The 278,003-nt window shown below is 51.2% G+C and overlaps 11 protein-coding genes and 7 long non-coding RNA genes across 35 annotated transcripts in view; 6 read left to right on the forward strand and 12 right to left on the reverse strand.

The window, feature by feature from the left end:
• Window positions 1-18,433: 18,433 nt before the first annotated feature.
• Window positions 18,434-36,960, reverse strand: KIF23 (kinesin family member 23). Of its 4 annotated transcripts, XM_068203480.1 has the most exons (24): window positions 36,913-36,960; window positions 36,661-36,721; window positions 35,223-35,351; window positions 34,146-34,251; window positions 32,657-32,793; window positions 31,780-31,889; window positions 30,942-31,112; window positions 29,862-29,903; window positions 28,793-28,905; window positions 28,418-28,539; window positions 27,918-28,020; window positions 27,548-27,627; window positions 27,343-27,462; window positions 26,562-26,721; window positions 25,606-25,773; window positions 25,209-25,366; window positions 24,782-24,955; window positions 24,193-24,372; window positions 22,953-23,240; window positions 21,085-21,315; window positions 20,198-20,280; window positions 19,787-19,868; window positions 19,473-19,543; window positions 18,434-18,669 (listed from the first exon to the last, which is right to left on the reverse strand). In XM_068203480.1, exons 1-24 carry the CDS (start codon window positions 36,921-36,923, stop codon window positions 18,654-18,656), a joined length of 2,916 nt encoding a protein of 971 aa, XP_068059581.1. In that variant the 5' UTR covers window positions 36,924-36,960; the 3' UTR covers window positions 18,434-18,653. The 4 variants fall into 4 exon arrangements, with proteins under 4 accessions (XP_068059581.1, XP_068059582.1, XP_068059583.1 ...); XM_068203481.1 differs by lacking the exon at window positions 29,862-29,903; XM_068203482.1 differs by lacking the exon at window positions 22,953-23,240.
• Window positions 21,951-22,893, reverse strand: LOC137481645 (uncharacterized). The gene is made up of 3 exons (XR_011003569.1): window positions 22,437-22,893; window positions 22,100-22,257; window positions 21,951-22,051 (listed from the first exon to the last, which is right to left on the reverse strand). It is a non-coding gene; the product is annotated as an uncharacterized lncRNA (long non-coding RNA).
• Window positions 36,961-38,986: 2,026 nt separating the features above from the next.
• Window positions 38,987-45,397, reverse strand: PAQR5 (progestin and adipoQ receptor family member 5). The gene is made up of 7 exons (XM_068203484.1): window positions 45,285-45,397; window positions 44,605-44,732; window positions 43,311-43,522; window positions 42,016-42,142; window positions 41,215-41,311; window positions 40,415-40,556; window positions 38,987-39,812 (listed from the first exon to the last, which is right to left on the reverse strand). The coding sequence occupies exons 1-7, from the start codon at window positions 45,330-45,332 to the stop codon at window positions 39,589-39,591; spliced, it is 978 nt and encodes a 325-aa protein (XP_068059585.1). The 5' UTR covers window positions 45,333-45,397; the 3' UTR covers window positions 38,987-39,588.
• A 7,280-nt stretch (window positions 45,398-52,677) lies between these two features.
• GLCE (glucuronic acid epimerase) lies at window positions 52,678-57,946 on the reverse strand. The gene is made up of 5 exons (XM_068203485.1): window positions 57,650-57,946; window positions 57,055-57,151; window positions 55,748-56,252; window positions 54,261-54,509; window positions 52,678-53,721 (listed from the first exon to the last, which is right to left on the reverse strand). The coding sequence occupies exons 3-5, from the start codon at window positions 56,238-56,240 to the stop codon at window positions 52,697-52,699; spliced, it is 1,767 nt and encodes a 588-aa protein (XP_068059586.1). The 5' UTR covers window positions 56,241-56,252; window positions 57,055-57,151; window positions 57,650-57,946; the 3' UTR covers window positions 52,678-52,696.
• Window positions 57,947-59,048: 1,102 nt separating this feature from the next.
• On the reverse strand, window positions 59,049-71,237 carry NOX5 (NADPH oxidase 5). Its single transcript, XM_068203366.1, has 16 exons — window positions 70,887-71,237; window positions 70,359-70,509; window positions 69,228-69,438; window positions 68,646-68,970; window positions 67,866-68,019; window positions 64,664-64,836; window positions 63,996-64,178; window positions 63,406-63,538; window positions 62,881-63,023; window positions 62,144-62,239; window positions 61,888-62,070; window positions 61,401-61,525; window positions 60,863-60,947; window positions 60,386-60,485; window positions 60,123-60,289; window positions 59,049-59,236 (listed from the first exon to the last, which is right to left on the reverse strand). The coding sequence occupies exons 1-16, from the start codon at window positions 71,004-71,006 to the stop codon at window positions 59,105-59,107; spliced, it is 2,481 nt and encodes an 826-aa protein (XP_068059467.1). The 5' UTR covers window positions 71,007-71,237; the 3' UTR covers window positions 59,049-59,104.
• Window positions 71,238-74,390: 3,153 nt separating this feature from the next.
• On the reverse strand, window positions 74,391-78,972 carry LOC137481651 (uncharacterized). Of its 2 annotated transcripts, XR_011003571.1 has the most exons (5): window positions 78,279-78,972; window positions 77,199-77,581; window positions 75,239-75,329; window positions 74,973-75,085; window positions 74,391-74,777 (listed from the first exon to the last, which is right to left on the reverse strand). It is a non-coding gene; the product is annotated as an uncharacterized lncRNA (long non-coding RNA). The 2 variants fall into 2 exon arrangements; XR_011003570.1 differs by lacking the exons at window positions 77,199-77,581; window positions 78,279-78,972 and adding an exon at window positions 76,469-76,619.
• On the forward strand, window positions 76,809-90,233 carry ANP32A (acidic nuclear phosphoprotein 32 family member A). 3 transcript variants are annotated; one of them, XM_068203491.1, is made up of 8 exons: window positions 76,809-77,014; window positions 83,928-84,077; window positions 84,191-84,313; window positions 85,664-85,862; window positions 87,006-87,092; window positions 87,939-88,036; window positions 88,760-88,820; window positions 88,939-90,233. In XM_068203491.1, the coding sequence occupies exons 1-8, from the start codon at window positions 76,961-76,963 to the stop codon at window positions 88,998-89,000; spliced, it is 834 nt and encodes a 277-aa protein (XP_068059592.1). In that variant the 5' UTR covers window positions 76,809-76,960; the 3' UTR covers window positions 89,001-90,233. The 3 variants fall into 3 exon arrangements, with proteins under 3 accessions (XP_068059592.1, XP_068059591.1, XP_068059593.1); XM_068203490.1 differs by having other exon boundaries at window positions 76,843-77,014; window positions 86,994-87,092; XM_068203492.1 differs by lacking the exon at window positions 87,006-87,092 and having other exon boundaries at window positions 76,844-77,014.
• A 625-nt stretch (window positions 90,234-90,858) lies between these two features.
• On the reverse strand, window positions 90,859-114,883 carry CORO2B (coronin 2B). Of its 3 annotated transcripts, XM_068203486.1 has the most exons (15): window positions 114,689-114,883; window positions 108,925-109,012; window positions 106,506-106,559; window positions 103,735-103,935; window positions 97,600-97,716; window positions 96,571-96,720; window positions 95,623-95,787; window positions 95,002-95,118; window positions 94,552-94,656; window positions 94,068-94,164; window positions 93,604-93,716; window positions 93,050-93,140; window positions 92,825-92,964; window positions 91,424-92,273; window positions 90,859-91,339 (listed from the first exon to the last, which is right to left on the reverse strand). In XM_068203486.1, exons 3-14 carry the CDS (start codon window positions 106,551-106,553, stop codon window positions 92,142-92,144), a joined length of 1,476 nt encoding a protein of 491 aa, XP_068059587.1. In that variant the 5' UTR covers window positions 106,554-106,559; window positions 108,925-109,012; window positions 114,689-114,883; the 3' UTR covers window positions 90,859-91,339; window positions 91,424-92,141. The 3 variants fall into 3 exon arrangements, with proteins under 3 accessions (XP_068059587.1, XP_068059589.1, XP_068059590.1); XM_068203488.1 differs by lacking the exons at window positions 90,859-91,339; window positions 106,506-106,559 and having other exon boundaries at window positions 91,690-92,273; XM_068203489.1 differs by lacking the exons at window positions 90,859-91,339; window positions 106,506-106,559; window positions 108,925-109,012 and having other exon boundaries at window positions 91,690-92,273.
• Window positions 95,722-96,367, forward strand: LOC137481652 (uncharacterized). Of its 2 annotated transcripts, none has more exons than XR_011003573.1 (3): window positions 95,722-95,827; window positions 96,048-96,227; window positions 96,268-96,367. It is a non-coding gene; the product is annotated as an uncharacterized lncRNA (long non-coding RNA). The 2 variants fall into 2 exon arrangements; XR_011003572.1 differs by having other exon boundaries at window positions 95,742-95,827; window positions 96,068-96,227.
• A 1,386-nt stretch (window positions 114,884-116,269) lies between the features above and the next one.
• On the forward strand, window positions 116,270-161,962 carry ITGA11 (integrin subunit alpha 11). Of its 3 annotated transcripts, XR_011003579.1 has the most exons (31): window positions 123,124-123,463; window positions 127,558-127,669; window positions 133,989-134,098; window positions 135,184-135,275; window positions 135,545-135,659; window positions 136,831-136,958; window positions 137,523-137,671; window positions 138,612-138,756; window positions 139,765-139,930; window positions 141,287-141,357; window positions 141,805-141,949; window positions 143,575-143,723; window positions 145,091-145,231; window positions 146,639-146,842; window positions 147,566-147,696; window positions 148,204-148,370; window positions 149,847-149,989; window positions 150,891-151,001; window positions 151,254-151,339; window positions 152,300-152,501; window positions 154,550-154,648; window positions 156,170-156,246; window positions 157,259-157,348; window positions 158,333-158,423; window positions 158,524-158,637; window positions 159,152-159,238; window positions 159,702-159,812; window positions 160,416-160,511; window positions 160,791-160,904; window positions 161,144-161,390; window positions 161,461-161,962. XR_011003579.1 is itself a non-coding variant. In XM_068203501.1 (30 exons), exons 4-30 carry the CDS (start codon window positions 135,225-135,227, stop codon window positions 161,213-161,215), a joined length of 3,255 nt encoding a protein of 1,084 aa, XP_068059602.1. In that variant the 5' UTR covers window positions 116,270-116,960; window positions 127,558-127,669; window positions 133,989-134,098; window positions 135,184-135,224; the 3' UTR covers window positions 161,216-161,962. The 3 variants fall into 3 exon arrangements, 2 of the variants coding, with proteins under 2 accessions (XP_068059602.1, XP_068059601.1); XM_068203501.1 differs by lacking the exon at window positions 123,124-123,463 and adding an exon at window positions 116,270-116,960 and having other exon boundaries at window positions 161,144-161,962; XM_068203500.1 differs by having other exon boundaries at window positions 161,144-161,962.
• Window positions 161,963-165,576: 3,614 nt separating this feature from the next.
• Window positions 165,577-172,731, reverse strand: FEM1B (fem-1 homolog B). Of its 2 annotated transcripts, none has more exons than XM_068203495.1 (2): window positions 172,533-172,731; window positions 165,577-168,563 (listed from the first exon to the last, which is right to left on the reverse strand). In XM_068203495.1, exons 1-2 carry the CDS (start codon window positions 172,547-172,549, stop codon window positions 166,928-166,930), a joined length of 1,653 nt encoding a protein of 550 aa, XP_068059596.1. In that variant the 5' UTR covers window positions 172,550-172,731; the 3' UTR covers window positions 165,577-166,927. The 2 variants fall into 2 exon arrangements, with proteins under 2 accessions (XP_068059596.1, XP_068059594.1); XM_068203493.1 differs by having other exon boundaries at window positions 172,302-172,731.
• A 4,614-nt stretch (window positions 172,732-177,345) lies between these two features.
• On the forward strand, window positions 177,346-187,114 carry CLN6 (CLN6 transmembrane ER protein). The gene is made up of 7 exons (XM_068203496.1): window positions 177,346-177,526; window positions 179,091-179,205; window positions 179,729-179,827; window positions 182,121-182,309; window positions 184,322-184,377; window positions 185,672-185,794; window positions 186,826-187,114. The coding sequence occupies exons 1-7, from the start codon at window positions 177,444-177,446 to the stop codon at window positions 187,112-187,114; spliced, it is 954 nt and encodes a 317-aa protein (XP_068059597.1). The 5' UTR covers window positions 177,346-177,443.
• A 2,530-nt stretch (window positions 187,115-189,644) lies between these two features.
• On the forward strand, window positions 189,645-193,296 carry CALML4 (calmodulin like 4). Of its 2 annotated transcripts, none has more exons than XM_068203351.1 (4): window positions 189,645-189,746; window positions 191,517-191,657; window positions 192,198-192,386; window positions 192,966-193,296. In XM_068203351.1, exons 2-4 carry the CDS (start codon window positions 191,591-191,593, stop codon window positions 193,061-193,063), a joined length of 354 nt encoding a protein of 117 aa, XP_068059452.1. In that variant the 5' UTR covers window positions 189,645-189,746; window positions 191,517-191,590; the 3' UTR covers window positions 193,064-193,296. The 2 variants fall into 2 exon arrangements, with proteins under 2 accessions (XP_068059452.1, XP_068059453.1); XM_068203352.1 differs by lacking the exon at window positions 189,645-189,746 and adding an exon at window positions 190,308-190,414.
• An 8,078-nt stretch (window positions 193,297-201,374) lies between these two features.
• On the reverse strand, window positions 201,375-204,222 carry LOC137481670 (uncharacterized). Its single transcript, XR_011003593.1, has 2 exons — window positions 203,203-204,222; window positions 201,375-203,028 (listed from the first exon to the last, which is right to left on the reverse strand). It is a non-coding gene; the product is annotated as an uncharacterized lncRNA (long non-coding RNA).
• A 7-nt stretch (window positions 204,223-204,229) lies between these two features.
• On the reverse strand, window positions 204,230-260,510 carry PIAS1 (protein inhibitor of activated STAT 1). The gene is given in 15 exon segments (XM_068203502.1): window positions 204,230-204,553; window positions 206,574-206,611; window positions 206,808-206,950; window positions 209,115-209,292; window positions 209,532-209,662; window positions 211,170-211,330; window positions 214,944-215,017; window positions 216,863-216,968; window positions 221,429-221,563; window positions 222,062-222,152; window positions 223,030-223,077; window positions 223,877-223,961; window positions 236,480-236,924; window positions 260,371-260,447; window positions 260,450-260,510. Coding segments are annotated over 15 exon segments (2,055 nt in total). The 5' UTR covers window positions 260,496-260,510; the 3' UTR covers window positions 204,230-204,256.
• Window positions 230,946-236,448, reverse strand: LOC137481675 (uncharacterized). Its single transcript, XR_011003599.1, has 2 exons — window positions 235,599-236,448; window positions 230,946-235,452 (listed from the first exon to the last, which is right to left on the reverse strand). It is a non-coding gene; the product is annotated as an uncharacterized lncRNA (long non-coding RNA).
• LOC137481673 (uncharacterized) overlaps window positions 255,299-278,003 on the forward strand; it is a 358,787-nt gene continuing 336,082 nt past the window's right edge. Inside the window, exon 1 of the long non-coding RNA XR_011003597.1 lies at window positions 255,299-255,309. This is a non-coding gene — a long non-coding RNA (uncharacterized lncRNA). The remainder of the gene's footprint in view (window positions 255,310-278,003) is intronic.
• LOC137481655 (uncharacterized) lies at window positions 266,374-272,819 on the reverse strand. 5 transcript variants are annotated; one of them, XR_011003575.1, is made up of 4 exons: window positions 272,626-272,817; window positions 270,683-270,890; window positions 267,511-270,029; window positions 266,374-267,403 (listed from the first exon to the last, which is right to left on the reverse strand). It is a non-coding gene; the product is annotated as an uncharacterized lncRNA (long non-coding RNA). The 5 variants fall into 5 exon arrangements; XR_011003576.1 differs by having other exon boundaries at window positions 267,511-267,799; window positions 269,526-270,029; window positions 270,683-272,807; XR_011003577.1 differs by having other exon boundaries at window positions 267,511-267,799; window positions 270,683-272,819.

Here is a 278,003-nt window from a genome sequence, read left to right on the forward strand (position 1 = left end):
TGCTGGGCCAAAAATCCCAGGGATGAGCGCTCCCGGAATTCCTCCCTGCATGGGAAAAGGATGAAGCAGTGGAGCTGGGAGCTCAGGGAATCAGCCTTATCCAGCACATCCTGCTGCTGCCGAGAGCCCGAGGAAAAATCCTGAGGAAGAAATCCCGAGGAAAAATCCCAAGGAAGAAATCCGAGGAAGAAATCCCAAGGAAGAAATCCTGAGGAAGAAATCCTGAAGAAGAAATGCTGAGGAAAAATCCCGAGGAAGACATCCTGAGGAAGGAATCCTGGGGAAGAAATCCTGAGGAAAAATCCCCAGGAAGAAATCCCAAGGAAAAATCATGAGGGAAAAAATCCTGAGGGAAAAATCCAGAGGGAAAACCCCTCCAGCCTTGCACCAATTCCAGCGGGAATGATTCACAGCTGCATGACTGGCATGCTGGAGGGGAATTTGGGAACAGCTGGAGAGGATGGAATGCTGGAGGATGATGGAGGGATGGAGGCCGATCTGAACTTACTCCTGTCCTAATATCCCTGGGATAGGAGGGGAAAAATCCTGGAATTATTTAGGTTGGAAAAGCCCTTTATGGTCATCGGCTCCAGCCATTCCCCCAGCAGCAATTCCTGCGTTTATTTCCATTCCACATCCTGGTTTTTCCTAAAGGAATGAATTCCCAGAGGGTCTCCCCTGGAAATCCACGGCAGGGGCTGGATCCAAAGCCATTTCCATGTTAATATCCCTGGGAAAAGCAAGGATCTCTGCCACTGAGCAGGAAGAGCTGATCCCATAAATATCGGATCCCTTTCCAAGGGAAGGGCACCCAGGGGGTGCTCCCATCCCATTCCCGCCGCTCCTGCTCCCGTTATCCCGCTCCTCATGCCTGGAACAAGAGGAGCTTGGCAGCTGCCTCCGGATCCGGGGCTGGCAGAGAATTTTGGAGCTCTTTGCTTCCCGAGGTTCCTTCCCTGCTCCAGCAGCTGCCAGCCTGCCTGGGAATGGAGGAGAGGCACTAATCCCGCTCCAGATTCCCACAGAAATCCACAAAATCCCATTGCTTCACACTGAGGTCATTTGTCCCCTTCCCAAGTTTCCTGGAGAAGGAAACACCACCTCTTATTCCTGCTATAAATAACCCCCAGGCTGCTGGGAAACTTGGAATTCCGGCTTTTGGGACAGCCACGGGGTTGGGTGTTTATAAAGGGAGTTCCTGGCATGTTCCAGGCGGGATTGGTGGATTGTCACATGTTGCCATCCCTAAAAAAATTGCTTTTCCCTTTTTTTTTTTCAGTCCAGCAGCCGTCAGAGGTGGATCCGTGGATCCCACACGTTGGAAGTGACAGCTCCAGAGGCCTCAGGGTGCTAATCCAGCGGGAAAGTTTTTTTTCCAGCCGATCTTTCTGGCGCTGGAAAAGGAAGGCTCTTCCCCCTCCTCGTGCCTGTCGCTGCTCCCAAGTGTCAACGGGACAAATTTAGCCCCAGCTCGAATCCCAGGGCATGAATCCAACCCCGGAGCTACCGCTCCAGCCGTGGCTCCACGGGATCAGTGCGGCTCCAGCAGGGGGGGATTGGGACCCACTGGGATTGGATGGATTTGGGAGATGAAGGTTTGGATTTTGTGTCTCTTTTCACACTGCAGGGAGGAACAAGTTCCTTCCAGGGAAGGTGGGAAGGCCCTGGCACAGCTTTTCCGGGCAAATCATGGATGGGCCATCCCTGGAAGTGCCCCAAGGTGAAAAATCTGGGAAAGGGAGGAAAGGGAAGGGGAGAAGGGAAAGGGGGAAATGAAGAAAAAGGAAGGGAAGGGAAGGGAGAAAGGAGAAAAGGGAAAGGGGAAAGGGGAAAGGGGAGGAAAGGGGAGGAAAGGGGAGGAAAGGGGAGGAAAGGAAAGGAAAGGAAAGGAAAGGAAAGGAAAGGAAAGGAAAGGAAAGGAAAGGAAAGGAAAGGAAAGGAAAGGAAAGGAAAGGAAAGGAAAGGAAAGGAAAGGAAAGGAAAGGAAAGGAAAGGAAAGGAAAGGAAAGGAAAGGAAAGGAAAGGAAAGGAAAGGAAAGGAAAGGAAAGGAAAGGAAAGGGAGAAAACCATCGTGAGCAAGGAACCACTAAAAATATGCCCAGCCCCGCTTGAGCGCGACCATCCCATTCTGAGTGGGATGTTTACCCCACAATCCATCCCCTTTCCCCACCTGCTCCCCAATCCAGGCCCTTCCCATCCTGTTTTACCCCACAATCCATCACTTTTCCCTTCCATCCAGGCCCTTCCCATCCTGTTTTACCCCACAATCCATCCCCTTTCCCCACCTGCTCCCCAATCCCGCCGTTCCCTCCGAGCGCCGCTCCGCGTTCCCGCTGCTCCATAAATTACCCGCTGACAGCTTTAATTTGTGCAAACGAGGCCCCGGCGCTGCTGGCAGCCGCTGCTCTAATAAGGTCAATATATATTCATGGATGTGCCAGGGAACACGGAAAAGCGGGAATGCGGCTCCAAAGCGGGAATGAGGGGAAGCTGCGGCTCCTCGGGGCTCTTGGCTCATCAGCGATGCATGGCAGGAGCGGGGCCGGGATTTCACTCGGCAGCAGCGGGCTGGCAGGGAGCAGGGAATGCTTTCATTCCCTGCCAATCGCGGGGAGCTGATGTTCCCGGAGTGCTCGAGGGGTTGGTTGGTTGCTTCCTGGCTTTTTATGGATTTTTTCGGGGTTTGTGGTTGACCATTGGAAGGTGAATTCCTGCTGAGAGAAGCTCCAGGGAGATCAGAGCCACTTTCCAGAACCTTCCTGGAGAGCTGGAAGGGGATTTGGGATAAGGAGTGGAGGGACAGGACACAGGGAATGGCTTCTCACTGCCACAGGGCAAGGAGAGATGGGATATTGGGAAGGAATTCCTGGCTGGGAGGGTGGGGAGGGCTGTGATGGAATTCCCAGAGAAGCTGTGGCTGCCCCTGGATCCCTGGAATGTCCAGGGCTGGGTTGGAGCAGCCTGGGATGGTGGCAGGAGGAGCAGCTTTTCCTGTGGAATCTGAGTGGCCACTCCATGGGATGCAAGACAGGGCTGGAGCCACATCCCGGGATCCCGGGCAGTGGGAGGAGCAGGGGGAGCCACCCACGGGAACCAGGAGCTTTTCCAATCTTGGGATCCCACAGGAATTCTGGGCTCCTGCCAGCCCCTTCCCACCTTGGCAAACCGCAGCAGCTGGCCCCGGGATTTTGGGAGCCTGAGCTTCCTTCCGGAGCCACGTGGATCTACAGGGACATCCCACGGGCTTGTCCAGCATCCCTGCTCCCTTCCTGGAAATTTTCCAGGAGCCACTGAAGAGTCTGTGCCTCGCTCGGGATGCTCCCTGGAGCGCCAGCGCCGCGTCCCCTTGGCGGTGACATCCCTGAGCAGGGCCACACCTCCATCCCGGCCTCTCAGCTCGGGATGATCCCGAATTCCTCCGTGCCACCTGGACAGCGCATTCCCAGCTCCCCGTGGCTGTTCCTGGGAGCGGATCTTTGGGAAAAGGGCCACGGGAGGAATCAGGGATGTTTGATCAGGCCTGTGTTGACTTTGGGAGCCGCTGAGCAAACACCGAGCGTGGGGAAATCCAACAAACACCGCCCCAAAGTCACCATAATCAGCTTAAAATCCAAGGATAATTACCCGAGCCCAACGCTCCCTCATCCCAAAGCTCCAGCACCTGCCAGGCATTGGAATTAGCTGGAGAAGACAACCTTGGGAGCTGGGATCCACCCCCAGCCCCTGAAACCACCGGGAATGGAAACAGCCCGAGGAAAAGGAGCCGAGCTCTGGTGCTGCCCCAGTCCTGACCCGAACTCAGCAAGGAAAAACCCCTGGAGAGGTGGGGCGGGATCGAATCCTGGATCCGAGCTCCCGTTCACCCAGAAGGAATGGATGCCCAATAATCCGTGGATTCCAGCAGGTGGTGGGAAAAGCCCCGGAAGGATTTTCTCTTCCTGCCAACGGTTCCGGGCCAAATCCGCTGCCCTTTCCCATTTCCTGAGTGTGGGCACTCCCAGGCACATCCCTGATGAACGTAACGAGGGCAGGTGGATCCAGCCAACGTTCCCAGGGTTTTTGGGACCAGATCATGAGCGAGGGAAGGTGTCAGGAGCTGCCGGAATGTTCGCAAATTCAAAGTAATGAAACAGCTCCAGGCTGGTGAATTATTAAGGATTCTCTCCCAGGTTTCTGATCTTTTATTCCCTTTATTAAATGTGGAAGTCAGGGATCAGGGAGCTGCTTCCCTTCTTCCTGCTTTCCCAAAAGAGGCAGAGAGGAGGGAAAGGCAAATCCCGGGATGGGATTGGATGGGATGGGATGGGATGGATGAGCCTGAGCATCCCATGGAGCATTTCCTGGGATTTGGAGGTGCTGGAGGGACACTCAGTTGGATTTTCCCACTGAATTCATTTCTCCAAAGGAGGACCAATATTTTAATCATGGAATTCTTTTGGGAAAGGACTTTGAAACTCATCCCATTCCACCCTCTAAGGAACACCTTCCATTAATCCAGGTTGTTCCAACCTGGCCTGGAACACCTGAAGGGGTAGCTTAATTATCCTTTAAATAAAACAGGAATGTGGCATTCCCACCCCCTGAATGGTGCCAATCCGGCACCACATTCCCAAAACAAATCCTTCTCAACTTTAAAATCTTGGAGGAAAGCTGGATCCAATTGCAAGTGAAAATTAATGGCAAATCCCTGGAACCACATGAAGAGTTCCTTGGAAAGAGGTTCAACATGGAAACAATCGGAAAAGCCTGGAATATAAATATTTGTCCTTCCCCGTGCCAGAGCAGCAGGAAAAATGAGGAGAGGTTGGCACGGGAGCTTTCCATAAACACCCGCTCGAAAGGCCGGCCTTGGATGCATGGAATTGTTGGTCAATTTTTCCATTTCCTCCATCCAAAGGGAATTAAACATCCAGGAGATGCCAGGAGCTGGTGGGTTCTGAGGGAACGTTGCACAATGGGATGGGTGGGAAGCAGGAAGCTGTAGGAATACAGCTGGAAAAGGGCAGAGCTCTGGCCTCTGTGGGGTTAAAAATCCAGGCTTGGAAGTCTGGGAATCAGCATCCCAGGAACATGGGATGCTCCTGGACTGGAGGACTGGAGCAGGCAGGGATTGGGATCACAATCCTTCTGCTCCCACAGCACTTCACAGGCACCTTCCAAGGAAATTCCAGCATTTCCTTTCATTTGATCCCTTTTTTCCTTTCATTTGATCCCTTTTTTCCCTGATTGGAACCCTTTTCCTGCCCTTTCCTCCCTGAAAAAAAGGGAAAACAAACAGGCAAATCCCTTCTTCTCAAGGCCTCCTTGTATTCCTTTTTTTTTTTTTTTTTTTTCTTTTCCTGTTTTTTTCTTTTTTCTATTCCTGGATTTCTAGTTTCCTCTTCCTGTGTTTTAAACTGAAGGGAAACATCAGGAAAAAAGAAGGAAAGATCCATCTTGGAATATTTATGGAAATTTATGGCTAAATGTGGATTTTAATTTGGGATTTCTGCCTCAATTGGGTGGCTGCTCACGGCATTCCCGTTATCCAGGGGGGATTCAAATGGAATCCAATGGGAACAGGTGCTCCCATGTACAGCAGAAGAGTTTCCTTGGACATGGAGAATCCTGGAATGGCTTGGGTGGGAAGGGACCTTAAATCTCATCCCATTCCATGGCCAGGGACACCTCCTGGTATCCCAGGCTGCTCCAAGCCCCATCCAGCCTGGACATTCCAGGGACCCATCACTGGTAGAACAATGCTCTGGAGCAACTCTGGCAATGCTGGGAGACTCTGGCTCCTCCAGAAGCTGCTTTTCCATGGATAACTCGATGCCACCTCCTGCTTCAGCACTGAGCTCTGGTGGATTCCCACATTTTTTTTATGGATTCCAGGTCAGGAACCTCACAGTGCAGCCGCCTCCCATTCCAACCCCAAGCGGAGCAACCGGGATTTTCCCTCGGAGCTTCCCGCTGCCCCCTCCATAAAAACCACTCCGTACCTTGGAAAACCCCCAGATTCCTGGGATTATTCTGATTTCCAAGTGGCAGCTGAGCCTCCGAATCCCGCGGCTCTGCAAACAGCGGCTCTTTCCCGGCGGTGTTTGCTCAGCCAATATTGACTCTGCTCCCAACACGGCTCCCACGGAGCTGGGCGTTCCCAGCGGGATCCGAGGAGCATTGGGACAACGCGGAGATAACGGCGTGTGCAGCGCCCATCCCACGCATTCCCACCACGTGATAACGCCGGAATGCCGCTGGGAAAATCCCGTACAAGAGGGGGATGCAGCGCTGGCAGTGCTGCTCCGGGCTCCTCCAAACATCCCAAGGTTGTGGAATTGTGTGCTCCCATCCCAAGGTTATGGAACTGTGTGCTCTGTAAATAGTTTGGAACGGCACCACTGCTGCCTGTCACCTTGGGTGGCATTCCAAGGGTTTTGTGTGGGATGGGGCCCCATTCCAAGGCTTCTGGTGCTTCCCGGGAAGGAAAAGGGAAAGGGAAAGGAAAAGGAAAAGGAAAAGGAAAAGGAAAAGGAAAAGGAAAAGGAAAAGGAAAAGGAAAAGGAAAAGGAAAAGGAAAAGGAAAAGGAAAAGGAAAAGGAAAAGGCTCTGTGGTGGGACAAAGGAATGCCAAACAGTCCTTGGAATTTATTCCTTGGAATGCGAGCCTCAGACAGGGATTCATCTGGAAGTGCTCCTCCAGGAGACTCTGCCATGGCTTCCACCTGGGTTTTCCCTGGACACAATTCCCCCACATGGATCCCCTTTTCCAGGGAATGGTTCCAGCTCAGCCCTTTGTGTCCCCACATCAGTGGGGTCCAGCCCTGACCTCCAGCATTCCCAGCCAATGGATTCTGGAGCATTCCCTCTTTCCAAGCTCAATCCCTCACAGAAGAGCTCCTGTCATTAACTTCCAGGGGTTTTCCAGCATCATTCCATGTCTTCTTCACCCACATTGGCTGCCCTTGGCCAGCAAGAGCTGATCCCTGTGGAAAACCCCTGGGATATCTGGAACATTGCAGCCTAAATAAACAGCAGACCTGCTTCCAAGGGCATGGAAAGGCTTGGAAATCTCATAGATTCCTGGGAAGTCTTGCCATCCAAGGACACGGCACCGTGGACACATGTCACACCTTGGGTTCTGCTTCCTGCTCCTCCCTGGAATTCCAGAGCCAGCCAGGATCCACACAGAGCATCTCCTGAGCTTCCAAAGCGTTCCCTCCATCCTCCACCCTCATGGATCCCGCCCAGCATTCCCATGGAGCCAAACCCCCGCAGGGATGGTCACAGGATGGGCGCAGCCACTGTTGAAGTGATTCCCGCCTCCCAGCTGGAATTCCAACACCATCACACACAAACCCTTCCAGGTGACATGGAACAAAAAGCAGGGAGTTCATCCCAGGTCCCCAAATCCCAAATCTTCCAAGACTCCCAGGATTTAATTTGTTCATCAGCTGCCAGGACCGGCAGGGCACAGAGCCACCGCCATCTGCTCCGGCTGCGGCTGCTCCGGAGCCTTGGATCTGCCAAATTTTGGGAATTGTGTGTCCCTCCATGGCCCTTCTGCCGGGCACGGCACACGTGGCTGCTCCCTGGGGATGGGCTGCCTCCACCCTCCGGCTCCCTTGGGATGTGTCCAGGGCTGCGATTCCGGGATCAGGAATGTTCAGGGCCTGCAGGTGGCCACGGATCTGGCACAGGGGGAACCAAGGGATCCGCCTGAATCCATGGGATTTCTGCAGGGAGAAGGGATGGGGTCAAAAATGGGGATGCAGCAAGGCCACGGCAGCAGGGATAAGCCGGGATGAGCTGGGATGTGGTGCTGGAATTGTCACTGCTCCGCTGATGGAAATGGCATGGATCCACTTCAAAAGAAGTTTGGGAAGGTTTTCATGGAATCTTGGAATGGTTTGGGTGGAAGGGACCTTAAGGATCATCCCATCCCACACCTGCCATGGGCAGGGAACCTTCTCACTATACTAGGCTGCTCCAAGACTTGCCCAGCCTGGCCTGGGACACTTCCAGGGATCCAGAGGCAGTCACAGCTGCTCTGGGAATTCCAGCCCAGCCTCTTCCCACCCTCACAGCCAGGAATTCCTTCCCAATATCCCATCCATCCCTGCCCTCTGGCAGTAGGAAGCCATTCCCTGTGTCCCATCCCTCCATCCCTTGTCCCAAACCCTCTCCAGCCTTCTCCAGCTTAGAAGGAAGCTGGAATTTTCCCATTTGCTCTCTGCCATTCCATAAATAACCAGATTCTGCCAGAAGCTGCTGCTTGCAGGAGCCTCTCCTTTATTCTCCCCCTGTTTTCCCTCCCAAATTGTTCCCTAAGTGCCCTTATCCAATATTTATCCCCTCTTCCAGGAACAAAGCGTTGGAGATGGATAACACGCCTCATCCATTGTTCCTCCCGGAATTCCAGATGCTGTTATTCAGGGAAAACATCGCTCCCTGCATCTTTTAGGTGCTCTTTGCTCTTGATCAGAGCCCAATTAAGCTCCTTTTCCTGGGAAAATGATGGACCTGGAGCGTCTCACCTGGAAAAAGGCTTCTGGAATGAGGATTGTCACTTGTCACGGGGATATGTTAGGGTATCCAAAGGGAAAATTGAGTGGATCATCCTCTGTCCCACTTTTCTCCTTCCATACACCAGGAATTAAAGACGAACGCTCTCCCTCCTTTTTTAGTCTCCCAGTGCCTAAAAGGGAATTCCAAAAAAGAAGGAGAGTGAATTCTGACATTGATAGGAAAAGGGGGAATGGTTCCAAATGGAAAAAGGAGAGATTTAGAAGGGATATTGGGAAGGAATTCCTGGCTGGAAGGGTGGGAAGGAGCTGGGCAGGAATTCCCAGAGAAGCTGTGGCTGCCTCTGGATCCCTGGAAGTGCCCAAGGCCAGGCTAACAGGGCTTGGAGCACCCTGGGATAATGGGACGTGTCCCTGCCCTTCCAACCCAGACCATCCTGCGATTCCGTGATTTTGGGAAGATATTTCTATCCCTTTCCCTCCTTGGATCCCCCCCATGGGCTGGATCCAGGCCCTGCCCATGTTTGGGTGTCATTCCTGGCATCTCCTGCTCCTTTGGGCTGCAGATGAAAAACATCTCCCAGTTTTATGACAGCTCCTTGGGCCAATTCCCGGCCAGCCATTCCCGCCTGGCAGTGTCTCCTGAAAAACATTTGGCATCTCCTGTTCCTCTTTGTTTCAAGCCCCAATCCAACTCTGCCTGGAGTCCTCCCAGGATTTTTTTTCCCTATTTTTTTTGTCTGGACTCAGGTGTTTTCCACCCTGATAACACCCCCAAGTCACCTGCCCAAACATGCTCCCATCCCGGGGGCCAAAGTCCGGGAATTGCACCCTGCCCTTGAGCGAGGCTCAGCCAAAGCCCTCTTAGGCCCCGCCTAATTAACCCCGGCCTTATTAGCAGATAATCGCTGGACATTTAAGCAAATTATCCGCAATAAAAGTGGGACAATAATTCCAGTGTTTAGTTTCGCTCTGCTCCTTGCTGGAATCGGGCTCTGTTTGCCCGGAGTTACACATTATCCAGGACCTTTCGGCACCAACGGCTGCTCCATGGCTTTGGATTGTTTAAAACCAGCCCGAGTCAGTAAAAGTTTGGATAAATATTGGATTTGGCCGAGTTTGCTGTTTGGATCAGGAACCCGATTGCTGCTGTTGATTGACAGATGTGCCCAAATGTTTGGAAAGCCTGGCCTCGATTGGATTCGGGAAGGTGTTTGGGCAAACAGCCCTAATCCAAGGCAAACAGAATCCTTGGAAGCAGTTCCAGGCTGTGTTAGCAGAGCAAACGGAGGCTCTGCAAACAGCTTAGAAGAATCCGGCCACCTTCACGTAACCTTTGGAGGAGGGATTGATCCGGGGGGAGGCGGCCCGGAGTTTGCACAGGGAGCAGATTGAGTGGGATCAGCGGGATATCGACCCCGGCGCAGTGTAAATGTTAGCGCTGAGCCCCGCCGGCGGCTCCGGCACCCGGCGCTCCTTGGAATTTATCTTCTGTCGGAGCTCCGGAGCCGTGGCACCGCAATAAAAAGGGATAACGGCTCAGGATGGACCGGCTCCTCCGGAGGCTCCTCCCGGGAAGGGCTCAGCCTCCTGCGGCCATGGCAGGGATTGGTGGAGAGCGGGAGATGGAGGCTTGGGAATGCTGAGCCACGGGTGGGATGGCATGGGGATAAAATAATGGGGTGGAACATGGATGGGATGGAACAAGGATAAAATAATGGGATGGAACATGGATACGTGGATGGGATGGCACAGGGATAAAATAATGGGGTGGATGCATGGATGGGATGGCACAGGGATGGATTGATGGGATAGAACATGGATTCACTGATGGAATGGCACATGGATGCACTAATGGGATGGAACATGGATACACCTCTGGAATGGCACATGGATTCACTACAGGACAACCTTGGAAAAGGTGTTTGAAGGTGGATTTATCCTGTGTGAATCACAGATGAGATGGAACAAGGATAAAATAATGGGATGACACGGGGATAAAATAATGGGATGGAACAGGGATGCATGGATCAGATGGCACAGGGATAAAATAACGGGATGGAACATGGATGAATGGATGGGATGGCACAGGGATAAAATAATGGGATGGAACATGAATACACCTCTGGAATGACACATGGATTCTCTACAGGACAGCCTTGGAAAAGGCATTTGAAGGTGGATGTATCCTCTGTGAATCACAGCTGGCAGCACCGCTCCAACATCCTCCTGCTTCCAGCTGCCCATGGCATTCCCCAACCGGGAAGCATGGTCAGATTCCGGTTACTTACGGATGCCCTCCAGGCTCCTCCCTCTCTCCAGGGCACTTCCCAAAATTCTCGGGGCTGTACTTGCGTGATCCTTGTGTTCCCTTCCAGCCAAGGACGTTCCATATCCTATGGAAATGCCTCAAACACCCACCTCGACCACGGCACTTCCTGCTCCAGGGAGATACGCAGGATACATGGAATAGTCGGGATCCATGGGATACGTGGAATATTCAGTATCCTCACTGGATTTGCACATGCAATTCCTGTGTTGTGGCTCTCCGTGCACAAGTGGCCATCCACGCATCCCGACGCCATCTGCGGTGCCAATTACCGGGAGCACACACGGAATCGAGGTAATTACTCCCGCAAATTGGCCGTGTGATTGCATGGGCATCCCTGGGATATTCCAGGCTTTTTCCGAGCCAGGCTTCCAGAAACTCCAATAGATTCCAAGTTATGTTGGAAATTATCTGCCCATCTGGCTAGGCCTGCGAAGAACGGCTGTTGATGGGGAGAGCGATTAAACAGCCGCTCTTGATCGATGGTTTAATCATTGGAAGGGAGGGAAAGGCGTTGGATTTTCCCAAGGATTGACCCAGGATCCGGAGACTAATGATGGGTTTAATTAAACAGGGAATAGCCAGCTTTTGCTCCAGAAGTATCCACTAAAAATGACCCTGGATACAACGAGGAGAACGTGTCTCATGGATCATTGCTGCACTGAGAGGAGCCACAGGTTTAAATAAGCCTGGATTAATTATTAAGCCTGACTTGCCTCCATTTCCAATGGCACAAAATCTGGGAAGGGCTGGAGGAGTTTGTGGCCTCGCCTTTCCAGGGCGTTTCCACGCGTGGAGCTTCATCCCCGCTCTACTCCTCACTCCTGTGGGTCACATCCAGCTCCATGGAAGCACCAGGGGAATTCCAGTGATCCCAGAGGAATCCTTGGTATCAGAAAATCCATGGCATCTGTCCACTCAGGGGAGGCTCCACTGCACAGCTGCTCCAGCTCTGGATCCCAACATCAGCAGGACCTGGAGCTGCTGGAGCAATTCCAGAGGAGGCCACGGAGCTGCTCCAGGGCTGGAATGCCGCTGGAGCCAGGCTGGGAGAGCTGGGAATGTTCACCTGGAGAAGGCAAGGATCCAGGGAGAGCTCAGAGCCCTTGCAGGGCCTGAAGGGGCTCCAGGAGAGCTGGAGAGGGACTGGGGACAAGGGATGGAGGGACAGGACCCAGGGAATGGCTCCCACTGCCAGAGGCCTGGGATGGATGGGATATTGGGAATTAGGAATTGTTCCCTGGGAGGGTGGGGATGGACTGGGATGGAATTCGCAGAGCAGCTGTGGCTGCCCTTGGATCTCTGGAAGTGTCCAAGGCCAAGTTGGAGCACCCTGGGATACTGGGAGGTGTCCCTGCCCATGGATCCCTCCCAGTCCAAACCGATTTGGGATTCTGGGAACAGAAGCACAAAAATGTGGAAATGTTCCCCACAGCAGGACAAGGATTAAAAGGCACTCCCAGCATTGTGCAGCCATGGATCATTTTTCCATGGAAAGCAGCTCCCAGTGCCACACCAGGAGCACGCAGTGCAGGACATCACCCCGGGGTTTTTGGGAAAAGCCTTTTCCCATCACCAGTGGAGATCAGCAGCTGCAGCATTCCCAGAGGGCACAGGACTGGGATGGGATGGGATGGGATGGGATGGGATGGGATGGGATGGGTGATGGAAATCCCTACCTCAGCACTCAGATGATTCCCAGTGCTCATCCAGCTCCCGGATGGATCCATCCCCTCCAGCACCAGGGGCAGCCGGATGTACCAGGAGGAGCCTTTGGACTCAAAACTCTTCCCTTTTGTTCCTTTTTTGTATGATTTCATGTCAAAAATTCCAGCATTTATCACACTTCTTGTGATCCTTAACGGGAGCCTGGTTTTTTTTTTTGTTTTTTTTTTTTTTTTTTTTTTTTTAGGGATTATATAAAAATCCATATTTATGAGAGGAGCAGGGATCAAGAACATGGAGATTTAAAAGATCCAATTATCTTCCCAAAGTTTGTCTTTATGTTCATCCTAATGAATCCAATGTTTTCCAGGCAGATAATTGCCTTTCCCAGCGTTTAGTGCCTCGTTAGAATTCCAGCATTCCCTGATTTTCAATTTAAAAGGAGCCTGTGCCTCCTGCTTGAAGTCTTGTGTCTCCAAGGAATTCCTGAGTTTTTTGCGGTTTTTTTTTTGTTTGTTTGTTTTGCCTTTTTTTTGCCCTTTTTTTTTTTTTGTCCTGTACAATAAAAAAAAAAAAACTTCCTAAACATTCCCGCCATCCTCACTGGATGAAACATCGTTTTGTTGGGATGGGAAAATCCGGAATGCGGGATTCAGAGGGAAATGGGGGAAATCAGAGGAAGGTTTGATAGGAGCTGCTGCCATGGGAGATATCAGGGAACAAGTTCTGGGCTGGCTAAATAAAGTTGGGAATTCAGCCATGAGCTGGACAATTCCAAGGATAAATCCCACAGTTCCTAGAGCAGCAGCTCCGTGTCCTGTCTGGGTATCCCAAACCCCAAGGATCATTTTGGAATCATTATCCTTTGGGATTCCCATCAGGATAAAGATCCCAAAGCCTCCCACACTCACACCAAGGGGGTTTCCAAGTTCTTTCACACCCCTGATCCCACTGGAGCCGATAGAATTCTTGGGATGTGCCCCAAACCAAGATAAAAGGGACAAAAAGCACCAGGGATTTGTACTTGGAAAGGCTGAGCTGCCCCATTCCCAAGGAAAACCAGGATTTCCCAAAAAAACAGCTATTTTCCCCATATTTTAAAATCCAGGCTCTTCCATGGACATCTGACCCCACTGACATTCCAACCTCTCCACCTGACCTATGGATCAGCATTCCTGGCAAAACAGCGACTCCAAAAAAACCCCAAAGCAAAACCCTTAAATTGCACTTTAATTGGATTTTCCAGAGGGTTATTAGGAAATGTTTCCAATCAAGGAGTAAATTTGGATTGTAATAAAATATTCCATAAATATTTACATTGGCCCTGGCTCCACTTGAAAAACAGGGATATTTTCCCCTCTTGGACACACTGCCAAAGGAGCTGGTTGGAAAACCGAGGTCTCGGAGTCACTTTGTTCCCATCCAGGAATGATCAGAGGGGGTTTTCCCCCCAAATCCCACCCAAAAAGATTCCAGGTGCATCCCAGGTAAGTCTTGGGATCCAAATGGGATGAGCAGAGGGAGCAGGGAAAATTTTCCAAAGCTGCGGCACATCCCAAGGAATTTACGAGCTGTGTGGGGTGGGCAGGGCTCCAGCTCCATCTGACCTGGATCCATATCCAAAGGAACCGTCTGGTTCCACGGGATGAGGCTTTAATCAGGTGTGGATCAAGGAATTTCCCAGGAGTAAATCAATCCAGGCTTTGTTTTCTGCTCCCCCTGTGACCCCGGGCCAGGGCCCTGGTGCCATATTGAAGCTGTTACCTGCTGATATTCCAGGATTCAAGAGGGATTAGGGAAAATTTTCCTGCTTTTCCAGATAAGCCACTCTGTCTGCTAGAGCACAGAGGAAGGGGGGGAAGCCCAGCATGGAAAAAACGCGGCTGGATGAACAGGAAAGGTTAGGAAAACACTCCTAGGGCAGGGATGAGCAATCCATGAAATATCCCATGGATTAATCAGATCCCAGGGAAGCTGGAGAGCAATGGGGATGCTCAGGGGTCATGGCCAGGCAGGAGAATCCTCACCCAGTATATCCATTGGAGGGAAACCTTGGAAAAACTGGGACGGGCTTCCCAGAGAAACCATGGATGAATCCTTGGAAGTGTCCAAGGTCAGGTTGGATGGGAATTGGAACAACCTGGGATAGGGGAAGGTGTCCCTGCCCATGGCAGGGGTGGAACTGGATGGGATTGAAGGTTTAGGAGTAAAAATCAGGAGCCCAGGATTTGGGAACAAAAATCAGGATCCCAGATTTAGGAAGGAAAATGAGAAGTTCAAGGATTAGGAAGAAAAACTAGGGGCCCAGGGTTTAGGATAAAAGATTAGGATCCCAGATTTAGGAACAAAATATAGGAGCCAAAGGTTTAGGAATGAAAGTTAAGAGCAAAAATTCGGAGCCCAGATTCAGTGGGAAAAATTTCGAGCCCAAGGTTTAGGAACAAAACTTAGGAGCAAAAATCAGGAGCCAAAAGTTTAGGAGTTAAAATTGGGATTCCAGAGTGCAAAAGGCTGGAAAACCCAATGGAAGTGGCTGGGAAAACAAGGAGCAGGAAGGAATCCCGGGTGGAAAATGTGGAATTCCAGCGAGCCCTCGGAGCTGCCAGTGGCACCAGGAGTTTCCCAGCTCCGGCCTCATCCCGGTGCTCCGTTCCCATGGAGCAGCCACTTGGCAGCTCCCAACAGCTGAGGATATTCCCATTTTCTCCGTCCTTTCCATAATTCCAAAGGACGGAGCCAATTGCCTCTGCCAGGGCTGACGGATGGAAGCCGACAGCGTCGCTTCCCATTAGGATTATTTCTGGGAATTCACACCGGGATGGCTTCAGCAGGCGCTCCCAGCTCCCGACTCCTTGGAACAATCCGCTGCTTCCTGAGAGTTCAGGGAATGCAGGAAAAACCGGGATGGTGACATTTACTGGCACCAAGGAGAAATCCTACCGGAATGAAGGCTTGGGATGGGATTTTAAAGAAATCCTACCGGGAATGAAGGCTCGGGATGGGATTTTAGGAAAAAAGTGGAATTCTGGCCAAGGGCGGCTCGGCTGGAATGTGAAAATCATTCCCAGTGGCTCTGGGACACTTGAAGTAATTTTAAGGACACTGGGGACAAATCCATGGATGGGAATGTCATGGAATGCTGTGGGTGGGAAGGGATTAAATCCCATCCCATTCCATGGGCAAAGAACCTCCCACTATTCCCAGGGTGCTCCAATCCCCATCCAACCTGGCCTGGAACATTCCCAGGATCCAGAGGCAGCCCCAGCTTCTCTGGGAATTCCACCCCATCCCCTCCCAAGGGAAAATCCCATCCCAGTATCCCATCCAAATCCCCTTTTCCATTCCCTGTGTCCTGTCCCTTCATCCCTTGTCCCACGTCCCTTTCCAGGGAACCCCATTTTCCTGCTTGTTTTTTTCCAGGATGCGGGAAAGAGCATTCACAGCTGGAATGTTGGGATGTGAGTGGAGCCCAGAGGAGTCAGCAGGATGGAAGTTTGGGACACAGAGGTGGGAAGAGCTACACCGGGATTGACTCCGGAGAGGAGCGGTCCCTTCCCATGGAATGGGATCAAAGCCTCCCTCCATCCATGGAATGCCGTGAGCCGGGAATGAGCCGGGAATCGCTGCTGATCCAAGAAGGGTTTTCCATGGTTTGCTGGAAAACAGGGATGGGAATCCCGGTGCCACACTGACACCTCATGGTGAAAGCGCTCCTTGCAATTCCAGCTCTCCAGGGATGGATTTTTGGGATAAACGCTTGGATTTTGCTGCCCACTTTGTCCTGATAAAGGTGGTTGGGATAAAGGGATATTTCCCTGGAATTAAAGGGATTGGGACCATGATCTGGCTGGGAAAACCTGGAGATCTTGGAGCTGCAAGTCCAACATTTCCCCTTCAACCTCTGCCCTTTGCTGAGGCTTTGGAGGAAAATAAAAATCAAAATACAAATAAAATCAAAATTAAAATTAATTAAAATAAGAAGAAAAATTTAAAAAAATAAAATAAACATTTAAAAGGTTTTAAAAATAAGAATAAAAATTAAAAATAAAAATAGAAATAGAGATAAAATCAAAATTAAAATGAATTAAAAATAAGAATAAAAACAAAAAATAAAAATAAAATAAAATTACAAAAATAAAATTCTCAAATCCAAGGGAGCTGATTCAGAATTCCCAGTGCTTTCAACCCTTTTCTGCATCCAAACTATCTCCATGAGGATCAGTTCCTTGTGTATCCCAGTTTTCCACAGGAATATTCCCAGTGGGATTTATCCTGCCACTGGGATAATGGAATCCAAATCCAAGAGATGGCTCCTCATTAACGATTAATGAACTCATTAAATCCCACAAATAAGAGCCCTTCCCAGAGTTTTCCAGTGGTTATCCCGATCCCAATCCCAATCCTCCCCACGGGGGCAGGAGGAGGTTTGGGAGCAGGGAAGCTGCCCAGGCTGGGATTTTCCAAGGAGCCATTCCCTGTCCCAGGGCAGGGCCGGGAAAGGCTCGGGAAGCGGCGCCGTTCCCAGTGGCCATCCCCATCCCCATCCCCATCCCAAGCCCAAGCCCAATCCCGACTCTTCCGCGGGAGAGCAGCAAGAGGCAGCAGGGATATTCCCAGGAGCCATTCCCTGTCCCAGGGCAGGGGAAGGCTCGGGAAGTGGCACCATTCCCGTGGTTTTCCTACCCCATCTAGCGGCACTCCCGGAGAGTTGCTTCCCACAGATCCAGCCAGGAGCTGCCTCTGGAGCTCATGGAATTCCTGAGGGGCTGGAAAAGCTCTCTCTTTGCCCCCCACTGAGCTCTGGCCAGCTCTGGAATCCCAGCAGGGCAAGGACCTGGAGCTGCTGGAGAAATTCCAGAGGACACAGAGCTGCTCTGCTCTGGAGCCAGGCTGGGAGAGCTGGGAATGTTCCCCTGGAGAAGGGAAGGATCCAGGGAATCCTCAGAGCCCCTTGCAGGGCCTGAAGGGGCTCCAGGAGAGCTGGAGAGGGACTGGGGACAAGGGATGGAGGGACAGGACCCAGGGAATGGCTCCCACTGCCAGAGGGCAGGGATGGGTGGGATATTGGGAATTCAGAATTCCCAGCTGGGATGGAATTCTGCGAGAAGCTGTGGCTGCCCCTGGATGCCTGGAATATCCAAGGCCAGCTTGGAGCTACATGGGATAGTGGGAAGTGTCCCTGCCCTTAGGATGAGCTTTAAAATCCCTTCCAATCCCAATCCAAACCATTCTGGGATTTGAGGATTCCAATCCTTGGGAAGAAAAGCTTTTCCATGGGCTGGAAACCCTTGGATCAAGGCAATCCCTCAAAATGGCCCCAAATGTCCCCAGATTCCCTTTGCAGACGTGAGGGTAAAATTGTCCCAACCCCATCTCAGGATCCAAGCAGATCCCAGGATTTGCCATCCCAAAAAAAACTCCTCAGATCCCAGCTTTCTGCAAAGCCAGGGAAGCCGCTCCCCTTGGAATTCCCTGAAAACCAGGAAGAGGGTTTGGAATAAAAGGATTTATTGATCACCTTGCAGGGACATACAGAGAGCCAATTCCCACCCTATCCGTGAGGAAATCCCCTTTTCCCCCCATTCCCACATGGAAAACATTCCAGAATTTCCTCACACCCCAAAGCAGCTGGGATGTGAATTCCCACTGCTCCCAGGATTTTGGGTGACTCTGGAATATTCTGACAGCTCAGTGACACACTTAAATATTCCAAATTCATTCTTGCCAGAATAAATCCGTATTCCCAAGGTTTTCCTGGTTCCAGTAAAATTGGGAATGGCCAAAAACACCCTTAAAGTGCTGGACTGCAGCTCAGAATAGCAGCGGTTGGGTCTCCCAGAAGAGAGGGAATGACCGGAAAAGATGGATTTGGGATTAAAAATCTGGGAAGACACTGGAAAAGCCTCCCAGGGAAAAGCCTGCTGGCACTGTCTGTAATGATCCAGCTCTGTTTGGAGCTCCAGAGGGACCTTTTGGATTTCCCTAAATCTATGCAAAAGGACAGATCCATCCAGAAGTTCTTTGGGATCACCCATGGAACCATTTCCCAGCTTCCCTAAAAACCTCCGGGAATGAGCACAAAGCAGTTCTTGAGGAGCAGTGGCAGCAAAGCATTCCTCAGGCTGGGAAAATCCGGGATTCCAGCAGGAAAAATTCAGGGTTTCCTGCGCCTGCAACGGGAAAGAGCCACAGAGAACTTTCAGGATTCATCCAGAGGAATTTTGGAAGCAGCCAACCCCCCATTCCCAGGTTTTGGCATTCTCAATTCCCACACACAGCTCCTAAAAAATCCAACATTTAATCCAAGGAAATTCCATAAAATCAGTGTTTTCCTTGGATTTTTAGGCAGCAGGAGCAGCAAACGAAGTTGGATTCCAAATCTCAATTCCCTCTTCCCACAGGGAATTGGAATTTCCCAATGGATAACATGAGCAAGAGGTTAAAGGGGCAGGAGAGGGAATCCAGGGCATGCCCGCTGCCATTCCCAACCTTATTCCAGTCAGGAGTGAAAACCCAGAGTGGGAAGGGCAGTAAAGTTGGGAAAACATTCCTGAATTTTGGAAGTTGTCAGGAAAGAATTCCAGGAGCACTTCCTTGAGCTCGACACAGAGCTGGAATTTCCAGGGATGCCTTACGAATAATTTGGGAAAGAGGGAATTCTCCAGGCTTCCTTAGTGGTTCCCTAATTATGCAGTTGGAATTTTAGCAGGAATTTGACTGCAATTCCCTCTTCCCACAGGGAATTGGAGTCCCGAGAAACTGGAACTTCCCAATCCCGAGAAACTGGAACTTCCCAATGGATAACGTGAGCAAGAGGTCAAAGGGGCAGGAGAGAGAATCCAGGGCATTCCCAGTGCCATTCCTGATATTCCATTTAGGAACGCAAACCTGATGTGGGAAGGGCAGCAAATCAAGGGGGGAGAGCATTCCCGAAGTTTGGAAGTTGTCGGGAAAGAATTCCAGGAGCACTCACTTGGGCTGGGCGTGGTGCTGGAATCCAGGTCCCAGCGCCGATCCCGCCCTCATCTCCACGGCCACGGAACACTGGGAATACACCAAAGTCAGGATCCGCTGCTTCCCACCCTTCCCAGCTCCCAGCATTCCCAAATCCTTATCCAGAGGGGTTTGGATCCCCAGCCCTGGAATGTCCAAGGCCAGGCTGGATGGAGCAGCCCGGGATAGCGGGAAGCGCCCATGATGGAATGGCTGGATTGGGATGAGCTGAAGCACCCTCCCAACCCAGGCCAGGCCAGAATTCCAGGATCCAGGATGACATTCCCAGCTCACCCTGGTTTCCACATCCGTCCATTCCGAGTCCGCGGCATCCCCAGCGGGGTCGGGATTGGGAGGCGACGAGCGGCGCTTCCGCCTGGAATGGGAATTTGTGGAATTACAGCACAAACCTCATGGAATTTGCCACGTTCCAACACTGGAAAACATCTTTAGTATTCCTTAATAAATCTTGGATCCAGCAACTATAAATTTCTCCAAGTTTATGGGATTTTAAATTGGATTTTCCCATTGGATCATCTGGCCTGGAAGAAGTTCCACGTACACACCTGGAATTCCACAATTCCAGAAGCTCAAATTAAAGTTTCCATCACTGGAACCTTGGGAATTCCAGGATTCCAGAAGCTCAAGTTCAAGGTTCCACAAGTGGAATTTTGGGAATTCCAGGGATCCAGAGGCTGGACTCACCCGGTGGGAGATTCCTGCTTGAGGGTCTCGATGTCCGTGAACTGCACGGCCTGGCCCCCACCCCTGGTCTTGAACACGTCCCCCTGGAATGAGAAAAGGGCAAGGAAAAGAGGGATTGGGACAGGAACAATGCTGGTATTCATCCCAGAATTCCAGCCCAAAGAGATACGGACACAAATGAGCTCCTCCCATTTCACTGCCAATGGATTGTTGCCTTTTTCCACAAGAAAATGCATAAATCATGGGATCCCAAAAATCATGGGATCCACACAAATCATGGAACCCCATAAATCATGGAATCCCTCAAACCATGGAATTCCACAAACCATAGGATTCGTGAATCATGGAACCCAACTGTGAGAACTCCAAACTAAATTTCAGAGATTCCAAAGCAACATTCCCAAGATTCCTGAGGTCACTTTGATAAGCTGTCTGGATCTCAACCTTGCCCCCAGGCTGGAGCACTGAGTGCAACATCCAGGAATTCCTTGGGCATTCCTTGGGAATTATCCAGGGATGGGCACTCCAAACCTCCCTGGGCAACTCGTACGTCTGACCACCATTTTCCATGAAAAAATTCCTACTGAATTTCTGAGCTAAATGAGCCTGGAATGGCCCCAAGCACACATCAGCCAAGCTCTAAACCAAGAATTTTCATGGAAAACCTTTGGACCCAACCATGAAAGATCCAAACTAAACTTCGGCGATTCCAACACAACATTCCCAACATTCCCAAGGTCACTTTGATCTGGCTGACTCTGGATCTCAACCTTGCCCCCAGCCGGGAGCACTGAGAGCCACATCCAGGAATTCCCTGGGTAACTTAAAACAAAATTCCGGCATTTCCAACGCAACGTTCCCAGTATTCCCAAGATTCCCGAGGTCACCTTGATGAGCTTGGTCTGGATCTCCCCGTCGGAGGCGAGCTCCTGGTGGGTCAGCAGGTAGCGGTCGCACCTGGCCAGGGCGCGCTCGCTGGGGGCGTCCACGGTGATGGCCCTGGGCACGCGCGGCTGCAGCAGCGTCTCCGTGGGCACGTGGGACGGCGGCCGGTGATCCACCCAGCGCTCCCCGGCACTGCGGGAACGCCGCGGCCGCAGCGGCGCCGCCGGAGCGCTCTGGAATGGGAACAGGGAATGAGAACGGGGAATGGGAACGGGGAATGGCAGGGATGGCAGCCGGTGATCCAGCCAGCGCTCCCCGGCACTGCGGGAATGCCGCGGTCGCAGCGGCGCCACCGGAGCGCTCTGGAATGGGAACAGGGAATGGGAATGGGGATAGGGGCAGTGATCCACCCAGGGCTCCCCGGCACTGCAGGAACGCTGCGGCCGCAGCGGCGCTGCCGGAGTGCTCTGGAATGGGAACGGGGAATGGGAACAGGGAATGGCAGGGATGGCAGCCGGTGATCCAGCCAGCGCTCCCCGGCACTGCAGGAATGCCGCGGCCGCAGCGGCACCGCCGGAGCGCTCTGGAATGGGAACGGGGAATGGGAACAGGGATAGGGGCAGTGATCCACCCAGCGCTCCTCGGCACTGCGGGAATGCCGCGGCCGCAGCGGCGCCGCCGGAGCACTCTGGGAACATGAGAGCGGGAATGGGAACAGGGAATGGGCACAGGGAATGGGAACGGGGAATGGCAGGGATGGGGGCTGGTGATCCACCCACCGCTCCCCGCACTGCGGGAACACTGCAGCTGCAGCAGCACCACTGGAGTGCTCTGGAATGGGAACGGGGAATGGGAACAGGGAATGGGTGGGATGGGTGTGGGAAAGGCAATGGTTTGGTTCTTGGGTTGGATCCTGAGGGCACCACAAAGAGCTTGGCATCGAATTATCTGTGGAACATTCCAGGCCAACTCCTATTTTTTGGGCATCAAATTATTCATGGAATATTCCAGGCCGACTCCTACTTCATGGAAATTTTATCCCAGTGTTGTCCCATCTGCCACATTCCATTAAGCTTCCTCAAGTTTGGGAAAGCTCTTCCCAAATTTCCAAATCCACAGCACCAGCCCAAGGGATTGTCCTGCTCTGTTTTCCCAAAGTGCTCTTGGATTGAATCCTGAAGGCACCACCATGAGCTTGGCATCAAATTATCCATGGAATACTACATGTCAAGTCATATTTCTTGGGAATTTTGGTCCAATCTGTTGCATTCCACACCTAGGAAGGAGGGGACAAAGGAAGGGATTGTCCCCATCTGCTTTCCTGAAGTGCTCTTGGACTGAATCCTGAAGGCACCATCAGGAGCCAAATAATTCATGGAATTGGAGCTCGCAGTTTAATGGGAATTTGGGAAGGGAGTTAAAGCTGAGGCACACAAGAGGCTTATCCAAGGAATGTTTCCAGGCAAGACAAGCTCCCAGAAGCACCTTGGAAGCTGGGAAATTGCAGGAGTGATTGGAGGAGACACGAGGGAGAGGGAAAGGAAAAGGGAAATGCCAGGAAAAGAGAAACACCAGGGAAAGAGAAACACCGGGAAAAGGGAAACACCGGGAAAAGGGAAACACCGGGAAAAGGGAAACACCGGGAAAAACATGAGGACACCCATGGCTAGAGCAGAGTGTGGCCACCTCAGAGCTCCTTAAAAGTGGGAATTCTCAACTTCCAAGGAAGCTCCAAACACCAAGAGGGCGGCAAGAGCAGCCAGGCTCAGTCTGGGACCAGCAGGACACATTAGGAACAGCTCTACTCTACGTTAGGCTCGAGGACAGAGAGCCTTTAAGCCAGGCTCAGCCCCACTAGGCCAGGACTAACCCTGCAGCACGGATCCTCTTCCTGCTCTAGCTCCTCTCTATCCCTGGGCACCTCCAGCACTCGGCTCCAGCACATCCCTCTCCTCCTGGCAGGGCTGGGCCAGGCCGAGCCCGGCTCCGCTCCCGCTTTATTCCTGGGTTTGGGAATGCTGGCTGGCTCGCAGGAAGGGCCCCTCTGCTCCCACTCCAGCACGCAGGAGGCCACAGAGATGCTGCTGCAAGAGTTGGAGCGCCTGGGCACCCGCGGGGCCACCCGGCTGTCCCCAAGCTCAGCGGGGTCACCACAGCTCTGGGGAGAAGGGAGAGAGCAGTGAGACACAGGAGACTCCAAGCAAACAGGGACAGACAAATCCAGGGATTTCCCGTTCCTGTGGATATCAGGAGGTGGGAGAAATTGGGTGAAGAACAAACAGAAGAACAAGGAATTCAAGCTGCTCCAACTCAGGGCTCAAACTTCAGCAGGGACATCAAAGCTCTGGGAAGAAGGGAGAGAGCAGGGAGACACAGGAGGGATCAGACAGGGAGAATCCAGGGATTTCCAATTGCTATGGATACCAGGGGGTGGGAGAATGGATGAAGAACAAACAGGACACAGAGAATTCAAGCTGCTCCAACTCTGTCCCCAAGCTCAGCGGTGTCACCACAGCTCTGGAGAGAAGGGAAACATCAGTGAGACACAGGAGGTGGCGAGTAATCAAACAGGGATGCCATGCAGGGACAGACAGATCCAGGGATTTCCTGTTCCTATGGATATCAGGAGGTGGGAGAATGGATAAACAATGAACGGACAAGACAAGGAATTCAAGGTGCTCCAACTCGGGGCTCAAACTTCAGCAGGGACATCACAGCTCTGGGAAGGAGGGAAACATCAGTGAGACACAGGGATACACAGATCCAGGGATTTCCCGTTCCTATGGATATCAGGAGATGGGAAAAGGGATGAAGAACAAACAGAAGAACAAGGAATTCAAGCTGCTCCAACTCAGGGCTGAAACCTCAGCTCTGGGGAGAAGGGAGAGAACAGTGAGACACAGGAGAGACTCCAAGCAAACAGGGACAGAAAAATCCAGGGATTTTCCATTCCTATGGATATCAGGAGGTAGGAGAATTGATGAAGAACAAACAGCAGACAAGGAACTCAAAGCAAGCTGCTCCAACTCTATGCTTGGGGGCTACTAATGACTAAAATCCCTGCACTTCACCCCTGTTTCCTAAATCCAGCAGGTTTGGGAGTGACTCACGGGCGCAGGGGAAGGAGACACGGATCTCGGGAGAGCCTTTTCCCGCTCCCTTTCCCGGGATGGCCTCTCTGGCCTCTCGGCTCTGGGCTCAGTGACGATGGCCTTGAGCTGCTTCAGCTTCTCGTCCTTCACCCACAGCTTGTTCTGCATCTCCAGCTGCTTGGCTGCCACCCGCCGCTCCTGCAGGGACAGGGAAAGCAGTGGAAAACATGGAATTGCTGAGGCTGGAAGAGCCACCAGGATCAGCTAGGCCAAGCTGGCTCTGAACCCAGCCTGGAGCCCTGGGTGCCACATCCAGGTGTTCCTTGGATACCTCCAGGGATGAGGATTCCAAACCTCCCTGGGCAGTTCCAGTGTTTACAACCCTTTCCATGAGGGAATTTTCCCAGTATCCAACCTCAGCCTGCCTGAGGCTGTTCCCTCTCCTCCTGTCTTTGTTCGCTGGGAGCAGAGTCCAAGTTTCCTTTCCTTTCCTTCCCCAGAATTCACACAAACACCAACCAGACCAACAAACCCCCTCCTTAAGAGTGCCCCACACCCCAAATTCCCAATAACTTGATCCTGCTTTTCCCCCCATTCCTGCACTCACACATTCCTTCTCCCACTTGAGGGAGGTCTCTGTCACCATTCCCTGCAGCCTGGCCTCCAGCCTCTTCTTGTCCGACGCCTGCCGCTGCAGCTTCTGGCTCTTGCTCTCCAGCTCCTGCTGCAGGTTCCTCTTGTCCTCCTCGTAAATCGTGGCTGTCTTCTCCAAAATCTCAATCTGCAGGAGGAGAGGAAGGATTTGGGTGGGAACACGACCTTTTAATCCAGGAATTCCCTGCTTGTATTTCCCAGGAAATCTCAATTTTCAGTCCTAAGTCGCTCGTTTTGCTGTTTTAAAAGCCTCACCTTGTAAAAAGACAACAAATTTTCAGTAGAAGTTCCCCCCAGAATATTTATTCCTGATGGCAAGGAATTTGCCAAATAATCCATTAAAATAAATGGGATTTGTGCTCCAGAATGACCCAACTGACCTTGTACTCCAAGGTTTTAATCTTCTTCTCCAGCCGTTCCAGCTCCGTCCTCTGCCCCGTTATGGTTTTCTCCTTCTCAGCCAGTTTTCCTTGGATATAATTTTCTTTGGATGCAACACTGGAGTCAAATTCTTGCAGCATTGTTTTAAAGGCAAGAACTGGAAGAGAATTTGGATATTTCATATTTTATCTTTAATCTTCTCCCTTATCCCCAGAACATCCAAACCTCTGTTTTCCCCAACAGATTTAAAGCCTAAAGTTCCTCAAAAAAAAAAAAAAAAAGGTTGAAACAATCAATCTAAACAAGAAAACTGGGGCAAGGGGGATCCTTTGAGGAATAATAAGGGCACCAAATCTGAGTTTTGCCCTGATGTTCTAATTTGGGGCAAATTCCTACCGTTTTTGCCGAATTCCTCAGCCAGCGTCTGCCTCATTTTGTGGCGCTGCTCCAGGGCCTCGATCAGTTTTGGGAGCGTTTGGTCGTCGTTGATATCCAAGAGCTCGCAGGAAGGCAGGGGAGGGAAGCTCTGGAAGAACAGCTCAGCAGCAGATGGCTCCTCTGGTCCTGCAGGATGGAAAATCCGTCAGCAGGATGGGAAAATTCCAATGGACAAGGGGCAGGATCGTGGAAAACTGGGAATGATTGATGGGAGCTACGGGTTTCCAAAGAGGTGATGGATGGGAAAGGATTAAATGTGACATCCTTGATTCCTTGTTTTACTAAAAGCAGGGCCTGAACATCCAGGAACATCCCATAATTTCCTTGGCACAATTTCCTGTCAGGATCTGCAATACTGGGGCCATGGATTCATCCCAGTCCCATGGAATTCCTTGGAAACTTCCACAGGGATACTGAAGAGGGAAGAGCAGCAGCTCCCCGGGCACTGAGGTTCAGCCTGGCACAGTTAAGGCTCAGTGGAATCGATTTAAAATTTACTTCCCAGCCTTTAATTCCTAACAGAAAACTCTGCTGGAATCATGGAATAGTTTGGGTTGGAAAGGATCTCAAAGTGATCCTGTTCCATGGGCAAGGACACCTCCCACTGTCCCACGTTCCAACCTGGCCTTGGACACTTCCAGGGATCCAGCGGCAGCCACAGCTTCTCTGGGAATTCCATCCCAGCCCTTCCCTACCCCCACAGCCAGAAATTCTTTCCTAATATCCCATCCAAATTTCCCACTTTCCAATTTGAAGCCATTCCCTGTGTGATGTCCCTCCATCCCTTACCCCAATCCCTTCTCCAGCCCTCCTGGAGCCCCTTTAGGCCCTGGAAGGCTCTCTAAACTTTCCCTGAATCCTTCCCTTTCCCAGCTGATCATTCCCAGAGCAGAATTCCCCCCTGCAGCCCTCACCTGCTCCCACAGGGCCGCCCCTGAGCTCCAGTTTGCGGGACAGCTCCTCCCGGAATGCCTGGTTCCGGAGGCGCCGCCCCGGGGTCAGCCCGCACAGGGGCCTGTCCAGGGGCCTGGCCACCTCCACCTCCTGGGTCATCTCTGCAAAACGCATCACTTGCTGCAAGAAAACAGGGAAAAACCACCAGGAGCACCCGGAGCTGGGATTGGGAGCGGGGTTGAGTCACTGAAGCGGGAAAGGAGGAATTAATCCGGCTGAAATCGCAAGAAGCTACGGTTTGGGATCCTCCCCACAAGGTGACACAAAGGCTTGGGCAGAGACAGCTGGAATTCTTGGAATGGGAGGGATTAAAGGCCCAAATATGGCTCCGTGGAATTCTGTGAGGAAGGAGAACTTTTCCCACTTCCCAAGCAAGGGGCAGGTGTAATATGAACAGGAAAAACAGGACTTGGAGAGCAGATTTATCCCACAAATATCAATTATAATCCTTTACATGTCTTGGAGTACAAGCATCCAGGGAAAAACCTGAACAGACGAGCAGGAGGGGATGGAAAAAGGGAATTTACCAAGAATTCTGTGAGGGAGGAAAACCTTTCCCACTTTTCCAAGCAAGGAGCAGGTGTAATATGAACAGGAAAAACAGGACTTGGAGAGCAGATTTATCCCACAAAAATTGAAGTGGTCAAACAACAATTATAATTCCTTATATCTCTTGGAGTACAAGAATCCAGGAAAAAACAGGAAAAGAAGAGCAGGAGGGAATGGAAAAAGGGAATTTACCAGGCTTTCCTCATAGTCCTCAGCCTTGGGATTCACACACACGATCATCCGAACTTTCCCTTCTCCATCGAAATAGTTCTTGAAGAGATGAGTCAGTTTGGAATCTCTGTATGGAACCATCTGGGAATAAAGGCCAGGGAAAATCCCCTGAGTTTTCCTTATCCAGGTGATGAAATCCAAGGATAATTAGGGAAGGGCTGCTCACCTTGTTTGTTCCGTACAATTGGTTTTCCCGCAGAACCTCGATGCACGTCCTCAATGTCATCAATGACTGGTTGATATTCCCTAAAAAAAAGCAAACACAAGGAAAAATCACTCCATGAGCAGCCCCTGGATCACGTTCCCAGATTATTCAGAAGAATAAATTGCCTAATTAACAATATTTGTTAATAACTGCTCTAATTAACTGAAGTGGCAGAAGTGCTGCAGCAAACTTGTGGTTTCCAAACACAATTTGAGGTCATCAAATCCTAACAGAGCGCTTCAAGAATTCCTGGGATTCTTCCCTAGGAGACAGGATTAGCAGGAGCTTAATTAGCAGGGTTAATTAGCAGGGCACTCCAGGGGGCTCCTACCTGCCTCCCGCAGCCTGTTCCCCTCGGCTTTGGTCCTGTTGGTTCTCTCACTTCCCGCCAGATCCACCAGGGACAGCTGGCTCAGGGTGATCTGCTCCTTTTCCTGGGACACAGAAGAAATCCTGGATCCCTCCAGATTCCCTCTGAAGGGCTGGGGGACACCTCATCCCAAACCCACTTCCAAAGGATGTGATGGATACGAGCTCAGAGGGGTTGGTACAGCCCAGACAGCAGTACAGCTGTTTTTGGGGAAGTTTGGCAGATCCCTCCTGCCTTGGGCCACGGCATTGAAAGCTGTTGGATCATTCCAATTCCCCAAATTTTAGATTCCCAAACAAAGGAAGAGGTGAAAACCGAAGGAACCAGCAGCTTCACCCTCTGTTTTAACACCAAACTTTATGATTAACTCTGTCACCTCCAAACGTGAGGCACGGGAGCTGTTTCCAAGGCATATTCCATTAAATTCTCCCGGAATTCTCCTGGAATTCCCCGGAACTCACCTGGAGCACGTTGTCCCCGTCAGCATCCAGAGGAGCCTGTGCCAGTTTGATGATGAACACGGAGTGGGAGCGGCTGGATTCCCGGTTCAGCTGCGTGTTGGCGATGCGCCGCTTCTTCTGCCCTGCTCAGACATCCCAAATTCCCAAAAATCCTGCTGCTTCCCCACATTTCCCACCTCCTCCAGCATCAGTGTTTGAGATATTTCACAGCTGTGGGATGTTGGGAAGGGTGGGGAATGGGGAGGCCCTAAATGCCCGGAGAAGCTGTGGATGCTCCATCCCAAGGATGGAGCTGATCCAGCGGAATTTCCTTGCTCGTGGATGATGTTTAAGGTGCTGGGATGTGGGATCAGCTCTGAATTCCAAGATTTTTACCTCTCCAAAAGACTTCAAACGCTTCCTCTGTGGATTTGACCTCCACTTCGGTGCAGCCCGCCACGTACATGTTGTGGTTCTGGTCTTCCCGAAGGATTTTGGACTGGGGAGGTCTTTGGGATGGCAGGAAAGAGGGAAAACAAGTGAATCCCATTGGAGGGGAGCTCTCTGTGCAGCTTCCTGCCATGCAGATTTTCTTGGAGGGCAAAATTCAGCAGGAAAAGGTCAAAACTTGGAGGGAAAAAATTCAGAATTTGGAGGGAAAACGTCGCAAGTCTGAGGGGAAAATGTCCAAAAATTCTGAGGGGAAAAGGGTCAAAATCCTGTGGGGGAAAAGGGTCAAAATCCTGAGGGGAAAATAATCCAAAATTCTGAGGGAAAAACGTCCAAAAGTTCTGAGGGAAAAAAATTCAGAATTTGGAGGGAAAATGTCATATATCTGAGGGGAAAAGGTCAAAATTCAGGAGGAAAAGGTAAAAAATCTGAGGGGAAAGTCATCCAAAATGCTGAGGGGAAAATGGTCAAAATACAGGGGGAAAAGGTCAAAATTCTGAGGGGGAAAAGGTCAAAAATTCCGAGGGAAAATGGACAACATTCAGAAGGAAAACTCAGAATTTGGAGGGAAAATGTCACATGTCTGAGGGGAAAGGGTCAAAATGCGGGGGAACAGGTCAAAAATCTGAGGGGAAAAGGTCAAAAATGCTGAGGGAAAATCATCCAAAATTCCGAGGGAAAAATGGTCAAAATCCAGGGAGAAAAGGTCAAAATTCTGAGGGGAACGCATCAAAAATTCAGAGGGAAAAGGTCAGTTATCCATCTAAAAGATGGAAGAGGGAATACAGGACATGGACACACAGCCAGGATTAGTGACACTCCAGCTACTGCTCTAATTAGCAGCTATTTAATTGCAATTAATTGCTTTGGTGGAAGCTATTGCTTTTCTACAAGCACACAGAAGCAAGGAGAGCATCCTAGATGTCCTAGGAAAGCAAGGAAAGGCAGGGAATTTTCTGCTTCTACTCAAGGACAACAGTGCTGGAATAATGGGAATAAGACATTGGACACATACACAAAGTCTCCATTTCTCACAGGAGTGTTGCAATTGTTCCACCTACCAAAAAAATGGGGAAAAATATTAAATCCTTGATTTCTGCCTCAAATCTTTCCACGCTGCAGCTTCCAGAGGGAGAAATAGTCCCAGATTTTTTTTTTTTTTTTAGGATGGGCTTTGGGAATAAACACCTTTTATATTTTAAAGTTTTTTTTTTAATTTTATTTTTATGTTTAAAATTTTATTTAATGTTTAAAAAACCATTTTCTTTTAAAATGCTTTCAAACCATTCACTGTTTAAACACTGAATGTTTTAAAAGCATTCCCAGAGGTTCAAACCCCTCTGGAATGAGGATCCTGGAGACAGCTCCCAGTTTGCTTTGCCCTCGTTAGTCTTTGTTAATCAATCACTCCCTAATTAACACAGGACTGACGGGCTCCTTTAATGGAGTTGGAATTTCAATCCATGGATTCCAAGTGGAATTTGCAGACTTTTCCTATTGATTTTAGACATCACAAGTGTACACCTTTGGAAAAAATATCCCTAATTTCTGGTTTTATGGGAATTACTGATATCAAGCGCAATAATATGGAAATATGGAGCACCAAACCAGTGTTTTTCACTTTTTCCAGGGAAAAAATCTATGGAAAGGCTTGTTCCAAGTTGAAATGACCAGTTAGAATAGATTGGGAATTTAAGTGGGATACAATTGCCCAATTAATTAAATATTTGCTAATTAATCACCCAGCCTAACGAGGAAGGGAGCACCTTGGCCATCAGTACTGAAACATTCCTGGCTGGACTCCTTTCCATGTGTTTTTAACAGCGATCCCCAGGAATTCTGAGCCAAGCTCCCTAAGGCTGGAACAAAAAATCCAGGGTGGAGATCCTACAAAAGCCTCCCAGGACTGGGAATATGGGAATTCCCAAACTGCCTTGGGTTTGGTGGGCTCAGAGCAGATGGTGAACGTTGGAATAGGACACAGAGACCCTGCAGCCGTTGCTCTCATCCCACCGCTCTCATCCCAAACCTCTTCCAGCGACTTGGCGCTGATTCCCAAGCCCAGCCTGGGAAAATCCCGGATTTCCCAACTCACTTGGGTTTGATGGAGTCGCAGGGAGCCTCCTCCAGCAGGTCGTAGATGTAGTTGTTGTAGATCTCGATGTAGGACACGAAGACGCCGTAGACGTTGTCCTCGTCCACCTCCTCCGCCCGGCAGTGATCCTGCACGTCGATCATGTCAGCAAACTCGGGATCCAGCTGTCTCCTGCGGGAAACAGAGGGATTTGGGATGGAATTCCCAGCAGCCAGAAGGCGCCAGGGCAGCTCAGTGGGGATCTGCAGGGTTGGGTGGGGAAACACGCAATACTCGGCAAAATTCCTGTTCTTGGGGGGTCCTGTGCAGGGCCAGGAGTTGGAACTCCATGATTCAACTGAGGGAATTCCATGGTGGAAATTCCATGATCCAACTGAGGGAATTCCATGATCCAACTGAAGGAATTCCATGGTGGAAATTCCATAATCCAACTGAGAAACGCCCATGGTTGAAAATTCCATGACCCAGCTGAGGGAATACCATGGTGGAAAGTCCAAGATCCAACTGAGGGAATTCCAGGATGGGAATTGCATGATCCAGCTGAGGGAATTCCATGGCTGGAATTCCATGATCCCATAAGCCCAAAATTCTGAGGGGGGAAAAGGCCGAAAACTCAGGGAAAAAAATTCTATGGAATGGCTTCCTCCAAGCTGAAATCTCTTGCTAGAACAGCAGGAATAGATTGGGAATTTCAGTGGGATACAATTACCTCATTAATTAAATATTTGCCAATTTTTTTTCCCAATTTTTCCTTCATTTCTTCAAGGGAAGAATCCAAGAGAAGTTAAATGCCATTTCTAGGGAATAAATTCCCTCTGCTATTCCCAGAGTCACTCACTTCCCAGCTGGAGTTTTTGGGGTCGGCAGGGCCTCTCTCTTCTGGCGTTCCAGCAGAGCCTCCACCTCGCTCTGCACATCCACCCCGTTCTTGTCATCCAGCTTGAAAACCTGAGGGAAAAACCAGGAATTTCAGCCAATTCCGACATCCAGGTGCTGGCCAACAAAAGCATTATTTGATCAATTAATTAGTCTGATTAATCTGGTATTAATTTATTAATACCATGCTCCTCACTGGCACTCGACCCAGCAAGATCTGACAAAATTTGTAAAATAATGTTTTAGAAAAGCTCCCAAGGATAAGAATTCCAGGATTATTTCAGTATATTTTAGGCACCACAATTGCACGCCTTTGGAAAAATATCCCTAATTTCATGAGGAGACAATTTTTGGTTTTATGGGAATTACTGAAATTAAGCGGAATAATATGGAAATATGGAGCACCAAACCAATGTTTTCCACTGTTTCCAGGGGGGAAAAAAAGCCATGGAGTGGCTTCGTCCATGCCGAAATCACCTATTAGAACAGCAGGAATAGATTGGGAATTTCAGTGGGATACAACTGCTGAATTAATTAAAGATATGCTTATTAATCACTCAGACTAAGGAGGAAGGGAACACCTTGGCCATCAGTACTGAAATATTGCTGGCTGGATTCTTTCCCATGTGTTTTTAAAAGATTTTTTCCTAGGATGGGCTTGGGCAGTAAGCACCAAACCACTGAATGCTTTAAAAGCATTCCCAGAAATTCAAACCCTTTTGGAACGAGGACCCTGGCGTTGGGGTTTTTTTTCCTCTCTTCCAAGCCCTCCAGTGGGCAGGTTTGGAGCAGAAATCCCTGGATTTGGGGCTGTGGGGAGGATCAGGGGAGCCACTCACGAATCTCTTGGCCTGGAAGGGGCCGATGCTGTTGAAGATCATGGCCAGGCAGCGGGGCAGCAGCCCCCCGTCCCCAGGAGACCCTGTCATGGTGTGGGTCTTCCCGCTGCCCGTCACTCCGTAGGTGAACAGGAGACCTGGGAACGCAGGGAAAAGGGAGAAATCAACGGGACTGGGAAAACAAAACCAACCTGTTGCAAATGCAGGTGAAGTCGGCAGGAAGAAATGCTGGTGTGTGACTCCAGTCCAGAGGGCTGAATGATTTCTTTATTTTAACTATGCTATAATACATTAATACACCATTTAGAGGAGATACTAAAACTGCAAACCTACTTGTTCTAACTCCCATATCTAACTCCTCACAACTCGTGGACCTCTCTGAGTCCAGCCACAGGTGGGTTGGATTGGCCATCAGCTCAAACAATCCTCACCAGAACCCAACCAAGCAATCACCCCAGGTGAACAATTCTCCAAACACATTCCACATGGGAAAAACAAGGAGCAGAAACAGAAATCGTTTTCTCTTTCTTCTCTCTGTGCTCCTCTACGAAAAATCCTGAGAGAGAGAAGAATGTGCCTGCCACATCAACCCGCCTCAAATATTCCACACCATCCAAAGTGCTGGCAGCTCTGGCTGGTGGTCACAGCTGGGAATATCCACCATCCTCTCCAAGAGCCACAAACCAGCCCTGGCACTGGTTGTGCCATCCCTGGAATATTCCAGACTGGATGGGGCTTGGAGCACCCTGGGGTACTGGAGGGTTTCCCTGCCCATGGAATGGGATGAGCTTTAATGTCCTTCCCATAGATCTGATGGTTTAGGAAGCGATGCTTTTTTGCCATTTGTTGCTTTTTTGGGAGTTCAAAACGTGCTTTGCTAAAAGCCCAAAATGCGGATTTCACAATTTGCAACTCCCACAAACCATGGGAAAACTTGGGAGAGCAGGGAGAAGGATTTGGATGCGAAATTCATGGAATTCCAGAACGCTTTGGGTGGGAAGGGACCTTAAAGCCAATCCCATTGCCAAAGGCAGGGACACCTCCTGCTAAGCCAGGAGGCTTAGCCCTTCCATGGCACGGGATCACCCATTCCCACCCAAGCAACCCAGGATTTCCATTCCAGAAAGAGCTTCCAGGGGTGCGGTGTGAGGAGCTAAGCCACAATTCCAACCAAACCTTGGGAGCCCTGGATCACCCATTCCCACCCAAACCATCCCAGGATTCCTCCTGGGAATGAAGAGCTTCCAGGGGAATGGCTTCCTCCAAGCTGAAATCTCTTGTTAGAACAGCAGGAACAGATTGGGAATTTCAGTGGGATACAATTACCTTATTAATTAAATATTTGCCAATTTTTCCTTCATTTCTTCAAGGGAAGAGCCCAAGAGAAGTTAAATCCCACTTTGTGTGAGGAGCTGAGCCACAATTCCAACCAAACCTCAGGAGCCCTGAAATCCTGGGAATGGGGACACAGGAGAAGACCTCTGCTCACCGTTCTTGCCCCGGATCAGATCCTCCACCAGAGGTTTGGCCACCACGTCAAAGAGCTCCTTCTGCACCACCAGCGTGCCAAAGACCTCCTTGAAGGAATACTGGGTCTGCCAAGAGAGGGAAAACCACCCTGGAATTCCAGCTCCACGGCCTGGAGTGGCCAGAAGGATCCCACTGAGCGGAGAACTCCCAAAGGACAGCAAAAAGCTGGAATCTCCTTCCAGCTCCCCCCAGAATCCAAGCAAAGGAACATCCACCGTGGCCAAAGCGGAGCTGTTCCCTCATGGAATTTTGTTTATTTTGGACCTTTTCCCAGTCCAGCCTCAGTTTTCAGTCCTAAATTTCAAGCTGGTTTTAATTTTTTTAGTGAATTATTTTAATGAATTTTAAAACGAATTTTAATAGTCCTAAATTTCAAAATGGTTTTATTTTATTAATGAATTATTTTAATCAATTTTTAAACAAATTTTAACTTTTGATGGCCATTTTCCCACCAAAACTCTTCCTTAGGGAAACACCTGAATTCCAAATTTCTGAACAAAACCTCGTTTAATTAAATTAGCATTCCATTAATTAAGCTTTGCCTGTTTTATTTAAACCTTTGAAGACCCCTTAATGCCCTTCCCATAGGAATTTTCCAGCTGAAATTGGAAACAAAATATTCCACATCCCAGGTAAAATTCCCACCCAGAGAAGCTGTGGATTCCTCTTCTCTGGAATGTCCAAGGCCAGGTTGGATCAATCTGGGATGGTGGATTTCCATGGAATGGCAAGAGCCTTAAGGTCCTTCCCACATATTTGATGGATCAGGAAGTGATGTTTTTTGTCCTAGATGGGTTTTTGGGTGGAAAACCTTGGGATTTTGCACTCTGCAAGTGCCATGAATCATGGGAAGACTTGGAGAGCAGGAGCAGGATGGAATTCATGGAATTCCAGAACTTTGGGTGGGAAGGGACCTTAAAGCCAACCCCACTGCCAAGGGCAGGGACACCTCCCGCTGAGCCAGGCTGCTCCAGTGGCACTTCCAGGGACGACGGGGCAGGAATTCCGGGCGAATTCCCGGCAGGAATGCCGTTACCTCGCGGTATTCGCCGTTCCGGAACACGCGGTAGCCCTCGGGAGGGTGGAGCTGCACCGTGGTGCCGTTGATGACCTCGATGCAGCATTCCTGGTCTGCCCGGCTGAGCGGCCGCACGCGGCAGTACACCTGGGAGGATGGGGGAAAACCGGGAATGAACTGGGAATGAAGCCGGCAGTACACCTGGGAGGATGGGGGAAAACCGGGAATGAACCGGGAATGAATCAGGAATGAACCAGGCAGTACACCTGGGAGGATGGGGGAAAACCGGGAATGAACTGGGAATAAACCCGGTAGTACACCTGGGAGGATGGGGGAAAACCGGGAATGAACCGGGCAGTACACCTGGGAGGATGGGGGGAAAACCGGGAATGAACCGGGAATGAACCAGGCAGTACACCTGGGAGGATGGGGGAAAACCGGGAATGAACCGGGAATGAACTGGGCAGTACACCTGGGAGGATGGGGGAAAACCGGGAATGAACCGGGAATGAACCGGGCAGTACACCTGGGAGGATGGGGGAAAACCGGGAATGAACTGGGAATAAACCCGGTAGTACACCTGGGATGGGGGAAAACCGGGAATGAACTGGGAATGAACCCGGCAGGACACCTGGGAGAATGAGAGAAAAACCGGGAATGAACCGGGAATGAACCTGGGAATGAGGGAAACAGGGATAAACCGGGAATAAACCCGGCGGTACAGCTGGAATGAGGGGGGACCGGGATGAACCCGGGAATAAACCTGGGAATGAAGCCCGGATTAAAGCCGGGAATTCGGCGGGGTGGGAATTTCGGGATGATCCCGGATTAAAGCCGGGAATTCGGCGGGGCGGGACTCTCGGGATGATCCCGGATTAAAGCCGGGAATTCGGCGGGGTGGGAATTTCGGGATGATCCCGGATTAAAGCCGGGAATTCGGCGGGGCGGGAATCTCGGGATGATCCCGGATTAAAGCCGGGAATTCGGCAGGGTGGGAATCTCGGGATGATCCCGGATTAAAGCCGGGAATTCGGCAGGGTGGGAATCTCGGGACGAGCTCGGATTAAAGCCGGGAATTCGGCGGGGCGGGAATCTCGGGATGATCCCGGATTAAAGCCGGGAATTCGGCGGGGAGGGACTCTCGGGATGATCCCGGATTAAAGCCGGGAATTCGGCGGGGCGGGACTCTCGGGATGATCCCGGATTAAAGCCGGGAATTCGGCGGGGCGGGACTCTCGGGATGATCCCGGATTAAAGCCGGGAATTCGGCGGTGTGGGAATCTCGGGATGATCCCGGATTAAAGCCGGGAATTCGGCGGGGCGGGACTCTCGGGATGATCCCGGATTAAAGCCGGGAATTCGGCAGGGTGGGAATCTTGGGATGATCCCGGATTAAAGCCGGGAATTCGGCGGGGCGGGACTCTCGGGACGAGCTCGGGACGAGCCTGGCACTCACCCCCACCGGGTCCTTCTGCGTGGGGTTCGTGGCTTTCCTCGGCCTCCGCGGCGTCCTGGCCCTACTGAGGGGAGAGAGCGTCAGGGGAAACCGGGAGCGGCCGGGGCAGAGGGGAGACAACCGAGGGGAGGGGAGGGGAGGGCAGCGCCGGGAGCTGAGGGCAGCCATGCAGGGCGGCCCCGGAGCCCCCCTGCAGTCCAGTCCGCCCCTGCCCTGCCCTGCCCTCCCTCCCGGGGCTGCGGAGCCACTCACGCCGCCTTCATGTCGCGGGTGCCGCCGCTGTCGCGACAGGGCCCGGGGCTCGCGGCTGCGGGGCTGGCACCGGGCGGCGGCCGCGCGCCCGCCCGCCGCGATTCAAATCCGGCCAATCAGCGCGCGCGGCCCCCGCTGACGTCGCCGCGCACGGCGCGTCACCATGGCGACGCCCCCGAAAGGGGCGCGCCCCCGGCTGGTGGCGGTGGTGGAAGGGCCGCGGGTTCGAGTCCCGGCCCCGGCCGATCCCGGTTTTTCCGGGATTTTTTTTTCTCCCCCCCGCCTTTTTATTGGTTTAATTCCAATCTTTCAGGAAAACCGGTGGAATGCAGATGGTTTTCAGGGCCAGGGCTTCCCTGGGTGCCTGCCTGGAGGTGAATCAGTCACTCAGTTAATTCCTAACCCGATGGGAACGAGTGAATTCCCAGTCTGTGGAAAATGAGTGAATTCCGAGCCTGTTGGGAATAATTCCCAAACTGTGGAAACGGGTTAGTTCCCGACATGTGGAAAATGAGTTAATTTCCAACCTGATGGAAATGAGCTAAATCACAGCCCGCTGGAAATGAGTTAATTCCCAACCCGTTGGAAATCATGCCCAACCTGTAGGAAACGAGTTAATTCCCAACCCGATGGAAACGAGTTAATTCCCAACCTGTGCGAAATGATCCGTGGTGGAAAATAACCGTGGAAATGTGGTGTTAGGACATGTGGGAAAAATCCAGCAGTACAAGTCCAGGGAAAAGCAAACTTCCTGCCCAGGGAATGGATTCCAATGGGGAGCTGGGGAGAGGGATTCAATTCCTTTTAAATTCCAGGGAATTCCCATTTGTAGTCCAAATTCCTGAATGTTTCCACAAGGCATTTCAGGGATATTAAAAAAAAAAAAAAAAAGAAGGGATAAAATCATCTGGAGGAGCCTGAAATTCCTGCCTTTTCCTCAGCTTTTCCAAATCCATGTGGCTTAGGAGGGATGAGGGAGGTTTGCTGGAATTTCATCCCAAATTCCTTTGGCATTTGGTGTGGATCAACATTCCACAGATAAATATCCCAGTTTATTTCCTTGGAACAACTGGGCAAGGAGTTTTCATTTCTCCTGGGAAGGGAATTGAAGAAAATCCAGAGATTTTTGGTAAAAAGCAGGAAAAATCCTCTCCCTGTGCCGCTCCAAGATCCAGCATCACCCATTCCATGGGTTCAGCCAGAGGATCCTATGGAATTCTGGCATTCCATTCCCTTTGGAATGCAGTTTTCCAAAAATTCCCAGCAGGCACTGGAGAGGACGGAAGGATTTCAGTTCAAAAGTTGAATGACCTGGAATAATTCTGGGATGATTCCCGATGTTTTTCCAGGCTCTTCAATCCCAGCTGGATTCCTCCCCAGTCACGGCAACTCCCAAAGTAAATAAACTCTGGAATTATCAGCAATGATCTCCAAAGGAATTTGTTTTCCCAGGAATATTTTTATTATTAAGCAGATTAAAAGCAGTGATTTATATTAATTTAATAAAACCGTTGGAAAAACAATTCCAGTGCTTATAAATATCCTGAAAATCCTGGTCAGCATTCCCAAGGATTGATTTATCCCGTATTTAACCCGTTCATCCCAGATTTTATTGTGATATCCCAAATTCCAGCAGCTCCCAAAGTGCAGCAGTCAGGCTTCAGCAAAGGCAGTTAAAGGAAATTAATGGAAGACCCGTGGGATTATCCAGGAAAATATTCCCAAAGAATAAAGTGTGTTCTGTGTTCCTGCAGGGAAATCCAAGAGGAAAACCTGGATCCTGGAAGAGCTTGGAGCTCCAGGCTCTTCCTGCAAAATCCAGGAGCAGCAGGGAAGGAAAACAAGGAACAACAGAGGGAAAATCCTGGGAATTCTTTAAAATTCCAGAGCGCTTGTAACCCTTGAGCTGTACCAAATCCTGCTTTTCTCCTGGCATCTCCCTGCTGATCCCAATCCCCAAAATATTCAAAACTTTTTCCTAAAGGATCCCAAATCCTGGGAGGCTGGGGCATGGAGCTCTCCCGTCTCCCACCCCCAGTCCTGGGATCCATCCTGGGAATACCCAGGACAGGATGGAATTCCTTAATTCCATCCCCCCTCTGTGGAAACTCGGAATTCCCATGGGAATGAACTTCTCAGGATTTCACGGAATGAGACCCTGGAAGAGCTTTCCTGCGGGAACATCCCATTGGAGCTCTCCTGGAATCCCTCTTCCCAGAAAAAGAGGAAAAACAGTGGGAATTAAAATGGGAGGGAAACTCCAGTCCCTCCACCCCACCCTTCCAGGCACTTGGGCTGAGCGCAAGGCTTGGAATTCCAAAGGAATGCCACATCCAGGGGGAAAACAGGAATTAGGGAGTGCTTGGCTTCACCGGGAATCTCCCAGCTGGCGATGCGTACATTCCCTGGATTTCTCCCCATGGCAGACCTAAGGGATTTCGGATTCTTTGGGAAGCAGGAGTGCTTCCCTCCCTCTTCAGGGATCAAATCCTGATTATTTGACGCTTTCCCTGTGGATAACAATGGGATGGGAAGTGTTTCCCAGTCCATCCGTGGATAAAACTGGCGCAGTTTTCCCTTGGGAAATTCCCAAAGAAATATTTCCAGGTGATCCAATTCTCCCATGGACACCTCTGGAATGGGACTGCTCCCAGAAATCCGAGGCAATCCCTGATTCTAGTGGGATTTTTCCTGGGAAGGAGGCTCCGGGCGGAGGCTGCGGAAGCAGATCCCAAGGATGGCCAGGCTGGCGGCCGCTCCCACTCCCAGGGATCCGAAGGTTTCCAGGGAAGAGGGAAGCGGGAGGCGGCCGCGCCGCTCCGCCATGTCCACGGAGATGGCTTCCAGCTGGAAGAGCGTTCCCAGGATCCCGCAGATGTGGAAAACCTGGTGGCTGTGCCCTGCGACAGAAAACTCTGAGAATTCCATGGAAATTCCATGGAAACTCCATGGGTGTTCAGCTGGGCCAGGTAGATTCCAGGTCCCCAGAATGCTCTGGGGGCTTGGAGCGCTCTGGAATAGTGGGAGGTGTCCCTGCCCATCCAAACATCCCGGAATTCCTGGATTCCAGGATTGATTCACACTCAGCCCACTTCACCTGGCATCCATGGAATATTTATCCCACAAATTCCTGATTCCTGGGGTTTTATCATCCTACAAATTCCTATTCCCAGTTCCGGGGGTTTTATTCTTGAAATTCCTATTCCCAATGCCTCTGGCTCCGGGGGGTTTATTCCTGGGACTCTATGGGGTTTACTCCCAGCATTCCCTGGATTCATTCCTGGGACCCCATGGGGTTATTCCTAGCATTCCCCTGGGATCATCCCCTGGATTCCCTGGGTTCATTCCCAGGAATCCCAGGGTTTATTCCCTGGATTCCCGGGATTTATTCCCTGGATTTCCGGGGTTTATTCCCAGGATTCCCTGAGTTCATTCCCTGGATTCCCTGGGTTCATTCTTGGCATTCCCTGGGTTCATTCCCGGCATTCCCAGCAATGCTCACCGATGAAGTCGAAGCTCCCCGGCGCCAGGCGCTCGGGCAGGCGCGAGGTGAAGCTCAGGAAGGTCAGGAGGGCGCAGAGGCTGTGCCGGGAATGCAGCGGAAGCGAGCCTTCGGAGCAGCTCCCGGCCGCGCTCCGGGACAGCTGCCGGCAAAAATGGGAGTGATCCATCCCTCCATCCATCAGTGCATCCATGAATCCTTCAATCCATCCATCCATGAATCCTTCCATCCATCCATCCATCCATGAAACCTTCAATCCATCCATCCATCAATGCATCCATGAATCCTTCAATCCATCCATTAATCCATGAATCCATGAATCCATCCATCCATCCCTCCATCCATTAATCCATCCATGAATCCATCCCTCCATCCATTAATCCTTCAATCCATCTATGAATCCATCCATCCATCCCAAAGGAGCCACAGCCATTCCCAGTTCCCCACTCCTCTCAGCCCCACTCCAACCCCGCTTCCCAGGAAAAAGCAGGATTGATCCATCAATCCCAAGGAGCCATTCCCAGTCCCCCCCACACCCATCACCTCCACTCCTGCCGGCCCAAATTCCCACCCTGCTCCAGTTTAATCCCTGGAAAAGGCCCCTCCCAGCTTCCCAAGGCAGGAATTTTCCAGCCCTTTGAAGTAAGAGGAATCTGCTGGCAATCGGAGCAGGAAAAAATATCCCAGAGCCTTTTCCTGTCGGAGTTTGTTTGCCTTTCAAACCCCGAGCTGGGCCTGTTTTCCCAAAGAATTCCAGGCTGAGGCAGCTGAAATCTCCTGGGATTTTGTGGGATACACACCCTGTAGAAAACTGGGATGCTGTCAAAAATGTAGGGATACACGAAGGCCAAAGTTCGGAAAGCTTTGCTCAGGCAGGGCCGCTCCGCCTCCAGAAACCTGGGAAACACCAGGAATTCCACATGGGATACACAGGGAAACACCGGGAATTCCACATGGGATACACTGGGAATTCCACGTGGGATACACCGGGAAATACAAGGAATTCCACATGGGAAACACCGGGAATTCCACGCGGGATACACCGGGAAATACCAGGAATTCTACATGGGATACACAGGGAATTCTGCATGGGATACACTGGAAAACACCAGGAATTCCACATGGGATACACCAGGAATTCCACGTGGGATACACTGGGAAACACCGGGAATTCCACATGGGATACACAGGGAATTCCATGCGGGATACACTGGGAAATACCAGGAATTCCACATGGGATACACAGGGAATTCCACATGGGAAACACCGGGAATTCCATGCGGGATACACTGGGAAACACCGGGAATTCCACATAGGATACATGGAGAAACATGTGGAATTCCACAGCTTCTCCGGGAATCTGGGATAGCGGACCTGAATCATCTCCAAGTTCCCTCCCAATCCAAACCATTCCAGGATTCCACAAATCCCCTTTGGAACTTCCCAAAAATTGAAACTCCTCCTGTTATTCCACATTTTCACCATCGAATTCTCCTGACTTCCCAACGGAAAAATTCCCTCTTTCCCCTTCCCCACCTCCCGCCTGGCCCAATCTGTGAGCAAACCCCTCATCCCGAATTCCCAGTGCCGCTGGATCCCACCTGGAATAGCAGGACAGGCCAGTGCTGAGGACGGAGTTGAGCACGGCCATGGGAACATAGAAATCATGGAATGTGCTCCCGACCCATTCCAGCGGGAAGACGTAGGCGGAATACGCCAGTGCCGAGCCTGGAAGCACAGTGGGGCCATCAGCTCCAAATCCCGGAATTCCCTGGAATTCCCCTGGAATTCCTCATCCTCCTGGGCTCAGCTCTGAGCTCCGGGAAGGGCCGGGAATCTCCGGAACAGGCAGCATTCCAGAGGGACTGGAGTGGGAATATCCTGGAATTGCCGCGTGCTCCCAGTGAGGCTCCTCCAGTTGGGTAAAATCTGGGATTTTTCCTTATTCTCGTTATTCCAAATCCCACCCAGGTCAGTCCCAAATTTTTGTGGCTGGAGCTGTTCCAGGCCATTCTCAAGCTCCGGAGTGCAGGGATGAGGAAATGGAGGAGCAGGAACTTCCCCCAAACCTCCCCTCTGGATGTGGCATCCCATAAATCTGGGCTAAATTCCCAAAATCCCATAAACCTGGGCTCTCCCACTTCCTCCTGACCTCCTGAATTCCCCAAATCCCACAAATCCAGGCTAAATTCCAGAAATCCCATAAACCCAGGCTCATACTGTCCCCCGGAATTCCCGAAATCCCATAAATCCCCCTGGAATTCCCAAATCCTATAAATCCCCCCAGAATTCCCAAACCCCACAAATCCCCCACAGAATTCCCCAATCCCATCCATCCCCCCGGCATCCCCCAAATCCCACAACCCCCCTGGCATTCCCCAAATCCCACAAACCCCCCATAACCCCCAAAATCCCATAAATGCTCCTGGCATTCCCAAATCCCACAAACCCCCCGGAATCCCCCCAGTCCCACAAACCCCCCATAATCCCCAAAATCCCATAAATGCTCCTGGCACCCCTGAAACCCCACAGACCCCCCCCGGCATTCCCAAATCCCACAAACCCCCTGGAATTCCCCCAATCCCACAGACCCCCCGGCATTCCCAAATCCCACAAACTCCCCGGAATTCCCATATCCCATCCATCCCCCTGGCATTCCCCAAATCCCATCCATCCCCCATAACCCCCAAATCCCACAAACCCGCCGCCATCCCCCCAAATCCCACAAACTCCCCGGAATTCCCATATCCCATCCATCCCCCCGGCATTCCCCAAATCCCATCCATCCCCCATAACCCCCAAATCCCACAAACCCGCCGGCATCCCCCCGCATCCCATCCGTCCCCCCGTTAATCCCCAAATCCCACAGGCCGCAGCCCTGATGCCGGTGCCGGACCCAGGCCGTAGAGGCTGAGCGCGGCGTAGTCGCAGCAGAAGGCGCGGTGCCGCCCGCGCCGGCCCAGCGCGCCCAGCGCGTGCGCCGCGCTCGAGGCCAGCGGGTACAGCGCGCACGTGCCCAGGTAGGCCAGGAACGGCCCCGGCCCGGCCCCGGGGGGCCCCGGAGCCCCCAGGTCCCGGAGCCGCGCCAGGAGCAGCCACAGGAAATACCTGCGGGAAGGAGACGGGGAGAGCGGGGCGTCAGCGCCGGGCGCTCGCCGGCCGGGCACCAGGGGTGTGCCCAGGTGTGCCCAGGTGTGTGCCCCAGGTGTGCCCAGGTGTGCCCAGGTGTGCCCAGGTGTGTGCCAGGTGTGCCCAGGTGTGCCCAGAGTTTGATGGCACCCCCAGGTGTGCCCAGGTAATGTGCCAGGTGTGCCCCAGGTGTGCCCAGGTGTGCCCAGGTGTGCCCAGGTGTGTGCCAGGTGTGCCCAGGTGTGCCCAGAGGTTGATGGCACCCCCAGGTGTGCCCAGGTATGTGCCAGGTGTGCCCCAGGTCTGCCCAGGTGTGCCCAGGTGTGCCCAGGTGTGTGCCCAGGTGTGTCCAGGTGTGTACAGGTGTGCCCAGGTGTGTGCCCAGGTGTGCCCAGGTGTGTCTTGAGGTTGATGGCACCCCCAGATGTGCCCAGGTGTGTGCCAGGCGTGCCCAGGGGTGCCCAGGTGTGCCCAGGTGTGTGCCAGGCGTGCCCAGGGGTGTGTCCAGGTGTGTGCCCAGGTGTGCCCAGGTGTGTCTTGAGGTTGATGGCACCCCCAGGTGTGCCCAGGTGTGTCCAGAGGTTGATGGCACCTCCAGGTGTGCCCAGCTGTCCCCAGGTGTGTCTTGAGGGCACCCCAAGGTGTGCCCAGGTGTGTCCAGGTATTAAGAGGCACCCACCAGGTGTGCCCAGGTATGTCCAGGTGTGCCCAGAGGTTGATGGCACCCCCAGCTGTGCCCAGGTATTAGGGGGCACTCACCAGATGTGCCCAGGTGTTCAGGGGCAGCCCCAGGTGTGCCCAGGGGTGTCCAGGTGTTAAGGGGCACAGACCAGGTGTGTGCCAGGTGTGCCCAAGGGCTGAGGGCACTCAGCTGGTGGGCACCAGGTGTGTGCAGATGTTGATGGCACCTCCAGGTGTGCCCAGGTGTGCCCAGATGTTAAGGGGCACCCACCAGGTGTGCCCAGGTGTTGAGGGGCAGCCCCAGGGGTGCCCAGGTGTTGAGGGGCAGCCCCAGGGGTGCCCAGGGGTGCCCAGGGGTGCCCGGGGCCGCGGGCACTCACCCGGCGGGCACCAGGTGTGTCCAGATGTTGAGGGTCTCGTTGTTCATCCCGAAGAGGCTGAGCAGGCACTCGCAGGCCGAGCTCCGGGGGGGGCGGTACCCGGAGAGAATTCCCGGCTCCCGGTAACTCTGGGAATGGGAACGGGGATGGGAATAATGGGAATGGGAATGGAAATGGGAATAATGGGAATGGGAATGGGAATGGGAATGGGAATGGGAATGGGAAATATGAATGGGAATGGGAATGGGAATGAGAAATGGGAAATGAGAAATGGGAATGGGAATGGGAATGGGAATGGGGATGGGAATGGGGATGGAAATGGGAATGGGAATGGGAAATATGAATGGGAATGGGAATGGTAATGAGAAATGGGAAATGAGAAATGGGAATGGGAATGGGAATGGGAATGGGAATGGGGATGGGAATGGGGATGGAAATGGGAATGGGAATGGGAATAGGAATGGGAAATGGGAATGGGAATGGGAATGGGAATGGGGATGGAAATGGGAATGGAAATGGGAATGGGAATGGGGATGGATGGGGAGTATCCCCAAAATTCCGGAGTCAGGACACAGCTGTGGCCCCCTTGGGGTGACCCCCCCCCCCCCCCCAGGCTGTTTCCGTGTGTCAGATCCCAAATCCCGCTGATCCCCGGGATCAGGGATGGAATTCCTGCTGACCTCGGGCACCTGGTGGGCGCGGAGCAGCCGGGCCGTGGGGCTCGGCATGGCCGGCCCCGGATCCCGGGGCTTTTCCAGCTCGGCTTCCCTTGGGATGGCACCTCAAAGCCCTCCCAGCTGCATCCCGCGGGAATGGCGCTGCTCCCACCGCAATCCCAGGATCAGAACAGCCTGGAGGGGATGAGAATTCCTGGGATGCGGCATGGGGTCCAATCCCAAATCCCAAAGGGAATTGTATCCCAACGGGATGGAGAGCATCCATCCCCTGAGGCGTGCTGGGATCCCAAGGGAGCAGCGGGAGAAGGCTGATCCCACTTCCCAGAGGGACGGGAATTCCAACAGACCCAGAGGGATGTGGGATCACCTCGGGATCCCTGGATGCAGGAAGGTCCCTCGGGAAGCAGGAGGGACAGGGGATCCCAGCTGGATCCCCTTTCCCACTCCCATGGAATATCCCGGCTCCGGCTCTTACCTGATCCTGGCCTTGGCAGCGCCGCCTCCACTCTGGGAAATCAAGGGAAAAATCCATGATCCTTCCTTCCCTCCCGCCCGGAGCAGGAAAAGCAGGAAGGGAGCTCCTGCTCCGGGCGCTGCCTCAGCCCAATCCCACCAGGATCCAGAGGGATCCAAGGTTCTAGATTCCCAGGATCCCGAGGGATTCAGAGGGATTCCAGATGATTCCAGAGCTTCTGCAGCATCCTGGGCTGCCATTCCAGCTGCTCCAGCCATCCCAACTTCCCAGCGGGATCCAGCCCTTGGGTGTGCCACAGGGCCATTCCCAAAGAACCCCTTTCCCAGAACCTGGAATTCCCTGGATTCCCTCCCATCCCAGCCCTACCTCTGCCAGCTCTGGTGTGAGGCAGCTCCAGGAAAAGCCCCGGAACGCCGGGAACGGCCGGAGAGGGAGGGAAAAATTAATGAGGCGGGAGAACAATGAACCAACAAAACCCAGCTGGAAACGCCTCCGGTTAAAGATTAGACGGGAATCAGGAATAGGGAATGGGGAATTGGGAACTGGGTTTGGGGAATGGGGAATCGGGAATGGGGAACTGGGAATGGAGAATGGGGAAATGGGAATGGGGAATGGGGAATGGGGAATCGGGAATTGGGAACTGGGAATGGAGAATGGGGAATCCGAGGCTTCCCAGGGCTCTGGAAGCATCGAGGTGCTGCCTCAAAGCTCCACAGAGTCTGCAGCCCCCAGATCCCAGAGAATTCCTGCAGTTTTCCATGGTGAATCCAGAGAAGGCTCCAGGGAATCCTCAGAGTCCTTCCAGGACCTGAAAGGGGCTCCAGGAGAGCTGGAGAGGGACTGGAGACAAGGGATGGAGGGACAAGACACAGGGAATGTCTCCCACTGCCAGAGGGCAGGGATGGATGGGACACTGGGAAGGGATTCCTGGCTGGAAAGGTGGGAGGGGCTGGGACGGAATTCCCAGAGCAGCTGTGGCTGCCCCCGGATCCCTGGGAGTGCCCAAGGCCAGGCTGGAATCTGTTCATGGAAGGGTCCCTTGCGATGGCCGAGGCTGGAATGCGATGAGTTTTGAGGGTCCTTCCGACCTGGAATTCTGGGATTCTCAGAGGGCAAAGGAATGAGCCCTTCCAGAGGCACAAGCCATTCCAGAGGCTCGGGCTTTTCCAGATCCTGCTCCTCCCAGGTGCAGGATCCCCCTGTGCACAGAGCCCCTGGATGGGATCCCCGAGCTGGGAGCACCTGGATCCATCCCGGCTCAGCCATTCCCGTGGCAGGGATCCCTTCCCTGTTCCCTCTTCCCTGTTCCCTGTCCCTGTTCCCCGTTCCCTATTCCTATTCCCTGTTCTCTCTTCCCTGTCCCAATTCCCTGTTCCCTGTCCCTGTTCCCCATTCCTATTCCCTGTTCTCTCTTCCCTGTTCCAAATTCCCTGTTCCCTGTCCCTGTTCCCTATTCCCCATTCCCTGTTCCCTCTTCCCTGTTCCCTGTCCCTGTTCCCCGTTCCCTATTCTTATTCCCTGTTCTCTCTTCCCTGTCCCAATTCCCTGTTCCCCGTTCCCTGTTCCCCATTCCCTGTTCCCTGTTCTCTCTTCCCTGTTCCAAATTCCCTGTTCCCTTTTCCCTGTTCCCAGTGGGAAGCAGGAGGAGGCTCCAGGCCGGGCCTCAGGCAGGAATTTGTGGTTTGGGAGCGCAGTGGGGGCAGTGAGTCACTGGGGCCGGGCACTCCCTGCGGCCCGGCCGGGTTCCTCCTGCTTCCTCGTCCTCCTCTCCCTCCTCCTCCGGCTGTTCCCAGCCGGGAATGGGAATGGGATTGGGATGGGGACATGGTGGGGCTGTCACCTCTGTGAGTCAGCTCTGCCAGCGCTCGGCTTCACTCAGGTGGCTCCAACAGCTCCTCTTCCTCCTCCTTTTCTTCCTCCTCCTCCTCTTCTTCCTCCTCCTCCTACTTCTCTTCCTCCTCCTCCTTAATTTCCTCCTCCTCTTCTTCCTCCTCCTCCTACTTTTCTCTTCCTCCTCTCTCTCCCCCGTTCCCCCCAGCCCCACCCGACTCCTCTCGGGGCTGTCCCGGCCCTGCAGCCGCAGCTCCGGCCCGGGAGCTCCCGGCTGGCCCCAGGCTCCGCTGGGGAATGTCCCCACCTGGCACCAGTGTCCCCACCTGGCACCAGCGTCCCCACCTGGCACCACTGCCGCCCGCCCTGGTGCCAGGAGCCCGGCCCTGTCACCTTGTCACCGTCCTCTGCCCATGGCACAGCTCCCTTCCCTTCCCTTCCCTTCCCTTCCCTTCCCTTCCCTTCCCTTCCCTTCCCTTCCCTTCCCTTCCCTTCCCATCCCTTCCCCGTCCCCACAGCACATCCTTCCCTATGGAATGTCCTTCCCTATGGAATGTCCCTCCCCACGGCAGATCCCACCCCCAGGCACGGCTCTCCCTGGCACATCCCTCGCTCCGTGCCAGCTCCAGCGGCGCTTTTCCACGGGCCGGGAATATTCGGGAATTCCCGAGCAGCCCTGGACGCGTTTCCAGCGGCGCCGGGAGAGCGGGAGCAGCGCTGGAAAACTCCGGGAGCGGCCGGGAGCAGCGCGGGCCGCGCCAGGACCGTTCCCGGCGGGACAACGGCGGCTTTGTGGGAGTTGTTGTTGTTGCCGCTGGAATTCGCCGGGATCCGCCGGGAGCAGCAGCTTTTCCATGCCCGAAATCCGCCGCTCCCACCCGCGCTTCCCGCGGGACTGGGGGATCCCAGACCCCATCCCGCTCCCGAGTGAAACTTCCCGGGAATTCCGCGATCCCCCGCACCGGGAGCCGTGGGAGGGCCGGGAATGCTCCCGCTGCTCCGGCACTTCTCCCATTCCCATTCCCATTCCCTTATTCCCGAACTTCCCGGGAGCCGACCCTCGGGATCAGCGGGAGAAGCTGGGAATGCCGGCGAGGGGGAAAAGCCGGGACTTACGGCGCTGCTCGGGAGCCGCCGCTGGATGCGGCGTTTTCCAGCGCTGCCTCCAAATCCCGGGATTACTCAGCTGGGAACAAACACTGCCCACATGGAACTCCCGGCCGGGCGGGCGCGGCTTTTCCAGAGACACGATCCCGCCAGGAAGCGCCCGCAGGGATGATCCCAGAGCCGGCAATTCCCAGGTTTTGGGAGAGAATGAACCCTGGCTCGTCCAAGGGAAAAAGGTTCCCAGATAAACCCGGAAATCAGCGCGGCCAAACGCGGCCGGGATCGGATCCAGCGGCGAGGAAGTGGAAAAAAAGCAGGAAAAAATACCAATTCCCAGCCCTGCCGTGCATCTCCCGCTCCCAGCGCCTCTGGAAAACTCCCGGAGCTCTTCCAGAGGAGCCTGGCAATTCCAGCCCTGCCGCGGCTGCTCATTCCCAGATTATTCCCAGCTGGACGGGAATAAATCCCAGCCCGGCAGGTTTCCCATTCTGCTTCCCAAAAATCTGCTGCTTTTCCTGCAGTGTCCCGCTGGGAATGGCTTTCCGCAAATTCAGAGCAGAAGAGCAGCAGGATGGAGAGGGATGAGCGGGCTTCGTTTATTATTAATTATTAATTATTATTATTATTAATTATTATCCCTTAGTTATTCAGGAATTGGGAGAAGCGGAGCCGGGCAGGGCTGGTGGATGCTCAGCTCTATCCCGAACTTCAATCTCACAGGAAAGTCCTGGGAATTCCTGGGAATTAACCCCATCCTGCCAGCACTGGGACAGTGCTTTTCCCTGGACACGGCCTCCCGGGGCTCTGGAATTCCGTTCCCACCTTCAGGGATGCTCCAAGGCTCTTTTCTATCCCACCGTGCCAAGGAATGGGAAGCACTCAGGAGAATCCCAGAATATTTTGGGCGGGATGGGCAGGGACACTTTTCACTATCCCAGGGTGCTCCAGCCCAGCCTTGGACATTCCCAGGATCCAGGGGCAGCCACAGCTTCTCTGGGAATTCCATCCCAGCCGGGAATTTCTTCCCAAGTTCCATCTAAATCTCCACTTTTCCAGCCATTCCCTGGGTCCTGCCCCTCCATCCCTGATCCCAATCCCTCTCCAGCTCTCCCTGGATTCCTGGAAGGGGCTCTAGGATTCCCTGGAGCTGCATTTCCCCATTCCCAACACTGGGATATTTTTAGTGACTGCTCCATTAAAATCCTCATTTAACAAATCCCCAAAACCTCCAAAGGAGCTGGATTTACCAGGAATAATTCCCAGCAGGAATCCACCACTTGTGCGCCTTCCCTCAATCACCAAACCCTTAATTAACGGGAAAAATCCACATTTTCCCACTTTTCCAGAAGAAAACCTCCTTAAAACCACAACACCTCAAAGCCACCCCAGGAGAAAAAAAAAACTTGGAATACATTTGGAAAATACAATACTTGGAAAATCCCCAAATAAGAAGACATCCCAAGGTTTTTTTCTTAAGATAAAAAAATTTATTTCCCAGTCTTAGAAAGCTTTCCAAGCATTCCCAATGTCCCATAGAAACGTAGGAGAACCTCTTCCCGCCAAAAATTCCGGAGGGGCGGAATACAAAACTATCCTGTGCACATTGTGCTTAAAGGAGCGCCCTGCCCGGAGCATCCTGTAAACAAATTATTGCATATTTTCCATCGGGATCCTCGGGAAAATCCCAGAAAATCCAACAAAATCCCAGCCAAGCCACGCCCGGGGAGAAGAACAGGAATGAGCGGCTTCCAGGGAACGCCCGGATCCCAGGGAACGCCCGGATCCCAGGGAGGGTTGTGCTTGTGTTGTTGGGGTGGGGGAGCCATGGAGAGGGGATCCCACGGGAAGAGCCAATGGATCTCCAGGTGAAAATCTGGGATTGAAGCTGATCTTGGTCCCAAAGACCTCTGGGAGTTTGAAGATGGAAATGAACAAAGAAATCCTAAACTGGAACGAATTCCAAGATGTTTTGGGGATCGGCTCCATGGCCAAGGGTCCTCTTCCAACGCACAATGGAATTTAAGGAATATCAGGAATTTCCCATGGATTCTCCATGGAATTGGAGCCTCTGGTGGGGATTCCTGGAAGCTCCACCTGAAGGTGATGGAAGGACAACCTTGGAATGCTCCATCCCAAACTTCCAGCGGTGTCCATGGAGAAAGGATCCCATGGGAAGGGCAAATGGATCTCCAGAGGAAAATCTGGGATCAAAGCTGATCTTGGTCTCAAAGATCTTTGGGAGCTTGAAGATGGAAAATGAACAAAACGATCCCAAACTGGAATGAATTATATGAAGTTCTGGGCACTGCTGGCATGGTCAAGGATCCTCTTCCAATGCACAACGGAATTTAAGGAATATCAGGAATATCCCCATGGATTCTCCATGGATTTACAGCCTCTGGGGATTCCTGGAAGCTCCACCTGTCTAAGGCCACCAGAAGGTGATGGAAGGACAAGAGGTGGGACAGGAGGGACAATCTGGAATGTCCACCCTACGCTTCCGAGAGCTTCTGGAGCGGGAAAATCTACTGTGCTCCAACCCCACCATCGGCATCAATTCCCAAAAAACCCAACCAAGAGGAATTCCGGCCTCTGTAGGGCACCAAAACCATCCTGGAGCAGCATCCAAGGAGTCTCTCCGGGTTTTCCAACTGGGAAAATGATGGAAGGAACACACGGGGGGAGGATGGAGAGGATTTTTGGGAAGGAATCCCAGGTTTGGGGTGGGTTTGCGTCCGTTGTGTTTCCATGGGCATGGAAAAAATTCCCCTCTGCTACCTTTGGTATTGGGATTTCTCCTCCGCCATCCATCGGACGGATGGATGCAACCGGAGCACGCAGATTAAAGCCGGGAAAAAGTCGCTCCGGGATTGGTGAGAAATGAAGGAAAAGCCTCAAAAAATGAAAGCAATAAAAAGATGGAGATGGGTGTTGTCCTTGTGCCCAGGATTTTGCGATTGGGATCAGCTCCACCATGGAATGGGAGCAGTGGGAATTCCCACAGTCCATCCAGGAGTTTGCGATCACGCAGCCGGTGGGATCATGGAATCATGGAATGGTTTGGTGGGAAGGAACTTAAAGCTCATCCCATTCCATAGGGACCTTCCACTGCCCCATGCTGCTCCAGGATGGCCTTGGACATTCCAGGGATCCAGAGGCAGCCACAGCTTCTCTGGGAATTCCAGCCCAGGGAGAGCTGGAAAAACCCTCTGGGATGGAACTGTTAAAATGCCGGATGGGCTGGAGCAGGAGAAAAACGAAAATTCATGAATTCTTGAACTTCCTTAGGAACTCCAGACGAGCTCCATGTCCTGCTCAGCAATTCCCAAAAATGCCCCCAATGCTCTGAGGAACCTCCCAGATGGAATTCCAAAATCCCACAGAAAACATGGAGCTCCAGGAAAACGGATCCCAGCTCCGGGGGGACACCAGTGACTGGGAAAGGGGATCCCAGCTCCGAGGGAATTCCAGTGCCCGGGATAAGGGATCCCAGCTCCGAGGGGACACCGGTTGCTGGTGGCCTGGGGCTGTGTGCTCCAGGCTCCCAGTTGTGCTTCCATGATGCCGGGCACGTGTTTTCCATGAAAAAACCCTCCAGCTCCAGGATTTCCAGGCAGAGAACTGGAAAAAAATTCCAACTGCGGATTTTTCATCCCAAAAAAGCAAATCCCTAGGAAACTCCCCCCCCCTTTAAAGCCGCACTTTGCACTCCCAGGCTCCGAGTGATTCCCGTGGACGGCGCTCATCCCACGGGTGCTGCTCCAACATGGACACAAAATCCCGGTTTAAGAGGCCCTGGATGAGCTCTCCAGGCAGCGACCGCGCTTCCAAGACTTCTATGGCTTCTGCAAATGTTTTCCTTGGAAAAGGAAAAACCAATCCCAACAAAACCCATCCTCAAACACCGGAGAGCGTCCCGATCCCAAGCCTTCCAACAGAGCGGTTTTAAGGCCCACATTTCTGGGAAGGACCCGTCGGAAGCGCGGGAAGGACGGGGAAGAGCTCAGTTGTGCTTGGCCCGCCCTCCCCGCAGGTAGCTCTTCCACCTCTTGACGAACTCCTTGAAGACGGGCGCGTCGTCGATGGAGCCCAGCAGCTGCAGCTGGTTGATGTGGGTGGTGTGGTAGTCCCAGCGCGCCAGGTTGGGCGCCGTGCCCAGCATGAAGTGCCGCAGGTCGTAGATGGTGCCCGAGCCGGTGTCGAAGAGCGGCAGCATGGCCTTGAGCGACTCCATGCCGCGCTCGTAGAGCAGCCGTGCCTCCTTGCCCAGCTTCTCTCCAGCCGTCTCCTTCAGGTCGTAGAGGCCGATCAAGGAGTACATGAAGCCGTTGAGCACGAAGGAGCTGGGCGTGGTGGGATACTCCTCGTACCAGTCGTGCCGGTTCATGAACACCGCCTTGACCCCGCGCTGCTCCGCCGGCAGCTTGAAGGGCGCCGTGGCCCTGAGCGCCGCGCCCAGGAACGCCGGCTCCTTGGTCAGCTGGTAAGCCCTGACCAGCGTGGACATGGCCTGGCCTTGCGCCATGGCCGAGTACCAGCCCGGATCCAAGGATTTGAAGCCTTCTCCCAACTTCCTGGTGACCATGATGGGCCAGCCGCCGCGCTCGTCCTGGTTGCGCAGCAGCCAGCGGCTGGCGGCGAAGAAGGCGGCCATGTGGGCGGTGGCCGAGATGGTGACGTTGTCCAGGAGGCCGCGGCCTTTGGCCACCAAGCGCAGCACCCGCTTGGGCATGATCTTGGTTTGCTTCACCGCCTTGGTGTTGGAGAGCCCCACGCCCTTGCGGAGGTCCGTCAGCAGGTCCCGGGTGAGCGTGCTCCAGCTGCTGCGCGCGCCGATGCCGTAGAAGATGTCCCTGTCCCTGAGGGCGATGAGCTGCGTGCTGGACACGTAGTGCACGGTGAAGAGCTGGTTCCTCTCCGTGGTCTCCAGCACCACGGACACGCTGCCGTTGCTCAGCAGCTTCAGGTCGAAGGAGATGATGAAATCCCGGCCGTTGTTGAGCTCCAGGGAGACGCCCTCGGAGCTCTCTGCAAAAAAGCAACCCCAGGAAAGGCCGGCTCAGCACGGAAAGATTCCCCTTTCCAAAGGGTTGGGGCGGATTCCAGAGGCCGTCCCCGCTCCCAGGAGGGATTCCAAAGCTTTTAGAGCAGCCCTTCAATAATTCAACGTTTCTGGGCTGTTACACCTGATTGGATTGGGAATGAAGGATAAGGAATGAAAAGGATGGGGAATGAAGGACTGGGAATGAAAGCATGGGGAATGAAAAGATGGGGAAGGAAGGATTGGTAAGAAAAAGGATGGGGAATGAAAAGGATGAAGAGTGAAGAGGACAGGAAATGAAGCATAAGGAATGAGAAGGATTGGGAATGAAGGACTGGGAATTAAAAGGGTGGGGAACAAAGGACTAGCAATGAAGGATTGGGAATGAAAAGGATTGGGAACGAAGGACTGGGAATGAAGGACTGGAATCAAGGATTCCAGTCAAGGAACAAAGGCCAAACACAACCCCAGCACCCAACAACTCCCATTCCCTGCTCCACCACCCGCCAGAATTGCCAACACCCACCTGGGCAGGAGAACTGCTTGACTCCGGTGAGCCGGGACTTGTCCCAGACGGTGGTGAGGGAGCAGCCCTTGGGCACTGTCCATTCCCCATTCCCGTTCCCATTCCCGTTCCCGTCCCCCGCTGTCTCGTACACCTCCACGTGCGGCGGCTTCTCCGTCAGGTTCTTGCTGTAGTGGCTCAGCCCGTACTGGGCGATCTGGATGGGGTAGAAGTAGCCCTGAGGGCCCCACTGCGTGGAGAGAGGAACTCCTGCCCGGAAAAAAACAAGGAGAAAGCGTTGGAATGAGGGGAAAATTCCTCCTCTGCACCCCAGAATTCCGGGAGCACCACCAATGAGGTTGGAAGGTTAGAGGGAAGTGCTGGGGAAGGAGGGGGTTGGGCCCTTTCCCACTAAAATACGGATTTCCATGGTTTTAGCTGGCAGAGGAATCCCTGGTGTGGTCTTCCCGACTTTTATGGAATTGTGGAATGGGCTGGGTGCAAGGGACCCTCAATCCCATCCCATTCCAGCCCTTCCAAGGGTAGGGCCACTTCCACGATCCCAGGGTGCTCCAAGCTGGCCTTGGACATTCCCAGGATGCAGGGGCAGCCACAGCTTCTCTGGGAATTCCAGACCAGCCAGGAACTCCTTCCCAAAATCCCATCCCTCCCCGCCCTCCAGCACTGGGAGCCATTCCCTGTGTCCTGTCCCACCCATCCTTGATGATTCCAAGGCCGGAGGTGCCACCACAAAACTCCACTCCCAGATTCCCTCATTCCCACATTCCCAGCACCAAATCCAGGTCACTTCCCAATTCAAGACCATTTTATGGAGCACTTCAAGCAGATTTTCAGGATCATCCCAATCCCAAAACATGAGATTTCCCTTCTCACATTCCCAGCACCAAATCCACGTCACTTTGCACTTCCAGCACATTTTAAGGATCATCCCAATCCTGAAGATTCCTGGGGATCCTCTGCTTCCCAGAAAAATCCCACCTTCCACTCCAATGATGCCCTGGAGCCTGCCAGTGCCAGCCCCATTCCCACATTCCCACCAGAACATCCAGGTCACTCCGCACTTCCAGCACATTTTACAGAGCACTTCCGGCACATTTTAAGGATCATCCCAACCCCAAAAATTCCTGGGAATCATCTGCTTCCCAGAAAAATCCCACCTTCCACACCACTGATGCCCTTGACCCTGTCATGCACCTTGCCAGGGCCACCGCCATTCCCACATTCCCATCACCAAATCCAGGTCACTCCGCACTTCTAGCACATTTCATGGAGTACTTCCAGAAGATTTTAAGGATCATCCCAAGCCCAAAAACTCCCGGGAATCCCCTGCCTCCCGCCTTCCACATTGCTGATGCATTCCATCCTGTCACGGACCTCGCTGGTGCCACCCCCATTCCCACCAGAACATCCAGGGCACTCCGCGCTTCCAGGAGCCTTTATGGATCATCCCAACCCCAGAAACTCCCGGGAATCCCCAGGAACCCCACCTTCCACGCCGCTGATGCACTTGACCCGGTCGCGGAGCTCCACGTTGTAGCCCTCGAAGGACATGAAGACGCCGTCGGGCCGGTACGGCGCGCGCTGGGCGTAGACCTTGGAATAGCTGTGGGAAAACTCGAAGCGCTCATTCCCGTCGGCCTGGGAGATGCGCCCGTACACCTGGAAGTACTTCTCCACCCAGCTGAAGGGCAGGAACACCTCGCTGCCCTCGCGCCGCCCCTTCACCGTGTGCTCCTCGTTGATGACGCAGTCGATCTCCTCGTACCGGGGCCCCGCCGCCCTCCCGGCGCTTCCCGCCATTCCCGGCGCTCTGGGCGCGTCCTGGGGCGAGGCCTCCTCGCTGTCGGGAATCGCGGCGGCGCTGCCGGGGCCGCCCGGGGCGTGGTGGGAGCAGCGGGTCCAGAGCAGCAGCGAGAGCAGGGCCAGGAGGGAGCAGAGCACCAGGAGAGCCTTGGAGCTGAGGCGGGCCAGGCAGCGCATGGTGCTGCATTCCTGGGGAAAACCGGGAAAAAGCGGGGAAAACGGGGTCAGGACACAGGGATTTGGGGTTTCCTGGATGGGAATGGTCAGGGTGATGGGGCCAGGCAGCACGTGGTGCTGCATTCCTGGGGAAAACCGGGAAAAAGCGGGGAAAACGGGGTCAGGACACAGGGATTTGGGGTTTCCTGGATGGGAATGGTCAGGGTGATGGGGCCAGGCAGCACGTGGTGCTGCATTCCTGGGGAAAACCGGGAAAAAGCGGGGAAAACGGGGTCAGGACACAGGGATTTGGGGTTTCCTGGATGGGAACGGTCAGCACACAGTCCTGCAGTCCTGGAAAAACAGGGGAAAACGAGGAAAAATGGGGGAAAATGGGGGAAAACGGGATCAGGAAAGGGATTTGGGATTTCCTGGTGGAAATGGTCAGCACACGGTCCTGCAGTCCGGGAAAAACGGGATCAGGAGAGAGGGATTTGGGATTTCCTGGATGGGAATGGTCAGCACATGGTGCAGCATTCCAGGGAAAACAGGGAAAAACATGGAAGAATGTGGAAAAACGTGGTCAGGAGAGAGAGATTTGGGATTTCCTGGATGGGAATGGCACTCATGGCGGAATATTCCTGGAAAAACCATGGAAAAACGGGATCAGGACGGGGATTTGGGATTTCCCAGCTGGGAATGGCGCTCCTGTCCAGGGTGAGTGCAACATTCCCGGGAATCAGGGAAATGTGGGATCCAAGCTGGGAGAGGAACTCCAGGGATCCCAGCAGAGCCAGGAATAAACGGGAATAGGGAAAGGCAGCTCTGCTCTTACCTTAGGGAAAGGGAATTCTGGGAATTCTTGGAATTCTAATGCATCTCGAGCTCCCAGAGGCAATAATCCCGGGATTTACGGATTCCTCTTGGGATTCCTGCAGGGAAAACCGGGGAAAATGGAGCCGGAGCAGCCCCAGATGGAGCTTTTCCTGGGAAATCCTGGTATTCCCAGGAAACTCCTTAGAATTCCAGGAAAATCCTGACATTTGCAGGGAAATCCTGGTATTCCCAGGAAACTCCTCTGACTCCCAGGAAACGCTTCAGAATTCCAGGAAAACCCTCAGGGAATCCCAGGAATTGCAGACCCCATATTCCCGAATCCCAGAGCCGCGATTCCAGCGCTCCACACTCCCCCAGCCCATATCCCGTAGTCCCGCACATTCCCAGCCCGCATTCCCGAATTCCCAAATTCCCACCGCTCCCATTCCCTCATTCCAGGCTCTGGCAGCAACCCCGAGGCGGTCCGAGCACTCCCGGCCCCGGGTAACCGCGCTGCCCTCTGTCTCCCCCGCTCCCATGATTCCCACCAGTGCCGCTATTCCCACCATTCCCGTTATCCCGGGAATTCCCGGGAATCCCGGCCCGCTCCCTACCTGCGCCCAGGGCCTGGCGGGCGGCGGAACCCCCGCGCGGGGCAGCGGGGGGAGCACGGAGGGGCCGCGCCGGGGCCCCGCCCTCGCGCGCCGCAGCCAATGGGAGCGCGCGGGGGGCGGCGCGCGCGCCGGGCGCCAGCCAATAGGAAAGCGCGGCGCGGCGGTGCCGCCGCCACAACGGCGCCGGGTAGGGCAGGGCGGGGCGGGGCGGAGGCGCCGCTGCCCCGGCGGCTCCGGGAGCGCTGCGGGCGCCGCTCGCACCCGCGCGGGGCCCCGGCAGCGCCGCAGCCGCCGCTGGCACCGGCGCGGCCGGGGGGGAGCGGCGGGAGCGGCCCCGCCCCGGCTTCCCGCGAGAGCGGCGGCGGCCAATCAGAGGCGCGCGTTTAAGGGGCGGGGCTTCCGGGAGGACCGCGCCGCTGATTGGCTGGCTGAGGCCGCGCCCACCGCGTGGTCACGTGGCGGGGCCGCGTGAGGCGGGAGCCGCCGGCTTTGATCGGGATAATTAACGGGGATTAATGAATAATTAATGACTAATTGATGGATAATTGATGAAAGGAACCGGGAGAGCGGCGGGCTGGGCAAGGCGACTCAGGGAGAGCGGCTTTGCCAGGGGAGGTAGGGAATGTTGGGAAAATTCCCACCTGGAAAAGCTCCAGGCATGGAAGAGCTGTCAGACAGGGCTGGAATCACATCCCGGAGGGATTGAAACCCTTCGGATGTGGCACCTGGGGATAGCAGCTTGGTTGGAGTCCAGGATCTCCAAGGGCTTTTCCAACAGGAACAATTCTGTGATTCCAAACAAATTCCAGATCCTCCATCCCTAAAAACCACCCAGCTCGGGATAAACCCAGCGGAGCCAATGGACGCGATTCAATCCCAATCCATCGCTAACCCTGGGAATTCTGCACCTTGCCCACCAGGAGCTGCTGCTTCGGAATGGATCCCAGGCCTGGAAAAGGCTGGAAAATCAGGAATCCCAAGAGGAATTGTTATCCACGGCCTCGCCAGCTCCTGATTCCTGGATTCCGTTGATTTCCCAGGAAAACTGATCCCAATCCAGCGCAGATTCCGTGTTCGAGGCAGCAGCACCTCTGGGACACCGATTCCCATCCCGGTTTTTCCTTGGTTTTGCCAAGGAGCTGGAATTGCTTCCATCAACCTCAACATTCCCACCAGTTATTCCTCAGATCCAAGAAAACTTTCCCATCTTTTCCTCAATCCTTCTCCAGATCCAAAGGAAACATTCCCATCTTTTCCTGATTTATTCCTCAGATCCGAAGGAAAGTTTCACATGTTTTCCTGATTTATTCCCCAGATCCAAAGGAAAGTTTTCCATCTTTTCCTGATTTATTCTCAACATCCAAAGGAAACATTCCCAGAGCTCCGTGGCCCAGCCCCGTCCCACGCTCCCAGCCCCAGCGGGTCCGAGCTGGGCCGCCCCGGGACCGGCTCCGGTCAGAAGTTTTCCTTGGAGAAGCGGAAGCCGAAGCTGCGGCAGTGCCCGCGGATGACCCTGGCCAGCGCCGCGGAGCCGCAGAAGAACACCGCCACCTTCCCGCGCCGCTCCGCCGCCACCTTCCCGAACACCTGCGGCGGGAGCACCCGGATCCGCCATTCCCTTCCCTCCCCGCCCGTTCCACCCTTCCATGATCCCGTCCCATCATCCCTGGGCTAGATGAGACAGCTGGGATGAGGACATCCTTGGGGTCCCTTCCAACCCAACCCATTCCATGATTTTCTGACCCCATTCCATGAGCCCATGATCCCATTCCACGATTCCACAATCTGACCCAAATCAGAGGCTTGGAATGAGATCATCTTCCCATTCTCTCCCAACCCATTCCCTGATTCTCTGATCCCATACCATGATTCCATGATCCCGTACCATGATTCCATTCCTCAGTTCTCTGATCCCATTCCCCGATCCCATACCATGATTCCATGATCCCATTCCCTGATTCCAATCCCCAGTTCTCTGATCCCATTCCATAATCCCATTCCCCAGTCCCATACTATGATTCCATGTTCCCATTCCCTGATTCCATGATCCCATTCCATGTTTCCATTCCCTGATTCCACAATCCCATTCCCTGATTCCATGATCCCATTCCATGTTCCCATTCCCTGGTTCCCCAATCCCATTCCCCGATTCCATGATCCCATTCCACATTCCCATTCCCTGATTCCATGATCCCAATTCCATGTTTCCATTCCCTGATTCCACAATCCCATTCCATGTTCCCATTCCCTGGTTCCCCAATCCCATGATCCCATTCCACGTTCCCAATTCCCCGATTCCATGATCCCATTCCATGTTCCCATTCCCTGATTCCATGACCCCATTCCCCAGTTCTCTGATCCCATTCCCCGATTCTCCGATCCCTTCCTTGGCACCGCTCACCCTCTCACACCCCCAGCATTCCCGTTCCGGGGATCCGGGCGGGTGTGGGCCGCGCATCCCGGATTCCCTGACCTTGGCCCAGTCGGGGCGGCCGGGCTGGGTGCGGCTGCGGAGCCCGGAGATGGAATCCCGCTGCTCCCGGGCCGCCAGCAGGTCCAGGGCCAGCTGCAGCCCCAGCGCCTTCACGTCCCCCTTGCCCAGCGCCGAGGTCATGTACAGGTGCAGCTCCAGGAACTTCCCTGGCAATCCCAGGGGTTCCAGCTGCCCGCCGGCATCCGGCCCCGCTCCAGGGCCTGGGGGTTTTCCCGGGAAGGACGCCGGGCGGTCCCGCTCACCTCCCGGCTCCAGCTCCGCCTGCTCCGTCTCCAGCTTGGCCAGGAGGCCCAGGAACCACTGCAGGTGCTGCTGGGCCCGCGTGATCCAGATGAAATCCACCTGGCAGGGCGGGAAAGCCTCGGCTTGGGCACTCACCGGATCCCGGCACCAGATCCCGATACCAGATCCCAGCACCAAATCCCAACAACAGATTCCGGCGCCAGATCCCGACACCAGATCCCAGCACCAGATCTTGGTGCCAAATCCCGGCACCAAATCCCTACACCAGATCCCAACACGAAATCCCAGCACCAGATCTTGGTGCCAAATCCCATCACCAAATCCCAGCACCAAATCCCAACACCAGATCCAGGCTCCGTTCCCAAAAGTCCCAGACTCAAGGGATGCTCCCAGGCTCTCCACCCCGGAACCCTGCAGCCCCATCCCAGGCCAAGCCTGGATCCCACACCCCCTCTTGCTCCCACTCCCATTCCCACCTTCCGGAGCGTCATCTCCTCATCCCGCCGTTCCTCGCTCCAGGAGAAATGGCAGCTGGGGCAGCTCCGCTTGCGCCGGCGGTACCTGCGCGGGGGAGCGGCACTTCCTGCTCCTTCCTGCCCATTCCTGCCTTTTCCTGCCCCTTCCTTCCCATTCCTGCTCCTTCCTGCCCCTTCCTTCCCATTCCTGCTCCCTCCTTCCTTTTCCTGCCCCTTTCCTGCCCATTCCTTCCCCTTCCCTTCCTTCTCATTCCTGCTCCCTCCTTCCTTTTCCTGCCCCTTTCCTGCCCATTCCTTCCCCTTCCCTTCCTTCTCTCCCGGTGCCTGCCCATGGCCAAGCTCCCTCCAAATTCCCAAGGAAAATCCTGGCACCAAGGGAGGCCCCACCTGTGGCCATGGGAATGGATCCCAAGGACAGAATCCCAAGGATCGAGGATTGGATAACAGCTCCACCCAGGCACCCATCCCATCAATCCCTGGGATATTCCCAGGAACTGGGAATTGGAACTGGGAATTCCAAGGGCTCGGGGGAACCCACCGGAACATGATGCTTTGCAGGATGGAGGCGAAGGGGGTGATCCCGATGCCGGCTCCAATGAGAACAGCGTGCTCCGAGGTGAAGATCCGCCGGCTCGGAGTTCCGTAGGGACCGTCCAGGAAGCACTGGGAGAGATCGAGACTCAGGGACAGATCCAGCAGTTCCAGGGGCTGGAGCAGCTCCCGGGTGGAGGAGAAGAGCACAAAGGGGATCCCGGAATTTAGGATCTTCCTGGGGTTTTGTGGGAGCAAGGAGTGGGTGGGAAGGACCGGAGTTTTCCAGGAGGGCAGGGTTTGGATCAGCCCAGGTGGGATCATCCGTGCACAGGGATACAGGGATGGAGCAGCTGGGAATGGGGATGGGATGGCGGGAACAGGGATGGGATGGACAGGAACAGGGATGGGATGGACAGGAACAGGGATGGGATGGTGGGAATGCTGATCCCAGTCCATTTTCCGGGATCCAGGAAAGGCGGGCACATCCTCACCTTGACGCTGCAGCTCCGCTGGGTCTCCCCGGGCCCGGCGCCCTGCAGGAGAGGGGAGCAGTGACCATCCCCCCTTCCCAAGCACTCCCAAAATTCCCTGGATTTGAAGTGTTTTCCCACTGGGCTGCACACACATTTTCCAGCTGTCAATGCCACAATAATATCCAAGGAATTTCTTTCCAAAGAGGAGTTTTTTAAGGAGCTTTATCCCATTTGGGATCCAGTCGCTGTCCCCTGGGATCGGGGCAGTGCTCACCCCCTGCTCCAGGTCCTTTCCCGGGAAAGCAGCTCCAGAGGCTTGGAACGCCGTCAGCTCCACGGCTCCGTCCCTGCCAGAGGCCACGGATCCTTCCTGGGAACAAAGGCTGGGAATCAGCACTGCGATCGTTGCTCCCGGGATCTGCTGGGCCTCCAGCAGGGTCATAGGAATTCCCATTCCATGGAGCACAAAATCCCATCAATCCCAAATCCCACCATCCCATCTATCCACCCCAAATCCCATTCCATGGAGCACAAAATCCCCTCAGTCCCAAATCCCACCATCCCATCCATCCATCCCAAATCCCATCAATCCCATCCATCCCTTCATCCATCCATCCCAAATCCCATTCCATGGAGCACAAAATCCCCTCAGTCCCAAATCCCACCATCCCATCCATCCATCCCAAATCCCATCAATCCCATCCATCCCTTCATCCATCCATCCCAAATCCCATTCCATGGAGCACAAAATCCCCTCAGTCCCAAATCCCACCATCCCATGTATCCATCCATCCCAAATCCCACCGATGGGAATTTGTGTCCCTCTGCCAAGGCTGTGTGACCCTGATGGAGGGACACGAATTCCCATTCCATGGGATACAAATCCTTCAAGGTTGGGCAAGCAGGGAATGTTCATCCTGAGGGATTCTCTGGCTGGGATGATCCCATGGGATCCACTCCACATCCAGCTGCACCCATCCCTTTGCTCTGATCCCAATCCCACAATCCCACCTGTTCCCAGTGCCGGCTCTTCCGCTCCCTCCGGCTCTTCCCGGGTCGATTCAGCTCTGGGCCGTGCGATTCCAGCTGCTGGAAGTACTCGTAGAGCTTGGTGGTCCACTGGCCCCGCGCCCGGATGTGCAGCCAGAGGGTTTCTGTGGGATCAATCCCAAAATCCTGGAATTCTATGGACTGGGAAGAACTTCAAACCCAACTCATCCATGGAACCGCCTTCCATAGCCCAGCTCGCTCCAAGCCCCATCCAAGCTGGAAAAACATCACCATGGGCATGGAAAACAGATCCCCAGGGTGGGAAACAGAACCCAAGGGAAGGGAAACAGATCCCAAGTGGGAAAACAGATTCTGGGGGTGGAAAACAGATCTCAGGGATGGGAAATATTCCAGGGATGGGAAACAGATCCCAAGGGTGGGAAACAGATCTTGGGGATGGAAAACAGATCCCAAGGGTGGGAAACAGATCCATCCCGGGGATGTTACGGGAAAATTCCAGGGAAATCTGCAGGGAACACGAGGAACCTGGCTGCTCCGGAGCGCTGCTGATGGAGAAGGGGTGCCACTCGTAGGCGGCGATGGCCGGGATGTTCAGGTAGATGTAATCCCCTGGCTGGAAGCGGAAGGATTTCGGCCTCTGGATCACCAGGTGGGTCACCTGCAGGACAACGGGAGCAGGAAAACTGGGAATGTCTGAAGGAGACCTCCCGCTGGTTTCGGTGCGGCAGAAAATCCGGGTTCTGCCCCCCCGTTGGGTTTGTTCCCCATTCCCTGCCCGGTCTGGGTTGCACAAAATCCCAGTACAGACTGGGCTCAAACTACGGGATTTGGGGAAAAAATTCCGTGTTCCAGGTGTTTTTGTTCTGCTCCGGTTGTTTTGTGAGTTTTCATTTGACAAAAGAAGGGAAAAGGCTTGGAAATAAAGGAATTCCTTTGGCCTCCTGCTGCCACCTCCAGCTTTTCTGTGTTTGGTTGTTCCTTCATTCACAGAGGGCGGGGAAGAGGTGGGATGTGGGATAGTGGGATTTGGGGTGGATGGATGGATGGATGGATGGATGGATGGATGGATGGATGGATGGGATTTGGGAGGTTTGGGATTTGGGATTTACTCCCACCTTGGAGGGCAGCAGCTTGGCCTCCAGGATGTGCAGATCCCCCGCCCGGCGCCACGCCCAGCCCAGAACCTTCTCCAGCACGAAGAGGGAGCCGGGAATCAGGAACCACTTCCAGAAGTGGGGACCGTGCAGGAGCAGCAGGAACCACACGGGGATGTAGGAGAGGTGGCTCCAGTAAAAAACCTGGGAATGGGAATGGGAGTGGGGATGGGAACAGGAATGGGGATGGGAAGTGCTGGACCTAAATGGTGCTTCTTGGTGGGGCTGTCTGGGTATCCCAGTGGGAAAAGGCAGCCCAAGGGAATCCTGGAATCTCTGGGATTTGGCTTGGAAAGGACCTTAAACCCATCCAGTTCCAATCCCAACACCTCTCACTATCCCAGGCTGCTCCAGGGACACTGCCAGGGATCCAGGAGCAGCCCCAGCTTCTCTGGGAATTCCATCCCAGCCCCTCCCAGCCAGGAATTCCTTCCCAACCTCCCTGTGGCACTGGGAAACGATTCCCTGGGTCCCGTGGGGAAGAAAATCCCAGGAATCCTGAACTGCTAGTGTGGCATTCCCAGGGCTCCGGGGGTCCCACGGGGCAGCACCAGCGTGGGCACCCACGGGTACCCCCCTTCCCACCATGGCAACCCCCGCATTCCAGCCGGGAATTCCCATGGGATCACCTCGAAGTGGCCGCCTCGCCGCACGCAGGGGCTGGAGCAGGCGAGCATGGCCAGGAGCAGCGCCAGCAGCGCCAGCCCGGTCTGCGGGGCAGTGCCACCAACGCCGCCAGCGCCCGGCCGCCAACGCCGCACGTACTCGCCCAGGGCCACGAGCCAGTCCCGCCGCGCCAGGCCTGGGGACACGGGCACGGCTCAGCACCGCCGCGGCACGGCCGTGCCACCCCCTGCTGCCCCGCCGGGAATGCCCGGCCGGGAATGCCCCGGTCCTGCCCAGAGCCCGGCCCGGGCCTGGCACCGCGTCCCGGCTGTCCCGGGGGTGTTGGCACGGGAGGGGCAGGGGGAGCAAAGGCGGCCCCTGGAGGGACAGAGCCCTGGCACCCGCTCTGGGATGGGGACTGCGGGTACCAGGATGTGGGGTGCCGGGATTTGGGAATGCCGCGATTGGGATCCCGCTCAGGACCTCGGCTGTCCGGCGGGAGCCGCTAGAGGGGGATCACAGCCCGCGGCTGCTGTGCGTGCCCTGTCCCCTGCCCGTGCCCTGTCCGTGCCCTGTCCCCTGCCCGTGCCCTGTCCCCTGCCCGTGCCCTGTCCCCTGCCCGCGCCCCGCACTGTCTGGTCCCTGTCCCCTGCTCGGCCCCTGTCCTCATCCTCGTCCCTGTCCCCGCCTGTGCCAGCTGTGTCCCCATGTCCCGTGTCACTGACTCGCCTGTGCCAGCTGTGTCCCTGTGTCCCTGTGTCACTTGCCCGCCTGTGCCAGCTGTGTCCCCGTGTCCCCGTGTCACTGACCCGCCTGTGCCAGCTGTGTCCCCGTGTCCCGTGTCACTGACCCGCCTGTGCCAGGTGTGTCCCCGTGTCCTGTGTCACTGACCCGCCTGTGCCAGGTGTGTCCCCGTGTCCTGTGTCACTGACCCGCCTGTGCCAGCTGTGTCCCCGTGTCCCTGTGTCACTGACCCGCCTGTGCCAGCTGTGTCCCCGTGACCCCATGTCACTGACCCGCCTGTGCCAGCTGTGTCCCCATGACCCGTGTCACTGACCCGCCTGTGCCAGCTGTGTCCCCGTGTCCCTGTGTCACTGACCCGCCTGTGCCAGGTGTGTCCCGTGTCACTGACCCGCCTGTGCCAGCTGTGTCCCCGTGTCCCTGTGTCACTGACCCGCCTGTGCCAGCTGTGTCCCTGTGTCACTGACCCGCCTGTGCCAGCTGTGTCCCCGTGTCCCGTGTCACTGACCCGCCTGTGCCAGCTGTGTCCCCGTGTCCCTGTGTCACTGACCCGCCTGTGCCAGCTGTGTCCCCGTGTCCCGTGTCACTGACCCGCCTGTGCCAGCTGTGTCCCTGTGTCACTGACCCGCCTGTGCCAGCTGTGTCCCCGTGTCCCTGTGTCACTGACCCGCCTGTGCCAGCTGTGTCCCTGTGTCACTGACCCGCCTGTGCCAGCTGTGTCCCCGTGTCCCGTGTCACTGACCCGCCTGTGCCAGCTGTGTCCCCGTGTCCCGTGTCACTGACCCGCCTGTGCCAGCTGTGTCCCCGTGTCCCTGTGTCACTGACCCGCCTGTGCCAGCTGTGTCCCTGTGTCACTGACCCGCCTGTGCCAGCTGTGTCCCCGTGTCCCTGTGTCACTGACCCGCCTGTGCCAGCTGTGTCCCCGTGTCCCGTGTCACTGACCCGCCTGTGCCAGCTGTGTCCCCGTGTCCCGTGTCACTGACCCGCCTGTGCCAGCTGTGTCCCTGTGTCACTGACCCGCCTGTGCCAGCTGTGTCCCCGTGTCCCTGTGTCACTGACCCGCCTGTGCCAGCTGTGTCCCCGTGTCCCTGTGTCACTGACTCGCCTGTGCCAGCTGTGTCCCCGTGTCCCTGTGTCACTGACCCGCCTGTGCCAGGTGTGTCCCCGTGTCCCTGTGTCACTGACCCGCCTGTGCCAGGTGTGTCCCTGTGTCACTGACTCGCCTGTGCCAGCTGTGTCCCTGTGTCACTGACCCGCCTGTGCCAGCTGTGTCCCCGTGTCCCGTGTCACTGACCCGCCTGTGCCAGCTGTGTCCCCGTGTCCCCATGTCACTGACCCGCCTGTGCCAGGTGTGTCCCCGTGTCCCTGTGTCACTGACCCGCCTGTGCCAGCTGTGTCCCGTGTCACTGACCCGCCTGTGCCAGCTGTGTCCCCATGTCCCGTGTCACTGACTCGCCTGTGCCAGCTGTGTCCCCGTGTCCCTGTGTCACTGACCCGCCTGTGCCAGCTGTGCCCCTGTGTCACTGACCCGCCTGTGCCAGCTGTGTCCCCGTGTCCCCATATCACTGACCCGCCTGTGCCAGCTGTGTCCCTGTGTCACTGACCCGCCTGTGCCAGCTGTGTCCCCGTGTCCCTGTGTCACTGACCCGCCTGTGCCAGGTGTGTCCCCGTGTCCCTGTGTCACTGACCCGCCTGTGCCAGGTGTGTCCCTGTGTCACTGACCCGCCTGTGCCAGCTGTGTCCCCGTGTCCCTGTGTCACTGACCCGCCTGTGCCAGCTGTGTCCCCGTGTCCCGTGTCACTGACCCGCCTGTGCCAGCTGTGTCCCTGTGTCACTGACCCGCCTGTGCCAGCTGTGTCCCCGTGTCCCGTGTCACTGACCCGCCTGTGCCAGCTGTGTCCCCGTGTCCCGTGTCACTGACCCGCCTGTGCCAGCTGTGTCCCCGTGTCCCTGTGTCACTGACCCGCCTGTGCCAGCTGTGTCCCTGTGTCACTGACCCGCCTGTGCCAGCTGTGTCCCCGTGTCCCTGTGTCACTGACCCGCCTGTGCCAGCTGTGTCCCCGTGTCCCTGTGTCACTGACTCGCCTGTGCCAGCTGTGTCCCCGTGTCCCTGTGTCACTGACCCGCCTGTGCCAGGTGTGTCCCCGTGTCCCTGTGTCACTGACCCGCCTGTGCCAGGTGTGTCCCTGTGTCACTGACTCGCCTGTGCCAGCTGTGTCCCTGTGTCACTGACCCGCCTGTGCCAGCTGTGTCCCCGTGTCCCGTGTCACTGACCCGCCTGTGCCAGCTGTGTCCCCGTGTCCCCATGTCACTGACCCGCCTGTGCCAGGTGTGTCCCCGTGTCCCTGTGTCACTGACCCGCCTGTGCCAGCTGTGTCCCCGTGTCCCTGTGTCACTGACCCGCCTGTGCCAGCTGTGTCCCCGTGTCCCTGTGTCACTGACCCGCCTGTGCCAGCTGTGTCCCCGTGTCCCTGTGTCACTGACCCGCCTGTGCCAGGTGTGCCCCCGCGTGCGCGGTCCCCAGGGCCAGCACCAGGTGTCCCACGCGCTCGTGGCCCCGCACGTGCAGCTCCAGCGGGAACAGCTCCGCCAGCGGCGTGGAGCGCAGCCAGGTCAGAGAGCGCCGCAGCATCAGCGCCTGGGGACAGCGACAGGGACGGGAGAGAGGGACAGGAGTGAGGACAGGGACAGGGGGCAAAGAGGGGACAGCGGTAAGGACAGGGACAGGGGAGAGGCGGCGAGGGAGGGGACAGAGACGGGACAGGGACAGGGGTGAGGGAGGGGACAAGGGACAGCGATGGGGACAGGGCGGGGACAGCCACAGGGGAGAGGGACAGGAGTGAGGACAGACACAGGGGGAAAAGAGGGGACAGCGGAGAGGGGGCGAGGGAGGGGACAGGGACGGAGGTGAAGGCAGGGTCGGGGGAGAGGGACGGTGACAAGGGGCGAGGGAGGGGACAAGGGACAGCGATGGGGACAAGGGACAGGGACGAGCAGTGGGCGAGGGCAGCGGCCAGGGCACCCGGAGATACCGGGGGCAAATGGAAATGCGAGGCACTGGGAGATACCGGGAGAACGGGAAATGGTGGGAGACTATGGGAAATTCCAGGGGAACGGGAAATGCTGGCGGACAATGGAAAACGCCAGGGACAACAGGAAACTTTGGGCCAGCATCTCTCCTGGCCGCCCCGGGCCCCTCCCGGCCTTGCCGGCTCCCTCCCCTCCGTGTCCCCCGGTGTCCCCCCGGTGTCGCGGGGCACTCACGGCCAGCAGGGCGCAGTTGAGGTTGAGGCTCTGCCCGCAGCCCCGGGCCAGCGCCAGGGCGGGGCCGCGCTCCCGGTGCCACAGAGCCCCCAGGGCGAGCAGGAGCGCCGTGGTGGCGACCCAGCCCCCCAGGCAGCACAGCCGGGCCCGCTGATCCCCGCGGGATTCCCGGGAAAAGCAGCAGATCCCGGCCTGCTGATCCACGCGGGATTCCCGGGAAAAGCAGCAGATCCCGGCCCGCTGGTCCCCGCGGGATTCCCGGGAAAAGCAGCACAGCCAGGGCTCGGCAGGACTGGGACTGGGGGGCTTCAGCCAGCTGGCGGCACTGGGAAAATGGGAATTGGGGTTTGGATGGGAATTTGGGATTTGGATGGGGAACGGGAGCTGGAGAAGTACCCAGCCCGAGGTGGTACCCGGCCCTACAGCCAGAGTTGCAGCATCCCTGCATCCATCCCAAAATCCAAACCCTGCCCCATCCCAACCCATCCCTGATCCAATCCCAAACCTCTCCAGCTGTTCCCTACCCCACTGTGGGCCCCCCATGGAATCCTGTCCCAGAAATCCCAGAGTTCCCCTCCCCACCTGATGCTCAGGTTCTCCAGGAGTTCCGGAAACGCTTCCAGCTGCTCCCGGAGCTCCGGGAAGGTGATGGAGCCGCTGTGATCCCGGTCGAGGGCCTGGAGCAGGGCCTGGCTCAGGGCCCCGAGCCGCTCCTTGGGAAGGGCCAGGGAGCTCTCCCGGAGACACCCCCGGAGCACCACCCGCAGCTCCTCGGCATCAATGGAGCCGCTCCCTGGAAACCGGGAGAATCCCGATATCCCACAGCCCTACGGAGCCACCTCCATCCCAATATTCCAGTCCTACGGAGCCACCTCCATCCCAATATCCCACAGCCCTAGAGAGTCACTTCCATCCTGATATCCCACAGCCCTGTGAAGTCACCTTCATCTCGATATCCCACAGCCCTACGGAGCCACCTCCATCCCAATATTCCAGTCCTACAGAGCCACCTCCATCCTGATATCCCACAGCCCTATGGAGTCACCTCCATCCCAATATTCCACAGCCCTACGGAGTCACCTCCATCCTGATATCCCACAGCCCTACGGAGTCACCTCCATCCCAACAATCCAGGAATTTTCCTCACAGGAAGGAAAAACCTGGGTGGGTCAGGATCTGCTCCCTGGAGAATCAGATTGATCCTGATATTCCTGAACCCTATGGAGTCACCTCCATCCCAATTTTCCAGTCCTATTCCAGGAGTTTTCCTTGCAGGGTGGAATATCCTGGATGGGTCAGGATCTGCTCCAAGGAACCAGGGAGAGGATCATGGGGAAGGCATCCAGGGGAGGTTTAGGTTGGGATTTGGGAATATTCCTTCATGGAAAGGGTGGCATTGGAAGGGGACTTGGGGACAGGGTCGAGTGTGGGAACGGTTGGATTTGATCTCTGAGGGCTTTTCCAACCCAAATGATCCCAGAATTTCAGGAAAGTGGGATGGGGAGTTGGGATTGGAGCAGATCCCGCTCTTCCCAGCTGATGGGAAATCCTCAAGTGTGACTGATGGAATCCTTGGCTTCCCGTTGGAATTTTCCCATTCCCACATGGAATGAGGGCAGCAGCCTCATCCCAGCCAAAGCCGGATGCTCAGAGAAGACCAAATCCCAAACCTATCCCAAAAAACCCCAAGGAATCCCGTTTCTCTCCTCTCACCATCCACGTCGTACACCTGGAAGAGGAAGCGGAGCTTTTCTGTGGAATTCCCACAGAGCAGCCGGCGCAGGGATCCCAGCAGCTCCTCCCGGCTCAGGGAGCCGCTCCCGTCGGAATCGAAGAGCGCAAAAAACCTCTCGGCAAAGAAGGACTGCAGGAAAAGCGGGAATGTTCCCGTGGAGCAGGAAATGTTCCCGTGGAGTAGGGAATTGGGAATGTTCTTCATGGATCAGGGAATGGGGGAATATTCCCATGGAACAGGAAATGTTCCCATGGAAGAGGAAATGTTCCCATGGAAGAGGAAATTGGGAAATATTCCCATGGAACAGGAAATGTTTCATGGAGCAGGGAATGTTATTCATGGATCAGAGAATCAGGGAATGCTCCCATGGAGCAGGGAATTCCCACTGATCTCTCCTCTCTTCCCAAGGATCTCTCACCTCTTTCTCATGGATCTCTCCCCTTTTCCCATGCATCCCATTCCCTCCTTCCCACGGATCCCATTCCCTCTTCCCACGGATCCCTGACCTCCTTGACCTGCAGGGCGGATTTGAACTCTTCCAGGCTGATTTCCTTCTCCTTCCCAGCGACATTCCCAAATCTTTTGCTCACCCAGCGCAGCCACTCTGTGTCCACCGCTGCTCCCATGGCTCCGGAGCAATCCCTAAATCCCAACAATCCCTTTTTGGGATACCCCAGCCTTGTTCTGATGAGCTCCTGGCATGGAGTATCCCAAAGTTGGATCCTGCAGGGATCAGCCGCATTCCGTGGAATCCCAAATTTCCATGGAGCTGCCAAGCCCAATTCCTGGGATAATCACAGGGCCCATGGGAGGGTCCCCGGGGATTCCTTTTTCCCGGAAAACCCAAGCAGGGATCATCTCCCATTCCCTCCTTCCCCATTCCCATTCCCTCCCTGCCATTCCCTTTTCCATTCCCTCCTTCCCCATTCCCATTCCCTCCTTTCCCAGCCCTCCAAAATTTCTCCAATCCCCCACGCTCCATGAAATCTATCAGCACTTCCCAGCACCCCGGATTTCCCCAGGATCCAAAGGAAAATCCAAGTTCCAGGAGCCTTTTCCTATCTCCAGCCTCTCCCGTTCACCTCCAACTGATCTGGAAATCCTGGAAAAGCCCGCGGCGTTCCCGAGGAGAGGGATGGGTCCAGCTGGGATAAATCCCAAATCCCTGCTCATTCCCATTATCCCTCCCTTCCCAAATCCTGCCCAGCTCCGTGGCCCATCCCGATCCCGCTTTTTCCAGCTGTTGTTTATCCCTTTGCCAATCCCTGCATTGGACGTTCCCTGTCCCCTCCATCCCTCGGGAATTGTGTTCCTGCCAAACCCATCTGGAGCCGCCATTCACGGGATCCACTCCCGAATCCCGGCCCGTCAGGAACACACCGGGAACGTCTTCTGCAGATGCCATCCTTTGATTCCCTGCGGAATGGATCCGCCCGGGACGAGGTTGCCATGGGAATGTCAGGAGCAGATCCAGGTAAAAGCATTCCCGCGTTCCAGAGGCATCCGAGCCCCCGGATCCTGGCCGGAATAACTGCCAGGAGCTGCTGGAGCACGGAACTGATCCCGAAAAGTTCCAAGAACCCCCAGGATCTCGGGATAAACTGGATTCGATCCAGCCCTGTCCTATCCCAAATCCAGACTTTTTTCCCATCCCAAATCCAGCCCTGACCTATCCCAAATCCAGCCTTTTCCCCCATCCCAAATCCAGCCTTTTCCCGGGATCTCCGTGCCTTTATCCCGGTATTTCTGGGATCCCGAAGGTTTTTCCCGGGATGGAGCTGCTCCCTCCTTTTCCCGCTGCCTTTCCAGCTCTTTGTGCCGTATCCAGGTGCATCCACAGGGAGAAAACCAGAAATTCTCCTGCTTCATGTGGGATTTGGGGCTCCATAGGGGCTTTTCCTGGCTCCAAGGAATGGCAATTCCAGGTGGGAATGTTGGGAATGGGGGCCAGCAGCAATGGGAGCTCTGTTCCCAAGTTTCCCTTGGATTCCATGGAATTTCCTCATCCTGAGGAATTCAATCCCTGTTTTTTACAGAAACCTCTCCCCGTTCCCAACTTTTCCTAGGATTCCATGGGATTTCCTCCTCCTCAGCAATTCCAGGAGCCCTTCCAAAGCTCCTGGAAGCAGCTCCAGGAAATCCTGGAAAGGAGGGGAAACTCAACATTCCCGTGGGATTTATCCCTGGGAAAAGGAGGGAATGGGCAAAATTCCCAAAAGGAACAACCTGGAGTGGAATTCCTGGAAAAACAGACAGGAAAAAACCTCTGCATTGATCCCAACGAGCCGGGATTTGAGCAGAATTCCCAAATTTTCCGCTCCATTGGAATCCTCTTGGAGTTTTTGGGAATGGCTCCATCAATCCCGTGGATTCTCCTCCAGAAAATTCCTAAGAATTCTGCCATTCCCAGCTTTCCCATTTCTCACCCCACTTCCAATATTTTTTATCCTTTAATTTCCTGGAATTCCCTGGAAGTTTTTATCCCAAAAATTTGCTTTTCCCCCTTTCCCCCCCCCCCAAATTTTTCCAAGGATCCCAAGTGGTTTTTTCCCACTTTTTTCTCATTCCCATCATGGACTTCTGACAGCAAAAATTCCAAAAAATCCCAGATTTTCCAGCCTTTCCCACAGATAAAGTGATTTAATTCCAAGAAATTGTGGATTCTTCTTAAAAATTTGCTCAATTTTCCATGTTTTCCACCCGTTCTCCCTAAATTCTGAAGGATTATCCAAGAATTCCTTGGATTTTGACTCATCCTGAATTTTACCAAATTCTCCCATTAATCCAGGCCAGTAAAGCAGGGAAACATTGAAATATTCCATTAGAAAAATCAAGAATACTCCAATTATTCCACAAATTTTCTCAGGAAAAACATAATAAAAAAAAAAAAAACAAAAACCAAAACATTTTCCAACTAATTTTAGGGAATTTCTCTCCTAATTTTTTACCTTAAAATCAGCTTTTCCTCAATTTTTTAAATCGGGTTTTCCCACTTTTTTTTCCCTGGAATGCTGCAAAAATTCCGATTTTAAGGGGTCGAACCAGAACTTGGAAATTCCTGTGGAACCTCAAGGGTGTTTTCCACGGAATTCCTGCATCCCAGGGATTTGTTTTATCCCAAAGTTCCCCATTTGGGAAAGCTGAGGGTGGGGATTTGGGGGATTTTGGGAATTTTTTCCATTCCCAGCTGTGCAGAGCTGGGAGTGGTTCCCAATAAAAAAGAAGGAATTCTTTGTGTGGGAAAACAAAGGGAAATTCAAGGGATGAACAAAAAACTCCCAGGGATTTTTCATGGGAATTCACCCTGGGAATGTGGGGTGGGACCAGGAGGATTCCCATGGAATTTGGGAGGGAATCCTGGGAAAAGAAAGGGAAAAGTTGCAATTTCCTGTGGGAAATAAACAAGGGAAAATCCCAGAAATTCCTGGGAAAAATAAATCCCATCAATTCAAAATTCCCGTTAAAATAGCCAAGAGGAAAAACCTTCAAATTCCTGTAAAAAAAACCCAATCCCACAAAATCAAAATTCCTCTTAAAAATAAACAAAGAAAAATTCCACAAATTGAAAATTCCTGTTAAAAATTAGCAAGGAAAAATTCCATTATTTCAGAATTCCTGGTAGAAATGGACAGGACAAATTCCATTGAAAACTCCCCTTAAAAACACATCCCAATAATTTCAAAATTTCTGGTAAAATGAACAAGGAAAAATCCCAGAAATTCCACTAAAAATTCCTGGTAAAATCAAATCCCACAAACTCAAAACTCCTCTTAAAAATAAACAGGAGAAATCCCACAAATTCCATTAAAAATTCCTGTTAAAAACGAGGATAAACCTCAAATTCCTGCTAAAAACGAATCCCATAGATTCCAAATTCCTGAGAAAAACAAACGAGGAAAAAATCTCAACAATTCCCATTAAAAACCAACCCCACAAATTCAAAATTCCTATGAAAACAAAGCAGGAAAAAACACCCCAGGAATTGAAGATCACAGAAGGAAAGCTGTACCATGGAAAAATAACCCTTCAGATTTATTCCAAATATTACAATTCCCAATTTTTTTTTTTAATTCCCAAACTCAAGGAATACAAACAATGACAGGAGCAGCTTTAAACATGGAATTTTGGCTTGGAACTGGGAATAAATTCCCTCGGTAACGGAAGAAAAAGAAATTTTCTGCACCTTCAAACAATCAAAATCCGCATTTTTCTTTGGGAAAAAAACAAAGGAAAAAGCAGCTTTGGATTCCCAGAAATTCCTTTGAAATCCCAGCTTGTCCCAGCAAATTTTTTTTCCAGGAGAAAAGTCCTTTTCCAAAGGTTTTCAACAGCACCAGGAGAAGAAATTCCATGAAAAATTCCCAAAGATTCAGCCCAGGAGCCACCTCTGGAGACACCTGGAAAGGAGAAGTTTAAACAGAGCTCAAATCAAAGTCTGGCTCATTCCCAAACCCCAAACATTTTGAAAAGTTTGGAATATTAATTCCAATCAAGGATTTCTCAGCCCATCCCAAACTTCCATCCTAAACCCCTCAAACATCCCAAAATAGGAACGCTTTGCAGTTCTCTGTTGCTGAAATTGGAATTTTTACCTGGAGTTGGATCCAGCTTTTCCCATCCCATTCCCAACACAATTCTTGCTGGTTTTATCCATATTCCTGGAATTCTTCCATGCTCACAGCTGAGACTTCATCTCCATCCTGTCCTGTAAAACATGGATAAAATCAAGTTTTCCAAGGATTTTCAGCGTTCCCTTGATGCTTTCCAACAGCTCTTTGGGATTTTCCAGCCCTGTGTTTTCCAGGGGAAGCAGGAAGGGATAAACAGGGATTTTAGAAGGAATCAAAGCACTTTTTACCTGAGTTCTGCTCCAGCTGATGGGAACAATTTGGGAATCCCAAATCCTTGGAAAAGAGCAGTTCTTAGCTTGGATCCTCATCCTGCAGCACCTGGAAAAGGATCCAGGAGCAGGGAATGGTTTGGGATGGGAAGGAGGTTCAAGCTCATCCCATTCCACGGGCTGGGATCATTCCCACTATCCCAGGCTGCTCCAAGCCCACCTGGGACATCCCGGGGATGGAGACCTGAGAATTCCAGCCCAGCCAGGAATTCCTTCCCAATATCCCACCCCAATCTCTCCTCGCCCAGTGGGAAGCCATTCCCTGTGTCCTGTTCCTTGTCCCAGTCCCTCTCCAGCTTTCCTGGGGCTCCTTTAAGCCCTGGAAAAGGCTCTGAGGATTCCCTGGATCCCTCCCTTCTCCAGCATTCCCAGCCCGGCTCCATCCCCATTCTGCTGATCCTGGAGTATCCCATTTTCCTTCAAAATTCCTGGGATTTGCCTTGGAAAGGACCTCAAACCCATCCAGTTCCAACCCCAACACCTACCCCTATCCCAGGCTGCTCCAACCTGCCTTGGGACATTCCAGGGATGGAGCGGCCACAGCTTCTCTGGGAATCCCAGCCCAGACAGGAATTCCTTGCCAATAACCCACCTCACCCTGCTCTCTTCCAGCCTGAATCCATCAACCATATCCTGGCACTCCAAGGAGAAAAAAAAAAAAAAAAAAAAAAAAAAAAAAAAAAAAAAAAAAAAAAAGAAAAAATCCCTTCCTATCCTTCCTGGAAACTGAAGGATTCCCGTCCTTGGCCCTGCTCCACCTCAGCACAGCCGGGCCCCGCAGCCCCTCAGGGACCTTCCCGGGGGGATCCTCCTGCCCTGCCCTTCCCGGGGGTCCCGACCCTTCCCTTCCCTTCCCTTCCGGAGCCGCGGGGACCCCAGGGAGAGCGGCCCGGCCGCTCCCTACTCCCCTCAGCGCCGCCCCCGCCCCGCCGCGGCCCTTCCCGGGGGGACCCTCCCGGTACTCCGGGCACGGGCAGCGCCTCCCGTTCCCCTCCGGAGCCGCTCCCAGCCCGCCGAGGCGGCCCCGGCCGCGGGGACCCCAGTGCGGGCGGCCCGGCCGCTCCCCCTCCCCTCGCCGCCGCCGCCCCTCCCTCGCCCGCTCGCTCCGCCCGCCGCTCGCGCTCCGCCCGCCCCCCGCCGCCGGGGCCCGCGCCATTGCCCGCGCCATTCCCGTGCCTCGCTCCGCACCTTTCCCTCCCTCCTGGCTGCGCGCCCCTGGCCGGGCGGCTCCGGTTTGGCCGCCGCTCCCCACCCCGGCGCCTCCCCCAGGCTCGGGCGGGCGCGGGGCGCAGCGCGCACCGTGCCCGGCGCGGCGGAGCCGCGGCCGCTCCGTCCCCATCAGGCGGCAGCGCGGAATGAGCCTGGGCTCGGCGCCGGGCTGTCCCCCTGCCCGGCACAGCCGCTCCCCCATTGGCTTCCGCCGCGCCTCGCGCCGCTGATTGGCTGAGACGCGGCAGCGGCGCGCTCCGATTGGCCGAGCGCGCCGTCAATCCCGGCGGAGCCCCCGGAGCGCCCGCCCCCGCGGTTATCAGGTTAGTGCGCGCCGCGGTGCTGCGCTCGGGCTTCCGAGCGGCGCTGGGCGAGCCCGAGTCCCTCCGCGCCCCGCGATCGGGGGGCTCTGCACGGGGTCACTGCGCCAGCCGAGCCGCGCACCCTCCGCGCCTCCCGCCAGCCACGGACATGGACATGAAGAAAAGGATCCACTTAGAGCTGCGGAACAGGACGCCCTCAGATGTAAGCAATGCAATGCCAAAAAAAAAAAAAAAAAAAAAAAAAAATTAATGCTAATAACGCTAATGATGAGAATAATAAAAAGGCATCCCACGGTTTTTTTTTTTTTTTTTTTTTTCCTTTTTTTTTTGGCGGGGTGGAGCGTGCCAGGTGTTGGCGGGGCCGCTGCTGCCCTTGAGGTGCCTACCTGTGTGTGTGGGGGGCTGTGCCCCCCGCTTTGGGGGGCGCGGGGCGCTCCGGGGACGTTCGGGGGCTCCCCGGGGCTGCTCCTGCCCGTGCCGGGCTGCGATGCCTCGGAGAGGGGCTGGCCGTGCATTAAATAAAAAATAAGTTGCTCGCTGCTCTCTCTCTCGGCGTGTTTAGTTGGCAAATATTTGTGCAGGGTGCTGGGCTAGGGAGAGGCAGGCAGGGACTGCGAGTGAGTTGCGAATGGTTTAGTTTAAAGTGCGTCTTCATTTCTTTGCAGTGATCAGGCAAGAGAGACTGGGGAGCCATATTTGTAACTTTGTAGTCCTCATGAACGCGCCCTTTCTCTCTCTCTCTCTCTCTCTCTCTCCCTCTCTCCAGATGCTGAGAAGATAAAAGGAAAGAATTTTGAAACCGACGCTTAGCGTTGGTTGGGTTTGGTTTGGGCTTTTTTTTTTTTTCCCCGTTGTTGTTTTTTTTTTTTTTTAATTCTTATTTTGCGGGCGATGGGGCATCGCCGCCGGTAGCGCGAGCGTTGAATAATAATCCTAATAATCGTAAGGATAATAAAAAATAATATTGGAAGAAATGAACGCACTCTCCACCCCCTCCATCCCCACACACGCACAAAAAGGCTGGATGTGTGTGCGTGTTTTTCCTTCTTCCCCCTTTTCCCCCCCTTCCTTCCCCCGGGGCCGGACTTCAGGTTGTTGTTCCGCGTCTGGCGGAATAAACGGGGGACGGCGAAAAACTTTGGCAGGACAAAAAAAAAGAAACAACCAAAAAAAAAAAAAAGCCCCACCAACCAAAAAACCAAAACCCTAAAACAAGCAAGAAAATAACGGGGGGAGGGGGGAGGGAAGAAGCGAAAAATAGGAAAACCACCCCAAAAAAGAGTGGGCGGGAGGTGGCCGGGGGCAGGCGGGGCGCGAACCCGCGGCGGGGAAGCCCCTTCCCCTCATCCCCCCCCGCCCCGCCGGGCCCTCGGCGCTGCCCGGGGCGGCTTCACCGAGCCCCGGCCCCGCCGCGTCCCCCGAGCCCCCGGAGGCTGCGGGAAGGGGAGAGCGGAGGGCGAACGTACCTCAGCGGGCAGCGCCCGGGGCAGCGCGGCGGGACGCGGCGGCCGGACCGAGCGCGGTGTGCTCCGGGGAGAGGGGGTGGGGGGGGACGACAAAGGCGGGCGCGGGGCGGCGGAAGCTGCGCTTTAAAGTTTAAAAACTCCTGGGCGAGCAGGAGGAGGAAGAGGAGGAGGACGGCGAGAGTGGGGGGGGACGACTCAACGGCAAGCCCCGCGGTACAACCGCCATGGCCGGGGGGCTCCGTGAGGCGACCGCAGCGCAAGTAGGACGCGGCGCCATGTTCTGTGCTGGCCCCCCCCCCCGCCTTCCCCTCACGGCCGCCGCCTCCTCCTCCTCCTCCTCCCGCCGCCGCCGCTGCCTCGGCCGCGGGCGGCCCCGCGGGGCCGTGAGGGAGCCCCGCTGGCGCCGGGGCTGAGGCGCTGCGGAGGCTGCGGCGGGGCCCTCCCGACATGACGGGCAGCGCTGCCATTTTGTCGCCGGCCGCGGGGCGGGAGGAGATTCGTGAGGGCCGCGTTGGGGTAAAATAAAAAATAATAATAATTAAAAAAATAAAAAAAAAAAAAGCTTTTTTAAAAATTTGGGTTTTCTTGACTATTCGAGGCACCGGGAGGTCCGAACGGGGCCGGGGCAGCACCGGGAGGAGCCCCGCGGTTCCCCCGGGTGAGGAGCGCGGAGCGGGGAATCCGCCTCCTTCCTGGGCAGGGCCCTGTGGGGAGGCAGCGTTGGGCTTGGGAAGTGTTTTGCTGCTTCTCATCCTGTTTTTTCTTATTTCCCCCCGCTTTTTCCTCCCTAATTTTTTAAGTAGTTTTTAATTTTTGCTCGTTTTTGCCCCCATTTCGCCTCACCGCCCTCATCGCTGGAGGTTCCCTCCCCATTTTAAACGCTGTTTAAAACCAGCCTCCAGAGGGATAAACTCAATTTTCCCCTCTTTTCCATGCTTGGATTGTGTGCTGCTTCTGCTCACTTTTGCCTCACGCCAAAAAAAAAAAAGTTGGGAAAACTCGCAGCTGGAGGGAGTTCCCAGCTACTCAGGGCTGGGAGTGGGCAGTACGGAGCTGGAAAATCGGGATAATTTCACCTTTCACCGCTTGGTTTTCCTTGGAATTTTCAGGGAATTTGGTGCCTTGATCTCCCCAAAGTGTTCTAAATCCCAGTTTTCCAGGTTTTTAGGCAGAGAGCTGGAAATTCCAGTTGGGAATGTTGTTGTGTTCTGAGGTGTGCGCACGTGGTTTTTAGGGAACAAAGTTTGTGGGATGAATTTTGTTCCTTTAAAGTATTAAAGGAAAATCCTGCTAACTCCACCCTCTGGAATTGGGATTTGGCAGGAATATTGATGCCAAAGTCATTTGTTCTTGGATTTTAGGGAGTTTTGTGTGGGCAGGATGAGTTTGGGAATTGTTTCCCTTAATTTTTTCCATTGGATAATCCCAGAAAGTCACATCCTGATTAATAAAACATCCTAAAAATATCCTCAGGTGGATTCTGTGGAGAAATTCCTTCCTCAATCTCATTTTTGTTGTTTAACTTTTTAATTTTCCCTTTGTTTTTCATATTAATTCAGTGTCAGGGAAAAAAGTGGATTTTATTGCTGGAAAATTGGGAATTTTTGGATGTTCAGGCAGTTTTTTTCTCAGCTATTCCCACTTTATACCCTGTTAAATTTATGAATCACAGCAAAATGGTGATTTTACTTCTCTTATTAATCTAATTTTAATTATAATTAATTAATTGCTCTTAATTTCCTTCAGGAAGTGTTCACCTGGGCAGATTTTGGCACTTTTGTGCTTATTCCTGTCGGAAAATCTGGGGGGAAATCCAAATATTGGGAAGCAGGGCTGGCTGGGGGGTTAAAATTAGCCTGAAATTTTGATTTAATTCAGGAAAAAATTCCTTGATCAGCCCCAAATTCCATCAGAGCATTTGGAATTTCCCAAAAAAAGGAGATTCTCGGGAGGCGAAAACCAAATCCAACACAATGCCAAAAAAAAAAAAGGAATAATGGGAAAAGCAGCTGAGAGAAGAAAGCTTTTTTAAAAAATCCATTATTAATTTTGAAGGGAATTTTCCCACAGATTTTCCCACTGTTTCTCTTCGGAATTAAAATTTCCAGAGGGAAAAAAAAGAACCGTGACTGAGAATACTGGGAATTTAAAAGCCAGGATTGGGAGGAATAAAAGTCAAAGTTTGATCCCTGATGGAATCCCCATGGACTGGGGAGAAGGAGAGACTTTGGCTTTTTTCCTGTTTTTTCCTGGAAAAAAGGGAGGAACCTTCCTAAAATTCCTTCCAAGTGCCAGGGGAGGCTCAGGTGGGACATCAGCAGGAATTTTTCATGGAAAAGGTGGATAAACGTTGGAAAGGGCAGCCCTTGTGGAATTCCCATCCCTGGAAGTGTCCAGGGAATTCCTGGAAGTGACACTCGGAGCTCTGGGATCAGGCACAGCTTGGACTCCATCCTGGATGTCTTTTCCAACCTTAGGGATCCCGGAATGCTGGAAGCTGAGACCCTTGGAAGGGTTTTTCAAGGACGTTGCAGCAGAGGAGGAATTCTGATGGGAATTTTGGGAAAGCCAGGATGGGTTTGGAGTTGGAGCTTCCTGGGATGGGAGTTTGGTGTTCCCGGGAAAGGTGTAATCCTGGAAAGGTTGGATTGATGGCTGCATTCCATCGATTCTTCCAAGTGTTTTCCAAGGATTCTCTGATTCTGGGTTGGAATTTCAGCTGGATGAGCTGGTATGAAAGAGGCGGGAATGGAGCGCGTTCCCAAGGATCCTGGCTTTCCTCAGGAATCCTGGATTCCTCGGATCCCCCTGGGAACTGCTGAAGGGAACAGGATTTCTTGGCTGGGGGAATTCCCATAAACTGGAGCTTGGAGAAATCCCAGAAAATTCCCAGGAAGCCCTGGCAGCCACGGTGCCGCTTCCATCCATAGAGGTGCCGATGGAATTCTGCTCCCGATCCCAGTATCCATGTTAACCCCATCCGGTCCCTTCCCTGCCTCTGCTGTGGGATTCTCCAGGCTGGATGATTCCCAGGATTTCCATGGAATTGGGCTGCTGGATTTCCTGGGAACGGGGCCGTGTTCCGTGGCTGTTTTCCAGCACTGTCTCTCTCTGCCCCGGGAGTTTTGGGATTCTCTTCCCAGCGCATTCCCGGGCAGGAGATGCTCATGGATAACTGGATGGAAATCAATTTATGCCATCTCAGATATTCCCAATGGGAATTTGGTATTCCCAGGAAACGTGTGATCCTGGAAAAGTGGTGGGGTTGGGTTGATGGCTGGATTCCGTGGTTTAGTGGTGTTTTCCAAGGATTCTCTGATTCCAGGTTGGAATTCCAGCTGGGATGAGCTGGTGTGAAAGAGGTGGGAATGGAGCATTCCCAAGGATCCTGGCTTTCCTCAGGAGTCAGTTTATCCCTTCCCAATATCTGAGATATTCCCAAAAAAGCCTTGGAGGGGCTGTGTCCATACCCAGATCCCGTGGGGTTTGGGGAAGGAATTCCATCCACTGTTTATCCCGGGGCAAGAAAAGGATGGAAAACCTTGGGAATTCTCCCTTGCCCGTGGAATGAGACCCTGCTCCAGGTCAGCTCCTCATTCCTGAGCAGCAGCAGCAGCTGAGGATCCCCCTGGAATGGGAATCCCATGGGATGGGAATCCCCGGTGGCCATGGGCCATGGCACCTGCTGCCCTCCCTGCCCTGGGCAGAATTCCAAGGGCTCTGGAAAACCTGGAAGTGCTCCGGAGCTGTGGCCAAGCGGACGCAGAGCAGCTGCTGGGAGATATTCCATGGAAGCCTTCCCTGTTTCCCACCGGGAGTGGGAACTGCTCTTGAGCTGCTGTGGGGTTGCATCATGGAGAGCTTGGAATTGCAGCTGGAATTAGATTAATTAATTATTTTAATTGGGTTCTTGAGCTTGGGGATTTTGGGATGATCTTGGAGGAGGGATTGGCTCATCTGAGCCCTTGGAGCAGCTCCGGTAATCCTGGGATTGAGTAGGAAGCTCATCCAAGCTTTTATTGGTCTGGTCGCATTCCAGGTGGGATTGGAATGGGAAATCTAGAGAATTTCTCGCCTCTGGTTGGAATTTTGGGGGAGACAAATCCTTGGAAAAGTTCCCTCTTAGAGATGCTGTGGAAAGTGATGGCCTCTCCCAAGGCTTCTCCTTGAAATTCCGAGACTTTTATGGAGAGAGAATGTGCCATGGAAGGCAGAGAGCTGTGGGGTGTTGGGAAAAATCCCACAAATCCAGTTCCCCCTCCTTTGGCACACCTGGATTTCCTTGGGGATTCTTAGGGCATGGAGCCACCCTGGAGTTTGGTTTGGAATGCTGTTGTTTCCAGGGATTCAGGAAGTTAACACCGACGCGATGTAGCTCTTGGGAAGGGTTGGGAATCTGCTCTGCTCTTCCCAAACTGTCTCTGAACTCATCCAGGCTTTCCAAACGCGGCTGCTTGGATTCCAGGAGCTTTCTCCATGGATTTGTCGGATTTGTGCCTTTGCCCAATGCTGGAAGCAGGGAAGGAGGGAATATGGCTTTTGTGCACCAAACTTCCTGAAAAGCGGGGAGTAAACAACCTTCCATAAAAAATTCCATGGAGAGGTTGGAATGGGATGATCTTTAAAGTCCCTTCCAACCCAAAACATTCCAAGATTCTAAAAAGATACAAATTAAAATGGGAAAAAAGAAAGGCAGTTGGGTAATTTGCCTTGGTGCTAAGGGGTTTTCCTTTGTATCCAAGACTATTTCCAGCTCTTCCTTAAATCTCTGCTCTACACCTGAGGGAATTGTTGTCTAATTCACTGGTTTTCTGTGCAATTCCCTCTTTTCCATGCTGAGAGAGGATGGAGGGATGGATATCCCACCTCCTGGATCAGGAGCAGTGCTGGTGGTCCCTCAGGGTTAGCACTGGGCTCATTCCCTTCCCTCCATTCCCGCTCCCCTCAGCTCCCAAAATTCCTGTGGGGAATTCCCAAATTCCTCTGAGGCAAAACCCACTTGGACCTTCCTGGTGAGGATCCCAAGCTTTCCTGTCTCCATGTCTGGGGGTGCTGGGGTGAGATAACGGAGCAGGGACACAGATAAGGAGGATTCGCCTCCAGTGCAATTTTCCTGCCTTTTTTTTTTTTGGCGGGAACTCCGTGTGTGTGTGGAAAACATGAGGGCAAAAAGCCTGTTTGTTTATCCCAAATGGACCCTCTGGAGAATCCTGATAAGTAAGCACCACTGACGGATGAGATCCATGAGTTTTCCACCTGAATTTCAACCCAATGAGTAATTTGGGAACTTATTTTGGGAATTTTGAGGGCTTTTTCCCCTCACATGAGGGGAAAAAAAAGTCTTTATTTATCCCCAAATGGATCCTCTGGAGAATCCTGATAGTTGAACACTGTTGAGGGAAAAGATCCACTCATTTTTGGGGGGTTTTCTATTTAAATTTCAACCCAATGAATGGTTTGGGAGTTTATTTTGGGAATTTTGGGATTTTTTTTTTTTACCCTCAGTGTGTGGCATCAGGAGCGCTACCTTGATCTTGGCTTTCGTCTCAACACAACCCCAAGCTCCTGCGTTTCTCTGCTGGAAACCTCCTGATTCTTGCCAGTTCCCTGAAATTCCTTCTATTTTTCCTTGATTTCTTCCCTTGGCAGGTGAAAGAGCTCGTTCTGGACAACTGCAGGTCGTACGAAGGGAAAATCGAGGGCCTCACGGATGAGTTTGAGGAGCTGGAATTCCTCAGCACAATCAACGTCGGCTTAACCTCAGTTGCAAACTTACCAAAGTTAAACAAACTTAAGAAGGTAAATCCCACCTCCCCGAGCCAAATCCCTCCTTTTCCCCTTCTCCGCGTGTGGAAAAGTGGCTGGAAGTGGGATCAAGTGGGATTTTTGAGGATGTTTTTGGGCCTTTGCAGCTCGAGCTGAGCGACAACAGAATCTCAGGAGGCCTGGAAGTGTTGGCAGAGAAGTGTCCGAACCTCACGCACCTAAACCTAAGCGGCAACAAAATTAAAGATCTCGGGACAATAGAACCTCTGGTGAGTCGGGATTGCTCCTGGGAACGGGATTCATCCCCTTCCAAACCCTTGGAATTCCTTCCTCTATCCCAGGTTGCTGCAAGCCCGGCCTTGGGCGCTTCTAGGGAATGTCACTCCTGGAATCTGTGCCAGATCTTTCCCCCCTCATTCCTTCCCCAAATCCCATTTATTCCTGCATCCCAAGTCCTGGAGAGTTGGTTTTGCTCTGAGGAATGGGATTCATCCCGTTCCAAACCCTTGGAATTTCTTCCTCTATCCCAGATTGCTGCAAGCCCGGCCTTGGGCGCTTCTAGGGAATGTCACTCCTGGAATCTGTGCCAGATCCTTTCCCCCCTCATTCCTTCCCCAAATCCCAGCGAATCCCGGGATCCAGGCCTCATTCCAAGTCCCTGTTCCCGTTCCCGGTGAGCCGCTGCTTCCCTCTAGTGGCTGCCGGGCCGGCTTCCCCCATTCCCGGCGGGAATCGCCGCAGCTTCCCAGGATTCCGCAGGCTCTGGATCCATCTCCTGGCACAACAATTCCCATGAAAATCCTTCCAGGAGCGGCTCCTTCCTGGATCTCCTTTCCTGCAGCACAGGGAAAAGGCAGAGCTGGTAAATTCAAGGAAAAGCCTGGAAATGCTCCCAGTGCTCCCGGTTTTCCCATTTCCAGGCCTTTTCCCTGAGTGCTTTCTGCATTAAAGTGAAGGGAGATATTCCCTTAGAGTTGTTATTTCTTATCCATGGATAAACCTTGATACAAATACTCAATTCCTTTGGATTTTATTTTTAGCATTTCCAAGTTCTGTGAGCAGTGCAAACTTCCTCCCAAAGAAAAATTCCACAAAACCTCCAGGAATTAAATTCCCATTCCATTTCCATGTGTTTTTTCATTTTCCATAGTCTAAGGAAAAATAATTCAATTTATTAAACCTCTCTTAGCAAAGTTCTTGTGTCCAAATGCTCCAATCCTGCTTCCATCTGCAGGAATTCCTGGATCTGGCTCCTTTGGGATACTTCCCTGGCTATCAGTTATTCCTTTGGATTTGGGAGCTGCAGGACTCCATGGAGAGCCTTTCCCATCTCAAATCCCAAATGAAATTGGGATCTTCCAAGCAGTTTTTCCTGGATTAGGGGTGGAAATTCCAGAGGGAGCTGATTGGGAAAGGGGGGAGGAGTTGGTTGATTCCAAGGTCAGGCAATTATTTGGGATAATTTTTATAAAGATTCCCTTTTTTTTTTTTCCATGCCTGCCATCTCCAGGGAACCCAAAACACCCCCGGGAATCCCTTGAGCACGTTCCCTGCGGGATCCTTGCCTTTGGAGGGAATTCCTGCGCCAGCAAACCTTCCAAATTCCTTTGTTTTCCCAGAAAAAGTTGGAAAACCTGAAGAGCCTAGACCTGTTCAACTGTGAGGTGACCAACTTGAACGACTACAGAGAAAACGTGTTCAAGCTGCTGCCGCAGCTGACGTACCTGGATGGCTACGACAGGGACGACAAGGAAGCGCCGGATTCCGACGCCGAGGGATACGTGGAGGGGCTGGATGACGAGGAGGAGGATGAGGATGGTACGGGAATGGGAACCGGCACTGGGAGGGATAGGGAGTGAGGGATTTGAGGGGAAGGAGTTGAGGGAATGAGGGAAGGAATCAGAGGAAGGAGTTGAGGGAATTGAGGGGAGAGAATGAGGGAAAGGACCTCTGTGTCCTGAGGGAATTTAGGGGAAGGAGTTGAGGGAATTTAGGGGAAGGAGGGAAGGGATGAGGGGAAGGAGTTGAGGGAATTTAGGGGAAGGAGTTGAGGGAATTTAGGGGAAGGAGGGAAGGGATGAGGGGAAGGAGTTGAGGGAATTTAGGGGAGAAAATGAGGGAAAGGACCTCTGTGTCCTGAGGGAATTTAGGGGAAGGAGTTGAGGGAATTTAGGGGAAGGAGTGAGGGGATGAGGGGAAGGAGTTGAGGGGAGGAATGAGGGAAAGCACCTCTCTGTCATGAGGGAATCAGGGAAGGAGTTGAGGGAATTGAGGGGAAGGAGTGAGGGAATGAGGAGAAGGGATGAGGGAAAGGACCTCTGTGTCCTGAGAGAATCAGGGAAGGGACCTGAGGGAATTGAGGGGAAGGAGTGAGGGAATGAGGGGAGGAATAAGGGAAGAAATGAGGGGAAGGGATGAGGAAAGTACCTCTGTGTCCTGAGGGAACCGGGGAAGGGACCTGAGGGAATGAAGGGAAGGATCTTAGTGTTCCAAAGGGATGAGGGGTAGGAGTTGATGAGGGAAAGGACCTCAGTGTCCTGAGGGAATGGGGTGAAGGAGTGAGGGAGATGAAATTGAAGGAATGGAGGGAAATTAGTGATGGAATGAGGGAAAGGACCTCATTGTCCTGAAGGAATGGTGGGAGAAGGAGCTGTGTGTCCTGAGGGAATGGGGGGAAGGATCTCCGTGTCCTGAGGGAATGAGGGAAGGACCTGAAGCAATGAGAGAATGAGAGGAAGGACCTTGGTGACCCCCCCCAAAAAAAAAAGGTGGGAGAAGGAGCTGTGTGTCCTGAGGGATTGAAGGGAAGAAATCAGGGAAAGGACCTCAGTGTCCCAAAGGAATGAGGAAATGAGGGAAAGGACCTGGAGGAATGAGGGGAAGGAGCTGGGTGTCCTGAGGGAATGGTGGGAAGGAGCCAGGCAGGGCCTGAAGGAGCAACTTCCTCAGTTTTATCCCTAGTGAAAGACCGGGACGACAAGGAAGCGCCGGATTCCGACGCCGAGGGATACGTGGAGGGGCTGGATGACGAGGAGGAGGACGAGGATGGTAGGTGGGATGTGCTCCATGGGACTCCTGCATCCCAAAGGAATGAGAGGAGGAGGTGGCAGGGCCTGGAAAATCCCATTCCTCCATCTGGGAATGGAGGGGTGGGACTGGGATTGACTGAAGGAATTATGGGAGCAGAGATGAGCGTGGGTAAGAAGGAATGTCCTGGAACTGTGGAAATCCTCATGGAAAAGGGATTTTTACATGGACATGGAAAAAAGCAGGAATTAGGGAGCTGCTCCATGAGGGAAGTGTATGGAAAACACCGGGGAGCTCCAGAGGATTTGTGCCAGGAGCTGAGGAAGGAAGAGTCTGGAATTCCAGGGAATCCCAGTGCTGTAGGCACCACCTTTCCCTGGCTGCCCCTAGAGCCATCCCAGGATGAGGATCCGGCTGATCCTAGGGAATTTGCTGGATTCTCCCATCCCAGCAGCACAGCAGAAAAGCTGGATGTGCACTTTTCCCAGGAATGCTGAGTGGGAAATCCAGGAAGGTTCCCAAAAGCTCCCAAACACATGGAAAACACTCCAGGGGCTTGGCACTTCCTGGGAAGTGGGATTCTGCTGGGAATTTTGGGAATCACCTAAAAGGCTGGAATTTTGTGTCCATGGGAAGGCTGCCAATGGATGATGTGAAAGTTCTCCTCCATCCATTCCTGGAAAAGCTGGGATTCCCCAGCTCCCAAATCCTTGGGAATAGTGGGAAGTGGAGCAGCTGGAGCGACTCCAACCCTGCGTTCCCCGACAATCCTGTGCTATCCCTAAGGAATTCTCTGCTCAGATTCCCAGATTTTGGGTGGAATTATTCCAAAAGCCTCAACTTTTTCCATGGATTTTGTTTTTCCAGAGGAGGAATACGATGATGACGCTCAGGTAGTGGAGGACGAGGAGGATGAGGAGGAGGAGGAGGAAGGGGAGGAGGAGGATGTGAGCGGAGAGGAGGAGGTGAGCCTCGGAATTCTGCCTCGGAATTCCGCCTGGGGAATTGGCGGGATCCAGCTGGGAAGGGCTGGGCAGGAAATCTGGGATTTGAGGAATTTTAGGATTCACTTTGTTCTGGGGCGGATGAAGGATGGGATGGGGGGGGGATGGGATTGAGGGGGGGAAAGTGGAATTGGAGGGGAAGATGGGATAGGAGGAAAAATGGGATTATGGGGGGGAAATGGGATTGGAGGAAGGAAAATGGGATTTTGGGAGGGAAAATGGAATTGAGGGAGAAAAAAAGGGAAAGGGGAAAGTGAGATGGGAGGAAGGAAAATGGGATTGTAGGAGAGAAAGTGGGATGGGAAAGGGGAAAACAGAATTCCAGGAATTTGTTTTCCCTCTCCTCCAGCCCTGAATCCTCTCCTGCCCCTCTGGAATGTTCGTGAGCCTCCTCAATTCTGCTCCGAGGCTCTGGATCAATCCAGCTTTTCCCACTCCCATAAATCCCAATGCAGTTTTCCTAAACTTGGGAATGGCACATTCCCACATTCCCAGCTGCAGCTCAGGGATTGATTCCCTGGGATTTCAGTGCCAGCTCCTGCTATTCCATAAAAAATGGGAATACTGGGAAGTGGCTCCTTGCTGAGGACATTCCAAGGACTTTCCCTCCTTGGAAAATGGGATATTGGGAAAGCTCCTAGGCTGATCCCAAGCTTTACATCCTGTTTTTTCCTGGAATTCCAGGAGGATGAGGAAGGCTACAATGATGGCGAGGTGGATGACGAAGAGGACGAGGAGGAGCCTGGTATGGAACCAATCCCACTTTTCCTAAGGAAAAACCATCTCAATTCCATGGAAAATCGAATTCCCAGAAAAGCAGGAATGTGGCTCCTGGAATAATGGGAATTCTTTCTTTTTTCCAGAGGAAGAGCGGGGTCAGAAGAGGAAACGAGAGCCTGAGGATGAGGGGGATGAGGACGACTGAGCAGCTTTTCCCTGGAAAAAATTCCCTCTTGTGATTTGACTGTTTTTATCCCGGAATTCCCCCTTTTCCCACTCCCGACCCTTTGGATTTCCTTTTCTTTTCCTGTTTTTTTTTTTTTTTTTTTTTTTTTTTTGGTTTTTTTTTTTCCGGATTGTAACGTTGCTGTGGGAACCGAGCGGGAGCAGCGAGGGTGGGAAGGGAATAAAATCCTATTTTTACTGCCGCTCCTCCTCCGATTCTTTGGGAATTTTTTCCTTGGATCCTTTTCCTTGAATCCCTGGAACTGCGAGAGTTGAGTAGGAACTGAGTTGGGAATTCTCGGAGCGGAGCTTGGACATCTCGGAAGCAAAACAAGGAGAAAACCAAGTTGAAATCCATGGATGAGCCGGGATTTTCCCACCTCTGCCATTCCCAAATCCACGTTTTTTCGGGAATGGCAGCCAGGCCTTCTCCCTGGAGTGGCAGTGGTGCCTTGCTCCATGGGGTTTTTTTTTTTTTTTTTTTTTTGGGAATGCTGCCATTTTCAGCCCCTTTTCCCAACTTTGGGAATTCCCTCTTTGTAAATAGTGACCAAACGTTGGTATTTTGGGAATGTTGGATTTTTTGGGATGGGTTCGGAGCTGGTGACTTTGCGATCCCTGTGTGTTGTGTGTTCCCAGATTTCCTTTAATTTGGGAGGGAATTTTAGGTTTTTTTAGGAAGTTTTTTTTTTATTTTGGGGATTTTTAGGGGAATTTTGGAGGATTTTTGTGGCTCCAGTGCAGCCGAATCCCTGGAAATGGCAGGCAGGGAAAAAAAAAGGGGGATTTCTACAAAAAATATCCCATATTCCCAAATTTCCTGATCTTGGAATAAACCAACTCCTCCTCGCTTTCCCAATCAGCTCCCTCTGGAATTTCTGCCCCTAATCCAGGAAAAACCACATGGAAAATCCCAATTTTTTCACCCAGAAAGCCAGGAATTCCAGGAGCAATGCCTGAAATTCCATGGAAATTCCTGAAAATTGTATTTTCTTACCTTGTGGGAGGCAAAAAACAAGGAAAATCCTTGGGGAATGTACAGATCCTGCGGGAAAAATCCCTTTGGAAGTGACTTGGATTGCCTAGGAAAGCTTCCGTGTGTAGAAATCCAGCGGCTCTAGGTTTTTTTGGGAATTTGGGGGCCCGGCAGAGCCACCTTTGGAGTTTTTGTCTGTTTGGATTTGAGGAATTTCAATAAAGCTTTTGATACAAATCCCGCCTCTGGAATTCTTTCTGGGAAAACAAGGAATGGCTGCCCTGGAAAAGCGGGAATTGACAGGTCTTTTTTAGCACCCTAAAAAAGAAGGAATTGCAACTCTGGAAAATTTGGAATTCCCAGATCTATTTAGCACCTTTGGCTCACTAAAAAAAACAAGGAATTGCAGCTCTGGAAAAGTGGGAACTCACAAATTTTTTTAGCATCTTTGGCTTTCTAAAAAGAAGGAATGACAGTCCTGGGAAAGTGGGAATTCCTGGTGTTTTTAGCACCTCTGGCTCCCTAAAATCCTTTGGATGAAGCTCCTGGAATGGTTTCCCTCGGGAAGGGGGGGTTCTGGGGGATTATCCCAGGAAAACTGGAGCTTTTCTCTTGGAAAATCCTTTCCTGGCTTTGCCAAGCTGGGAACAAGGAGCTCCTGGATCCCAGGGAAGAGCCAGCGCTCCGTGTTTTCCTCCCTCTGGAATGAGTTGGATCCTGGAAATGTTGGGATGAGCTGGGAATGCTGGAATGAGGATCCATCTTTGGCCGTTCCCTGCTCCCTGGTCCAGAGGAGCACATCCAAGAACTTTTCCTTGGGATCCCCCAGCCCCTGGATGGAGAAAGAAAGGCAGGAACACGGTTCTGGTATCCTGAAAAGATTTTATTCCATCACTATCCCGTGGGAGCATAAATAATCGGGAATGACAGCACATGGAATGCAGCAGGGAATGTCGGGAACGCAGGACATGGACGGGACAGACCCGCACCGGGAACTTCAGCAGCTCAGATTGAGTGGGAATTGGGATCTCCAGGAAAAACCAACGGGGTTCGTTCCTTGTGCTCTGGGAAAATCCTGTCAATCCTGGGATTGTCCAACGTGCTGAGCCCGGCAAGCTCCAGGTGCATCTTTTGGGATCCATCCTCAGGATCCATTCCTTGGGATCCATCCCTGGGGCAGCACCCCCAGGAATATCCCAGGATCCCACCATGAGAAGGATCCCAAATTCCCACCATGAGAAGGCTCCCAGGCTCCACCACGAGAAGGATCCCAGTTCCCCACCATGGAATGATCCCAGATTCCCACCATGGAAAAGGATTCTGGGACAGATCCCAGGCTCCAGCTACAGGAAGAATCCCAGGATCCCAAGTTACTATCATGGGAAGGATCCTATCCTGTTCCCATGGGATGGATCCCAGAATCCCACCATGGGAATGATCCCAGTTTCCCACCACAGCAAGGATCCTGGGATCCTACTGTGGGAAGAGTCCTGGGCTCCCAACATAGGAAAGGATCATGGGAAGGATCCTGGGATACCACCGTGGGAATGATCCCAGTTTCCCACCACAGCAAGGATCCTGTCCTGCTCCCATGGGAATGATTCCAGTGTCCCAGCACAGGAAGGATCCCAGATTCCCAGAATGGGAAGGATTCTGTCCTAATCCCATGGGAATGATCCCAGTTTCCCAGCATAGGAAGGATCCTGGATTCCCAGAACGGGAAGGATCCTGTCCTGCTCCCATGGGAATGATTCCAGTGTCCCAGCACGGGAAGGATCCCGGATTCCCACACGGAAACCCCCTTTGACGATCAAGCCCTTCCCACTTCCCGCCCCTTTTCCAGTTCTGCTCCCGCTGTCCCATTTTTGCATAGGAAAAAAAATTAATAGCAAGGAAGCTTCGTGCTTTCCCGGGAATCCGCCCCGGGCTGGCTCATCCTGACGGACAGGACACAGCTCCGACTTACTGGGAGCCTCCAGGCTTTCCCAGGAATCAGGTTAGAGCGGGATTAGTTCCGGACAAGACGCACAGGACGTGATTCCAGGCTCTCAGCAGCCGCGGACTCCGGAATTGTGTTCTGGGTGAGTGGATACAAGGAATTCAGGAGTAGAAACAAAGGAATTTCTTTAGAAAACATCCCTGGAGTCAATTGTTCATGGGGCTGTTCCGGAAGTTCTTTAATTCCAGCTGCAGCTGCCGGATCCGAATGTCCTTCTGTGAGAGCTCGTCCTTCAGCCGCCGGATCTCGTCCTGCTGCCGGAAGAACATCCGGAGCAGCTGGAAAACAAGGATGGAGATGAAGGGATGGAGCTGGTGGGATCACATCAGCTCATCCCAGGATTTTGCCAGATCCATGCTGGGAATGGGCTGTAACTCAGCTGATTTTGGGGACAAGGGATGGATTTGAACTGAAGGATGGGAGATTTTGATGGGATTTTGGGAAGGAATTCCCAGCTGGGAGGGTGGACAGGGGCTGGAATGGAATTTTCAGAGAAGCTGTGGCTGCCCCTGGATCCCTGGAAGTGTCCAAGGCCAGGTTGGAGCAGCCTGGAACAGTGGAAGATGTCCACCATGGGAAAGGGTCATCGGATGGATCCTGGGATCTCACCATGGAAAAGGGTCATGGGATGGATCCCAGGATCCCACCCTGGGAAGAGTCCCAGGTTCTCACCATGGGAAAGGGTCATGGAATGGATCCTGGGATCCCATCCCTGGAGGGATCCCATGCTCCCACCTCCATTGGGATGGAGACCGGCAGCACGGTGCCTTTCCAGGTTCATCCCCCAGATCCCATTCCTGTTCCCATTCTCACTCCAGGGCTGCCCCACCTCGTTCTCCGTGCGGGGCGGGACGTTCTCCAGGAGGTCGATCCCGTTGACCACCACGCTTTTCTTCTCCCTCACCGGCGCCTTGAAGACGATCTTGGAATTCCTCTTGTATCCCTCCTTCAGCGACACCAGGATGGGATCTGCGGGAAAGCCGGTGGATCAGCGGGATGTGGTGGCCTTTTCCCACGTCCCGGATATTTTTGGGATACCCCCTGGTGGGTTTACCTCTGTTGACCCCACTGAGCCACTCGTCCGGAGTCAGGGCTGGCTCCGTCCCCGGAGTCATGGGATAAATGTCCTCCTGGTATGTCTCCGACTGGGAAAATGGGACAAGAAGAGCAATGGGAACTGGGAATCCGCTCCCTGGGAATTGAGGAATAATTCCCTGCCCCACAGAGGGGATAAACACCTGGATATTTGGGAAACTCTGGGCACAGGGAGGAAATTTGGGAAGTGCTGGCTGGAGCAGAGAACCTGGGATTGCATCCTCCACCCAGCCCTGGCCAGCAGCTAGATTTTCTTTCCAGAAATCCCCGATCCAAGAGATATTTTCCCAAAAACTCCCAAAATTCAAGTGAGACCAACCCCTTGGAGAAACATTCCCTAAAGACATTCCCATTAAATTGTGTTTGAAATTCCATGGGATGACTAAGGATGGAGAGGTCCAGGGATGGTGGGGACAGAGCCATGCATGGGATTGGCCAAAGTGGGGCATGTCCATGGATCCGGAGCCGCTGGAACATTCCGGATCCCGCTCATTCCCACATTCCAGGACTCACCCGCCTCGGGACGATCATGGAGATGGGCTCGATGAGCCCCTTGAGGGTGATGAGTTTGTAGAAACGGAAAACTTCACAGGCGGAGACGTCCAGGCCATGCTTCGGCATCACCCCTGCGGAGAGCACCAGGATCAGCCATCCGTGAAATTCCAGCTTGGAAAAGCCCAAACCGGAGAGCACTGGGATCAGCCATCCACACAATTCCCACCGTGGAAAAGCCCAAACCGGAGAGCACTGGGATCACCCATCCATGCAATTCCAGCATGGAAAATCCCAAACCCAATAAAAACCCAACCCAAACCCATTCCAATCTAAACCAAATCCAAACCCATTCCAAACCAATCCAATCCAAACCAAATCCAAACCCAACCCAACCCCTTTTCCTTGTGCCATTCCGTCCAGCACCTTCCCCATCCACCTTTTCCGTGCTCCAGGAAGTGGAGCAGTGGCACCTCCACCCTTACCCAGTCCTTTCTGCGGAGCCGGTGAGCGGAATTCCATGAGATAACTCAGGTAGGGTTTTTCCGAGCCGATCTCGTAGTATCGGATGTTGCCGTCGCCCTGGAGCAGCAGGGAACAGGGATGGGAATGGATTTGGAAATGAGAAGGTGGAAAAGAACGGGATTAGGAGCATTTAGAAGGCAGGAATGGATGGGATATTGGGAAGGAGTTGTTCCCTGGGAGAGTGGGGAGGGGCTGGGATGGAATTCCCAGAGAAACTGTGTCTGCCTCTGGATCCCTGGAATATCCTGGGTTGGACAGGACTTGGAGCAGCCTGGGATGATGGAATGTGTCCCATGGCAGGGACATCCACGGGACTGGTTGAGTTTGAAGCTCCCTTTCCACACAAACCATTCCAGGATCCAAATTCTAGCCCCACCCAATCCCTTAGGCAATGCTGGGGGATTTTCTGGGAATGCCACATCTGGATGCTCCGTGCATCCCTACCTTCCCAGCCAGGTACAGCATGTGGGTGTCGGCGTCATAGAACGGGAAGAGGAGCCCTGAGAGCCCATCGATCTCCTCCTCGATCAGGGGCATGGATAAATCTTCCTGGAAAACAGGAAAATCCCGGTGTTAGCCGTGTCCTGATGGCAGTGCAGAGCGGGATCCCAGTGGGCATGGAGAAGGAATTCCAGCAGGGATCTGGGCAGGGAGGGAGAGGGATCCTGGTGGGGTTGGAGTAGGAATTCCAGCAGGAACAGAGCAGGATCCTGGCAGGGATGGAGCAGGAATTCCAGCAGGGTTGGAGCAGGAATTCCAGCAGGAACAGAGCAGGATCCTGGCAGAGATGGAGCAGGAATTCCAGCAGGGTTGGAGCAGGAATTCCAGCAGGAACGGAGCAGGATCCTGGCAGGGATGAAGCAGGAATTCTGGCAGGGGGATCCTGGCACCCACCTGGTCCCAGAGGGCGATCTGCCGGGTGTTCCAGCGGGACACTCCCGTGGTCAGGAGCCGTTTGGTGCTTCCCAGGAAAACCACGCGGTTGACGCGGTGGTTCTTGCAGCTGGCTTCCTGCAAGACAGGAATGAACTCTGGAATTCTTGGATCCAGCTCTCATTCCAGGAAAGCCCTTTCCTTGCTCTCCTCTCCTCATCCCCAGGAAATTCCAGCTCTGTCCTTTGGCACCTGCCCCTGGGCAAGCCGAAATTCCCATTTTCCCGAGGATCAGGGAGAACCCACCATCCTCCTCCAAACCTCCTGCACCTTCCCCTTTATTCCCACCGTTTTCCACAAACCCTTAAGTAACAACGGAATCAAAGCCTCCAACTCTGGAACTTCCCCTGGAGCTTCTCCTTTATCCCCAACATTTTCCATAAATCCTTAATTAACAACGGAATCAAACTCCTCTTCTTGGGATGAGGCCAAGCCCTTCCCACCACCTCCATCCAGTCTGGCAACCGGATCCCACCACATGGAAAACATCCCGCTGGCAGCACCTACAGCACTTGGTGGATGTTTCCCGACATTCCATAGGATTCTTCCCTATAAAACCTCATTCCAAGCGCCCCGTCCCACCTGCAGGACCCTCCCGGAGCGCGGCTCCACCACACGCAGCTTCTTGTCCTTGCAGGTGGTGGCCAGGAGGCTGCCATCGGTGTTGAAGGACATGCAGAGGATCACGTCCGCGTGGCAGTCGATCATCTTCACCGGCTCGCCGATGTCCAGGTTCCAGATCAGCACCTGCGGGAAGAGCCTTTGGAGCAACCCGGGACGGTGGGAGGTCCTCCTGGTCTGTGGAAGCTGCTTCTGGTCTACAGGAGCTGTTCCTGGCTTTTTGGAAGCTGTTCCTGGTCTATGGGAGCTCTCCCTGATCTGTGGAAGTTGTTCCTGGTCTACGGAAGCTGTTCCTGGTCTGTGGAATGTCTCCCTGATCTATGGAATGTCTCCTGATCCATGGAATGTCTCCCCGGTCTATGGGAGCTCTCCCTGATCTGTAGAAGCTGTTCCTGGTCTATGGAAGCTGTTGCTGATCCATGGAATGTCTCCCTGATCCACGGAATGTCTCCCTGGCCTATGGAAGCTGTTCCTGGTCTCTGGAATGTCTCCCTGGTCTCTGGAATGTCTCCCTGGCCTATGGAAGCTCTCCCTGAGCTGTGGAAGCTGTTCTTGGTCCATGGAATGTCTCCCTGGTCTCTGGAATGTCTCCCTGGCCTATGGAAGCTCTCCCTGAGCTGTGGAAGCTGTTCCTGGTCCATGGAATGTCTCTCTGGTCATGGCAGCTGTTCCTGATCCATGGAGAGTCTCCCTGGTCCATGGACAGTCTCCCTGGTCCATGGAATGTCTCCCTGGCCTATGGAATCTCTCCCTGGCCTATGGAAAGCATGGAATGAGATGAGCTTTAAGCTCCTTCCAACCCAAACCATTCCAGCGTTCCACGATCTCACTCTGGCCACCCACGGGTGACTCCCAGAGGTGCCAAAATCCGGGAAAGCCCTTTGGAACGGCACTCCCAGGAAGCCTGACCTTGTAGTCGTAGCCGGCGCTGAAGAGGATGTTGTTGGTGGTTGGGTGCCACTCCACGAGCCCGACCCGGCGGCTGTGTCCGTACAGCTCCAGCACCGCCTCCGTCATGTTCCGCTTCAATCCACCCTCTGGAATCTCCCAGATCCGCACCTGGAATGGGGTTTGGAGCATCCCAACTCCCGCCCTTGAATTCCTGTCTTGTCTAGGAATTCCAGGATGAGCCCTGCAGCTGATTGCCCTCAAGGATAAACAACAAATCCTTGGGATCTCTTGGGAAAAGCCCAGCCAGGGTAGATCCACACCTGGAATGGGGTTTGGAGCATCCCAACTCCTGGCCTTGAAAGCTCCTTCCCCAAAAAAAAAAAACTTTTGGGAATTCAGGATCAGCTCTGCTACTGTTTGTCTCTCAAGGATAAATAAGGAATCCTTGGGATCCCTTGGGGAAAATCCAGCCAGGGTAGATGGCGTTATCCAGGCAGGGCATTGGAATCCTCATCCTGAATTCCCAGATTGCCAGCCCTTCCTTGTCCCGAGACCCCCAAACCTGGCCCTACAAACTCCACATTTCGGGATCCTTTGGGAGAAAAACTCCCAGATTTTCCAGGTTAGCTGCTCTAAAAACCACCAGGAGTTTTCCCAGGATTTAGCTCCTCTTTTCCATTGTCTCCATGGAGATTTCCAACCTGAACCTTCCCTGGGACCTCCCCCAGCTGCCCCCTCCTGTCAGGGACTTGTGGAGAGCCCGGAATTCCCTCTGGATCACATTTTTCTCCAGGCTGAGCATTCCCAGCTCCCTCAGCTGCTCCTCATGGGAATTACCCTCTGGATTCTCTGGATTTATGTCTGGAAAAAAAAAGAATGGGAGGGAATTCTGGCCCAGGAGCCAGGCTGGGCACAATTTGGGATTGGCTTTGATTTACTGTCCCTCAGCATTCCCAAAACAAATGCCATGGAAATATTGAAATAGGCAACCAATGGGATGGGGAGGATGGATGGATCTGGGAATTGCATCCTGGAATTCTGTCTCACCGAGGTGTCCTCGGAGCAGGAGGCGATGATGTTCTCAATGAAGGGGTTCCACTTGATGTCCAGCACGTTTCCCTGGTGACCACAAACTTTGGGATAGTTCGGCTCGATCCGGCCAGTCTGGAGTGGAAAAGCAAGGAAAACATCGGGAAAAACATCAAATTTTGGGAGAAATTGGTGTTTCCAGGGATGGGAAATTGTTGGAGAAGGTAGATTCCAGCTCTGTTTGGGATGGACCAAGCCAGGGATTGGGTTTATCCAATATACCCAGTATTCCCAGCTGATCCATGGATGGGAAGGGGTTTCTCCAGACTCCATGGAGCAGGGGAAGGACAGCCAGGAGCACAGTGGGAATTCACGGAATCATGGAATATTGGGGTTGGAAAAGCACTCCAAGGTCGTGGAGTCCAGCCATTCCCAGCACTGATCCATGTCCCCAAGGGCTGATCCACAGGGATTTTCAATCCCTCTGGGAATGGGGACAGGGCTGGAAAACCCTTTCTGTGAGGGAATTTTCCCAAAATCCAAACCTCTCCTTTCATGATCCAAATCCTTGGGTGAAAGGACTGGAAGAGATTCCAGAGGCTCCAAAACCATTGGATCCCACGTGAATCCCAGAATCTCAGAACAGTTTGGGTGGGAAGATCTTCCAGGAGATACATTCCCAATCCCTGCCATGGCCCAGGATCCTTTCCCTATCCCAGGTTGCTCCAAGCTCATCCAACCCAGCCTGGAGTTGGAGCATTTGGAATATCCCTCCCAAATTTTGGATTTCCTTCCCAAACTTTGGAATCACCTTTTTCTGAGGTTCTCCTAAACCCCAGATTCTGGGATCACACAACTCCTGCTAATCCTCAATCCGTGACCCCACAGGATGGCAATCTTTCCATGCGGAATTTTCAAAGCTTTTACGGAGCCTCCTGGGAAGATTCCCATGGGGATGGGAACCTTTTCCATTCCCAAGGAAGCTCCGTGTTCGGATGCCACCCCGGTGTCCTTCCCTGCTCCGTGCTGGCTCCATGCCGGAGCGGCGCTCGGAGCGTGCAAAATAACTGGGTCAGCTCGGCACAGCCGCTGAATATTTCATGGATTTTCCTTCCCGACTTTTCCCATGCCGAGGTCCCGGCTCCGTTTATTGGAAACAAAGGAATGTGCTGGGAATTCTGCCCTCAGCAGCTCCAGGCAGTCGGATCAGGGCCAAGAATGGCTCCAGGCTCCAGAGCTGTTGTTCCCAAGGTTTCTTGGGATTCATTTCCTCCCTCGAGCTGCAGGGAGGAATTTGGGAAGGAAAATTCCCAAAGATGAGACAGAGAAGGAAAAAGAAACATGGGAATGTCCATGATTCCTTAGTTCTGCCTCCCAGTGAATTCCTGGGATGCAATTCCCAGTTTCATCCTTGTTGAAGGAAATATTCCAGCCCCCATCACTTATCCAAAGGCTCGGCTTATCCCACTTTTCCCAAATTTCTGATTTGCATTGCCGGGACTTTGTTCATACCCTGGCCACAGCAGAAATTCCTACAGAAACCACAGAATTCCAGGTGGATGGAATTTTTAACAGCACAAATTCAAATTCCACCACTTTTATTTTGAGGAATCACCTGAATGAATTCCTTTTTCCAGAAGATTTGATGGATTTTCCCAAAATTTATCAGGATTTTAAGAAGACAACACCGAGTTTGGTTATTTGGGATCGTTTCTTCCCAAGAAATCCAGAATTTTGATTCAAATTGATTGTGCACAGTGGGAAAAGGACAAGGAATGTGCCATTCCCAGGGTACCTGGAAAAGGCAAAGGAAAAATAAAGGCAATAAAAGGGAAAAATCCCTAAAAAATCCAGGATTCTGGCTGCCTTTATCCCGTTTTTCAGCAGGACCTTGCTGACAGCCAGAGTTAATCCAAGGTGAATCCTAATCCCTGGATCCCTGATCCCCGGCTGAGGGAAGCTCGGTGACCCAGATTCCAGCCCCGCAGGGACAGCCCGGAGCTCTCCTGGCTCCAGCAGCTCCGAGGTTTTCCACAGAACAGGTTGGAAGGAGGAAATCTTCCGGCAGCTCCCGCCCCTCCCTTTGCTGAAGCACTTGGAAAAGGGAAAATCCTTTGGGTTATGTTGGGAAGAGGGAAAATTATGTGGAAAATTTGTGAATTTTGGGGACTGGGGGGTGGAGAGGGAATTCTTTCCCTGGGAATGGCTGGAATAGCAGCAGGCAGAGGGATGGAAACCCTCTGGATTCCAGAATCAGGGAATGGGATTGTGGAATCTCACGAGGATCTGTGTAGAGAATCCTGGGGATTCCAGTGGACTCAGAGCCATCCCTGGGATGGGAGGGATGGAATTTCCCTCCCTGATGGAAATCCAGGATGAATTTTCCATCGGATCCATCAGCACCAAATCCAAGGGATGGGAAAGATCCTCTATTCCCAGCCTTGGAGCAGCACAGCTCCGCCCTGACCACGGCTGAATTCCACTTTTCTGGAAATCCATCCAGCAGGAAATCTTGGATAAATTATTTCAACATCAGAAAATTTCCAAACCTGATTTTCCCTTGGAAAACGCAAACCAGGAGCTCTTCTGAACCCTCCCATTCCCTGGAAAGCTCCACAAATGTGGAAAAATCCCTTCCTTCCACTCCATCCTTCAATCCCACATGGAAAATCTCAGGGATGGATGCAGTATCCATCCAGCAGCACCTCCAGATCCCATTCCTGGATGGAAAATCCCATTCCCGGATGGAAAATCCCAAGGAAACATGGAAGGGAACTCAGGGAGGTTTGGGAATTCCATGCCCTGTCCTATCCCACATCCAGGCCTACCCTATCCCAAATCCTGCCCTATCCTATCCCAAACCCAGCTTTTTCCCCATCCCAAATCCAGCCATTCCCACAATCCCAGCAGTGACGGGAGCAGGAGTTTGGATTTCAGCTTCCTCCGGATAAACAGAGGCTGCCCCTTCCTGCTGCCGCTCCCATCGGGAAAGAACATTGGCTGCCTCTGGAAAACAACTCCTTGCTCTCGGCGGGAACAAAAATCCCTCTGTTTCCATGGAAGTGATTCCCTGCAAAGGGATCCGTGGTGATCCCAACAAAACCCTTATCCCAAATCCCTCTCCAGCTTCCCCAGATCTCCTTTAGGCCCTGCAAGGGGCTCTGGGGATTTTCTGGATCCTTCCCTTCTCCCAGAGAACGTTTCCAGCCTGGCTCCAGGAAAATGGGATGAGCTCCAGGAGGATGGGATGTGACGACAATGAGCTGCTTCCCGATGGAATTGCAGCATCCGAGGATTTTGTTCCCTGACTCAAAAGAAAGGAATATTTTCCAAGGGCTCTCCATGACCAAATCCTTAAGGCCAGTTTGGAGAAGGCTTGGAGCATCCTGGGATAATGGTAATTGCCCCTGTCCCATCCCAAATCCAGCCTCCCTCCTATCCCAAATCCAGCCTCTCTCTCCTATCCCAAATCCATCCTTTTTCCTATCCCAAATCCAGCCTTTTCCCCATCCCAAATCCAGACCTGTGCTGCCCATGGAATGGGATAGGCTTTAAGGTCCTTTCTAACCCAAACCATTCCAGGATTCCAGGATTCTCCCATTCCTATGGAGCCAATCCTGCTCTTCCTGATCCTTCGCCCACTCCCTTGGGATATTTTTATCCTGGTGCTGGGGACAGGCTCATTCCCAATCCCAAGGCTCTGGAATTTGGGAGGAAGGAGGAGCAAAACTCCCTCTTACCAACCCACACATCCCTTGGATCACTCCATGAAAACCCCAGGATGTGGATTTGGGATGAGCAGATGGCCCAGCCCAGATTCCAGGAGCTTTGCTGAGGGCAAAATCCAGGGAAAAGATCCAAAAATACAGCAGCAAATCCACGGAGCAGCTCCGCGGTATCCGGGTTACCTTCATTAGCTTCTAATTATGGATCACAATTAATTAGGGAGCTGCTGATTTCCAAGGAAAATGAGTTTCTCCTTAATGAGCTAATCAGGCTCCGGATAAAAAAAAAATTGGGAATTTATTAACTCTTCCAGCATCCAGGGCCACTCCAGGTGGGATTGACCAGCTGGATATCCCAGGACTTCACAGGATCCCTTTGAAATGCCATCCCTGATTTTATTCCCCCCGGGATTTTGCCAGGAAAGAAGTGGGATTTGCTGGGAATGTGGGTTGTTCCTCAGGATTTGGGATCGAGGGGGTGTGGATGGTGATTCCAGCTGGGATCCATGAGGAAGGAGCCGGGATGAGGCCAGAGCTGGAGCGCTCCGGGTGCTCAGACAAAGCTCCCATGTTTTTTTCTGGGAATATTAATGAGGCTCAAGCTGTGCTCTGCAATTAAATCCTGATTAGAATTCCTTCCATCTGGAGCTGCCTCCGGAATGAACGAGGAATTCAGGAGAGGTGGGAATGTTGCACAGGGAAGGGGGCAAAGGAATGATGGGATGGGGGAAAAAAAACAGGGAGAGCTCCCCCTTCTCCCAGCTTCCCTTCCCAGCTGGAATTTGGGATCTGGGAATTTGGCAATGCAGCTCTTCCATGGCAAAATTCCTCCTGGGAATGAGGCTGGAAGAATCCCAAAGCTGCTGGTTTCTGGGGATGGAATGTGGATTCCCGCTCAGAATGCAGGAATATCCCAGGGGAGTACCCGAATTTTGGGAGCAATCCAAGAATCCCAGGATTCAGGAATGGGTCAGGCGGGAAGGGATTTTATCCCATTCCAACATCCCAGGTTGCTCCAACCTGGCCTTGAACATTCCCGGGATAGGGAAGCAACAACTTCCCTGGGAATTATGCCAGGGCCTCCCTCCCTGGAAAATTTCTTTTTATCTAATTTTAACGGATTCTCTTCCCATCAAAACACTCCTCTTTCCCTATCCAAGGTAAATTCCAGGCTCAAGGTCGTCACTGCCGCTTTTCCCGGGAGCCGCGGATCCCACAGGATCGGCTGGAGCAGCCGTTGGATTGATGGGAAATTCAACTTCAGACAGGCAGATCCCAGGGGAATTCCTGGGAAAAGGAGGGAGAACCTTGGATGGAGAAGGAAAAGGGAGGAGGAGAAAGATCCCAGCTGGATCATAGATGAGAGGGATAAATCCTGCTTTTCCCATGGAAAGGAGCTGTTCCAGTGCCCAAGCGCCCTCTGGATGAGGAATTTTTCCCAAAAATCCAACCTTAAATCCCTGGCATGCGTCCAGCCATTCCCTGGAAAACCCAAAGAAAGGGAAGGAGCAGTGGGATGAGATTGCAAGGAGCTGATTCCTTGGAATCCCAGGATCCGAGTGGCACCTGGCACTGGGATGGGATAGGCTGGAGACATTCCCAGTGTCCAAAATGCCGGAAAATCTCCTGGAGAGATTCCAAAAATGCTTTGACGGGATGTTTGAATTCCTCCTTAAAAATCCCAAATTTACCAATTCCACATGAAACCCCAGGAAAAGCAGCAGGGATTTGGATATTTTGGGATGGCTCCAACTGGGAATCCCATTCCCAGGAGCCACGAGAAAACCCCACAAAAAGCAGCAGGAATTTGGACACGTTGGGAATCCCATCTGGAATCTCACCTGCTCCAGGGGAATGATGAGGAAACCCCAGGAAAATGAGATTTGGGCACTTTGGGATGGCTCCATGTAGGAATTCCCATTGGGCATCTCACCTGCTCCAACAGGATGACGAGGAAACCCCAGGAAAAGGAGATGACATTTTTTTGGGAATTCCCATAGGGAATCTCACCTGCTCCAGGGGAACAATGAGGAAACCCCAGGAAAAGGAGATTTGGATGATTTTCTGGGAATTCCTGTTGGGAATCTCGCCTGCTCCAGCTGGATGATGAGGAAACCCAAGGAAAAGCAGTAGGAATTGGGACACTTTGGGAATCCCCATCTGGAATCTCACCTGCTCCAGTAGGATGATGAGGAAAACCCAGGCAAAGGAAATGATTTGGACACTTTTTTGGGAATTCCTGTCAGGAATCTCACCTGGTCCAGCGGGATGATGAGGAAACCCCAGGAAAAGGAGATCTGGACATTTTTGGGATGTCTCCATGTGGGAATTCCCATTGGGAATCTCACCTGCTCCAGGGGAATTACGAGGAAACCCCAGGAAAAGGAGATCTGGACACCTTTTTGGGAATTCCCGTCGGGAATCTCACCTGCTCCAGCGGGATGACCAGGAAGGAGCCGCCGCCGGCGCTCTCGGTGACGATGGCGAGGAAGCGCGCGTTGACGGCGCAGAAATGGTTGTCGTGGACGTTCTTGGTGATGGGAATTCCGTCGAAGCAGTGCTCCCGGCTCGCCGCCTTCCCGTAAACATTCCGGAACTTGGAGCTGCGGTACTGCGGCCGCCATGACATCTGCGGAGGAATGCAGGGATCGGCATTCCTGGGAAAAACCCCCACCTTCCTGGTTGTTCTCGCGTTTTTACCATGGACATGGAAGCGTTCGGATGGGCCCATTCCGGCATGAGCATTCCCGAAAAATTGAAAGCATCCCCTGGAGCAAGGAATAGTTCCTAACACGCTCAAAAAGAAAGCTCAGTGTTCCCAAAACAACCATTCCCAAAGAACCATTCCTGGTTGCTCTCCTGTTTTTACCATGGACACAGAAGCATTGGGATGGGGCCATTCCAACACGAACATTCCCAAAAGATTGAAAGCATTCTTCCAGTGCTGGAATAGCTCCCAAGGGCATTAAAAGAAGGCTCAGCATTCCCAAAGAAAAAACATTCCCAAAAAAAACATTCCTGATTGCTTTCCTGTTTTTACCTGGTGAGACATGGAAGCACTGGGATGGGCCCATTCCAACACGAACATTCCCAAAAAACCTGCGGCACTGCCCCGGTGCTGGAAGGGCTCCCAAATGCTGGGAAAGCCGCAGAATTCCAGCTGCTCCCCTTTGGAGTGGGAATGCTCATCCAGGACACGCCTGGGTGCACACGACAAAGGAATTCCGGCTTGGAATGTGATGGCTTGGAAATGGATGGCGGGAGAGAAGGAATTGGGGCAGAAGGGGAACAGAGGGAGTGCTGGGAATATTCCGTGTTTTCCACAGATTTTCCTGCATGGAGCAGCCCAGGATCCAGCAGGGATCCCAAGGAACCACGAGCTGATCCTGGAAGCTCCAGATGGATCCGAAGGATCCATCAGTTGATCCTGGTGGAAAAGGACTCAGGAGTTAATTCCCAGCTCTGCCATCATTCCCTGGGAATAGCAATGCCTGGAAAACTGGGAAAAGAACCCAGGAGCAATCCCCTAGCCGTGCTTGGACATTTTCCCACGTTCCTGGCAGTTCCGGCCTTTCCCGGAGCAGCAGCGGGAGCAGCTCTTGTCTCCGTGTGTTTGGCTTTTCAAAGGATCCTTTCATCCCTCGGGAGTCTTGGAAACAGCAGGAGCGAGAGAAAAATCGGGAAAGGAGCTCTGGCCACAACAACAGGCAGAGCCCCGGCCCTAATCCCGAAAAACCTGGATATCCTAAAAATAGCTCCTGGTAATCCGCCCCGAGCATCCGACCTCACGGAGAAATTAGTTCCTGCCTTCACCTGGAATTTTCGGGAGGAAAAATTCCTCCCTCACAGCCTTTTTTTCCTTGGAATTATGCCCATCCAGCAGCTTTTGTGTTGTCACCATGGCACTTTCCATGTCCTGAGCATTTTAAATGGGAATAAAGGGATCTTCCCTCATTCTTCCAATGAATTTGGTTGAGTAGCAGGGGAAAAGAGAGGAATTTGTTTGGAAAAATCATCAGGAAAAGAAATCAAACGTGAAAAACTCCGAGATTTTCAGGAAGGGGATTCAGGAGATGGAGCCTTTCCCAAATCCCATTATTCCTGGTTTTCCTGCCTCCCTCCTGGCACAGAGGTTGTGACAAAAATTCTCTGTCTGGGATTTTCTGGATAAAATCAAGGCTGAGTTTTGTAGGAATTTGGGGATTTTGTAGAAATCCCAAATCCAAGCCGATCCCAGCCCTGGGCGTGGGGTTTTTTTTCCCTCCCTCCCTCCAGATCCAGGGCATCCCTGGAAGTTTTTTTCCATGGGAAAGGTCAGGAATGCTGGAGTTTGACATTTCCAGCATCAATGGCTCATTAAGGCTGGGCACAAAAAGGAGCTGCTTTTCCAGAGGAAAATCAAGGATCTGGAATCGCCGGGAAGGAGCTGGAGCTGCCCAATCCCACCCCACGGACATCCCGTAGTTCCCTTGTGTGGAAAATGGGGGAAAAAAGTTAAAATTTGGGATTTTTAGGGAAAAATCCCTTTTGGACTCACTGCTGTGCCACATTCCTGGGGGGATTCCCAGGATAGAGCTCTGATCCCAAATTTCCAGTGGATTCCACATGGAATCTGCACCTGGGAGCATCAGGACCGAGGGATTTGGGAGCCTCAGGGATTGAATCCCAAAGGATTTGGTCACTTTGGGAATGGATTTGGGGTGATCCCAGATCCTGCCCAGCTGGAACCAGGGGATATTCTGGGATTGATATCCTAGAATTTTTTGGGATTGAAATCCAGGCTGGAAAACCTCAAAACACGCCGGGAGAGCCCCTCCAAAGGCACGTCCCCATCCCAGTCCAGGAATTTTCCCACTGGGAGGGGAAAAATCAGGAGCAGGAGCTGGCTGGAATTCCAAATCCAGCCCAGCCATGGGGCTGGAATTCCCGATCCAACCTCACCATGGGTTTGGAATTCCCAATCCAGCCCAGCCCTGGGTTTGGAATTCCTGATCCAACCTTGCTGCAGGATTGACGCTCCAACCCAAGAGGGAAACCCCAAAGAAATGCGGGATTTGGGGTGGGAATGCCATGAATCCCCTTCGTTCCGAGGGATTTCTGGAGCGGAGCCAGCCCCTGGGGGGCTCTGGGCTGGCTCAGGATGAGTTTTCCATGGATTTTGTCGCAGCCGGGTGGGAATTCCCGGCTCGGGACACTCACCAGGCCGCGCTTGCTCCCCAGCACCTCAGACTTGTGCAGGTCCCTCATGGAGCTCTGTGCAGAGAGGGAAAGGAAAAAATTCCATTCATTTCCCAGGAATTCCAGGGAAAACACCCCAACCCTTCCTGCTGCTCCGGAGGGCTGGGATCCGACCTCCAGCAGGGAATTTTTGGTGGTTCCAATCCCATTTCCTCCTCCCGCTTTTGGAGAATTCCACATAACTGCCAAAGTCCTTCTAGAGGATGAAGGAATTCCATAAAAATCATAGATTTATGGCTCAAAAAGTGGGATTATGGGATTTGGGAAGGAATGCTTCCCTAAGAAAGTGGGGAGGGGTCAGGATGGAATTCCCAGAGAAGCCCTGGCTGCTCCTGGATCCTTGGAATGTTCAAGGTGAGGTTGGATGGGGCTTGGAGCAGCCTGAGATAGCGACAGAATCCATGGAAAGTGGGAGGTGGGACAATTCTGGCTGGGAATCTCCCAGATGAGGTTTTTCCAGCCCGGGATTTCCCTGGACTTCGACTTTTCAAGGATTTCGACTTCCTAGAAATCCTGGGAATGGCCTCTGCTCTTCCCAAGCGCTGGGAAAAAGCTCCAAGTGAGGCCGGACAGAGCTGAGCTATTCCCAGGAATCCTCATCCCTCCTGGATCCTGGAGCTGCTTCCCAAGTTTCCATGGATCTCATGGAATTCTCAGAAAGGTCCAAAAACCATCCCTGGCACCCTCAGGGAGCCAAGTTTGGATTATTTTCCCTCTGGGAAAACTTCTGGAGGAGGAAAACCAAACTTTCCCAGGCCCCACGTGCCGAGAACAATCCCAAAATTCCTATTCCGGCGAAAATTCCGGAAGCAAGCCCAGTTGTCCTCCCACTCTGTTTTCTGAGTCCTTCCCACCTCAGGAAGCTCCGGATGGAGAACAAAACATTCCCAGCCCCCGGAGCTGCCCTGGGGCACCTCCCCCGGGAAATTTCCCTCCTCCAGCTCCTTGGAATTCCATTTCCTTGAGGGGAAAAAATATTCCAGGCTTTTTCCCGACTTTTTGGGAAGTCGGAGACAGGGAAAAGATGCTTTTCCCGTTGGAATGAGAGTGATCCAGGGATTCATCCATGAGAATTATTTCACATCCCATCACAAATCCTTGGATCCAACAGGATTTTCCAGCTGGGATCCAGCAGTTTGGATTTATCCCAAAAAAAAAAGCCTCTGGTGGGAAAATCCCATCAATCCAACCTTTCCCAAAATCAGCTTTTTAATGGGAAAAAAGGGGAAGAAGCCACTTTAAAGTGGGAATTAAAGGGATGGAATTGTCAGAGAAAAGGCATCCCGTGGGGAAAAATTCCTTAGGGAGATGCTGGGAGGGAGAGGATCAAAAAACTGTGGGAAAAAAATCCACCGGGAGCAGAAACATTGGGATAGCCTGGAAAAAATCCCTTTCCAAGCCCCAGTTTGCACGGGACAGGGAAATTTATTTATCCTGGAAAATTTCTTTTTCCTGGCATTTTTCCAAAGCAGGGAACAGCGCTCCGGGAAGCAGTTCCAACAGCTCTCCCTTTCCATGTAAAGAATTCCAAGTATTCCCGGGAATGAGCACCCTGGGGTGGCTCCAAACCCAAAATCCCGAAAGGATTTTTTGGGAAGTTTCTCCCAGACTTTTCCAGCAGAAATCAAGGAAAAACAACAGCCAAATCCACCAATAAAAGAGGAAGGGAAACAAGCAGGATCCAGTTAATATTCCAGGCTGCATATTCCCGTTTCCCAGGAAGCGCCGGAGGAGGCTGAAGGTCACGGGATGGCACCGACCGCCCTTCCCAAGCCTCGGGAATCCTGGACAAGCCTTTCCTTGTGCTCCGGCTCCTGGCATGAGCGGAACCCTCCGGAGAAAGGCAAGGGAGCCTTGTTTTCCTTTTTTCCTTGTTCCCCTTGTTTTCCTCATTATTCCGGGAGCAGTGGCCGCGATGTCCCTCCCCTGCCCCAGGGTGTGCCTCAAATCCCACTTTTCCCCAGGTTTTCTTTGGTATTTTTGGGGAATCAGGGTTCCCCGCTCTTCACCCAAGATTCCCTTTTCCAGAGGCTGGGATGATCCCACTGGGAGCTGGGATCCCTCTGGATGAGCCTGCATGGAATTCTGATCCTGGGCCAATTTTTCCATCCACTTTGGATCATTTCCTTAATTAATTTCCTTCTTCCTTGTTCCCACAAAGACTGAACATTCCATGGATTTGATCCACAGAGATTTTCTGGGATAACAGAGTTATCCTAAGTTCTGTGAGGAAATCCATGGAAGCTGCCACAATCCTATGGATAAAAAACCATGGAACCAAATTCCCAGCTTCCAGTGGAGAAATTTGGGATGGGATGGGAGATTCCCACCGAATCCCGGGAATGATCCCATCCCTCTCCGGGTCCCTGGGGATCCTCACCTGCCCTGCTCGGCTCCGGGCTGGTCAGGCACCTCCGGATCGCCCGGGATGGACGCGGAGTTCAGGGAATCAGGGCTGCTCCGGGAGCCTGGAAAAGAAGGAAACTCTTTGGATCCCAAGTTCCAACTGGGATCGATCCCGAACCATGGTGCCGCCAAGACTGGGGAACAGGGATAACAATCTGGAGGATTTTGGGATTAATTCCAGCCCCCCGGTGGCATTCCAAGGGTTGGGATCCACAGGGATCCAGATCCGGCATTGCCAGTGGGTCAGGCTTTGCCAAGCAGCATCCCTGGAAATCATGGAATCCTGGAATTCTGGAATGGACCTTAAACCCCATCCCATTCCATGGGCAGGGACATTTCCCCTATCCCACATAGCTCCAAGCCCCATCCAGGCTTTCCTTGGACGTTCCCGGAATGCAGCTCAGCCTTTCAGGTCATTCCCATTCCCAAATCAAACGATCCCTGCTCCTGGCACCGCCCCATCCCAAACATCCCAGCAGCTTCCCAGGATGCACAACAGGGAATTTTGCTCGAGCTTGGCTCTTCCCAAGCTTTTGGCACAGAAGGATATTTCCATCATTTTCCCATCATTTTTCCATCATTATTTTGCATAATTTGTTGGGATTTGCACAGCAGGAGTTGCTTGGAGGAACCACCACTGCCAGAGGGGAAAATTCCCAGTCGGGATTCCATCAGGATGGGGCTGAGCTCCGTGGAATTCTGTTTCCATGAGGGGAAAAAATATTCCATGATTTTTCCTAACTTGAAGGGGTTTTAGGGAAGTCAGAGAAAGGGAAAAGTCACTTTTCCCATTGGAATGAGCGGGACCAAGCCGGGGGCTCATCCATGAGAGTTCTGGATCCATAGGGAGGGCAGACACAGCTCCCAGCCTGATCCTGAATTTCCTTGGATTTTAGATGAGGTTGGAAAAGATGAGGTTGGAAAAGCTTCGGATACAGGGATGTGGCTGCCTCCATTCCCGGCACTCCCACATTTCCCATCAAACCGGATCTCCCACAGCCAGACCCCAATCTGGGCTCAGGTCCCAATTCATTTATCCCAATTTATCCTGATTCATCCCAATTTTTCCGCTCTCCAACAACACCTTGACCGCTCCAGCCTTTCCCTGGCACAGCCTTTCACCTCCCAGAGCTTTTCCCAGCCCCATTCCAGACGGAGATCCGTGGCTGGAGCCTTTGCCAGCAGCTTTGCCACGAACAAAGGAGCGCGGGATTTCTGGGAGCGGCCTTGGCACGGCGCCGGGAGCGCCGGTATCCGTGGATTTGGGGGGGACCGGAGCAGCTGCCTCCCTCCATCCGGAGATGTTTTTTCCCCCCAGCTGCCAGATTTAGGGAATGACTCGGGAGATAGGAATCCGGGATGAATGGAACTATTCATGGTTTGATAAAATTCCATGGAAAAGAGCGGGAAGGGGGTTGGGAATGAGCCTGCTCGGCCGGGTGTGAGTTACGGATCCTGGCGATCCTGCCAGGCCCCGCTAACGACCCCAATTAATTCCTTTGAATCCCAATTAATTGCACGGAATCCCAATTAAAACTCATTAAACAGCCGAGGGCTGGAGTTGCCTTGGATAAGGGGAATTTGTCTTGGAACAGGGATTTTCCTTTTCCAGATTCCAATGGCTCCTTATCCCTGTTCCGAACCCCCAGCGGTCCCAAAGACTGGTGATCCCAGCTGGGCTTTTCCCAGATTTTATGGAGAATTTGGGAATGAGGGAAAAGGGGGAAAGGAAAGGAAAGGAAAGGAAAGGAAAGGAAAGGAAAGGAAAGGAAAGGAAAGGAAAGGAAAGGAAAGGAAAGGAAAGGAAAGGAAAGGAAAGGAAAGGAAAGGAAAGGAAAGGAAAGGAAAGGAAAGGAAAGGAAAGGAAAGGAAAGGAAAGGAAAGGAAAGGAAAGGAAAGGAAAGGAAAGGAAAGGAAAGGAAAGGAAAGGAAAGGAATAATGAGGCATATTTTAAGGAATAATTTTAGGAATAAAATTATTCCTTAAAATATAGGAATAATCCCATATTTTAAGGAATAATGAGGAAATGTCCCACTTCCCACATTCCATGGATTCTCTGTCACTATCCCAGGATGCTCCAAGCCCTGGCCTTGGACACTTTCAGGGATCCAGGGGCAGCCACAGCTGCTCTGGGAATTCCAGCCCAGCCCCTCCCAGCCTGGAATTCCTTCCCAGTATCCCATCCATCCCTGCCCTCTGGCAGTGGGATCCATTCCCTGTGTCCTGTCCCTCCATCCCTTATCCCAAATCCCTCTCCAGCTCTCCTGGAGCCCCTTTGGAATATCTGGAACTCTGAAGGACAGGCTGCTCCATCAAATCCTTTTTCAGCAACCCCCCAGAGAAGCCTTCATCCCGTATTCCCAGGAAACCAATCCGTGTTCTCCAAATCCCAATTCCCTGCTAACACAGCCCAGCCGTTCCATTGAGCTCCCCGCGGATTGATCCGGTATCAGCTTTTCCATGGATCAGCATTTGCTCCAGCCACGACATCTGCCCTTCCAAGGCGGCAGAGGACACCGAGAATTCCCACTGGGAATATCCCAGCGTTCCAACCTCACAGCCATGGATTACTTCCGTAGGGCAGCTTTTATTTGATCCCGACCGGAAATAGTTGGAATTTCCTCTCTGGAATCTGGGTTTGGCTCCATTTCCTTTGGATGTTCCCATTCCTTTGGATGTTCCCACTCCTTCGGATCCTGGCTCCATGATTTTGCCATGGGATCATCCCAGACCATCCTCCTTTCAACAGTGTTTTTCAGGAAAAATTCCAATCATCTCAAATTCCTCTTCCCAAAATGACCATGCCCCCCAGATCCCAGTAATTTGTTCATTTGGGATTTGGGAGCAGCCTCTGGAATGGGTGGGAGTTGGGAGCTCCTGATCCAAGGTTAAATTCTCCGGCCCCTCCCTGACCACAGAATTCCCACCTGGATATTCCCACTTGGATATTCCCACCTGGACATTCCCAAGGATTCCCATTTTCATGGCAAAGGAATCTCTTTCCTGCCATTTCCGTTCCCATCCTGATTCACATCCCTTCTCCCTCAAATCCTGCTTCCCTCAGCTCCCTGGGAGAGTTATCCAGGCTGAGGGATAACAATTCCCAGAATTTGGGATGCTTTTCCCTTTCCAAGGCACGGAGACCAAACCAGACTCCACAGCACTGAAGAATTATCCCGGATTCCTCCGGATCTTCTGGAAGCTGGGGAAAAAAGCTGGCGTGGCCATTCCATGGTATCCATGCCACAGTTCCAGGGGATTTGGGCAGCTCCCGGAGCGAGGCGTGGGCTCTCCCAGCATTCCCATGGATGCAGCTCCATCCTATTTTTAATTCTCTGGTCCCAAACTCCCCCAGGAGCTGCAGCTCCGGCTGCTCCTTCCCGTGTGAAGGGAGGGGGTGGTCGGGACAGGGATGGATCCAGGAAATATTCCAGCCCCCTCCAAGCCTTTTCCCAGCCCTCCAAATCCCAGGAAAAGCTCTTGGTGTCTTCGCCTGGCTTTAGGGCCCTGCTCCCGATTTTCAGCTGGATTTTCCTCCCAGGACGAATTGCTTGGGAATATTTACAAACTTTGGAAAAGCTTATCCAAGGTTTCTAGCTCTGCTGGGAAGCGGCCCCGGCGTGGGAGGAGTTGCTGCAGGAGAATCCCAAATTCCTGTCCTGGATAAGGCCGGCAGCTGGGGCAGGATGCGGATCCAGGAATTCCCTGGGGCTCCCCCTTTTCCTGCCTTTCTGTGGGAACAATTCCCATCCCCAGATCCCACCGTTCCCTGCAGCTTTGGATCACCGGAGCTTTTCCTGGATCCACACTGACTCCGGAGAGCCAAATCCATCCCGGAAAAGCCTCTCACAGCTCCTTGTCCCACTTCCCTTTTCCCTCTCCACAACCAGGGAATGTCCAGGGACTGACATTCCCCGGATCCGTGTCCCAGTTTTGCCTGGAAAAGCCCTGGAATCGATGCTGGGCCAGGTCAGGAAGCTGCTCCTGGAATTTCTTAGGATTTCATTGATCCATGTTGCAGGAGATAAAATCCATAGGGAAAGCTTGGATCAAACAGAGGGAATTTTGGGACAGAAGATGGAAAACTTTTCCATTTTCTCATCCATTCCCTGAAAATCAACAGAAAATTCCCCATCCTGCTGCAGGTGCTTTCCCTTGGGCCTTTTTCTGGGATAAATCAGTTCCCATTCCAAAAAAAAACCCCTGGGAATTAGCGCTTCAAATTCCCAGCCTGGCTTCCAACTGCACTCCTGGATATCTGGGAATGTGGGGTTCTTTGATCCCAGTTGTGGATTTATATCCCAAATTCTGGCCTGCTTGTCAATCCCTCTCCAGAACTGCTGGGAACACACTTTTCCAGAGATTCTGACATGGATTGGAAATGGCACCTGGGAATTCCCACCCCCAAAGGCAGCACTGGTGACATCACACAAGTTTTTTCCTAAGGAAAAAAAAATGGGAAAGAGGGATTCTCCCTGTTCTCACTGGGGTTATTTGGACATTCCCAAATTCCAGTCCAGGATTTGGAGAGGGATCAGCTCCAATCCCTCTGCCTCCCATTCCCAGTGCACCAACCCAGTGTCATTCCCAATATTCCAGCCTTTCCCAGTCTGTGTCACAGCCCAGGGCTTTTATGTGATCATCAATCCCATTCCCAGAGGCCACTGAAGTCATTCCAGACCCTTCCCGCTCCATGACCTTTCCCAAGGCTGATTCCCTGGAACGTCTGGTGAGCTCCCAAAGTCATGGCTGTGCCACACCCTCGGGCTGGGACAGGCTTGGAGCTCCCTGATCCCAAATCCCAGGGATCCCCCAGTCTGGAATTGGCTCAGGCTTGGAGCTCCCTGATCCCAAATCCCAGGGATCCTCTGGAATTGGCCCCTTTGCTCCCTGATCCTAAATCCAGCAGGATCCAGGGGCTCGGGACCGCTCCAGGGGCACAACCTCGGCCACGGGATGGGAGAGCAGGATCAGGGATGGGAGAGCAGGATCAGCTCCCAAGGATCAGGGAGGGGAAGAGACGGGACCAACCCCCAGGGAGCAAAACCTTCCCCGCAGGAATCCGGGAGCTGCTCCAGGATGGATTTGGGGCCCCCCGGCCCCTCCCCCCGAGCTCCCGGAGCCATTCCCGAGGTTTTCCACGCCCTTCCAGACACCTGTAGAGGTCCGGGAAGCAGCGGCCTAAGGAGGGGACCCGGGGGATGCGCGACCCCCGGGACGGCTGGACCGCGGGCGGGGGGGATGCGCGGTTTGGGGGATGCTCGGTTAAGGGGGGATGCCCGGTTTGGGGGGGATGTCCGGTTTGGGGGGGATGTCCGGTTTGGGGGGGATGCCCGGTTAAGGGGGGGATGCGCGGTTTGGGGGATGCGCAGTTTAGGGGGTGCTCGGTCCGGGGGATGCGCGGTCCGGGGGATGCGCGGTCCGGGGGCGGATGCTCGGTCCGGGGGATGCTCGGTCCGGGGGCGATGCCCGGTTTGGGGTCCCAGCCCCGCTCGGAGCGGCTCCGGGGCTGTCCCGCCCGCCTGGGGTGCTCGCCCCGCACCGCCGCCCCCTCCAAGGGTTAAAACTGCAGCAGAGCTGCGGGGCCGGAGCGGCCGCGGCCGCGGGAGGGGCTCGGCCGCGATCGAAGCGCGGGGAGCGGCGGGGGCTCGGCGGGAGGCTCGGCCGGGCGGGGGAGGCTGCGGCGGCCGGGCCCGGCACCTTGCGGGCACCGCGGCGGCGGAGGGCAGCTCCTTACCTCGGCTCGGGCATGCGGCTGGCGCGGCCGGCGGAGCGAGGAACGCCGGAGGAGACGGAGACGGAGCCGGAGGAGGAGGAGGAGAAGCGAGGAGGAGGAGGAGGAGGAGGAGGAGGAGGAGGAGGAGGGTGGGGTGTGCCCGCTGCCGAGCGCTGCCCGCGGCTCGGCCGGTGCTCGGCGCGGCGGGGCCGTGATGTCAGCCCCGCACCGCCCCCGGGGGGAGCGGCCCGGCCCGGCCCGCGGGGGGGCCCGGCCCGGCCCCGGAGCCGCCTTAACCCTTCGGGAGCCCCGGTTCGGGTCCGGCCCCGGAGCCGCCTTAACCCTTCGGGAGCCCCGGTTCGGGTCCGGCCCCGGTTCCGACTGAGCCCTTCGGGAGCCCCGGTTCGGGTCCGGCCCCGCAGCCGATTTAACCCTTTAGGAGCCCCGGTGTCGCTCCGCGGGCACAGCTTTAACCCTTCCACAGCCCCGGTGCCACCTCCGCGGGGCCGCTTTAACCCTTTGCGAGCCGCGGTTCGGGTCTGGCCCCGGTTCCGATTGAACCCTTCGTGAGCCCCGGTGCCGATTTAACCCTTTGAGAGCCCCGGTTCCGATTTAATCCTTCGGGAGCCGCGGTTCGGGTCCGGCCCCGGTGCCGATTTAACCCTTTGAGAGCCCCGGTGCCACCTCCGCGGGGCCGCGTTAACCCTTTGAGAGCCCCGGTTCGGGTCCGGCACCGGTTCCGAGTTAACCCTTTAGGAACTCCGGTGTCGCTCCGCGGGCACTGCTTTAACCCTTTGGGAGCCGCGGTTCGGGTCCGGTTCAGTTTAACCCTTTGGGAGCCGCGGTTCGGGTCCGGCTCAGTTTAACCCTTTGCGAGCCGCGCGGCCGCCCCGATGCCACCAGAGCGGCCATTCTGGGAGGGGTCGCGACAAACGCGCGGTGTCGCCGAGGATTCCCCGCTGTCGCGACATGGCCCGGCTCCCTCCCATCCCGACAGCGCCAGGAAATCCTGGAATGCTGAGCTGCGAAGGAGCTGAAAGCCCAGCCCATCCCAGGCCTGGCCTCGGCCTGGGATCCAGGGGGATGGACATTCCATGGAAATTAAAGAACCCATGGATATGTCGATATTCCAGGATATTCCAGGCTGCTGCAGCATCCAGAAGGATCCATCTGCATGGAAAAGGAGAAATTTTTTACCCCGTTTTCATTATTGACAGTGACACCAGCAGGGCGGGCAGCTCTGTTTTCCAGGCCCAGTTGGAAGTGGCACTCGGAATAATTTAGGACATCGTTGTGTCCAAATAACCCCAAAATCCAGGCCCCAAAAGGAAAAAGTCCTGGAGAATTTTTTTCCCCAATTCCTGCTCTCTCCACCAAGGAAATCCCGCTCCCGATGGCATCGATTCCAAAGAAATTCAAGGGAATTTGGGGGGATTCTAATATGGAATAAAGGAATTGAGGAGCATCCCTGCCACCTGTGGCTGTGTCAACTTGCAGGCCCCAAATCCGGGAATTTCCTCCAATATTTAAAAATCTTTGGGATGACGAATACTGGGGATAAATATTTAGGAAAAAAAATAAGCATTTAATTTCCTTGTTTCTAGGGAATGAAACCAGGATACAGCCCAGGCCTGGAATCCTCCAGGATTAATTTTTTTGGTTTAATTTTTTTTTTTTTTAATTTATTTTTTCCTCCATTTAATTTTATTTATTTCAAACAACTCCAGGCCAATTCCAAAGGCATTCCCAATCCTCCTGGAAGAAAAGCACAGCCCCAAACCCAAAGATTTTCCTTTTATAAGGAGATTATTCCACCAAGAATCCGACGGAAGATGAGTTTTATTCTGAGCTTCCCTGTAAAAAAAGCAATGGATCTGATTACAAGACGAGGAAAAATCCCAAATATTCCTTGAAAATCAACTATTTTTAAGGATAAACCACGTGAGCTGAGCTGGAAAGTGTGGGAAAGGTTAATGCAATTAGCAGGGAATTAATGACATCAGCCACTGCTAAATCCTGACCCACCCAGCCGTGACCTTTTCCCAAAAATCCTCTGTTTTCCCGGGATCCAAAGGATCCAAGAGGATGCTTGGAATGAAGCAGAGCTCAGAACAGAGAATATCCAGGCCTGGAAAAGCTGGAGGAGGAGAATCCCGGTTTTCCAAAGCCTTGGAGCAGCTCCATGTCCCAGCTGCCTTATCCCAGAGGGGGAATTAATTATCCCAAGGAACTGCTTGGAAAAACTCGGAAAACTTGGAGAAAACTGGGAGCTGAGCTGGGATAGCTGGGAAAGGTAGGATGGGAAGGGAAGGCTGGGAAGGTGCCTGGAGCTGGGAGGATCTCGGGAATGTGGTGATGGACGGATCCCGATTTTCCACACTGGGGGAAATCCCAGCATCTCCCAAATCCCAAAAGCAGCTTGGGAGGAGCCCAGAAATTTTGGGAAAGCTGGAAAGCCGGGGGAGCCCCTCATCCGAGCTGGGAGGAGTGGGAATGCTGGAAATGGGGTGGGAATTTGGGAATTTGCAGCACTGCCAAGGATGGGACAATTCCCTTCCCAGAGGGAATTCCTCTGGCATGGCCAGGAAAACAGCTCAGGCTCCACCAGGACAGCCCTGCAATCCCAAATCCCGGCTTTGGGAATACTGAGGAGGGCAGGGAAACATCCCAGGGATTTTGCGCCTCAGGTTTGGCTCGGAATGTTTGGTGGGATCCCATCCCAGCTTCCAGCCAGATTTGTTTTCCTGGAGAACATCCGTGATCCTGCTGTGATCCCGGGGAAGGGAGATGCTCAGCACCTGGAAAGAATTCCGAGGGTTCTGATCTCCTGCTGGCGCCGAGCAGGATCCAGGCGCTGTGTCCCGGCCTCCTCCAGCCGGAGCAGCTTCTCCATCGGCACCGGAGATTCCAGCTTTTCCATCAGCATTCCTGAATTCCCAGCGGCACCAGAGATCCCTGAATTCCCACCAGCATCCCTGAATTCCAGCAATACCAATGATCCCCGAATTCCCATCAGGACCAGAGATTCCTGAATTCCCAGCAGGAGCAGAGACCCCTGAATTCCCAGCAGGAGCAGAGATCTGGATTGGTGCCGGTGCCCTCTGGAATGTGTCACCCGCAGCCCAGGAGGATTCCCACGGGAAGGCCAACGGGAATTGCTCCTGCGGGACTGGAGCCAGGCGCCCCATTCCCAGAGTCGTGCAGCAGAATCCCGGCTGGAATTCCCGACCCGCGGCGTGTCCCGGGAATGGGAAGAGCGGATCCCGCTGGATGCGGCCTCGTGCAGCGGAGAATTCCTGGATCCGGGAGCGCCTCGGGCTCCCTCTCCTGGCGCTGCCGGGAGGGAATCGCTGCGGAAATCTTGGATTGGGAATCTCACCGGGAGCACGGGTGTGGTCACTGCGGGGACCCGGGACATCCCTTGGGATGAGCGGAATTCCACAGAAACTCAGGATCAGGGATCTGAGCCGCGGTAAGGAATGAAACCATTCCCAAAATTTCCCGTTTTCCCCCCTCGCAGCATCCGCAGCCTGCCATGGATCATTTTCCATCTTTCCTCATCCCACGTCTGGGATTATCCCAGAATTTTGTTTCCTGGCACTGCCAGGCTGGATGTGAGCAATTAAAAAAAAATCCTCGGGAAAATTCCCACCTGGCTGGCTGGGAATGCGGGAAGAGCAGAGCGGGACTGGGGATCCCAATCTTTCCATCGGATTGGTGATCCCAACCTTTCCATTGGATTGGTGATCCCAACCTTTCATGGAGATCCGTTATCCCCACAATCCCGACCCCCCCAGGGACAGGTGAAACAATTCCAGCTTTTCCAGCTCTTCCTCAGTGCCACCATTCCCTCTGAAATGAAGGATGGATGATCCTCCTTGGCAAAACCTGATCCTTAGGAAAAGCCCCCGGAGCTGCTGCCGTGGCCCTTCCAGGGATTCCGACTCCGGGACATTCCGGAGCCGCGTGGCTGAATCCCGGCACGTCCCTGGCTCTGCCCACAATTACAGAGAAACGGGAAAACCATGGATACAACACCCGGAGAGTCCTGGAATATCTGCAGCCGCCAATTATCCGGAGGCTGCTGTTTGGATTCCAGAGTGGATAATTTATGGAGAAGTCCAGGGCCGGGCACTCGTCCCTTTGGATGGAAGTTCCTCTGGAATAACAATACCTGGCGCTGGGAGTGCACAGATAACCCAAATCCCGGGATTTGAAAGGGAGATGATTCCATTTGTTCCACCGGGAGCGGGAACAAACGGCTCTGTCTGCTCTGCCGCCGGCAGCTGGTTCCCATTATCCCTGGAAAAGATCCCGATTTTTCACTGGGAGGGGAATTTGGAGCCGCCTTGACTCATTCCAAGTATGAAGTGAATGTGGAGCACAAATGAAAATTCCAAGGGGAGAAGGGATCGGAGACAAGGCAGCTCCTCCCAGTGGGAGCTGAAATTCCCAATCCCAAGTGGTACCCTCAGCTTCAAACTGCTGGAGATCACCAGGATTGGGAAGTCCTGGGAAGTGTGGATTTGGGGGAGAAGCTCTTCCCAATGGAAAGTCACTTCCAAAGGAACAGGAGAGGGAAGTGGGAGCTGTAATTCCCAAATCCAAGTGGTGCCCTCAGATTCCAATCCTCTGGAGATCACCAGGATTTGGAATTCCTAGGGATGGAAGCTGTGGGTGAAGTGTGGATTCCGTAGGATGGGAAAAGCTTGGGAGAGGATGACGGAAAGGGAGCAAGGCAAGGGATCCAGGGAAGAGACTTTGGAAGAAAAAAAAAGAGAGATTTGGGGAATTTGAGTGTCCAGGAACAGGTTGGATGAGGCTTGGAGGCACCTGGGATAGTGGGAATTGTCCCTGCCCATGGAATGGGATGGGTTTAAGGTTCCTTCCCACCCAAACCATTCCAGGATTCCATCATTTTTGTGTATCGATATTTAGTGCCTATCGCAGCTTCCTTATTTCCCACCCGTTCGGATTTATTTGGAAGTGGAAAAGCAGCGGGATGGAGGAAGAGGAAGCTGTGGGATCCTGGGAAACCTCAGCAGGAGAGGATTAAATAAGGGATTTGTGGGAAAATCCAAGGAGATTACAAAAATCCCATGGAATCCAGCTGGACTCAGGTGGGAATCTCCCTGTGTGGGTGGCTCTGCTCCGTCCCCATTCCCAAATCCAACATTTTCCAAACCTTTTCCCAACCTTTTCCCAGCATCCTTCATGGACTGAGAGTTATGGTGACCCCCTGGAATTATCTGGCAAAATTCATCTCTTCTTCCAATGCCAATGGATAAAGCTCAGGGAATCAGAGGGGAAAGTTGGAAAAAATTTTGGGATAAATCCTGCGCCAACATCCAGGTTTATGGGGGATATTCCCAATCCAACAGTGTTTGGATCCCATGGAGTCCCTGAGCTGTGGGTGCTTCCAGAAAATTCCCAGAGTTTTCATATCCCGTAATTCATCTCCTGTAGGGAGCGGCGTCCCTGGAATGGGGATGAGGGCAGCACGGAGTGTCCCAGCAGGAATCCCACCTGAACCTCTGGAATTCCATGGGGGGCTCTTTTCCCACCCCTCCTCATCCTGGGGTTTCCCAGGCTCCTGCATGGATATGGAATTCCATGAGAAGGGAATTTACTGCTGCCCCAATCCCGTCTGCCTGGGAAAAACTGGATTTGGACACTGCGGGATCCGGTGGCAGCTCGGAAAACAGCCGGAGGGGAGCATGGAAAAGGCTCCTGGCAGGAATCCTGTTGGAAGCCAGCCCAGGGAATGGAAGGAGCGTTTTCCATGCCTGGATCCGATGTTTGATGGATGAGTTTGGCACTTGGCTCCAACGGGAATTGTAAAGGCAAACCTGACACCTTTGGCTCGGCTCCTGGTTTTCCCCTCACTCCAGGAGTGTTCCTAAATTTCCCTGGGATGACAGGGAGGGGACCAGGACCCCCCAGTGCCTCCCACTGGGCCAAGGATTCCCACAATTCCCAGGAATGGGAGCAGGGCTTGGAAAGGGCCATGATGGGAGCCCCCACCCAAAGCTCCTCGTTCCCGCCAGAATTCCCAAGATTTCCATCCGCCATCTGCCAGTCCCACCCCATTTTCTGGGAGCCATCCTGGAATTCTGGGGGCTGATCCCAGAGATCACCACAGCGTTTTGGGGCAGATCCCAGGATCCATCCCAGCATTTGGGGGAAGATCCCAGGATCCATCCCAGAATTTAGTGGGCTCTGAAACCAGGATCCACCCCACAATTTTTAGGAAGTTGATCCCAGGATCTGTCCCAGAATTTGGGAGGCTGATCCCTGGATTCACCCCAGGATTTTGGGCAGTAAATCCCAAGATCCATCCCAACATTTTAGGGGAGCTACATCCAGAATCCTTCCCAGAATTTTGGGGAGCAGATCCCAGAACTCACCCCAGAATTTTGGGGAGCAGACCCCAGGATCCATCCCAGCATTTTTGGAGGATACTCCTAGGATCCATCCCAGTATCTGGTGGGGGGCAATCCCTGTTTTCCTTTGTGGAAGAGGCTGGAATTCTTCTTCCCTGTTTTCCTGGCTCTGGGAAGATCTGATGCTGTGGGAGAGGCTGGAATTCTGCTTCCAACTTTTTTTTTTGGAGCAATTCTCTGGACCTCTGAGCTCAGTGGAGCCGCTGGATCGGGAATGACAGATCCACGTGCTCCGGCTTGGAGCTGCTCCCGGGTATCCAGAGGGACAAATCCCAATCCCAAATCCAGCTCTGGAGTGGGGTTTGCTGTTCCTGAGCATCCATCTTTCCCTGGGAAGCGGGAAAAGCCTCTGGAGCGGGATAAAATCCCTGCATACCCCCCCTCCCCACCCACCAGCTCCTCCTGCGCTGAAATCTGGGAATTTGGGAATTTGTTGTCATTCCCAGCCTGTGTTTACATTCCTGGTTTCCAGCCTGGCTCTTCCCAAACTCCCGAGGCAGCCGCATCCAAGGCCAGACGCCTCCCACAGGTCGGGATCAAGGAGCTGCTGCAGGAACAGCTGGAGCCTGGAAAAATCCGGAAAACCTCCTGGGATGATCCCAAAAAATAGGGAAGGAGGGTTGGGAATGCGGAGAGATGGAAGCACAAAATCCTGTGGCATCTGGAGGATCTGGGATTTGGATCCAGGGATTTGTGGGTGCCATGCCTGCCCATGGAGAGGGATTGGAATGGGATGAGCTCTCCATTCCATGATTCCATGAGGAAGTCCTGCTATCCAGAGGTTTTTCCAGACAAATAAAAGCTTTTCCTGGATCCAGGGGTCAGCTGGGAGCACACGGCCAGAGCAGCCTCCTCCTTCTCCAGGGTTTTTGAGGAGTCATCCAAGGATTTTAATCTGGGAAAAACACGGGATCTTCCCTTTGGGAATGGTTGATGTCATTCCCAAATCTCATCCAGCTGAACTCACTCCCTGGGATGAAACATTCCCTGTTTTCTCCTCCCCTCTCCTAGTTTTTCCCCTTTATTTTCTCCCAGTTTTCCCTCCTCTCTCTCCCAGATTCTCCCCTGTCTCTCCCAGGTTTTCCCCCTCTTTCTTCTCAGTTTTCCCCTTATTTTCTTCCCAGCTCCCCCTCGCTTTTCTCCCCAGGTTTTTATCCCCTCTTCTCCCAGTTTTTCTCTCTCCAGTCTTTTCCCGGCGGAGGTGACCCCTGGGCTGGGCTGTCACCGAGCCGGGGCTCACGCCCCAGCGGAGGCGCCACCCGCGGCCAAAGGGGTCCCCTTGAAACCCGGATCCCGGGGGCATCCCACCAGGAGAGGCCCGGGATTCCAGGCCGGAATTCCCGGCTGGCACAGCCCTGATTCCAGGCTGGAATTCCCGATGGGCACAGCTCATTCCAGGCTGCAATTCCCGGCCGGCACAGCCGATTCCAGGCTGGAATTCCTGGCTGGCACAGCCGATTCCAGATCAGAATTCACGGCTGCCACAGCTGATTCCAGGTGGGAATTCCCGATGGGCACAGCTCATTCCAGGCTGCAATTCCCAGTCTGGCACAGCCGATTCCAAGTTGGAATTCCTGGCTGGCACAGCCCCGATTCCAGGCTGGAATTCCCGGCTGGCACAGCTGATTCCAGGCTGGAATTCCCGGCTGTCCCCATTCCAGGTTGGAATTCCAGTCTGGCACAGCCCTGATTCCAGGCTGGAATTCCCGATGGGCACAGCTCATTCCAGGCTGGAATTCCTGGCTGGCACAGCCCCGATTCCAGGCTGGAATTCCCGGCTGGCACAGCTGATTCCAGGTTGGAATTCCAGTCTGGCACAGCCCTGATTCCAGGCTGGAATTCCCGATGGGCACAGCACATTCCAGGCTGGAATTCCTGGCTGGCACAGCCCCGATTCCAGGCCGGAATTCCCGGCTGGCACAGCTGATTCCAGGTCGCAAGTCCCGGCTGGAATTTGCTCCCTAATGGGTGGCACGGCCTGGAGGTGGCTGTCCCCATTCCTATCCTTTCCTGCTGCACCTCATCCCAGGATTCCAGGTGGGAATTCCCGGCTGGCACAGCTGATTCCAGGCTGGAATTCCCACCTGAAATCCGCTCCCTAAAGGGTGTCCCGGCTGGAAAGGGCCGTCCCCATTCCCATCCTTTCCCTCCTCCCCGTTCCCCTGGTCCCTCCCACTCCCTCCCAGCGCTCTCCCGCTGTCAGGGAGCCGGGAAAAGTTTGGGATAAGGGTCGGGATCTGGGATCGGAGCTCCCAGTCCCGCCGATGCTCGGGAGAGGGGATTGGGGCAGCCGGCGATTCCATGGATATTCCCAGCGGGATTCTCCTGGCCTGCTCCCTCTGCCTCCTGCCCGGTGAGTGCCCATCCCAATCTCCCCCAAAAAACCGGGAATGGCTTGGAAAAATTGCTGAAGAAACCTTCACGCGGCTACTGGAAAAGTTTTGCCGGGAGCGGGAGGCTCCTGGGAAGGGATGGAGATCCTGGAATTCCCGGGAAGCTCCCGATCCCTCCTCGGCCTTGGAGCGGGATTAATCGGGATAATCCCAAAGGATCGGATACTGGGGGGAAGGAAAGCTCCGTTTTCCCGAAATACAGCTTTTCTGAGGTTTGTCCCGTTGGAAAAGAGGGAATGTTCGGGGTTAAATTTAGGAGAGGCTTTAGGCGGAGTTTAATTCCAGAAGCTGATCCTGCGGCTTCTCCCGTTCTGCTCCGGGGGGCTGGGATGGATTTTTCAGCTTTTTCCCGGGGTTTTCCCATGGGAAAAGCGACTCCCCATTCCTGCTTTAATCCCATCTGGAATCCACCCGCGCCGGGAGCCGCCGAAGTGGGGGGGGAAACGGGGAAAAAAAAAAAAAAAACGGGGAAAAAATGGGGGAAAAAGCGCTTTTCCCCACTGCCAGGAGCTCGGCCACCGGCTCGCGCCTCCTCCAGCTGCAAACATTCCCAAACTTCCTGCTGGAAAACGCGCCAGGCTGCTCGGAGTTTTTATGGGATTGGCGCTTTTTGGGATTTTTTCCCTTTCTGCCGGGGGATCCTTTCAAGGGAGCCGCGGCCGAGCTGCTTTTCCTGGAATAATTGGATCCATGTGTGGATGGAGGGATGCATGGAGCGATGGATGTGGCTCTGAAATAGGATGTTGGAAAAATCCTGGCAGTTGCCAGATTCCCGGGAAATTCCCCCATGGACACGGTGCTGGTCCGTAAAGGGGTGGAGGGGATCATGGAAGGGGGATTTGGGAATTCTGCCCTGGGATGTGTGGAAATGATCCCTGAATTTACTCCCTGTGATGAAATATTCCCTGCTTTTCCCTCCTCTCTCTCATTTTTTTTTCCCCATCCATGGATTTTCCCACAGGGATTTTCATCCTGGGGAGTTTCTGCCCCTGGATGTTTCTGGATCCAAGGATTTTGTGGGAATTCTGGAAGCACAAGGTCCCGCTGTAGCAAAGCCCTCCAGAGGCGCTTTTGGGAAACAATTTTGTGGGAAAGCAGGAATGTTCCAGGATGACTGAGCTTCTGTTCATCCCCAGCATTCCCGGCCTTCCCATGCAAATCCCGGGATTTTTCTTAACAGCCAGTGACAGACTCTGGGAGCTGGCAGCATTCCCTTGGATTCCCAGGAATTCAAGCCCACCCTGCTGCTTCCCAGAGGTTTTTTCCCAAATTTCTTTATCCTTTAGAAAGTTTTCCTTGTTCAGCTCAATATTCCCTCTCCAGGAATTCCATCCCGAGCTCCAGCATTGCCAGAAGCCAGGAAAAAAAACTGGATTTTCCTTGAAAACCCGGGATATTCTTCCAGGGAATCAGAAAACTTTGGGGCAACGGCAGCAAAATCCAGCCTCAAATGTTCATGGAAGGAGAACCAGGGTTGGGAATCATGGGAAAGCTTCCAGGCACTTCCCAAAGTTCCTTTTCCAGCTGGGAATCCCAAAGGATTCAGGCAGGGCAATTTTCCCCCTTTTCTTCCCCCCGTGCCCCCCCCCCCCCCTTTTTTTTTCCTTTTTTCCCCTCATTCCACCCCCCCCACCCAGATTTCCCAATTTTTTCCCAGTTTTCCCCTTTCTCCCCCCATTTTCCCCTCTTTTTTTCCCCCAGTTTTCCCCCATCTCTCCCAGCTTTTCCCCCCTTCTCTCTCCCAGTTTCCCCCCCCTTTTTCCCCCATTTTTCTGGTGCTGGCGCCTTTGGAATCATCTCCATCCCAGAAATTTTCCTTCCAGGACTTCTTTCTATCCTGATTTTTACCCTGGCAGGAAGGGGGAATTATATTCCCATACTTCTTTCCCAAAGATTTGCTTCTTTCCAAAATTTTTCCTGACAAGAATCAAAAGTTTGGATGCTCCAGAAGCTCCAAGGAAAAGGAGGAATTTGAGGCTTCCTGCCCTTGGAATTCCAAGGAAAACCTGAAGCTTTTGGTCACTTCTTTGGGATAGTGGTGTCATTCCCAGCAGGAAAATCTCTCTGGCTCCAAAATTTCCTGGAAAACTCTCCTAAAATTCCCATTTCAGACGGAGCCAGTTGGAATACTCCCAATATTTGTTTTATTCCTTTCTTTTTGTTGTAGTTTTGAGGTTCCATCCATTGCTTAGAATCTTCTCTCCCAGATTTTTTGCTTCCCTGGGATTGGGATGCTCCAGCAGGAGCCACTCCCAGCGCTCCTCCCTGTTTTCCCAGAGATTTCCCACTTCATGGAATATTTCTGTTCATTTCTTTCTGTTCCTTTTCCCAAGTTTTATCCTAAACCATGGAATGAGATTCTCCAATTTATCCCGGTGTTCCCATTCCCAAAAATCCTCAGCCTGGGGTTCTGCAGTGCAAAATCCAGGAAAATGAAGAGGAAAATCCATCCCATCCTCTCCAATACTTCCTCTGCATCCAAGACGCTTCTGGATCTTGGAATTTCTTGCTGGGAATCCAAAATTCCCTCTGATTCCAGGGTGCTCTCCATGCCCTTCCCCCTTTTCCTTTCCCATCGTTCCATGTCCAATCCCAGCTTCCCTCTCTCCCGAGGTTTTCATTTCTTTGGGATGTGAAATGAGGTCAACGCTCCACAAAACATCTTGGCTCTCATCCCTGTCTCCCGTTTTTTTGGTTTTTTTAATCCCAGGTTTTTTTGTCCCAGCTTTCTAGAATTTCTTTCTGGATCATTTGGAAGCTCCTTCTCCTCAGAATCCATGGTGGATTCCTCCATTCCCTGCTCCAGGAGCAGATTTGTTCCTAGGATTCCAAACATTCCCTTTTTCTCTGACATTCCTGTCTATCCAAACATTCCCATCCTGGATTTTTCCACCTGGGAAGCGGCAGTGCCAAGTTTTCCTGCTGACAGCTCCTTCATATCCCGGGAAATCCCAAACTGAGCCTCCTCTCCCCGTCCTGGAGGAGGATTCCAAGGTTTTTCTTGGAATGAAGCATCCAGCAGGATTCAGGGAATCCAGTCTGGGATATCCTGGTTATCTGTGTCCATCCTGCTGCTCTAGCCCAGAATTTGGGCCGTGTCCCTCTGTTCCCATGGGTAGCATCTCCAGCATTCCCAAGATTCCCACTCCTGGGGGGATTCCTGATTTCCCAATTTCCCGCCTGGATCTGGTTCCAGGCACAGGGAGGAGCTGCCAGAAAATTCCCCAGATTTTGCTCCAGGGACAGGAAATTTCTCTGGAATTTGTCCCCTGTGAGCACCAGAATCCTGGGATTGGGATGCCGTGGATCCTGCTCCTGCTGTTCTGTGGGAAGCAGCATTTTCCAGAGGGTTCGTAGGGAAAGGACCAATCCCAAAAATCGCCCTGTCCCAGCAGGAATTCCACCCTTAGGGAGATCCCCCTCTGGAGCTGCCTCTCCTCAGCTCCTGCTCCTACAGGGAATGGGAATCCCAGCTTTGGATCCTTGGGAAGATCCTTGGGAGTGGCCAGGATCCCTTTTCCATGGATCACATCCCGTGATCCCCATGGAAGTGGCCGAATCCATGGATTCCAGAGGGAGGAGCTCCTTTCTCCTTCCCATTCCCATCCTGGCTCCAGGGAATTCCCAGGATGAGCTGTCGAGGGCTGAATTCCAGGAATTCTGAGTCCTAAATGAGCTCCGAGCTCCATCCCAAGGGCTGGATATTCCCTGGGAGCTCCAGGATGGAGAGCAGAATTTTGGGAAGCTGCAGATGAGGCGGGGGGGCTGGTATGCTTTGGAATTCCCATCCTGGCTGGGATGGGAATGGGATCAACCCATCCCTGCTCCTGCAGCATCTTCAAAAATTTGGGAGCAGCTTTCCCGGGATGGGCGAGGTTGGAAGTGCCTCTGGAATCATCGAATCTAACCCCAAGTGGGACCACCCAGAGCGGAATGGGATTGGAATAATTCCATGGCTGGAACCTTTCTGAGATTTCGGAATTCTGAGTTCATCCATGTGGAATTGGTGTTTTCCAGCTTTTTGGCTGACAGATCCTTCCCCTTTTTTCCCCAGGATTCGGGAATTCCTTCAACATCGACACCAAGAGGCCCCAGATCATCGCAGGATCCAGGGAATCTTTTTTTGGATACACGGTGCAGCAGCACGACATCAGTGGCAAGAAATGGTGAGTGGGCTCTGGAAAACTGGGAATTCCAGTGGGATTTTTGGCGGGAATTACACCAAACCACCCCAAATCACCTCCAGAATTCCCAGGAATTGCTGGGCCAGGATGTGGTTGCTCCTGGAGGTGCAGAACAAAGGAAAGGTTTTCCTTAAAAAAAGAGGAATTTTGGGGGGGATAAGGGAATACTGGGAATTTGGGAAGGGTGGGTATGGAGGGGATGTCCTGGCTGGATCACGATTCCTTGGAGACCCTGGGGCTGGAATCCCATCTGGAATTTGGGTCCAGGCCATCCCGGCTTTTACAGTTTCCATGGAGGACCTGGGGCCTGGAGAATCGATCCATCGGGAATATCCATCAGGAATGTGGGATGAGCCTGGGATTGGCTCAGGTTTGGGATTTGGGGTGGGTTTATCTGATCCCAGGGGGATCCCAGGGATGAATCCCAGGGGATCCCACCCAGATGTTGGCAGAGACCTTTGGTGCATTCCAGGAGCACGTCCGGATGCTCCAAAGCCCATGGAATTCTCTGCAATTCAGGATCTGCCCCCCAGGTGGATGAATCCAGGCTTAATCCCATAATTAATGCAATGGATTCTCCTGGAATTCCGGAATCCAACCTTTTCCACTTTTGGAAAACCCTCCCATACCCTGAACCTGAGATTCCCATTCCATGGAATTTTGGGAAGTCGGGGTCTCTCCTTCCATGGCTCCCAGCCCCGTTTTCCACCAGGACTGGGAGTTTTTCCCATTGGAATTATGCATCCTATGGAAGGGCTGATGCCTTGGGATGAGAGTTGGGAGTTCAGTGTTTCCCAGGATTCTGAGGGAAATTGCTGGAAAATCCCAATTTTGGGAATATTCTCATCCCGGTTGTATCCACAGGAGCAGTTTTAGCTCCATCCCAGCCGAGGGGCTGCAATTCCCGTGATTTTTAGGATCTTTTATCCCGTTTTTCCATGCCACCACCACTGATGGGGTGGCCAAGGGCTGAATTCCCTGGAAACTGGGAATTTTTTCCTGCTTTCCCAGGCAGACCAAAGACCATCCCTGGCTTCTTTTCCCAATTTTTCCTGCCAACATCCGCAGGATCCACCTCTAGATTTTCCTCCTGTTGGTTCCTTTGCTTGGAAAAATGGAATTTTTCCAGTGGGATCCTATAGATGGACACGGACATAAAAACTCAGGACTGGAATCTGCAATTGAGCGGGAAAAATTCCAAGGAAAAATGTGGACACAGCTAAAAAATGGAGAAATCTGGGAGCAACCAGAAACCTCTGGAATAAAATCCATGGATGTGCAGAGGAAGCTGGACAACAATTCCAGGAACTGGAGAATTCCAGGTGCTGGATAAATCCAGGAGCTGGCAGGACACGGAAGGAAAGGGAATGTCCTGAGACCCCAATTCCTGCTGAGCATCTTCCAATCCCATCCCAAAGAATTCCACAAAATCCACTGGAATACAGCAGAGACTCTCTGGTTCTCTCAGAATCCCGGCCATGGATGTGCCGGTATCCAGCTGCCAAATTCCAAACGCGGAATCCGAGGATTTTGGCACCTTTCCTTCAGTCTGAGCCTTTTAATGCTGCTTTTGGCTGCCGGGAATTGTTTAGGAATGCATTCCAAGAATTTTGTGTTTATGTTTTTTTCCATATATATTTCTAAATGAATATTGGAGTGGCTCCAAGCAGGCTGGATTTTCCAGGTATTTTTGGAAGTCGGGAATTTTCCCCTATTCCAGACTTTTCAAGGAGCCACCTAGACTCTGGGAAGTGCATCCCAGAGAGCGGAAAATCCGTGAGGAAAAAAATTCAGGTTATTAAACTCTGGGGGAAAAAAATTCCACTTGGATATTTAAGACTGGAAAAGCTCATCCATGTGGGATTTGATTTTGCGCCGGCACTTTCCAGAGCAGTGAGGGGTTTGCAGACCTCCTTTTCCACACTTTTTCCATCTTTTCTGTGGAGCTGGAGGTGCCTTCACCAAGTGGGGATGGAAAAGATGACAACAGGTGCCTGGAATTCATCCAAAAACCTACCGGAGCTCCATGGAATGGCAGCTTCCCGCTCCTGGGGCAGGCAGGGAAAGGGGGACCTGGAATTATGGGATCGGAGCATTCCCAGTGTCCAAACTGGGGATTTTTGGGAAAAATGGGAACGCCCTGTGCTTCTGGGACAAAATGACCTGGGAGGAATTTTGGGATAAGTAGAAGGGATTCCTGGAAGGATGGAGGGGTTTTGGAAGGTTTAAATCCCAAATCCCAGCAGGTTGGACACGGTGGATGGATTTATTTGGGAATTATGAGCAGAATTCCCACAAGTGGGATGTGTATCCCTTAAAACCTGGAAGCTCTCATGGGAATGGGAGCTCCTGGATGCTTGGGGCAAACACAACCTGGAATCTCATGGAATTTTGGGAAGAATCTTCCTAGAGGTTGCAGAGTGGGGGGAAAAAAGGGGAAAAATTTCCTTCATCTTTCATCTCCCAAGTGTTTGTCCGGGGTGCTTCCTGTCATTCCAGGAGCTGTGGCTGGGAGCATTCCAGAGCTCCTTTTCCAAGGAATCCTGGCGAGGGACACCTGGAGCCCGATTCCTGGAATTTTTGGGATGCTGGATACTCCTGGGGAGCTTTCCCTATCCCAGCCTCATATCCCACTTATCCAAAAGGAAGTTCTGATCCCAAAACTCCTCCCTGGGAGCATCCCGAAGTTCCTTTTCCAAGGAATCCTGGAGAGGGGCACAGATGGGGACAGGCAGCAGTGACAAATCCGTGTCTGGACCCCAAATCCCAGAAAACAGCAGATAACGGGAGCAAAGGCAGCCCAAGGAACTCTGGAATACTGTGGGCAGCAGGAATGCCACATTCCCGTTTTCCCCCCATTTTTGGGATGTTAAGGAGGTGTTTCCAGGAGTGGCCTCTCTGTGGTTCTTAGTTCAGTTGGGATTTTCCACTGAGCCGTTCTGGGATCTGTATCCACAGGGTCCTGTGGGATCTCCAGCTTCCCTCTGGAGATTCCCAAGAAAACTGGGAATTTCCCAGGTGACTTTTCCCAATCTCCCACTTCCACCCTGAGCAAACCCTTCTCCCTCGGAAGCACTGTTGATTCCCACATTTTTTGCCACCCCATCCCTGGAATGTTCAATTCCAGCTCAGAGCAACCTCTGGAAGTGGGGCTGGAATGACCTAACCCATTCCATGATTTCCTTGAAAATGAGGCCAAAAAGAGGGAAAATCCCCCAAAAACAGGGAATAGGGTGGGCTGCTGCAGATCCTGCATCCCAGGGTGGGAGGGAGAGCCAGGAGCAGACATTATGGAATTCTCTGCACTTCCACCAGAATATTCCAAGTGCTCTGGTGGCGGCCAAGCCACGGGAGAATTCCAGCCAAGAAAACCTCTGGCAAGAGCTGGAAAACAGAAACCCCTGGAAGTGTTTTTCCAGATCAGCACAATTCTGGCTTTCAATCCAGCCAGAGGATTTTTCCCTCTTTTTTCTTTTCCCTCCTCCTTTTCCCTTCGGCCGGGCTCGGACTGGGAATGTCCAGGGTCAGGGTCTGGAGCTCAGGGGTGGAATGGGATGAGCTTTAAGGTTTTTCCCACCCAAACCATTCCAGAATTCCTGGATTTTGCTGGTTTGGAGCCTTTCCCAGCCCACAGGCATGGACACATCCCATTCCCAGCCTGGTTGGAAAACTGGGAATTAGGACCCAGCACTGGGCTCTGCTCAGTGAGCAATATCCTGGGGTATCCCTGCTTTTGCTGTCCTTATTTTTCAGGATGAAAGTTAAAAATCCATCCTCAGACAGCTCAGAGCAGTCAGAGCTTTTCCCACTTAATCCCTGTTGTTTTTTTCCCTTTGTTTTCTCTGGGAGCAGGGAATGGAGAGGGAGGCGAGGCAGGAATTGTTTGGTTCTGATTTTCTTTCAAAGCCTCATTTTTTGGCCAAGTTGTGATGCAGGAGCCGCTTCCCTCTTGAGAATCCAGGGGGAAATCGGGAGATTTGGGATGATCCCAGGATGTGTGGAGGGGGAAAGCTTTAAAAAATAAAGGAATGTCTCCCTTCTATAGCGGGATGCTCCAATTTTCTTGGGATGAGCTGGATTATTTGGATATTTTTGGGAATTAGGAATAACCCATCCCAAATCCCGGTTTGTTGGGTTTTTTTTGGAAGGAAAAATGCAGGATTTCTAGCCCAACTTTCCAATTAAAGGAAGAGTGGAGCAGCATCCCTAAAAACACCTTCCAAACAGCTGGAAAAGCCTTTTTCCTGAGCTGCCAAGTTTCCATGAGGATTTGACAGCTCCAGCTGATGAATCACTCCCATTTAACCAAAAAGGGAAAACAATTTCATTGTTTTTTGGGAGACAAGAATTCCGGCTTCAGGAGCTCTGCAGCCGCTCCACATTCATGGCAAAAGCTGGGAATGTTTGGGTTTCCTTTGGGTTTGCCTCGTCATCCCAAAGGGGTGATCCGACCCCAAACCCGCTGTTTTTTGGGGAATGTTGATTAATGGATGGTGTGATCATATTAATATGGGAATATTAATTAATGGAAAAGTCTCCAAGAGGATTCCCTGGAGGATGGGGGGGGCACATCAAGCTGGAGCTGCTCCCAGAAGTTCATGAAATTCCATGTATCTGAAATTCTTTGGGAATTGGGAATTACAACAGGAGATCCTCATTTTCCAGGGAGCCTCCACCTTTATTCCTCCGCATCCTCAAGGTTTTCCCATTTCTCTTCTGGATCTTCCACCTTTTCCCTCCTCTCCACAACCAAATGGACATGAGAGTGTGGGAGAGCCTCAGGAAAATGAGCAAATTCCAAAAAAATCCCAGATTTTCCTGGGTGTTGTTGAGGACAGCTCCAGCTGGAGATGATTTTCCTGTTGTGAATTCCCACGTTAAGCCGTAAGACAGGAAGTGTTTCCAGGAGAATCCTTGGATTCAGGAGCTTTTCCTTGGGTGAGCAATTCCGGCTTGGGATAAAAGAATGGGATGTTTGTCTTTGGAGCAGCAACATTTTTAAGGAATGACAATTCCTGGTCTAACAGGGAACATCTGTGCCGGTGGCTTTTCCAGATGCTGGGAAGGGCCCCGTGGAACAAAAGAGCTCCTGTTTATCTGGAGATCCAGACTGGGGCAGTTGCATCCATAGGATTTTTGGGAAGCTAAAAATTAATTTTTAAAAAACCCATTTATTTTGGGAGCAGGAGTTGCCATCAACTCGTGGTGCCAAGGATTTTTGGGATAGCCTGGAAAGAAGGGATGGATTCCTTAGGTCCCGCGCTCTTCCAGCTTTTGGGTTGCTGGGTTGGAATGCTGTGGTCAAGGAAAAGTGGGAAAAGTGTTTGGATGTCCCAAAAATATCCCAACTAGAAGCTGGTGTCCGTGCTGGGGAATGGGCTTTAGCAGCTCCCATCTTTCAGAGAGCAGGAAAATTCCCGATATCCGCTGGCAATCCCAATGTTCAACTCCTGATGCTCAGAACAATTCCAGTTTGGAGTAAATTCCTTTTTCCAGGGTTTTCCTGGGGAAAATTCCTTCTCTCCACTGGAGATCCCAATGTTCATCTCCCACTGCTCGTAACAACCCCAGCTTGGAGAAAATTCCCTTTTCCAGAGTTTTCCTTGGAAACATTCCTTCCCAATTTCCTCACCCACCACTGGAGATCCCAATGTTCAGCTCAGGGCTGTTCAGCTCAGGGCTCCAGGTTGGAGCAAATTCCCTTTTCCAGGATTTTCCGGGGGAAAATTCCTTGTGGATCCCAGTGGGATTTCCTGGAAGTGCTCCACCAGCTCCTTGTTATTCCTTCTGGTTTTGCTGGAATCCTGCATCCGTATCCATGTCCTGGAGATGTTCTAGGAATGAAGTGGGAGGTGTCTCCATATCCATGTCCTGGAGATCTTCTGGGAATGGGGAGGTGTCCCTGCCCATGGAGGGGGTTGGGATGAGATGATCTTTCAGGTCCCTTCCATCCCAAGCCATTCCATGACCCTATGGAAAGGCTCCTCCATAGGCAGAGAAGGGACAATCCATGGGTTTCTCAGCTGATTCTGAGGGGTTTGGTGCTTCCAGAAGGGTTTGGAGCCCTCCCTCCCTGCCAGGAATCCGTTCCTTGCAGCTGATGGGAATGAATTCCCTAATTCCAGGTGGCAGAGTCACATTCCCAGCTTTTTGCTGCTCCAGCAGGAAGAGAAGAAGCTTTCCTTCCACTGAGGTTGGGACCCTCTCCTGCCACTCCCAAATCTGGGAATTGTGGCTGGGGAATCCTTTTTCCAGGGGCATTCCTGTTGTCCCGGTGCTGACGGATCCGTGTTTTCCGCAGGCTGGTGGTGGGAGCTCCGTACGAATCCAACGGGCAGCAGAAGACCGGAGACGTCTACAAGTGTCCGGTGCTGAGTGATGGCCATGGAAACTGCACCAAGCTCAACCTGGGTATGGTGTTCCCGTCCCAGACATCCCAAATTATCCCTGAAAAATGGAATAGGGGGAAGGGATTCCCCCCTGGGAAGGTGGAATTCCCAGAGAAGCCCCTGGATCCCTGGAAGCATCCAAGGCCGGGTTGGATGGGGCTTGGAGCACCCTGGGATGGTGGAAGGTGGCACTGGATGGGAGTTAAATTGCTTCCATCCCAAATAATTCCATGATTCCCAGTTTGCTTCCCAAAGGGAGAGCTCTGGCCCATGGGGAGCTGCCTTTTCCACAGGAACAGTTGGGTCAGGATTTGAGACACAGCTCAGTGACCAATACCATTTAGGATTGACAGGGCTTTCCTGGGGGCTGTTCCCGATTTCTGGGCTGTGCCATGGGAAAAACAGGGATTCCCTGGGAATCCAGGATGAGGAGCTGAGCCCTCTGAGGGGTTTCCTGCTTTCCAGCTCCCAGCCTCATTCCCAAAAAAATTTTCCTTCCTTGGTTGTTCATCTAGGGAAAAACCCAAATCTCACCTTCCAAAAATTCCCAAAATCTGGAGTGAAGCCGGCAGAGATTCTCTCCAGCACACAATTCCCAATTGCTCTGGGGATTCCGGGGGGCATTCCAGACTTCCCGGGAATGTCCAGATTTCTCCGGATCAGCCACCGGCCTGGGAATCCAGGATAAGGAGCTGACCACTCTGAGGGATTTCCTCCTCTCCAGCTCCCAGCTTCATTCCCCAAAAAATTTTCCTTCCTTGGTTGTTCATGAAGGAAAAACCCCAATTTTTCCAATTTTTTTCTTACCTTCCAAAAATCCCCAAAACCTGGAGTGAAGACTCCTCTCCAGCACACAATTCCCTGTTGCTCCAGAGATTCCAAGGGGCATTCCGGATTTCCCGGGAATGTCCCTGATCCCAGCCTCTTTCGCAAAGATGGGTGACACTGTTTTTTTCCACCTTTTTTCTCACCTCCCAAAAATCCCCAAAACGTGGAGTTACACCGACAGAGATTCCTCTCTGGCACACAATTCCCGATTGCTGTGGAGATTCCAGGGGGCATTTGGGATTTCCCAGGAATGTCCCTAATCCCAGCCTCTTTCCCAAGGGCGGGTGACGCTGTCCAACGTGTCGGAGCGCAAGGACAACATGCGCCTGGGCCTGAGCCTGGCCACCAACCCCAGGGACAGCAGCTTCCTGGTGAGCAGCATTCCTGGGAATGTGGGCTGGGAATCTGGGAATGTGTGGCGGGACAGGAAGGTGCCAGGAGGTTCCTCTGGGTGGGTTTTTGTTTATGGAATGTAGGGAGGTTTGTAGGGATTTACTGGTAAAATAAAATGAAAGATAACAAAATGCAAAGCAATAAAATAAAATGAAATAAAATGAAAATAAGTAAAATGTAATTAAAATAAAACACATCCACGGAAAAGGGATCCCTTGAACCAAATCCTGCTTTTTTACCCCGCCAGGCCTGCAGCCCCCTGTGGTCCCACGAGTGCGGCAGCTCCTACTACACCACGGGAATGTGTTCCCGCGTCAACGCCAACTTCCGCTTCTCCCGAACCGTGGCTCCAGCTCTGCAGAGTGAGGACCGAGATCCTGGCTCCAGTCCCTGCTCCTATCCCAGCTCAAATCCATGTTAAAATCCCTGCTCCAATTCTTGTTTCGATCCCGGCTCCAATCCTTGTCCGATCCCCGCTCCAATCCCTGTTTCGATCCCAGCTCCAATCCCATTTTGGCTGCACCAAACAAAGCCCTCATTGACCAGGAGTTAAATATGTTGGAATTCGGGAGCCGGGATTTTATTTTGGAAGGTTTAAGTGAAGTTTCCTGCCTTTCCTGGAGCTGAGAAGGATTCCTAGAATCCTGTCCTGCTCCTGGGAGTTCCTCATCCCATGGGATGTGATTCCCAGGACATAAAGAAGGGCTTGTAAAAATGGGATTTTCAGGATCAAGGCAGTAAAGACATCATCAAATTCCCAGTGTCACTTCTCTTTGTTATGTTCCAGCCCTCTCTGCAAAGGATAATTGGGATTTTAGGGATTTCTAGGAAGTGTCTATTTAATGGGATGCAGGGTCGGCTCCTCTCCCTGATTCCCGGGATGGGGTGGAGATGGAGGCACACAGAGGATCCCAGTGACTCCAATCCATGGATTCTTTCATCCATACAAACCTATAGGGTGAAAGAGCAGCTGATAAATCTCTGAAATCCAGGATCATCAAGGAATGCTGTAAAACATCAGCAAGACTGAGATGATCCTGAGCAATTTTCCCCACTGGAAAAAATCCTTAAATCCTTCCTGCTCTGGCTGCGGAGCCGAGCCCTGGGGTCCCCTCCGGGGTTTTTGGCTGCCTCGGAGCCGAGAATTTCATGGGAAGGGAGGAAATGCCCGCCTTGTGTTCCATGGCAGGGCTGGGAATGACTCAGGGATCAGGAACGGCTCTGCGGGAGGAAAGGAGCCGGATCCTGCTCCTCTTTGAAGTGTGGAATGATATTAAATGGGATCAAATTCCAAAGCTGAATCCCAAATGATGCCACTGAGTGTTATTCCTAGGAAGTGATGCCATCTTTTCACAGTGGAGAGGATTCCTGTGGCTTCTCCCCACCTTGCTGGAGCCCAAAGTTCTTTCCCAAATTATTTAAATCAAATTTTTTTCCCCGAAAAATCCTAAGAGGAAGAACCTGGCTGGAAGTGAAGCCATAAATCTGCCCCTTTGCAGAAGGACTTTTAATAAATCCCAGGATTTTCCACAGGATGCCAGACCTACATGGACATCATCATCGTTCTGGATGGATCCAACAGCATTTATCCATGGGTTGAAGTCCAGCACTTCCTGATAAATATCCTGAAAAAGTTTTACATCGGTCCTGGACAGATCCAGGTGAGACTCTGAACTGTTTGTGTCATCCCAGGGCCATTCCCAATGTCCCTTTTCTGTCAAGCTGCTGGAATTTGTCAAAATATTGGGATTTTTAACTCGTCCCATGGGAAAAAACCGATCCCATTAATGTCCCTAAGTGAGCTATGGAGGGATCTGTCCCACATCCTGATGGGAGCAGGGAGGATGAAACCCCATGGAAAGGAGCTCTCCATGCTCTTGCTCCGAGCAATCATGGGCTCATTCAGGCAGGAATTTGAGCAGGAATATCTCAGATTTTCCCAAATTACCCAGTTTGGTCCCACTTGGAGATGCTGTGGGTTCAAACTGGGACAGTAGAGCGCAGCACATCTGGATCACCCCAAAACTTGGAAGCAGAGCTGGCGGGAAAGCCATAAAACTGGGAATTAATAATGATCCCATGGAGGGAAAACTGGGTAATGGAATTTCTAAAAAAATGAGCGACGGAATTTTACCCGTGTCTGGTGATCCCCGTGATTGACAGCACGCGTGGTGGACAGGGCCTCGTTCTGTTGGCCTTTTTGGTGCCATTCCCGTCGTTCCCAGGTGGGAGTTGTCCAGTATGGAGAGGATGTGGTCCATGAGTTCCACCTGAACGACTACAGGTCCGTGCAGGACGTGGTGGCAGCCGCCAGCCACATCGAGCAGCGAGGGGGCACCGAGACCAGGACCGCCTACGGCATCGAGTTCGCTCGGTAAAACCCCTCCCATTCCTGGTCCTGTTCCCAGGAAAACCTTCAAATCCACATTTTTCCCCCCTTCTTCCCTCTCCCTTGGTTTTTCCTGCTGCTCAAGAATGGGGGAATTGCCAGGGTTTGTAGGAAAGTGTGATTTGGGGGAAGCTTTGCGAGCGGCACTTCCCAAAATGGTTCCGTCCTCATTTGCAGCTGGGGCAGACTCTGGAATTGTGTCCTCTCCCTGGAAGCCCCCAGGGAGGAGCTCCCAGGCCCCAAATTCAGCCCCAGGACCTGGAGCTCTCCTGGAAATCCCTGTAGAGTCCCCAGGAGCTCAGGACAGCTCCACCTCCTCCCTCTCCAGCGACAAATCCTTGCTCCTGCACTTTTTCCAAGCAGTATTCCTGCTGGGAATCATGGAATTATAGGTTGGAAAAGAGGTCAAAGATCAAGTCCAGCACTGCCAAGGCCACCAGTGACCATGTCCTAAGTGTCACATCCAAGTGGTTTGGAAATCCCTGCAGGAATGGCGATTCCAACACTGCCCTGGGCAGCTCAGGAAAGTTTTAGATGGATCCTGGCCAGATCTGAGCCAGGTCTTGAATTATTTGTGTCACACCGAGTCCCCAGCCCTGCTCAGTGTCCCTTTTCCACAAATACACTGGAATTTGGGACCGTGCTTTGGGTGAAGAAATTTTCCCTCACAGGGAAAGGCCCCATAGGCCAAGGCCAGAATGCCGCTGGCCGACTCAAGATCCATTCCCTCACCCAATTTTGCTGAATTAATGCCTCTTTCCTGCAAAGATCGGGGAAATCCACCTCCCAAAGCATTTCCTGAGGGTTCCTGCACCTCCCCAAGGGGCAGCAGCCCCACAGACCCCTCGGGGCGGGCTCGGTGGGGCGGCGCAGCCACCACGGAGCCGGCGGGGCTGAGCAGCCCAGGGCATCTCTTCACTTGCAGCTCGGAAGCGTTTCGGAAAGGTGGCCGGAAAGGGGCAAAGAGAGTAATGATTGTCATCACAGATGGAGAGTCCCACGACAGCCCAGACCTGGAGAAGGTGATTGAGGACAGCGAGAGGGACAACGTCACCAGATACGCGGTGGCGGTGAGTGACGGGACTTTTGGGTTGTGAGAGTCCTGCAGGGCTTGGCGGTGCTCCAGGAATCCCAAAGCACCAGGACAGCCCATCTCCGCTGCTCCTGGAACACTCCTAGAGGTCCTGTCCATCCCCACTGCCCCTGGGGCATTCCATGAGGTCCTGTCCATCCCCACTGCTCCTGAAGCATTCCAAGAGGTTCTTGTGTGCTCCAGGAATCCCAAAGCACCAGGACAGCCCATCTCCGCTGCTCCTAGAACACTCCTAGAGGTTCTGTCCATCCTCACTGCCCCTGGGGCATTCCAAGAGATCCTGTCCATCCCCACTGCTCCTGGAACATTCCATGAGGTCCTGTCCATCCCCACTGCTCCTGGGGCATTCCAAGACATCCTTGTGTGCTCCAGGAATCCCAACACAGCAGGACAGCCCATCCCCACTGCTCCTGGAACATTCCATGAGGTCCTGTCCATCCCCACTGCTCCTGGGGCATTCCAAGACATCCTTGTGTGCTCCAGGAATCCCAACACAGCAGGACAGCCCATCTCCGCTGCTCCTGGAACATTCCAAGAGGTCCTGCCCATCCCCGCTGCTCCTGGGGCATTCCTAGAGCTCACTGTGGCTGGTGCTGCTTTTGGGATGCTCAGCTCAGGAGTCAGCTGCCGGAGCTGGTGCTGGGACCAGAGGCATGCAGGACCCCAAATTCCATGAGGAATGTCCAGCCGGGAGGAATTGCAGCAGTTCCTCTGTTTGTTCCCACAAAGTGGTGTCAGATCTGAGGATGGGGCTTCTCCCACATGGACACCCCAAAGAGTTTTGGGAAGAGTTTTTATCCATCCTGGGAAAACGGCCCAGAGGAGCTGCTGACCCCCATCCCTGGAAGTGTCCAAGGTTGGATAGGGCTTGGGATAGAGGAAGGTGTCCCTGCCCATGGAATGGGATGAGCTTTAAGATCCCTTCCAGCCCAAACCCTCCGGCAATTCTAATTCCATGGAAGTCTCGCATTTTATTCCCAACCAGGTCTTGGGTTATTACAACAGGAGAGGAATCAACCCCGAGGCCTTTCTGAACGAGATCAAATTCATTGCCAGCGACCCCGACGACAAACACTTCTTCAACGTCACCGACGAGGCGGCGCTCAAGGACATCGTGGATGCCCTGGGAGAAAGGATTTTCAGCCTGGAAGGTGAGGGATGCTCCTCCCTGGCACGTCCCAGGGCTGGGAATGTGCTGCTGATCCTTTTTTTTTCCCCGAATTTGGACGTGGCTTCCGCAACATCTGAGCCTAAAATCCTGCTTGGAGTGTCTTCAGATCTGAGGAAATGTTTTTATTTGGAGCGGGTGCTTCCCTCGCGTATCGGAGCAGAGATCCCCTTTCCAAAGGACACACCTCATTCCGGGCAGCGGAATTCTCGTGGCTTTGATTTTCCTTTTTATAGAAAACCTTGGAGATGTGGTATGGGGGGAATTTGGGCATCAGTGTCTTCCTCATCCATCAAATTCCAGGGTTGTAAACAGGAAAACCCACACGCAGGAGCTTCCTGGGGTGCCAGACATCAGGAGATAATGGGAATAATGTTGGGATTTCGGGTTTGTTGGCTGAAATGAAATATCAGGAAATATTTCTGTCTTAAATGTCAGCTCTTGTGACAACTTTGTCGCTCTCCCGAACTAAATTTATCCAAATTTCAGAGGAAAAATGCAGCCTGGAATGAACAATTGGAACAGAAGATGAAGGGCTCGCACTGGGAATGAAACATCTTGAATTTGGGGGATTTTTGGCTCAAATCAGCTCACAAACTCCCCACAAGTTTCCCGGTTTTCTGTGTCCAGCTTGGCACTTCCCTGTGGAAGTTGTCCTGGATGAGGAACTCGCCCAGTTGGAATTACAAAGCGAAAACCTCCAAATGCCCAATTTTTGGGTGAACTTACAGCTCTGCAAGGGGTGAAGCTGCACCCCAGCAGAGCTCCCAGACCTCCTAACAGCATGAGGTTGTGGAATTGGGGAATTTAGGGAGAAATGGGATCATCAGGAGGACCTGGAGCTGCTGGAGCAATTCCAGAGGAGGCCCCGGAGTTGCTCCAAGGGTGGAGCCCCTCTGGAGCCAGGCTGGGAGAGCTGGGAATGTTCCCCTGGAGAAGGAAAATCTCCAGGGAATCCTTAGAGTCCCTTGCAGGGCCCAAAGGGGCTCCAGGAGAGCTGGAGAGGGACTGGGGACAAGGGATGGAGGGACAGGACCCAGGGAATGGCTCCCACTGCCAGAGGGCAGGGCTGGATGGGATATTGGGAATTAGGAATTCCTGGCTGGGAGGGTGGGGAGGGGCTGGGATGGAATTCCCAGAGCAGCTGTGGCTGCCCCTGGATCCCTGGCAGTACCCGAGGCCAGGCTGGACGGGGCTTGGAGCCACCTGGGATAGGGAAAAGTGTCCCTGGCCATGGCAGGGCTGGAATGGGATGGGAAGCCACCATGGCTCAGCCCGTCCAGGAGAGCAAACTCTCAGTTAAACACAAATTCCCTTTTTTTTCTTTTTTTTTTTTTAGGAACCAACAAGAACGAGATCTCCTTTGGACTGGAAATGTCCCAGACTGGATTTTCATCCCACGTTGTGGAAGTAAGAGAGGAAATATGGGAATTTTTTTTGCTTCTGCCTTGTCCAGTTTATCACCCCCTGCTCCAGGTGGGAGATTGGGATTGGGGACAAATTATTAATTACGGAATTAAATAATTAACATGAGGATAAGGAAGTGCTGCTGGATTATCCTGTGGGAAAGGGAGATGTTGGGAGACCCGAGCATCCCTTAGGATCTGCAGCAGATCCTCCCGATGCCATGACCTCTCGAAGGACACGCTGGGATCTTCATGGAGAAAGTGTTCAGGAATTTCCTGGGGAGAAAAAACCATTGGAAAAACAGGAATAGGGTGGAAGTGTCATTCCAGCATTTTTAAAACCCCCCAGCATTCCAGGTGTTTTTGGAAGAACGGTCTGTGTGGGATCAGAGGGATGGAGTCGCCTCCACTTGGGAAGAACTCCCACCAAAGCACTCCTGTTTTCCCACAGGATGGGATCCTGCTGGGAGCAGTGGGAGCCTACGACTGGAACGGAGCCGTCCTGAAGGAGACCGGCAGCGGGAAGGTCATTCCTCTGCGGGAATCCTACCTGCAGGAATTCCCGGAGGAGCTGAAAAACCACGGAGCCTATTTAGGTGGGAAAGCTGAACTATGCCGTGGTGTCACAGAGGGGGAATTTGGGATTTTATCCTTAAAAAATAGGAAGCACAGGATATTCCTCATGGGAGATGCAGCACAGGAGCATCTTCACCTGGAAAGAGCCCGGCTTCGACCCCGGAGTGGGGCACAAATGGGATTTAAATTCAGGAGCAGCCGAGCCAGCGGGTTATCCGCAGCTTTTCTTGGAATGGTTGCAAAGCTCTGATGGAATTTCATGCCTAGGCAGGAAATACCTGCTGGGTTAATCCGTTCCATGTGCAGCCACTGGAGCTCTGGAATAAAAATATCAGCCTGGACTGTGAAATGCAGCCTCTCCTCGGAGATGTGGCTGTCCCGTGGCAGGGAGGGAGGTGGGATTCTGTGGGATCAGCGCCTCGAGGCTCTTCCCTGGGAATGGGGGCACGTGGACCATCTGTGAGGTGACAGCAGAGTGTCCCCTGGAGCTGGGATGGCTGTGGGTGTCCCGTGGGAATCCCTGTGGGAGTTCAGCTGGGCTCTCTTTTCCACTGCCTGGAGTGAGAAATCTGGGAATATTAAGGAATGCTGGTGTATCCCGCTGAGGAGCAGCCGGGGGGCTCAGGGTTGATGGTTGGTTTAGGAATATCCCTCCACGAGGGGCATTTTTAGGGAAAGAGGGACCCCAGGTAAGGCTGGTGGGCAGGGAAAGGGGTCCGAAAATCCCTGGAGATACTAAAAATTCAACTGGATGTGATCCCAGGGAATGTGAATCAGTTTCATGATTGGCCAGACTTTGAGTTCCATAGAATTCCAGAATTCTGAAGTGATTTGGGTTGGAAAGGAACTTAAATCTCATCCCATTCCATCTTCCCCTATCCCAGGTTTCTTCAAGCCTCATCCAGCCTGGGATTGGAATATTCCAGGGATGAGGCAGCCACAGCTTCTGTGGGCACCCTGTTCCACTTCTAGGGATTTTATTAGAATTTAAACCTGAGCCTGAAGGTTCAGGAACGTGGACTTGGGGTTGAAACCCGGGATTTGGCAGCCCCAGCTTTATATTCCTACAAAATCCTATCTGCAACCATGGAAGTGCCGCAGCCCAGGGGGTGATCCCAGTAGGAAAAAGGGATTGTTCAGGGTCATTGGCTTAGGCAGAGTTATTTCCATCAGGAGGAATGATTTTGATGGATTCATGGCTTTTCTTGGACCGGGAATGTTGACATCAAGCACCAGGAAAGCTTTTCCTGGTGTTCCTGGAGGAGTGGAGCAGCGGGAGCTGCAACTTCCCAACACTCAGCACCTCAGAGTGTGTGTCCAGCTTGATGTGAGCCGTGAAATAAAACACCCAGAAGTCCAGGAATTGCAGGGATTGGATTCACCTTCGATAAAAGAAGGATTTGCACAGGAAGTGGGAATCAGGCAGTGCCAAAACTCCCGGCACAGCCCCGGCTGCAGCAGCACCGGAGCAGGCGGCTCAGGGGCGCTGGGGTCCATCTGGGCCATTCCATCTTTGCAAAAAATCCCGGTTTTTAAGCTTCCCTTTTTGGGAAGTGGCCAGAGCTGTGTCAGCAGCTGGGGGCTGATGGAAAGCAGACCCCAGAAGCAGGCAGGGAATTCTCACTCCGTGTCCATCCCTTTCCAGGTTACACCGTCTCCTCCGTCATCTCCACCAAGCATGAGCGGATTTACGTGGCGGGAGCACCGCGGTTCAACCACACCGGCAAGGTCATCCTGTTCAACATGCACAGCAACAGGAACCTCACCATCCACCAGGCCCTCAAGGGAGAGCAGGTAATTCCGGCCGGGAATGCTGCGCCGCTTCTCCCCCATGGAAGAACCAACCCTCTCCCTTGATTTTTCCTGAGTTGGAAAGGCTTGGCAGCGCTGCGCAGCCATGGATGTGTCTTGGTTTGAAAAGACAGGTGTCTGCTAAGGAAGGCAGGAGCCTTCCTTGAAATGGAAAATGAAAAATAATTCCCCCCAAATCATTATAATTTTGAAATTAAGGAGCTCTCAGGAAAAGATATGGGAGCAGGAATAACAGCTCTTTACTAAGAAAATTAAAAATACAGACGTGTCGCTATTGGACATGAAATGAGTGCACAGAAGCTTGGTAAGTTCAAAAGAGAAAAAGACCCAGTTTTATTCAAATATCTGGTATTTATAGAATTCCAAACGTGACTGTGGATTGGAGGATGGAATTACCACCTCTCCAACCGCACTTGTCCAAAGATCAATCAATCATTTCTCTCTACCCACAGAGAAATATGTAAACTATTCTATTTATACATGAAATTTTGTGGGAGCTCTGACTCTTAAATATTAAGACTCTTAAACTCTTAAACGTTATCAGAAGGTTAAAGAAGTTTTATGAGAACTTTAAAACTTTCAAAAGGACTATAAAAGAAAACTTAACACTTTTAAAAATCAGGGCAACACAGACGCAATAGTACAAAAAAGAAAACAAACCACTGCCAAAGTCAGAGCAGGCCCTGGCAGCCCGTGGGTCAGGGAGGTGGCAGCAGTCCCATCCCATGGTGGCTCAGCCCTCCTGCAGTGCCAGCTGTGCTTCTGCTGGAGCAGGGATCCTGCACAAGGCTGGAGTTTTCCTCTGAAGCTCCAGGGCTGCTGGGGATGGGCCTGGGCTTCCTCTGGGAATGCAGTGGGGCAGAAAGCTGCTCCTCTGGGAATGCAGTGGAGAAGAAAGCTGCTCCTCTGGGAATGCAGTGGGGCAGAAAGCTGCTCCTCGGGGAATGCAGTGAAGGCTGTTCTGTTGTTCCAAACCTCAGATTGTATCCAGGTAGGAATGCTTGGCTCCTCCCCTGGGCGGAGCATCTCCCCATGGGATGATGGAATTTTCTCAGCCATGCAGGGACACTCACTGGCCATGAACAGAAGATAATTAATAATTAATGGCCCACAACAGAAGATATTTCCCGGAGGGAGGATTGGCTGTGGGAGAGATAAAGAAAACTGCCCAAATAACAGCAGAGAACTGCCCCAGCTCTGACAGATGGGGACAGAACATACAGCCCCATTTCCAACCCAAGACAGCCGGTTGTGGCTGCATCCACCGCAGGGCTGTGGCAGGGTTGGGATGTCCCTGTGGATCCCAGGGCGATGGTGGCTTCATTCCCACCCCGTCCTGTCCCCTCCAGATCGGGTCCTACTACGGCAGCGAGATCAGTTCCCTGGACGTGAACGGCGACGGCGTCACCGACGTGCTGCTGGTGGGAGCGCCCATGTTCTTCAGCGAGGGCAGGGAGAGGGGCAGGGTCTACGTGTACACCCTGCAGGGGGTGAGTGGCACCTGGGGACACCGCGGGGACATTCGGGTGCTCTCGTGGCAGCCGTGTCCCCTGGTGGGGTCTCAAGGTAGGGGTACAATGGGATCATTGCTATGTGGGAATGTGGATGTCCCTCTGGAGAAACCACCTCCAGCCACGTGGCTTCCTCCAAACTTGCTCCCTCCAGGGAGAGCTCAGAGCCCCTTCCAGTGCCTAAAGGTGCTTCCCTGTGGAAGTTGCCCTGGATGAGGAACTCCCCCAGCTGGAATTACAAAGCAAAAACCTCCAAATCCCCATTTTTGGGTGAACTTACAGCTCTGCAAGGGGTGAAGCTGCACCCCAGCAGAGCTCCCAGACCTCCTAACAGCACGAGGTTGTGGAATTGGGGAATTTAGGGAGAAATGGGATCATCAGGAGGACCTGGAGCTGCTGGAGCAATTCCAGAGGAGGCCCTGGAACTGCTCCAAGGATGGAGCCTCTCTGGAGCCAGGCTGGGAGAGCTGGGAATGTTCCCCTGGAGAAGGGAAGGCTCCAGGCAGAGCTCAGAGTCCCTTGCAGGGCCCAAAGGGGCTCCATGAGAGCTGGAGAGGGACTGGGGACAAGGGATGGAGGGACAGGACCCAGGGAATGGCTCCTACTGCCAGAGGGCAGGGATGGATGGGACACTGGGAATTAGGAATTGTCCCCTGGGAGCGTGGGCCACTCACAGGGCTCTGGGGACAGCAAGTCTCTCCCTTCCCTCCAGTGGGGGAATGGGACATGGGCCACCCCTGTCCCCTTCCCTGTCCCAGCTTTCCTGGTGGGCCACCCTCAAATCTGGCTCAAAATGAGCCAAATCCATCAGGATCCAGGGACACATGGGAAGGTTGTGCTCTACATCCAAGGATGCAGAGCCCGCCTGGAGCATGGAATCCCTATACCCAAAGCACTTTGTTATTTATGGAAATTTTATATTATTATTATAATCGTTATTATTACTATTATTAATAATAGCAATAATAACAATAATAATAACAATAACAACAATAGTAATAATAATAACAATAATAATGATGATTACATTTGTATTTATTATAGAATTTTTTATGAGTATAGAATGTTTATTATTATGGCATTTGCATTTGTTATGGAATGTTTTATTAATATGGAATAATAATGATAATTTATTATATTATTATTACTGCTATTTAATTATTTATGTCAGGTGCAAAGCAGATGTGGGGCTGGCTCAGGGGGGGCTCAGGGCTCATTATTCCCCAGGGATGTGCTCCAAAATCCCCCATCCCTGGGAATGCTCCCTCCTCCTTCCTTGGAGAACCCCTCCCACATCACCGCACTGTTCACTTCAGGCTTTCTCCTCCTTCCAGCCTTGCTGCTGATGCTTTGGGAATTGTCTTCCTTCCCTTTTTCCCTTGGCAGAACATCTTCGTTCCCAGTGGAGCCCTGGTGGACCTCCAGAGTTACCAGAATTCCCGTTTCGGCTCCTGCATCGCTGCCGTTCCCGACCTCAACCAGGACTCCTACAACGACCTGGTGGTCGGGGCCCCTCTGGAGGACGAGCACCAGGGAGCCATTTACGTTTTCCTTGGATTCCAGGAGACCATCCTGAAAAAGTACAAGCAGGTGGGCCTTCCCTGAGCTTGGTTTTCCTCCTCTTTCATGGGAATAAATATAATTTGTCCCTATTTTAAGGACTGATGGAGCAGGACAAATCCACGCCCGGGATTTAATTGTTAATTACTGCGGCCAGATATTTCCTCTTTTGAGGCATCCAAGACAAAACACTGGAATTCAAGCACTGGAACAGCAGTGGTGGAGTCCCCATCCCTGCTGGGGTTTAAGATGGGTGGATGTGGCGCCTGGGGACATTGGTGGTGGCCTTGGCAGCGCCAGGGGGCGGTTGGACTCCACAGTCTTGGGTGGCTTTTCCAACCTGAGTTATCCCATGGAATAGTGGGGGAAAAGGCTTGAAATTGGAGGAAATGTTTAGCATTCTTTGTAAGGGATTGCTATAGATGTATTAATTAACTAATTAATAATTTTTTTAAATTTTGTTTATTTTTATTTAAATTATTTATTTATTTATTTATTTATTCCACTTTTGATAAATGTTAACTACGCAGGGTAAATCCAGTAGAAATCCTGGATGGTGTCGCCAAAGAGAAATTGCTTTCAAAAGCAAATGCTTTCTCTTTTCCAAAGAGAAATTCCCTGGAAAACCATGTTTAGTACAACCTCTTGGAACGGGGAATTTTCAGTGGCGAGGCGGAGTCAGCCTGGCAAGCCCTTGGCAGGCAGGGATGTTCCTGCTGGAATCCAGCCTGGATTGTTCCCGTTCCTTTCCAGCGGATCGCGGCCGCTGACCTCGCTCCGGGCCTGATGTACTTTGGATGCAGCATCCACGGGCAGCTGGATCTGAACGAGGACGGGCTCGTGGACTTGGCCGTGGGCTCGCTGGGCAATGCCGTGGTGCTGTGGTGAGCCAGGGATCCTTGGTGCACCCTCTCCCGATTTCCTCTGCCCAAACCATGCCAAAGTTTTTCCAGGAAAAACTGGTCTCCCAACATTCCAAGCCATCTTTCCTGAATAACCACCCCCTGTCCAATGGGGCTGTGGGATCTCAGTACCCTTGGGCCCTAAAAAGATGCCAGAGTTGGTTTTCCATTTAGTTTCATCCATAGTTATCCAGAAATCCCAAATTTGTGGGGACTTGCTCAGGCTCCTTCCAGTCTGGTTTAATCAGAGCAATATTTTCAAATATTAATTAATGTTTGGAGAGTCCCAGGAAGCTGTTGGGACGGAGGGTGGCTGTGCCCAGCCGAGATGGGTCACCCCGTCTCTGCTTGGAGAGCGCCTTCAGTCTTCCCAACCTTCTGCAAAAAGGAGGGAAAATGAGTGAAAAAGGCAAACCTGGAGCTGTGGGAGACTCCAGGATGTTCCGTCCCGAGCCAGAGCCCATCTCACGCCCTCTCCCCACCCCGCAGGTCCCGCAGTGTGGTCCAGATCAACGCCAGCCTCCGCTTCGAGCCCTCCAAGATCAACATCTTCACCAAGGACTGCAAGCGCAATGGGAAGGAGGCCACCTGCATGAGGGCCTTCGTCTGCTTCACCGCCCTCTTCCTCTCCGCTCACTTCCAGACCGCCAGCGTGGGTAAGGACAAAATCCCAATTCCTGCCTTGCTCAGGTCTCCAGCCCCATGGAAATCCCAACTTTTGGGATGGAAACTGTCCAGGAGCTCGGAGGAGATCACGTGTCCATCCGGCACTTTGATGTCACTCACGTTTGTCCCTGTCCCGGCTGAGTCTCTGGGTTCTGGTGGTGGTTCTTCCAAAGAAACACCCTCAGGATAAATCCCACCTCATCCCTCACCTATTCCCTGGGCTGAGCTCTCCTGGGATTTGCCTTTCCATGCTCTGTGTGACGGGACTGTCACCCCAGCGGGACGGGAGAGGATGTGCCCGGCCCGCGTTCCGCAGGGCTCATCCATCTCTCCCACCTCCCGCAGCAGCGGGACACATCTGCCGGCCAGATGTGCATTTTCCACAACATCCCAGGGAATCTGCGGAGCTGGCCAGCTCTCCTGTTAAACCCTTGGATGGTGCCGTGACCCCGAGTGATCCCTGGCGGATTCCCGGGAGTCAGCGGAGCAGGGAAGCGATAGCGGCTCAGCCCCTGCGAGCCAGCAGCAAACACTGGCCAAGGAAAATCAGGGTCCAACGCCAAAGGAAAAACTCCCATCCCCCAGACCAGGAGTTTTGTTTTGCTCTGTCAAATCCAGCATTTTTCTCCCTGCTGCTGGCCCTGTGGGATAAAATCTGAGTGGGATTTCTTTATTTATTTGATTTTACCTTTATTTCACCTGGAAATAAAGAGTCATCCCCTGGATGAGCCCCTCTGCTCTGGAGCCAGGCTGGGAGAGCTGAGGGTGTCCAGCCAGGAGAAGGAAAGGATCCAGAGAAATCTCAGAACCCCTTGCAGGGCCTGAAGGAGCTCCAGGAGAGCTGGAGAGGGACTGGGGACAAGGATGGAGGGACAGGACACAGGGAATGGCTTTAAGCTGAAAGAGGGACATATGGGATTTTGGGAAGGAATTGTCCCCGTGAGGGTGGGGAGGGGCTGGGATGGAATTCCCAGAGCAGCTGTGGCTTCCCCTGGATCCCTGGAAGTGTCCGAGGACAGGGCTTGGAGCACCCTGGGACAGTGGGAGGTGTCCCTGCCGTGGCAGGGGCTGCAGTGAGATGAGATTTAAGGTCCTTGCCAAACCAGTCTGAGATTCTGTGGTTCTCTGAAATCCCTGCTTGGTTGGCAATCTCCAGTTTCTTTCCAACAGCAGTGCAGGAACCAAAGGATCTCCATAAATCATCCAGGGGAGGGGTGAGCTCTTATTCCTCCAGACCAGCACGGGAACACTTGAGAGGCAAACAATTCCACACCTGCACAGATTTTACACAGGGCCTTGCAATAATTCATTCCCAAAACTCCTCATTTGGAGAGGGGAAGCTTTTCCCAGAACCGCCTGGGATTTCTCCCTGGATTCCCCTCAGCTGGGAACAGGCACTGGGGCCACTCTTTGCCCAGGGTTTGGGGTGTGTGGCCCCAAGGCCTGAGCTGGGCCTGTCCTTGCAGGGCTCAGGTACAACACGACCATCGACGAGCGCCGCTACTCGCCCCGGGCACACCTGGACGAGGGCGGCGAGCGGGCGGCGCCGCGGGGGCTGGTGCTGCCCGCCGGGCAGGAGCTCTGCCACACCCTCCCCTTCCACGTCCTGGTGAGTGTGGAGCAGGAGGTGTTCTCTCCAGCCTCCCTCGGTGGCTCCCCGGGGTGGGAATGAGCCTCATCCCGCTGGGTTCCTGCCCGCCGGTTTGATGTGGTCAGGGACACGGAGCTGCCAGCACGTGGCAGCTGTCGGGTCCCCAAGCAGTGACATCATTGCAGCTTCCACGTGCTCCATTCCGTGAGCCGCGGCCCTGGGGAGGGTGTGCGCTCCTCATCGCAGGGTCGGGCTGCTTTTCCTGCTCCAAAATCAGGAATGCTCGTTGTTTTTCCATCGGGAATGGAGTGTCCCCGTGACAGTCCCTGGTGGTGTCCCCCTTTGGCCCAGCAGGGTCCCACCCCGGGGTGCAGAGCTGGTGGATCCCTCGCTCGCAGGGAACAGCTGATGCACAAACCTGGCCAAAACCAAACATTCCCAGGGAATGAGGAGAATCTCATGGAAGCCAGGCAGGCCCACGCTGCCAGACTGGCCCAGCCCCAAGCCCCGGCTGAACTGCCGTGAACTTTTGGGAAATTTGAGGCTGGAGATGGAGCTGGAGCTTGTGATTTAGCCCAAAAAACATCTCCCTTCACAGCATCCCTCTGCACCCCGGGGCAAGGCACGGGAGGAGCTCCAAGGGGCTTCCAGAGGGCAGGGTTAGGTGGGATATTGGGAAGGAATTCCTGGCTGGGATGGAATTCCCAGAGGAGCTGTGGCTGCCGCTGGATCTCTGGAAGCGTCCAAGGCCAGGTTGGATGGGGCTCGGATCAACCTTGGAGATGGAATCTGTTTTTTGTTACATCCCAGCCCTGGGCTGGGGCTGCAGGACGGATCTGTGACCTTTGAGGGACACCCTGAGGTGCTGCCCCAGCCCAGGCAGCCCGGGGCTCCTCTCCACGTTTTCCATGTGCCACAGGACACGGCGGATTACGTGAAGCCGGTGACGTTCTCCATCGACTACGAGCTGGAGCATGCCGAGCACGGCCCCATGCTGGACGATGGGTGGCCCACCTCGCTCAGGGTCTCTGTAGGTAGCAGCTGCCACCCCCTTGGTGTCACCTCCCAAAGTGTCACCTCCCCGGTGCCACTTCCCAAAATTCCACCTTCCCAAGCGCCACCTCCCAAGTGTCACATCCCTGGTGCCTCCTCCCAAAGTGCCACCTCCCAGGGTGTCACCTCAAAAAGTGTCACCTCCCAAAGTGCCACCCCCCCCCCAGGGCATCAGGGCAGATTCATCTCTGGAAGAATCGTCACCGAGCTGCTCTCCTTGTCCCCTCAGGTCCCCTTCTGGAATGGCTGCAACGAGGATGAGCACTGTGTCCCCGATCTGGTGCTGGATGCCAGAAGTGACATTCCCAGTGCCATGTGAGTAGGTGACCCAGAGCATCCTCCAAGAGTGTCTCCAGCTGGGGGATGCTCCGAAAATCCAGCCCCAGTCTGCGTTCCGTAAATTGCGACATCACTGGTCCTCCATCCAGCATCACCACAAGGTTCATCCAAGCCCTCCCTGAGGTGCTCCTTGGCACTTCTGGGCCTCTCCCTGCTCCCTGTCTGGATGGAATCCGTGGTTTTTCGGGGAATCCACAAACAAGTGAATATTTGGTGCCATGGTGATGAGTTCCAGGGATACAAATCAGGAAATACCAGGGAATAACTGCAAGGCTGGCATTACCCACCTGGCAATTACAGGCGTGACTCATGGAAATAATTCCACACAGCAGCTCCGTGGTTACAGAGCTATTAAAGGTTATCCCTGCATCCACAGGAGGCCCCGGAGCTGCTACGAGGGCTGGAGCCCCTCTGCTCTGGAGCCAGGCTGGGAGCCAGGCTGGGAATGTTCACCTGGAGAAGGAAAGGATCCAGGGAGAGCTCAGAGCCCCTTGCAGGGCCTGAAGAGGCTCCAGGAGAGCTGGAGAGGGACTGGGGACAAGGATGGAGGGACAGGACACAGGGAATGGCTTTAAGCTGTAAGAGGGACAGATGGGATTTTGGGAAGGAATTGTTCCTTGTGATGGTGGGGAGGGGCCAGGATGGAATTCCCAGAGCAGCTGTGGCTTCCCCTGGATCCTTGGAAATGCCCAAGGCCAGGTTGGACACTGGAGCTTGGAGCCACCTTTGCTACTGGCATGGGATCTGTTTCTTCCCTACATCCCAGCTGTCCCCGAGCTGTCCTAATAATGTTTGAGAAAGTGTCACACCATTGGCCAAAAATCCCCAAATTACAGCTGATGGGAAGAATCCATAATTCCTCTTTCAGCACAGCAGGACAGAGGGAGAGCGGGGATTTCCATGCTCATAAAATCCCGGGAATGCCCCTTCTTGCAGGGAATTCTGCCGGAGGGCACTGCGGAGGGGAAACTGCTCGGCCTTCAGCCTCTCCTTCGACGCCTCCGTCTTTGTCATCGAGAGCAGCAGGAGAAGGGTGGCCGTGGAAGCCATGCTGGAAAACCGTGGGGAGAACGCCTACAGCACCATCCTCAACATCTCCTTCTCCAGGAACCTCCAGTTCGCCAGCTTGATCCCCAAGGTGAGCTCCCGGGGGAGATCCAGGCTTTTCCAGAGGTGCTGCTAATCCCGGTCGGGTGAGAAAGCTGCAGCCTAAAGCAGAGCCCAAATCTGTCTCCATCCCTCATAAATCAGAGCTGTTTATGGGCTCCGTTTCTAAGCACTTCCAGCTCTTTATTTTGGAAATACAAAAACGTTTTGAGTTTTAAGAGCCTGAGCGAAGGTCAAACACAGAGGAAATTATTTCCCTCTATTTTTCTCCTGCAGTTGTTTAAAAATACTCCTTGCGCATGGCCAAGTTCCCGTCAGGAACGAGTTTTTGCAGCTGAGAAAAAACTCCTGGAAGTAGGAGCTGATCATGGGAATGTGGCCACAGCTTAGCACCAAGCCGGGCGATGCCTCCTCTCCATGGCTTTCCCTGGATGATCCCTGAGTGCCCCAAAAATTTCACTGCCCCACTCACTCGATCTTGGTGCGACTCCTCCCTGTTCCCAGTGAGGTTTGGGAATGTGCTGATGCTGCTGTGCCTTCCCTCACCCCCCCATGACTTCATCCCTGCCCGCAGATCCCACCTCCTTTGTTTTTCTCCGAGCCGTGCCAAGGGAAAATTGTGGGGCTCGCTGCCCACAAAATAAGAGAAATGCATTTTTTGGAGATTATTCCAAACGAAGTGAGGGGAGCAGGGAAAATCCCCAGGATGGTGAAGAACAGAAAGCACCAGGCAGCAGTGGTTGTAGGGAATATTTGCGGCTGGTCACAGAGGAGTCACAGATAATGGGATCCTGGCTGTCCCTCCTTATCAAGGAGCCTGCAGAGGGGATGGATATCTGTGTCTTATAAATAAAAAGTGGCTATGGCCCCAACAAGTCCAAAATTTCAGCAGATGAGTGGGAGGAAGCTCCAGGCTGTTGCTGGTGGCTGGTGCTGGGATATTCTGGCTCCTGGTAGTGGCAGCAGCTCAAACTGACCCCTTGTGGGGGATAAAAGCTGGAATAGCTCATCCTCTCGTGGTGAGGATAGACACCTGCCTACAAGTGGGCTACAACATCTGGATACAACATCTGGAAGGGTTGTGGAGGAGACAGAGCAGGGTTGGTGTCCCATCCCATCCCAGCTCTGCAATGGGCAGGAGTTTCTCCAGCCTGGCTGGAGAGGTGGAAGGTGTTCCAGCAGCAGGAATGTCAGTGTTGAGATGAGGGAATTCCAGCTTAGCTGGTGGCCATGCAGGATAACAGCTCATGTTGTCTCTCAGTGCTTCCCAACAACTCCTCATCACAGAAAAATCAGGAGTGCCAGGAATGATCAGGTTCATTCATTCACCAGAGTTAAATTCATTCGCCGCTGTAATTGAATTCATAAAGTGGATTTAAATCAGGAAACTGAGAGCTGCTTCCTAGAGATGCTCCTTTCCAGGAACATCAATGAATGCATGGGAAGGATTCCCAGCTGCAGCGAGCAGGCTGGGTTGGATGACTGGCTGGTTGCTTGCATCGTCTTTTGGCTGGGTTTTGGTTGTGGTTGGCTGTATCCTTTCTTCATTCATTAGTTTGTTGGCCAATGGTTGGTTGGTCATTGGTTGGGTTTTGGGAATTGGTTGGCCGGTCATTGGTTGGGTTTTGGTCATTGGTTGGGTTTTGGTCATTGGTTGGGTTTTGGTCATTAGTTGTTGGTTGGCTGGTTCATTTGTTGGTCCTTGGTTGGTCTCTGGTTGGTTGGTTGGTTCTTGTTGTTGATTGGTTGTTGCTTGGGTTTTGGTTGTTTGTTGTCGATTTGTTGGTCATTGGCTGGTTGGTCATTGGCTGGTTACTGGCCATTGGTCGTTTGGCCACTGGTTAGTTGGTCGTTTGGCCACTGGTTAGTTGGTCGTTTGGCCACTGGTTAGTTGGTCGTCAGTTGGCCATTGGTTAGTTGGTCGTCAGTTGGCCATTGGTTGGTTGGTTGGTTGTTTCCCCAAAGCCAAGGCCCGTTTTGAGCCCCTCGGATGTTCCCAGTTTTCCAAAGAGCCGGCTCCTGGGGCTCATTCCCGGTGTCCCGGATACTCCATGGACAAGACTCCGTGTCCCGTTTCAGGACGACACCGACATCAACATCGACTGCGCCAGTGACGACAGACACCCCACCAGGAGGGTGTGCAACGTCAGCTACCCCTTCTTCCGAGCCAAGGCCAAGGTAGGACATTCCCAACTTCCCACTGTGCTGTCACATGGACCTTCTGCCCCCAGGGTCACATCTGGGCAACCCTGAGCAGGATTTTGAAGATAAACTTTTGGTTTCTTCCCGTTTGGAGTTTGAAAAGCATCTTAGGGAAGCTGGGATGGGTGGGATCCTGCCCTGGTGCTCAGGAGAGCCCCAGAATCCAACCCATCTTCTCCAGGTGACAGAATTTGCCTCAAATCCTTTGGAAAAAATTAATGGTGGCTTCAAACCACGGATGGGAACTTCCCTGAGCTGATTCCCTGCAGGATGAGGCTCTTTCCCTGCCTCAGAAGTTTTCCTTGCTCTGAGGTGCCCCTGGATCCTGCTCAGAACCAGTCCAAGCCTCCCTGGGTGGTGGCATCCTCCAAACCAGTGTTCCCAATATTTAGGATGAGCCCAGAACCAGCAAAAACTGTTTTTATAAACCACAAACCCTTGGGAAACATCAAATTCAGGAGCAAGGTGGGGAAAAGAAAAGGGGGGAGCTGCAGCCTTTCAGGATCCATGTGGAATTCCAGACCCACCCCATACTCTTGTGGGAAAAGGGACCAGCACAAGCGGGATCTGGAGAGAAATTCTCCCCAGCTCCTGTATCCATCTGAAACCTATCCTTGATAATGATGGATTATCAAGGCCTGAGAGGTTTTCCTTGCTCTGAGGTGCCTCTGGATCCTGCTCAGAGCCAGTCCAAACCCCCCTGGGTGGTGGCATCCTCCAAGCCGGTGCTCCCAGTGTTTGGGATGAGCCCAGATCCAGTTTATCATTTTTATAAGCCATAAACCCTTGGGAAACATCAAATTCAGGGTTCAGTTGGGAAAGGATTAGTGGGGAGATCCACTCAGGATCTGCATGGAATCCCACCTGCCACCCATGGGAAAAGGGACCAACACCAGCAGGATCCAGAGATAAAATCTCCCCAGCTCCTGTATCCGTCTGAAACCTTTCCTGGATTATGATGGATGAGCCTCAGGCACCAGGCTCGGCTTTAAAGCTCCCAAAAATCCCAGTGGGATGCCTGTGGCTGCACGAGGAGCTGTCTCCCCATGACCTACGGGATTGGGAATGCGTCCGTGGGCCATCAGGTAGTGCCGCTCCTGCCAAAACAAAGACAGGCTGGAAATGGAATTTTGGCTCCGGAGCTGCGGGAGCTTTAATATTCCAGTCAGCTGTGCCGGCCCAGACGGCTTGAGGTCACCACAGATGTGACATTTATCACATTTATCCCATTTTATTGGTGTTGGCTCTCTCCAGCTGCCTCCCCTTCCCGCCGATCCCGGGCCTCTGGAGGCATCTGCTTCCAAAGGGAGCCACTCGTTCCTCCCATCGCAGGGGCTGAGAGAATTCCTGCAAATCCTCTCTGCTCTGCTTGGTCCTGGTGGGATTGGGAACTGTGTCTCCCGCAGGGTCCCACACTGGCCCTGCTCAGCACTCAGGATTTTATTCCCTGGGATGTTTTTCCCGATGTTTTTCCCAGTGTTTTTCCCTTCTCCGCAGGTCGCTTTCCGCCTGGATTTTGAATTCAGCAAGTCCGTCTTCCTGCAGAGCATGGAGGTCTACATGGTTGCCAGCAGGTCTGGGGACGCTTTCTCCCTCTGGAATCACGGAATCATGGAATGGTTTGGGCTGGAAAAAAAGCCCATCCAGTCCCACCCCTTCCCTGATCCCAGGTTGTCCAACCTTGGACAATTCCAGGGATCCAGGAAGCTTCTCTGGGCACCCCAGCATGTAGCCAGCTTTCCTTGGGATTCCTTCCTCCAGAGCCAGAGGTTTTCCATGGAATAACCCCATGGAAACCCAGTTGCTGTGGGTTATTCCAGCCCTGTGCTCCGAAACCTGGCTATTTTTATTTATCTGGGAATTTACATCCATGATTTTTCCGTGCCTCTGGAAGCTGCTGGGCTCTGCTGGATCTCCAGCCACTGCTGCTTGCTCATCCAAGCTCCCACCGCAAATATTTCCCAGGAAAAATATCTCCTAATAATTTTGCAGAGTTCTCCTTACTCCCCGCTCCTCCACAGGTAAAGATTTCCCACAGGGAAATGCAGGAAATCCTGCAAAGAAAAGGAAAACCCTATGAGGAAAGGGAAAATCCTGTGAGGAAAGGGAAAATCCTATGAGGAAAGGGGAAATCCTGCAAAGAAAGGGAAAATCCTATGAGGAAAGGGGAAATCCTGCAAAGAAAGGCGAAATCCTACAAAGAAAGGGGAAAATCTTACAAAGAAAGGGGAAATCCTACAAAGAAAGGGAAAATTTAAATCAACTTAGTATTTCTTAAAATATTAATAAATAATTTAATTCATTGACTGCATTATTAATAAAAATTAATTAATTTTTAAAATAAATTCACCAATTATTAGAGCAGAGGAGGATTCCCCTGCACCACTTTAAGCTGCTGGGGCTGACACCTCCCTCCGAATAATTTTAATCATAAAAATCCCAGAATAAAATCCTGCTTTGACCAAGAAGAAAAAAAAAAGAAAAAAAAAAAAAAAAAGAAGAAAAAAAAAAAGTTCAGCATTCCCAGAAAAAATTCCCAGGGGGATTTGGCTCCTGCCTGACCCCCTGGCCCTGCTGCTGTTCCAGTGACAGCGAGGAGAAGGAGAGCACCAAGGAGGACAACGTTGCCCACCTCAACTTCCAGCTGAAGTACGAGGCCGACCTGCTCTTCACCAGGTGAGGAGTTCGGGATGGGATGCGGCTCCTGGGAGGTCATGGATTGGGAAAACCCCTTGGGAAAATCAGTTGGGAGCAGCCTTCAAACCAAGGTTTAATTTGGGAATTTATTGGAAAAACAGGAGCCATAAAATCCGTGAGAGCTTTTTATAAAATTGGCGAGCTGCAGAGAGCTGGACTCTGCCGATGTTTAAAGGCATAAATTTTATTAAAGAGGTGTGAGGGTGAGTTTTCATGGGAAAAAAAAAAAAGGGAATTCTTGGAGGTAATAATGGCCATCACAGGTGTTCCCAGTGTCTGGGCCGGTGGCCATCCCACAAAACCATCGGAGGGAAGCTCAGCTGTGGGATGAGCATGGAATCACCGGGAATTCAAGTATGGGACAGCCAGGGATGAAAGCAGAGATAATTTAGGAAGCTGCTGATGGGAAAATCAGGGATCCCAAAGCTCATTCCCTGGCACTGCTTGCTGGAATTTTTCGGGGATTTTTCAGCCCTTCGGTCATTTTATATTTTTAACTCAGATGCCACGAATAAAATTCCTTTAATATTTAGGATTTATGGGGAGTGAGGGGATCCTCCATCTCAGAATGAAGAGAAAACCTGAAGGGAAAGAAGAGCACAGAAAATATCAAATTTGGGAATTTTGGAGTGAAAAAGGAGGGAGAGAAATGTGGGGATTTGGGGCCATCACAGGTGCTCCCAAATGGGTTCCCACAGGATATTCCTGGCTCTTTTCCCACCTCTCCAGCTGCAAAGCAGGGATTGATTTACCTCCTGTGACAGCCAAACCTCAGCCAGGGCCTGGGGTGGCTCTGCGTTATTAAAGAGGTGAGAAAATCCTACAAAGAAAGGGAAAATCCTACCAAAAAAAAAAAGGGAAAATGCTGCAAAGAAAGAAAGGGGAAATCCTGCAAAGAAAAGGGAAAATCCTGCAAAGAAAGGAGAAATCCTACAAACCTCTTTGTCACCCTTTGTCCCACAGGACGTCCAGCCTGGACTATTTCGAGATCAGATCCAACAATTCCCTGGATGGATCCAACCCCATCGGGCCCCCCTTCCACTGCACCTTCACGGTGAGCAGGATCCCTGAGTTCTCCTGGATTTGGGATCTGCCCCAGGAGCCAGGACCCCCATCCCCCGATCCTGACACATCCCTGTGCTCTTCCCTGGCAGCTGCAGAACCTGGGATTCTTCCCGGTGCAAGGGGTGATCCTAAAGATCACCATGCCCGTGGCGACCCGGGCAGGCAACCGGCTCTTGCTGCCCACGGAATTCCGGGCAGACCAGGTAGGACGGGATTCTGGTTTAGGGTGGGATTCCAGCATAGTTTAGGATGGGATTCCAGCACGGTTTAGGGTGGGATTCCAACATGATTTAGGGTGGGATTCTGTCCCGGTTTAGGATGGGATTCCAACATGGTTTAGGATGGGATTCCAGCACGGTTTAGGGTGGGATTCCAGTCCTGTTTAGGATGGAATTCCAGCATGATTTAGGATGGAATTCCAGCCCAGTTTAGGATGGGATTTCAGCCTCATTTAGGATGGGATTCCAGCCTGGTTTAGGGTGGGATTCTGTCCCAGTTTAAGATGGGATTCCAACCCGGTTTAGGATGGGATTCAAGCCCAGTTTAGGATGGGATCCCAGCCCTCCAGCCATATCCCACAGTAAGCCAAACTCAATCCCAGCTCCAGCAAATCCTGGGAGGTGCTGGGGATCTCCAGTTCCACCGGGATGGGGGCACAGGGAAGCCACTGCCACGATCCCTGTGTCCATGCTGGAATTCCATTGGCTTCTCCCACAGGAAAACACGACCTGCAGCATCTGGGGGAACACCACTGACTACCGGAGAACTCCAGCAGAGGAGGACCTGTCCCGCACCCCACACCTGGTACTCGCCTGCACGGGGCCAATCCTGGCTCCGGGATATCCCAAAACATGGAAAAACCTGGAATAGGGATGGCCCATGGACATGGAAGGGGCACGTGGACGCTGGAGTTTTTTAGGAGAATTTTAAGCCCTTCAGTTGTTTTATTTTTATTTTTTGTCTCAGCCACTGCAATTTAAGCCCCGTTAATACTCGGGATTTATAGGAAGCGAGGGGATTCTCCAGCTCACAAAGATCGGGATCTTTTTTTTCCAAGGGAAAACTTGGAGAGAAGGAAAAGCACAAAACCCAGCAAAAATTGGGAAGTTTGAGGTGAAAAAGGGGGAAAAAATTTAAAGAATGTGGGGATTTGGCCGCATAGGAGGACGGACGCGTGGGATCCTCCCTCCCTCAGTGCCTGCCAGGGATGGATCCCAGTGGGATTTTCCCTCCTTTTCCAGCCGTGATCCCACATTTCCCTTTGCAGAACCACAGCAACTCCGACGTGGTTTCCATCGACTGCGAGGTGAAATTGGCCCCCAACGAGGAGCTGAACCTGCACTTGCGTGGGAATCTGTGGATGAAGTCTCTGAAAGCAGTGAGTGCCCACCAGAAAATGTGGATTTCGGGGAGAAATCCCCGAAAGGAACCCTTGCACCCCAAAACTGTGGGGTTTTTCCCTTCCCCTGGAAGCTCAGGTGTGTACGGGGTGGATTTTGTTCCCAAAGCCACTAATCCTTTCGGATCGTGCATCCACAGCACCTCATTATGGATTATTTAATTCCATAATTTATTAATTAATGCAAATTTAATTAATCTAAAACCTCTTTTTTGCTGTTGTTCTGCACCACTCCTTGCCTGCCCTGCATCCTTCTCTCCCATGGATGCAAACAGAATCCCTATGGATACAAAGCCATGGGAATGGGATGGATCCCATCGGGAATGGGGGCTCTTTTTCCATGTGGGATGCTCATTCCAGGCCCTGGGGATGGATCCCATTGGGAATGGGGGCGGATCCCATTGGGAATGGGGGCTCTTTTTCCACGTGGGATGCTCATCCCAGCCCCTGGGGATGGATCCCATTGGGAATGGAGGCTCTTTTCCCATGTGGGATGCTAATTCCAGCCCCTGGGGGTGGATCCCATTGGAAATGGGGTCTCCTTTTCCATGTGGGATGCTCATCCCAGCCCCCTCCATGCAGCTGAAGTTCAAGGCACTGAAGCTGACCACGATCGCCGCGCTCCAGCGGCGCTTCCGGAGCCCCTTCGTTTTCCGGGAGGAGGATCCCAACCGCCAGGTCAGCCCTGGGATGGGGGTATCCAGAATTTCGGGATGCTGCCACACCCTGCCCTGATCCCACAGGGAAAATCCCTGTGGAGGGAGGGACCCAGGTTTGGAGGAACTCGGTGCGGCCGTGGCCGGAGCCGAGCTCCGATCCTGGAATCTCCGCATTCCGCAGGGAAAACTGTGCCAAATCCTTGGTGCAGCATTCCCAAAGGAAGGGCTGCTCAGCATTCCCGCTATCCCTTCTCCCTGCCATTCCTGCCTGGAATCCGCAGCATTTCCTCTCCTCCAGATCACATTTGAGATCTCCAAGCCCGAGGAATGGCAGATTCCCATCTGGATCATCCTTGGGAGCACCTTCGGAGGTCTCCTGCTCCTGGCCCTGCTGGTCCTGGCGCTCTGGAAGGTGAGCAGCCCCCAGGCCACGCATTTTGGGGGAATTTTGGAGATTCCCACGCGTGGAGGAGCCCTCTGGATCCGTGTCCAGCACTCCAAGAGCTCCTCAACACCACCAAGAATCCTCAAAACCTCCTCCAAAATCCCCTTTTCCATATATAAATGATAACCAGGACCAACTTCCAGCTGCTATCCCATGAAAAGCTCCTGGAATAACAGCGGGATTTTGTTTCTCTTCCCTCCCCACAGCTCGGGTTCTTCAAGAGTGGGAGCCGGCGGCGAGCGGCCGAGCGGGAGCAGAATTCCCACGGGATGGAGTGACTCTACTGGGGCCAGGAGCCCCCTCCCAGCTCCGGAGATTCCCAGGATCCTGAGGGATTTGGGGGCTGAGCTTGGCTTTGCAGCAGGATGAGAGAACACCCCTTGTGGGACAGCACTTAAAAGCCATAAAAAACCCCTCAAACCCACTGAAAATTCCCCAAAAATCTCCTCGGAGGTGCTTCCAACTGGGATTCCATAAAAAACACCTCAAAGCAACCAAAATTTCCCAAAAAATCTCCTCAGAGGTGCTTTCAACTGAGATTCCATTAAAAAAACCCTCAAACCACCCAAAAACTCCCAAAAAAAATCTCCTCAGAGGTGCTTTCAACGGGGATTCCATATAAAAACACCTCAAACCATCCAAAAATTCCCAAAAAAAATCTCCCTGGAGGTGCTTCCAACCGGGATTTCAGAGGTGGCAGCAGCGGGGACGAGGGGACACCGACATGAGGGGTCCCTGATGTGGGGCTGGAAAACTCCTTAAAATAATAATACTATCCCAAAAAAATCCCCCATGGATTGCTCCTTCCCGTGGATTGCTCCTTCCCGTGGCGGAGCTGTCGCAGATCCCGGGCTCTGCTGGCCACGGCTCTCAAACTGCCTTCGTTAAGAGGAGTAATTAAGTGGAGGCGTTAATTAGTCTGAATGCACTGAATGAAATTCTTGTGATTTCAAGCACCTTAAATGCCAAATCTCCGGTGTCCAGCTGTACATAATTCTTCTGAAAAACAGGAAGGAAAGGAGGGGGGGAAAGATTTCAAATCCTGCCCAAAAAAAGGAAGGAAAAAACCCCACAAGCTTAGAAATTATTTCGAAAAAAATTTAAACTGGTTTTAAAAATGAACTTAAAAGCAGTTTGATGAGTTTTGTCCCAGCAGAGCAGTTTGGGGAGCCCACGTGTATCATACCTGTACATAGCTGGTGCCATGGAAATCATGGAATCTTTAAGGGCGGGAATGCGCCCTTGGCATAGCGGAATTATTTATGCTAATATTAATTTTATGGAGAAGAGGGAAGCGGATTTTTCTGGATGCAGGATGAGGTTCGGGAAATACTGTTCCTGGTATTTTTTAAGGATTAAAAACCTGGTATTTTAAAATTTCCTGGTGTCTGTTCTCTTTTTTTTCTGTGGAAATGAGGGGGGCTGCTCTGGGAACGGGGGAAGGATGGATCCTGGAATTTTTCCATCATTTATTTCTACGGGATGCGAGGCTTTCCCGGGATGTCTGCAAGGGATGAACAGTCGAGTGAAGCCTTTGCGAGACGCAAACCTGGTATAAAATGGGATTAAAAACCCTCCCAAATCAGACATTCCATCCTGAGCTGGAGTGGGAATGCTGCAATTCCCAGTTATCGATGGACTGGGAGCACAGGGGTCCGGCTGGGGTGCAGGGAAAGCCCGGAGAGCCCAGCCCTGGGAGGGGGCCGGGGGCTCAGCCCCGGAGGATCCTGCAGGATCCTGCCCTCGTTCCCTGCCACACTCCCAAGACTGGGATCCCGCACACGGAATTCCATAAAATCCTTGGTGCAGCATTCCCAGATGCTGCAGGGAAAGAGACGAAGACCAGGCAGGAAGGGGCAGGATCCTTCAGGATTGCTTTTACATATATATATATATATATATATATATATATATATACACACAAAAATAAAAAAAAATATATCTATAAAATAATATAATATATATATATGAAAATATATTTAAAAATAAATATATACACATATATGTATGTATATATGGATATAGATATAAAATATATTTTTTCATATATATATACACATATACATATACATGTAGGAATATGTGTATGTATATATATTTGTGTGTGTGTATACCTAGAAATATATATAAAATATATATATGTACATAATTAGCCATTTATATATATAATTTATATATATAAATATATTTATATATTTTTATATATAAAAGATATATATGTATATATGTGTATATATGTATATATATGCAAATATTTATTATTACTTTTATTTATTTTATTATTTATTATTACATATGTATATATGTATATATATTATCTATATATTTAATCTTATATAATATATCTATTCTGTGTATTACACACTATATATATTATATATTATATGTGAATATATATAATAAAGAATATACATATTATATATAGAAAAATATATAATAAATATAATATAATATAATATAATATAATATAATATAATATAATATAACTTATACACATATATATGTGTATGTGTAATGTATATTATATATCTATAAATATACATATAATTTATATGCATATGTACAGAATATATGTCTATTAAATATATGTTCATATAATATATATACATATGTATATAAATATATAATTATATACTGTTTATATATTTTACTTATATCTATATGTAAGATAGATATTTAAATGCATTTACTAATATATAAAATATATGTGCACAGACATATTTTATATACTTTTGTGGTTTTATATCTATGGATATGCATATATCTACACACACACACTATATGTGCATATACATTTATAAACAGTTTTATTTTTAGTCTTTTAAACATTTTTCTATATGTGTGTGCATATATATAATAGAGATGTATATATATATATAAAATATATTTGTGTATATCCATGTATATATATATAAATACATAAAATATATAAATCTATGTGTGTATATACATGAAGTATAAATATTTTGTATCTTTATTCCTATATCTAGATATAATTTATGTAAATAAAAATATATTTCTATAAGTATTTTATAAATATACAAAATTTATTATATATACATATTGATATATTTTTATATATACATCTATATATTTATATATATATAAATACATGGATATAATTATATATATATATATAAAATACACATTTTATATATATATATAAATGCTTTGATATATATATACTGATTTATTTTTATATATATATACATTGACATATATAAATACACAGACATATATATATAATACATGGATATATTTTCATATAGATATAAAAATACACAGATATATTTTATTTATATATACATACACTGATTTATTTATATATATATACATTGACATATATATATAAATACAAGTGTATATTTTTATATATATATATATATATATATATATATATATATATATATATATATATATAAAGACATTTATATACTTTATATGAATAAATACATTGATATATTTATCTATAAAGTAAATCTATAAATAATTTCCCCCCTCCTTGCCCACCCCCAGCACCTCCCAGTGCCCACTGCCCGTCCCTTGCCACGGACACCTGGGAACACTCCGGGACACAATTCCCACATTTCTGGGAATTTCTCAGGACGCTCCTGCCCCACTCCTGTTCCCCTCCCCAGCCATTCCCAAGGAATCGTTGGGAATCCCGGATTCCCAGGACCCCTGGCTCCGCTGGCAGCGGCGAGGGCGGGGTTGGAAGCGGCTGTCCCCAGTCCCGGGGTGGCTCTGTCCCTCTGGATCCCTTGGGACATCGGGATCGGCATTCCAAGGCCTGGCTCAGCTCCGGGTTTATTTCTAGGCCGGGTTTATTTCTGCCTCTCCCACAGCTGATCCCACTCCATCAACATCCCAAACCCCCGGCAGCACCCGGCTCTTCCCAGGATCTCGCTCCGTGCTTTTCCAGGGAAAACAGCACCTGGAGGCTCCAAGGAATTTTATCAGGGGCTTTAAATAACCGGGACAGCAAGGGCAGCCTCACAGCGTTTAATGCTTGGAAGGAAAATTCCAGATCCTGGAGAAGATCCCAGGATTCCCAAGGCTGCATCCACAGGTATTCCCTATCCTTTGCCAAGAGCTCTTGGTGACATGGGGAAGGTGGCAGGACAGCATTCCATGACAGCAGGCAGCAGGAATTCATTGGGAAGCAGGATAACTGGGAATACGCCCGAGGCAGGAGCAGCTTTTCCACAGCAAAGACCTTCCCCCGCTTGGAAGTGTTTTGGAATCAACACCCAGGAATTTTTATTGTTACTCTGGAACCCTCTCCTCAGGAAAATGACACCTTCCCCTAGCCCAGGCTGCTCCAACCTGGCCTTGGACAATTCCAGGGATGTGGAAGTCTCAGCTCCTCTGGAGATCCTAAACCTGACCCTAAAGCTTTTCCCTCCAAGGACACAACCCCCAGCGCTCAGCCCTGGAATCAACTGCCAGGAATTTCCTTGCTGCTTTGGAATTCTCTCCTCAGGAAAAGGACACCTTCCCCTAGCCCAGGCTGCTCCAACCTGGCCTTGGACAATTCCAGGGATGTGGCAGGCACAGCTCCTCTGGAGAACCCAAACCTGACCCTAAAGCTTTTCCCTCAAAGGACACAAACCCTGGACAAAAACCAGGAATTCCAAGGTTAATTCCACATTCAATGTTTATTTCTTTGTCATACAAATAGAAACGTGTGCCCCAAATCTCGCCTGAAAGTTCTACCTGGATTGTTTTTTAAAAAAACCCCACGGAACATTCGTTCATCCTGACGGTTAAAAAGCTGGGTGGGAAAGGAACAGAGGGTTCAGGAGCCTTGTCCCAACAAGTGACATTTTCCTGTCGGAGCATCTGCCACTTCTCCCAAAGTTCTCAAGCGACAACGTCCCCGTACAATCACTCGCTCATCAGCAAAGAGGCTGATGAGAGGAGAAGTTTTTTTTTTTAAAAATCAGTTTTAAGAAGAGATTTTTCCTACTGGAAGGAGTAAAAACCATGAAAAATCCTCGAGTCCAATTCAGGGAGGCACAGACTCCAACGCTTCTTGGAAAAGCCAGGTTCAAGGAAGACTCTCTTTGGCGGCAGACTGCTCCGTTAGGAAGATACAGCATCTGGAATCCAAGAGTGCAGCTGGACAGACTTTGAGTCAAAAAAAAAGGTGCGTGTTGAGCGTTGAAACAACAGAAAAAAACCCGAGTTCAAAGCAGTTTGAAATGCTGGGACACACACAAACACAAATTCCCTACCCAGTTTCTAGGGATTCATGCATGATGTTTGGATAGGAGCGACGGAGCTATGGAAAAAGAAACGATGATTCCGGTTATTTTCGGTCAGCATGGAAGTGGGTTTTTGTCCAAAGGTTATTCAATACTTACTGGAGCAGTGTCGGTGAAGAGCTTGATAATGGAATTCAGCCCCTCAGAGCTGAATTTCCACCTGCATTTCCTAACAGGGCATCCCTCACGTCTGTAGCTGTAAATTCTGATTTAAACAACAACTTTTAAAACGTTACCAACATCTTCAGCACAAGGTGAAAGGCATCAAAGCACGGTGAGGTATGAGAGCAACGCACTGCTCTGGGGGTGGACACTCCACTTTTAACCCAACCACCACAGAATTCCTAATTTTTCTTCTCCCACCTCACTGCGAGGAGTTTGAAATCCAATTCTGCGAATCGTCTCGGACACGAAACGTTCGACAGGAGTTACCTGGGGGATTCCTCTCGTGTCGATTAGAAAACCAAGAGCTAATGAAGGGATTCTTTAAATCAAAAAAAGGAAAGGACCAAAATCTCAAACATCGGATTCAACTACAGGACAACAATGTGGCTTTTCCTGCCCCCCGCCCTCCACCATCTCCACCCGAGAACTGAGGCCGCAGACGGAATCCAGAGGAACCCAAAACCAAAGGAATGGAGAAAAACAACTTCATGGACACGGGTGTATTCTGCTGTCTGGTGTTGTCCCAGGATAGCACCACCACAAAAGGTTGGACACGTCCTAGTGGAACTGGACAAACTCCTCCAGAGTTCTGGGGATCTGGTTTTGGTAGCTGATGTTGTAGATCCGCACGGCGCGGGCAGCCAGGCACTTGAGACTCAGCTTCATTTGAGTTTTAAGGAGGATTTCGGACACCCCGGTGGTACTTTTATCCAGAGGGGTTTTCTTCTGCTTGTTGGTCATGTCCGTGTGGGCGCCGGCCTCCACCAGGCTGATGATGATGGAGTGCAACGTCAAGAAGTCGCTGATGGGCCGGTGGTACTGCACGATGATGTGCAGGGGACTGTTCCCCTCGTTGTCCACGGCGTTGACGTCGGCGCCGCAGTCCAGCAGCAGCTTGGTGACCAAGGCGTTGGGGAAGCTGCACACGTCGTTGGTGTGGAAGTCGTCCACGGGCGTGCCGGAGTTGACGGCGTGGTGCAGCAGGCTGGAGCCGTCGCGCGTGCGCGGGTCCAGATGGATCAGGTTGTAGATCTGCTTGTTGATGCGGGACTGGTCGTCCTCGCTGCACTGCGTCTTGGTGGAGATGCACACCAGGTAGAGGAAGGTGAAGATGTTGCACTCGTAGTTGTCCATGGCCGTGTGGATGTCGGCGTCCGGGGTGGTTTTGATGCGTGCCATGCCCTGCTCGATCTCCAGCACGCTGCAGCGCAGCACGCTCTCGATGTCCTTGGCTTTCACGGGCTCATTCAGGTGGATCATCTGGGAGAAGACCTGAGCAAACCTCAGCAGGTCCTTGTGGGTGTTCCTGTTGCCTTTCTGCCGCAGGTGCAGGGCGTGGAGCCAGAGCTTGATGCACTGCTCGAACTCCATGTTGTCTGCGTAGACCGCGCCCCGGTAAATGATGGGGTGGGAGACGTCGATATTGTCCGAGCCCAGGATTCTCTCCCGCACTATGAGGCCTTCCATGTGAAGGGCATCTCTGTCCTGCCTAATGGACTCTAATTCCTGAGGGGTCCTGCATTCCGACCTGTTTCCGTAAGCCTCAATCTGGGGAAGTACCTCCTTCTCGATGACGTTCTCGCTGTCGCGGTACCTCTCCAGCATGGCTAAATATAAATAGTGGTAAGTCTTCAAAATGTCGTAGTTCTCCCTGTCGTTGGCAAACGAGGCCCCCAGCAGCTCCAGAGCTTCGATCCTGCTCCTCCTGTCGCAGTCGGCGTGAGCCAGCAGCAGCTCCACCACGTCGGCCTTGCAGCTCTCGGCGGCCACTTTGAGCGGCGTCATGCCGTGGCCGTTGACCATCATGGCCGCCTTCCACTTGACCAGCTCCCTGACGATCTCCAGGTGGCCGGCCTCGGCGGCGAAGTGCAGGGCGGTGGCCCCGCAGTGGGCCTTGGCGTTGGGGTCGGCGTGCTGCTCCAGGAGGTACCGCACCACATCCGTGTGGCCCTTGTAGGCCGCGATCATCAGGCAGGTGTTGTCGTACTTGTTGGCGATGCTGATGTTGGCATTGTTCTCCACCAGGTACTTGACGATGTCCAGCCGGCCATCGAAGCAGGCCGCCCGCAGCGGCGTCGAGTTGGTCACCGTGGTGTGGTTGACGTTGGCGCCATGGCTCACCAGCAGCTTGACCACCTCGAAGTGGCCGGCCCCGGCCGCGCACCACAGCGCGGTGGCCCCGTCGATGACGAAGCTGGGGACAGGAGGACAGGGAGAGGGAATCAGGCTGACGTTCTTCCAAAAGCATCCCACACCCAGCCATCAATGGGGATTTTACAGCTCAGCCCACCCCTGGATTTCAAGGAACTCACCGGGATCACCATGGCCAAGGAATGAGGCCAACAGAGCACACAGAGTGCTGGAAGTTGTAGCTTCAAAGCAGCCAAAGGGGTTTGGCCACCTTGAAGATCCCACTTACAAACTCCAGCCTCAGTTTAGAGAGGTCTGGCAAGAAGAGTTATAAAATTATCTCTTCAGTGCCACAAAGTGACACACTGAAGACCTAGAAAAACCTTAAAATTGATATTTTGACATTAAAAAATCAGATTTAGACACCAGCAACAGCCCTGGCAGCAAAAATGGCTTCAAAATTTCTGATCACTTCCCCTGGCCCCTCTGCCTGAGCTGCAGCTCCCCAGCGCTTCCCTATTTTGAGATCCTGTGCCCTGAACCAGCCCGGCAAACTGGTGACACAAACGGAACCTCAGGAAGAAAATAAAACCCAAAAAAGCAGAAGTTCTGAGCTGGGCTGCTCCACAGATCTGTGTCACACGGTGGCCCTGAGTAAGGGGAAAATGAGGGGACAGAGACTTCTTTTTGAGCTGTTTTCATTCCCTTAAACCCAGCACACAAAAGAAAGGATTTGTCTTTCCCATTCCCTGGTTTCGGAAGGATTTAAATGAAGAAACAGGCAGGATTCACACACACATCCCAAACACACATGAAGGACAAGTAATCTCAAAAAGCCACGCTCCCCAAAGTTATAATATGGTAAGACCAGCTTAAATTTCACTTTTACAGAGATTTTTAATTATTTGGTGAAGCCCTCGCAGCTCCACAGCTACTGATTGTAAATCCAACACCTCCAGAGGCTCTTTAAGATCTCAGAGAGAATTCCCACTGAGAAGTTCCTGATTTTGTAAAGAATCCCATTAAAATATTTCTGTATCGAGGCAGGAGGAGAGTCAGGAGGGGGGATTTTTTTACCAACACAAGGTGATTTGTTGGTGTTTTGAGGTTCCAAGTGGAAAGCCCAAGGGAGAGGAGCTGCTGAGCCACCTTATCTGGGGAACAATCCCTGGGGATCACATGGGCTCTGCTCCTCTCTCCGCACCCGTTGTGCCTCCCACTACTCCTCCTTCACTCCGTGCCAGGCACAGCCTCTGGAAAACATCCCCACCCCAGCCAGGCAAAAATCCAGCATCTGCTGTCTGTCAGGAGGTCCCTCCTCCAGGAATTCTCAACCTGCTTCTGATTGGGGAAAAAAAAACAAAAAAAAACCAAAAAAACCAAACAAACAAACAAAAATAAAACCCAAAAAAAACCCCAAAAAAACCACCCAAACCCAGCTGAAAGGGAAAAGGAAGGAATAAAAATCAAACCACACAGGGAAGTGGTTCTGTGTGTGAAAACTGAGCGGTGTGAGAACCCTTCCCGCTGGCAATGTCACCTGCAGTGGCAAAAATGTCCCAAAAAGGCCACTCTGGCCCAGCAGAAGCTCTCCGGGCTGTGAATATTATCCTGTCCACAGCTTCACACGGGGAATTCCTAAATGGAAAAGGCATTTATGGCTCATAAAGCATCAGGTAGGATCTCCAACCACGCAGGCATTTCTACCAGGAAATCACCGAATGGTGACCTCATTGTGGCCTCCAACTCCCACGTGACGTTTAGGTGGGAATGTCATGAACTCATTTCTAAAAACAGCAGCAAGGAGGGCCCTGGGCACTGCCAACCTGCCAGCCTGCCCTCTGTGCCTGGGAAAATCAGAGAAGAGATCCTCCCGGGAGCTCTGCTGAGGCCCACAGCGGGCAGGGAAGTGGTCACAGATCACAGAACAGCCTTGGAAGGGACCCACCAGGGCCATCGAAGCCCAGAATAATCTTGGGTTGGAAGGGCCACCAGGTCATGGATTAATCTGAGGTGGAAGGGCCCACCAGGATCATCAAGTGACAGAATACTGAGCTGGACAGGGCCCACCGGGGCCACCAGGTCACAGAATGTCCCGAGCTGGAAGGGACACACAAGCCCCACCAGGTCACAGAATAATCTGGGTGGGGAAGGGCTCCCAAGGGCCATCGAGTCACAGAACAGTCTGAGCTGCAGGAGGCCCACAAGGACCAGTAAGACACAGAACCAGAACAGCCTGGGGTGGAAGGGGTCCACAAGGATATCAAGGGACAGAATACTGAGCTGGACAGGGCCTACAAGGACCACCAAGTCACAGAAGAGCCAAGTTGAAAAGAACGCACAAGGACCACCAAGTCACAGAATCCTGAGCTGGAAGAGATCCACAAGGTCCAGCCCGAGTTGAAGAGGCCCACAGGCACCAACAAGTCACAGAATCCTGAGCTGGAAGAGATCCACAAGGTCCAGCCCGAGTTGAAGAGGCCCACAGGCACCAACAAGTCACAGAATCCTGAGCTGGAAGGGCTCCCCAGACATCTTGTGACAGAACACTGAGCTGGAAGGGCCCATGAGAACCACCAAGTCAGGGAATAGTCCGAGATGGGACCACAAGGACCACCAAATCCCAAAATAGCCCGAGATGAAAAGAACCCACAAGGGCCATCAACTCACAGAACACAGAGCTGGAAGGGCCCCACAAGGGTCCATCAAGCCAGGGAATAATGTGAGCTGGAAAGAACCCACAAGGACCACCAAGTCACAGAATCCTCGGCTGGAAGAGATCCACAAGCACCACCAAGTCACAGAACACAGAGCTGGAAGGGCCCCACAAGGACCATCGGGTCACAGAACAGCCTGAGGTGGAAGGGCACACAAGGACATCAAGTGACAGAATACTGAAGGACCACCCAACCACAAAATACCCCGAGCTGAAAAGAACCACAAGGACCAAGTCACAGAATACTGAGAGCTGGAAGAGACCCGCAAGCACCACCAAGTCACAGAATACTGAACTGGAAGGGCTCACAAGGGCCACCAGGTCATGGAACAGCCTGAGGTGGAAGGGCCCACAAGGACATCAAGTGACAGGGCCCCACAAGGACCACAAACTCACAAAATAGCCTGAGTTGGAAAAAACCCACAAGGGCCACCAAGTCACAGAATCCTGAGCTGGAAGAGACCCACAAGCACCACCAAGTCACAAAACAGTTTGAGCTGGAAAGAAGTCACAAGCACCACCAAGTCACAGAATCCTGAGCTGGAAGAGACCCACAAGCACCACCAAGTCACAAAACAGTTTGAGCTGGAAAGAAGTCACAAGCACCACCAAGTCACAGAATCCTGAGCTGGAAGAGACCCACAAGCACCACCAAGTCACAGAACCCTGAGCTGGAAGAGACCCACAAGCACCACCAAGTCACAGAACCCTGAGCTGGAAGAGACCCACAAGCACCACCAAGTCACAGAATCCTGAGCTGGAAGAGACCCACAAGCACCACCAAGTCACAGAACCCTGAGCTGGAAGCGCTCACAAGGGCCACCAAATCACGGGCTGGGAGCTGGGACCACCACATCACGGGAGAGCCGGCGCTGAAAAGAACCCACCACCAAGCCTCGGAGCGCGGAGCTGCCCGGGCCGCAGCAGGACCATGGGCTCACGGAACACTCCGCGCTGGAGAACGCCCCCGAGCCCCGCCAAGCCCCGCAACAGCGGGAGCCGCCAGAGGCGCGCACGGCCCGGCCGGCCCCGCTCTGCCCCTCGGCCAGGCCGCGCCCGGGGCCGTCCCGGCCGGGCCTCACGTACCCGTCGAAGCGGACGGTGCCGGTCTGCTGCGTGTGGACGCGGTAGTGCTCGAGCAGCAGCCGCACCACCTTGGCGTGCCCGTTGCGGGCGGCGATGATGAGCGGCGTGGAGCGCTGCCCGCCGTGCTGGCTCACGTAGCCCAGCAGGTACTTGATGTCGCTCTCGGAGCGGTTCAGCAGCAGCGCGGCCAGGGTGAGCACGCGGCCCTCGCTGGCCGCCTTGTACACGTACCCCGCCAGCCCCTCCATGGCCGCCTCCGCCTCCGCGCGGCCCCGCCGCCCGCAACGGCCCCGCTCGGGCCGGCCCGGCTCTGCCCCGGCCCGCTCCGTCCTGCCGCGGCGCCCCGCGGGGCGCACATGCGGCCGCCCCGGGGCTCGCCGCCCCCCGCGCCGCCCCGGCCCCGGCCCCGGCCCCGGCCCCGGCCCCGGCCCCGGCCCCGGCCCCGGCCCCGGCCCCGGCCCCGGCCCCGGCCCCGGCCCCGGCGGGAGCGCAGCCGCCGCCCGGCAGGCAAGGCGCGGCCCCCCCGCCCGCAGCGCGGGCCCGGCCGGCACCGCCGCGCTCCGCCCCGGAACCGCTCGGCAGCGCCCGCCCGCCGCGGCGGGGCCGGCCGGCAGCGGCGGCGCGGCCAGGCCGTTCCGGATCGCGGCTGGGAAGGCGCTCCAGGCCGTGGAGGCGGTGCCTGGAGCAGAGCTGGGCAGAGCTAAAGGAATGAAGCAGGGCGTTATTGAATCCCTGCTCGGGTACAGCTTGGCCGGTGCAAGAGCCCGGCCGTGGCTACACCCGAGTTGGACTCCAGGTCAGGAGTTTTCACACTTTTATAAGTCTTGGTGCCTTTCCATATTGGGGTTCATTGTCCAATTGCAGCTCCGGGTTGTGCAGTCCCATCCTGCCAGATTGCTCTCCTCCATTCCCTGCTGTTTGCGCTTTTTGAGGCTGAAGCTTGTTTCTGGGCTGGAGAAGGATTGTTCTGCGTGGCTGAGCTGTGAGAACTGCTCACACTCTGTATGAAGCTCAGAGTTACACACTAACGCAGTACAGAATCTGGAATATTTTCAGCTGGAAAGCTGAAACTTAAGGCGTCAGCAGCACCACCAGGGCACAGCTGAATGTCCCCAAAACACACTCACACAGACAACTGCTCGTGTCACCAGCTCAGCTTTTCATCCTCATTTCCACTGCACGATCACCGACGTTGGAAAATACCTCTGAGGTCACCGAGTCCCAGCTGTGCCTGACCCCAGCACCACGTCCAGCCCTCCCTTGGGCACCTCCAGGGATGGGCACTCCAAACCTCCTGGCCAGCCCCTGCCAGTGCCTGTCACCCTGTTCTTTTGAGAGTTTTAAAGTTTTTCTAAAAGTTTTTTACACTTTCTGACATTTACATGTTTTAACTGAATTTTCTCACGCATGTTCATGTAAATAATGGCTGTTTTGCATTCTTTTTGGTAAGTAGAGAGAATTGATGGAGTGTTGGTTTGACCAGTGTGGTTGGAGAGGTGGCAGTTTCACCTTCCAATCCACTGCCACTTTTATTATTGTATATAGAGTTAAAAAATTAAGTTTGCTTTTTAAAGTTCTTTTTCTTTCCTTTTACATCTAGCCCGCTTCTGTGAGTTATTTCGTGTTGCAGTGTGACACCTGACCACCCTTTCTATGGAGAAATTCATCCAGGTGTCCAACCTAAATCCAACCTAAACCTCAGCTGGTGCAGTTCAAGAAAATATCTTTGAATCCTGGGAGCTGAGCCTGACCCTCCCTGGCTGCCCCCTCCTGTCAGGGAGTGTGGAGAGCGAGACTGGGTTGGGTTGGTTGGACTGGGTTGGGTTGGACTGGGTTGGGTTGGGTTGGGTTGGACTAGGTTGGGTTGGGTTGGGTTGGACTGGGTTGGGTTGGTTGGACTGGGTTGGGTTGGGTTGGTTGGACTGGGTTGGGTTGGGTTGGACTGGGTTGGGTTGGTTGGACTGGGTTGGGTTGGGTTGGACTGGGTTGGGTTGGGTGGGTTGGACTGGGTTGAACTGGGTTTGTTGGACTGGGTTGGGTTGGGTTGGACTGGGTTGGGTTGGGTGGGTTGGACTGGGTTGGGTTGGGTTGGACTGGGTTGGGTTGGTTGGACTGGGTTGGGTTGGGTTGGACTGGGTTGGGTTGGGTTGGACTGGGTTGGGTTGGTTGGACTGGGTTGGGTTGGGTTGGACTGGGTTGTGTTGGGTGGGTTGGACTGGGTTGGTTGGACTGGGTTGGGTTGGGTTGGACTGGGTTGGGTTGGAATTTGTTCAGTTGGATTGGGCTGGGCCAGGCCAGGTTCAGCTGGACTGGGTTGGGCTGAGCTGGCTGGGCTGAGTTTAGTTGGGCTGGGTTGGTTGGGTTGGGTTAGACTGGACTGACCTCACTTTGGTTCAGCAGAGCTGGGTTGGGTTAGACTGGACTCAGCTGGGTTCAGCTGAGCTGGGTTGGGTTAGACTGGACTCAGTTGGGTTCAGCTGAGCTGGGTTGGGTTAGACTGGACTCAGTTGGGTTCAGCTGAGCTGGGCTGGGTTAGACTGGACTCAGTTGGGTTCAGCTGAGCTGGGTTGGGTTAGACTGGACTCAGTTGGGTTCAGCTGAGCTGGGTTGGGTTAGACTGGACTCAGTTGGGTTCAGCTGAGCTGGGTTGGGTTAGACTGGACTCAGTTGGGTTCAGCTGAGCTGGGCTGGGTTAGACTGGACTCAGTTGGGTTCAGCTGAGCTGGGTTGGGTTAGACTGGACTCAGTTGGGTTCAGCTGAGCTGGGTTGGGTTAGACTGGACTCAGTTGGGTTCAGCTGAGCTGGGTTGGGTTAGACTGGACTCAGTTGGGTTCAGCAGAGCTGGGTTGGGTTAGACTGGACTCAGTTGGGTTCAGCAGAGCTGGATTGGGTTAGACTGGACTCAGTTGATTTCTAAGCCCGAACCAGCAGCTCCCATCACCTCAGCACACGTGGGACCCTCACCCCTGGTTTTGGGGACACCGTCACCGGCCTTGTCACACACCTGTCACCTCAAGCCCCTGCTGGGCCACCTCCCTGGCTGCTGGTGACACGAGCCACACGAGCCACACGAGCCACGGGCAGTAAGGGGACACCACCCCGGCCCCGTCTGCTGCACCATTGTCCTCTGGGGGATCCGGTCTCAGCCCCGTTAATTTTTAACTCGGAGTCCTGACACCAGAGCCGCGGCTCTCTGTGGGATGTGCATTATTCATGGAGCAGCAGCCGGAGCCCGGAGAGCCTGGGGGACACCAGGGGACACGAGCCAGGCCGTGGCCAGCCCTGTTTAGAGCCACGTAGCCGTGTCAGGCACAGGGTGACAAGCAGGGTCCTGGTAAGATTAAGTGGCTCTGTTATCTCGGTGATCTCCTCCACTTTTCAGGGATATTTTCCCAGGTGCCACCCCAGGGGAGCAGGGATGGCGTGGGGAGGGTCCCCTGCTCCTCGAGAGGGACCAAAACCTCCCTTCTGCTGCTTCTGGGAGCCCCCTCAGCTTCGGTAGGACCAGAATTCCCGGCCAGAATTCCTCAGTGGAATACACAGCAGCTCCCAGGGATTGTCCTGTTCCCATCCCGTGTCACAGCGTGCACATCCAAGGGAACGGGGACAGGGTGTGACACACAGTGCTCCCATCCCAGGGGTGATGGAGCCTCCGTGCCCAGACCAAGCCCTCCAGGAGGGGTTTGGGGCCTCAGCCTTTCTCACCTGTGAGGGTGGTGAGGCCCTGGCTGTGGCTGCCACATCCCTGGAAGTGTCCAAGGCCAGGTTGGACAGGGCAGGGAGCAACCTGGCATGATCCTGGGAAAATGTCCCTGCCCATGGCAGGATGCACCTCCCGATTTAGACCCAAAACTCCAAACCCCAGCGAGTGCAAATTCAGCCCCGAGGGCTGCGAATCCCTCCCTGTGTGAGTGATCCCATCCCGATGGATTTATCCAGCCAAAGCCGAGAGCAGGGAACAGAGCGGGGCATCCACCGTGGCCCAGGGAAATGGAAACCCGCGAACAGCAGCGTTTGCTCGTGGCCAGAGGAGCTCCAGCTCCTCATTCTCAATAAACCAGCGGCTCGGAGCGATGGATTTGCGCGGAATTCCCTGAGCCTTCCCTGCCAGCCGCTTTGATCCCCCCCTGAGCATCCCATCGCAGCCAGGAGCTCTCCCGGCCCGGCACACCCGCAGGAGCACGGCCGGGGCAGCGGGGCCGGGAGAGCGGGGCCGGGGCCGGGGCCGGAGGAGAGCGGGGCCGGGGGAGAGCGGGGCCGGGGCAGCGGGGCCGGGAGAGAGCGGGGCCGGGAGAGCGGGGCCGGGAGAGCGGGGCCGGGGCAGCGGGGCCGGGAGAGAGCGGGGCCGGGGGAGAGCGGGGCCGGGGGAGAGCGGGGCCGGAGGAACAGGGCCGGGGGAGAGCGGGGCCGGGGGAGAGCAGGGCCGGGACCGGGGCCGGAGGAGCGGGACCGGGGGAGCGGGGCCGGGGGAGAGCGGGGCCGGAGGAACAGGGCCGGGGGAGAGCGGGGCCGGGGGAACAGGGCCGGGGGGAGCACGGCCGGGAGAGCGGGGCCGGGGCCGGAGGAGCGGGGCCGGGGGAGAGCGGGGCCGGGGGAACAGGGCCGGGGGGAGCACGGCCGGGAGAGCGGGGCCGGGGCCGGAGGAGCGGGGCCGGGGCAGCGGGGCCGGAGGAACAGGGCCGGAGGAGCACGGCCGGGAGAGCGGGGCCGGGGCCGGGGCCGGGGCCGGAGGAGCGGGGCCGGGCTCCCGGGGCCGGAGGAGCACGGCCGGGGCAGCGGAGCCGGAGGAGCGCAGCCGGGGCAGCGGGGCCGGGCTCCCGGGGCCGGAGGAACAGGGCCGGGGCAGTGGGGCCGGGCTCCCGGGGCCGGAGGAGCACGGCCGGGGCAGCGGAGCCGGAGGAACAGGGCCGGGGCAGTGGGGCCGGGCTCCCGGGGCCGGAGGAACAGGGCCGGGGCAGCGGGGCCGGGCTCCCGGGGCCAGCGCTGCCCCCGCCCCGGCGGGCGGGCCCGGGGCCGCCCCCGCGCAGCCGCCGCTGCTCCGCGGGCCGGGCCGGGAGCGGCCGGGAGCGGGATCGGCACCGGTACCGGCACGGGAGCGGCAGCGGCCCCGGGAGCGGCCCCGGGAGCCCCGGGCCGGGCGGATGCAGGGCTCGGCGCGGCGCCGGCCGTTCCCGGCCGCGGCCCCGGGCTCGCCCCCGCCCGCCGGGCCGCTCTACCCGGGCAGGTGAGCGCGGCCGGGGCTCGGGGGGGGAGTCGGGAACGGGAACATCCCCCTCGGATTCATTGGGGATCCTCACCCCATCCGACCCCCCCGGCGCGGCCTGCCCTGCTCCCCCCGGGACAGCCCGGCCCCTTCCCGGGTACCACCCCCGGATGCTGCGGGATCCGAGGCATCCCCAGGGTCGGGATCCGAGACAGCCCCAGGGTCAGGGTCCTGGACATCCCCAGGGCCGGGATCCGAGACATCCCCAGGGTCAGGGTCCTGGACATCCCCAGGGCCGGGATCCGAGACATCCCCAGGGTCAGGGTCCTGGACATCCCCAGGGTCGGGATCCGAGACATCCCCAGGGTCGGGGTCCTGGACATCCCCAGGGTCGGGATCCGAGACATCCCCAGGATCAGGGTCTGGGGCATCCCCAGGGTCGGGATCTGAGACATCCCCAGGATCAGGGTCTGGGGCATCCCCAGGGTCGGGATCTGAGACATCCCCAGGATCAGGGTCTGGGGCATCCCCAGGGTCGGGATCTGAGACATCCCCAGGGTCGGGGTCTGGAACATCCCCAGGATCAGGGTCAGGAACATCCCCAGGGTCAGGGTCAGGAACATCCCCAGGGTCAGGGTCTGGAACATCCCCAGGGTCGGGATCCGAGACAGCCCCAGGGTCGGGGTCCAAGACATCCCCAGGGTTGGGGTCAGGGGCATCCCCAGGGTTGGGGTCCAAGACATCCCCAGGTCAGGAACATCCCCAGGGTCGGGGTCTGGAATATCCCCAGGGTCAGGGTCTGGGGCATCCCCAGGGTCGGGGTCCCCCAAGGTTCCCCCTCTCGGCTTTATCCGGGGCATCCCAGCGTACCTGGGTTATCCCAGCCGATCCAGGGCTTGGCAGACTCTTCCAGGGAGCCGCAGCATTCCCAGCTCATCCAGGGTACCCCATCCTCACCCTCCAGCTCTCGGGGTTCGTTGAATCATCCCAGGGTGGTTTGGGGTGGAAAGGACTTTAAAGATCCTGTTGGTCCGTGGGCAGGGACACTTCCACGGACTTTGGGCAGCCCAAGCTCGAGGCTGCTCCAGCGGATGCCGTTCTGGTCTTGCCACCAGGAGAGGCATTGATCTGCTTCTCCTGCAGGGAGGTGAAGGTCCAGAGGTGCTGGAGGGGCATTTCATGGAAAGGCTCCGTCGGGGTTGGATCCTCGGCAGAGGGTGATTGGAGCAGGAGCTGCAGGTGACGCTGCATCCCGAGCATCCCGGTGCTGGAATTCCGCCGGGCACCGCCGCATTTTTAGCCCTCAGCTCAACTCCTGGCAGTTGGGATTTTGCTTCATCATGCAAAAGTTAAAAATAGTTGCACTTAATTCAGCACTTTTCACCTTACTGAAGAGACCAGGAGGAGCCTCCCCACAGGGACGGCTCAGGGACGGCGACAGCTTCGTGCTCTCCTGTCCTGCCTGCTCCTCAGCTTTGTCATCCCGCAGATCCCAGAGCCAGGGAAGCGCAGCTTCGGTGTGGGGTGACAGCTCTGCCTCCTCCCAGAGCTGCTCCACGGCTCCGTGTCCCTCTGTCCCCTCCAGGCACGGGGCGGTGAAGGCCGAGGACACCTTCAAGACGTCCCCGTTCCACCTGGACCTGTGGTTCTACTTCACCCTGCAGAACTGGGTGCTGGATTTCGGGCGCCCCATCGCCATGGTGAGTGAGGGGACAGGGCCAGGGGGTCCCCAGGGCTGTCCCCTGCACCAGGGGGTGTCCTGGAGGAGCTGGGACCACTGCCCCGCTCTGGTGGCACTGGGGCCAAGCCAGCTGCAGTCTCTGGGAAAGCTGTTCCCGGTTCTCTCTCCCACACCTTTGCTTTCACACCTGGGAGGCTCCTCCTGCTCTTCCCCATTCCTTGCCTGTATCCCAGGGCCTGGGGCTGCTGCTTCCAGGAGGGGCCATTCCATTTCAATGGAATTTTTTTCCAGCTGGAAGCTGGCAGAAGGTTGAGGATGGTCCAGGAATCCCAAATGCCTTCCTTGACCCCACAGCTTGCCAGCACCGGGCAGGGCTGGGAGTGGAAACTTCCAGAGGGTGATTTTCGGGAAGTGTGCTCCAAGATGAGCTGCCCAGCTTGGTCCCTACCAACCCCCTGGAGCCCAGCTGAGCATTCCCGAGCAATCCCCACATTTTCCCTCTCCCATGGTCGCTGATGTGCTGCTCTTCCCTCTCTCCTCAGATCATCCTCCCTCTGGAATGGTTTCCTCTGAACAAACCCAGCGCTGGGGATTATTTCCACATGGCTTACAACGTTATCACCCCCTTCCTGCTGCTGAAGGTAAACCTGGGAATGTCCAGGGGCTTCCCACTCCCAATTTTGTGAAGTTTCAGAGGTTTTGAGGGTGCTGGTTATTCCCAAATTCCTGCCAGTAAGGAAGAGTTAAGAGGATTTCTGATGCCACATTTTCAAGAGCACCTCAATTCCCTGCATGTCCAGAGCAAATCCCCCTGGAATTCTGGCTCCAGGAGGAGTCAGAGCTGAAGGTAAAGCTGGGAATGTTCAGGGGTTTCCCATTCCAGGTTTTGCAAAGGCTCAGAGGATTTTAGGATGTTGGTTATTCCCAAATTCCTTCCAGCCAGGAAGAGTTTCCCACTCCAGGAAGGATTTGTGATGCCACCTTTTAAAGAGCACCTCAATTTCCTGCATATCCAAAGCAAATCACTTCCCCCTGGAATTCTGGCAGGAGGAGTCAGAGCCCTTTTCCCAAATGATATTTTTAGGACAACAACCACCCTTGGCTTAAAAGAATTAGGGTGGAATTAGAGTGGATTTTCTAAATTGTTCAGAGCTTCATTACACTTGCTCTTTGACATTGGACTTGTGGCTGGAGCTGGAATTTATCTGGCTCCAGCTGCCAACCTCTGGATCCCATAAACCATTCATGAGGTGAAATCCTGTCAGACCATTAGGAATCTTTTCCCATTAAACACTTCAGAAGAAAGCAATTATAAATCCATTTTAACCTTCATTATCTGGGAATTCAGCTATGGCCTGAGGTGGAAATGATTCCCTCTCGATATTCCAGGAGGATTTCAAGGCTGGGGGCAAAAAGGGAATACCCAGGATGTGGGAGCTGACCTTTCCCAGGTGATTTCTGCAGGGCTGAGCCACAGGAAAATGCAGGATGCGTTTCCCTGGCCCAGGGACGTGTCCCAGCCTCTGTCCCCTCCAGGACCTTGTGCTCTCCTTGTCCTCCTGTGACGTCCGTGCCGCAGCTTCAGGGGAAGGGAAAGTTAAGCCTCCAAATTAAACCCAAATAAGGTCAAAATTAAACACAAATAAGGAGCTTTTCCCTGCTTGGGGAGGGCTGCAAAGCTGATTTAGGGAGGGGGGAGGCCCTGGCTGATCCCGGAGCTGAGCCAGCCAAAGCTGGAAAACTCTGGAGCTGGGATCTGCCTCGGCAGCTCTTCCCTGCTTTGCAGGCTGAGTGTGGAGCTGCATCCCAAAATTCCTGCTGCTGTTCCAAAGCTTGTCCCAGGCCCTGAGTCAGCCTCAGGTGCTCGAGATGGGGCAGGGAGAGAGCCCAGCACTGAAAGTGGTGCCCAAAAATTGCCCCGAGTGGTTTTGTGGCACTCGGCTCCTCCAGGCTGTGGGGTCAAACTGTGGGGAGCTGTTCCATGGGGAAGAAAGGGAACAGGACCCCAGAACGTTCTCCTGGGGGATCCTGAAGCTCTCTGTGGAGCTGAGTCCCATTGCACTGGGGAGAAAGGGAGCAGGACCCCAAAACGTTCACTTGGGGGATCCTGAAGTGTGCAGAGAGGGTGGGAAGCGTGAGGAGCTCTGTGCTGGAGGCTCTGCTGCCACTGGAGGGCACATCCAACCTCCCAGTCCTCTCCAGAGGCAGGAGAACCACGGCATTTTAATGAGGAAACCCTCGTTAACAGCAAACCAAACGAACTTTTGGGGCTGAAGGCAGCAGAAACCCCTTCAGAGGTTTTCCTCCCAAAGTTGCCCTAAACCAGGACAGGTCTTTTTAGACATCTTTTAAAAAAAGAGATTTGCTGAACTTTCCTGAGTTTATAGCTTTAAAACCTAAGGTCCAGAGTCTCCAGAATTAAAGCCAGGCCTGTAACACATGATTTGAAGCACCCTGGCAGAATGACAATATTTGTCTTGGAATATTTAGCTTGGGTTCATTTATAATTACACTTACTGCCATTTCTAATTCCTATCCCATTAAACCAGGACTATCTGTTGCTGTTTCGACATGAAACTCTTGGGATCTGTTTTAGTAGCAACTTTCAGTGCAAGGCAGAGTGCCTGAAATTGGATTTTGGTGAGGTACAGGTGTCTTACCTGCAGAAAGCAATCCATTCTCTTCAGCACAGCCTAACTGTCAGCTCCTGGTGCTAAAACCGCAGAACCGTGCCTTTGATCCCTGTATGAGTGCACTCAGGAGTTGGACATGATGATTTTTTGGGTCCCTTCCAACTCAGGATATTTTGGGATTTTTGGTGATGAATTTCTGAGCGCTCTGGCAAAAGAAAAAAACCAAAACCCAGCGAGGGCAGGAGCTGCCACATCCCTGCTCCTCCTCCTCATCCTCCTCACCCCCTCCTTGTGCCTGCAGCTCATCGAGAGGTCCCCCAAGACCCTGCCCAGGTCCATGGTCTACGTCAGCATCATCACCTTCGTGATGGGCGCCAGCATCCACCTGGTGGGGGACTCGGTGAACCACCGGCTGATCTTCAGCGGGTACCAGCACCACCTGTCCGTCAGGGAGAACCCCATCATCAGGAACCTCAAACCCGAGACCCTGGTGAGGGCTCAGCTGGGATCTGAAACCTGAATTTGTAAATTATAAAGGAACCTCAAACCCGAGACCTGGGGATCTGAAATATGAGTTTATAAATGATAAAAAAACATCAAACCCGAGACCCTGGTGAGGTCTCAGCTGGGTTCCAAAATCTGAATTTATAAATTATAAAGGAACCTCAAACCCAAGACCCTGGTGAGGGCTCAGCTGGGTTCCAAAATCTGAATTTATAAATGATAAAGGAACCTCAAACCCGAGACCCTGGGATCTGAAATCTGAGTTTATAAATGATAAAAAAACATCAAACCCGAGACCCTGGTGAGGTCTCAGCTAGGTTTGTAAAATCTGAATTTATAAATGATAAAGGAACCTCAAACCCGAGACCCTGGTGAGGGCTCAGCTGGGATCTGAAATCTGAATTTGTAAATGGCGAAGGAGCCTCAAACCCGAGACCCTGGTGAGGTCTCAGCTAGGTTCCAAAATCTGAATTTATAAATGATAAAGGAACCTCAAACCCGAGACCCTGGTGAGGTCTCAGCTGGGTTCCAAAATCTGAATTTATAAATTATAAAGGAACCTCAAACCCAAGACCCTGGTGAGGGCTCAGCTGGGATCTGAAATCTGAATTTGTAAATGGCGAAGGAGCCTCAAACCCGAGACCCTGGTGAGGTCTCAGCTAGGTTCCAAAATCTGAATTTATAAATGATAAAGGAACCTCAAACCCGAGACCCTGGTGAGGTCTCAGCTGAGTTCCAAAATCTGAATTTTTAAATGATAAAGGAACCTCAAACCCGAGACCCTGGTGAGACACTGAGCTGGGTTTGTAAAATCTGAATTTATAAATGGTAAAGGAACCTCAAACCCGAGACCCTGGGATCTGAAATCTGAGTTTATGAATGATAAAAAAACGCCAAACCTGAGACCCTGGTGAGGTCTCAGCTGAGTTCCAAAATCTGAATTTATAAATGATAAAGGAACCTCAAACCCGAGACCCTGGTGAGGTCTCAGCTGGGTTTGTAAAATCTGAATTTGTAAATGATAAAGGAACCTCAAACCCGAGACCCTGGTGAGGGCTGAGCTGGGTTTGTAAAATCTGAATTTGTAAATGGTGAAGGAACCTCAAACCTGACACCCTGGTGAGGGCTGAGCTGGGTTTGTAAAATCTGAATTAGTAAATGGTGAAGGAGCATCAAACCTGAGATGCTAGTAAGGGCTGAGCTGGGATCTGAAATCTGAGTTTATAAATGATGAAGGAACATCAAGCCAGAGACTCTGGTGAGGGCTGAGCTGGGTTCAAGCATTTCTAAAACCTGAATTTATAAGTGACTCTGGTAAGAGACTGAGCTGGGCTCTGAAATCTGAATTCATAAATGATAAAGGAACCTCGAGCCTGAGACCTTGGTAAGGGGCTGAGCTGGGCTGAAGTGTTTCTGGAATGTGAATTTGTGAATGGCCTGGGTAAGGGGCTGAGCTGGGCTGAAGTGTTTCTGGAATGTGAATTTGTGAATGGCCTGGGTAAGGGGCTGAGCTGGGCTGAAGTGTTTCTGGAATGTGAATTTGTGAATGGCCTGGGTAAGGGGCTGAGCTGGGCTGAAGTGTTTCTGGAATGTGAATTTGTGAATGGCCTGGGTAAGGGGCTGAGCTGGGCTGAAGTGTTTCTGGAATGTGAATTTGTGAATGGCCTGGGTAAGGGGCTGAGCTGGGCTGAAGTGTTTCTGGAATGTGAATTTGTGAATGGCCTGGGTAAGGGGCTGAGCTGGGCTGAAGTGTTTCTGGAATGTGAATTTGTGAATGGCCTGGGTAAGGGGCTGAGCTGGGCTGAAGTGTTTCTGGAATGTGAATTTGTGAATGGCCTGGGTAAGGGGCTGAGCTGGGCTGAAGTGTTTCTGGAATGTGAATTTGTGAATGGCCTGGGTAAGGGGCTGAGCTGGGCTGAAGTGTTTCTGGAATGTGAATTTGTGAATGATGAATGAGCTCGTTGCTAACTGGGATTCTCATCCCGTGTCCTGCCACAGATCGATTCCTTCGAGCTGCTCTACTACTACGACGAATATTTGGGGCACTCCATGTGGTGAGTGATTCCCAGCAGGTCCTTCCAGAGATTATGGGATGGTACAGGGGGAAGGGCAGAGCTTAAAGTGGAAAAAAAAAACCCCGAGCCAGAGCTGGCTGGGGATAATGTCCTGCTGGCCAGGGCTGGATTTGGATTAGGATCCAGATTAGGGTGCACCTGGCAATCACGGGAAAATCCCCTCTGCTCAGGGATATTTTGGGATTGGAGGGCCAGAGGAACAGCTTGTCCTTCCAGGGGTGGACAGAAGGTTCCTCCTGGTTCCTCCTCCAGCACCCCCAGATGTACCCCAAACACCCCAAACAAACACCCCAAATATCCCAAACACCCCAAACATCCCAATGACTCCAAATACCCCAAACAAACACCCCAAATACCCCAAATGTCCCAAACACCCAAATGTCCCAAACACCCCAAATAGCCCAAACACCTAAACACCCCAAACATCCCAAACACCCCAAACAAACACCCCAAATATCCCAAACAAACACCCCAAATATCCCAAACAAACACCCCAAAACACCCCAAGCAAACAGCCCAAATATCCCAAACATCCCAAACAAACTCCCCAGACATCCCAAGAGAGACCCCAGGAGGGCCTGGCTGGGCCTGGATCCGCTCGGGATGATCCTGGGGAAATCTCTGCTGGCTGATTTGGGGTTCCAGGAGTGCTGGAAGGAGCAAACCCCGTTCTTTGGAGCCCTCTAAAGGGAAGAAGGGCTTGGGGGGGTTTGGGGATCCTGCTCCACAGCCTGGGAATGCCCTGCTGGAACTGCCCAAGGCAGCTGGAGCCCAGCCCTGCCTTCACCAGCAAATCCATCAGGGGCTTTTCCTGCCCCAGGCTGGGAATTCTCCAGATCTGCAGAGCCAGGACAAGCCCAGCCCCTGCCCAGCCCTCCTGTGCCCTGGGGAGGCAGCAGGGATCCCACAGCAGGGATCCCACAGCAGGGATCTCTGATTAGGGAATCCCACAGCAGGGATTCCACAGCAGGGATCTCTGATTAGGGAACCTCACAGCAGGGATCTCTGATCAGCAGGAATCCCACAGCAGGGATCCCACAGCAGCAGCAGGAATCCCACAGCAGGGATTCCACAGCAGCAGCAGGAATCCTAGAGCTGCAGGAATCTCTGATTTAGGAATCCCACAGCAGGGATCCCACAGCAGCAGCAGGAATCCCACAGCTGCTCCATCCCCAGGCCCAGCACAGGAGCAGCTCCGGGTGTGGGGTGGATTTGGGGCAGTTCCAATCCCCTCCAGGCTGACCCCAGCGCTGGGAATTGCGGGTTTTTCCAGGTACATCCCGTTTTTCCTGATCCTGTTCATTTATTTCACCGGCTGCTTCACGCCCGCGGCGGGGCAGAGCCGGATGCCCCTGGCTGCCCTGCTCCTGGTGGGGCCCAGCAGCCTCTACTACTGGTGAGTGCCTCAGGATGGGGAGGGAATTCCCCAGGAATATTCCAGGAATAGCCCAGGAAAAGCTGCTCCATTCCCCCGGGTTCCCCAGGGCAGCTTTTGCTCTGCGGGGCTGGGAATGCTTTCCCTGGGATCCCAGGATCAAAACTGATCCCAAAAAAGCTGGGAATGCTCTCCCTGCATTCCAGGATCACCACTGATCCCAGAAGAGCTGGGAATGCTTTCCCTGGGATCCCAGCATCAAAACTGATCCCAAAAGAGCTGGGAGTGCTCTCCCTGTTGTTCTGGGATCACCACTGATCCTAGAAAAGCTGGGAATGCTCTCCCAGCATTCCAGGATCAAAACTGATCCCAGAACAGCTGGGAATGCTCTCCCTGGCATCCCAGGATCACCTGGGATCCCAGAACAGCTGGGAATGCTCTCCCTGGCATCCCAGGATCACCACAGATCCCAGAACAGCTGGGAATGCTCTCCCTGGGATCCCAGAACAGCTGGGAATGCTCTCCCTGTGATCCCAGGATCACCAGGGATCCCAGAACAGCTGGGAATGCTCTCCCTGGGATCCCAGAACAGCTGGGAATGCTCTTCCTGGGATCCCAGGATCACCAGGGATCCCAGAACAGCTGGGAATGCTCTCCCTGGCATCCCAGAACAGCTGGGAATGCTCTCTCTGGCATCCCAGGATCACCAGGGATCCCAGAACAGCTGGGAATGCTCTCCCTGGCATCCCAGAACAGCTGGGAATGCTCTCCCTGGCATCCCAGAACAGCTGGGAATGCTCTCCCTGGCATCCCAGAACAGCTGGGAATGCTCTCCCTGTGATCCCAGCATCACCAGGGATCCCAGAACAGCTGGGAATGCTCTCCTTGTGATCCCAGGATCACCAGGGATCCCAGAACAGCTGGGAATGCTCTCCCTGGCATCCCAGAACAGCTGGGAAGGCTCTCCCTGGGATCCCAGGATCACCAGGGATCCCAGAACAGCTGGGAATGCTCTCCCAGCAGCCCGGGATCCCCAGGAATTCTCCCCGCAGGTACCTGGTGACCGAGGGCCAGATCTTCATCCTCTACATCTTCACCTTCTTCGCCATGATGGCCCTGGTGCTGCACCAGCGGCGCAAGGGGCTGGTGCTGGACAGCAACGGGCTCTTCCTCTTCCTCTCCTTCATCATCACCCTGCTCCTCATCGCCGCCTGGGTGGGCTGGCTCTGGAATGACAAAACCCTCCGGAAAAAGTACCCCGGGGTGATTTACATCCCCGAGCCCTGGGCCTTCTACACCCTGCACATGAGCAGCCTGCGCGCGGCCGGGGGCGCCTTCTGAGGGGCGGCTGGTGGTTTTGAGGGGGGAGGAGAAAAAAGAAAAAAGAAGAGATCTAGTTTTTCTAATGTAGATCCGTGTGCTTGGAATAAATTCCCGAGTGGTGGTGGCTGCGCCTGGCCAGGGAGGGGTTAATTAAAATGAATGGGCTCGCTCTCACTGCTGAGCACTGAACGGGGAGGAGAGGCCAATTCCCCACAAATGGCCCCAAAATCCATCAGGAAGGGGGGGAGCTCCAGGGGTGTCTGCACTGCCAGCTCTCACTCATGGGCAAATTCCCCACAAACGGCCCCAAAATCCATCGGGCAGGGTGGGAATTCTGAGGATCTGTGCACCAGCACCTTCAGCTCTCACTCATGGGCAAATTCCCCACAAACAGCCCCAAAATCCACCGGGCAGGGTGGGAATTCCAGGGGTCTGTGCACCAGCACCTTCAGCTCCCACAAATGGGCAAATTCCCCACAAACGGCCCCAAAATCCATCGGGCAGGGTGGGAATTCTGAGGATCTGTGCACCAGCACCTTCAGCTCTCACTCATGGGCAAATTCCCCACAAACGGCCCCAAAATCCACCGGGCAGGGTGGGAATTCCAGGGTTCTCTGCACCTTCACCTCCAGCTCCCACAAAAGGACAAATTCCCCGCAAACAGCCCCAAAATCCACCGGGCAGGGTGGGAATTCCAGGGTTCTCTGCACCTTCACCTCCAGCTCCCACAAATGGGCAAATTCCCCGCAAACAGCCCCAAAATCCATCGGGCAGGGTGGGAATTCTGAGGATCTGTGCACCAGCACCTTCAGCTCTCACTCAGGGGTGAGAATTCCTCAGAATTCCCCAAAAACAGCCCCAAAATCCATCGGGCAGGGGAGAAACTCCAGTGGTCTCTGCACCTTCACCTTTCAGGGGGTGAGACTTCCTCAGAATTCCCCAAAAACGACCCCAAAATCCACCGGGCAGGGTGGGAAACTCCAGGGGTCTGTGCACCAGCACCTTCAGCTCTCACTCAGGGGCAAATTCCTCACAAAAGGACCCAAAATCCATCGGGCATGGGGTGAATTTCAGGGGTCTGTGCACCAGCGCCTTCTGCTTTGACAAAAGGGGGTGAGAATTCCTCAGAATTCCCCAAAAATGGCCCAAATCCCATCAGGCAGGGTGGGAATTCCAGGGGTTTGTGCAGAACACCTTCAGCTCTCACAAATGGGCAAATTCCCCCCAAAAGAACCCAAAATCCATCGGGCAGGGGGTGAATTCCAAGGATCTGCCTCAGAGGGTGAGAATTCCTCAGAATTCCTCAGAATTCCCCAAAAACGGCCCCAAAATCCATTGGGCATGGGGTGAATTCCAGGGGTCTGTGCACCAGCGCCTTCTGCTCTCACTCATGGCAAATTCTCCCCAAAAGAGCCCAAAATCCATCGGGCAGGGGGGATGTACCCTCACCCCTCTCCAGAGCCCTCAGCAAATTTTCTTTTTTTTTTTTTTATTTTCGGATTTTTTTATTTCGGAATTTTTGGATTTTTTTTTTTTTTTTAAATTTTTGGATTTTGGATTTTTTTTTATATTTTGGAATTTTCGGATTTTTTTTCCCCCGGAATTTTCGGATTTTTTTATTTTGGAATGTTTGGATTATTTTTTTTTTTTCGGATTTTTTTATTTCGGAATTTTTGGATTTTTTTTTTTTAATTTTTGGATTTTGGATTTTTTTATATTTTGGAATTTTCGGGTTTTTTTATTTCGGAATTTTTTTGATTTTGGATTTTTTTATATCTTGGAATTTTCGGGTTTTTTTATTTCGGAATTTTCGGGCTTTTGACATTTTAAATTTGGATTTTTTTTTTTTTTCCTTTTATTTTTTTTTTTTTCCCATTTTCCTCCTCTCCCAGCAGCCAAGCTCAGTGCCGGGTGCGCTTCTTTGGGACGGCCAAAGCCGTGTTTCGGGGGCCCGGAGCCCCATCGCGAGGCTGGAGAGCCGCTGTTCCCGGCAGGAGCAGGGGCGGCAGCGGCTCCGCTCCCGTAGCCATAGCAGCGGGTGCGCAGGGCAGCTCCGCCCGCGCCGCCGGACTTCGGCCCGGAATCGCCCGCAAAAGTGGCAGCAGCCGCCTCCGCTCCTGCCGGGACCCCAAACCCCCGGGACTGTCCCCAGAACCCCCGGGACTGTCCCCAGAACCCCCGGGACTGTCCCCAGAACCCCCGGGACTGTCCCCAGAACCCCCGGGACTGTCCCCAGACCTCCAAGGATCGTCCCCAGACCTCCAAGGATTGTCCCCAGAACCCCCGGGACTGTCCCCAGAACCCCAGGGATTGTCCCCAAACCTCCAAGGATTGTCCCCAGAACCCCCGGGACTGTCCCCAGAACCCCCGGGATTGTCCCCAGAACCCCCGGGATTGTCCCCAGACCTCCAAGGATCGTCCCCAGAACCCCCGGAATTGTCCCCAAAACCCCCGGGATTGTCCCCAAACCTCCAAGGATCGTCCCCAAACCTCCAAGGATCGTCCCCAGGACCATGGTGAGTGACGCGCTGCGGGCTCTGCGCCCCGAAATCGGATTTTAAAGCTGCTCGGGTTTATTTTTTTTTAATTTTTTTTTTTTCCTCTCTGTTCCTGCTGCAGGCAAAGTTTCTGTCCCAGGATCAGATTAATGGTAGGTGCGGGGTTGTTCTGATTCGGGCGTTAATGAGCGAGATTCAATCTCTATTTCTGATTCTATTTCTGTAAAAATGCCGCTTTTCCCCCCAACGTGTCTCAGCCTGCGCTGGCTGCCCCTCAGTCCCTCCTCCTCCCGGCTCTCCCGGGATCTGCTCCCTGGGAAAAACAACAGGGAAATCTCCCCAGGTCCTGCCCGGGAAAACAAAAACAACAGGGGAATCTCCCCAGGTCCTGCCCGGGAAAACAAAAACAACAGGGAAATCTCCCCAGGTCCTGCCCGGGAAAACAGGGACATCTCCCCAGGCCAGGAAAACATTGCAGCGCAAAAGCAGCAGAGGGTGAGCACCCGCTCCAAACCCACCGGAACAGCGGAATTCCAGGGAAAACAGCTGGCCCAGGAATTCCAGGGAAATCGGCTGGCCCAGGAATTCCAGGGAAAACAGCTGCCCCAGGAATTCCAGGGAAAACAGCTGCCCCCAGGAATTCCAGGTGCCCCGGTGCCGCTCCTGCAGGGGTTCGGTGCCGTGGGAGCGGAGGAGGAGGAGGAGGAGGAAGGAGGCGGCGCAGGGGATCCAAATTCCCATTGCGAGCCGCCCTGGGAAAGGGGAGCCGCGCCCGGGGCTGGGATTGCTCCGGGAACGGCCAAAGGAAGCTGAAATAAGGGTATTAATAAGAGTATTAATGAGAGTATTAATGAGAGTGTTATTGCAAATCTGATCGGCTCCGCCGAGGGATTGGCGAGCGGGGGAGGCGGCGGCCGGGCCAGGGGAGGCCACGGCGCCCACGGGCACCCCCGGGACATGCTCGGGACACCCCGGGACATCCGTGGGGCACCCCCGGGACATGCTCGGGACACCCCGGGACATGCTCGGGACACCCCGGGACATGCTCGGGACACCCCGGGACATCCCCGGAGCATCCTCGGAGCACCCCCCGGTCCCTGCAGCCGCCCCAGCAGCGAGGGCTGGGGACAGAGGGGACGAGGACGGGGACGGCACCAAACCAGGCTGGGTTCCTGCAGCGGGAGGGAGCCGGGAGCGGCGTGGGAAGGGGGGAGAGCTCCCGGCCGGATCTGGGTCAGCTGCGGTGCTGCCGGGAGAGCGGGAGATGGGGGAGAACTCGGCGGCCTCCGCCTCCAAAATCTTCCACCACCATCATCCTCCATCCTCCATCCTCCATCCTCCATCCTCCATCCTCCATCCTCCATCCTCCATCCTCCATCCTCCATCCTCCTCTCCTCTCCTCTCCTCTCCTCTCCTCTCCTCTCCTCTCCTCTCCTCTCCTCTCCTCTCCTCTCCTCTCCTCTCCTCTCCTCTCCTCTCCTCTCCTCTCCTCTCCTCTCCTCTCCTCTCCTCTCCTCTCCTCTCCTCTCCTCTCCTCTCCTCCCCTCCCCTCCCCTCCCCTCCCCTCCCCTCTCCTCTTTCTTTTCCTTCTCTCTTTTCCTCCCCCTCGCTCCTTCATCCTTCCCCTCAGCCTCCTCTGTCCCTCTCCCACCCCGTCCTAGGCAGGAAAAGCACTTTTAACCAAAATCCTCCGCTTTCGCAGCCCTTTCCCCCTCCCAGCCGCGCTTCCTCAGCCTGGAGGGCCCCAATTAGCGCCGCTCGGGGCTTTAATTGCCCTTAATTGCCCCTGGTCCCCTCCCCCCGAGCCCATCACCCTCCGGGAAAGGCGACACCGACACCGGATCCCGGCTGGAATCCTTCCCGGCCCGGAGCGGGGCTCGATGGCATCCCTGCCGGATAACCGAGTTCTGGTTCTTAATTAGAGTTCAAGGAATGCTTTTCCCTGTACGACAAGAAGCAAAAAGGGAAGATCAAAGCCTCGGACCTGCTGGCAGTGATGAGGTGCCTGGGAGCCAGCCCCACGCCGGGAGAGGTGCAGAGGCACCTGCAGCTGCACAGGATCGGTGAGCTACCTGCACAGCCACGGAAACGGGGTTAAACCTGGGAAAATTCCTTTTTTCTGGAGTCGGGGCGTTCCAGGGGGAGCATCCACCCCGAGCAGTCACCAGAAGCTGTTGTGATGTGTTAAATCCAGCCCGCGGACTAAACCAGCGCCATTAAAATCCCTAAAAAAGGAGGAGACAAACTTTTAATATGGATTTGGAGGGTGGGAGGCTGTCCGGGCCAACCAACAGAGGTGGGAGGGAACAGAAAGACGTTCAGCTGAAGATGTGTGGGAAAAACAAAGCACAAAACCCAAGGAACTGTGACATCAGGTGGTGGGTTATTAAAAATTCGGGATCCAAGTTCAGAGCACAAATTTAACAGAGTTATAAATGGGATTTTAGGAGAAAAACCCCGGTTGTGCCGTGCCCTGATCCAGGTCAAGGACAGGGAAAGGAAACCCCAGGAAAGGGAACTGGGGGAGGAGGAGGAGGGTTTTTAACCCTGGATCCAGCCCCCAGACGGGGCCATTCCCAAAGGATCTGCCCTCCCTTTCGCAGACAGGAACGCAGAGCTGGACTTCTCCACCTTCCTGAACATCATGTACCGGCAGATGAAGCAGGAGGAGCCCGAGGAGGAGATCCTGAGAGCCCTGGCCATGATTGACCGGCAGAAGAGAGGAGTGATCCCCGTGCCCGAGCTCCGCGCCAAGCTCACCCGGCTGGGGGAGAAGCTTTCCGAGGAGGAAGGTACCCTGCAATTCCCACTGGGGCCAAATTCCCCCTGCTCTTCCATTCCCTTTCCCCTTTCCTTTCCTTCCCTTCCCTCTTTCCTCTTTCCTTTCCTTCCTCCTTTTTATTTCCCTTCCTCTTCTCCTTTTTTCCTTCTCTCTTTTCCTTCTTCCCTGCCTTCCTCTTCTTTCCCCTTCTCTTTTTTCCTCCTCTCTTTTCCCCCTCTGCAGCCGCCTCTGGGATGAGGAAGGGCCTGTGCCAGCAGGAGACACCAAAGAAAAAACAGGCAAAAACCCCAAACCCCTCCAGTTGGTCAAAATTTGGCTCCGAGGGGCACAATAAACACAAAAGCCCATCTGGACTAAAGTTGTGATTTCCCCCCCCACCCCCGTGGAACTCAAAGAGATGGATATCCCTGCTCCAGAGAATTTTACACGGAATTAAAATCCAGGTGCTGATTGATGCCAGTTTGAAACTCTCACTCGATCCCAGAGGTGATTTCCAACAAAAATGCCCCAAACCCTGCAGAGCTGCTTTCCCTCTGAACACCCCAGCACCCCCAGATGTCCCACCCCAACGGTATTTTCCGTTTTCCAGTGGATGACCTGCTAAGAGAAGCCAAAGTTGGGCCAAATGGAACCATCAAATACGAGGAATTTGTGCGCCTCCTTTGCCTTCCCTCGGCGGACTACTGAAACCCAGAGTGGGATTTGCTGGGAGCAGCACCTGCAGGGTTTTTATTGCTATTTTCCCCAGTTTCTAGTCAGACTCAGGAACCGTCAGTTGCCTTTCAAAACCTGATTTTGCCTTCATTTAGTGCTGACACTTCCGTAGGTTCCCCCCTGATTCCTGGAAAAACAAGAAATAATATTATAATATATATGTTATTAGAGCAATGATAACTGTTACTGAAATAAACTGAGTGTGATGGCGCGTGTCAAGCTTTAAAAAAATTATTTCAAAAAGCATTTAAATGTTGGGATTGTGGCAGAAGGAACTCATGGTCGAGGTCTCCTGGTTCTGCAAGAACCAAGCACAGCCCAACAGCTGTTTGGTGTCTGCATAAAGGAAAAACTGGGAAAAAGGAGAAACAGGGCCAGGAAAGTTCCCCTTTTCCACACCAGGAAAAAACTCCCTACTCCCAGCTGATGAAACCCCCTCTGATCCTCATTTTCCAGGTTGATTAAACCCCCCCAATCCTCATTTTCCAGGTTGATTAAACCCCCTCTGATCCTCATTTTCCAGGTTGATGAAACCCCCCCGATCCTCATTTTCCAGGTTGATGAAACCCACTCTGATCCTCATTTTCCAGGTTGATTAAACCCCCCTGATCCTCATTTTTGTCCCACCTGGATCTCAGAGCCTTCGGGCAGGTCCTCAAAGGGGTGTCTGGAATTTCGGGCAGTTCTCCCTGGATTCAGCTGAGAAGTTTCACAGGGATCATGGACAAGCAGTGACCTGGTGAACTCCCATATTCCCATAAATCTGCTCTGGCTTCTGCTCCAGAAGCCTCCTCCTCTCCCTCCACCCCTTTTTTAAATCCCGAATCTCCTCTTTGCTCCACCGGTGAAATAATCAGGAATTAAATCCTGGCAGCCACAGCAGATCCAAGGGATTGGGAAGGAATTCCCAGAGGAGCTGTGGCTGCCCCTGGACCCCTGGAAGTGTCCAAGGCCAGGCTGGATTTGGTCTGGAGCAGCCTGGGACAGGGGAAGGTGTCCCTGCCATGGAATGAGATGGGATTTAAGGTCCTTTCCAACCCAGATTATCCCAGGATTCCATGGTTCCCCCATCCCTGCAGAGTAGCTGGAACGTTCCAAGGCCACCACCCAGGAATGTCACACAAAGCTGGGAAGAAATGGGGAAAAACCCCCAAAATCCGAGCAAATCCCAACCCCCCACATCCATAACAGCGTCCCTGTGAGGGTAAAATAGGGATTATCCTCATGGAATATCAAACGTGGGGGGAAGGTATGGAAAACTAAACGGCATTGCTGAACTCTTCACAAGGCGTGGAAGCAGATCCAGGGATTTCAGTCCTGCAGGGAAGGAAAACATCCTGATCCAAGCTGGGATCCCCCTGTTCCAGGCTGCCTGGGCAGCTTCTTTCCATGGAAAATGAGCTTTGCTCCATGGAAAAGTGACATGGCCACACCCTTCACCTCTTAGTTAGCTCTTCCTACTCCAGGGGTAGGAAATAGTCCAGAAAAACCTGAAAATCGGGGTTACAAAGAGCCCAGCACTGCAGGAAAACCAGGAGCAGCTGGAAAGAGCCAAAGGGAGGATTTCCCTGCTCTGCTCCCGCCCCATTCATCCCAAATTTCGGATAAACCCAGGAATGCAGTTCTGCCCACGCTGGGGTTTGCTCCTGGATCCCGGAGCTCTCCCGAGCCTGGATCCAGCAGGAAAGGTTTGGTTTGTGCAGCTGACGGCACAAGGAATTCCTTGAGAATTTGTTCCCAAATCCATCCCTGGCCTCATCCCTCCCCTTTCCTGCAGACACAGCAGCTCCCAGTCCCTGGGGATGGCTCCAGGATGGGAAAACATTCCCAAAGAAAAGCTGCCAGGGAGGAGCCGCCCTTCACACGCGCTCCGGGGACAAAGCAGCGCTGTCACATCCCCAAAAAAACCCCATTCCAGCCCCAAAAAACACCCAGGAAAACCCTCTGTTCCCACCTTGCCTCCCCAGGAAACACAAAATAACCGAATGCTGTTTATTACGTCGAAGGATTTCTACACAAACAGGGAACATTCAGGCAAACCAGGGCTTTGTTTGGTTTTTTTTTTCTGTTTTTTTTTTCCCCAATGCATAGAATAAATATTTTCACTCGGTACTTTTATACAAACTGACACTGGGCTACTGTACATTTGTAAATCCATGGATTGGTTTGGCATGCCCTAAGGAAAACGAAGAGAAAAGGTTGAAGGCAATGCATGAGAGCTTCCCATTCATGGAATTCATGGTCATTTTCATATTCTGCTTATTTACATCTTTTCCCCTTTAACTGATGAACAGCAGCACTTTCGGAGACCACCAGTGATTTATTTTCCCTTGTTAGAAATCTAAGTTCTGCTTAAAAAAATGAAACAAAATTACACTGCTAAACCAAAATCTTCCCTACTAAAATGTGCTTCAAATCCCGAAATGTTTAATTGCAACAAAGAATGGAATTTCACCACGTTCTCCTCACGCTCCGGGGCTCTGCAGCTCCTGGAGAATCCAGGGAACTCAGGGATCCACTGGAATCTCCCGGGAGAGGAGGGGGAGCGGCAGCTCCATGCCTCCCTCGGCAGGGCCAGAGCGGCTCCGGGAAGCTCCAGCTGCTCCAGCGTGGGGCAGGGGCTGGAAGGCAGCTGCAGCCTGCTCCTGCTCAGGGACACGCGTGTGTGACAGGCGTGTGTGCACGGCCCAGTGTGCGACACGCGTGTGTGCACGGCCCGGCGTGTGTGACACGCGTGTGTGCACGGCCCAGTGTGTGACACGCGTGTGTCCATGTCCCAGTGTGTGTGACACGCGTGTGTGCACGGCCCAGTGTGTGACACGCGTGTGTGCACGGCCCGGCGTGTGTGACACGCGTGTGTCCATGTCCCAGTGTGTGTGACACGCGTGTGTGCACGTCCCAAATGTAAATGCATCTGACACGCGTGTGTGCATGTCCCAGTGTGTGTGACACGCGTGTGTCCATGTCCCAGCGTGTGTGACACGCGTGTGTCCATGTCCCAATGTGTGTGACACGCGTGTGTGCAGCCCAGTGTGTGTGACACACGTGTGTGCACATCCCAAACATGTGAGTGTGTGTGACACGCGTGTGTGCACAGCCTGGCGTGTGTGACACGCGTGTGTCCATGTCCCAGTGTGTGTGACGTGCGTGTGTGCACAGCCCAGCGTGTGACACACCTGTGTGCACGGCCCAGCGTGTGTGACATGTGTGTGTCCATGTCCCAGTGTGTGTGACACGTGTGTGTGCACGGCCCAGCATGTGACACACGTGTGTGAACAGCCCAGTGTGTGTGACATGCGTGTGTGCACATCCCAAACGTATGTATGTGACATGTGTGTCCATGTCCCAGTGTGAGTGACACGTGTGTGCACATCCCAAATGTGTCCATGTGTGTGACACACGTGTGCACATCCCAAACGTGTGTGCCACACGTGTGTGCATGTCCCAAATGTGAGTCTGTGCGTGTGTGACACACGTGCACATCCCAAACGTGTGTGTGTGTGACACACGTGTGTGCACATCCCAGACCTGTGTGTGGATGTCCCACAGACACGTGCCCGTCCCATGGGTCTGTGCACACCCCACACACCTGTGTGCATGTTCCAGAGGTGTGTGCACACCCCACACACCTGTGTGCATGTTCCAGAGGTGTGTGCACACCCCACACACCTGTGTGCATGTTCCAGAGGTGTGTGCACACCCCACACACCTGTGTGCATGTTCCACAGAGGTGTGTGCACATCCCAGAGGTGTGTGGAGATCAGACACGTGTGTGCACATCCCAAACACACGAACACATCCCACACACCTGTGCACACATCCCACAGACACGTGTCACATCCCAAATCTGTGCACATCCCACACACACGTGTGCATGTCCCAGACAAGTGTGCACACATCCCACAGGTGTCTGCACATCCCACACACCTGTGCACACATCCCACACACCTGTGCACACATCCCACACACCTGTGCACACATCCCATACCTGTGCACATCCCACACACCTGTGCACATCCCACACACCTGTGCACATCCCATACCTGTGCACACATCCCACACACCTGTACACATCCCACACACCTGTGCACATCCCACACACCTGTGCACATCCCATACCTGTGCACACATCCCACACACCTGTGCACACATCCCATACCTGTGCACACATCCCACACACCTGTGCACATCCCACACACCTGTGCACACATCCCATACCTGTGCACACATCCCACACACCTGTGCACATCCCACACACCTGTGCACACATCCCATACCTGTGCACACATCCCACACACCTGTGCACATCCCACACACCTGTGCACACATCCCATACCTGTGCACACATCCCACACACCTGTGCACATCCCATACCTGTGCACACATCCCACACACCTGTGCACATCCCACACACCTGTGCACACATCCCACACACCTGTGCACATCCCACACACCTGTGCACACATCCCACACACCTGTGCACATCCCATAGCTGTGCACACATCCCATACACCTGTGCACATCCCATACCTGTGCACATCCCACACACCTGTGCACATCCCACACACCTGTGTACACATCCCATACCTGTGCACATCCCACACACCTGTGTACACATCCCATACCTGTGCACACATCCCACACACCTGTGCACATCCCACACACCTGTGCACACATCCCACACACCTGTGCACATCCCACACACCTGTGTACACATCCCACACACCTGTACACATCCCACACACCTGTGCACATCCCATAGCTGTGCACACATCCCACACACCTGTGCACACATCCCACACACCTGTGCACATCCCACACACCTGTGCACATCCCACACACCTGTACACATCCCACACACCTGTGCACACATCCCACACACCTGTGCACATCCCATAGCTGTGCACACATCCCACACACCTGTGCACATCCCACACACCTGTACACATCCCACACACCTGTGCACATCCCATACACCTGTGCACATCCCATAGCTGTGCACACATCCCACACACCTGTGCACATCCCACACACCTGTGCACATCCCACACACCTGTGCACATCCCACACACCTGTGCACACATCCCACACACCTGTGCACATCCCATAGCTGTGCACACATCCCATACACCTGTGCACATCCCACACACCTGTGCACATCCCACACACCTGTGTACACATCCCATACCTGTGCACATCCCACACACCTGTGTACACATCCCATACCTGTGCACACATCCCACACACCTGTGCACATCCCACACACCTGTGCACACATCCCACACACCTGTGCACATCCCACACACCTGTGTACACATCCCACACACCTGTACACATCCCACACACCTGTGCACATCCCATAGCTGTGCACACATCCCACACACCTGTGCACACATCCCACACACCTGTGCACATCCCACACACCTGTGCACATCCCACACACCTGTACACATCCCACACACCTGTGCACACATCCCACACACCTGTGCACATCCCATAGCTGTGCACACATCCCACACACCTGTGCACATCCCACACACCTGTACACATCCCACACACCTGTGCACATCCCATACACCTGTGCACATCCCATAGCTGTGCACACATCCCACACACCTGTGCACATCCCACACACCTGTGCACATCCCACACCTGTGCACATCCCACACACCTGTGCACATCCCACACACCTGTGCACACATCCCACACACCTGTGCACACATCCCACACACCTGTGCACACATCCCACACACCTGTGCACATCCCATAGCTGTGCACACATCCCATACACCTGTGCACATCCCACACACCTGTGCACATCCCACACACCTGTGCACACATCCCACACCTGTGCACATCCCACACACCTGTGCACATCCCACACACCTGTGCACATCCCATACCTGTGCACATCCCATACCTGTGCACACATCCCACACACCTGTGCACACATCCCATACCTGTGCACACATCCCACACACCTGTGCACATCCCACACACCTGTACACATCCCACACACCTGTGCACATCCCACACACCTGTGCACATCCCACACACCTGTGCACACATCCCACACACCTGTGCACATCCCATACCTGTGCACATCCCATACCTGTGCACACATCCCACACACCTGTGCACATCCCATACCTGTGCACACATCCCACACACCTGTGCACACATCCCATACCTGTGCACACATCCCACACACCTGTGCACATCCCACACACCTGTGCACACATCCCACACACCTGTGCACATCCCACACACCTGTGCACACATCCCACACACCTGTGCACATCCCACACACCTGTGCACACATCCCATAGCTGTGCACACATCCCACACACCTGTGCACATCCCACACACCTGTGCACATCCCACACACCTGTGCACATCCCACACACCTGTGCACATCCCATAGCTGTGCACACATCCCACACACCTGTGCACACATCCCACACACCTGTGCACATTCCAGACACCTGTGCACATCCCACACGTGTGTGCACATTCCAGACACCTGTGCACATCCCCCAGACAGATGTGCACATCCCAGGCACATCTGCACCCCCCAGATATGTGCACCCCCCAGCCGTGGCTGTGCACACCCCGAGGACAATCCCAGCTGCAATTCCAGGGATCACAGCAGGAGCACAGCCCAGGCCTCCCCGGGAGACTGGAGACCCACAGAGGTGGAATTTGGGAATTTGGGAGTGATTTGGGAATGACACGGGCAGGGAATGGGGAGAAGCAGAGGCAGGCCTGCACCACGAGGCTCACTTGTGCTCGCAGGCACGGAGGAATCCCAGCCTCGGGAATGCTCCCAGGCCATGGATCCAGGGCAGGGCTGCAGGGCCCCCTGTCCCTCCTGGCAGGGCACAGGTCACAAACGCCAGCCCTGAACCTGCAGCCTTCCACTGGGATCCCAGGGAATGGGGAATGCTGCTGCCCTTCCCAAAGTGCCAAATCCCAGGATACAAACACCACCACACCCCATTTCCCACAGGATTCACGGGGTTTTGGACCTGGAGCCTTCCCCCACTGGGATCCCAGGGAATGGGGAATGCTGCTGCCATTCCCAAAGTGCCAAATCCCAGGATACAAACACCACCACACCCCATTTCCCACGGGATTCACGGGGTTTTGGACCTGGAGCCTTCCCCCACTGGGATCACAGGGAATTGGAAGGCCAAGCTGAGCTGCCATTCCCAAAGTGCCAAATCCCAGGATACAAACACCACCACACCCCATTTCCCAGGGGATTCACGGGGTTTTGGACCTGGAACCTTTCCCCACTGGGATCCCAGGGAATGGGGAATGCTGCTGCCATTCCCAAAGTGCCAAATCCCAGGATACAAACACCACCACACCCCATTTCCCAGGGGATTCACGGGGTCTTGGACCTGGAGCCTTCCCCCACTGGGATCCCAGGGAATTGGAAGGCCAAGCTGAGCTGCCATTCCCAAAGTGCCAAATCCCAGGACACCACCAGCACCACACCCCATTTCCCATGGGATTCACGGGGTTTTGGACCTGGAGCCTTCCCCCACTGGGATCACAGGGAATGGGGAATGCTGCTGCCATTCCCAAAGTGCCAAATCCCAGGACACCACCAGCACCACACCCCATTTCCCACGGGATTCACGGGGTTTTGGACCTGGAGCCTTCCCCCACTGGGATCCCAGGGAATGGGGAATGCTGCTGCCATTCCCAAAGTGCCAAATCCCCGGATACAAACACCACCACACCCCATTTCCCAGGGGATTCACGGGGTTTTGGACCTGGAGCCTTCCGCCACTGGGATCACAGGGAATGGGGAATGCTGCTGCCATTCCCAAAGTGCCAAATCCCAGGATACAAACACCACCACACCCCATTTCCCACGGGATTCACGGGGTTTTGGACCTGGAGCCTTCCCCCACTGGGATCCCAGGGAATTGGAAGGCCAAGCTGAGCTGCCATTCCCAAAGTGCCAAATCCCAGGACACCACCACCACCACACCCCATTTCCCACGGGATTCACGGGGTTTTGATCCCGCTGCTCTTGGGGTCACCCTTCACAGACTCCCTTGGCAAGGTGGGAGAAGGAGCCACGAGCAATCCCCAATTCCTGCTGGATGCTCCAGGAGCTGGGACACGCAGGCTCCAGGCAAACCACGGCACTCACACCCCCAGCTCCAGAAAAATCCTCCAGCTAATCCATGAAAAATCTCCTCCTAAACTGGGTAAGAGATATTCCTAGCAGAGGCTGAATCACTTCCAAATCAGACTGTTTCAAAAATAAGTCTTTCCCATTTTCTAGCCTTTTATTTCTTTTTTTTTTTCTTTTTTTTAACTGACATTTAATAAATTATAAAATCGGTGTATGGTGAAATAGAATATATCAGCCAGATATGTATGAAATACACATGCATGGGAAAAAACTATTGAACTCACCTGGAACTCACACACACGGATCTATAAATACATATATACACACACATATACATATAAACACCAACAGTTTCCTTTTTCCAAAATTCAAGTCAACTATTTAGTGGCAGAGGGATGCTGTAAAAACACTAAAAACAATTTCTGATGCCACATCATGTGAACCTTTCAAATAACCATACGACTGATCAGACAGCAATACCTAATGCTACTTGGATTAAAGATTTTTTTTTTTTTGCTTTTTTTCTTGCTTTTTTTAAAATTTTTTCCTGTTTTTTTTTTCCTTTTTTTTAATCAATGCAAGATTTTTTTTTTTTGAGACGACTTCATAGGCAAAAGGTGGCCCTTGTCAATGCTTGAAGCAACTATTTGCAATCAGCAGTTTTTTTGGACATGAAAAAATTCAGACAAGAATCTGCTAATTTTAGTATTCCTTAACTCTCTTTTTCCTGATAAACTCAGTACCTGCACTTTCAACCAGTTATAAAAATATTTTTCACACCAGAGGAAATATTTACTCTCTCTGACATGGACTTTGGGACACAAGAGAATCACTTCCTTCCCTCCCCCTTTCTCTGACTTTAAAGAATCTCCTGAAAAAAATCTGCATTCCAGCTATTTACACATTCCACTCCTTAAGAAGAACGGATCAGCCCAAATGACCCAAAAAAAAAAAAAAAAAAATTCCTATGTCATGCACAACTTAAAAAGAATGAGAAAAGAAACCAGGAATTAAATACAGAAAAAAAAAATCCAGGGGATCCAAAGAATTCCAAATTTTGGAAGCCACTCCCCCTAGAAGAGCTGGATGGGGAGGCACAATCTGGGCGCTCCCGGGGTTTTTTTGGGGTTCGGGCTGACACTGAGCAGGGAACACCCACGGGAGCAGCACCCGGCTCCGGCCATGCAGGGGTGCTGGGGCACAGCACCAGTGCAGCTGCTGCAATGCAACCGTGGGCTCCAGGCTGCCGGGCTGGGGCTCGGGCTGAGTCCGAACACAAGCAGCTCCACCAGGTGACACTGGCACCCGCTCAGGGAAGAGCTGAAGTCGCCTGAGCGGGACTGAAGTCCGGAGGAACAAAACCCTGCAGCCCAAGCGAGGCTGGGATTTGGGGCTCCACGCCTCAAAAACGGAACACCTCGTGCCACAGGCCACTCCTCAGCTGGGATTTGGGGCTCCACGCCTCAAAAACGGAACACCTCGTGCCACAGGCCACTCCTCAGCTGGGATTTGGGGCTCCACGCCTCAAAAATGGAACACCTCGTGCCACAGGCCACTCCTCAGCTGGGATTTGGGGCTCCACGCCTCAAAAATGGAACACCTCGTGCCACAGGCCACTCCTCAGCTGGGATTTGGGGCTCCACGCCTCAAAAATGGAACACCTCGTGCCACAGGCCACTCCTCAGCTGGGATTTGGGGCTCCACGCCTCAAAAACGGAACACCTCGTGCCACAGGTCACTCCTCAGCTGGGATTTGGGGCTCCACGCCACAAAAACGGAACATCTTGTCCAAATCAAATTCATTTCTCAACGAATTCCTCAACAAGTCGTTCCTCAGCTGGGATTTGGTGTTGATTTGGGGCTCCACTCCATAAAAATGGAACACTTTGCCCCACAAGTCACTCCTCAGCTGGGATTTGGTGTTGATTTGGGGCTCCACTCCATAAAAATGGAACACTTTGCCCCACAAGTCACTCCTCAGCTGGGATTTGATGGGGTCAGGCCCTAGGAGGAACTGGATCCCAGAAGTGTGGAATATTCTGAGCTGGGAGGGACCCAGGAGCATCAAAGTCCTTGCACAGGGCATCTCAAAATCCCACCCTGTGCATCCCTGGGAGCTTTGTCCCAGCATTCCTGGAGCTCTGGCAGCCTTGGGAATGTCAGCATTGCCTGGGGAGCCTGGGCAGTGCTCCACACCCTCTGGAGGTGGAATTTTCCCTGAAATCCAGCTGGGAGGTTTAGCTCCCAGTCAGCTTCGAGCCATTCCCTGGATGAATTTGCAACATTCCTGACTAAAGCATGGAATTCAAAAGGAGATTTTGCCTGGGTAGAGGGGCACACGGAACCAGAAATGCCAAAAAAATCCCAAAAAACCAACCCCACTCCTGGAAGGCTCTGGGCTGCAGACAGAGCAGGGGCTGCTCTGCTGCCAGAATTACAAAATCTGCACTAAATATGGCATGGGGGAATTAGATTCCACCAGCCAAGGGAGATGTCTCCAAGAGGAGAAAAAACCCTGTCCCCAAGCTTGAACTTTAGAAGCTCAGCTCCTCTCCCGTTTCTTTAACTGTGGAGAAAATAATGCCATTGGTGTCCAAACTACAGGGGGGGGGAAAAGAAAAGAAAGAAAAGAAACTCACATGACAAATGCACAGGTGTAAAATCTTCAGCATCCATAAAAATGAACTGAAGCTCCTTGTTTTTCTTAATTTTTTTTTCTCTTTTGTCTTTTTTTTTCTTATTTTTACCAGCGAGGCCATCTTAGGTTTATATACAAAAGTAAAACTGAAAATAGACTTTTTTTTTTTTGTTCTCTGTACACATAAATTTTTTTTCCCCTTTTTTAAAAAAAGGAAAAAAAAAACCACCTTGTCTTAACTTTTTTTTTTTTTCTTTTTTTCTGAACAGAAAGGAAAACCGAGCACGAAGATTTCCTCTGTCCCCACCCCAAAACCCTCCCTCCCCCTCTCCACCCCCCCAAAAAAAAAAAAAAAAAAAAAAATAGAAACGGATCAGTCCAAGGAGATAATATCTGGTATGATACCAAAGATTGAGGCCGTGTCCGTGCTGCTCCTGCTGGCCACGGGGTGCCCGTGGTTGTCCCGCAGGCTGTTGGAGGAGACCAGGCTGCTGTTGCTGCCACTGCTGCTGCCATTGGTGGCTGGCAGGGAGCTGCTGCCCCCTGCATTGAGCTGATCCAGGAACATTTGGGATGAGGTGTAGGGGAAAAAGCGGGAGTGTAAAAGTTCCTGATCGTCCGAGGCGGAGACGGCGGCGGCGGCGGCGGCGAGGAGGGAGGTGTTGTAATGCTGGGGGGAGAGAAAGGGTTAACATTCAGATTTTTTTTTTCTTTCTTTTTTTTTTTTTTTGCAGCGTGGAATAAAGGGGGTTTTGTCAAGGGAAGGTTTTGGCAGGTTCTGGGTTTCACAGCAGCTCAGGCAGTGGGAGATGAAATGGGATTTTTTGCTCTTTGGGCCCCCAGTTGTGAAGCCAGAGGAACTGGGGATGCTGGGGTTACAAACAGGGTTTGTAAACCAAAACCCCACAGACCAGCAGGGGAAAATGGGATCAGAGAGCCCAAAGCAGGAAAAGGGCGAGCAGGAACGGGATCAGAGAGCCCAAAGCAGGAAAAGGGCGAGCAGGAACGGGATCAGAGAGCCCAAAGCAGGAAAAGGGCGAGCAGGAACGGGATCAGAGAGCCCAAAGCAGGAAAAGGGCAAGCAGGAACGGGATCAGAGAGCCCAAAGCAGGAAAAGGGCAAGCAGGAACGGGATCAGAGAGCCCAAAGCAGGAAAAGGGCAAGCAGGAACGGGATCAGAGAGCCCAAAGCAGGAAAAGGGCAAGCAGGAACGGGATCAGAGCACCCAAAGCAGGAAAAGGGCAAGCAGGAACGGGATCAGAGAGCCCAAAGCAGGAAAAGGGCAAGCAGGAATGGGATCAGAGAGCCCAAAGCAGGAAAAGGGCAAGCAGGAACGGGATCAGAGAGCCCAAAGCAGGAAAAGGGCAAGCAGGAACGGGATCAGAGAGCCCAAAGCAGGAAAAGGGCGAGCAGGAACGGGATCAGAGAGCCCAAAGCAGGAAAAGGGCAAGCAGGAACGGGATCAGAGAGCCCAAAGCAGGAAAAGGGCGAGCAGGAACGGGATCAGAGAGCCCAAAGCAGGAAAAGGGCAAGCAGGAACGGGATCAGAGAGCCCAAAGCAGGAAAAGGGCAAGCAGGAACGGGATCAGAGAGCCCAAAGCAGGAAAAGGGCAAGCAGGAACGGGATCAGAGCACCCAAAGCAGGAAAAGGGCAAGCAGGAACGGGATCAGAGAGCCCAAAGCAGGAAAAGGGCGAGCAGGAACGGGATCAGAGAGCCCAAAGCAGGAAAAGGGCGAGCAGGAATGGGATCAGAGAGCCCAAAGCAGGAAAAGGGCGAGCAGGAACGGGATCAGAGCACCCAAAGCAGGAAAAGGGCAAGCAGGAACGGGATCAGAGAGCCCAAAGCAGGAAAAGGGCAAGCAGGAACGGGATCAGAGAGCCCAAAGCAGGAAAAGGGCAGGCAGCAGCACTCTTGGGGCATTGGGGTTTTTTTTTTGTTTAGCTGTTAAAAAAATTCCTTTGGGGCGAAATTCCCCCAGATTCATTTTGCCAGCCCCCAGAAGTCAGGGTGAGCCCCAGCTGAGAGGTGGAGCTGTGCTGATCCCTGCTGGCAGCAAGGCACAATCCTGGGAAAATGCATTTTGGACCAGCTTGGTCCCAGCCTGGTGGAGCAGGGGCTGTCCCAGGCTTTCCTCTCTGCTGCAGCCCCGAAGGGCAGGAGCTTGAGCAGTCAAAAATCCCATTTTTGAGGGGAAAATGGGGGGGAACTTGTCTCAGGAGGGGGAACTCTGCTCTCAGTGCTCCTTCCCAGCATGACTGAACATCCAGGCTGCCCCAGCCTTGTTCCCTAAGATTCCCCCACAAGCAGAGCAGCATCCCTTGGCTCAGAATCATTCTCAGGTCCTGGGTATTCAGCCAGATTTCCTGACCCAAATTCCCAGTGCAGGCTCTGCTCTCCATCAGGATATCCAAGTATCTCTCAGCTTTTAGGGCAATCTTAGTGCAACTTCCCTCCTTGGGAGGGCAGGGAGACATCCCAGCTCCCTTTTGTTGGAGGACAAGGGATCAAGCTGCACCTTCATTCCACAGTGACGTGGCTGCTGAGTTTAACATTTTAGAACTCCCCAAATGTTTCTTTTTGCTGTGCCTCATCCCACACCTGTGTTTAGACATTGCTGCCGCTGCTTCCCACACAGCAAATCCTGCTGGGAAAAGTGTTTGCCACAGGATTTGGTTCTCCCTGACTTACCTGATTGTCACCTGACAGGAAAGGGAAGAAATCTAAACCTGTCAAGAGATAAAAAACAAAATTCAGCTTCTCAAAACAGCCCCTCTCCATTTTTTCACCACTTATTTTGAAATAAGCCAGCCAAACACTGATGACACTTCCAATTCTCTTTGTTCCAGTGATACTAACCTCATTATTTTTATTTTATAATTAAATGGGTGCCTGGAGAGCTGTGCAGGTGCAGCCAGAACTCACCTTGCAGGTCATAAGGCATGGGTGTCATATGGAATGGATGCCTGTAGTCCTGGATGAGTGACGTGTTGATGTAGCTGGTGTCCACAGCAGGGAGGCTTGGGGTTCTTGACACAGGAGAAGCTTGGTGGGGTAAATTTAAAATGCTGGAAGGGAAAAAAAGGCTTGTTAAAAAGCATAAATTACACTCTTGTTTCTTGCTGTCCCATCAGGGGATGCTTGTTTGCTTGTTTTCAAACTGGACTTCAATTCAAAACACATTCTGAGCTTCCTGGAGGATGTGCAGCCCTTCCAAAGCTGCATCACACGCTCCCCAAGCTTCCTCCTCCCAAATTCCATCAGGAATGTCCCTCCAGTCCAGCACAGCTGGAACGGAGGAAAGCAAAGCTCAGTCCCAAACAGCAGAAACTGGAAATGCTGCTGGGATCTCTAGAAATGTGTTGCAGGTGTTTTCAACAAGGACAAGGCAATCCTGAAGGAATACTGCCCCCAAAACCTCACAGGGATCTGTGGGACCCCAGAGCACCGACATCCTACAAGGGGATTCCAGCTGGAAAAGGCCTTGAGGGGGTGGAGTGATCACTGAGTGATTCCCACTGTGGAGCAGGAACCTCTTCCCACAGGATCCCTGGCTTCCATCCCAGAATATTTATGCAAACCAGGAGCTATTTCCAGCCTGGCAGCTCAGGTGTGCCCAGGTGCTTGTGGCATTCCCAGTTCCCACAGCCCTGCCCCTCCCTGGCTGCTGCTCCTACATTTCCCAGTGGAAGAAAAACATTCCCAGATCTGCAAAACCCACACTTCTGTGCCCTTTGCACCATTTCACACTCATTTTTTCGAATACAACTGAAATATTTCATATTTCAATTTTCATATTTCAGTATTTCATTTGTGCTGCACACTCAAAGCTGTGATTCTCTGTGCTCCATTTCACAAACACAACTGAAATATTTCCTTGTGTTCTACATTCAAAGCTGTGCTTCCCCTTGCACCAATTCAAACACAACAGAAATATTTGTGTTGCACACTTGAATCTTTGATTCCCCTTGCACAATTTCACAAACACAACTGAATTATTTATGTTGCACATTTAAATCTTTGATTCCCTGTGCACCATTTCACAAACACAAATGAATTATTTATGTTGCACATTTAAATCTTTGATTCCCTGTGCACCATTTCACAAACACAACTGAAATATTTCATTGTGGTGCACATTTAATTCTTTGAATTGCACAATTCACAAACACAAATTAATTATTTATGTTGCACATTTAAATCTTTGATTCCCTGTGCACCATTTCACAAACACAACTGAAATATTTCATTGTGGTGCACATTTAATTCTTTGATTCCCTGTGCACCACTTCACAAACACAACTGAAATATTTCATTGTGGTGCACACTCAAAACTTTGATTCCCCTTGCACAATTTCACAAACACAACTGAAATATTTCATTGTGGTGCACATTTAATTCTTTGATTCCCTGTGCACCATTTCACAAACAAAACTAAATTATTTATGTTGCACATTTAAATCTTTGCTTCCCCTTGCACCATTTCACAAACAAAAATTAATTATTTATGTTGCACATTTAAATCTTTGCTTCCCCTTGCACCATTTCACAAACACAACTGAAATATTTCATTGTGGTGCACATTTAAATCTTTGATTCCCCTTGCACAATTTCACAAACACAAATGAATTATTTATGTTGCACATTTAATTCTTTGATTCCCTGTGCACCATGTCACAAACAAAACTAAATTATTTATGTTGCACATTTAAATCTTTGATTCCCCTTGCACAACATCACAAACACAACTGAAATATTTCATTGTGTTGCACATTTAAATCTTTGATTCCCCTTGCACAATTTCACAAACACAAATGAATTATTTATGTTGCACATTTAATTCTTTGATTCCCTGTGCACCATGTCACAAACAAAACTAAATTATTTATGTTGCACATTTAAATCTTTGATTCCCCTTGCACAATTTCACAAACACAACTGAATTATTTATGTTGCACATTTAAATCTTTGCTTCCCCTTGCACCATTTCACAAACACAACTGAAATATTTCATTGTGGTGCACATTTAAATCTTTGCTTCCCCTTGCACCATTTCACAAACACAACCAAAATATTCCACGTGTTGCACACTCAAAGCTGCGACTGCAGCCCCGGGCCTCGTGCTGAGAGCAAACCCAGAGCTACCCAATGAGGCTCCAAGGCAAAGCCAGAACCTTCTAGAGCTGGTTTGTTGAGGAATGTCTGAGTGCCCCTGCAGTGCTCTGAACTCACCCCTTGCTGTTCATTGGAGATGCTGGGGATATGGAGGGACAGCTCCTCTTGGCCGAGGGCTCCTCCTCCTCCTCGTCGGAGGAGCTGTCGATGGTCAGGTCGATCACTTCCACCTTCTTGTTTTTGTTGGATTGCTGGTGAGAGGACACCTGGTGCTCCAAGGAGGAGCTGATGCATCCTGCACAGAATCAACAATCAGCTGCAATCACAGCTCCTTAAAAAGCTCAAAATTAAAAAAAAAAAAAATAACCACAGAATGCTGGTAACTTCAAACACCACCAGCCCCAGACTTGTGTGACCCAATTAACTGAACAGAAATGATTAAAGCTATAAGTCTATGTTTAAAAATGAGCATTTTGGGAGGTGAAGGGACACGGGGGAGCCCAGAGGGTCCTGCACAGCCCAGCCATGGCTCACCATCCACTCCATTGTAGGATGCTGTCACCTCCTGCACTTCCTTCTTGGACCTCATGGGAGCCCAGGATCCATCCTCCTTGAACTGGATTTCATCACAATCTGTACAGAACTTCAGGATTTCCATGAACAACCTGTCCATAACAATATTTCATATCAGCGCTAAAAAGAGCTTTTTTCCCTTTATTAGTCAGTGTAAGTCTGAATTTGTGGCAAAGCTTTTACTGTTCTGCTCTTCTCTCAGCTGCCTCCTTGATAGAAAGCAATCACTGACAAAATTCAAGTATTACCTAAAATAAAAACCTGCAAAAATGAAGATTTTTATTGAAAAGCACTGAGAGTGGAATCCTGCAGAGCTTGTGCCACAGAACTCTCTATTTCCCAAAACAAAGGAATTCTGTGAACCAGAGCTGATTAAAAAATCCTCTCCTCACCCCCTTTGACAAAACTTAACTGAGGAAACCTTCCTTAAATCTGAGGATTTAGGGACTTGTGAAACTTCCTAACAAATGCTGAGCATGGGAATCTCAATTTGCAGCCTCTTCTCCCGCAGGCACCTCCTAAAATTTTAGGATCCTGGCAGCACATCACTGCCAGTGGGAATTCCAGCTTCTGACCAGACCCATTCATGTGGTTCTGCAGGGAAGAGCTTGGCTTTAATTAGAGCTTGGCTTTAATTAGCTCCCTCTTTCCCAGACTGGAGCATTTTCCACCAATAACCTTCTCTTTGGGATGCTCCAGTTAGATCAGCTCCTACATCTGCACCTGGCAGCAGCAGGAGAAACAAGGGAATGTGGGGTTTTGCATTATTCCTGGCTTTTGGCTCTGCTGTTTCAGGCAGAAACCTCAAGCAGGAGCCCCCCAGCTCTTTGATCCAAGGCAGATTTATCCCTGGAAATCTGGGGCTGCAGGAGTCCTGAGTGACCTCATCCTTCCCTGGCAAAATAAAACAAATAAAACACACATTCCCTAAAAGACTCATCGTTGATGAGGTGGTGTTTTAAAAATTTTGGGGTTTCTTGGGGGTTTTCAGCTTTGCTTTTGGGGTTTTTGTGTGTGTGTTGCATCCATTTTTGGGCTTTGTTTTTATATTCAGAGAATTCTCAGAAACCTCTACTTGTTCTCTCCCTTTATATAAAAAGGAACCCCAAATATTTCTCTCTTAAAGCAATTAAAAGGCAAAGCCAGAAATCCACACTTGGCCCAGCCCGAGGTGAGATTTATTTATTTTTTTAGTGTTTTGCAGGCAGGCAGAGCCAGGGAATCAACCTGTGTGTCACTTTCTATAGATAGCAACTCCCCGAGTGTGAAATTGTACACGGAATTGTGCAGGCACTCAGAGGGGTGGCACCATTGATTTGCTCTGTCTGTTATCAGCCCTGCCAGATTTGTACAGCTGCTCCACTAAAAGAAAATACAGCACGTGCAGTTTGCACCTAGGAAAGCTCAGGAATTTACTGAGAATCCCTCTCATTATTATCAAGTTGAGTTTGAAGGAGCAGAATTCTTGCAGAAGGAGCTGCTCGGGAATTCCTGAGGAGCAGCAGCAGGGAAATTCAACATGGGGAGCTCCAAAAAGGAGGGAAATCAACTCCACTTCAGACAGGAACATCCCACTTGGGTTATTTCAGCTTTACTCACCCATCAATGATGAGATGCTCATAAGGAGCTTTCTTGTCACACACAGGGCACACCCAGGTTGGCTTTTTCTCATTCATTTGGATATAGAGAGTGGCATCAAAACACTGCAGGTGGGAGCAGGTCAGGGCCCTGCAGGGGATGGTCAGGCGCATCTTGCCAAGCTGGAACAGAAAAAAACCAGGATTTTATTACCTTGGAGTTAAATGAACCACCAGGGCTTTCCTGCCTGGAAAGAGACACGAGTTAGGTTGAGTTTTACTCCACAAAGAACTCTCAGAAATCTGAGTTTTGTCACACGCACAGTTCCCTCCTTCCTGTATGTTTGAAATGGCATAAAAGTGAATAAAAATCATGTTTTGAATTATATTTGATCCAGGAAGCCAAAGGATACATCCTGCCATATTCCTGTAACGAAATGCACTGAGCACCTGTAAATAGCAGTGTCCTGGATGGACCTAAAATAGAATTGTTATCTATTATTCCATGTATTATATGGACCAAAACCAGAATTATCCTGCATTATCATGAAAGTGTCATTACACTGAAAGGAAAGCAGACAGCAAAAGGAATTCCACTTTAATCTGAAATAAAAATCTCCTCACAAAACCTCAAAAAAAACCTCCAAATGTTCTTGCTTGCTATACTATTGTAATTTTTTGTATTTTCAGATTTTGCAGCCGTAGCTAGTTCTTTTTTTCTCTGCTCTTTCTGTTTCTAAGGCTTGCTTTTATTTACAGCTTTCTGAAATCCTTCTTACCTTCACCATTTCCTGCATTTCCTCCCTGCTACAACTAAAAAGAAACTCTCTGAACTTTCCTGTTTATTGCTTACTCTGTGTGATGGCTCTGCTATAACACATATTTCTTTTTGCTTGTTTGAATCCCTTCTCTTGCTTGTTTTAAGCATCGCTGCAGCCAAGTGCAGCTCAGGAGAGGCTTGGGCTGAGCACAGCAAAGGTGAGAGCAGCAAGGTCTGAAGGGGATTTTCACCACATGAAAACCCAAGAGAACAATCACTCCTGCACTGGTGCCTCGGGCTGAGCTGGAGCAGAGGCTGGGCAGAGTTCCAGAACAAAGCAGGGATTTATTCAAAGGATCTCCTCCATGGATCCACCTTGGGCAGCACCAGAGCCCAGCCAGGGCTGCCCCAAGATGAACCCAGATGGTCCCAAAATGCACGAGCGCTCCCGGGGGCTCTCACTGGGATCAGCTCTGCTCCATGGGCACACTGCAGTTCATTGTCCCATTCCAGCTCCAGCCCATGCAGTCCCATCCTGCTTGTTCTTCTCTCTCCAGCCCACGGTGTTTGTGCTCCTGGGCTGAGATTTGGATCATTTGTCCTTGGTCCCCAGCTGGAGCAGGAATTGTTTTGTCTCCCTGCTCTGTGCAGAGAGCTCACCATCCCCTGATGTGGAGCCCAGAGCCACCCACTAAAGCAGCAGAGAATGAGAAAATGTAAAACCTAAACCTGGGGCACCAGGAGAACTGCTTACACTGAGGAGTCCGCAGTTGTGTTTCTTTGACTAAAACTCCCCAAGGCTGCACCTGAGCAGCTCTGGCTGCTCCCAGGGCTGGGAGGGAGCTGGGAGGGAGCTGGGAGCGTGGCTCCATCCACCTGATGCTGAGCAGTGCGAGGAGGATGCCACAGGATGGCACCAGAATGTCCCCAAACCAAAGCCACACCACGGACAAAGGCTCTTCCCACAGGCCACCACCTCCTCCAGCGGGACGCTGAGGGCTTGGTTTTATTCCCTCCGAACTGAAATCTCCTTTATTTTCCTTCCCTCTGGCTCTCAGTCCCTGTCACCACGTCCCCAGTGATGGAGGGGACACAGAATTCCCACAGGAGATGCTCTGGTGCCAGGTGTTTGGCACCTCCTCCCCCCAAATCCATGACCAAGCACATTCTTCCCATCCCAAAAATCACACTATTCCCATCCCAAAAGTCATATTATTCCCGTCCCAAAATCCACATTATTCCTATCCCAAAAATCCCATTATTCCCATCCCAAAAATTCCATTATTCCCATCCCAAAATCACATTATTCCCATCCCCAAAGTCACAGTATTCCCATCCCCAAATCCACATTATTCCTATCCGAAAAATCACATTATTCCCATCCCAAAAATCACATTATTCCCATCCCAAAAATCACACTATTCCCATCCCAAAAATAACACTATTCCCATCCCAAAAATCACACTATTCCCATCCCCAAATGACATTATTCCCATCCCAAAAGTCACATTATTCCCATCCCAAAATCCCATTATTCCCATCCCAAAAGTCACATTATTCCTATCCCAAAAGTCATATTATTCCCAGAGTTTTGGCAGAAAACAAAAAAACAAAACAAAACAAAACAAACAAAAAAAAAGTAAAAACCAGGAAGATTTTCCCAAGGTTTTGGTAGGAACCCTCTGCTTGTGATGCTCCTGAGGAAAAAAAGCCCAAAATTTAATGCTTCAGTGTTCCACAATGTGGCATGGAAGTCACAGGCTTTTGAGATTATCAGTTCTGAGGTTTTAACTCCACAGATCAGGATTTAATTTGGTAAATGAAATCCCTGTGTCCTTCCACAGATTCATTTGATCTACCTTAGAAATTCCAGAACTTCCTTAGCTGGAATCAATGTTGGTATGGAGAAAGGAGTAAAATTGAAGATCATGACAATATCACATTTAAAGATTTGCAAGAACATTAGTTATATATATATATATATATTTATTTAAAAATATTTATATATTTTTAAAATATATATATTTAAATATATTTATTTATATACTTTTATATGTTTATTTTCATTATAAATTTTCATATATATATATATATATATATATATATATATATATATACACATACACATTCACCCATATATACTTTATATAAAGTAACCACACAGGTAATTATGTTTTTTAAGAAGCAAACTAAAAACATATTCAATAACTTGAAAAATAAAATAAGCTCCAATTTTGGAGGAAATAAACTCAAATTTTCTTGTTTAGATTTTACAACTGAGGATTTTGTGTGGAGCCTGAGCAGACTGAGACAAAGCACGAAACAGGTTAATTTCAATGTGCCCTCAATTTTGGTAAGAATTTCAAGAGCTGTGCTGCAATAAAAGGACTTTGTCAATCAGTACAAGAATTCAAATATTCCGAAGGTGCCCTGCACCTGAAACGAGTCCCAGAGAGTAAAAGAAGTGCACATTGTGTTGAAGTGATAAATTATGAATAATTTATCGCTGGTAACATAAATCCAGGTGTAAAATAGTGCATCTGCTTGGTTAAAAACCAGTGAGAACGTCGAGATCTCTGCCACTTGGATTTTCACTGGAATGATTTCCTCTCACTTCCAAGTGGATCAGTTTTGTCTGAACGACTCCAGGACACTGCTTTGGTTTTTAATTCAGATTATTAAATCCAAGTGTGCATTTGCACATCAGCAATTCCGGGAGCTGCTGCATCCCTGGGCTGCTCTGAACATCAGATTCCTTCCCCCTTTTCCCCCTTTCTGAGAGAGCTTTTATCAATCCAAGCCCAACCTGCACTGACACATTTTAATGTATGCTTACATATATTTTAAATAACATTTCCAAGCCAATGGAATGTTCATCTTCCCAGGGGGATTTCAGAAGCTTTTCAGCACAGAAATAGAGAATTTCAGCTGCTCTCTGTCCCCACAAAGTCACACCAGGAAAACACGAGGTCATTTCCACCACAACAGCCACATTTCCACCAGAATCACTTTTGAGGGAATAAAAAATCAACTTACTGGACAAAGCAGAGACACTCTTAAGCTGGTTGTTGCTATTTCACTGTCTGGATCAGCAGTTAGTTTCTCTTTAACTGGTATTTGAAAGAAGAAAAGGTTTACTTTAGGTTAATTCAAACATGATTTGGATGACAAAGAAATAAAGTCTGAAAAGGTGTGGTAAACTTTGAATTCAAAACCCCTAAAAATGTGTTTATCCAGAAATGTCTTAACTCCTTTGCATGCAACTTTGTACCTGACCATTATGTAATATTTAATATCACATCGATTTCACTTCTAACTCCAAGCTAAAGTTGGTAAACTTGCTAACAACTCTCACAGGGAGAGGCAGCACTATAAACCCCCCAAATCCTCATCAAGTGATTTCAAACTGAAAGGCAAATGGAGCAGCAGGCAGTCAGCAGTACCCTGACAAAATCTGAGACTTAAATAACTGCAGTGAAATGCTGAAGTCTTTAATTCCTGGAGTTTTTCATCCTCTATTTTTACTTACAAGGGCTGTTTCACAAGCAGTCATTGGTAAAATGAACAAATCAGACTCATTTTATTCCTGCTCTAAGAACTGGACCTACACCTTCATCCTCCCCTTGCAGAGCAGCAGCCACCTGGAACTTTGTAGATTTTTGTGCATTTTGTGCACAGATCCGTAGATTTTTGTGCATTTTGGGTACAAATCTGTCAATTTTTGTGCATTTTTAATGCATTTTGTGCATAAATCATCAAACTGCATTATTTTTTAGTGCTGCATTCATGTTTTCCCCTCTGGAGAAGGTGCAACACCTGATGTGAGCATTAATTAAAGAGTGATTCTATATGGATAAGGTGTTGGGATTTTCCCTTCTCCCTGAAAACCAAACCTGCAGCAGAGTTTTTGCCAGCATTTTTCTGACACAAACTTCCACAAGCTTGTCAGAGGAAACAGAAAAGCAGCAAATTCACACAGGAGCTCTGTGCTGGGCACTGTCTCTGGGCTCACCCCACAACTTTGGGAACACAAAATGCCCAATGGAGCTGCTCCTGCTCAGGCATTCAGCCCTGAACGCCCACTTCCCTGTAAAACACACTCGTGCCTCTCTGCACTGTTCTTCACTGCTTCACTCATCTTTTCCCCTCTGGAGAAGGTACAACACCTGATGTGAGCATTAAAAGGTGATCAGGTGCTGGGATTTTCCTCCCTCCCTGAAAACCAAACCCACAGCAGCTTTTGCTGGTTTTGTGCCACCAGATTCCACCGATTTGTTGTCAGAGGAAACAAAAAGGCAGCAAAATCACTCTGGAGTGAGGAGGGGCTCTGTGCTGGCCACTGTCTCTGGGCTCACCCCACAACTTTGGGAACACAAAATGCTCGGTGGAGCTGCTCCTGCTCAGGCATTCAGCCCTGAATGCCCACTGCACTGTAAAACACACTCGTGCCACTCTGCACTATTCTTCATTGCTTCACTCATCTTTTCCCCTCTGGAGAAGGTACAGCACCTGATGTGAGCACTAATTAAAGAGTAACACCACTATCAGGGGCTGGGATTTTCCTCCCTCCCTGAAAACCAAACCCACAGCACTTTGTGCCGTTTTTATGCCACAAACTTCCACCAGTTTCTTCTCCTGAGGTACTGAATGCCCACTTGACTGCAGAACACAGTTGTGCCATTCTGCACAAACAAAGCCAGGATGGCTGAGCTGAAAGAGATTCTCTTGCATTTTTCCCCCTCACAGTGTCAACAGGGTTCCTGGACTGGCTCCTAGTGCAAACAAAGGCTCTGAGTCTTTGAATTGGAGCTGAACACAAAGAACACCACTATCACATTCCCAGAGCCCAGAGGGCTGTAGGAAGTCCAAAGCTTGGTTAGCACAGTCCTAATTCCAAATATCCCCTCACAAAAGTGTTCTTTTTCCCTTTTTACAAAAGCCCAGCAGACACATACTCAGTGCTCTGGAGTGATCCGGGTTCCGGATTCCCTTGGCCCGCAACCGCTGCAGGAGCACCGTGGAGGAGAGCTGCTTCACCAGGTACACTGCCATGGAATAGTTCTGGAAAAAAATATCAAACACGTCAGGGAAAACCCCAAAAACATCAGGGAAAACCCCAAAAACATCAGGGAAAACCCTGTCTGCAGCACAACAGTTTATTACAGGATTGCAGGGCACCACGGAGGAGAGCTGCTTCACCAGGTACACTGCCATGGAATAGTTCTGGAAAAAAATATCAAACACGTCAGGGAAAACCCCAAAAACATCAGGGAAAACCCCAAAAACATCAGGGAAAACCCCAAAACATCAGGGAAAACCCTGTCTGCAGCACGACAGTTTATTATGGGATTGCAGGGCACCATGGAGGAGAGCTGCTTCACCAGGTACACTGCCATGGAATAGTTCTGGAAAAAAATATCAAACACGTCAGGGAAAACCCAAAAACGTCAGGGAAAACCCCAAAACATCAGGAAAAACCCTGTCTGCAGCACATAACAGTTTATTACGGGATTGCAGGGCACCATGGAGGAGAGCTGCTTCACCAGGTACACTGCCATGGAATAGTTCTGGAAAAAAATATCAAACACGTCAGGGAAACCCCAAAAAAAATCAGAGAAAACCCCCAAAACATCAGGGAAAACCCTGTCTGCAGCACGACAGTTTATTATGGGATTGCAGGGCACCATGGAGGAGAGCTGCTTCACCAGGTACACTGCCATGGAATAGTTCTGGAAAAAAATATCAAACATGTCAGGGAAAACCCAAAAACATCAGGGAAAACCCCAAAAACATCAGGGAAAACCCCAAAAACATCAGGGAAAACCCTGTCTGCAGCACATAACAGTTTATTACGGGATTGCAGGGCACCATGGAGGAGAGCTGCTTCACCAGGTACACTGCCATGGAATAGTTCTAGAAAACAACACAAACCACAGGGAAAACCCAAAAAAAATCAGAGAAAACACCAAAAACATCAGAGAAAACACCAAAAACATCAGGGAAAACCCCCAAAACATCAGGGAAAACCCTGTCTGCAGCACGTAACAGTTTATTACGGGATTGCAGGCACCATGGAGGAGAGCTGCTTCAATTTTATGCTGATAATATTCAGTAGTTCACTTGTGCCAGTACACTGAATTTTATATTGATAATATACAGCACTACACATGTGTCAGGATATTGAATTTTATGTGGATAATGTTCAGCACTGCATTGGTGTCAGGATATTTCATTTTACATGGATAATGTTCAGCACTGCATTGGTGTCAGGATATTTAATTGTATATGGATAATGTTCAGCACTGCACTGGTGTCAGGATATTTCATTGTATATGGATAATGTTCAGCACTGCACTGGTGTCAGGATATTTCATTTTACATGGATAATGTTCAGCACTGCATTGGTGTCAGTATATTTAATTTTACATGGATAATGTTCAGCACTGCACTGGTGTCAGGATATTTCATTTTACATGGATAATGTTCAGCACTGCATTGGTGTCAGTATATTTAATTTTACATGGATAATGTTCAGCACTGCACTGGTGTCAGGATATTTAAATTTACATGGATAATGTTCAGCACTGCACTGGTGTCAGGATATTTAATTTTACATGGATAATGTTCAGCACTGCACTGGTGTCAGTATATTTAATTTTACATAGATAATGTTCAGCACTGCACTGGTGTCAGGATATTTAATTTTACATGGATAATGTTCAGCACTGCACTGGTGTCAGGATATTTAATTTTATATGGATAATGTTCAGCACTGCATTGGTGTCAGGATATTTAATTTTACATGGATAATGTTCAGCACTGCACTGGTGTCAGGATATTTAATTTTATATGGATAATGTTCAGCACTGCATTGGTGTCAGGATATTTAATTTTACATGGATAATGTTCAGCACTGCACTGGTGTCAGGATATTTCATTGTATATGGATAATGTTCAGCACTGCACTGGTGTCAGGATATTTCATTTTACATGGATAATGTTCAGCACTGCACTGGTGTCAGGATATTTCATTTTACATGGATAATGTTCAGCACTGCACTGGTGTCAGGATATTTCATTTTACACGGATAATGTTCAGCACTGCACTGGTGTCAGGATATTTCATTTTACATAGATAATATTCAGCACTGCACTGGTGTCTGTATATTTCATTTTACATGGATAATATTCAGCACTGCATTGGTGTCAGTGCATTTAAGGGAAGCTGTCAGGTCAAATATGATCAGATTTGTTTTTCTTTTTTTTTAAATAAAAGCCTATTTTGCTTTCAATAGGAAAATGAGCAGCAATGCCTCTTCACAAGATGCATCACCTGCAGTGTCTGGAAGCACTGGCCATCTTTTTCTTCTCCTGCTGCACTCAGTTGTCTCTGAAATGTGAATTTCATCACCAAAGCAGCTCAGAGGCAGAACCCAGCTCTGGCAAGTGCCACAATCCGGGTGAACCTTCCCTCACGGAATGAACTCTTCCTGCCATGGACTTCAAATTCCTGGGATTTCTGATGCTCTCATTTTTCTTACAATCTCCCAAAAAATCAGGTCATAAATGTCTTTCTAAAAATGTGACTCAGCAGCAACACCTCTCAACCCCCAGAATGGAAAGGACCAAATCCACATTCTCACATTAGGGTACATCTATTATTTTGTGATTTGAACACGGGCTAAACCTGGAGCTGCATTCATACAATTTAAATTGAAGAATAAAAGGCTTCCCTCAGCAACTGCCACATGTTTCCACTTAAAAAAAAATCCATGTAATTGTGACATCCCCCACCCTTTATTTAGGATCTGAAGGCAGGATCTCAGTGATATATCTCACCACAAAATCACACCAATTGGAGCAGCATCAGAAACACCACATTTTAAATATTTTATTCTCACAATGAATGCTTCTCACATCGTTAAAAACCACTACTGCCTTAACTTGTTTGTTTAATGCCTCAATTAGGAGAGGAGTTAGAAAAATGCTAATTAACGTTGTGAAATTATTTACCGACAGCTTGAATCTACAAAGGCAGGAACTTGCCCAAGGCATCTTGTACAGAAGGCTCTTGAAACAGATTGTGTAAAAATAAAAATCACAGTGAGGACTCCAGCAAAGGTAGGGAGCACAGCTGGGACAAGAACTGGCTCTTGAGGGAAGGGGGAAAGGGGAACTCAGATTTTGTGCTACACAGGCACAGCCAAATATAAAATAATGCTTCACATTTCACTGTCAAAGTCTGAAAGAATCAAATTAGGAAAGGTTGTGTCTTAAAATCTGTTTAGGAAGGGTCGTGTCTGAAAGAATCTGTTTAGGAAAGGTTGTTTCTTATAGAATTCCAGGATGGTTTGGGTTGGAAAGGAACTTAAATCCCATCCCATTCCACCCCTGCCATGGGCAGGGACACCTTCCCCTGTCCCAGGCTGCTCCAGCCCTGTCCTACAGTTCTGGATCTAATGCTTATTTATGCCAGAAGTTACCCATAATGTTCCTTATAACTGATTAATCTGTGAAACCTGAGAACCAGCCAGTTCCCAAGGGACTGACTCAAACCTGGGGCACTTCTTGTCCCTAAATCCTGAATTGTGAATCCCTCAGAGCAGCATCTGGGACCCACCCAGCTGCACTTCAACCCCAGCAGGCTGATTTTCAACTGCTTCTTTCTGATACCTGCAGCTCCCATTAGGTAAAAGAGGATTTTCTGGACCAGAATGACTCAGCCATCCTTTATGCCATCATCTGAATGGAGATTGTTTTCTGCTCCACAAGAAATCCACCACGAGATCCCACCCTGGTGTTTCAGAGCTGCCCATTGTCCCTGGCTGGAGGGTAAGCATTTTTGCACGCTGACAAATTCTTGGCCAAAGTTTCACCTCAGGACAATTCTGGGCACTTCTAAACAGAGGATGGGGGCAGTGGCAGCAGCACACGGTGCCTCTGGAATGCCCACCCAGCAGCTTTGGTGCCAGCACTGAAAGCAGCTCAGTAATTCATGGCTGATTGACTGAAGTCACTTTTTGCAGCACGTTCCAGATTTCATTAGCCCGCTGGAACATCAGCGATTTTCTGACACCGCTTGTAACCTTCTCCCCACAGACACAAAAAACCGATAAAAACGTGAGGTTCTAAACGTGAAGGATAAGGAGAGCAGCTGGGAGAAATGTAAAAAAGGTCAATGGAATCAGCTGGGCTGTGCTGTGTCCACACTCACAGCTCTGAAGGGCCACTCTGGGCTCCATGGCACCTGCTCCTTGCAAGTCCAAGCCAAGCTTTGTCAAGTCCCTGCAGTCAGGAAGAGCTTCAAAGTCTGAAGCTTGGCCAAATCAACAAACAAAAGGCTTAGAGGATGCCTTGATCTCTAGATCTGGGCCCTCCCTGAGTCACAGCGTTGAGGAGGGAAAGACCCCACCCCAAAGGTGAGGGAGGGATCTGAGGGAGCACGGAAGCCAGTCCCCCAGGAAGGGCTTTCTGCCCAGGATTATCTCTGAAGCAGCTAGAAGAACCCCAGGGGCACTCACCCTGCCAATCTCTGCAGTCCAGGACACGACGATGGTGTTGGGGACCGTGGTGGACAGGCGGACGAGCGAGGTAATGTTGATTGGTCGGCTGGGGCGCTTTGGTTCCACACCGTTTTTGGTTGGTGGCAGGTAGCCCTAAAAACCAGAAGTTCAGCTCTCAGAAAAAAGAATCCCACAGTGCTTTTGCCTCCTGCCCCTCCCAACACACCCAGACCAGGCTCTGTGTTTGATTCAAAGAGAGAGGGATCAGACAATAAAATATTGAGCATTTTAGAAGCTCCTTCTCCTGATGGAAATCCAAAATCCTAACCCTGCCCACAGAATATTAAAGGGAACTTTGCCACCTCTCCTGTCTCAGCAAAACTAAACAAAAAACCCCAAACTTTGGACCAGAGTTTCTAAAATTCAATCCCTTTTTCTCTGTTCATGTTAATATTATTAAATGTGTGATCTTGAAAAGGGGTTTCTAACTTCCATAGGAACTTCTGGATCTACTGGCTAGAACAAATTACTTGATCTTTTCTATTCATTCCAAAGCTCCGGAATGTGAAAACAAACATTGGGATAATTTTTCAGGCAGGTAATTCCTAATAATGCATCCCAAAATGAGTATTAAAAGGAGATTTCACTTACTGGAAGGCTGCATGGTTTCCCATTGACTTTCACACACAGATTGGGTGGGAAGTGATCTTCTTGTGGACAACTGGTTTCTGATAAACAAAACCTAAAAGCAAAGAGCTGCCATCATCTTTCACTTTTAAAGTGATTTAAAGATCATCTCTTCCTAGAAGGAATTGTTCCTCCACTGAGCCATGAAATCATGACACATCTTGCTAAACACAGCCCTCAAATGATGTCACTAAGCAGGAAAACCCCCCAAAATTACAGTGCTTCAAGCAGCCCGGAGGTTCCTCCTCAGATTCCTTGAATTCCTCAGCCTGACTCACTCCACCCCCAGTTTCTTCTCTGCCTCTTCTCCAGCCTGACCTCTCCGCACAAGACCAAGGTGCCACAAATGACATTTCCCCCCGTGCCAGCTGCAGTTCCAGGCAGTTTCTGCTGTTGAATTTCTTTCTTTCCAGTTCCAAGAGGTGGTTTTGCTGCTGGATCTCCAGCAGGACACACCGTTCCTGCTGCCAGCAGGACACGGAGCATTCCGAGGAGAAGCAAAACCTCTCAGCTGCCCTGGGTTCCTTCCAGGGACCTGCCCCATCCCTGCCCATGGATAATCCAAGAGGGACTGCTTTCCCTCATCCCCTCCTCACCCTTGCTCCATCCCACCCCACCAGGCTGACACAGAGGATTTAATCCATTTCTGATGGATTAAAAACCCCCAAATTCACCAGGCTGGTGATTCCCAAAGTGCCTAAAGAAGGAAATCTTGGGATGCCCATGGAATCCATCCCTGCTAAGAAAAACAATCCTGCTCATTTTCCAGCCCCAGGACATGGAATGACCAAGGTGGAGTTACAGGAAGGATTCACCCACAAGAAAATCAACCACATGAGAAAAATCAGCTCTTTTCCATCCAGGAATTCCCAACCTGCTGGGCAGGACCTGGCTGATAAATCCTAAAAACCAACAGGCAACAAAATCCCTACCTTAGCTGGACCTGTACTGTGAAGTCACATTTGGTCCCAGAAATATCCCTGGAAACAAGAGAAGAAATGGATTAAAATATCCTGCTTTTCACCAGATTCCTCAGAATTGCAATAGAGATTCCTCAGGAGTTTGCTGGAAGTTCAGTTTATGGAAAACATTTCATTTTTTACACAAAAAATTGAAAATTCACACTTTCAGGTATGTATAACTTACAGCAGACTTTGCTGCTGCTGCTGCTCAAACCACCACTCTCAAGAGGGGTTAAAAGGAAGAGCTTTTATTTTTTGAGGCAAATAAATAATAAATAAATTTGTGTCTGACCTCTATTTTTGTGGGGTTTTTTGTTTGATGTTTTTTGGTGGTTTTTTTTTTTTGGGGGGGGGGTTTGTTGGCTTTTGTTTGCTGGCTTTTGTGGGGGTTGTTGGTTTGCTTTGATTTTTTGTTTGTTTGTTGGTTGGGGTTTTTTTTTTGTTTGTTTTGAGGGGAGTGTGGTTTCCTGGGGTTGTTTTTGTGGGTTTTTTGATTTTTTTTTTTATATTAGAAAGAAAATTCTAATGGGTCCCCATAAAGTCACAACGAATGAACAGAGAAACTGGTGGCAAGGAAGAGCTGCAGGAAGCAGAATTCTGAATTTGCAGGGAGCTTAACACCAGAGAAACCCACCCAGAACTCACTGCTGGGGCTGAATTCTCTCCTCCCCGTACAACGAGACACACAAACTCCCCAGAGGAGTTTTCCCCAGCCGTTCCCAAGCAGGGGTATGGAAAGCTGGGTGGGTTTGGGGTGAATTACTGGGGTTTCAGGGCTTCAGGTGGATTTGGGGTGAATTTTTGGGGTTTCACTCACATGGAGCTGCTGATCTGCTGCACTTGCTGTGGCGTCAGCGCGAAGGCAAAGCAGGTTTCTCGAAACCTCTGGCTGTTATCTGAGGCTGCAAGAGAGCAGAGAGCATCAAAAAGCAGCCAGGACAACCAGGAAATAATTCAATCAAGTCAGAACACACGTTTTTTTCAGCTCCAGCAGCATCAGACACATCTGGCTCTGAAGAGCATTTGAGGAAGTTGCCATTGGAAGCCTCCTGTAAATAAAAATACAATGAACAACCTTTATATGCCTATAAAGTGTGCATTAAAACAGGGACGGAGGTAACAGCAGGGCTGAGGCAAACCAAGGCTTTTTATCGCTGTAATTTCACGTCAAACGTGCTCTGATATGAAATAAAAATACATCTGAGGATTTCTCATCCGTCGCTTTTTTATCTCCCTCCACGCACCACATCAGGCTGGGCCTGTCAAAGTTCACAGAGGGGCTGAACACAACACGTGGGACAGCTCACATTTCAGTCTGAGGCTTTATGGACTTCAAGGCACCAAACAGATCCAGAACGAGCCCAGAACTCGTGAGACCTGCAGCTGTAAAATCTGATTTCAAAGCCTTCCCACTCTGTGCCACAGCGCTCCGGAACCAAACAGTGCTCAAGAGGAAAATGCTCCGGCTGGAAATTGATGTTAAATATCCCAGAATAGTGGTTTTAGCTGAAACACAGCCCTTCACAGGGCCACTGCAGCAATGAAAAGGGTTTTTTAAATAATAAATTGAAAGAAAGCATCATCTCCCCAGAGAATGATTCCACACACTCACCAACACACACTGAATGAAAAGCTGCTACCAAGTTGCACTTCAATCTCATTATTCTTCATAATTTTGTAAGTCCTGAATAAATTTGTAATTTCTGAATAAATATTCTACAATATAATATAAATATTCTGAATAAATCAATATAATTTTCTGTGCACAAAACACTGGAGAAATTTCCCTTTTTTTGGTTTACTATAATGCATTCTTGACTCATCCCTGAGTGACAGCTGAGTGAATATTTCAGGGTGAGAATTGAGATTTTGCTCCAAGCAGAGTGTGGTGGGCTGGAACCAACAATAGCAAAGACACTGAGTGTAAATATTACAGCAGGAACCTCCCAAAATTCCATTTTTTATCTTTCCTGCATGACACCGCTCCAAAATCCTTCACTTATCCCATTATTTGCTGTTGTGCACGAGCAGGATCAGGGACATGAAGCTGGCTGCTTGGAACCTTTGAGAAAGAATGAAGTTTTATAAATATCTCAGATTTTGAAATGCATACGTTTCCTCCCTGCTAGCACGTCTGCAGGAAACAGACACAATGTATACAATTAACAATGAAAATCTGCTTTCACACTGGCTCTTCCATAGAATTTGACACCTATTTTTAGCTATAAATGGCAAGATCACAATTACAGACTCTAATTAACAAAAGCTGAATTAGCAAAGCTCATGCACTGCAGAGAAATGAGGGAATTCCAGTAGTTATTTCCTGCTTTTCCATGGGTTTTTCTGCTGGGTTGATTTTTCTCCCAGGTATTATTTGCTTTAGCCTGGAAATTGTCAACTTTGGCTTTATTAGAAAAGTTCTGGAAGGTTTTTGGGAACCTTTGGTGCGAACTCCAGCACTTCATTAATTAAAAACTGCTGACTATTTAACTAAAGCCACCTTCATTTAAAGCTCAATTATCCACAGAAGCCAACCAGCAGCTACCAAAATTCCTTGCATTTCCCAAGCTTTCCCCCTGCCCATCTTTTTTTGCAGCAGCTCCACTTTAGGGAATCCAGCAGGGAAATGGGCAAACAGGAGGAACTGGAACTCTGTGCAGCAGGAAAACTGTGACAAAGTTTGGACCAAAGGCTCTAAAATTCAATCCTTTTCCCTCTGCTCACGTTGATAACAGATTTATTTTTACTAAACTGTGATATGAAAAGTGGGGTTTGAACTTCCATATTCATAGAATCACTGAGTTATTACAGTTGGAAAAGACCTCAAAGCTCACCAGGTTCAACTCCTGACTGAACACCACCTTGGCAATTAAATCAAAATCTGATTTTTGAGCCCTTCCAGGGATGGTGGTTCCACACTTCCCTGGGAAAGCTGTTTCTATACTTAACCACTCTCCCAGGAAAATATATTTCCCAACATCCCTGGATCCCTGGAATGTCCAAGACAAGGCTTGTAACACCCTGGGATAGTGGAAGGTGTGGGGATGGGATGGGATCCATGGGATGGGATCCATGGGATGGGATCCATGGGATGGGATGGCATCCATGGGATGGGATCCATGGGATGGGATGGGATCCGTGGGACGGGATGGGATGGGATCCGTGGGATGGGATCCATGGGACGGGATGGGATCCGTGGGATGGGATCCGTGGGATGGGATGGGATCTGTGGGACGGGATGGGATGGGATCTGTGGGATGGGATCCATGGGACGGGATGGGATCCGTGGGATGGGATCCGTGGGATGGGATGGGATCTGTGGGACGGGATGGGATCCGTGGGACGGGATGGGATGGGATCCATAGGATGGAATGGGATCCATGGGATGAGATGGGATCCATGGGATGGGACGGGATGGGATGGGATGGGATCCATGGGATGGGATCCATGGGATGCACTGGATGGGATCCATGGGATGGGATTTCAGCTCCCTGCCAACCCAAACCCCCTGAACTCTGTGCTGTGCCCCTGTTCCACTGCCTGTGAGCAGACCCCGATCCCTGGCGGGTCCCCGAGCCCAGAGCTGCAGCATTCCCTGGCCAGCAGCTCTGCCTCCCCTGCTCCCCACCACTGCTCGGGCGCAGCCCCCTGTGATCACCACAGAGCACGGCCAGACTGCAGGGAGGGAAGGGGAAAAGCTGCTAACTAGGCAAAGATGCTGCAAAAGGCAATCAAAATATTTCCAAACTCCTGACAGACGGAGCGGGGCGGGCACAGGAAGGCTGGCACGGAGCTCCCTGAAACTACAGCTGAGTTCTGGTCAGGCTCCTCAGCTACCCCAGGATACAGCTCTGCCCCTTGCCTGTGCAGCTGCATCTAAAACAGAGACAAAATCTGATTTGTCTTTGTGGTTTTCGCTAATCTTCTCCCTTATCATCTTTTTATGCCCACATCTAGTCCTTCCAGATCTGCTCACCCTACAAACGATGCGTGAAGATCCCACCAAACCACATTAAACAGAGCTCAGCTCTTCCCCTGAAAACCAAACTCCTGTGTTTATCTCTGGCTCCAGCTCCTCTATTCCCAAAGAGCTGAGATTCTCCAAGGCAGGAACGTTGGGAATACGGGATTTCAGAGGGCAGAGAAGCTGACAGATTTCTGTTAATTCATCTGGTGTATCTGCCGCGTTTAAAACACCAAACTGATCCTGGCAAGTCAAGCACATAATTTACTTTTAGAAGTTCAGGAAGATGAATAAAACCAGAAAAATATAAGTTTTAGACAATAAAATCATTCTGATGGCTACAAACACAACAGCGCCCTGCATACAACGATTATTATTTAACAAAAGAAAGGTAAAAATAGATCTGCAATTGAAAACCAAGAGGATGGAAATAGAATTTATAATCCAATAAAGCTGGAATCAAGCCAGGACAACAGAGTTAATATGGACATTCTTCAGAAAGATGCCAGGAATGTTTCTGGGGGGTTGGGTTTGTTGTTTCTTTTCCAGAACTATGATTTATTAAATATTAAAACATTTTCTTTTGCACTGTGAATGCAACAGAGCTTGCAAGAGTCAAAATGACTAAAAAGCCACAGAGTTTCTTCTCCCAAACTTTTCTTTTCCTAATTTCACCAGCATTTCCTGAATTATTCCAGGCTTACCTCACTCCAGGAATGATCCACGATTGGTACAGATTAACTGAGGGACAAAATTATGCCTTGCTGTTTGTGGATTTCGTTAAAACACTTCACTGAGGTAAAAAGTTTTCAGCATTTGAGGGAAAACTTTTTAATATGTGGTATTCACATGGCCAAAACACTTAAAATTGTATAGGAATATAAATATAAATATAAATATAAATATAAATATAAATATAAATATAAATATAAATATAAATATAAATATAAATATAAATACACAATGTGTATATACATATATATAAAAATATATGTATACCCACAGATCACCTATTTAATAAATAAAAATGATACAGAAAAGCCATTTTCTACTAATTCTGCCCTTTATTTTGGAAAACCCCTCTGGCACCAGTGTGAAAAAAAGAACCCAGCTTGAGTGGCTGCATTTTCTACAGCTCTAAAAATATTCTGTTCCACCTCACCAGTACCCAGGGCTAAAAATAGCCACACAATCTTTCTGCAGTAAAATACCTCTTGCTGTCTTGAGAAAAAGCCACTCTCTGAATTTCCACTCAGGCACAGACACCTTCAAATCCTTCAGGAATTTTTGGGATCACGGAGTCGAGGTGGTGGTGCTTCCTAAAGCCCAATAAACTGAGGTTCACCTTCCCATCGGCATCGCCAATTCTTAAATATGAAGGGAATGTATTAAAGAAAGGCTTGGCCATCAATTAAACTTGCACTTTACACAAGCGTTACCTGAGCTACCATTAAATGGGCCCTTTCCCAATGATTCCCAATAATTGTGTTTATTTCCAAAGGCAAGAAGAGCTCTGAGGAAGAGGATGAGGAGCAGAGGAAATTTCTGCTGCGTGCTGTAAGCAAAACAAGAGATGCCTAATTGGTTATTCACTAACTAACGGCCTGGATTAGCTAAATTTGTCCAAATATTAACCAGAAGTGTGGAAAAGCTGCCTGGGACTTCCTCACGAGGGGCAGCTCTGCTCCCTGTGACCAGGGACGGGAGGGAAGCTGGGTCTGGGCGTTGGGATGGGAATCAGGACAAGGTTTCTCCCCAGAGGGTGGGGGGGAATGGCACATTCCCAAGAACTCCAGGAATATTTGGGTAATGCTCTCAGGGATGCACAGGGGGGGATTTTGGGGTGTCTGGACTGGAGAATCCTTCCCAGCTCAGACCATTCCCCAGTTCCTGCTTTCCCTCCCCAGAGAGGTGAGTGCCTCATTTTGCTTTCCCTTTAAACAACAGAAGCCATCGTTATCCATTTATGTCCAATCCTCTATCAAACATCACTGCTCAAAACTTCATCTCCACTTCCCAACCAGACCAATACTGTGCTTAGATGAAGGCACAGCAAACATCTGAGCTTTGAAAAGGTGAGAATTCCGAGAGGTTTGAATGCAAAGCCTGCTGCAGGGCAGGAAATCCAGGACAGCCCAGGCATGGGGAGCCCCTGGGATGCCCCTGCCCAGGGCTCCCTTCCCCAGCTGCCTTGGGAGCAGCAGCCAAGGCTGTGCTGGAGCTGAGGAGCAGCACAATCCAGGGGGGCTTGAGGCAGGAAAATGCTGAGAGCATCCACCTTGATGGGAGAGCTCATCTTGATGCCTTGTGCCGACTGAGCTGGAGCAGAGGCTGGGCAGAGTTCCAGAACAAAGCAGGGATTTATTCAAAGGATCTCCTCCATGGATCCACCTTGGGCAGCACCAGAGCCCAGCCAGGGCTGCCCCAAGATGAACCCAGATGGTCCCAAAATGCACGAGCGCTCCCGGGGGCTCTCACTGGGATCAGCTCTGCTCCATGGGCACACTGCAGTTCATTGTCCCATTCCAGCTCCAGCCCATGCAGTCCCATCCTGCTTGTTCTTCTCTCTCCAGCCCACGGTGTTTGTGCTCCTGGGCTGAGATTTGGCTCATTTGTCCTTGGTCCCCAGCTGGAGCAGGAATTGTTTTGTCTCCCTGCTCTGTGCAGAGAGCTCACCATCCCCTGATGTGGAGCCCAGAGCCACCCACTAAAGCAGCTCAGAATGAGAAAATGTAAAACCTAAACCTGGGGCATCAATCTCAGGATGCACTGTGAAGCCTTTAAAGCCACCCCTGATTCTGGAGTTCAACCTCTGAGCCCCAAGCTCTGTCATCTTCTGGAGCCAGCAGCACTTCCAGCCCACACCCACCCTTCCCTGCATTTCCTGCTGCATTAAATGCAGCTGGAGTGAGCAGGATGGGGCTGGGAGAAGATCCTCTCCCTGGAGAAGCCTCTCAGTCATCACTAAATCCATCCCAGCCCACGCCAAAGCAGGGCTCTGCACCCCAAAATCCAACACCTGACATCTCTCAGCCATGCCCTACACAAGCTGTGGGATTCAGGAGATGTGAGCTCCAGGGCCAAGAGAAATTCCAAATTCCCACTGCTTTTTGTCCCACCTTGGCCATTCTGCTTCATTCCAATTATCACAAAGGATGCTGCCTCCTTAACCTTTCCAAACACTTCAAAACCACTTGAGGGGAGCATTTTGGTAAACAGCCAAATCCTTCTTCCCCTGATGAGCCCTTCTGCCACCTGCACAGGTGCCCACAAACACCCTGAGAGAAGGGAAGTGCCAGGGCCACGTTCTGCACCGTGGAACAGGTGAAAAACTGAACCCTGGCTCTGGTCAGCTGCTGCATTCATCTCCTCAAATCCATTTTAGATTCTGTCCAACTCGCAGTTAATCCTCAGGAGGAACAGGCAGAGCCACCCGGGGGGGTGGGAAAGGAAGGGAGTAAAGAGATGTGAAGGAGCTCATTTGAAATTGTGCCTAAAGATATACATGAAAATAGCCTGGAAATGCTCCAAGGGCTACAATTAATCCATAAATATTATGGATTTTATAACTCTTTCTGGTATGTTGTATAAACAGAACACAGAAGAGATCAGCTGGAAATTACGTGCAATTGGACAGACATTTATGTGTGATTGTTCTTTAAATCACTCCTGGGGTGGAGCATTCCTGAAGACCTGCAGGAAGATCAGGGGACGCTTCCATGGCCAAACTCCTCAGTCTCCCAACCACCTCTGCGGATGGATCCCAGCTCTCCTCTCCTGTATCCCTGGATCTCACCTGACCCATCATTTCTCCAGAGGGAAGGAACATCACAGGATCCTCCTTCCTCAAACTCAGCCCCTTGATTCCTTCAGCCACCTGAATTACGTCCCACAACTCCAATGCTGCTTTCAGGCTTCGGTATTTTAACTTTTATTCCTAAAAGCACCAAGTCAGCCACTTCAAAGGAGCAGCACAAAGGCAGCACTGCCACATCCCTTCATGGATCCTGGCTCCGGAGAAGTTTTCCTCTCAACAAGAAAAGTGTTTTCCTCAGGCACAGGATGGGATTGTTGGGCCTGGGAGATGGGTTTTGTCCCTTGTTTGTCCTAACTCAGGATATTTTCTATTCTCTGTGATTCTCTGGAAGCCAATGGCTTCCCAGCTCTGTTCCAGCTGTGTCTGGAAACATCCATGTCCTCTCAGGGCCTGGAACCTTGGGACATCCATGTGCTGTCAGGGCTTGGAATCCTGGGACATCCATGGCCTGGAACCTTGGGAGATCCATGCCCTGTCAGGGCCTGGAACCTTGGAACATCCATGGCCTGGAACCTTGGGAGATCCATGGCCTCTCAGGTCCTGGGATCGTGGGACATCTCTGTCCTCTCAGGGTCAGGAATCTCAGTATATCCATGTCCTGGAATCTTGTTCACCGATATCCTGACAGGGCCTGGAATCTTTATCAGGGACTGGAATCTTGTTCATCCATGGCCTGGAATCTCAGGACACTCATGGTCTGGAATTCTGGGACATCCATGGCCTGTCAGGGCCTGGAACCTTGGGACATTCATGGCCTGGAATCCTGGGACATCCATGGCCTGGAACCTCAGGACATCCATGGCCTGGAACCTCAGGACATCCATGGCCTGGAATCCTGGGACATCCATGGCCTGGAATCCTGGGACATCCATGGCCTGGAACCTCAGGACATCCATGGCCTGGAACCTCAGGACATCCATGGCCTGGAATCCTGGGACATCCATGGCCTGGAACCTCAGGACATCCATGGCCTGGAACCTCAGGACATCCATGGCCTGGAATCCTGGGACATCCATGGCCTGTCAGGGCCTGGAACCTCGGGATACCCATGGCCTGGAACCTCAGGACATCCATGGCCTGGAATCCTGGGACATCCATGGCCTGTCAGGGCCTGGAACCTCGGGATACCCATGGCCTGGAACCTCAGGACATCCATGTCCTGGACCCTCAGTGACCTCAGCTCCACGCATGAGGAGATTGAACAATGAGCTGAAGAAAACCTGAATAAACCCTTTTTTTAGGAGTTACCCAGTTGCTTAAAGCTCTCTCAAAAGAAACTCTTGACTGTGGAAAGCCCGACCTGGGGCCCAGCACATGCAAATCCAAATAAAGAGCCCCAAATGTGCTGTAATTCCAGCTCAGCCCCAGCACAGAGCCAATATTTCACCCTGTTCTTGCACAATTAAAAGCTGCAGGGCCGGAAGTCAGAGAGCTCAAAGCTGAGTTGAGAATTTAGTGTTTTGTTGAACTTCCTCCCACAAAGTACATTTCAAAAAAATAATAAACACAGAAGACAGTAAAAGCGTGACTTTCATATAAACCATAATAGCAATTGCACGGAGCACGAGATCAGCTCGCTGATAGAGAAAAAGGAGAAATCCTTGCCAAACAAAACTTTCATGGTTTCCAGCCCAGCTTTCTCGAGCACTGAATTGTTTAATTGTTTAATGGCTGTACCTTGAACTACAGGCACCCTCAAAGATTTCAGGCAGCTCAGCTGCAAGATCTGGCTCCAAGTCTGAGGCACCAGGATCGCTCACAGGCACAGGAAAATCCATGGGAAGTGCAAGGCAGGAGCACAAATGCAGGGTGGGAATCAACCCCTGAGGGGGAAATTCTGCTGCTTACAGAAATCCTGGCAGTGGAGCACAGAAATGAAGGAATTAAACCGAGCCCTCCATCAAGAGTGCCTCACTGGAAGCTCTGATGGAGCTGGAATTCTGCAGCCTCTGAGGGATAATGACTGATCTGTGCCTCTTCCTTCCAGGAGGCTGCAGGTAAAAATTCTCATTTCTCTGGCTCAGATCCAACCTCCAGCGCTGTGTTTGTATCACTGAGAGCTGAAGCACAGCAAATAAACTGCAGGAGGATGATCCTTGTGCCATTTGGACCGATTTTAAACAGGAGGAGAGCCCACAGCCTCTTTAATCCTCTCAATTGGAAAAAAAATAAAAATAAAACAGCTTCATTTCCCTTACAGGTAAGTAAAGACTCCTAAGCCAGTTAAAATGTTTTTTGGAACAACTACACAGCTCCAGCAATTAGGAATGACATTTGCTGTAACAAGAGGCATTTTTAAGATGCTGCTTAACTATCTCATGTCCCTTCCACAATAATCTGGCAAATTCAGGGCCTTGCTACTCACAGTAAACACATTTCAGCACACACAAGAGATCTTATCTGTGTGTTAGGAGTTACTTTTAGAAAATGTGCTTAAAAAACAACCAATTAGCACCGTCTGTGCTCTGGGGGCTGGAAATGAGGGAATTAAGTGAGAGCTGCAGCTTCACTTGACAAACAACCTCAATTCTCCTCTTTAGATCCTATTAGGAAAACAACAGAGAAGCACAGGAATAAGGCACAGGTTCCATCAAAGTCAGAGTGCACAGCTTTTCCTCCAAGCATTAAAAAAACCCCTTATAAAAAAAGGAAAATCACTGAAAATGGTGGTTAAGCAGGGGCAGAGAGCTGCAAGCACACATTTGCAGAACAAGGAGCTTTCCTGGCTGGCTGGGACACAAACCCATCCCATCCCCATGCTTTCTGCACTTGGCAGCGAGGGTGACTAATAAACGTGGATCAAATTCAACAGCTCCACTGCAAAGGAACAAATGGCTCTTTGTCTCACCCCAGCAATGGCCAAGGAGCACTGGACGTGGCACTCGGGGCCTGGGCTGCTGACAAGGTGATGATCAAAGGCTGGACTCTGATCTCGGAGGGCTTTTCCAACCTCAGGGATTCTGGGATTCAGCCAGCTGTGCTCCAAAGGTGCTGGGATGGAGAAATCCCTGCAGTCCATGAATCCAGCCCAGCACATCCCTCTGAATCCCATGCTGGAGCTGCATTCAAATGTAAGAATTTCTATTTCCTCCTTTTGTTCCTGTTTTGTTCCTACAAATAAGAGTTAGCAGATTTCATGTCCTTATCTGTTCCTCACACTGGCTGTGTGCTACCCACCCACACGAAATATTTGGGTACAGAATGCCTGCTCAAGTGCCCTGCTGGGCAACTCCCAGCCCTGAGGCTTGCTCAAATTATTGCTTCTTCAACCAACCATCACTTCTCAAAGGGACAGAAAACTGGAGCAAACCTTCCCAGCCGCGCCACCTGCGCTTGGGAACAACCAGGGGCAATCCCAGCACCCGAGGATGTGCTCTGCCCAGCTTTATGTCATTTCAGGAGGGTGTGAAATTTGAATTATACAAATTCTCCCTCTCACACACATTTTCTTTCCCTTCCGTTTCAAGCAGGCAGAGAATTATTCCAAACCCCACATCGGGTCATCAGTTCATCCTTGTGGGGGAGGGACACAGAGTCAATTCAAAAGTCCTTTATCCCTATCCCATGAGTAATCTGATGGGAAAAAGCAAGCAGGAGATGCTGAAACACTGGCTAAATTCCAAGTTCTGAGTGGCTGCAGTAATATCTGCCAGTGGAACACAAACCAGGGAACCCACACATGGGGCACTTGAGGAAACCCACACTGCTGGCAGCACAGAGAAGGATGCCCAGACCATCTGGGGCAAACGTTCTACAAATGATTTCAGATTTTGTAGCCAAAGTATCAGTAAATGCACAAATGGAGAAAATGAATCTGAGTCTGAACAGGCTGGGGAGGGGCTGGGATGAATTCCCAGAGGAGCTGTGGCTGCCCCTGGATCCCTGGAGTGTCCAAGGCCAGGGATAGTGGAAGGTGTGGGGATGGGCTTTAAGGTCCCTTCCAACCCAAACCATTCCAGAATTTGATGATGGATACTGAAGCTCTTCCCCCAAACTCTCAACTCAGAGGCTTTTTAATTGGATTGCTTCAGATAAACAGAATTCCCACGCAAAACAAGCCCCAAACATTCCTGAAGTTACCAGAAAGAACAGGGATTGCTTCCAAAGGTATCTGCTTGGAATTGCACTTCCATTTTCTTACCCTGACACTCCACAAAGGGGAGAAATATCCCGTTGTCCATCATCTCCTGAGGCACTGAGACCTGGCAGGGAGTGAATGATGATGCCTGCATTTGGGGTGCTCTGTCCCGCTCAGAGCTGACAGCAAAGGGCTCTTCCCACATCCAGGAATAAATAAAGAAATGCACACCACCACTCCTGCACTGGAATGTCTTGTGGAAATCACAGCCTTTTTCTGAAGCATTTCTGATGTAAAAGTGGTGAGACACATCCTGAGCACCTCATTAGGTCCCAGCACCAGCACTGCCTGGAATGGTTACTCATCAATTAGGGCTTAGGTTAAAGCTAAACAGATCCAGTGCACCTCTGCAAAGAACACCTGAACCACAAGATTCAATTACCAAAATCTCTCTGCTTTTCCCTCAATTACAGCAGCTAAACCAAAAAAATATGCAAAACACTGTGCCAGATCCTTCAGAAAAGCACAGACAACCTCAGCACTCGCATATCAGGTGGGAAAACCACCTGAAACAGAAAATCAAATTACCAAAATCTCTCTGCTTTTCCCTCAATTGCAGCAGCTAAACCAAAAAAAAATGCAAAATACTGTGCCAGATCCCTCAGAAATGCACAGACAACCTCAGCACTCACACATCAGGCCTCCCACATCCCCCAGCCCTCCAGACTGTCACTGGAAAGTACCTGCTCAGCTTTGTTTACAAGGGATTTCTTCTGCAAAGGACTTTTTTTCTCACTCACCCACCCTCTCTCCCCAGATCTCCTCTCACCAATCTGCTCCTCCTACCAGCAGGGAATCTTTCCTGGGGTTTCAAGCCAGCAGAAGGTTCCACCACACAGAAATCACCAGGCCTGGTGCATTCAGGCAATATTGAAGAGTATTAGAAGTCACCCATGGTGTGAAGGGCTCCGTGGAGCCAGGAAAATCTCACATTAGGTAATGCTCTGGGAGCAGCAGATTCTCCTCAGCAGCTCCACCAGTGATTTACACCTTCACCCAAAAATCAGCTGCAAGGAAAGCAGCCACAGCTGCAAAAGAGCCCTAAATTCAGATGCTCAGACTGTAATGGATCCAGCAAATTTCCAGCCTGGCACTCCTTCCCAGCATGGATGAGAACATTCTAGAAGCTTGACGGATTTGGGGATAGTTCTGTTTACTTTGGTTTCTTTAATAATGAAATCCTGTGGTTTACAGAACTACTGAAAGCAGACTGGTTTTTTTTTTCTTTTTTTTTTTTTTCCTAAGATTTAGTTTGTTTTTTCTCAAAGCCCCCCCTTAAAACTAACTGATGTTTAAACCATATTTAGAGGCTCAGCTAAAGCAACTAATGAGTGTTAGGTAAGATGTCTCTCCATGTAGAACAATCTGTTCCAAAAGTTACCAAAAATAGCAATTCTCTAAACACTGCTGTGATGCAATATTTAACCCCTCGCTGGCAGCAGCAGCTGAATTTGACCATCTTCCCCCAAACACAAGCGAGTGCTGCAGGAGCTCTCCTTACCTAGGCTGGTGGGTTTGATCAGCTCATCCAACAAGTCATAAAAAGGGAGTTTCTGCAGCTTGATGTCGGGGTGCACGGGGTGCAGGGCCGAGGTGAGGTGGGGCAGTTCCAGTTCGTGTTTGGGTCCCAGCAGTGACACGGGGAGCAGGGGGGACGTGGCGGGGTGGCCGTCGTAGCCCAGCTGTGGAATGGTGGAAGGCGACAGCGTGGCCGGCATGGAGCTCGAGTGCACGCTGGGGATGGACAGGTCTGCTGGGGTCATGATTTTCTGGGGGAACCTTCTCCTATAGAGTTCTTTGATTTTCATCTGGACGGCGGGGCTGCAGCCAGCCTTGAGCAAGTGCAGGGCTTTGGTCAGCAGTTCGTGTTTGCGGCCGTGCTTGTTCCTGCCCGCGTAGCCCAGCAGCACCTGCAGCTCCGAAACTCGAAGGCTCATAACCATTTGCTTCAAAGAAACAAAACAAAGGGTTAGCAGGTGACCTCCAGAATCCTCACCGGGAACAAAACAAAGGGTTAACAGGGAACTTCAGCACCCTCACCAAGAACAAAACAGAGTTCACAGGTGACCTCCAGAATCCTCATCAGAAACAAAACCAAGGGTTAACAGGGGACTTTGGCATCCTCACCAGAAACAAAACAAAGGGTTAGCAGGTGACTTTCAGCACCTTCACCAAGGCTCAGAACCATTTGCTTCAAAGAAACAAAACCAAGGGTTTGGCATCCTCACCAGAAACAAAATAGAGTTCACAGGTGACCTCCAGAATCCTCACCAGAAACAAAACAAAGCTTAAAGGGGGACTTTGGCATCCTCACCAGAAACAAAACAGAGGGTTAAAAAACGAATTCAAGAATCCTCACCAGAAACAAAACAAAGGGTTAACAGGGAACTTCAGCACCCTCACCAAGAACAAAACAGTTAACAGGTGACCTCCTGAATCCTCATCAGAAACAAAACAAAGGGTTAGCAGGTGACTTCCAGAATCCTCATCAGAAACAAAACAAAGGGTTAGCAGGTGACTTTCAGCACCTTCACCAAGGCTCAGAACCATTTGCTTCAAAGAAACAAAATAAAAGAGTTAACAGAATTCCAGAATCCTCACCAGAAACAAAACAAAGAGTTAACAGGTGAATTCCAGAATCCTCACAGAAATAAAACAAAGGGTTAACAGGTGAATTCCAGAATCCTCACAGAAATAAAACAAAGAGTTAACAGGTGAATTCCAGAATCCTCACCAGAAACAAAACAAAGAGTTAACAGGTGAATTCCAGAATCCTCATAGAAATAAAACAAAGGGTTAACAGGTGAATTCCAGAATCCTCACAGAAATAAAACAAAGGGTTAACAGGTGAATTCCAGAATCCCCACAGAAATAAAACAAAGGGTTAACAGGGAACTTAGGCACCCTCACCAAGGCTCAGAACCATTTGCTTCAGAGAAACAAATCAAAGAATTAACAGGTGACTTCAGCATCCTCAGGACAGCAGAGACCCGTTAAGCATGAAGGTTTTCAAGGCCCTGTGCCACTGCTCTGCCCCCTTTCACAATGCTCAGTACTGAATACAATGCTCACGTTATTTATTACAAGGCTCAGCGTTTATTTTCAAGTCTGCAATGGGAGATTTTTAAAGGCATTTCCATTCTGTGGGCAAAAAGCTGAGAAAAAAGGGTGCAAAATAAAGGTTAACTCGAATTATTTTTTAATCACTTGCTAGAATCTCTGACGCTACTATTTTTTTCTTGCTCTAGCTGGGAGTAAAAGCAGTTGTACACTGACAAAATCCAAGCTGTGCCAATCCTCAACTCCAAACAGCACTTCCAAGTGCCTCCCTCAGTTTCTGCCGTGCAGCAGAACTGATCCACACAGGTTGAAAGAAAGGAGATCAGTGACATTAAAAGGAGAGTGAACATAATCCCATGTGAGCCCTTGTCACCATTCCTGGAAAAAGGAAACTTCCTCCCATTCCACCTCTGCTCTTCTCCCCTCAGAGCTGCCTATCCTGTTTGGATGGGGGAGCTGGGCTTTGCCCTCTGTTAATTAGCATCTTCATTAACACAGCCATTTAGTGCCTCCCAACAGGATCTAATGAATCACACCGGTACAACTTGTCACCTGTTTCCCTTCTCCAGGAACTGGGAAAAACACTTCCCAGACCAGTGAAACCAGTAATCACCAGTGCGCATCAACTGGGCAGGCAGGAGCCAGAAAATCAACTTCAGGGCCTGGTTTTTATTGAAAAATACATTTCAGTGCTTGACAGGGGCTTGCTGAACATCAGAAGGCCTGAGACGCCAGCTGGAATGATGATATCCCTGCAGAAGTTTGGATTCCCAAGGAATCACAAAGAAATACAATGCCTGATGTGACAGGCTGCCTGCATCTTCTGCAGGAAAGCATGAAACACCCTGAATATTCTGTAGCCAAACCCAGAAAATCTGATTCCAAACAACACTTGATGGATGGATTTGGGACCAAAGCAGCTAAAGCAGCACACGAGGGAGGGTTCTGCAATTTCCCAGCCACTCAAGGATGAAGACCCAAACCAGAATTTACATTTGAAATCTCTGACTTTGACTACAAATGCTCCCATCCTCTCTGGTCCTTCAAACTCTGCAAAGTATTCAGTCTCAAACACTGCTCTGATTTTTTCCACATGAATTCTCAAACCTGAAGTGCCAAGATTAGAAAGGTGCTACCCCTGGCTTTAACAAAACCAGCCCAAAACTCCCATCATCTCCTCAGAGCTCCAGCACCTGCAAGAGATCTTCACTGCCCAGGTGTCCACGGGAGGATTTCCCTCCACTGAAATTGCTCCTGGTATTTAAAAGCCCTAAACGAGATGATTCATGTCTTTAATGAGGTTTGCAGCAGCCACACTGAAGTCGAATTTGCCACAAGATTTCTGCTCTGCTGAACCACAGCACGGGAACCTCGCTGCAAATCCTTGCTGCAGCCTTCCACAAACCCTTTGGATAGAACTGGAGCTGTTTTATTTCCCTGAATACCCCAAGAACCTTCTTCACACTTAACTCTGAGACTGTCACAGAGCCACTAATGAGAACAGACGAGGTATTTGGTAAGAAATGAAGATGTCTTAAAAGAATAAGGCATTTCAGCTCCAATCTGAAGTGTTGACAGCTGAAAGGAAAGTGAAACAAATAGATTTGAAACATGGAAAAACACTATTTATAATGCTAGACAAACACTTCTTCAACAGAATGAGTAGCTCCAACTGAAGGGTTTAATGCCATCACCATTAAAAGTCACTTTCTGAACAGGCAGAACCTCTCAAAGCTTCACTCTGCTCTTGTTTTGTGATAAACTCATGGGCTCAGCTTGCCAAGAGCACAAGAGGATTAAGAAATAACTGAGGCAAGGGAGAAGCTCCTGCTCCACGCTGGATAATTTCCATTTTTAAGGTAAAGGCGAGCTGGAATGAGCACACAGAGCAGGGTCCATGCTGGAGCCAGACTCAGAGACCAAAACAAACAAAATCCCCACATCTTCCCCACCCCGGCGCATTCCTCGCACACGAGGACAAGAACAATTTTGTTTGCAGTGTTCAGGGCACTGACAGATCCATCCTTAAAAGCAGCAATAAAGCCTTGTGGGTTTATTATGCTTTCATAATTTATAGATAAACCTTTTATCCACATCACAGAGAGGCAATGCCTCACACCATCCCCACCTTGCACAGGGCACTGCCAGGGGATGGTGTCCCTGGGAAGCCGAGCTGGGAAAAGTCTCCTACAACACCAACAGGAGAATTCCTGTCCCCTCCTCCAACCCAGCTGTGCTTTACAGGACCCAACCTGCGGGAAATGGATTTGTAAGAGATAAGAAATGCTGACTTAGAAATGCCCTGGAACAGGACAGACGTTGCTGAGAGAGAATGGAGCTAGAAACAAGTTTCAAAGGACGGCCTTGCAAATAAAACTAGATATTTTAGAGAAATAGAACTATGAGAGATGCATTGCAGTGGGACCCATAAAGGGTAATTTTAGACGATTGGCTTTAAGGCATTTACAGCTAAAGCTGGTAGAAACACTTACAGTGTTTTGTAATTAGGAAACAGTTAACTTCTGGTTGTGGTGGTGTGAATTGTAACATCTGTATGGCCTCACCCTTCACATGAGACTGAAAATGGAATAAAAGTTTTTAAACACCTCTCAGTTGTCCCATCTCTGGGTCAGAAAAGGGCATAATCTGACACCAACCCAGCTCCACCAGCAGAAATCCAAGCCCTCTCCATGCTCTGATCCATGGTATCCTGACCCTGGGACAGGCAGGATAACACAGCAGGGAAACAACCCAAGTGCTGCCAAACACACCAAGAAAAACCACAAAAAAGCCTCAGTTTCTGCAGTTTTCTCTGTCACATCTCACCTCATCTCAACTCCAACCCCTTGCTGGCTCAGCTGCAGCAGCAGAGCTGAAGGGCAAAGACACAAAGAGTTTTGCTGCAGGAAATGCTGCTTTTCTTTCCTGTTGCCTGCAGCAGCAAGATCACTGGCACCTGCCAGGTGCAAAGCCCAGCACAAAAACTGCCCCCAAATAACAAATAACTGCCCCCAGCCCTGGCTGCTGAGCACAACTGCCAAAATGTTTGGATTTCTCTATCCTAACAGAAAATAAAGTAACAAAACAACAACAAAAAGCTGAACTGCAGAGAAATGAAAAGAGAGGCACAGCTCCCAAGGACTGGCTGCAGAGAAATCCTGCACACTGCAGCTCCAGGTGTTTAGTTCTGGGAATACTCATTCCTGCAAACAGCACTGCAGTGCACAAGGAGTTGATGGTTGAGGTTTTGGCACTAAAAGGTTGAGGTTTTGGCACTCAGCTTCAAACTGGTTTCCAACAAATCCCAGCATCAAGCACACACTGGTACTGAGTGTTTTGGTACTGAGAGAACACCCAACATTCAAGAAGAGGATGAGGATGGTGAGAAACATTTTTCAGAGAGTAAAAGTCGGAAGAAGCTTTCCAGAAATCCAACTTAGCTGGGGATGGTGGCACATTTCTGCTCTGACTGCCTGTAAAGCCTTCCTGGAGCGAGGAGGGGATCTCTGAACACACCTCTGACATTTCCTGCTCCATAACTCAACCCAATCACGTGCTCCTGCACCAGAACTGCATCACTCATGGATTCCTTATCCGGCACCCCAACTCCAGCACCACAGCCTTCCCAAATCCCTCAGGGGATTTGCTGCCATCCAGCCAGCCCCACAATTGTCTGTGTGAGGTGGGAAAGAGGCCAGGCTGTTTTCACCGTGTCCAACCTGGGCCGTTTTTCTGGCTGTGTCATCCCAAGCATCCTGCTGCAGGAGCATCCCAAATTTCAGTGTGTTGAGGAAACACTCTGAAACAACCCACCTGGAAACAAGGAGTATTCCATTCCCACCAAGGAGATTTGGGGAAAAAATAATTGAAATATATGGGAGTAAACCATGGGCAGCACTGATGTCACTCCCCTCAGGCTCTCCAGTGATTATCCATAGGGAAGGGATCTTCTACCCACAGCTCCTTCCCAAAATAATCAGGACATTTTTAAAAAGCTATTAGAGATGAAAACTGGTGAAGGTAAGAATCATTTACTTGGATTTTCTCTGCAACAGCAGAGATGAAATTTGGCTTTCCACACAAACCCAGCTGTTCCAGCCAAGGAAAGATTCCCAAAATGAGCTCAAGGAATTCCAGCCCGCAGCAGAGCTTAACAGCTCAGAGCACTTTCAGGAGTTGCATCTTGTCTCCATGACCTATGGAAACTGGGAATTAAGCTTAAAAATAAATAACATACAAGTGTTGGTGCCTCTGGATAAGAAATTCCCTGGATAACCTGTGGCTGGTCTCACAGGCACTGATTATTCAGGGAAATAATCTGTGAACCTGAATTATTTTCCCCATTTTTAGAAGGGGGGGGGGGACTTGTCTGAGAGGTAAAGACCAGGCAGAAACCAGCAGTATTAATTTATACTTTTAATAAACTGAGCAGTATCCACAGAGTGATGGACAAGACTAAGCATTTTTCACCCATCCAGCAGCACCAAAACTGTCTTCAAAGTAAAATATTCAAATCCAAGTTCAGTGGATCCAAAAAGGATATTTCTCCAGTTATCAGCCCTAGGATCCATCAGGAGAATCCAGTGAGTTACTCCTGGATGCTTATGATAAGTAGAAGCAGGGAATAAGCTCCAAAACATATTTAAATTTATTTGCCAGAACAACAAGAAGCATTTGGCTTGGGCCCACACCACATTCTGTGCCTACAGCAATCCAGCAGGTCCTCCCCAATCCCCCAAGCATTAACCTGAAAGATAAGGGGGAGAAAAAAATAGGAATGAAAAAAAATCACCTCAAACCAGTGAAAAGATGGAAGAGAATGAGAAAAAAGAGATAAAAAAAGAAATGGGAGATCATCGATTTACAAACAGCAATTTCAGGCAGTGACAGTAAATTTCTGGTTATTAAAACCAGTGATTAGCTTTAGTGATCTTTTAGTAATTAAGAGTCATTATGACAGAAGACAGCGAGCAAATTCCTTCAAAGGTCAAGGACAACACAAATGGAAATCTCTCCCTTATGAAAAAGGAATTCCGTGATCGCTTCCAAAAAGACAGGTAAAAAAAAATTGAAACTGATCTTTTTTTCTCTAATAAGAGCAACAAGGAAGTGTCAGATGAGTTTGGAAATGGTTCTGAATGAATCCCAGTAAACTCCAGGCCCCAGCTGTAAAAATAGAGCTCCTGCAAGCTCTGAGCAGCCTCCTTAACCCCGAGAGGAATGTTCTGGAAAAGGGACACTCACACGGAGCTCTTGGCTTCTTGGATATTTAAGATTTGTGAACCTGGCCAATCACAGAGGTTAAAACATCCCCATTTTTAATAACCCACATCCCCTAACGCTAAATCCCACCTGCAAGGCTCACCCAAGGAAACTCTCAAGGCTGAACTATAAAAATGGAGTTTGTTCTCCCCAAAGTCTGCAGGAGGGAGTGAAGCAAAGCCGGGGAGGGAAGCTGGAGTGCCTGGATGACAGCCTGCAGCTTCCTGCCTTTGTCCCAGCAACCAGAACAGCCACAGGTTGGAGCCCCTGCAATTCAAAGCAGAGCAGAGGCAAAGGCACAGAAGAACAATCATAAATATGCAACATCCTCCAGGCTTTAAGGAGGGTTTCATCAGGAAAAACTCTTTTTTGGCTGCAGTGGGACCTGCACGGGTTTGGGGATGAGGGCAGAACTAGAGGAGTGAAGGGACAAGGCAGTTGCAGGTATAAATGTGATTTTGGTGCACATACAAGAGGATTGAGGGTTTCTTCATCAAAGAAAGCTCTGTTTCCACAGGGTATCAGTGCTCAGAAAAACCAGGTTGTAATTGTAGGAGCAAACTGAACAGCTAACAAGAAAAACAAGCTTGAAACCAGGAAAAATCAGCCAACAAAACGATGCTGGAAATGCCAGAACAGCCTGGGCAGAGCTGCTGATGGCACCTCCAGAGATCTGGGCCTCCTGAAGTTGAAATGCGCTCCTGATTTTCCCCGAGTAATGCATGCCCTGCCATAAAGCTGCAGCCAGCAGGTGTTATTTACCTTTGCAGGCTCACAAACAGGAGATTTCCTTGGGAATTCAATGGCTGCAAATCTATTTATAGAAACATTCTGACCTTTGAACCAGCCTGGGAGGGATGAAGCTTTCTGAGCCTTAACCATCCTGTGATTGTGCCATTTTAAGCTCAGATTCTACAATTTTAATCTCAGTGCTAACATTAAGAAGCTGGCAGGGAGGAGATCATAAAAACTGCAGCACTTCAGGTGGAAGATCTGGGCAGGATCTCCCACCAAAATCCTTCTGTACCAGCCCATGGAAGCACAGAACTTGGAATTCCACAGATAATTAATCCAAGGAATATTCCCCTGGCAAGCACTTCTTCTAGTTTATATCTATTATGTTGGTAAAACCTGACTATCCCCAAATTCAGTGAGTTTTAGGAAGCTCAGTGATGCTGTTTCATACCTGAACACCAAAAATCCCCAAATTCAGTGAATTTAGGAAGCTCAGTGATGCTGTTTCCTACCTGAACACCAATAAACTGAAATTCCAGCCTGTAAATTCCAGCCAGAGCTCTCCATCTAATCCCACCCCAGGGATGTCAGCGAGTTCTTTGAGATGTCTGTCAGTGCCAGGATGCCAAAAACCCACAGTGATAAAAGTCCCAAAACTCAGGAATGAGTGACAGGATATTGGAAAAGCAAACACAGGCAGCTCCAGCCCCCCAAACTGCTGCTGGGAAAAGGCAGAATTTGGAATTTTCAGCATAACCCCCACCTCTTAAAGGTTGTCCTGTGCTTTTGGCAGACGCCTGTGGGATTTTGCTGTGCTCTGGGAGATGGGAAATACCTAAACCTGGCACTTCAGTGCCCTTCTAGACCCCAAATCCAGCCCTTTTGCTACAGTTTGTTCATCTGGGAGGGAGATCCAGCCAAACTGGGCAACCACAGCCCCCAAATTCAGTGTTTGCCCACTCAGCTCCGTGGAGTTTTTTGTGGGATTCAGCCACAGTGGGTGACCAGAGCCCCAAATTCTGTGTGCCCACTGAGCCCTGTGAGGTTTTTGTTTGGTGACAATGAGGACACACCAACCACGCCAGGCAGAGCTGCTGGGGCAGGGATTTGCTCCAGCTGTGAGAGAGATTTGTTAGGAGCAGTCTGCCAAGACTTAAGTCATGTCTAAAGCGGGTTTGACTTCAAGCAAGTCCCGTTTTATCTTAATCCGTAACGAAAGTTTTACCAGTCCCAGGAGAATTTCCCTGCTAGGTGAAGGATATTATTACTTTTGGTATTAAATAAGGTTGCTGACACAGTGGTAATCTCCATTTTCTTGGAGACTCCAGGTTCTTTTCAGCCACGCTCAAACTTAATTGTCCCTGGTGTTTTTTCTCTTAGCAGCTGGGAATGATTTCCACGCCAAGCAAAGGCAGAAATTCCAGTTCAGGAATTCCTGGATCTGAGACAGGAGCCTCTCTGCAAACACACCTGAGGCTGAGGGTGAAGACAATTATTTGGGAGAGGGTCACTGCCAGACAAATGGACTTTTTATGAAGAATATTCTTCAGCAAAGCCTTGCTGGCTGACAGAAGAGCCAGCTCCTACGGGATGAGGTGCAGTGGAGCCCCAGGCAGATGCAGACAGATGTGCAAAGAGCTTCCTAAACCCAGTGTCCTCTCAGATCCACAGCTTCTAATCAAAGTAGAACAACTGTCAGAGCACTCAGGAATAGTCTGAAATGCTGTCTGTTTGTGTAAAAGAAGACAGGACTGAGAAGCCACCATCAAAGGGCACAAATTCACACTGATTTCCCCTCGCTCAGTGGTTTAAAACAATGAAATATCCACTTTAGAATCCACAATTAACACAAAATAAATGGTCCCACCACCTCTTGGAGTGATTTAGGATTTCCAGACAGGATTTTCCTGCCAGACTCCCTTCCAGCCATCCTTTCCCAAACAGATATAATTTCCTAAATATCTCAAATACCTGCATGAAGCACAGGGAGCTTTCGTAAGTCAATCTGGAGGGAAAGCGGGAGAAGAATGCACCTGGAATCCCATGAATGTACTCCAGGAGCAGAACACACACACCAAGACCAACATTCCCACACCCAGGGGGTGATGTTTGCTTGTAAAACTCTCTAAATCTCTGCTGCGCCAACAGCCAGCATTGCTTGGCTTGTGTTTGTCAACTCCAACTTGATTAAAATGAATTATTGACATAAGAGATGCAGATTTTCCTCCAAGATTTGAAAATACAATCTTATTTCTGTACCTTGCAAAGCGATTTATTCCCCACGTGGCCTAAGTGAAAAATTAGCTATCCACTAAAACTTTGCTATTAATTAGCTCCAAATGAGCTAACACTTCAAGAGATGAGATTATGCACTCAAATATATCCAAACTATCCCATTTCTTCTCCTCATTTGTCCCATTTTCTAGGATGCAGCACAGGAGACGGACTACATCATCCCCGACTATTATTCTGGTATCTCAAGAAGGTTTAATTAAGAATCATATTAAATTTGGATACTGAATTGCAAAGTGCTGAACAGCAGGGTGAAGGCAGTACATAATTGAATCTCATTTCCCTGAAAAGTAACCAATGGCTCTGCTAATGCCCCAAGAGAGGGAAAACTGCAAAACTGGAGTGATCAGCTCACAATTCACACCGGAACAGGGGGAAAATCATGAAAGGCAAACTGGAACATGACAAAATTCACGTTTTCTTTTGGAATTTGAGGCAAAATTCCCTTCAAGAAATGAATTCCCAAGGTTGGAGCTCAGGATTTGTCAGTGGCACCAAGGACCAGGATCACCCTGGTCAGATCCATCCCACAGGAGGTTTGTTGGGATTTTCTCTGGAATACAGAAAAGCCTCCACTGACAGCTCCAAAACAGCTTAAAATGGGGGAGGAAATAAAGGGGGGAAAGGAGAGGGAAAGGGAAAAGGGAAAAAAAAAGAAGGGGGAAAAAGAAGAAGGGGGGAAAAAGGGGGGAAAAAGGAAAAAGAACTATGACATAAGCTAAAACATGAGGTCTGGGAAATGATAATTTATCACTAAAAGATTCCCCTTCCCAAAGGAAATAGAACTGCTGACAACAAATCCCTCTGAAATGCACTGGCCAAACAGGCTGTGCCCCTCGAACAGCACTGAGATAATAATTGATTACTACCAGCAATTAGCCTGAATGTGATCGCAGAGACGAGCCGTGGATTCCCACTGCGAGAACAAGGATTCCACCAAGCAACCACCCTGGCACCTCCATGGAAAAAGGCAAATTTCAGAGACAATTCCACATTTCTTTATTTCCTAAGGTCTTCAAAGCCATGCACAGCAATTTCTTCAGGCAGCAAAGTACACAGCTTTCTTTTTTTTTTTTCTTTTTTTTTTTAAGCAGTCATATGGCAATAAATCATCAAGATTAATTAAAAGCTCGAAGGATCCTGAGAAATTGTCTTTTTACATTCTGTTTTTATGATATTTAAATAAAGGATTTGCGCCTCTGAGATGTTTACCCACTGTGTTAGTTAAGAATTGGATTGTTATATTAGAGGAATTGCTGTCCTTTTCTGTTTTATAGAAGCACCTACCTGTGAATCCACAGGGTCAGGTTTTTAGGTACCAGCACCAAGAAACTCGTGTTTCCATGAGTCTGGAATGATTTACTTACTGCAATTTATTTTTTATAGGGTATAGAATTTGTGTTTACATCCCATATTGACAAAGGCTGAAGTGCTAAAATGTATTTTATTATTAGAGAAATGCTCCCATTGAAAACCTCCTTTCCTCACAGAATTGCTGTTTATTTATTACATAAAAATAAATAAGTTAATACATTACAATAAATTTAATAAAATAAATAAATTCTATATGTATAGTATAGAATTTCTATTTACATCACATATTGACAAAAATTAAGGTGATAAAATGTATTTTATGATTAGAAAAATCAGCAAAAGAAGTTCTGTGATTTGAATTCAAGCCCAGGTAAAAATCCTGGCAGGGAGAAGTTCAGCTCCTGCTGAAAACCTCCTGTCCTCACAGAATTGCAGTTTATTTATTTATTACAAATAGATAAATAAATATAATAAATATAATGAATAAATTCTGTATTTATAGTATATGGTTTATATTTACATCACAAACTGACACAGATTAAAGTGCTAAATTATACTTTATGATTAGAGAAATCAGCAAAAGAAGTTCTGGGAGGTGAATCCAAGGCCAGGTGGAAATCCTGGCAGCTCCCACTGCCACCCCCTGTCCCCAGCCCAGCCAGGACTGGGGCCCTGCCTCAGTCACTAATGACACACGGGTGACTCCTGAGGCTGCTGCAGAACAGGAACCAGGGAGAATTCCTGCCAGGAATGCCAGGATCCCATCCCAAACCCTGGATCCCATCCCAAACCCTGGATCCCATCCCAAACCCCGGATCCCAAACCCTGGAATCCCATCCCCAGCCCTGGATCCCATCCCAAACGTGGGATCCCATCTCAAACCCCGGATCCCATCCCAAACGTGGGATCCCATCCCAAACCCCGGAGCCCATCCCATACCCCGGAGCCCATCCCAAACCCAGGAGCCCATCCCCAGCCTCAGATTCCATCTCAAACCTGGATCCCCATCCACAGCCCCGGATCCCATCCCCAGCCCCGGATCCCATCCCAAACCCCAGATCCCATCCCAAACCCCAGATCCCATTCCCGGATCCCACCCCAACCCAGGATCCCACCCCAAACACGGGATCCCACCCCAAACACGGGATCCCACCCCAAACACGGGATCCCACCCCAAACACGGGATCCCACCCCAAACACGGGATCCCACCCCAAACACGGGATCCCACCCCAAACACGGGATCCCACCCCGATCCCCAAGCAGCAGCAGGTGCCAAGGCCTGGATGCAGATCCCGGGGCTGCAGCTCCAAGAGCCCCGGGCACACAGAAAGGGAAAGGGGGAGCAGGAAATTCAGATTTTCAGATCAGCCCCGAGGCAGGGCTTCTCCCCACGCACCGAGAGGCAGAAGAATGGCAGGGGAAGCAGATCTTCCTGCTTTTCTTCAGCCCTCAATGAGGAGAAAGAAAATGGTTTGGAATGAAAAGGCAGCCGAAGATGCAGCTTAAGGAAGGCCTGAGCTGTTGGCAACGCTGACCCCAACCCCACAATCCTATTTCACCCCTCAAAATCTGGGATATTCGGTCCTTCCAGCTTTCAGAGCTGTCCATGCCAGAAAACTGCATTTTTATGTGTATTACCAGAGTGTTACCTATAGGCTCAAGCACGCAGTGAGTTAGGAAATTCTATATATTCTGTATGCAATATTTTCCTGGCCCACACAGAGCACAGCGGGGCCTTTAGGAACATTTTCCCAGCACTCTGGCATATGCTAAGGACATGGCTTGGTGGGAAGAGGGAGATTTCATTCCCCCAAGCCACCACCTCACCCTCCAGACACTTTTCCTTACAATCAGACTGAATCCAATTAATTTATTCCCACACTAACCCCTACATGGAAACAAACCCCTTGATGGAATGAGGGGGTTTTAGAAGCCAAGTTTCAGCCACACCTAGGATTTCAAATCCACAAAAACCACTGCAAGCGAACTCCAACAGGACCCTGCATTCACTGGGAATAAACCAGGATCCAAAGAGAAAGCTCTGGTAGCAAAATGATCAAAATCCTAACCAGGGTAGAGAGACAGAGCCGCAGTTTCTGATTCAACATTCCCTCACTTTTCCAAGCCTTCCTCCCCCCATTCTCATCTTTCTCATTCAAACATTCCCCTCACTTTCCCGAGCTTCAGCCACGAGAATAAACCAGGATCCAAAGAGCTGCCTAAGAAAACTCTGATAGCAAAATGATCAAATTCCCAGCCCACTTAGAGAGACAGAGCTGCAGTTTCTGATTTAAGCATTCCCTCACTTTTCCAAGCTTCAGCCACAAGAATAAACCAGGATCCACAGAACTGCCTAAGAAAACTCCATAGAAAAATCAAAATCCCAACCGAGAGAGCTGCAGCTTCTGATTCAACATTCCCTCACTTTTCCAAGCCTTCCTCCCCCCATTCCCATCCCACTCTGGGGGCAGGATGTTCCATCACTGCTCCTTTTCATCCTGACTGACCAAACCACTGTCCCACCTCATTAAGCACCTCATCCAAATCCCACCCTGGACAGGAATTTGCATTTAGACAAGGCTTTTGCAGCTCATTAATGGCCTCTGAATAACTCTCACACGTTCATGAATTTATACCCTGCCTGTCCCTTTTACACACACAGGATTATTTAGGGTCTGGTGACAAAACAAGGCATTTTCTGGGGTTCAGCAGAGATTTTTAGTATGAATTGGCTTCACCTTTGTGCCTCCTGATCCACTCACTAGGTAACAACCTACAGCTCCTACTACCAGGTAAGGATGTTTTAATTGCTTCACAAAACTGCTCAGCCCCGGTGTGAAAAGGAAAAATACAAATAAAGGCATCAAGACATCATCGTGTGGGCCCAAGGAATGGAGTCCACGCCATTAATCAATTATTAATTAGCTCACGCCTTTTACCAAACTGTGTTCGTGTCCTCTAAAAAAACCAAGCCACATTCTACCAAACTTTTTGAGTGAACTGAACATGAGAAACAAGTTCCAACACATCTCAGCTTCCCCTGCACACAGCTTGGCACCACCTCAGAGTCCTCCATGTGTTTAGGAACAACAGAACAGCACAGGTCAAAGGAAACGATGAAAATCCAGTCTGCACGCACAAGCTGAGCATTCCTCCAGCATCAATAACTCCTTTAAAAAGTGAAGCCAGGCTCGGGATCCTCAGCTGCTATTCAAAGTTCTTCTGTTACCATCAGGCTGAGCTGTTCCAGGAGCAGACAATAGGGGAAGGTCATGCATGGAGTCCTGCACTGGCACTCTGGGCTTAACCTGTTCCTGAACACCCAGAGAAGCCCGGACCAGCAGGGTTTGAAGGATGGAACATCACTGGCAGAGCCCAGTTTAATGTCCAGAACTTGTGGGAAGAGCAGAGCAGCCAGCCCAGAGCTTTGCAGAGTGACCTTTGCCACTGCTGGGCCCAAGATAAACACAGGTATGAGAACATCGGCTCAGCTGCGAGCACAGAAATCACTGGGAGAAATGGTTGGGAGGGAGCAGAGAGCAAAAAGACAAAAAATTATTCTAAATTATGGCAATTCCTGCTTCACCCAAAGGTCCAAGTATGGGTGGGTTTGGTGGTCTCATCATAAAAAAATCTATTAAATAATTATATATACACACAGATGAGAAGTGGAAATGTCAGAGGATGGCAGAAGTCCAGCATGACTTCCCTAATGAAGAAATAATAAAAGCTCAGTTTTCAACCTAAAAATAGAGGACCTGGGGACAGCTGTGATCCAATCCAGAAAACCACGAGCAGCACACAGAGATGGACAGGGAGGAGCCGTTTGTCCTCCTCCATCACAACATCCATGGATGGAACCAGGCTCCAAACAACAAAAGAAGGGTCAAGAAATCCCTCCCAAAATACTGGGAACTAAATCAGGTTATAAAGGCTCAAGGAAACCTAGAGAGGCACTTGAAAATAGCTTTATTATGGCTCATGCACCCCACTGGATGCAGAGGGCTGAGCTGGAAGTGCCTGGACACAGAGGAATATTGCAGGGAGGGGACTTCTCCCACTTCGCCCTGTTGCTGCTTTTCCTCCCGCACTCATTTCCAGAAGCTGCAGGAGACACCACCAGGCTGGATGGACCCTTGGTCTGAACCACCACAGCCACTTTTCCATCCCTAAGAATCAGTTTCTAACACATTTATTTTCAGTCATTTCCTCTGCAAGCCAAGTGACATTGTCGAGGGCCTCAAATAAAAATGTCACTGCAGAACAGAGAGAGTCCCATTTAACAGCAAAGAGGTAAAAGTAGGAATTAACTGAATGAAAACCTGGGTGGACACCCTTTAGAAAAATATTATTTCAAATCCTTGTGATTCAAACCAACAACAGTTCTGATACTTGAAAAAAAAATATTTGAAGCCCTGCCATGGAGTGGCCTCAGCAGATTCACAGATGAGAGGCTGTTAAATCAACACAGAACCTACCAAAAAGAACAGCTTTGTTTGTGTCCCACGTTCCTGCTGCTGTGCATTTCTAGGTGCACTCACAGCTCCATCCAGAGCCTGAGCAGAGCTGCCTCCAACAGCTTTTCCAAGAAGCTGAAAATCTCCACAAATACTTGGACTGCTTCAAAGGCTCTTATTTTGCACCAGGGAAACGAGATACAACATCTGCACAGAAGTGAGATCATTTTGTCAAGGGAGTCTCGAGAAACAAGATCAGGAATGAATGTATCAAAAACATTCTCATCCACACAACTTTTTACAGGACTCTCCTGCAGTCCAGACTACAGATTTTACCTGAACCAAATTGTCCCTACTGCATTTGGCTTCTGCTTTTTACAAAAGAATACAGAACAGGGAGCTGCACCTAAGCTAAACTGTCAAGACAAACTCACTTTGCTGCTGTTTTCATCCTATATTCTGTTTTGCACACTAACTAACCATTTCTCAATTGAGTATCTTGTATAAACCATCCTGTAGATCCCGTTTTTCAGCTGAATATCTTGCATAAACCGAGCTTAGAAAAGCCAGGCCTCAAAGTTCTGCCCAGCATGAATTTCTGAGAACATTTCTCACGTGTTTGCACACTCCACTGACCGTGGCCACAAAAGATGCAATTTCAGGTGTTGCAGCCAAGCAAGGAGGAGACTGAGCTCAGTTTTTCTCATGCTTAGAACCATGGATTTAATGGGAGAAGGGGAAGGAGTGGGAGAGCTTCAAATGGACAATAACCTAATGGAGCCTCCTGGTGAAGAGCTGTGTGTCACCTTCTCCCCTCTGAAGGTTCACTGCTTATGAAATTTCAATTTTTGGAAGCAATTCCCACCTTTTCCACTGGTATCAGTGGACAATCTCAGGAACTACTTTTGCACACTGCTGAGGATGTGCACAAACAGAAATCCTCAGGAGAAAAAAACTCCTCGAGAACGACATCGTGGCATGGAATCACCTGCCCAAATCCCATTCCCAAAATTCTCTGTCAAAGATGTGAGGTCCAGCAGGATGACCTGGCAGGAGGTTTGGGAACAGGGCTTGTTCAGCCTGGTGGAGAGAAGGCTTTGGAGCAACCACCTGGCAGCCTTCCAATGTGTCCAGGAGGTCACCACGGATACAGCCCTGATCTTTTCCTCCTGGAACACAGCACAAGCTGAAGGAGGAGGTTCAGGATGGAGATCAAAAAAAGCCAAACCAACCCTGTTTTTACCATGAAAACAGCCAAGCCAGGGAAGAGGTTGTCCACAGAGGTGGTGCCATCTCCATCCCTGGAGGTTTCACAGACCAGACTGGACCAAGCCCTGAGTGACCTGTTCTGACCCCACAGCTGATCCTGCCTGGGCTGGAGATCCCCCACAGTCCCTCCCAGCCAGAATCACTGAATGATCCATGGGCAGGATCAAGGGAGCAAGAAGGTGGCAAAAAGAAAGAAACACCATGAAAAACCAACAGGAGAGCCCTGCCGAACTCTGGTTTAAAGAATTCAGCATGACAATTTCTATCAGGGCTGGAGATTGGGAAAAAGCACTGAGGATACACCACAAACAGATAAAGCACAGGGGAGGAAGTGTCTACAGAGATAAAGGGATGCTTCACCACTGCAGGGATGCAGGAGGAGCTGCTGGCTGTGTGAGCCCCGAGGCAGGGCAGAGACAGGAGCTGCCCCTTGCCCCCTGCCCTGCTGTCAGGCATCCTTCCCAGATGGAAAGTGGCCACTGGAGCATTTCCTGCAGCCCAGGCAGCCCAGGCAGAGCCCATCCATGTTTACTCCCAAGTGTCCAGCCAGCTCATTCCCATTTCCTAACCCAAACACGGGAAGTTCACTGCGGAGCATCTGCAGTGCAGCCCATGAGGTGACAGCACTTATCTCTGTCCCCTAAATAAACTTCCACATGGCCACATGGCTCTGCTGCAGAGCCCAGGGCTCCCTTCTCCCCAGGCACAGGCTTTAGGAGGCTCCTTTTCCTTCTCATTAATTATCCTGCCACTTCCCATATAAATCTCTTGTATATCATCTTCCATAGACGTGCAGGTCAAGCTCAAGCTGACCTCTGGTCTAATTGTACCCTGGCTTTTCATTTCTTTGTTTCCCATATTCCAGACAAGCCCATAATACCCTCCCACTCTTCCCTAGCCTTGGAATCCAATCTCCAGAGCGCTCTGAAGGGACACAACAGACCAGCAGGGACATCCACAGCCAGCCCCAATCCCAAAGGGAAAACAAGAGGAAGCAAATTGCTGAGCAGCTCCTGGATCAATCCAGCTGCACCAGCCACGGAAGCCTCAGCCAAAGAGGGAGAAGAAAAGGTTTGAAGGGACAATAATATCCTGTTCCCCTGGCTCCATGGAATTCTGCCTGAAAACCTGCACGATCAGAACAAAACTACCATCTCCTGGCCCCATCCTCAGCTCCAAATATTCTCAAAGCTTTAATACTTCCTAGTTTGTCTTGTAGCCCCCAAGCTTTTAATTTACTTTGAAATAGCCACATCTTATGGCAGTGGCTACGTTTGAAATGGCTTTGATAGCGTTGAGTAAAATTACAGAAATAATAAGCAGTCTTTTGTAAGCTCCTTTCTCCTCCTCATCCCCCTCCCTAGCAAAAGATTTTTGAATATCTACTCTCTCTACTCACTCTCCATTTAAGAAAGGCATTTGTTTCCATGAACAGACAGCTACTGAAGGTACTACGTGCAATTTCAGCATCATAAAATCCAATCACCTCCACTTTAAAAAGCCCAAACCAACACTCTCAGCACTTACTGGTCTGCACAGAGCTGGAGCAGTGACAGAGCACAATCAATACCCGAGCTTCAGCAAGAGGATCCCAAAACCCAGCTGCAGTCACTCCAGATGGGCATTTCCCCTTTCCTCCTGCTCAAGAACAGGACAAACATTTGTTTGTGATTCTTGCAGGCACAATTCTGTTAATCAGAGGTGAAGGGGGGCAGCACAGGCTGAGACACACAAGGTATTTACAGAGAAAATTTTCACACAAAAGCTGTGTTTGCATTCTTCTCTGAAATCTGTGGTTTTCAAAAGGCTTTTACTACTTTTTATGGAGGGTGATAAAGCCCAGTTTTCCATTAGAAGGGCACCTGTAAAGCAAAGGTTTCTACACTGGAAGCACAGCAGCAAAAGCAGAGAGACATTTCTGACACAACTTCAGCTCTGGAGGTGAAATTCTCTCCTCGTGGAGCCAAGAGCCAAACACCAACAGCCCGTGTAAGAGAAAAGCCCCAAGAGAGAAATCATTCTCCAGCCTCTGGGGCACTGAGTTATCCAAAAATTAACCCTCTCAAAATGCTGATTCCCCAGCAACCAAGGGACTATAGCTTCAAATTCCATCGTTTCAGCACAGCCCAATGCCACAGGGATGGAGAGCACCAGCCCACCTCACCCCAAGCATTAGGACAAACAGGAATTCCAGGAGATGTTCCAAAGGGTCAGACCCCACCTCACCCCAAGCTTTAGGACAAACAGGAATTCCAGGAGATGTTCCAAAGGGTCAGACCCCACCTCACCCCAAGCTTTAGGACAAACAAGAATTCCAGGAGATGCTCTAAAGGGTGAGCTCCCAAATCACCCCAAGCTTTAGGATAAACAAGAATTCCAGGAGATGCTCCAAAGGGTCAGACCCCACCTCACCCCAAGCTTTAGGACAAACAGGAATTCCAGGAGATGTTCCAAAGGGTCAGACCCCACCTCACCCCAAGCTTTAGGACAAACAAGAATTCCAGGAGATGCTCCAAAGGGTCAGACCCCACCTCACCCCAAGCTTTAGGACAAACAAGAGTTCCAGGAGATGCTCCAGAGAAAGGAGAGGGTGGGGGCTATCTCAGAACAATTACAGGGAGCACTCCAGTCTCAAGTGCCTGAAGCTCTGGTTTGGTTTTCACTCTAATGGCACTGAAGAGAAAACTGATGAGAGGCTGATTTCCCTGAGAAGAGTTTCCAGGAACTCCATCCTCCATGCCAAACGCATTAGGGACAAGTCTGCCCTCCCTGGGCTCTGCTGGCTGCAGGGCAGGGTATAAACCACAGCACTCAGAGCCTCCCTCCCTATAAATAACTTCAATATCAGAGGTATCCGAGCTCCCCACACCCTGCTCCATGGGATGTTGTTAACTATTTCTCTTGTGTGCCTGATCCATGAATATTCTTACCAATGGCCAGGCAGTCCTGAGCACTTCTCCTCCCTCCAGGAACATTTTTCTCATGCGATGAAGCTGAATAAGGTGCATCTCCTACCTCCTTCTACCTGGGATTTTTAAATACCTTTATAACCAAAAGAAAAGCATCTGTAAATCCATGAAAAATACCTACTATGAAATGCTGGTGCTGATACCTTCCTCCTCAAGTGAATTTGACTTGCACAGACCCACAGATTCTCCCAGGACAGGGAAGGTTTACCCAAAGTTCTCTGGCACTGTATTTATGTGCATACAACAATCTGGGGTTTCTTGGCAATATAAAAGGCTTATGGATTGAGGCTTGGACAGTTGCGCTGCCAATTTTATCCCTCTCATATCTGCAATCCCAGTGCCGATGACCAAAAGCCCAAAAAAAAAAAGATATTCAGCCCAAAAATCAGTGAAAAATACAATTCTGCTGGCACACACCAAATCAGAGCATGCACAAACGTAATCCACGGGCTCAGATAACAATGAAAAGTAGATTATATTTACTTTAATCTCAGCAACACACAACCTCAGCAACTTATAAAAGGATTAAGAGCTCGTAATGCAGAAGTGTAAAATTCTAATTGAACACTGAAACAGGTAGATTATGTTTTTTAAAATTAGGGATGCAATTCCACAGGTCCATTTGTCACTGTTATCCCAAAACCGCTTCCCTGGATTTCAGGGAGGGGTACTTCCCAGCTGAGAATATTTCTAAGTGCTCTGTGTTCCTCACCATTGTGTGGAAATGCTGTGATGAATTTTCATTCAAACTCTTGGCTCACTTTTTAATTTTTTTTTTTTATTTTTAAAGTATAAATTATGTCTAACAAGAAACACACCAGGGATCTCTTCAATCCCCAAAGGCATTTTCTTAAAAGGAGAGAGAACAAAGGAGAAAACCTCCCAGCATGTGCTTTCCAAACCAGCTTCTTAGGACAGTATCAAGAATGACAATACTCGAACATAAGCTTTTCTTTTTCATTCTTTGATCCGTGGTTAATTGAATTGATTATTGCAAACTGTGTAATGATTTCCAAAATGCTGGAGTGGAAGGCGAAGATCACAACAATCTAATAACCAATTTAAAGAGATGTAAGAAATATTGAAGGAAAGATTTAATCACTCAAGTATACTCCTTCCAATTAGAAAGAGCTTTAAATAGCTTACCTTGAGATAAATTAGAGTCTGGGTGCAATTAGACAGGAATAGTAATTAAGATCAGGAAAATTCACATATGCCTCAGCCTATGGAGTGAGGGAGAACTCTGCAGAAGAACAAACTTTGCAGTTACCTTGTTTCAGCAGCAGAAAGGAAAACATACTGCTTCAATTTACCCCAACCTTCCCGAGTACCCAGGAATTCAGGAACCTCACAAGGCTGGGATCTGCAAAGCTATGTTTCATCTTATCTGGTTTTGGTTTTTTTTTCCCCACAGAACAAACAATCCCAAATGGGGGCAAAAAAGGCTGAAAGGTTCTTGCCTGTGGTAAGGAAATACATTACAGTAAAGGCAATTTCATTATTAAAACTCCATGAAAAATTGTGGCAAGTAAGACTGACCACTGTTTTTCTGGAGGGAGCAAGAACTTTAATTTTCCTTTGGCAATAGCACCCATCATATCACATTCCCTAATTTCCACATGTGACATTCCCTCATTTCCCCACACATAGCCCCAGGGTTCTCTGCACAGGAAGGCAACAAAGTTTTAGAAACTTGAGTAAGTTTTTCTGACAAACTTTTTCTGGCCAGGCAAGAGAGTCCCTGCCCAAGTATTACAGTTGACTTTAGTTTTTAAAGGTCACTAAATCTGAAATCAATCCCATTTGCTAATTAATCAGAGGAGAACCGTACAAGGTTTTACCTAAGAAAATAATTAAAGGAATTCACTGGTCATTCTTCAAAGAGCAGAGTCTTAATCACAAACCCTCCCTTAGCTACCTTTCAACTCCCAAAAAAAGAACTTAAAAGCACGTTTTCTGGGGATTTACTCCTGCTTTAAAAATACCCAGTGTCCCCAGCCACGATGTCAGAGCTTTCCACGAGCCACATTTTTCTGAGGAGCACTGAGCTCCTGCAGCACCTGAGAGCCTGGAGAGCTGCAGGGTGACAGCTCCAAGCCCAAGCAGGAGATTCTGTGCCTCCTCTCCTTCCTGACAGAGCAGGACCCACCCACACAGCTTTTTAATTCTGTACAGTCTAAAGACAAAAAAAATCAGAATGTCCTGAGGTCTTCCAAGTATGAATTTATGAAGTAATTACTTTTTTTGTTAAGCAAACTGCCAAGCTGCCATGGCTACAGAAAACAGCCCAACTTTTCACTGAGTGCCATCCTCCAGTCCCTGCCTGCAGGTACCACTCCAACCATAACCTGAGCAGAAAACTGAAATTGAGAATAAAGCAGTAACTTTGGCATTCACCCCCCACATCCCTGAGGCAGCAACGGCACTTTAGGAAACATAAATTTTTAAAACTCTGATTTTTCTCTACCAGTTCTCAAGAAGGAGACTTCTAACAGCGATCAATGAAGGGGTTTGGAATGACTTTATTCCCTATCTCCCATCTCTCTGAACTCCTTTTGAGTCACCCTTGCTAATGAAGGCATCACATAAAGCCAAGCTGGCTGCTGTGCACCACGAAACTCTCGCTGTTACTTACCAAAACACACTACTCCATTTGCCACGCTAAAATTAACAAAAAGTTGAGCGCCGGAATCACATCTTAACCCTTTGATCTCGTTATGTGGGAAGCAGAGCTTGAAAAGAAAAAAGGCTTAAGGACTACACAGCTCAAGCAATACAATGTGGTCTGAAGATACTCAGAAAAACGAAGGCCAGAGGAGGATTTAAAGGAGGATCTGAAGGGTCCTGACCCACACAAGTCAGAGCACACTGAAGATTTAATATCTCTTAACCTGCTGACAGCTCCTTAAGCATCTAAAAATGAAAGCGCACGGTACCTTTGATACACAGAAAACTGAGATCTAGCAAACCTCAAGGAAAAGACAAAGTATCTCCTCAGTCACACTTGACACATTCCGTAGTTTATGTTACACGTTTAACACGCCTGTGCCCGTACACATTTCAGATCCACCTGATTCGAGCCGTTCGCTCTGCGAACTTTAAAGGAGGAGGCAGGAGCCCTCCTGGTGAATAACGACCCTGTGACAACTGCGAGGAAACTCTGCAACTTCTAACACCCTGCGGGGTGTGCAGGGCACAGTCTGCACCCACGCACGGCCTCAAAGCGCCCGCAAAGTTTCGGGGGGTCTTTTCCTCGGATTTTTGGGCGGACGCCTACCACCCTCCATCCTGCGACTGCTCTTCCTCAAAATTGCTGATTCTTCAGCGCGTTAGGAAAGCCGAAGTTCCGCGTTCGGCAGAGCTCCTCCCGCCCCTGCCCCCCGGGTGAGCGCCCAAAACCCCCCTAAAAACCCCCCAGAAACGCCCCGAGCGCAGCGACCCCCGCGCGGGGAGCGCCGGCCGGGCTGCGGGGCGCCTCGGAGCGCCCCGTTTCCATGCGTTCCGCAGGATGACAGGGACCGCCGCCAGCTCAACACCGCGGAACTCCTCCACATCTGCTTGTGACGTTCTTTATTTACCGGAGGGGCGGCGAGCCGGCCTCCCCAGCGCGCTTCCCCCGCTGTCACCGCGGGCACCGCCGCTGCCGGGGGTCGCTCCCGCCGGACTCCCCTGCAAACTTCGCGGGGCGCCGGGGCTCCGTCCCCCCGCCCCGGCAGCGGCCGCGCCGCCCCCCGCGGGGGCTCCCCCGGCCGCCGCCCTCAGCCCGCGGCGGCGCGGCCCGACCCGGCGGGCGCGGAGCGGAGCCGCCCGCGCTGCCCCGGCTGCCGGCGGGGCCGCCCGGCGGAGCGCGGCCGGCGAGGGGGGGCGGCGAGACGAGGCAGCTCCGCGCTCCGCTCCCCCACCCACCCCGCCTCTCAACCCTGGCTGCCGGCGGGGCTCCGCCGCGGCCGCTCCGGCGGGGCTCGTCTCGCCCCGGGCCGGTCTCGGCCGCGGCCCCGGCGGCGCCGCGGGGGGACCCGGAGCTGCGCTTTACCTTTAGTTCCGCACTGTCCGCCATCTTGCGACTCTGCGCGCAGGCGCAGTGAACCCCGCCGGGACACCGCCCCCCCCCGCCGCCCCGCCCGCCCGCAGCGCGCAGCGTTTGAATCGCGGCGCCATTTTGTGCCGCCTCGGCCGCGCCGTCCCCGCCGCTCCGAGCCCTCGTCCCGGGGCTGCCGCACCGCCCCGGCTCTCGGTGCGGCTCCCGAGCCGCCCCAGGCGCCGCCGCCCTGCCCGTCGAGTTTGGCCCCGCGCGGCGCGGCCCCCGCGGCGCCGCCGGCCCCGCTGCGCGCTCCGTGCTCCGTGAGGGGAGCGGGTGCCGCCGGGCGCCCCGGCTCCCCTCAGCCCCGCGGGCGCCCTGCGGATCGCCGCGGGGAGGCGGTGGGTGCGCAGTCCTGCAGTAATAAACACATTTGCTAGAATGGGATTTTGCAACTCCGCTCCCTGCTGCTTTTAAGACCTTTAGGAGTGGAACGGGATGGGGTCGGGGTACCTCAGCGGGCGCTGGCGGAACCTCCGGCTCCTGGTGTGCACCAAGCGGGAAATGATGAGTTTAATTTCGGGGAATTACAAGTTTTATTTCCCTGGGCTACTGCGGGGAAGTTCAGGACTCATCGTGAGCTCGCCCAGGTTTTCCTGTTACCGAGGGACAGCAGTACAGGTGTTTTAGGAGTCCCAAACGGCTGAGATTTGGGGTCCAAATACGCCCATTTCATGTCAATTTTGAGTGAAATTTGTGCTCTTCCAACAGCAAGCCAGAGGCGAAAATGGGAAAATACCTACCAAAATCCTGCCTGGCAAGATGATGGCATCAGTTGCGAATTTGGGTGGATTAATCGTTAGCGTTTTGGTCACTATGGCTTGATTCGGCTTCTTTCCACCTGTGTGTTATTCTGTAAACATAGATCACCATGACAATTTCTCTCCTTGGCCTTCACCTTAGTGCACAGAACGGAACGACGAAGACAAAATTTCCTGTTTTTCCATAGCTGCCGTAAAATCCATCATCCTACGTTCACAAAGCACTTAGATTATGGGCGCTGAAAATAAAATAGAGCTTTAGTGTCCCAACTCTGCAGATTCAAACAAGGCATGCAGGGAGCCTGGGGTAAGATAACTACACGTGGTAATTACAGAATCAAAACTTATTTGACTCAGAGGGTTACCCAGGATTTAAAATTAGGTAGTTTCTGTTAAGGGAAGAATGGGAGAGAGGTGTCCAGTATGTTTAAGGGGATTTTTGATACAATGCTGTTTATTGGTAAGAATATTTACATGAAGTCCTGAAGAAAACAACTCCTGGTAAGTAGGAATGACAATGGAATGGTATCAGGATGTGCCACATTCCATCAGTCCGGGACAAAACTGTATGGATTTTGACCAAGGTGGACAGGTCACATATCCTTAACCTAGAAAAATAACATATATAAGTTATACGAACACATATATAAACAAACATATGAACATATATATAAATTATATGTGTTCAATGAGCAGATTTTTGATAGCATCATGTTTATGGTAAGGATATATAAAGTCCTGACACGCCGAGCAAAGCAAACAACTCTTATCTCTTTCCAAGCTTTTCATTTCCAAGCGTTTCACCCAGAAATATCCTCCAGACAGGCAGAAAATCGGGGGAACTCCTGGCTGGCACCCCTTTTTCTTCATCCCTTGTCCCAGTTCCATCGGTGGCCACCGTGCTCCTGGAGTTCTGCCACACTCAAACGAAGCGCGCAGAAAATGAGCAGCAATTAGAGGAGGCTGATGAGCAGCACCGCCGTAATCCTGTGTGCAATGAAGATTTCTCTCGGTGTCTGAAAGGCTGGTTTGGGGAGGGGGCAGGGTTCTCCGTGAGATTGCTAAAAAAAATAAAAGTCAGATGACTCCAGCACGCCCACGGCTCCCAGAATTAGCCCGTCTATTTCAGTGGTCTGAGGCAGCCCAGTGCAGAACCCTTTCACTTGAAATTATTAAATACATGTCATCATCGTGATCTAATGTGATCAATGAGTCCACGGCAAGCTGAAAGAATTTGGCCCTAAAGCTCTAAAATTGTGTGGAGACAAATCCTTGCTTTATTTCAATTACTTTTGTATTTTTTTCCCCCCTGAATGAGGCTGCTGCACAGCCAAACAGCTTTTCCTCTGCTTCTTCACTTCCTACCAAACTCAGTGGGATGTGGACATGTGCTTCAAGTGTTTTGCTAAATCATGGCACAACACTATCAAACTTGACACGTGGCCATAAACCACAGCGTCCTCTCTCAAAACTCGCTTTAAATAAAGCAGCCCCGGAATGGCTTCGGCTGCATTAAAATAAGGAAGCGAACTAAAAAAGGGGATACAGAAAATCAGGTTTAAAATGGTCCTGCCAGCGTTTTTTTACAGCCAGACCTCACCCAGGCACTTCATTTTTTTTTTTTTTTTTAATTTTTTTTTTTCAGTTTGGGCTTTTTGATAGTCACTCCCTTTTCAGTGCAGAATATACTGGAGGATGGAGAAGGAACTTAATGAGAAAAACAATCTGCGCTTCTATTTTTAGGCTATTATTTACATGTAGTGAAATTTTGTTCCTCTCTGCTCCCGAGGCTCAGATGATGGTTTATTGCCAAAAAAAAGCCTTTGTCAACACGCAGTCATTTCCAGAGGTGCTCTCAGTGGCTCCAACTGTGGCAGTCATGGCAGCACTCAGATCTGTCAGAAAATTAAATCTGTCATTTTTCTCTCCATTTCCAAAAGAAAGTACTGGGATGCAACTGGAGTAGGGGACAAAAGCCCCAAAACAATCCTCCAGTTGTCCTGCTTCTGAGCTAAAGCTAATATTTTTTTTATTTTTAACCTCTGTGGGGAGAGAAAATGAAAGATCAAGATTTCCCTCAACCCGCCAAAATTTTGATATTTTCAATTCCCAATTTTCCAAAGCTGCATTTCCCCCTTTTGGCCACATCACAGTAAAATAAATGACTTGAGAATTTGTCTCCTACTCCCCTCTTTTCTTTTATTTTCCTCTTCTGTAACTTCCCCAAAAACGTATCGTGTCACATAACTCACATGCTCAGAGCCACGTTCAGACACAATAATATTTTTTAAAGACATGCATTTTTTCTGTGAACATGTTGTTTTCATTAGTCCGAGTATCCAAGAGTTTTTCCTCTTTGTCTAATAATCCAAATTCACTCTTTGCCTAAAAGTAATACAAGGGCATTTCTGCGCCTGAATAAATCTGATTTAGTGATAGAAGACTCTCAGCTACTATTTCTTGATAGAAAACACGAGCAAGCCATTAAAATCCCTTTACTGCTGAGGTTGTTGCAGGCATGAAATGTGTGAAATACCCTTTTCTGAGGGACAGAAAGAGGAACATTTTCGTGAAAATTACTTGGCTGCAGGAGAAGACAATGGAATAGCCAATATCTGATAAAATAAACCCATTTTTTAACTTTATAACAACACACGTGGCTCCTCGTGCTGAGCGGGAAGTCGGTGTGGAGCGGGCTGGCACAAGCATCTCCCCAGAATCCACATCCAAGAGCAATATCTGACCAAGTTATAGCATTCTGTGCTTCCACCCTCTCCCAGACTGGGCCCAAACGAGGGCTGCTGCTCAGAAAAGAAACTTTCCTGCCCGTGCTATGAGAACTCCCAGAGGGAGCTCAAATCTGAATTTAGGGAGCGATCCTGGGGCGTTCCGGGGATGTCCCCTTGGCAGTGGCACTATGGGAAGCGCGTGCACATGAGTTTCCGCAGTTGTTAACTACGTGAGCGGTGCCAGGGTGCGACACATCCCTCGTTTCCCTGTTTTCCCCTCCTCTGACATCCAGGCTCTGCTCACACCAGTCGAGTTCACACCCCGCCGTGGCTTTGCACAAACTCTCCCTCGCTGCAGTTTCTGCAAACGTTTACAAAAATTTACATTTCTCACCTCATTTTGGGACTGCCCTGCAGACTCAGATTGTATTCCCAGCCTAGAGTGACAGAATTCCCAGCCTGGATTGACAAAATTCCCAGCCCGTATTCCCAGCCTGGAGTGACAGCATTCCCAGCCCGTATTCCCAGCCTGGAGTGACAGAATTCCCAGCCTGGAGTGGCAGAATTCCCAACTGTATTCCCAGCCTGGAATGACAAAATTCCCAGTCCTTATTCCCAGCCTTGAATGACAGAATTCCCACCTGTATTCCCAGCCTGGAGTGACAGAATTCCCAGCTTGGAATGACAAAATTCCCAGCTGTATTCCTGGCCTGGAATGACAAATTCCCACCTGTATTTCCAGCCTGAAATGACTGAATTCCCAGCCTGTTTTCCCAGCCTGGAATGACAGAATTTTCACCCGTATTCCCGTCCTGGAATGACAGAATTCCCAGCCTGTTTTTCCAGCCTGTATTTCCAGCCTGGAGTGACAGAATTCCCGGCCCATATTCCCATCCTGGAGTGACAGAATTCCCAGCCTGGAGTGGCAGAATTCCCAGCCCTTATTCCCATCCTGGAGTGACAGAATTCCCATCCTGGAGTGACAGAATTCCCAGCCTGGAGTGGCAGAATTCCCAGCCTGGCTGCTGTCACTCCCCAGCCCCACGAGCCCTGCAGCTGCAGGACAGTGGCCATGGCCACAGCAATCAGCCCCTTCCTGGCCAGAAGGGATTTGCATCCCAGGATTTGCATTCTCGGGATGGTCTTGGGGTGGGAGGGGCTCCCAGTGTCCCCCAGTGTCCCCCAGTGTCCCCCAGTGCCCCGTCCATGTCTGCGCTGGTATGGGCCACACCTGGGGACAGGGTTGGGGACACCTGGACAGGGTTTTGGGACACCTGGGGATATTTGGGACAGCACTGGCAACACCTGGGGACACTGGGGACAAGGTGAGGGACACCTGGGAATGCTGGGGACAGGGCTGGGGACATCCAGAGACACTGGGACCAGGACTGTGGACACGTGGGGTCATCAGGAACAGGGCTGGGGACACTGAGCGACACTGGGGACAGGGTTAGGGACACCAGGGCCAGGGCTGTGGACACCTGGGGACATTGGGGACAGGTTGGGGTACACCTGGACAGGGTTGGGGACATTACGGACAGCAGTGGGGACACCTGGGGACATCAAAGGCAGCGCTGGCAACACCTGGGAACATCAGGGACAGGGTTAGGGACACCAGGACCAGGGTTGAGGACAACTGGGGACATTGGGGATGGGGTTGAGGGGGTCTAAGGGACACCAAGAGCAAGGCTGGGGCACCTGAGGACATGCTGGGGACAGGGTTGGGGACACCTGGACTATCAAAACCAGCCCTGGGGACACCAGGAGCAGGGTTGGTGGACACTGGGGATGGGGTTGAGGGGGTCTAAGGAACACCTGGACAGGGTCTGGGGACACATGGGGACCACGGGAGCAGATCTGGGGACAGCTGGGATGACGTGGAGGAGGAGGAGAGCTTTGAGGTGCCTTCCAAGCAGAACCATTCCAGGATTCTGGAAGCTGCTGGTCTGTACTGGGATGAGGTGTGGCCAGCCCAGGGGAGGTGACAGCGTGTCCTGCCCTGGCATCCTCCTCACCTTCGTTTTACTCACCTAAAATTCACTTTTGGGACTTCTTTCCCTTGAAAAGCTGCCCCTTTTGGGTGGATCTGCTTGCTTTTCTCCAGGCTTTTATTTGAATTATTCTATTTTTTACCCCTGAAATTAAAAGGGGAATAGTTCTCTCTCTCTGAGAAGAAATGGTCATTCCTGAGATATTCATCTCCAGTTGGAAAAGCATTTCCTTTGGCCGAGTTAAATCCCCTTTTTTTTTTTGTCAACAAAATTCCATTTCCATGAATCACTATTGGGATTTTTTTTTCATTAGCACCCATTTTCATAATTTGTGGATGCAGCACAAGAAGAAAGAGTAAAAAGCAACCACAGCAGGTCCTGGGGAGCTGAGAAATTCAAAGCCAGGCAAGACTTTGAATCAGATCCTCCAGAAGCTTCAAATTGGCCAAAAAACTATTCAAACATGAGGAGAAAAACTCCAGAAAGCTGCATTTATTTCCAAAATATCATCACAGAGGCGAAGGAGGCTTTTAATTGCACTCTCCAGACTTCCAGCATCAACAAACCCAGGGTTTCACTGGGAGGAACTCTCTCCTTCCAATTAAAAGTGATTTTTTAAGGCCCCAGTGCTTAAGTCAGAAGTTGTTTCTACAGATAGTAAATGATTCTTAATAAGCAGAGCCTGTGGCAATAAAACAAATCAAAAAAATTCACATTTTCCACAACTTGGGGAGTGAGTCCTTAGGATGTTCCCCCATCCCTCCACTCACACAGTGCACGTAGAACACTGATATTTTCATATAATCCGAATTTATAATCATTTTTCCCAGAGAATGATCTAGAAAAAGGCCAGTTCTAATTTGAGTCTCTTTCCTGTCCTATAATTCCCATTATGGACCACACATGGAATTCCTATGGAGTAGGTTTTGCTGCAAATTTCCTTTTTTTTTTTTTTTTTTTTTTTTTTTTTTTTTTTTTTTTTTTTTTGCCTAAAAAGCAGGATAAACTCAGGATAAAGCAGCAGCAGCCAGGCTGTGCCCCAAGATGGGCTCAGTTAGGAAAAAAAATCTTCATTTTTCACCCCATCCCTCTTGTTCCAGCATCCCCTGAGTCATGGGAATGCTGCAAATAAAGCTGAGCTCCAGCAGCAAGCAGAGCTCATTTCAGATGGCTCATGTGAAAACAACCCAGCTAATTATGCTGCAGTAATTACCTGAAAATTATATGTATGTTGTTTTTCCACCAGTCAATAGTGCTATTTTTGAACTTCTCATTGTTCTCATGGCCTGCTGGAGTCATGTTGTCTCAAAATCCTCTTTTTTTTTTTTGGCTCATCACTCACTCACCTCTGGACTGGGGAGGGTTTTTCAGGGGGAGTTTCACCTGCAGCGTTTGCTCTGCAGCTCAGACCTTCACCTGTGCTGCGTTTCAGAAAATATTTCCATTTTTATGGTCTTTCCAATAAGGGTTACAAGATCCCGACTCAATATCCTATCAAGATTTCCTCCTGAAAAATCAAAATATGAAACAACAAAGATCCTGAAAAATCCTGGATCCCTGACGAGGATCATCCTGATTTTGTAAAGTTTAATTTCCTTCAGCTCAGCTCCTTACCTGTGCTGCATTTCAGAAAATATTTCCATTTTTGTGGTCTTTCCAATAAGGATTACAAGATCCTGACTCAACATCCCATCAATATTTCCTCCTGAAAAATCAAAATATGAAACATCAAAGATCCTGAGAATTCCTGGATTCCAGGTTGGGATCATCCTGATCTGGAAGAGTTTCATTTCCTTCAGCTCAGATCTTCACCTGTGCTGCATTTCAGAAAATATTTCCATTTTAATGGACTTTTAAGTAGGAATTACAAGATCCTGACTCAACACCCCATCAAGATTTCCTCCTGAAAAATCAAAAATCCTGAAGATTCCTCGATTCCTGGTTGGGATCATCCTGATCTGGAAGAGTTTCATTTCCTCCCCTGCTCTGGGTGGGGCTTGTGATCCTTGTCTGGCTTTTTTCTTTCTAGAGCAGCTGAGTGTCACAGCCCACTCCCAGGAAGGGAATGTTGTCAGGCAGCAAGGCTGGAAAACGGGAGGCAGGAATTCTTGGATCAATCCCAAAAAACTCCTGCCATATTCCCTGAGTTTGCCCAGATCCGTGGGGTAAAATGCGCTGGGAACGACTCCCTGGGGAAAGGAAGATGCTGATGATAAAAGGTGTCTCCCTGGACTGCTGAGAGGAAATTAATTAACATTTGGAAAGGCACTTGGAGATTCTTGGATGAAAGATGGTGGAGCTGGAATGCTGGCAACATTCAAATAAGTTGGAATAACGTTAATATTTATTGCACGCAGCGCTTTCATCTTCAAAGCTCTTTACCAACACCAGTGAGTTAACAAAGAAAATATCAATAAAGATTATATTTACCCATTAAATTACCCTCCCAAATCACAGAAATAGAGCTGCCTCCAGGTAAAAAATAGAATTTAAAAAAAAGCTGAGCCCCAGCTCCAGCACCAGGCACTGAATCCCTGGTGGGGCTGTCCATGGAAAACCAACCTGGAATGAGGAATTATTAGTTTCTATTCTGAATGAGGAACTATTAGTTTATATTTTTTATGTGGAATTATTAGTTTAATAATTTTAACTTCTAATGAGGTTGATTGGAGCCTAGGCCTAATCCACCACCACCAGGGTGAAAAATCAGGGTGGCAAAGAGGGAAGGAAGAGCAGTGCTTGGGAAATGGCTCTGGCTGGTGAGCAGGAATTCCAGATTCCCTGAGGTTGGAAAAGCCCTCCAAGGTCATCAAGGCTCCCAAAAATTACTCTCCCAAAGCACAGAGAAATAGAGCTGCCTCCAGCTAAAAAATAGCATTAAAATAAAAGCTGAGCCCCCACTCCAGTATCAGGCACTAAATCCCTGATTAGCCCATGGCAAACCAACTTGGAATGAGGAATTATTAGTTTACATTTTTAATGAGGAATTATTAGCTTATATACTGAATAAGAAATTATTAGTTAATTTTTTTATTGATGAATTATTAGTTTATACTTCTAATGAGGTTGATTGGAGCCTAGGCCTAATCCACCATGACGAGGGTGAAAAATCAGGATGGCAAAGAGGGAAGGAAGAGCAGTGCTTGGGAAATGGCTCTGGTTGGTGAGCAGGAATTCCAGATTCCCTGACGTTGGAAAAGCCCTCCAAGGTCATCAAGGCTCCCAGAAATTACCCTCCCAAAATTACCCTCCAGTTAAAAAATAGTATTGAAAGAAAAGCTGAGCCCCAGCTCCAGGATCAGGCACTAAATCCCTGGTGGGGCTGTCCATGGAAAACCAACTTGGAACAAGGAATTATTAGCTTACACTTTGAACAAAGAATTATTAGTTTATATTTTTAATGATGAATTATTATTTTATACTTTTAATGAGGCTAATTGGACCCTCGGCCTAATCCAGCTGTGCTGGGAATGCATCACCCACAACCAGGGTGGAAAATCAGGATGGCAAAGGGAGAGGGAAGAGCAGCAGCTGGAAAGTGGCTCTGGCTGGTGAGCAGGAATTCCAGAATCCCTGAGGTTGGAAAAGCCCTCCAAGGCCATCGAGTCCAGGCTGTGCCCCATCCCCACCTTGTCACCTGAGTGCCACATCCAGAATTCCCTGGACTCCTGGGACAACGTGGAGGACGAGGAGAGCTTGAGGTGCCTTCCAAGCCAAACCATTCCAGGATTCTGGAAGCTCAGCATCCAGGGCTGGGGACTCCAGGCCTCCCTGAGCTGGCACTTCCAGGAGGAGGAGGAGGAGGAGGAGGAGGATGTTTGGGTTTGTTGTGTCTTTGGGATAAACTCCAGGGAAGGGAGGAACGCTCTGTTCCACGGGAAGAGGAGGCGGAACCCCAGGGGAGCTCCCAGACTAAACCATCCCGAGGAATTGCACTCCCCTTTTTTATTTGGAAGTCAGTCCTTGCTGGCACAGACACAGCTCTGCCATTATCACCGGGAAGCTCTGCCCAGCAATTTACGGAAAACCAGTAAAGGAGAGAGTCCTTGGAAGTGCATTATCTGCATCGATTGCAAACGCTCACGGGCCAGCCAGGGCCCTCTCCCTTTGGGGCTCATCTCCCCTCCCTTCAGCTGGAAAGATAAAGAAATTAAGAAACCAAGATGAATAAATAAATAAATAAATAAAACAGGGGGAAAGCATTCTGTTGTGATTTCCCCCACCCCCAACCCCGATTTATCCCAGATTCCACCCGTTTCCATCGGTCTCCTTGAGCAGAGACTCCGGGCACTGGTGCACTCGGATGCATTCCAGCACATAATGGGCTGCAATAGATTTTTTAGAGCTCCACGGTGCTCTGCACAGGCTCTGGAGGTCACTTTAGGCAGCACATCGATGCTCAGCATAAATATTTCTGGTCAGCGTGCTCCGTGCGCGCCCGCCCGGGCTCTGGCTCGCCAGATGTGTGTGCCACAAACCCAAAGCCCTTCCCTGGTTTTTCCCTGGTTTGTTTTGGTTTTTTTTTTTTTTTTTTTTTTTTTTTTTTTTTTTTTTTTCCCCACAAGCTTGCTGTGATAAAACACCACATTATTATCTGGGAAGTGTTATTTTTATAGAATTATTATCTATTATTCCCACACCATTATCTGGGAAGGGTTTCTCCAGTTTCTCCAGAGCTGGCTGCAGGCTTTGCAAACACATGAAAGCGCCCCAGTTCATCTCCTGTGCAACCCCGGCCCGGCAGAGCTTCAAATATGCTTCGTTTTGGAGAGAAATCAAATGTTACCTCTGGGAAATACGCTTATTATTAGCATTAGACACGGCTTTTGGGCTCCTTCCAAGAAGTCCGCCGAGTTACGGGCGCTGTGAGCGGCTTTGCTTTGTCCTGGATTTAGGGACGGGCAGCGGGGCTGAGCCCGGCAGCTGCGGCAGAGGTGTTCACAAACATCGCTTGCTGTCCCGGCGAGATGGGAGCCAGCGAGGAGCGGTCACTGCTGCCCGGAGAAAAAAAGCACAGCAGCAGGAGCTCGCGGTGCAAGGTGTAGTGTCAGTCCTGATGCTGTATTTATGTTATACGCGAAGTTCTCTTACTTGATTATGTTGTGATACAGAAATTTATAGCATTGTATTTTAATTTTTTCTTTATTTCTGTAGTTATTTTAATTTTTTATATTTTAATTTTTTATTTAGTTTTTAAAATTTAGTTTAACACATTGTTTCATTTTTTTAATTTTTATTTTAAATTATAAGTTTATATTTTTAATATTTAAGTTTAGAAGTTTTTTTAAGGCTCTATATTAAATTCTGTGTTTAAGTTTTAGTTTATAGGTTTAAAGATCCAAGAGCTTTTTGTAATTTAGATTTTAAGTTTTACTTTATAGGTTTAAAGTTCCAAGAGCTTTTTGTAATTTAGATTTTAATTTTTTTTTTTAATATATATGTGTATATTTAATTTAAGCGAAGCGCTTTAACGACGGGCCAGACTGACAGCCAGCCAAACATCCAAGGTCTTTTCCTCCCCATGTGATCTCTCCATAATCCCCCCGTTTCTCTCCTAGATCAACAGGTTCCTCTTTATTTGTCATTGTCAGCTCTGGGCACAAAGAGCCTTTTGTGTGACCCAGCCACTCCGGAGCTGTTCCTGCCCGTCCCTGGCCCTGTGCACTCACACCCACTGCTGGCTGCACGGCACAGCCTTGACCCCACGGGGGGAGATGCTCGTGTGACAGCATCCCCTCCTCTGACACCATCAGCTACCCTGCTGCAGCAAAAAAATGAGTTCTTGAACCCCACCTGCCCCAAAGCTCCTGCCGTGGATCCTGGCTGGAATCGCCGGCAGCTCCCGACACCTCTGAGCCAGGCAGGAGCTGCCTCTGCTCCTCCTCCTGGTGCCCCAGGTTTAGGTTTTACATTTTCTCATTCTGAGCTGCTTTAGTGGGTGGCTCTGAGCTTCACATCAGGGGATGGTGAGCTCTCTGCACAGAGCAGGGAGACAAAACAATTCCTGCTCCAGCTGGGGACCAAGGACAAATGAGCCAAATCTCAGGCCAGGAGCACAAACACCGTGGGCTGGAGAGAGAAGAACAAGCAGGATGGGACTGCATGGGCTGGAGCTGGAATGGGACAATGAACTGCAGTGTGCCCATGGAGCAGAGCTGATCCCAGTGAGAGCCCCGGGAGCGCTCGTGCATTTTGGGACCATCTGGGTTCATCTTGGGGCAGCCCTGGCTGGGCTCTGGTGCTGCCCAAGGTGGATCCATGGAGGAGATCCTTTGAATAAATCCCTGCTTTGTTCTGGAACTCTGCCCAGCCTCTGCTCCAGCACAGCCCTCTCAAAACATCCCTCCTCTACTTTGTGCTCAGTGTGGGGCAGTTTCCACAGCTCCACCACAGCTCCATCCCAGCAGGATTCCTGCCCCAGCTCTGCACTGCTGCACCCATGGATGCCCCTGGGAATGCCTGGCTGAGGGACAAGCACCAGACCACGAGGAGAAGTCATTGATTGTCCCTGTTCTCCCAATTTCCTGGCATTTGTCACCACCTTGCACTCAAGCTGCCTGATTAGGAAGGGTGGGAAAAGCTGCTGCTGGCTTGGAGGGACCTTGTGAGGAACACCCTGCAGCGACCAGCTCTGGAGAGAGCTCATAGCCTGGAGCTGGCACTTGTTCTGCACTGTCACAGAAACCCTTTTGTTTTCCCATGAAAACAGCTCCGGAGCCAAATTCCTACCTGTCCCCTGCAGGCTGTGTCTTTGCCACATCACAGAAAAGGCTTTGGCTCCAGGTAACCCTACCCTGGAACCTCGAGGGTGGCTTAGGGCTGCTGAAGAGGAGGGGAACCAACTCTTTTTTTTTTTTTTTTTTTTTGTTATTATTTCACTTCTCTCACCGAAGACTCGCGTTGAGAAATGTTTTTCCCAGAGCCTGGGAGGGGGTGGGGCTGCTTTCACTTTCCCGGGAGTTTAGGGGGCTGTGGAAGCTCAGCCTCACCGTTTGCTGCTGCTCCAGATGAGGGAGGAGCAGGGGAGGAACTTCTTATCTGCCCCTGGAGCCCTTATCTGAGCCGGCCAGCTGGGCAGCGTTGGGCCAGCAGGAGGGACAGGACAGACAGCATCCGCAAGGAAATTAAACTGTCAGAGAAAAAGGGGTTTCTGCACCCAAAACACCCCTTGGGATGCCCAAAACACCTCTTGTGACACCCAAAATTCTTCCTGGGACACCCAAAATGCCCCTATGCCCCTTGGAACAGCCAAAATCCTTCCTGGGACACCCAAAACGCCCTTTGGGACACCCAAAATCCCTCTTGTGCCACCCAAAACACCCCTGTGATGCGCAAAACCCCTCTTGGGACACCCTAAACCCCTCTTGATCTACCCAAAAAGCCCCTGTGATGCCCAAAACATCCCCCGTGACACCCAAAAACCCTCTTGGGACACCCAAAATCCTGCTTGGGACACCCCAAAACGCCCCTGGTGCCACCCCCGGCTGCAGACCTGGGGGCAGAGGGAGAAGGGAGCAGCACTCCCTGGCCTGGCTGTGCCCTCAGCAGGGCAGGGTGGCACCTGTGGTGTCACCACAGGCTCGTGGCCCTCGGGCTCTGCAGCAGCACAGAAATATCTCCAAAAAAACCCCCAAAAAACTATCACGCAGGATTTGTTCCTGCCAGTGCCACAATCCTCCCTTAACACGGCGTCTGTGCCCCAAAAATCCAGCGTGGAGGAGAGAAGGAGGCTCCTGGTGGAGCCCAAAGATGCTCCAGGAGGGACAGGACACAGGGAATGGCTCCCCACTGCCAGAGGGCAGGGAGGGATGGGAATTTGGGACAGAAATCTTGTCTGGGAGGGTGGGGAGGGGCTGGGATGGAATTCCCAGAGCAGCTGCGGCTGCCCCCAGATCCCTGGAAGTGCCCAAGGCTGGGCTGGAGCACCCTGGGACAGAGGAAGGTGTCCCTGCCGTGGCACTGGATGGGATTTAAGGTCCCTCCAGCTCAAATCCTTCCAGAATTCCATGATAATTCTGGCTCCATCCAGCTCAGCATTACTTTGGGGCAGCACGATTTAAGGCTGGGTACCTCAGACAGAGCCACCACCCAAAACAAATCACTCGTAATACATTTAATAAGAAAGAACAAAAAAATTAAAACAAACAAACACCAGGCAGAAATGTGGTGACAGAATTTCCTCCAGAACCTCTGCTACATGAAAATGAACACTAAAGCTTTTAATTTAGCTGAGACTTCACTGCGAAGAGAAAGATGTACAATTTGTTCAGGATGAGTTGACAGATGGGAAAATTAAGTCCTCCCTTATTGTTCCATTTGCTGGATGCAAAAAAATACTTAACACTTGCAGAGGACTTGGAGGGTGGGAAGAGCTGGGAAATATCAGCTGGCTGGGCAAAAATGAGGGATGGCAGTGGCTGGGGCTGATCCTGGGAGATGCCACACGCTCCCAGCCTCGCCAAAAATCAGCTTTTCCCTGAGCCCTCCTCAGCCATCTCCCTGTGGGAAAGCCAAGGGGTGAATTCAGCATTAGACCAAAGAAGCAGAATTACACAAGATCCTTTCTGTTCGATGTCTCCACCCAGTGAACTCTTTCAAGACAGTAACTTCTCTCTTTCAGTTGAATTTTCCTTTTTTTTTTTCTTTTTTTTTTTTTCCCAAGTTGAAAGCCTTTAGCTAAAATATCTTTCTTTTCCCTGCTAATAAAGACAGACTCTTAGCACGGCTTTTTCCCTTCCCATTGAAGATGTCCTGCAGTTTTCTCCTCCCTGGGGACCCAAAATTCTTTCAAATGATACCAAGAAATAATTGGCACCTCTTGGCCAAAACTGCTGCGGAGCGGCCGCTCCTGGCTCACATCTGGGCTCTCCCAAACAATAAATTATGGATTAATGGCACATCCTGGAGCAGACTGGAGGACAAATTCCCCTCTGGAAAGCGGTGTTATGACGGACCTGCTGTACCAGGGATGTTCCCATATGTCCAAGTAAAAATCAGCTGTAAAATGATGGCCGGGAAAGGGGTTTAAAATAAAAAAAAACAAAAAAACAAAAACAAACAAACAAAAAAGGGTTTAAAACAAAAGCAAAATGGGTTTAAAAGAAAAAAAAAAAGGGTTCAAAAAAAGGGTTCAAAAAAAGGGTTCAAAACAAAAAAAATGGGCTTGAAAGAAAAAAATGGGTTTAAAACAAAAGAATGGGCTTAAAACAAAAGAATGGGTTTAAAACAGGTTCTAAAAAAAGGGTTTAAAAATGAGTTTTAAACAAAAAAATGGGTTTAAAAGAAAAAAGAGTTTTAAAAAAGGGTTTAAAACAAGAAAAAATGGGCTTAAAACAAAAAAAATGTGTTGAAAATAAAAAAAAAATGGGTTTAAAACAAAAAAAATGGAGTTCAAAGAAAAAAAATGGGTTTAAAACAAAAAACCCACCCAACCCCCAGCAAAATCCCATTATTCCTGTGGTTTGAAGGGCTGGGTCTGGCCGGAGGTGCTCAGAATGCCGTGTCCCACGACAAGCAGAGGGCTTTGGTGGTGGAAAACTGGAATTTGTTCCTCTTTATCAGCCGGGCAGGCACAGCCCGTCCGTTCTGCTCTGCTCCCCTGGCAGCCGGGAGGGAAAATCCACATTCCTGGTTGCAGCACCTCTGAGGAGCCGCAGAGCCAGCCCATCCCAAAAAACCCCGGGAAGACACGGATGCAGCCACAGCCATTCCCTCGCTGCAGTCCCAGCTCATCCCAAACCTTCAGGTTCCACAGAAGGGGCCGTGGAATCTTTAGGGTGGAAAATCCCTCCAAGAACGGTCCCGGCACCAACCCAGCAGTGCCAGCCCTGTCCCCAAGTGCCACCTGGAAAGGACAGGTGTCTGCTAAGGAGGGCAGGAGCCTCCCTTGAAATGGAAAATGCAAACCCCTTCCCTCTGAATTGTTATAATTTTGAAATAATGTTATATATGATAATTCATATATTAATATATTACATATATTATATAATATATATGTAATATATTATATATATTACATATTATATATATAATGTATATAATGTATATTATGTATATTATATTATGTATATAATGTATATAATGTATATTATGTATATTATGTATATATATTAACATATAAATATAATATATCTATTATATACAATTTATATATTATAATAGATATTATGTATTAAGCATTACAATTTTGAAATTAAGGGGCTCTCAGGCAAAGATATGGGAGCAGGAATAGCAGATCTTAATTAGGAAAAAAAAATTAAAAAATAAAAAAAAATAAAAATAAAAATAAAAATAAAAATAAAAATAAAAATAAAAATAAAAATAAAAATAAAAATGCAGTAATACAAACCAACACTGCCAGGGTCAGAGCAGGCCCTGGCAGCCTGTGGGTCAGGCTGGTGGCAGCAGTCCCATCCCATGGTGGCTCAGCCCTCCTGCAGTGCCAGCTGTGCTTCTGCTGGAGCAGGGATCCTGCACAAGGCTGGAGTTTTCCTCTGAAGCTCCAGGGCTGCTGGAGATGGGCCTGGGCTTCCTCTGGGAATGCAGTGGGGCAGAAAGCTGCTCCTATGGGAATGCAGTGGAGAAGAAAGCTGCTCCTCTGGGAATGCAGTGGGGCAGAAAGCTGCTCCTATGGGAATGCAGTGGGGAAGAAAGCTGCTCCTCTGGGAATGCAGTGGGGAAGAAAGCTGCTCCTCTGGGAATGCAGTGGGGAAGAAAGCTGCTCCTCTGGGAATGCAGTGGGGAAGAAAGCTGCTCCTCTGGGAATGCAGTGGGGCAGAAAGCTGCTCCTCTGGGAATGCAGTGGAGGAGAAAGCTGCTCCTCTGGGAATGCAGTGGGGCAGAAAGCTGCTCCTCTGGGAATGCAGTGGGGAAGAAAGCTGCTCCTCTGGGAATGCAGTGGGGCAGAAAGCTGCTCCTCTGGGAATGCAGTGAAGGCTGTTCTGTTGTTCCAAACCTCAGATTGTATCCAGGTAGGAATGCTTGGCTCCTCCCCTGGGTGGAGCATCTCCCCATGGATGATGGAATTTTCTCAGCCATGCAGGGACACTCACTGGCCATGAACAGAAGATAATTAATAATTAATGGCCCACAACAGAAGATATTTCCCGGAGGGAGGATTGGCTGTGGGAGAGGTAAAGAAAACTGCCCCAGCTCTGACAGATGGGGACAGAACACACACCCCAGCCACATCTTGCATTTCCAGCCTCAGGCACTGCCACATTTCCACAGGGAAGTCCCAGAAGGACAATTGCTCATGGGACACTGGATTACCTCATTCCCTTGGGATCCATCCCAGGAACTCAGCAGCCTCTGAAGGAAAGTCTCACTGCCGGTACCAAGGAGCGCTCCAAGGCTCAACCCTCCACCCCATCTCAGCTCCCTTTAGGCAAAACCCCATCTGCACTTTTAGCCTTTTCCCCCTTCTTTCAACCATTTCTGTGCCCATTTTCATTTCCTTGGAGAAAAAAAAAAAAAAAAAAACCACAAAAAAACAAAAAAAAAATCCAAACCAATTTAAACCCAGCCTATTGCTTTCACAAAAGTGAGCTGCGGCGAGCTCTCAGAACGCGGTTTTGATTTGCCACATCTGTTATTTTTACACGTTGTTTTCGTGCCAAGAGCTCCATAAAAGGTGATCTGCAGCCCCGTGGTGCCACAGAATCCAGCGTGCTGCCACAGTTAGGAGCCCACGGGAGCATTCCAGCCCCACTCTCGCTCCGGCTTTTTGTTTCTGAGCATCTTCTAGCCCAGCCAGACACGAAGATCAAGTGTGCTGTTGATCCTCCTTTCACAGACTCGATGGACAAGTTCATGGAATCATGGAGTTCTGGGATTGTCCTCTTCCATGGGCAGGGACTCCTTCCACTGTCCCAGGCTGCTCCAAGCCCTGTCCAGCCTGGCCTTGGGAACTTCCAGGGGCAGCCACAGCTTCTCTGGGAATTCCATCCCAGCCCCTCCCCCCCCCCTCCCCCGGAACAATTCCATCCCAATATCCCACCCAAATGTCCCATTTTCCAGTTTGCAGCCATTCCCTGTGTCCTGTCCCTCCATCCCTTGTCCCCAGTCCCTCCCCAGCTCTCCTGGAGCCCCTCCAGGACCTGGAAGGG

The sequence above is a fragment of the Anomalospiza imberbis genome, chromosome 13, assembly GCF_031753505.1.
Source record: "Anomalospiza imberbis isolate Cuckoo-Finch-1a 21T00152 chromosome 13, ASM3175350v1, whole genome shotgun sequence".
Classification (NCBI taxonomy): domain Eukaryota; kingdom Metazoa; phylum Chordata; class Aves; order Passeriformes; family Viduidae; genus Anomalospiza; species Anomalospiza imberbis.

Coding starts and splice junctions, on each gene's coding strand:
- ITGA11 (XM_068203500.1), top strand. CDS start 123,412: ATGGATATTCCCAGCGGGATTCTCCTGGCCTGCTCCCTCTGCCTCCTG. Junction 136,959..137,522: donor TCGGTCCTGGACAGATCCAG/GTGAGACTCTGA, acceptor CGTCGTTCCCAG/GTGGGAGTTGTCCAGTATGG. Junction 151,002..151,253: donor CCACCTCGCTCAGGGTCTCT/GTAGGTAGCAGC, acceptor TTGTCCCCTCAG/GTCCCCTTCTGGAATGGCTG.
- KIF23 (XM_068203480.1), bottom strand. Junction 28,540..28,792: donor GTTTGAAGTCTTTTGGAGAG/GTAAAAATCTTG, acceptor ATGTCTGAGCAG/GGCAGAAGAAGCGGCGCATC. Junction 19,544..19,786: donor GGACGGATGTGGAAACCAGG/GTGAGCTGGGAA, acceptor GTGTATTCCCAG/TGTTCCGTGGCCGTGGAGAT.
- CLN6 (XM_068203496.1), top strand. CDS start 177,444: ATGCAGGGCTCGGCGCGGCGCCGGCCGTTCCCGGCCGCGGCCCCGGGC. Junction 177,527..179,090: donor GGGCCGCTCTACCCGGGCAG/GTGAGCGCGGCC, acceptor TGTCCCCTCCAG/GCACGGGGCGGTGAAGGCCG. Junction 182,310..184,321: donor ACCTCAAACCCGAGACCCTG/GTGAGGGCTCAG, acceptor GTCCTGCCACAG/ATCGATTCCTTCGAGCTGCT.
- PAQR5 (XM_068203484.1), bottom strand. CDS start 45,332: ATGCCGAGCCCCACGGCCCGGCTGCTCCGCGCCCACCAGGTGCCCGAG. Junction 43,523..44,604: donor ACACACCTGGTGCCCGCCGG/GTGAGTGCCCGC, acceptor TCCTTCCCGCAG/GTATTTCCTGTGGCTGCTCC. Junction 41,312..42,015: donor GGCCTGTCCTGCTATTCCAG/GTGGGATCCAGC, acceptor GGTGTTTCCCAG/GTTTCTGGAGGCGGAGCGGC.
- FEM1B (XM_068203493.1), bottom strand. CDS start 172,549: ATGGAGGGGCTGGCGGGGTACGTGTACAAGGCGGCCAGCGAGGGCCGC. Junction 168,564..172,301: donor GGCACCGTCCGCTTCGACGG/GTACGTGAGGCC, acceptor TCCTGTCCCCAG/CTTCGTCATCGACGGGGCCA.
- ANP32A (XM_068203490.1), top strand. CDS start 76,961: ATGGACATGAAGAAAAGGATCCACTTAGAGCTGCGGAACAGGACGCCC. Junction 84,078..84,190: donor AGTTAAACAAACTTAAGAAG/GTAAATCCCACC, acceptor GGGCCTTTGCAG/CTCGAGCTGAGCGACAACAG. Junction 88,037..88,759: donor ATGTGAGCGGAGAGGAGGAG/GTGAGCCTCGGA, acceptor CTGGAATTCCAG/GAGGATGAGGAAGGCTACAA.
- GLCE (XM_068203485.1), bottom strand. CDS start 56,240: ATGCGCTGCCTGGCCCGCCTCAGCTCCAAGGCTCTCCTGGTGCTCTGC. Junction 54,510..55,747: donor GTGCATCAGCGGCGTGGAAG/GTGGGGTTCCTG, acceptor TTTTCCGGGCAG/GAGTTCCTCTCTCCACGCAG. Junction 53,722..54,260: donor CAAGCAGTTCTCCTGCCCAG/GTGGGTGTTGGC, acceptor GCTTTTTTGCAG/AGAGCTCCGAGGGCGTCTCC.
- CALML4 (XM_068203351.1), top strand. CDS start 191,591: ATGAGGTGCCTGGGAGCCAGCCCCACGCCGGGAGAGGTGCAGAGGCAC. Junction 191,658..192,197: donor CCTGCAGCTGCACAGGATCG/GTGAGCTACCTG, acceptor TCCCTTTCGCAG/ACAGGAACGCAGAGCTGGAC. Junction 192,387..192,965: donor GAAGCTTTCCGAGGAGGAAG/GTACCCTGCAAT, acceptor TCCGTTTTCCAG/TGGATGACCTGCTAAGAGAA.
- NOX5 (XM_068203366.1), bottom strand. CDS start 71,006: ATGGGAGCAGCGGTGGACACAGAGTGGCTGCGCTGGGTGAGCAAAAGA. Junction 69,439..70,358: donor CCAGGTGTACGACGTGGATG/GTGAGAGGAGAG, acceptor CCCGGTTTCCAG/GGAGCGGCTCCATTGATGCC. Junction 62,240..62,880: donor AGAGCCGGCACTGGGAACAG/GTGGGATTGTGG, acceptor CTTTGTTCCCAG/GAAGGATCCGTGGCCTCTGG.
- CORO2B (XM_068203486.1), bottom strand. CDS start 106,553: ATGAGGGACCTGCACAAGTCTGAGGTGCTGGGGAGCAAGCGCGGCCTG. Junction 93,717..94,067: donor GGCTCCGCAGAAAGGACTGG/GTAAGGGTGGAG, acceptor TGCTCTCCGCAG/GGGTGATGCCGAAGCATGGC. Junction 92,274..92,824: donor CGCCCCGCACGGAGAACGAG/GTGGGGCAGCCC, acceptor CTTGTTTTCCAG/CTGCTCCGGATGTTCTTCCG.